We start from the raw sequence: 260826 nt of genomic DNA on the forward strand, positions 1-260826 counted from the left end.
GATCCTTCTAAAAAGGTAATAAAATATACTACTATAGCAGGCTATTTAAGTTACTAACCCGGCTAAAGATATTTATAAGTGTTATTAAGCTAACGAATTAATAAGGTCGATCGTAGAGATAGATATTAATAAGCGTAAAGAGTAGCGCTAAGCTTCATACTTTCTAATAAGAGCTAGGACTTACTACTTAATTTCAGATACTAATTCCTAAGTCTCTTTAAAGTAATCGAGCTATTAGATATAGTAGTAAGACTATCTTCTTAACCTAGGAATCTTTCGAACCTCCTTATCTAGAATCTCTACTATAATATAATAATCTTTACTATCTACTATAATTAAACCTAGTTCTAACTAAAGTCGATTATAAGGATTAAGCGGGGCTAGATCTAGGAACTTAACTAAGATAATTAGATATATATCTTTAAAGTAATCCGGTAGCTAAACCTTATAAGTAAGATCTCCGATATATTTAATAACCTTTAGTAGTCCTACTCTTTATATAAATAGCTTAGTCTAATTCTAAAGTTAGTAGCTTTTCTCCTCTAGCTTTATAATCTTAAGGTAAATATAGTTACTAAAATTAAGTAGAGAGTAGTAGCCGGAATCGTAGTATAACTTTATTCTTACTTAAGCTAAGGTAACTATATTAGCTACTTCCTAGCGTAGAATATCGTGATCTTTAAGGAAAATAAAATCTCTAGTTATACTAAACTCTATTTTCGTATCTCTACTATATAATAGGAAATAGGGAGAGGACCCGGTAGAAGCGTTTAAAGTAGTATTTAAATAGAGTTAGATATAAAGTAAGAGAGTTTCCTAGTCAGACTAGTTATATCTATATTTTAAAGTATATTATAATATATAAGTAAAAGTCTAGTTTATTTTTTCTACTTAACTATTCCTAGTGCTATAATAAGAAGAGGTAAAGATAAAAGACGTGTAAGTGTAACGGTCCGGTATTTACTCGCTGTAAATACAGAAGGCTGCAGTTGATCTCTGATGATCGAGAGGTAGGTGTATCACGTAGACGGGAAGACAGTTACTAAGTATCAGAATACTATTTGAAGTTGAGCACGAAGCTCCTATCTAATGGCAGACATGCCAGTCTTATATAGAACCTTCGTTCTCCTTGGATCCCTTGAGATACTGGATCCTTGGATACTGGATCCTTGGATCCTTGGATCCGTTCCCCCACAAAGGGATCCAGGGATCCAGGGATCCATCACGTGACCTATCGTCCACCGTGATCTAGGTAACCATTACTACCGAGCGTGAGTGTACAACGGTACCACTCGCTGTCCTGTATCATTCCCTGGTCGGTACTACCCTATTGATAGCACTGTTCCTTCGTCGGTACCAATGCCCCCATAGTACCACTGATGGTACTATCAGCATCTGGGTGCCAACCGTAGCGCTAAGGGATTCGTAACACTATCCCCCTCTTAGCCTAGCGTGGTCCCCACGCTTAAGTATGACCTCGAGGAACGTCGATGGTTGCCAACGACCATCTTCCTTATCCATCATGTCTGGTGTCGCAAAGAAATCGAGTGTCGCCCAGACAAAGAAAAAACAGAGTATCCAGCTCGCGCTCCGTATCGAGCGTGCTGCGCAACTCGCAAAGCCTTGTTCCTTCTGCCGCAGCCTTTCCCGTACCTGCTTCTTGGATTTGTCTATTTCGAAACGATGCTCCGAGTGTGTTCGCTCAAAGCGTTGCGATTGCAACACCTCGGGGTATGTCAAGAAGTTCACTCTTGAACGACCTGTGTGCCGGTTCAAGATAGGAAAAACCGTGACTCCGGCTCGCCTTCTGACGCCTCCCTCTGAGCCCGTCGAGGATGATCCTACTTCTTGGTTCCCTGCCTTCGAACCTGACGCCTACCTAGCGTCCTTTTTCGAGGGCCCGGTCCCTGACCTTGGGTCCCCTTCCTTCTGGGCAAACCTGGATTTCTTTGATGGAATTCCCGCAGAAGCCCAGGGCAGTGGAGGTTAGATTTGGGTTCCCAAGTGTTTTCTGATTGTGGGTACCCTTTCCATTTGATCAAATATTTTGTTTTGCCATGGAAATACTGACAGTCGAGAACAGCCTCTACTTCGTATTCGGCGTTCGGATTGATCGGTTGTATTTCGGTGACAGGAGCCGGCGGTGCTCCTGGCGGTGCTGGTTCAAGGAGAGATATGTGGAATACCGGGTGGATGTTCATCGTCTTTGGCAGAGCTAGTTGATAATTGACTGGTCCCTTGACTTTGGCAATCCTGAATGGTCCTAGCTTCTTGTGATCCAATTTGTGACTTGGTCGTTTGGTTGCGATATTCTTTCTGAGTAAGTAGACTTTATCCCCCTCCTTGAGCGTTGGTCCCATGCTACGCTTTCTGTTGTAGTAGATCGCAGATCTCTGCGCGATGAAGAGAATATCGGCTGACAATTCTTCATGGAGCTGTTTAAGCTCACCTGCCTGTAGTATGGCTTCTTGCGCGGTACCCTGACCGGCTATTGGTGGGTTGTATGCCGTGGGATTGTGCCCATAATTCGCGTAGAACGGCGATACTCCAATGGTCTCTTGATCCGCGCTGTTATATGCAAACTGGGCAAGTGGGAGTAGTTGCACCCAGTCGTCCTGCTTGTAGTTCACATAACACCGAAGATAAGTCTCCATTATCTGGTTGATTCGTTCTGTCTGTGCATCGGTCTGAGGGTGGAATGCGGTTGACATTTTCTGCTTCATTCCTAAGAGCGCGATGAGAGTTTTCCAGAACTTCGAGGTGAAGAGCTTGTCTCTGTCTGAGATGATCTCATCTGGTATTCCGTGGCTTGCGAAGATTGTTCTGAGGAATACCTGCGCCATCATGGGCGCGTCCTGTGTTCCAAGTACTGGTACCATGTACGCGTACCTTGTGAACCTATCCGTTATCACACAGATCGAGTCGTATATGATTCCTGTGACTGGGTCTTTCGAGGGTGGTAGCTCGACCACGAAATCCAAAGCGATTGATTTCCATGGGCGAGGTGGTGTTGTTGGTGACTTCATGAGCCCATACGGAGCATGGTGTGACGCCTTGTTCCGGATGCATGTGTCGCACGACGCTACCACGTCTTTGACTACCTTCCTCATCCCGGGGAAGTAGTATTCCCTGGATAGCCTAGACAGCGTCTTTGCTAATCCCTGGTGTCCATGGGCAGGCAGCCCGTGGAAGTCCTTGACGAATTCGGCCCGATCCCGAGTGGGTATATACATTCGTCCCTGGAACAAGAGAGTTCCTTCTGGGGAGAAGGAGAACCCTTCGCCCAGTTGGCGTCGCTGTTCGGCTACGACCGGGTCGTTGGCGTAGCCTTTCCAGACTTTCTCTGCGACCAACTGTCCTGTCGCGGCCAGCTGTCGGTTGTTGATAACCAATGAATCGCCATCCTTCCGCAGCACGGTGTGGGATTCATGGGTTTTGTTTGCGAGGTACTCTGGTTTCCGGCTCAGAGCGTCGGCTCGAGCATTTTCCGTTCCCTTGACATAAGAAATTCGAAGTTTTACAGTAGAGAGTGTTTCATACCATCGAACCTGGCGTCGGTTCAGTTCCTTGGTAGTCGTAAAGTAAATGAGATTCTTGTGGTCCGTTAGGATCTGTACCTCGTGGGCGGCGCCTTCGAGGTAGACCTTCCATTCGCGTACTGCGTCCACAATTGCCAGCAACTCTTTGTCGTATATGTCATAGTTGAGTTCTGCTGGGGATAGTTTCCGCGAATGGTAAGCGACTGGTTGCTATCTTCCGTCCTCGCCCGGCTGGCTGAGCACGGCTCCAATAGCGTAGTCCGAAGAATCTGTCTCTATGCGTATTTCTTTGTCGGGGGTGAAGGAAGTGAGTACTGGTTCCGCGATGAAAGCCGCTTTGAGTGCCTCAAACGCTTTTCGTGCGCTGTCGGACCAGTGGAATTCCTTGTCCTTGTGGGTCAACTCCGTGAGTGGCCCGGCGATCTTCGAGTAGTCTTTGATGAATCGCCTGTAGAAGTTGGCAAACCCGAGGAATGATTGTACTTCTTTGACATTCGTGGGCCCTGTCCACTCGATGATTGCTTTGATCTTTTTGGGATCCATAGCCAATCCTGCGGTGGTGACCACATAGCCTAGAAAGACAACCTCGTCCACGTGGAAGTTGCACTTCTCTGGTTTGAGTAACAGGTAAGCGTCCTCCAGCCTCTGGAGAATAGCTGTGACGTCCTTCACATGTTGCTCCTCTGATTTGGAGTAGACCAGTATGTCGTCCAAATAGCATATGCACGTTACGTCTAAGTAAGGCCGCAAAACATTGTTGATCAGACGCTGAAATGTGGCTGGTGCGTTAGTCAAGCCGAAGGGCATGACCGTGTACTCGTAGTGACCGAAACGAGTGCGAAATGCTGTTTTCTCTTCTTCACCCTCAGCCATCCTCACGAGGTTGTATGCTCCTCTTAGGTCAAGCTGAGTGAAAATCTTGGCTCCAACGAGTCTGTCCCGCAGTTCCTTGGCCAATGGTAGTGCATAACGATCCTTCTTTGTGGCATCGTTCAATCGACGGTAGTCGATGCACATTCGTCGTCCTCCGTCTTTCTTTTCTGCGAATAAGACGTTACTTCCCCATGGGGATTTGGACTCTCGGATGAATCCCTTCGCTAGGTTTTCATCGATGTATTGCTTGATCGTCATCAAGTCTGTCGCCGAATATTCCCTAAGTGGTTGGAATATCGGTTTGGTACCTGGTTCTAACTCGATCCGATGATCGTAGTCCTGGTGTTTCGGCAAGGCCTCGATGCCTCGTTCTTCTTTGAACAGTGCCGCAAACTTCTTGTATGCTGATGGTATATCCTTCATCAGTGGACCCTTGTCTTGGTGTCCGAGCTCTTCCTTGGAGGTGGCGCTAACCTCTCGAATGCTCACTGCTTCTGTTCCCGGTGGATAACAGCAGTCTTGGCAACGACTAAACTCAAGTTTTCCTGTCTGCCAATCGACAACAGGATTATGCTTTTCCATCCATGGCAACCCCAGGATGATGTCGTGCCTTCCAATCCTGACGACGTCGAATTGGATTATTTCGGAGTGTCCGGCGATGCCCATATGGACTGGAGCGGTCTGGACCTCGATCAGTCCATCGGAGGCGATCTTGCCATCCGCCAGTACCAGATGGTATCCCTTGTCCTTTACTTCGGTTGACAGGTAGTGTTCGAGCACAACAGTAGGAGACATGAAGTTCCCTTGTGCCCCAGAGTCTACCATCGCCTGAAGCTTGACTCCCTTGATTTTAACCTCCAACGTGAGGTGTTTATCTCCAATGGCGGCAAGTTGCCGCACACAGAAATATTCCCAATGCACGCTATGGTCGAGGACACTTTCCCATACCCTTCGATTGCCATAGCTTAGGCTGACCTTGTATACGAGCCCTATTCCGAGTTCGGTGTATGTTACTGGGTTGTACATCTCGTAATAGTACCGGCCGTTATCATTGACGTGGACCCATGTCCTATTATGTCGGTTCTCAGCCATGATTTCCCATTCCTCGCCCACCTCTGGTGGCGCGCTGGTGTTAAGAATGACGGTATTCTGGAGTGGCAAGTGCTGCATAAAGGTCGTCGGTCCTTCCCAGCTGCCGGCCATTCTCCATCCGATACGCTTATAGTCCCGGTAGACTACTTCGTACCTTGCCCCCCACGGTGGACCCCCCAAGCCGACAAGGCCTGGTTCCTGATAAGTAACCCCGGTGGCTACATTGGTCCAGTGGCGAGTGTTACAGCTAACCTGATACAGGCTCTCTTCTCTTTGGGTAACTTCCCAAGTTTCACCCACTCCTGGTCCTGAGAGTTCAGGTTGAGGTGGCCCCGGTTCTGGAGTCCACTCAGGTTCCTGGGCCTCCTCCTCGCTGTCACTTGGCATTAGCTCTGTGTCGTCGTCTGGCCCAGAGCTGTCGTTGTCTCGATACACATAGTCCTCAGGGGGCGTGCTGACGACGGTTTGCTCGAGCTGATCCACGACGCTCGCGGAATCTCGCTCGCTGTCGTCAGAATCGCCCAACTGGGTGTGGATGTGATTCTCCTCGAGCTCGTCTGTAGTCATGTGTCGATACGTCGCGGCGAGTTGTCGTGTTGGTTCATTGTAAGAGCCACGTCCCATTGCGTTGGCATGTTTCTTGTCTGTCCACGACTTCTTTTGTCGATGAGAGCTGGCCATGTGACCAGGGAGGCCACACTCGAAGCATAGCTTCTTCTCTCGTCGCTCGCTCATGACTTTCTTAGATAGCCCGCCGCTGCGTGGCTTTCCTTGATGACTTGGCTTCCGGAACGTCGCATCGAGTTCCATTTCCCGAGGGTAGAATGGTTTCTTGTTATTGCCCCCTCTTCCTTGGTGCATGTGCGTTCCGGAGCGGTATTGGCCTTTTTTCTCGAGTGTCCTCTCGTAATTTCGGTTGTCGATCTTGACAGCCATCTCGATGAGTTCTTGCAAGTCGGTAGGCGCGTCCGATCTTGCTATCTCATCTTTCACTCCGTCTTTCAACCCCTTGTAGTACTGTGCCCGAAGGGCGTCGTCATTCCAGCTGGTCTGATTCGCGAATTGCTGGAAGGCGGCAGTATACGTGGTCGCTGACCCGACCTGCTTTAGGTTCTGGATGTTCCGTTCGGCGGTACGGTTCTGATCAATGTCGCCGAAGACGCGGTTGATCCTATGCTCGAAACCTTCGAAGGTCATAAAGATCTTCTGGGATTCCTTGGTCATTGCCGTGGAGACTCTCCCATCCTTGGTTCGGTTCTGAATGTAGTCCGAGAGGAAGGTCTCGATCCAGTTGAAGGCAGATCCCCGGAGAAAGGACGAAGCCCAAAGGACTTTGTCAGTCTCCGTGGCGAACTGGTGACCGTTGAAGCCCGTATAGAGCTTAACCTGCGTGAGGTATGCTCTGAGCTTGGATCGGTCTCCGTTGTAGAGATCCGGGGCGGCGATCTTGGGTATGTTCTTTGGGTCGAAGGCCTTGGCGGGAGCCGAGTGGTCGTTCGACGATCCTTTGACGGAGGACATGTTGTCTTCGTGAGTCGGTACCTCTGACGAGAAGGTGCTCAAAGTGTAACGGTCCGGTATTTACTCGCTGTAAATACAGAAGGCTGCAGTTGATCTCTGATGATCGAGAGGTAGGTGTATCACGTAGACGGGAAGACAGTTACTAAGTATCAGAATACTATTTGAAGTTGAGCACGAAGCTCCTATCTAATGGCAGACATGCCAGTCTTATATAGAACCTTCGTTCTCCTTGGATCCCTTGAGATACTGGATCCTTGGATACTGGATCCTTGGATCCTTGGATCCGTTCCCCCACAAAGGGATCCAGGGATCCAGGGATCCATCACGTGACCTATCGTCCACCGTGATCTAGGTAACCATTACTACCGAGCGTGAGTGTACAACGGTACCACTCGCTGTCCTGTATCATTCCCTGGTCGGTACTACCCTATTGATAGCACTGTTCCTTCGTCGGTACCAATGCCCCCATAGTACCACTGATGGTACTATCAGCATCTGGGTGCCAACCGTAGCGCTAAGGGATTCGTAACAGTAAGAGAGTTAGAAAAGCTTTATCTAAAACTTTAAGGTAAATCTAGAGTCTCTATTTAAAATAATAGTATCTAGTAAACCTTAGTCTAGAAAGATAAAGGAAAAATACTTAGCTACTTACTTAGATACTATAGTAGTTATCTAGCTAGTAAAGTACTTTATAAATTTTATAGCCTTATTTATAATAAAGAGAATTTTATTATTACTCTGCTTTAATAAGGAAAGACCTTTAAAGAAGTTAAAGGAGAGGACGAAAAGTAGCAGATTTAGATAAAGTATTAGCTATAGAGATCCCTATAGGTATTATCTACTAGGTTTAGCTTTATAACAAATAAGGTAGTTAGTAGTATATTCTCGAATTCGCTAGTATAATTAAGGAATATAAAGTAGTAGATAAATTAAGGAATAAACGCGATCTGCTCTAATATAAGCTTAATTATTATGAGCTATCTTAAAGATTTATTATAAATAAGACTAAGGTATATACACGTGTTCTATATTATTATTAAAGAAGAATAAGAGCTTAGAATCGGGATCTAGATAATAGTATTAAAAGGTATTCCGTGATCTATTCTAATTACCTTAAGTCTATTTATTCTATTTAACTAAAAGACTATAAATCTTTCTGAAGACCTAATTAGTAGGGAGAGCTTTTATAATATCCTTAAAGAGAGTAAGCTTAATACTAAAAGTTATAGTAACTTTACCTTATACTTCTTTCATAGATATAGCTATATCTACCTAGTCCTCTATAAGCGGTACTACGCTTACCTCCTTCGTAAGTAATACTACGCCTACTTAGTCCTCTACAGGCGGTACTACGCCTACTTAGTTCTTTATAAGTAGTACTACGCTTACCTAGTCTTTTATAAGCGGTGCCACGCCTACCTTATCTATAGTAATCTCTTAAGTATTATCTATAAATCTAATCTTCTTTTTACTATAAGATTTAGTCTGAACTAGAAAATATAATATATAGTAAAGAATAAGGGCTAAAGCTATCTATATAATAGAATAAGGAGCCTTTTAGATTAGTATCCGGGATAAGGTATTGATATTAGTATAGGACTTTCCTAGTTAATAAATAATAGTTATAAAGGAAGTGAACTTTTAAAGAAATAGATACTAATTTACTAGATAGTTAGACTATTTACCCTGAACTACGCCCTTATCTTAGAAGGCTTAGACTATTAAGCTATAATCTATATAAACTATAAGCTTCCTACTATCAACGAACTATAGTAATTTCTATAAAGCCTAAACTAAACTGCCGGTCTTTAATTCTATAAGCTAGTAATATTATTCAGCTAGTATTAGATCTCTAGATAAATATAAGACTATCCTTTTAACACTATTATTACTAACTTAGTAGATAATAATACTATATCCTATTTCTTTACTTCTATTAATATATAAGATAAAGGGCTTAGAGAAGTCTAGAAAAGCTAAAGTAGGAGCTAAATATAAATAGTCTTAGAGAGTCTTAAACACGTCTTTATATTCTTAAAGAAGCTTCTTGTCCCTATTAATAGACTCTAGTAGGGTCTTCTTTATAGTATAAGTCCTATAAGGTGCCTTCTTAATAGAACTACCCTTAAAGCTTATAGTCTTTACTATTTAAAGTAGCCTACTAATAGCGGCGTAGTAAGAGACGAATTTATAGTAGTACCCGAAGAACCCTAAGATTATATCTAACTCTTATAAAGTACTAGGGAATTAAATAGCTTTAATAGCTTCTACTTTTTCCTTTACTATACTTATACTTAGCTAATCTACTTAGTAGCTTAAGGCCCTAATACCTAGTTAAGTAAAATAATATTTAGATAGCGATAGTATAACCCCTAACTAGTATAAGAGAGTTAATATAGTACGAAGGTCCTTAATATAAGTATTAATATCCTTTAAGAAAATAATAATGTTATTAATATAGACTAAAATAAATTACTAGAGGTATTTACTAAAGAGTTTCTCTATATAATATTAGAAGAACGCGAGAGAATTAGTGAGGCCTATAGTACTAACTATAAATTATTTATAACTACGATATTAGGTAATAAAAGCTATCTTCTATTAATCTTCTTCAAGTATAAGCTACTAGAAAAAGCTTTTTATAATATCTAGAGCTAAAAAGACTAAAGTACTATTTATAGCTAATAGAATATTATCCTACTTTAGTAAAGGATAAGTATCTAGAAATAGCTTAGTATTCACGCGACGAAGATTAATAATAACTCTAGGCTTATTATTATAGTAGACTATAAACGCTAGCGACGCTACTAGGTAAGGCTTCCCTAGTAGAATATCCTTAATAACACTTATAGCTTTAAGAGGGTCTAGAATTAAATCTATATTCTATTTATCCTTTACTAATATATTAAAGAGTACTTACTTAAGATCGTTTAGAAGTACGCTTTCTTTAAAAGGAATAAGTATCTTAATACTATTATTAAACTATTCTAATTCTTTACAGAATAAAGGGCTATTATTATAGATTACCTTAAGAATCTTCTAGTAAGCTTCCTCTCCTTATATTTTAGATATATAAGCCTCGGAAATATTAATATACTTCTCTATTAGTAATACTAAGAATAAGTAGCTATCTAGAGTCTTCCTTTCTTTATCTAAGCTAAGAGGTTCTAAACCTTAGAAGACTTCTATAAGACCTAGATAGACTCTAGTAAGTTCTAAGTTACTATTAATATAATTTAGTAGTCCTAGGATTTATCCGTGTACTATTTTAATAAGAGCGAGGCTGAAGTTAGAGTAAGGGATAAGCGCGGCATAGCTATTAGTAATACCTTTAATAAGGGATCCGAATATACTAAGAGTAGAGTTACCTTAAGATTTAGGTATTATTAAGTACCTGTTTTAATATATTAGAAGGAGTTAGTATCGAATCTTTAGGTTAACCCCGGTACTAAGATAAACTACTACGGATTCTATAGTATATATAATAGCTTAAGAAGGTTTCAAGGTCTTCTTTATTATTATAAAGAAGTGGGGTAGTGCTGTTAAAGTGCATAGTAAGTAGGGACGTAGAGGACTACTAACTAAACAGGTAGTAAGAGTAAAAGAGAGAAGATAATATATTCGTTACACGCTATCGTACTTATCTATATAACCTTATAGAACAGGCTAACTATCTTCCGACCTAGAACTATACTACCCTACTATATACGTCCCCTTCTAACTAAGTAGTCGCCCCCTAACTATATCCCCTAATATATTATATAAACAAAAGAAATATACAGATACTCCTTTTAACTATCTACCTCTATTATATCGCTTATACCTACTACTAAGTACTTCTCAGCCTCCTCTATAAATAATAAGCTCTCTTTTAATATGATCTCTATTACTTTCTCACTTAGCTAATTAGCGTTAGCCTCTACTTCTTTTATTAGAATACTTATAGCCTCTAATACCTCTTTTAGGTAGTAAAAGGACTTCTCTCTAAATGCCTTCTTCTCTACCCTCCTTACTATCTTAAAAGCCTCTATAGCTATAACTAGTGCTTTAGCTCTCTACCTATTAATAAAGCTATAAGCTACTGCTTAATCCCCTCTTAATAGAATATTTCTCTAAGCTATTACTACTAGCGAACTCTATTATTATCATATAACTAGAGTATTAGATAAAGCACTTAACCCGGAAAGTTTAACTATAGTAGTAAACTAAAAAGGAATAGCTCCGTACTAATTTATAAGACCTAATAAGGTAACTAAGAGTATAGTGAAATCTTAATAGAAGTTAGCTAGATCTCTCTAAGTTCCCTCTTTTATAACCTCTAAGGTTTCCTTATTATCCTGAATTATAATAAACTATAATAAGATAATCCGATGAACCTTTATCGCGAGCTTAGTTAACTCGTATAAGATCTTTAGTAGCGTAATTCGTATATCTCTAGGGCTATAAGGAGTCCTAACTTAATCTACTCCTAAGACCTCTATATCTTCTTAAGTAAACGTTTAGTTTATAATTCAGTAAATATAATAGTTAGTATCTTATCCTTACTTATAAATACGCGCCTATTACTCGCCTAGCTTATATTATATCCCCGGATAATAGAAAGTATAATTATCCTTATCCTCTTAATCTAGTAAGATACTACCTTAAATTATAGTAGCCCCTTGATTAGTAGTAAGTATATTATTAATATTTAAATTAATATAATAGAAAAAGGTTCTATCTCCTAGTATAGTATATTTAGTATAGTAGAAGTAATTAACTAGTCTCTATTTCTTATTAGGATAAAGAGCTATATATAATATATAGTAGGCAGAGTCTTAGTATATAAGCTACTAGGTTACTGAAAAAAATATATTCTATAGTTATCTAATATTCTTACGCTTATTAATCTCTTATAAGTAGTACTAGTATATATTTAATTTATTATAAATTTACTTTCTAAGAGAGGAACTAAACTACTATTTAAAGAGAGAGTAAATAACTTATCTATTCTCTTCTTACTATAGTAAGATTATTAGATCTTAGCTATTTAGAATTAGCTTCTAATTATAATTAAATAATTTAAGCCCCTCTTTCTTATGAAATTTATAAGGTCTAAGCCTATCTAATAGGTAAGGAGGGCGATTAACTATATGAAACTAAATATAAGTCTCTAGGTCTATCTTTAGCTTTCTGATTTCTAACCTCTTATTATATATAATATATAATCTCTTAATAGCTAAACTTTCCGGGAGCTACTTTATATAGAGACTTATACGCTCTACTATTAATCGTAAGTAATTATAGTAAACTCGCTGAAATCCTAGTATCCTACCTAAGAGCTTTATTATTACTACAATTAATAGAACTTTCTTTCCTCTTATTATAGTTTTCTAGCTAGTAATTATATCCTTTCTATAGCTATACTTCTACTTATCTCCGCTCTTCTTATTAACCTCCTGCTTTTCCTATTCCTCTAGTTCCTCCTTAACTAGGTTAACCTCTTCCTTATTAATCTTAGCCCTTTTCTTATATATAAACCTAAACTCTTTTATAGTCTTACTTATTTCCTCTTAGCGCTAGGACTAATATAATTAAGAAGCTAAGGCTACTATAGCGCCTATAATAATTTCCCTTGCTAAGCGAGCTAAATTATTAATATTACTAAGGCTCCCTTCTTCCTTACTTATAGCTATAGGTATATCTTTTAATTCCTTTATAAATACTCCTTCTTCTATAAAGCCTCTTATACTAACTTATATTCTAATACTCCTCTATTTCCCCCTTAATAACTTCCTCGCCTTCTCTCCTCTTACTTTCACGCCTATTATATAAGTCACGTTTATTATAATAACTTCCTTTACCTTAGATATCTCTTAATAAAGTAGCCCCGAGACTTATCTCTAGACTTCTAAGTTAACCTATAATTTAGCTTCTTTAATAGATATCTTTATAGAAGCTTATTAGTAGTAACCTATAAATTCCCCTGACTTAGTCGCTAGCTAAGCTAGTACTTCCGGGTCTATTTAGTTCTTTGCTATACTCTTATAAGCTTTACCTTATTTATTTCTTTTCTTTATATTATTAATAATTATAACTTGAACTTCTATCTAGGACTAGTAAAACTTATCCTTTAATATATAGATCCGGAATACTCCTGACTTTTCTATATACTTATATACTTACTTAATAAGTTCCCTAGCCCTATTATAGTACGCTATTATAGTCTCTAGGACCCTTAACTAGGTATTATACTAATCTTATAGCAGGATCCTATCCAGGTATATAACTACTTTATTAAAATTAGTAAAGACTAGTAATCTATCTTCCGCGGGCACTTTAACTAAGCTTATACTTATATCTCCCCTGTTATTTATAGCGAACTATCGTATCTGCGTAGTAATTTAATTATTATAGCGCGGAATATAAGGAAGTTATTATTTTTTTTAAAGAAAGTTAAAAGTTTTAAATTAGAAAAAATCCCTAGCGCTTTAAATCCCCTTCTAAAAGCTCTTATACTTCGCTTAGTAGCTTATAGCTTACTATTCCTTTAATCGTATTATCGCGCTACCTGCTAGTAACTAATATATAATAAATAACTAGTAACTTCTCTACCTTTTTCACTTTTCCCTCTTAAAATTCACTTTTTTATTTACTATCTTATACTTCTTCCTACTAAATTTATCTTTTCTATAGCCTCGCTACTACTATTCGCTTAATATAAAAACCCTCTTACGCTTTTATTTTTTTAAATTTTCCTTTTTCCTTTAATAACTATTTTTCTATAGTTATCTCCCTCCCTTATACTATTATTACTATCCTTATACTTTACTACTTTCCTTGTACTTTCTATACTCTTAACTTATACTTCTATTACTTCTATTACTATAGTATTACTTCTAAAGATTATCTCTACTTAGTATATCTTAGAGTATTCTTTATATAGCTTAACCCTTAGTATAATCTATATCTAGGATATTATAGCAGCTATCTGAGCTAATAGGACTATATATTTATCGGATTATATAGTTAGCTTCCTAGTCCTTACTTTTAATAAGTAAGTCCTTACTAAGATAGAAGTATCTAATAAGTAAAAGATCGATTTTCTCTTATATCTTTATATATATTTTAATCGGAAGTCTATAAGTTATATTTTCCTTAGTCCGGATAACCTTATTATAAAGTTTAATAATATACCTCTTTATAGTAGTATTACTATAGGATCTAATATAGATACTTCGGACTTAACCTTTATCTCTATAAAGAAGTATAATAGTTATAAGTAGTAGTATAATAAGTACTTATTTAGTAGTAGTAACTCTCTTAATAACTATAAGAAGAAAGAATTATAGAAGTATATTAAGTCTAAGCTCTTAACTAACTTACTTATAAAGACTCTTAGCTTATTTTCTAAAGACCTTTCTACTCCTAGTGCTATCTATATTAAGAGTACTATTAAGAAAGAGAAGCTTACTAAGAAGAAGACCTCCTTTATAAAGAAATCGAAAGATACTAATAAGTATATAAATAGCGCCTTAGATTAGGATAATTCCGACGAAAGTAATACCCTTACTATTAAATATAAGCTTATATCTATTACTACTACCTCTACTCCTACGACCTCTAAGAAAATCTTATTCTGAGTTACCTAGTCCTCTAAGACTACTCTCTCTCTAGAGAAAGCTATTAATAGTGATAAGGATACTAAGGTTCATACTAATATTAATAATATTAAGGATAAGGATAATAGTAACTATTCTAAGAAGAAAAAGAAGAAGAGATCTACTAAGCGTTAAGCTCCTAAGATTACTTCCGGAACTACTACTAGACTATACTAAGCTTACCCCTATTATAAGGCTATTATAATTACCTCTACCTTTATCGCTAGCTATTCTCCTAAGATTAAGTTGCTTCTTAATAAGTATCCTTAGTAATACCCCTGTAATAAGAGTACTTCCGACCCTACTAATACTTAGTTCTACCTTATTACTTATTAGATATACTTCAATCTTAAGTATATTAGTTATATTAATAGCGCCCCCGCCTAGGATATTAATAGTAAATATTATTATATAACTTACTTTAAAGAATATACTTATCGAATTATTATTAAGGCTATTCTTACTAAGCGCAGTGTACTAAGTAGTTCTTCCTTAGCTTACCCGGCCACTATAAGTAAGCACTTTCCTCTCCTAGCTAGCTATAGTACTAATAATAATAGCGATAATAAGAGTAATGAAGAAATAGATACTAATAATAATAAAATAGCCGAGAATACTACCTCCTTAGTCTAATAAGTCCTCTCTACTACTATATTTATTATCCGTATAGATTTATTTAGTTATATAATTAGTGTTTAAAGCGATTGTTTTCTTTAATTTCTTTATATAATAACTACTCTAAGTATTACTTATAATACTACTTATTTCCTCTTCTCTTAGTTTAACTCTAATATTATTATAAGTAGTTAATAGATAGGATTTAATAATATTTAACTTTACTTATTCCTTTACTTAATAAGTAAATACGACTTATATCCTCTACTTAAAATTCCTAGCCTCCTTAGGAACTCCTATTACCTTATTTCCTTTATTAAGTAAGTTAAATTATCCCGCGGCTTAGTAGCTTAATTATAATAGCTATATACTTACTTTCCGGAATTACTACTTACTTTTCTTCTAGTTCTTAGAGGTCTCTCTCTACTCCGGCTTACCTTCTTATTATTAGTGTAGTACTTAGGACGTTACTTCCTAAGTCGCTCTCTATATTACTAGTTACTACGCTCTCTTTCTTACTTAGATCTTTAGGTTCGGAATTATTAAATCCCTTACTAACTTTAACTAGTTCCTAGATAGAGTTCTTTTTATAAAAGACCTTAAGTTAATTCCCTGAAAATATACTACTAAGTCAAGTGTTATAGAGTTCCGAGAGTATATATATTTCTTTCTCTATAATAGCTGCGTTAATCCTATATAAGCTAAGCTATTAGTAGCTAAGCTTTAGTTTAAAAGATATATTAACTTCTTATTTAGTATTGTATAGTAGAATAATATTATTAACTTTAATTTCCGCTTAATAAATCCGCTAACTAGTATTAAATCTATCCTTACTTATTACTTATATCCTATACTACTTTATAGTTATCTTCTCTAAATCTTCGTTTCTAATCTAAATCTACCTTATATAAAGAGCTAAAGTCTTTACCTCTATCTAAGTATTCTCTTAATCTATAACCCTCTAAGTAAGGACTCCTATTTTAACTAGTAGAACTACCTTTAACTTATATTATATCTAAAATAGTATATACTTAGTTATTCCTTTTACTATATAGTAGTCCGCTAAAAGTATCACGTATAGATTTCTAACCTAATCGCTTATCTCCCTATCTATTATCTTCACTAAGGCATCTATAATAGGTTTATAACCCTACTCTACTATTCTATTCACTAGGGTATAATAGGCTAATACTATTACCCTTTAGATCTTATATTTCCGAGTAAGCTCTTTTACTTACTTCTTATTTTCCGGCCCCCTATTTATAACTAGCTTTCTAAAGATCCTATAGCGATATATTATATCTTCCTAGAGGAAATCTATAATAGCTACTAAAGTTATATTTACTAGGGCTCTAGCTTTAACCTACTTAGATAAATTATCTCATGCTATAACTAAGTAGTACTTTCCTTACTTTAGTAGTAAATATATTATATCTATTCCTACTTTAGCTTATAGAGCGCTAGTCTATATAGGATAAAGCGCTTCCTTTATCTTAGTAGAGTCTTAAAGTTAATAAGCTTTATATGTCACTATATAAGCTTTTATATCTAAGTATAGTAAGTCCTAGAAATACTTTTCTATAACTTTCTAGTAAGTACTCTCCTATCTTTTATAGCCTATATCCTTATAAAGGGATTTAAAGATTATTTACTACTTCTTTTTACTATCTATAACCTTTCTTATTAGAAGACCTTTATTAGTATAGCGATATAAAACTCTATCCTAAACCGCGTAATTTAGAGCTTATTACTTAAATCCCCTGAAGTCCTTAGAGTTAACCCTACTTAACTACCTTAGTGTAAGAAGATACTCTATAATAAGCCTAGAATCTAAACTTTATACCCCTTATAAGTAAAGAGTCGCTCTCCTAGTCTAAATACTAACTTTAACTTAGCTAAACTAAGTATCTATAAAGTTATTAATATCTTCTTCTAAAGCCTTAGTATCTAACTCCTTCTAAGTAGCTAGCTACTTAGATAGCCTATCCGCTATAGTATACTTAGTTCCTAGTATATAATATACTTTGAAATTAAAAAGGCGTATTTAAGTAATCTATCTTATAACTAAAGCCTTAAGTAAGTCCGACGCCCCTTAATTAAACTATATAACTAGAACTATAACATCTATTTCTAAGATAAAGTAGCAGCTAATTAGGACCCTACGAACTTTCTTTAATACCTTTAAAACCCTATAATACTCCCTCTTAGTAGTATTATAGTTTCTTTCCGCAGCTATTTATACTTCACTATTATACCTAATAGGATAACACTTAAAGTCACGATTTAGCTATATTAAGATTATCCCTTATCCCTATAAGCTTATATCTACCGCTAGAATTACTTTACCGCTTCTTTTAGAGATATCTAGCTTTACTAGCGCTAAAGCTATTATTAGAGCTAACTTTAGCGTATCTATTATAAACCTTTCGATATCCTTAAATTTCTACTCTACTCTTTTTTAGAGTAAAAGGTATAGTAGCTTAGCTTTTCTAGTGTAGTTAATAATCTAGATATAGTAGTAGCTATAAACTCTAAGAAACGCCTTAACTTTAGTTATATTTTAATATTCCTACTAGTTAAGTATCTTTATTACTTTTTTATTATCTAGTGACTTACTTTCTATAGTATAGATATAACCTACTAACTTCAAGCTATTAACCCCGAACTATAACTTAGAGTTAATTATAGCCCCTGCCCTTTTTATATTAGCTAGGACTATATCTAAATTAATAAAGTACTTTAAGATATATCTTTAAATACTAGGCTTAACCTCCTTATTATTATATTTCAAGTAAGGGCTTAGGATAGGAATATTATTAATAAATATCTTAGCTCTCTTAAGCTTATAATTCTTCAGAATTACTTTTCTAACCTTATAAAATTATATAATAAAGTTAGTTACCCCTTAAACTAAGGTAATATAGTAAAGGAGACTAAGTAGTATTTAGAATATAGTTAAGTCTCTATTATTTAGATATAAGATAACTTAATTATACCTGGAAAAGAAGTCTATTAGAGAAGTAATTATATACCCTATAAAATCTTCTAATATTTCCTTAATATTAAGCAGTAAGTTAGCGTCTTAAATTATTACTATATTATACTTTATTATAATATCTACTATCTGATACGCTTTACTCTTTTTCTTAACTAAAAACTACTAATTCTTATATAGTCTATAGCTATATTCTAAAGTACTAGCTTTAAGCCTCTCTATAAGTATATCCTTAACGTGTTCATATAGATATTTTAGTACTAGGAATCCAGGCACTTATTAAGCTTTATATAGAACTATACGAATTTCCTGCAGTAAGCAGATATCTTTATATATCCTTCTATATTTAGAGAAGTTAAATACTATTATAGCCTTACGCTTATATAATATTTCCTTTAAAAGCTTATATTCTTATAGCTATAATCTTCCTCTAATTATTATCCTTTTTATTCTTTCTAGTATTAATCTTATCTCACGTAATAACTCTAAGAACTTCAGGGTTATCTACTTATCGAATTCATAAGGTAGTTTAATAAGCCTCTTAACTCTCTCTTATTCTAATCGCCTTTACTTCTAATCTAGCTTTCCTCTTAGCTTTAACTTATCTAAAATTCCCTTCCGAATTAGAATAACTTTATTAGCTTTCTTCTTATAAGCACCCTAAACTTTAATAGTAGGAAAAACCCTTTTTACTTATAAAAGTATAATTAAATCTATACTCCTTAAAAGAATTATATCCTTATCCTTTTCCCTATTAGGCTTAGTAAATACTATAGCTAAAAATACTTTTACCTTTTCCCTACTAAGTAAGTTAAATACGCTAATTAACTCGCTCCTTCCCTTAGTAGATCTATTACTAGAACTACCTACTACTATAGCCTTAGCTAGGCGTTTTCCGGGAAAATATCTGATTTAGTATAAAACCTTATTAAATCCGCGACCTTTACTATAACTTACTTAGTTTAGTTATTATTTATAACTATAGTAAACTAATAACTTCTACTATAAGAAAATAATAAGAGACTTACTATAATAAAAGGTTATCTTAAGACTATATTATTCTCCGCTTATACTAAAGTAAAAAAACTCCTTACTATTAAGATACTTCTAATCTCTATAGTAACTTCCTTATATAACCCTTTAAACTTCTCCTACTCCCCTAAGTAGCCTATTATTCTAAGATTAGAGTTAAGTTAAACAAGGAGCCTAGCCTTTAAGGTAATCGTAGAAGTTATTAGATTAGCCTTTAATCCGTAATTAATAAGCGCTATTATAATTAGAGAGCCTAGTCGGACTCTAACTTTCAGGCTCCTAATTACTAAGACTTAGGAGTCCTCTAATATCTCCTTTACCCCTGCTGACTTTATTAATACTAAGTTAGTCTAATTACTCTTAACTTCTCTCTTAGAGGTCTAAGATAACTTTATTATAACTATATTTTTAAAAAGTAGTTTCTATAAGAGCTTAAAGTATACGAGCACTTCCCTATTAGTAATACCCTTTAGTTTATTATTTAGGACCTTATTTAATAGCTCTAGAGGCTATACCCCTTACTTTAGGATATCTAAGTACTACTTTACTTTCCTAGTAACTCTTAAACTAACTTTCTTTAACTTCTTAGTCTACTTTTTATCTATCTCTATTTCTTTAATAATCTCTTCTTATTATACTCCCTCTTTTAATACCCCTTCGATTAGATCTTTCTACTTCTACTTTCTAAGTTATAGAACTTTTAGAGCTACTAAGTCCTTTTCCTTCTTAACTCGCCCTTTTAATACTTTCTTAAAGTTTACTTATTTATTATCCTTTCCGCTTTTTAGTTTTTCACTTCTAGCTCTTAATATTCCTATAGCTTCTTAGTCCCTCTTATCTTCTTTAATATCTGACTTATCCTAAGTTACTACCCCTACTATTATTACTTTCGCGGGTTCGGCCTTATTTATAGGGTACTATAGTACTTATATTAACTATATTATCGAACTACTCTCCCTAGCTTATCCTTTACTAGTTCCCTATATTAAGGTTCCCCTTTAACTAGCTTATATACCCTTTATTACTAGGACCCTCCTACACTACCTAACTAACTGCCCCCTGCTACTCACGCGTCTGTAATATATCTAGCCCTAATAGTTATATATAAGCCTTCTTTTTATATCTATTAAGAAGTTTAGGTAGTCCCTACAGAAATACCTATTTTCTAAATAATAGAAATATTAGTTCTAGCGATCCTTATAAGTACCTATTATATATACTCTAATTAGCGAGTTATTCAGACGCTAAGATTAGCTTAAGTAAGCTTCTTATAATAATCCGGATAGATTAACTCGACTACTAAGTCCTACTAAGTAAGCTCCTAACTGATTTCTCTCGCTAAGCGAGCTAAATCCCGATTTTCCCCTAGGTACCTATAGAACCCGCGACACTCTTATAGCTAGCGCTAGCGTGTTAAATACCTAGGTTATCTCCTCTACTACTTCTATAGATATAGTCTTTAAGCTAATAATAAGGGGAACTAGCTAACCTTTTACCTTAAGGGCGATAAGTACTTAGCTAAGCGAATCTACTAATTTATTAAAGCTCTTCTGTTTCGCGCGACTATTAGAAAACTCTTAGATTATCTTATTAGATATATAAATCTTAGTAGCTATTTTAACTAAGTTATTAAACTTAATTATACTTAGCTTATTAATATTAACCTTATTCTTATATATTACCTTCTTATAAACGTCCCCTAGTAGCCCGTTTAAGAACTATACTCCCTAAGTATAATTTTCTAACTAGCCCCTTTTTACTAAAGTAGCTAATATTATAGTAAATTATTAAATAAACTACTTTATATCGCTTTCTATAGTTCATAGTTTTAACTTCAGAGCCTCGAGAAACGATTAGGAGTTTATCTATTAAAAAGTATCCTAATCCTTATACTCCTCTAAAAAAGAGACTACTAGCTCTTCCTAATTCTTACTTATCTACTCTAGTAGTATCTTAATATACTAACTAATAGTAAGATTATAATATCAGGGAAGCTATTTAATTTAGTTTATATCCTTTAATTAAGTGTTATCACACTAATCGGTATACTATTCTAAGAACTCTGTAATATTAGCTTCCTTAAAGTATAGCGCACCTAGTATACCCGGGGCTAGTATAACTAAAATATACTTAACTTCTACTATCCTAGAATTTATAGTCCTTGATTCTTAATAGCTTTCCTCCCGGACTTAAATATATTCTATTGTATTACTTTCCTTTATACCTAGTGTTCTCTAGTTCTTAGGATCTCTTAGAAATATAGTTATATTAAAGAATTTAGTAAACGATTTAAACCTTTAGTACTCGCTTATAAGGTATAGTATACCTAACGTTACTAGAGTTAAAAGTACTAGAGTTACTAGTAAGAGTATAGCGATTATACTCCTTATAACCTCTGGATTTAGCTCCCTTAACTACTCTAATCTCTTTAATTCCTTTTCCTTATATCCCTTTTTTACTCTACTTTAAGCCCCTTTTTTATATTAGACCTACTTTCTTTTTATATTTATCTATTTCCTACTTATTTTCCTTATATAAACTTTCTCTATTACTATAGTAACCTTATCTTCTAAGCTTATTATAATAACTTTCTCTTCTATACTTCCTTAGCTCTCTCTACTTATATTCCACTGTTTCTTAATATCCTATCTACTAAATAAAGGCTCCTTAAGCCCTTTTTTTCTAGCTATTTTCTATATATCTATCTGTTATTATAACTGAGTTACTAAATAATAAAATTCTAACTCCTACTTTTACTACTAGCTTAGTTATATCCTAACTGTTTCTCTGCTTTACTTCTAGTTCCTTACGTAAGTTACTAATATAAAGAAGTAAGATAGTGCTATTAAAGTATATAGTAAGTAGGGACATAGAAGACTACTAACTAAATAGGTAGTAAGAGTAAGAGAGAGAAAATAATATATTTATTACGCGCTATCGCGCTTATCTATATAATCTTATAAAATAGGCTAACTATCTTCCGACCTAGAACTGTATTACTCTACTATATTATATAAGAGAATTAAAACTTTTTAGAGTTCTACTAAAAGTAATCTATATCCCCGGACTTCTTCTTATATATAATATCTATACTATTCTTCTTAAAAAAAGAATTCAAGAGTAGAATATTATATACTAATTAATTTACTAAGTAGACTTCCGCTTAGAACTAGAAAATATTCCCTTTAATTAAGTATAAAGAGAAAGGAAGAAGTATATATTCTAATACTATAGAGCTTTAACTAATACCTAAGAGATTAATTTTATAAGGTCCTATACGGATAAATACCTTAGGAAACTTCTATTATAATACCTTATATAATATTAGAGAGATTCCTGCTCTAGAGTTAGGGCAGAAGTCTTAGGCTATACTTAGTAGAGAGAATAGGATACTTTAGGCCTTTTAGAAGAAAGTATACGCTTATCTGTTAATATAGTAAATATATTAAGGAATAAGCGCAGGTAGAGATAATAGCACTAGTAATAATAGCGAAAGAGTTGAAGTACTCGTAAGAATAGAATTAATAATAGATAAATTAAGCATATATTAATTTATTAAAGTGATATTATAAGTAGTAATATAGTTATCTTTTAAAAAGGTTAGATCCCTAAGTAAGGAGGTTACTCTAATCCTAAGTAACTACCTAGACTGTTTTCCAGTTTAATAAACTTAGGGGATAATACCTTATCTATTATCTATATAAGCTTTATAGTATATACTTCCAATTAGTATATCTCTTATAGCGTGTTATTAACTGCTACTATATCCTTATATTTAGTTATATAAGCTAAGACTTATATAGTAGGCTTCATGTTATTCTTTCTCTTATACGAATTAAGTAGGTACTAAGGATTAACATAAGCGAGAGATTTATAGTAAGTATAAGAGTAATAAGGTTAGAAAGTGTTTAAAGTAGAATAAGCCGGGATTACTAGAACTACTAGGACTACTAGCGTTAATAAGATAGTTTAAGAGTCACTAGGCGTAGTTAGTCTTTAATCTAAAAGTAGAATAACTAGTTATTCTATAGTAGCTTTTAGAATATATTATACTACTTCCTAAGGGATAAACTTAGGTTATAGAGCGCTATAGACTTAAGGTTAGTTCTTTAAGTTAGTAGCTCTACGATTCTAACTATTAAAGTTCTTTCGCTTATACTCTACTACTATAGTAATTATTTATTATACCTCTTAGAACTAGTCTTTCGCGGATTATTTAGCGTTTATTACCTTAGTTATAAACTTATTTATCGAAGTATAATTTAATAAGTGTATATTCGATTTTAAGATAAGATCTAACTTAGAGTAAATTTAGTAAACTTTTAATCTTTTATCCGCTTCTCTAGCTTCATTATATAACTTAAGCTTCTTTATAATATAGTCACGGGCGTCCTTTATAGCTCCGTCCTTACTATTAAATCTATATTAGAGGTCGTTAGTAGCTTAGAGAGTCTAAGAAAGGTTTCTACGAAATCGTAAGCTAAGCTTCTTAACCTATAGGCTTAGGTTAGTGTTTATCTTAATTCGAATAGAAGCTAAGAAGTTATTAAACTAGTCTTAAGCTAAGTTCTTTATTATAAGAGGAAGTAATCTAAGGATTTATTAGTCTCTATAAGTAGTAGCTAAGTAGTTAAGATAATTTAAGTATAAAGTAATAGGTGTAATACTATTAAAGGTTATATCTGCGGCCTTAATATATATAGCTTATATTTCTAGCTCGATAGTACTTCTAAGTATGAACTTACTATAAGAAGGAGTATCTACCTCTAGTTAATAGTGTAGGGTAATAATAAGGACTATAGGGTTATCTTCTTCTAGTATTACTAAAGGGCCTTTTTAAAAGTAGATTATGAAAATCTACTAAGTGTTATATAATCTACTAGAGTAAGTAAGATATATAATATCTATAATAGCCTTAGTCTCTAGGTTAATACGTTAATTAGTATTAGCTATCCCGAGAGCTACTATAGCTATTTAAAAGTCTATTAGATATAGAATCTCCTTAGCCTTTATAAAGGTTTTATCTCCTTTAATATTAGCGAGGTTATAAATTATTTTAACTTAAGTAGCGTCCGCGAGCTATTATTTAAAGGTATATATAGTAATATTATTTAAGTCTTAAATTACTAGAGTTATTATAATATTAGAATAGTCGTCGGAATCGATTCTTAAGGATATTTCTGTTTTTTTATTATTAAACCTTTTAGGTTCCTGGTAAACTAAAAAGTAGGCTTTTTATAGGAAAGATAATAGTAGGTTAGAAGTGCTAGAAGTAGAGGATTATATAATAAGTACTACTAGTACTTCTAGTACTATTAGTAAGGCTAAAGTAGATCCGAGGGAGGATATTTCTTCTAGTATTACTTTTTCTAATATATTAAGTGTAATTAACGTCTCTTAGCTAATTCCTTCTTCTTTTATATTCTCTTACTCCTTTCTTTTTTAGTAACTCTAAGGGCTATAAGCTAAGACTAGAGATATATCCCTCTTAATATAATAAGTAGTTCTTAGAGCTACTAGAGAAGTAGAGGGTTCGCGTTCGAAGAGATCCTTAGATAGTAGTTAAAAAGGTATAGAAAGGGTTAATATTAAGCTTAAGCTACTAGGTCTACTAGAGCTAGAGACGAATCTATTATTTTTATCTTTACTCCTATACTTCTTTTTCTTATTATTTAGTATTTAGCTTCGCTATAAGGAGATAGTTAGGAAAAAGGACGTGCTAATTCTATTCCCTATACTTATATAAGATCTACGGAGTCAGATATTAGATACCGGATAAATAGTAGTATAGTTATTCGTGCGAGGTCGTTTAGGTATAAAATAAGGTTAAATTCAAGGATTTTAGAATTAATCGAGTTTTAAGAGTTATTAGAATTACTACTATATAAACCTTATACTTAGCTACTAGAGGGGTCTCAGGGGCTGAATTATATAGTATTAGTACGTCTAAGGAGAGAAAGGAGAAAGAGAGCGTAAGGCTCTCCTAATGTAGGTAACTAAGCTAGTGCACGTGACCCACAACACGCAGGTCCGTGAGCAGCCGACTATCGAACAATAGTTTGGGTCAACACACGGGCATTCACCGCGGAAATCCCGCTCGATTGATTCCTTCTTTCATTTTGTTTTCGGTCACTCGACTATCCAAACAACACATCCTCTTCCCTTCTTTCTCGCTTACAGCTCCAATAATTTACTTGCAATCGTCATGGGTGTGGATGATGCTCCCTCGTCCGAGGAACACAGTGACTATCCACCCACTGTCACGAGCCGTGCCGCGAGAATTTCTGGCGTCAAGTCACATCCATGGATGGTGACAGTTTCGATAAATTCTTAGTTATCTTACTACTATCCAGGAATTTTGCAACAATTTCCCCCCTAATCCTGGCCTCCATCTCAGTAGTGCACATGTCTCTACTGGATAAAAGTACTTGAAACAGCAGTCTCCGCCAGATCACTGGCCAGAATTACACAGCTTGAAGGGAACCATGACCAATCAATGACATTCGCCTCATACACAATTGATAAGGCAATGTGCCACGAGAGTCCAACCTTTGAATCGGGGTCGGGCCATAGGCCAGACAGTCTGGCTGAACGCATTGCTGACGTCTGCTTCAGGCTAATACTTTGCATCCCGCTGCCCTATCTCCTTCTTCTCCTGCTGATGTTCTAGTTACACAAAATAATCATGCTGTCATTCCATGCGGATCGCGAAAATCAAGTTTTTGGCGAGTTTGAAAGTGCAACAGCTGGGCACGTGGGTTACATTTGAATTGACATCCTACGAGTTTTGGGGATGTCCGCGTAGCCTTGTGTGATCATGGGGGTCATGATCGCCCCACTGCTGTGTTTATATTGCAGAACGTTATGCCAGTCGACGAGGCAATCTTTGTTATGGTTGCACAAAACGCCCGAGTCAGACCAGTCAGCGCATGGGCCGGGAGCCTTGAGTGAGGAAAGATTCGTTTTGATCGAGGCTACGCCGTGATGGCATATGTGGATGGCTCATATATCCAGGATCAATACCTTGGATGTAAAGTTGGACACCGAAGTGCAATTACCTCACCGCCGAGCTTGCCCCGAAGTGCTCGAACATGTTAAAATTTGATAAATACAGTTTACAACTCGGTGATAGTCCCCTGGAGTTTCAGCGAATACGCTCAGCTTTGGCCAGTCCGTCTGAACTCAGGTTCGGGCGAGGTGGAGCGTCTGGAGAGCAAATTCTATTACTAGAATTTTCACTTTGAGCCTATGTTAATACAATGATGTAGAGTTGCAGAATGTTTGATGAAAATTGATGAGCAGCAATGCTTGATAATAATGATCGTTCTGTGTGCTCCGATCTCTCAACGTGATCTGCTCACTAACTTGAGCTGCCACCTGCAAATACATGTCCCTGGAAGTATTATACATATTCCAACCTTCCCGAAACAACAATTCGACAATATAACGAAAAACAACAATTTCTAGTAGCAAAGGGGTACCCCTTACAGCACTAACACTAAAGATCTGGCTGAGTCTGCGAAAATAAACACAATTCTTCTGCTCAAGTACAGGCTGTCGATACAAAATGTAGATGGACACTAACGCGTGAACAAAAACCCGTAACAAGCTCAATGAAGGAAAAACGAAACCAAATAATGACCTGAAGCTCCAAAGTTTGCCTGAGCAGCAGAGCTACCACTCATGACTGTTGGCGATCAGCCTGTAATCACAAACGGTGTCAGGAACTTAGGACCGACTTGCTCAATGGTGAAAGATAGCGGGTGTGAGGGCAAATATGACCATCGAGATAGGAGATCATTCTTCAACGTGGCAGAAATTTCTTGGGTACCTGTGATGGCATTAGGTTGAAGACAAAGGCTTTTGGGAAATCAAGCCATTAAGAAGAATAAAACTTCTCTAAATCATTCCCCGGCGGATATAACATACTCGCAATAAATTGACTTGAGTCTTGGAGTCTTGGAGGCTTGGTTGACAACTTCTAGAGGCCTTTGTTCACTAAATGTATTGGCCGTGGAGCATTCAGAATTGGATGGCTACGTCGGGAGTCAATGGAGCCGTCTTCTGAGAACGACTTTCGCGGAAGAAATTGTTGACTCGCTGGTTTGCAGACATTACTGGAACTATCTTCGGAAGAGATGCTTGATGTTCGTCCAGTGCCCACAGGAGCCATAGTTTTGACCAGACTAGATGCACGAGCAGAAAGCCAGTCATCTTGAGCTCCGTCCTCGTACCAAACTTGAAGTACGTCAGTTTGCCATTTCTCTCGACTTGTAATTTGATCATGGTAAGTTTCATGGGTTCTAGCAAGTAGCTCGACCTCCATGGCGGATCTTCGGACCTGTTCAAGAATCCACCAGTTGACCCTGACGGATTGAATATGCGCAGCATCGTCCACAAAAAGTATGGAAGTAGGAAGAGACTTAGCCAGTTTTGTCTCCGGGCTTGGAAGTAAAGTTGGATACTTTACGTACTCAGAAACCTCATTCCTCCCAGCGTCGTTGAGCTCCTCCGCGAATGTGAGCTTCTCTTGATATTCTTGGTCAGTGGGCTCTCCATCTTCGTCAACCAGGTTTTGTTTCAGACAATCCCGTTTGAGCTTCTCTGCTTCATTCTCCGCATTTTCTAAGTCATCGATCAAACCGGCTTCGACTTGCGAGTAATTTGCAAGCCACTGCTCATTCTCATCTGACAATCTTAGCCCCACCCGTGCCCTCTTTTCCATCTCCTCCTCCAAAATATATCTCTCTTCGAGTAATTCGTCAAGTCTCTCTCTATAAATATCCACATCCCCAAGTTTGGAAAGATACTGGGAGACAAGTGGATGATATTCTTGAGCTTCCTCAGAGCCACTGTCCGAAGATGAACTTGATATTTGCTTTGCCGAGCGATGCGTAGAGTCGTAGTTGGCAGTCAAAGATGTCGGATGCTGAGACGATCGATCGTAAAATTTTCTCTCAAGGCAATCCAGTTGAAACTCCAAGACAGTAAGATCACTTTCAAGGGCATTACAATTGTCTTCTAGTGGACCATATTCCTGCCTAGCTTCCTCACACGCTTGGAATAGCTTACTGACCTCCGCTTGTTCGTCAGATAGAGTATGGTCTCCAAATATTATTCCGTGACCATGCAATCTGACATACTGAATATATCGATCATCAGCTACAGCTTTCACCTGCTGTTTAAGTCGCAAAACGCTGCGGGCTTCTTGTACCCTAGACCGATGACCCCATATTTTCGTTCTAAGTCGTTCAATTTTTGTCCAATCACTGGAAATACTTTCTGACTGTATTAATGAGAGCTCAGGGCCTATGATAGGTGCTCCTATATCTAATGTTACAAGTCCCTGATCAGGTCCTAGCTCAGTACGTAGAGGTTGGAGAGTAGCCGGAGACTCTCGTGGCGGTGTATTTGGTCGGCCTTCACACAGATCAATGTCTTGACTTTCTGGTCGACATCTCAACTCCTCTCTTGCATATGCCGCTTCATCTGGTTCGGGTCCATTGCTCGAGAGATGGTCATCTTGTGGTATTTCTGGTGTACTGATGATCCCACATAGCACCTCAAAGCCAGGTTGCGGGATCTCATGTGAATTGGCCAATGAAGCATCTGGAGTAGGCATAGTTCTTCGTGAAAGAGTTTCAGAAACTGATTCAAATTTCAAGAGCACTTTTTGGGTCTTTATCGGAACATGCATACTCTTCAATTTTCGTGGAAGATTCTGGGCCCAGCGTTGGGCATCTCGGAGTGTCACATAATGCTTTGACGTATCTCCACCGGATCTCAAAACAAGGGTTCCAGCAGAAGTATGGTCGATATTTCTTCTACGCCTGAAACCAAGGCCAATGCGATCAAAGTATGTAGATTGTTCAGTCGGCCGCGTGCCTGTTTCCTGTGGGTCTCCGTGGCCCACGGCATTGCGAGCAAAGCCAACTGGGATCTGGGACGCTGACATGTGTGTGTGCAGGCCATATGTTGGCAGTCTTGTAGAAGCTGATAGAACATCCGTCATGGTGTGTGGGATTCATTTGCTGTCGAAGCTCAACCCGAAGCAGAGCCTGATATTTGACGACATAGGTTTGGGCTGATGAAGATAGGTAGTGCTTCTTGGTGGGCGAAGAAAAACTCAAGAGGAATTCGGGACGGAGCCTTATCCTTGCCTTGCTATCCATTCGTAGGGTGCAGCCAAAAGTAAAATTAAAATTCCGGTCTAGTGGACACATGACGCCCCTTGCCGTACTGTAATAACTTTCTTTGGGAATAGTCTGGTCCGGTTTTATGATCCACACCGCACCTAAAGCGGCATGGCATGTGGCTACACCAGCTTCTGCAATGGCTGGCATCACCTCAACATCCCCAATCAACTACCCTGGATCCTCCGCACATTAATGCAATCTGTGTATCAAGCTCCTGCTTCCAGATCAGAGCAGTAATGATCAAGTTGGGGTCACACCCTCTTGATGGCGATGAGCCGCAATACTGGGTGGATTTCGGAAGGGGATAAAAGCGTGAGCTCCTGCACACATGTAGATAGTCGCGGTATCTGGAATGAGCCGCAGGACCCGTTTTGAGTCCCCAAATACGATTACGGAATGCACTCCCACCGACCTCGACGAAGTTCGGGTTGGAGTGCTTGGACCTGGGACTCCGGTCAAAGATGTCTCACACGGTCTCGAGAAAGTGGAAAAGGTTTGCTACTCCGCTGCCTTAGCAGGGTTCCACCAAGTATTAACCTGTGACCCCAGGTGGCCAAAAATGGGAATTCAAGAATGAAAAGGGACAGGTCTCCTCCAAATATGTCAAACCAAGCGACACTGTGACTTCCAACGAGGAGAACCAACCGATTCAAGGCAATGAAGAGGACGGCTCTGTGCGTGTTGACGACGCTGATGACGGCGGAGATGGTCTGAGCAGTGGGACGTTGACTCAAGAGATGTCGAGTCTGAATGTCCAAAGCGATCCATCGTCTAGTCTGTTGTCGTGGAATTCAGGAGATAGTAAAAGGCAAGATTCAGTGACCGCTTTTGCTTATTCTCCTCAGTCACCAGCACGCCAGAGCGCTGTAGACAGCTACACAGGTATTTGCAACACTGGTGGTGATTTAGCTTCACACATGATTGATAAGTATCAAGGTCCTTCATACAATGCCAATCCACGTTCTCCGCAAGGGCAATATGAGCCACCTCGGTGGAAAGGTTCTATGAGTAGTAGAATCAAAACCAGAAATCCTAATACACGGTCTGAAGTAGACGACAAACGTAGGGGCTGGCACTCCTCCATGGTACATTGTAGCAAGGACTAACAGAGTATAGATTTTAAAGTGCATGAGTCCAGAAAGTTCAAGTTCGGCAAGGTAAATCCTCAACATACTTTTGTATTTCGAGTTATCTGAAGTGGCTACAGGTGTTTAGGATCATGTGGTCAGAACCATTTGGCTCGAATGGCACAGCCATCACGTCTAGGGGCGCTTCAAGAAATGTCGGTTTCTCAAAGATGAGACGATTCGTTATTGTGAGCTGTTTTAAAGGCCATTGTTTGTGCTTGTAAGTTCCGACATGACACATCTTTCCCGTGGAAAATCTTGCAAATCTTAACATGTGCAATAGACCAATTCTCACTTACACGAACCAGGCGACATTGAAGTCCGGAGTTCATGCTGATGACCATGCGGTCATTTACACGGATAGAGATGCTGGTCCTGAGCCATGTTTATTGCCTGGCGAGATTCTCAAGAAAAAGGCACTTCGCATGGAGCCTGAAAACAGCTCCTTCAAGCTTGACACAACCTCCAGGGTCAATTATGCCAAAGTCTATACTGTGGAACATAATGTTAAAGTTCAGTTCATCGGGACTTTGTGTCGCAATGCTCAAGCTCAGCTCAGTGCAGATTACAATGATCAGCACCCTCTTATCCAGGAAATTGAGCCAGAGCCTGGGTATGTGGTGCATCGGCATCCGAGGTCAAATTATACGCCAGGCCCTATTCAGTACTACGAAGATATGAGGGGAGCACAAGACGAACTTTCTGATGCACAAGCTATTACCCCGAGCAGCGTCAATCTTCCCAGATATGTTGCAGCCGCGGGTGTTGAAATGCCCACAACTTATGAAAATACTCGGGATGCCAATATGGAAATGTATCAAGACTCCACTTACACGATTCAGCCACAAGATTCGGCAGTATATGATCTTAGCCAGGTACAATTTACAGCGAGCCTCAGTACCAATCCAAGGTCGGTTGATGAGCTGCATCGAACACCAAGGGTGGCAACGCCAGATCAACACTACCCCAATCAACAATCTAATTATGACGAAAATCAGCCACACTTCGATTTTGACTTACAGAGAGGCACGCAGATGCCCCACTGAGATATCTATACTTCCGCGTGATATCACTCTAATGACACGGAAGGATACGACACAGAGCTTCTTTGGCCAGAAGCGATTGAGGCAAGTCTACCGTAAACCCTACTTTACTTTCAACAAATAACAAATTCAGTGCATGGTCATTACAGGTGCTAAGTCCTGTATTTACGTTCGGCTCTGGTTCATTGGTCCAGAGGTCTCAGTCTGCTCTCAACATGAGTGAACATGTTCACCATCCAGCCTTGTGGTCTTTGATGCTTCTAGCCCAACGAATTTCCTTCGCTGCTTTTTCATTGTTTTCGATCTGGCATACTACAGCCTCTATTGCTTTCATGCTCAACATAAGTTATTCCATATGAGTCATACCAACGATCAACAGTAAAGGGTAACAGGCCCATGATAAACGAGTCTCCTATCATAAACTCTGGCTTGTATTTTGAGTTGCGATACGCATGCGTCTTTGGCTGGTTATTTATCTTGGACAACACTCAATTGATCTCAATGGCTTGAATCTTTGGGCAAAGGCACATATTGGGCTTTTCAATACCAATCAAAAGAATCACGGATACATTGCCCGACCTGAAATGAGAAAGCGTGCAGAGTTCTCTCACCGCCAGCGATTTGTTTGTCTCTGCCCCGCTTTTCCTTCAGCCATTCAGAACTAACTGCATACAGTTGAGCCTCCAACACTCGCCCAATCATGAAAATTTTCTTCCATTTGAGCTGTCTACTTGTCACTGTCTTTCAAGTTGGAGGTGCGCCGGGCCCAGGCATTGGGCGTATCACTCAGCTGGCCGCACCTGTCTGCCAGCTCATCGTGCCGCTGAGGGACATCAATGCATGATATGACAGCTCACAGGGCTGTAGATACCCGCCTTTGACTCCCTGAACCATGCACTTCTGCATGAAAACAATCCAGCAACCATGCAATGACAGAGAGCCTGCTGGGTAGTCTCTGGGCTTGCTAACACCCGGAGCGAGGGTCAAGTATGATCGTCAACCAATGGAGTTCGGGCATCAAAATTGAGAGAACATGGCTTTTGTGTCTGAAATCTGTTTGGATTTCACGACAAATTTCCGATACCAATGAGAGAGGACGTTGAAATAAATTAGCGCTGTCGGTCCGGGCCTTAACTTAGTTCCCATTGTGGGTCCGACTTAAGCGAGACTGCTCAGAGAACCGAAGTTAAGGCGATGTGGGGAGGTTGCATGTAAACAAAAACATAAATGTCCAATATCATCAAAGCTTATGAAGTAATGAGATGTTTCTTTTGTTGTAAGTAAAAGTCTAGACAGATACGATGTTGAGGACAGCCACGTCTCTGAACGTGGTCAGAAACAGAGGTGTGCTGAGGCTTGAGGGCATTCCAACAGATGAGTATCTGCTCTCCACTACCGACTTGATAAGGATCCAGCTGCAGGCAATATCCTGGCAGCAAAAGACTCGTCGGGAGAGTCTAGACGAATGCTCACTAGTAGAACTCTTTTCCACTGTTCAATTGAAAGGTCCCCTTCGAGGTTACACATACTGTCCCTGGGGCAACATAGTGGAGTCATCGTCTGCTGATCATGGTTGCCTAATATGCGGACTATCTATGACTGGCTGAAGACTTCCACTTCATGGGAGTCATCCAACAGAGATCAATCGCTGCCTTTATATGTGCCTTCCTTGGTATTCCAAGGTTCCTGTTCCAGGCATATCTCAGCTGGCGGAACGGCTCTGTAGCTTGCAGGTGGAAGTGACACTGGCGTCAAACAACGCCGTGTCGGAACAAATGGCAGCCAAATCTTTGCGAGTCTTGGAGCCAAATTTGAGTTTCCTCTGCAGGTTCATTTACGTTGTCTGTGATAAGATAATGACCGTACAAGTTTGAAAGTGATAAGGCTTTCTAATAAAGAGACCAGCTTGGGACCTGCACCTACGCCCGACAAAGTCGAAAATGAAAACTTGGCCCTCGGGCTCCAGTACTGTGTACCTGTGCCCTTATTTAGCTCTACACAAAAAAATCAAACCAAAAGAAAGACCGAAGACATCGCAGATGAAAATCACGCCCGATATTCCTCCCTGTTTGCTGTACGTGCTAGCGCCTCAATTTCTCTCCTGAAGATATTCCTCATCCAATTTGGCTTCAACGTGCAATATATGGCTCTTTTTTGACAGCCACGTTATTTTAAAGCTACTTGAGCTTGAAAATTGAAGACTGACAAATAAACAAGTGATACATAGACGTGTATAACAAATAAAAGAATTGTGGCGATAGCCTGCCCTCTCCGAGACGAAAAATGTATAAGCTGCGTTCTGCCTCCATAGAACAACGAAACCAGAGCATAGGCATTATTCAATATTCCGTAGAGAGGGCATTTTAGCACTTGGAACTGAACTAGCCATGGTAACTCTAAGTTCGGTATGGATGCCAGAATCCGGATCAGACTCTTGTGCGGAATTGGGAAATGAACCGAACGGAGTTCCGGCTTGATGGTTAGGTTGAGGGTGCATGTCGGTCTCAGTAATTAGACTTGCTGCGTATGGTCGTTCAATCTGTGTTTTCGGCATACTTGAACCATCCGTAAACCAAAATTTAAGGACGGCAAGCTCCCACTGTGCACCGGGTCGTCCTCCCCCATCTTCGAATATTCTGGCGAGGAAATTTACATTGAGGGCAGACCTCCGGAGTGATTGCAGCATCCAGTTATTGATCCGCATTGTGGGATTTTCTGACGTGTCGTCAGACTTAAGCTCGGGGAGGTCTAGGTCCACACCCTCTTTCTTTCGGCCACCATGCAGTGGAAGAAGAATTGGGTGCTTTACATACACTGATATCTGATTATTAGGATTTAGATCTTCCTCGTTGTGAAAGGATGCCGCCTCTAGATTGGCAAAATCGGTTGGTTCACCATGCTCATCTATCAAGCCTTGATCTAGACACTTCTTTTTGAGGTCCACCAATTCTGCCTCGAGATGTGTTATATCTTTGACAAGGGTGTCATTTTCAGCTTGAGACCCATCCAGCCAGTCTTGGTCATCCGAATTGAGTGCCATTCCCAACGTGGTACGTTTCTCCTTCTCTTCTTCAAGGAAGAGCTTCTCTTCAACGAGGATATCGCGACGCTCGTGGAGGAGATCGAGATCTGCCATCTCTGAAAGATATATTTTTACTAGTGGGTGATACTTGGGTTCGTTCAATTCGTCGTCAGTCGACACTACTGATTCTGGAACGGAGGGTTGAGATGCCGGACTGGTCTCTCGCGAGATCGTAGGTTGTGGAGGCTGCGGTTCTTCGATCTGAGAAAAGAAGGGCTGTTCCAGACAGTTGAGTTTGAACTCGAGCTTGCTCATTTGATCCTCGAGAGAGGTACATTCAGCTTCTTTGGGGCCGTAGTCATCGCGAGTCTTCTGACAATCGTCCATAAGTTGCTGAAGAGTTTTCTGATCATTTGGAAGCGCACAGTCCTCCAGATGAATGCCTCTCCCTTCCAATAACATTCTTTTAAATAAGAGATTGTCAGCCTCCGCTTTGATTTTCTCAGTCTCCTTCAACTCAGAGCGCGCTTGATGAACACGAGATCGGAGGCCTAATATCTCCTCCCGTACATTCCGCACCTTTATCCATGCCATACTTTGGTGTTCCCCCAAATCTGCCTGAAATCGCAACTCGCTAAAGCCTTTCTCAACAGTTTTGAGAGAGTGAAGCGGCACTCCAATCTCATCAGTTCTTGACAGATGGGTCGGTGGCTCCAATGAAGGTTGATCGGCTGATTGGTCTTCCAGTGATGTGATGGGGAAATATTCCTGCGATAATTTCGAGAGTTTTGAATCTCCCGGGGTTATTATATCCAACAAAACTTCTGGTGAAGGCCTGAATCGGCGCAGCTGCAAAGGAATCTGCTTTCCCGTTTGAGCTTCGTTATCGCTCAGACGCGTCAAATTCGCGTCGACGCTTTGCCCGCCGACTCCAAGAGGCGGATGATATCGCGATGAGGTTGCAATTTCTTCTGCCATGGGCGTACTTGGATCATTTCTCGGGGCATCATGGGGCGCGTAGCCGGACACGAACGAATCCAGGTCCAGATCTTCATCTCTCCACGAGGTATTCCCAGTTTGAGCCTCTGCAGCCCAGCAGGGCTCATGGAGGCCCCCACCTGCTTCTTGGCCCAAGTCCGACTCGGTTTGATAAGACATTGGTGTTGCGATCACAATAGAAGTCGACAGCAAATATTAACGCGCAATGTGCATATTAACAAAATTTGAAAGAGCTTGGAGAATGGCCAACTTGCATGGAGTCTTCAGACCCCGTGTGTCAAAAGGGCAAGGCTGACGACCAAGAATGAGCTAACACAATACAAGGCGACCAAGGAGAGCCTCACAGAACGTCGATGATTGCGAGCTTTTGGAGATGGTTGGCAAAATTCCATTCCGGATCCGTGTGGGGTCCTGCTGCAGAAGTGCGGAAAGGTTGTTGGATGGTGCGGACCGGGTAGGGCTCCAAGACATGGATGTTTGTGCACCTGTCATCATCTTCCGCCAAACGCACACCACTAATTGGTTGCTTCCAACAACATTTCTTTTTATAAAGCAGCGAAATGACCCCCATGGACATTCAAACGAATAGCAAGTCGTTGCCTTGCCGGGTTGCGCAATCTGTGGAGAGTAGTCCTCAAATGTGGCCAGTCGCTGAGCCCAAGTTGTGATGCACGACAGGAAGTCAAGTATGTTTCTGTCATACAGTGGACCATCTTGCCGGCAATTGAGGCTCAAATTCATGCCATGCGATTCTGGACCAAAGATAAAGCAGGTGATAAGCACCCCCGCAGTTCCAGAGCTGGATCACAAGCATCGTCGCCATCCAACACCCGCCAGACTATGCAACGATGCCTTCGTCTAGAGGAACGCAGAAGCGGTCTAATAAGCGATCATCCGCTTCTTCTTCATCGACGAGCCAGTATCCTACTGCTTGGTCTGAATGGGAATGGGACCTCGAAAAAATCTGCTGGAAACGATATCGCTATAAAACCGCAGGTAAAGTCGCTACTTGTTCACTCGTCTTTCTCAAGTGTTAATCACCTACAGATGACTACGAAGTTGATTACCAAGTTACTGAGAAGTCCGATCAGACCTCTGTAGACCCAAGGGATGCCCAAGAATTAAAAAGTATACCCGAGTCAAGTGGATCATATCAAACATCGGAGCATTACACAACTTCAGCCAATGCGGAAGTGGAAGCAGTCACCAGCAAATTTTCGCAGCTTTCAACAACTCCCATCAATCCTTCATACTACGCCAGTCAGACTAGCCAGCAGCCTGTAAGTAGCTTTGCTCAGTATTCAACGAGCCAGGCACTTGGTTCGTATGCCGGTCAGAGTACCAGGCAGCCCACGATTAGCTTTTCTGAGTCTCCCATGAATCCGGTACCTGGTTCGTACTTAAGCCAAGGTAGCTCTCAGCTTCAAGGCGTGCCCACTCACATCCAAACCCGTAACCCAAGCACGAAGCGAGAGGAATTTTATCCCGGTGAGTCGAATAGCGCCAGGTTTGGTTAGCATATTTGTTGACAGTCAGTAGACTACAAGGTCCATAAAGCATACGAGTTCAGATGGGGAAGAGTATGAAGTGTCCAAGTTATTTTCATTGAGAGCTCGCTGAACAAAGTCAGGTGTTCAAAGTAATCTGGGTAGAACCAAAGGGCCAAGGGGGACAGGCAGCAAGTGAAGACAGTGATGCTTCATACACCCAAGGAGAAAATCGAGATGGGACGACACAATTTCAGAAAGTTCGTCGCTTTGTCATCATCAATGCCAGGAAATGCCACTGCATTTGCCTGTAGGAAATGAGAGTCACTGTTTGTTGCTCCTGCTAACTTATTCAAAGACCGATAAATACATATTCTAAGCAGGGTGTGACGAAACATGGAGTTCACGCCGAGGACCATACTATTGCGTACTCTGAGAAGAAGCCCGTCTACTTCCATGGAGAGAGAGACAAAGGTCTGACTAAGACGCCAATCAAGATTGTCTGTTCTGCGCGGCACAAATTAGACGAGAGATCTCGACTCAACTATGCTAAGACCTATACTGTCGAGTATAATGTCAAAGTTTGTTTCATAGGGAAAGTCGATAAAACGTCAGAGTGGCATCTGATAGCCGATTTCAACATCGTTCATCCGCCTTTGGAGCATCGTGCACCACCACCTGTTGACGAAGTCGCAATGAATCACGCCGAGGGAGGATCTTCCAGCACCGAATATCCGACTGGTACGTCATGGACTGGACGGGCTGGTCCTTCGACATCGCTCAGATATAGCGCTCAGACATTTTCTCCGCAAGCTCGCACCCTCTGTGATATTCAAGATGACCAGGAAGAAGATCGAGACGATGAAGGCAATGAGCCCGAATACTCTCAAGGAGAATATTCGGGCGATGGAGAGCGATATGAGGCAGGGTACGATCACAATGCTTCAGACGGCCAGCCAGAAGGAAGTCATCAGGGAGCAAGTTCTGGACGGTAGTTTTCATTTTCGAATCTCGTGAGTAATCTCTGAGCTCCTTAACAGTCGAATTGTTGCTACTCGTGACTTTGTGGTGTAGTGCTTACCACCCTCACAGATTTTGTTTTCCGCGACAGGCGACAAATGTCGGGAATTGGCGCTACTGCAGCCCAGAGACATGTTCCCATTTTCCACCTTTTGAAAGTACCTGACTTCCAAAGTCTAAACATTTATACGTTGGTGTTGCATTCGCACACCGAGCCATTGGCTGTTCCTTTCCTGTTATATACATTCTCGAATTATGTTCTCAAACGAAGTTTTCTCTGTGTTTACATTTCCTTATCTATACTGCCGTTTGGTAATGGCTTAACAACATCGACAGATCGTGACTTCGGTTGCTCTGAGTCCAGTTTCATCTTACTGTTCAGGTTACGATTTCATGATCTCACGAAATATATGTTTATAGGCGGATATTTGTACTCAGTAAACACTTCATTTATCTTATCGTTCATGCCCAACACCACTGCATACTTATCTCACTGAAACTCCATTCTCACATCACCCTAGCTACTCAAGCAAGAGCAGTCTGATTTGAGTAAACATGTCGTCGCTACCACACCGCCCCTTGCATACAGCACCCACAAGCTACACCGATCCCGCCCCTGACCCAGCTGCCCGGATCCGACCCACTTCCACACCGCTGCTTCAACACCACCATCCAAACCCTAAAATCCAAAATACCGAATCCATAATAAACGAGCTCAATAACTGTCGGATTCGCGTAAATCCAGCCCCCACTACCTGACTTCCCGTTACCTGGTTAGTGAAGATAAGCTCAAACAAACAGGGCGGTGGGCATGGTCGACGCAACTGCCCGTCCGTGTGAGTCAACCTCATGGACGGGAAGTGACATGTGCCTGTGATCAGATGCACTAGATAGACCGGATCCTTTGAGCTGACTTGAGATTTGCCTTGACATGAGCGCCGAGCGTGACTGTCAGTAACTGCTGCCCGTTTCGGGCAGTTGATTAAGAAGACGAGGCTGACGAGGATGATGGTTCGGTGACTTTTCCTAACCCTAACCCTAACCCTTGTCCGAAATTGAGAGCTTCGAACCAAACCCGGAAATAGAAAGGTGTCATAAGTGCATGTGAAATTAAGACGCTTCGCAAAACTTGTGATCAGGATCTGAGGGATGACAGGTTCGGATTTTGGCTGGGGAATACGAACTTACGAAGGCACAGACGCGGATTGTGGCGAGGCGAGATGAGGCTGCTAATTGAGTCGGGCGTGGTGGCGGCTGACTAGGTAGTTTACTGCGGCCACTATTGGGTTTGTTTGCGAGAGCGAGCTGAGTGGGGTGGAAATTAGAAGGGCAGAGGATTGGGAAGGTGTTACAGTTGTGGCACGGGATGAGATGAGATGAGACTAGATGAAAGATAGCTTGGAGGTACGAAGTTGACGGTAGAGTGAGTAGGTGCTTTTTTCTGGCTGGTTTGCACTTTGAGGGGGCTGCACTTAAGAGGGTGAAATTGGTAAGAGTGAGATGTTCATTTATGAGGTGCGAGTGGTAAATATGAATGGCATTTGCAATATAAGGGGTATCTGAGTCTCCTAAATACACTCCGATTATCCCCCTCGCTTATAGACTTGTACATTCTGAAAAACAAAACAAGTAAAGCTAATCGCTGTAATAAAAGCCAAGATATACTATATAAACGCCTGGTGAACAAACGGACTATAAAACTAGATAATGATGTATGGTCGAACACGGACCCGCCGAGAGAAGATTGAGAAGAGAATCGTGAATCATAAGTAGAATGAGCAGATAGTGCGTAAGTGGAGAAGGAAAAATAGTTGACGGAAAGAAGCAAAAGCCATGTCCAAATTCCTGTACCTCACTTAACGCCTGCGCTGTAAAACTATTGCTGTAAAGAAGGGAAATGAGAACTGGGGAGACACCGCTCGTACATTCTAACGAGGAGAACTTTGAGCCATCAACGAGTGATATCAAAAAGGAATTGTGAAGCTATTCGCGAGTAAAGCTTGCACTCTTCCGCAAAGCGGGGTGGAGAGTCAATTGCGTCGTCAGGTAGTCAAGACTACGCCTGGAGAGATGGTGAGTTGGTCTTTTGGGGGCTTTAAGACTGGATGATCTCGATAATGTGTTTTTTGGAGCTTCGAGAAATCGTGACTTCGATGGAGGTGTTTCTGAAGTTTCGGGTTTAGATGGTTGTGTATGATAGGTTTGGGGTGATAGAAGTGGTTTCGATGCCGGTGATTCCGTAGCGTCGAAGGACGTCCGGGCACTGCGCTCCGATGGCGCCAGTGATGTGAATGAATTCGTGTTGCTTGTTAGAGAAGGAGCTCTGGAGGTCGTGATCGATGTATTGGGGCTGAGGGTATGTTCTGGTTCATCGATGCGTGGTGGTGGAGGGTTTGATCCATAAGAAATCATGGGAGGTAAGCGGGACACCGACGGACTTTGGGCGGTTGTATTTGTTAGTTCAGGCACAGTAGTTGGCGATATTGGGGAGTCGTCTGAGTTCTCTCCTATCTCCGGTGAAGTTTCGTTGATGTCGAGCGTCGTGGGTGTGTTAGCTCCATCGCCATATTTGGGTTTCGTTGGTGTCGTATCAAACCCGCCGCTTTGCGTAGCAACGGAGGCTGGATCGCTTTCCATGAAGTCAAGATCGATAGAGGGATCATAGTTAGGAGCTACATGCAGGCTGCTGCGCAGGCTGTCGCTGGATTGTGACCAGCGGGTGCTGCCAATGTTGAGCACGTTTGTATCTCCAGCGATGGCATCGAACCTGCTAGCGTTGTAGAAGTGATCTGCAAGATTTCCAGCTTCATCTGTATACCAATTCTTCAGAGAGTATTCTGTCCACTTATCATCGCCCATTTCTACCAATGTCTTATGTGGTGTTTCTGATATGCCGGGACATTTGATGTAAATGAAAGTTCGCAACATCATCATGTCAACAGTTGATTCTTGGACCCATTCCAACAGCCACTTGTTCACATAGTCCCTTTTGTTTGAAATTTCTTGCTTTATTTCTTCCGGGTGTTTGACATGCTGTGCGGCCACGCGAAGAGGAGATCGCTCTAGCGCTTCATCCACCGCGTCTAGGAGCTCGTCCCGCAACGCGTCGCGAGGTTCGTACCGATGTTCGTCTCTGGAGAACACGCCTTGCTTGATACATTCATCTCGGAGGTCGAAGATGTTTTCTTCCGCTTGATAGAGGCTGTCGAGGATTTCAGCACGCGAAGTTGGGTAATCGGCGAGGAAGCTCGACATAGTTGCGAAGAGGGGGAATCCATTGCGTCTGCGCAAATTCGCATCTTCCGACACTCGATAATAGTCATCTTCAAGATTCTGGAGTTCTCTCCTCAAGGCCAGCGCCTCATCGATTTTTGAAAAGTACTCCTGCAGTAGGTTGCTGTTGATGATGAGGATTTGGTTTGTATTGTTGGGTTTGTCATCTAGCTTTGTGGAAGAGGAAACTGCTCGCTCTACTCTCGAACCTTGATGAGAAGCTTCAAAGTATTTCTTGTACCGGTAAAGCTCATAGTATTGCTCTTCCTCCTCCTCGAGATCTTGCTCCTCGTTTTCCAGCCTGTTTTCGAGGCTCTCATATTCGTGCTCAGCAGGTCCCAACTCGTCTTGAGCAGCACAAAACTCCTCATAGTACAGTCCAATTCCTTCTTGGAGCCTGTTGAGCGCAGCCAATTCATTGATTTTCTGAGTTAACTTGTCAAGGGCGGACCGTGTTCTTTCTCTGAGTTGACCAAGGCTGTCTCGACTTTTTCGCCTGATTTGACGTGTCTTCAGGACTCTGCGACGAAGTATCACAACTCGCTCCCTTGCTCTTAGTTGCTGCTCTCTGGTGTCAGAATCGTCATCTGAAGAATCTTGGTCCTGAGGCCCTCCAGTTGAAACGTGCGCGGAGTCTTGTTGAAAAGGATCGTGGTGGAAGCCCGGACTTGAGGTTGATGATGTATACGTAACCCCTCGAGATCTTGTTCTGGGGGTTGAGTTGCGGTCAGAATGCTCTCGCAAACTCCCTCCTGGAGATTCAATCATGGCTGGAGTCTCCGCCTCCATGGAATAATGTTCATGGGATTCACGATTTTCATTTCGAAATTCTTGCCGACAGAGATATGACTCAGATAACGGCTGTCTGGGAAATATATCGGGATCGCTAGCAGGTTTTTGAGCAGCTGCACCAACTGCCGCCTTCCGAGCTATATGGCTCGTTTTTGGGAAGCTCTGGCCGTGGAGCTCTGAAGTACTGGATTGAGCCAGCAGAGTTCCGCTGATCTGTGGTCGATCCTCCTGCCACGTCTCTATCTGAGTCTGGGATATGGGTATTCCATCTGCCATTTGCCATCCCAATGTTCTGACTGGAGCCTTATCTTACATGTGGCCTTCTCCAAAGGGTGGTGCCACGATCCGTGTACCTGAATGACTTATGTGAAGGGGGGCACATGGGACAAATATGCGAAAGGACATTCCAACGCTATGGTTCGGCACTTTCAGAAGAGAATCCCAAACGTTGGCTGAAAAGGGGCCGTGTGGAGCGTTCCTTGGGGAAGGATTGTTGTTATTTTCAGTGTGCAAAACGGTGAGGAAATGAGGCTCAGCTCAGTCATCCTACAAGGATGCTTCCCATGGTGACTTGGGGTGACGAGTTATGAGTTAGTGACACGAGGTGGACGATTGGACGATTGGAGTATGCAAGGTGTACTGGCGTGGCTCTAATGTTTCTCAGGGGCATGGTATGGGGGTGTGCGTGTGAGAGATTGGAAGGCTGTTTTGGCTGATGTGGTTTTGGCTTGGTTCTAGGCTTCATCAAGGCTGTAGGCTCTAGCCAGTGGTGTAGCCACACCTCGGGTCATTGGATTATTCATTAATGGATTGAACTCCGGCATGGCACGGGCACGGCAGGGCCATTCCAAGGGGGAGACAACCCTGTATTTTAGCGGCCGGGCCTAGGGGGCCGACCCTATCCGCCCGAGGAATCTGTGCTTCACTTTTCTCCATACGAACCCTGCTCATGCGAAAGTGCACTTCACCAGACTTCAGGTCTCTCCAAGCATCTTCAGTTGACTGTCTGTTCTGCGCAAGTAAACTTCACAGACAAGTCTCATGGGCGGCTATTTGTAAATAATATGACTCCTACCAGTAGCTCCGTTCCATATACATTCCACGTCGTACTGCAGCCTCTTGTCCTCCTTCGGTCCCTCCGCATGTCCCACGCGCCGCTTTTTCATACAGTATCATCGCCGCCATGCATCAGAACAAAATTCACATGTGATGATGGGCCTATCAAGATGCCGACCTATTCTCGCCTGGACGCAGCCTGGACGCAGCCTGCAGCATTATGAGCATGCAGTCGAGCCACCATCCACTCCATCACCAAGCACAGAGCTTGAACCCCGCACTGTCATGCAGATTCGCTGCGTGAAATGCCCCATCGCTCAGGTTACTCCACTATGCTGCTTCTCCCTGCAGAGCCTCAGCTTTCCTGGGGCTTTATTAGGACTGGCCAGTCGCGGGGCAACACCTGCGTCGCTCGCTATGTCTTCCAGTCAGTAGGTAGCAGTCTGCCTCGCCTCACTGATGTCGGACCGCAAGGCGAGGTATAAAACCAGCTACGTGGATGAGTGTAAGTCCATTGCTTTATGATAATGCCTTATTATACTAGTACAGGACTAACGGGTAAGAAGTTGGGCAAGAGATTGGTAGAGATAGAGGTGGAGGAAGCTCATCGTCGTACCGAGAGCCGTCGTAAGTACAATCAAATACTTGCTCCGAAGCTGGCTGATTGATATAAAGCAGGCATCGAGAACGTCCCGAGATCCCACGATCTGAATCACACAGGGCAGATGCGCCAACAAGGTCTTCCACAGCCACGACAACACACAGTGTGGGCTCATCTAGGCATGGTAACAGGGACCGCGCAAGAAAAGATTCCGACGCTTTCAGTACGCAGCTTCAATCTGGGCCCGAATATGGCGACAGAAGTCAACCCATTGCTATACGACATGGCGATTCGAAACGATATCATGATGCGGGAGGGTTTAGTCGTTCCCGAGAAGAAAGTACAATCGATCCAGGCGACAGCTATGATGCCCCAGAATCTTCCAATGCTCGGCGCGGCTCGCATAGCACTTACAGCCCCCCACCTCTCCGTGAGCGAGGTTTTGGATCATCTCCTGATCATTTATCTGGCTCGCTAGCAAGACTGACTATGAGTGATGTTGTCGGAAGCCCTTCGTTCGTCGTCACGAGCTCTCATCAGGGTACTTCTGGGGACTACGATAATGCTGGCCCAACTCAACGCCAGATGTCACCTCCGGAAAACCTGAACGAAGACTTTCGTGTCGGGTCGTTTCGAGACAAAGGGAAAAGTATTGCAAGAGATCCTTCCCCAGCTCCTCCACTTGAAGGAATTCCTAAACATCTAATTCGAGGTACACGAGGCGACACCGAAGATCTGGACAGCAGCTACGCCAAGCGTAGTCAGGATTACAAGAAGTTTTTCCGCCCAGGACGAGTGTTCAGTACCTTGTGGACGGAGTCATACGATGATAGCCCGCAAAGTGAACATGACCAGTTTCGGAGCAAAGTCACGTACCAAGTTTCGTACAAGCAAAAGGTCTTCTCCAAAATTCGTCGCTTTGTGGTGGTTAGACAAGCCGATCGGAGCTGCACATGCCTACCTGTTACCACCTACGATGGGCGCGGCTACAAGAAAAAGGGAATCAACCTTGATGACCACGGGTTGATCTACAGCAGCAGAGATCCGCCTCTAAACATCAGAGGCATCACAAAGCAGCCGCTTCGAATCATTCTTTCCAAGGGAGCGGAGAAACTCGGCAATCCCTCCTATCTAAATTACGGTAGAGTTTATACCGTCGAGACAAATGTGAAGGTGAAGGACGTCGGTGATCTTGACACAGAGTCAAGACGGTTACTTCGCACCTACTACAGGGAGGTGCATTTCAGAGACTTTCCGGACGATGACAATTACGCTCAACCTGGTCCATCCTCAAATCCACAACAAAGAGATGTTGAAGTCGCAGGAGCAGGAGCTGCTTTCGCCTCTACCGCTGGTCAACAAAAGTATGGCTCTCGTGGCCAGTATGATCAATCTTCCTCTGGAAGATATAATCAACAGCCAAGCTGGACTAATGCAACTGGGTTTCCTCCTCCAGCAAGCAGCATGTACCCAGCTGCGCCAATTTACCCACAGCCACAGCCGACAGTCTCTGGCAATATCCCTGCATATCAGTACGCTAACGTCCCAACTTTTGATATGAACCGACGTTCATCAGCCTATCAATCAGATTTTCAGTACAATCAAGACGTGTCCTCAGCTGGTGGTTTCGCAAATCAGCAAATTCTTGCAGGACCACAGTCCCAAATGTATCCACAAGCCCCAGATCCACGTTGGCCTCGAGAGCAACCTTCGCAGCCTCAGTATCAAACAATTCAAGCTCCTCTGGTTTCCGGTAGTTTCTACGGCGGACGTGACCAGGGCTACAATGATCAGTACTCGGTCAATGATTCCCGTTATCTGCCTCCAGATCCAAATTATGGCCAGTCTCAAGGGACTGATCAGGCTGCGGGCTGGACTCCCGCCTCCACTGGGCGACAAGTCATACACGAGGAAGACGTCACGCTACCGACGTTGGAGCAAGCTCAAGCAACGCAGCGACAGCGGCGTCAGAGTTCAACAAGATACTCTACTAGCAGTCGAGGTGGATATGATGAATCACGGGATCGATACCGCAGCTCTGGATCGGGCCATCGTGGACCGTGATCATCCCCCAGCGACAGATACTTCGATTTCTTTTGTCTTTCCGTTTTGGTTCCCCGTTCTTAATGAATTTATACGTGTCTCGTTATACCGGTTGGGCTGCGTGCTTCAACATTCCGTTACAACTGGCTCTCAGAGTCCGTCGCTAGCCATATACTAGCCACGACTCAAATGCTGTTGTATTTCCTTTACTCACGATTCTGCTCTCTTCTGGCTGTTAATTTTGCTTTTTACCTATTTGTTTTCCACTATAACGAAATTCCTTGACCTATTGGGCTTTCGCACCTTGCTGTTGTTCCGGCCATGTCCCACATGTGCCGTCTAGCAAACTTGCTCAAGCTACATAAACGAGTTTCGTTAGTACTTTATGCTTCAGGAATGCCATGAGCTTCCAAATATCGACAGTCATGTCGGTACACAGAACGTTTTCAATTTATATTTACGGCCGAAATTATGAAAAATCTCTTGGTTGGGTATTAGGCGGGACGCTGGCGCTTTGATGTTTTGATTTCTCTCGCTTGGGAATATCTTTAGCGAGATATGAGGACAGGACCGGAGACCTGCTCTTCATCTGTCGTGACGACGAAATTGGATTTATTCTCTAGGTCTGCGTAGTGTCTTACAACATTAATATGCTAAATATATATATTCTTATATACTTCCAAGGAACTCGATCTTTCGCTCTGGAACAGCATCGAAGGCTGGCAGTGCTTTTAATTTTCTGATGGGAAGGTGGGTGTCTATCTGTCTGTGGCATCTGTGGAGGGACAAGCGGGTAATCCCCACTGGATAGGGTCTTGACATGAATATTGAAATTAGGTCAAGAAACAATTATCTCCTCAATTGCGGACCGTAACACATATTTATAGGGAGTTGACAGCCTGTAGCGACACAATGTAATTACTTCGTTAAGCGAAGAACGCTGAAATGTGTATGCTGCGCTGTCATTCAGGTTGCCTTAGCACCGCGCTTCAGCGCTGTTCCCTGGAAAAGTATATTTTCGGCAGTTGAGGGGATACCTCGTGATACAGAAACATCAAAGCTTCTGTAATTTATGGCTATATAAGTCTACCACCAGCGATGGCTTTGTTTACGCATGAGTAAGGCGAGGGATTCAACATGGCGGGAATATCTGCACCCACAACACATCAGTCGACATTCTGTACCTAGGTGGCTTCAACTTCGTAGACTGCCTTAGAAGAAGCCTAGCAGTGATATGCAAGCCTCCAACGCGTACAAGGGTCCTTCAGACTATCTATTGGCCGACTTGTCTCATCTAATTATGCAGGCGTTCTTGCCACGTCGAATGGCTGAGCGCTACAACCTGTGGCATGAATTTACGCCCGACTGTGGTTGTGTCGCAGACAAAAGCCCTGCACCATCCCTTGCTAATTGAGTGCTCAGAGCACAGCGAGTAACATTCTCTCAGCTGAACCCAAAAGCAAATTTTACGTTGAGTCGGTACACTTCAGCGTCAGGGGAAATTGGACGAGGATGTCTTCATCGTTCGGAAAGCAGAAAGGAGCCATGAAAGAATCCTCGCCGCAATCAGGTTATCCCTCACTGTGGTCGGAATGGGGGTGGGATGACAACCGTCATTTATGGAAGCGCTATCGCCTTGATAGCAATGGTGAGCACGATCGATCTTTACAAGCAGTACGCATGCTGTGGTGCTGATAGATCTCAGGTTCCTACGAGTGTGATTACTCTTCCCCGCAGGAAGAAGATTATTCCGCTGTGCGAAATAATCAACTTGCCAACGAACATGCTTCTTACTCCAGCTCTCAACAAACATTATCTAGCTATCAAGTGGCTCCATTCTCTAGTGTTATGACGAATGCTTATCGAAGAGAGTCTCAAGACAAGTCTAGTGATAGAAGGGTGCCTGTCCATTCAATTCACATTACAACGAGCAACCCGAGCACAGACTATGAGGAATTGGATAAAAGTTCAAGCATGCGGATACAATGAAGATGAGTAAATTTTGCTGACTGATACTAGAGTACAAAATCCACTCATCTAAGGCTTTCAGATTTGGGAGGGCAAGTGTCCAGTTCGTCTCGTTAAATTCTTCGCAAGCTGACTGTTTAGGTTTTCAAAATTCTCTGGTCCGAACAGGATGTAAATCATGAGACTGGTGGTTACCACGACTCGGAATCTATTGTTCAACGATTGAAGAGCGGTGGAACTGTTCTTGCCCCAATTCGGCGATTTCTCATAGTTGAGCAGCAGATAGGACATTGCAAATGCCTGTACGTCAGCTCCTACCATACTGCACTTATTTTCGTCAGATGTACCTCTAACAAGCACTCTGCTAGGCCAATCATGACTTATGGTGGAAAGGGTCTCGACAAACGAGGTATTCATATTGATGATCATGCGGAAATATATTCTGGAAAGCGTCCGTTCTATACACCTGGAGAAAAAGGCATGACAAAACACCCAGTGAAGTCATCATGCACCAAAGGACAGAAGTTAGACACGCCTTCTTTACTGAACTATGCAAAGGTGTATACTGTGGAACACAATGTTAAGGCTTGCTTTATCGGCCAGATCGATGAAACTTCCGAACGACATGTAGCCGGCGACTACAAAGATACGCATCTGCTTCAAGGCGCGAGACATGACGACAGCCCTTCTCAGGATGCCGATGGTGGACCCCTGGACTCGACATCTCCAGAGATGTCGGCCGAGGAAGTCGACAAGCAGTCCTTCCAAGAAGACGTCTCACCAAGTATCGATTATGGTCAACCCGGTCTCGCCAATCTGAGCCTGCCCGATCAAAATCCCTATGTTCCCCAATCGATAGCACCCAGCTACCTAAACAACAATCAAGATAGCAGCAGCATCGTACCTCCAGATTCATCAGCTGAGGCCTTTGGAGGACACGATGCTGGCGAGAAGAATGCTAAGTTAGTCAACCCGAGCACAAGTGCTGAAAAGAAAGCGGAATTATCAAAGAAGCGCTGTACGGGTCACGACTCGGTTTGGAGAGACTACGTTCTGCCTGCATCTAATGCAATCCTTGTGACATATCTGGTCGGGCGGGAGTTGAGCGGAAGTTCGGGGGGTTCCCCTGCCCGCGACCCGGCGGACCAGTCGAGCTACCAACGTTCCTTGATCAACGCGTGGCGCGAAAGAACTGGCGACGGAGCAAGCGTGGGATCTTGGTCTAGAAGATCTGACCGCGTTCCTAGTATTCGATCGCTGGAATGAGAGAAAATGCTTTAACAGGTTAGAGCTTGCATTTACGAATGACACGGATAGAGCTGAAAATAGACGATGGGTCGATGACTGAGTTTGATGACAAGTTGGACACATACGTCCCGTAGAGAGTCTCCGAGGAGGAAACTCTTGGTATTTTGACATTTTTACTATTCTGAAACTACCAGCCAAGAGAGGGTACTATTCGTGCTCTCTGCAGCGCCTCAGTACATTTTATAAATTCTTGGTTGAAATGTCAAGAACTTTATTTTTCAGGTTTCACCCAACTGAATTGTATGAATGATCAGTCATAGGTAGTCTCGAGAGCTATGAGGCATCCCTAGGCCCATTAGTACAATACCCAAAGCTTCCAGTCTAGCATCTAGCGAAATGTCTGTTTTGAAATCGCTAAACAGGGAAAGAGGGGTGCCCTCACGTGATGACTTCTTAGCGCCGTCGGCGAAAGTTCGGTTCGACCATAGAAAATTAAATTCTATCTCCAGCACTTGGGAGATGCAAGACAGCCTCACCATTTGCAACTACTCCAACAACCTCACAACGGCAATAATGAAGCGCAAATTGGATGCCAATGATGTTCCCGCGCCTGTCGCTGAGGTCGAAAGTCAGAAAAACGACAACACATTCGCTGGGCTAGGACTCGACTCCCGATTGCTCCAAGGAATCACAAAGCAAAACTTCCAGACGCCAACATTGGTTCAGAGCAAAGCTATTCCTCTCGCATTGGAAGGACGCGACATATTGGCAAGAGCAAAGACAGGATCAGGAAAGACGGCGGCATATCTGCTGCCAATCTTGCATTCGATACTGAAGAGAAAACTGGTAGGTTTTGGCTGCTGAGCTGGAGAAAACACAGCTAACACTCACAGACCTCCTCCACCCAATGCACATCTGCCTTGATCCTCGTACCTACTCGCGAACTTGCCGATCAAGTCCTGAAAGTCGTCGAATCATTCTCAGCATTCTGTACGAAAGATATTCGGGCTGTGAATCTCACCCAAAAAGTCTCTGATGCCGTCCAACGAACCCTCCTTGCTGATTCTCCCGACCTGGTAATCGCGACACCCGCCCGAGCATCAGTGAATCTGAATACCGCAGCTTTCTCGCTCGAGAGTCTCGCACATCTAGTCATCGATGAGGCGGATCTGGTATTGTCATACGGTTATGATGAAGATCTACAGAATGTGGCCAAGATATTGCCGAAAGGCGTTCAGACGATTCTGATGAGTGCGACCTTGACGAGCGAAGTTGAGACTTTGAAGGGCCTGTTCTGCAGAGATCCAGTAATATTGAAGCTTGAGGAAGCCGAGGCGGAGGGAGAAGGTGTCAGCCAGTTCGTTGTAAAGTATGCTCCCTTGATTCCGACGATGCGCATCTACTAACAAAATCTAGATGTGCAGAGGATGAGAAGTTTCTATTAACCTATGTTATCTTCAAGCTGAAGCTGATCAAGGGCAAATGTATAATATTCGTGGGAGATATCGACCGTTGCTACAGATTGAAGCTATTCTTGGAACAGTTCGGCACGAGAAGTTGTATCTTGAACTCCGAACTCCCAGTCAACTCAAGGATACATGTGGTGGAAGAATTCAACAAGAACGTCTACGATATCATCATTGCTTCGGACGAGCACGAAGTCTTAGGCGACGAAGACGAACCAAAAGAGGAGAATGGCCAAGATGAACCTGCAGCCACGAACGGGACGGAAGGCGAAGCCACGGAAAAGAAGGCAGAAACAGAACCACAACCCTCCAAAAAGAAGCGGAAGACGGCAAAGAGAGACAGAGAGTACGGTATATCGAGAGGCATCGACTTCAAGAATGTCGCATGCGTCCTGAATTTCGACCTACCCACTTCCTCAAAATCATACACACACCGCATTGGACGGACAGCACGGGCTGGTCAGACAGGAATGGCTCTGTCATTTGTCGTACCAGCGGAGCTCTATCGCAAACACAAGCCTACGAGTATCGAATCTGCAAAGGATGATGAGAAAGTCATGGCAAAGATTATGAAGCATCAGACGAAGAAGGGCAAGGAGGTCAAGCCATACAATTTTGACATGAAGCAAGTGGAGGCATTCAGATACCGAATGGGTGATGCGCTACGAGCTGTCACTGGTATCGCTATTCGAGAAGCCCGGACTCGCGAATTGAGACAAGAATTGATCAAGAGCGAGAAGCTGAAGCGTCATTTCGAGGAGAATCCAGAAGATCTCCACCATTTGCGACATGATGGAGAATTGCGACCTGCGAGGGTACAGTCACATATGAAGCATGTTCCGGAGTATTTGTTGCCAAAGGAAGGAAGGAAAGCTCTAACAGCGGAAGTGGGATTTGTGGGTATCCGCAAGACGACTGAGAATCGAATCAGAAAGGCTAGGGCGGTAAACAGGGCGAAGGGAAAAGGCAAGAAGGCCGGTGCGCGGAAGGTGGATCCTCTCAAGACCTTCAAGGGCAAGGTGCGGAAATAGGTTGGTGTAAAATAATGAGATACTACCTCCTCGCCAGACATGACGGCCCTTCCCCGTGATATGTGGATAGCAGATTAAGGTGAGCTGTGGTCGTAAGAGTTTTGTTTGCATACAGGTTTGGTCAATATCACCCAAAACTGCCCCTTTTTCGAATCACGACAGTCTTCGATTGTCATCAATTGCAACATTGTACTGAACCTCTACCCGAACTAAGGCACCTCCTTGCAAAATGATATCATTTCAGTGGTGAGTTCTGCTGCATTGCCCCATCAACGAGAGGATTTCTGACAGTGCCCAACATTTCTCTGTGACAGTATAAATCCTTTGCGAGCCTCAATAGTAATGGTGCCACGAACGTTCACATGTCATTCATGAAGCTTTCCCCTGAGTACTCTATTCTGATTGTTGACGTTCGCTTAGCTTGCAGGCCGAGATTCTTGGCAAAGGACGTTATGACTTGCAATGCCTCTGCTGTGATCCGCTTCACAACATTTTTGAACAAAGTGAGCCCTTGGGTCGAAAGAAATTAGTATTAGGTGAGCTCAGGGTCCTCACTCTCACATGTTGGTTACTTCTTACCCCGCCAGAACACACTCTCGAGGCATAGACCTACTTCAGAATCTGCCCCAATCCATATTTACTTGATTCATTGAACAATGCTGTTATCAAGCACGAACAGTGTCATGACACTAAATTTGCATTCACTTCATCGTCATGCAGAATAGGCCGCCGCTGTCTTCGCTTATTCTTACCGCCCCACCCATATCGGGAAGCTTCCTCCAACTGTTTTTGATCGTTACAACTCATCATGTCCCACAATTCTATTGGAGTCGTCAACGCTCTACTAGGATGTCTTCCCCTCTTTAGTAGTCGATCTCTCCATCTCTAACACCCCTTGGAACGCCGACAACCCATCAGCGATATCCTCACCTTCAAGTTACTCTTCTACGGACTACTTCTGCGCCATTCATGGTTTCACTATTGCTGGTTGATATTGAGTATTGCCAAGTACTCAGTCCTGCGGATTCAGCTGGAGCAGGCGATCTGCACTTAAAGCGTCAGATGGTTGGTCTCCGCAATTGACTTCACTCAACAACATACGTCAGGCCGCTCCGATGCTTCAACGCCCTTCATGCAAACCCAATACAAATCCATCAGCTCACTTCACTTCCTCTCATTCAACATCATTAAGAATCAAAACACCTCACATACAGTGATAGAGCTCATTATAGCTGAGCCGCTTTAGCTCGAAGCCCGCTAAGACCTTTCTTTCCCTCGACTCTTATAGGAAACTATCCACACAGCAGGAGCATCTTCTTCCCTTGAAACCCCACGACTCTCCTGATCCGGCCTATGCGTGTTATCAGCCAGGACATCTTTATACAGTTTACAGCAAACTTCACTTCGGCTGTTTCCCCTACTTGATAGCCTCGCTCGCTCTATCTATCCATTATGGAGATCGATACTCCTGATCAAGGTGGTCGTCGCCTTGGTGATTTTGACCCTGCTGTAGAAATACCCATGGATTACTACAAAGATATCAACCAGCTACTCCGTTCTTCCCGCCGCACGCCAGTAAAGGCCGCTCCACCAACGCCACCGACCGATGAGGCTATAGATGGAGAGATGGGTACAAAGGATACTGAGCCAGCTACTGTTGTCTCTGAGCCCGGTAACGCCCCAACTCAAGCAGCTGCATATCCAAGAACAGTCCAACGTGATAACATTGCAAGCGACGCGCCTCTTGTTGTCAACGGCTCAACTTCCTCAACACCTTATACCCAACCACGGGTAGCGAAGAGACCGGCAAGCCCTTCTATGGCACAAAATGGTTCTAGCAAGAGACAACAAATCCGTGCCAATTCACTGCTCATGCTATCACCCTCCCGACCTCTGAGCAATGGTCCGGTTGACACTCTCTTCGGTATGGGCATGGACAGAAATAAGGACCAGATGAGTACTCAACAGTGGGAGAGATCTGGGACTGAGAATTGTAAGCTTGTTGAAGACGTTGATCGTTCTCCCTTCCACCAATCTGACTTTACATCAGTGAACGGAGATGGTGACAATCGGAGACCGCACGACTCTCGCCCTGCCTCAGATCAGCAGACTCCTTCGCAAGAATATACTCCAGCTCGACAAACTCCTTTCGGAGAATACGTTACTCCAAGTCGACAACCCACGTTCCGAGAACAATACTCTTCGCAAAAGCAAAACCAGCCGCTTTCTCGACTCTATCACACTCCTCAGCAACATCCCCCACAGAATAATAACAATTTGTCCCGAAACACTATGCGGATGTCGAAAGAGTCTTTTCGTCGATTCAGAGCTCTCAGTGTCTCCAATAACCGGGGATTCCACAATGTTCACCAAGCAAACAATGTGGAGGAGTCCGATATGGACCTTGAAGACGGGGTCGTAAGAGTAGCAATGGCTCGAGCAGCAAGCATGATGAGAGAATCAGTTCAGGCTCAATCTCGTCCACCATGCCGGGGTTCAACGGCTCCTCCTGAGGTTCAGAAAGGCAGGCCTCTACATGAGCGTTTGAGCACTCCCAATGTCGATCGCATAATGAAAGCCACAAATCCAGGGGATCGGCAACCGGTCCGAGAAGTTGCTTCATACGCCTCGCGGTATGATCGTATGAGCCAGAACCGAAACACGCCCCGACCAGCGTCAAGACCTCACACCCCCAAGGCCCCCGCGGCACCATTCGAGCTTGACTTGCTGGACGATAGCAGCGACGACGAACTTGAAGAGAAGGACATGAGATCTTTCTTCCGTCGTCCAAATCACAATCAAGAACAGAAGCAGCCACAAGGTCAATCGCCATATCGACGTGCTCAGACAGCTGTGCCAGAGAGCCCCCAGACAACCAATCCATTGAATAGAGCCAATACTCCCAAAACCTTACAGCACCAGTCAGAACCCACCTTTTACGCTGCCAGACAGCCACCGCACCTTCAGAGTCCTATCTGGGCTTCTGGAGCCGAACGCAAGACAACAGGCTCAATTGCGAGAGCTCATTCTGCCTTTGATGCTTTTGGCTTTGTTGAAGAAAAACCTCGCAGTCGAAGCAGGAGCATTGCGCCTCGTGATATTCAAGAGCAGCAAAGGAGTAGAAGTAGAAGTGTGGCTCCACGTGGAGGTCAATATGAACAGCGGGGTAGAGGCCGGAGCGTTGTTCCTCACGACTTCCAGAATGAACAACGAGGTAGAAGCAGAAGTTTGGCTCCACGTACTCCGGCCATCGAGCGTGTTCGTGCCCAAAGTCAGTATGGAAGTCCACGGAATGTTCAGATCGAGTCTCAAGCCCGTGAGTCTGAAGAAGTAACATCCGTTCCATCACGATCACAAATCCTTAGCCATCAGCAGAAAAACAACGTGCCCAATGGAGTACATGGAAGCAGTGCTATCACCGCAACGAATTCCTTAGAAGTGCCTAAGGAAGCACCTAGAACACCCAGTCGAGCAACCGAACCCAGAACACCTCTTCAAACTCCTCATCATGTTGAGATACTCGATGTTGATTCTCCAGAAACGTTTCACACTCCCTTGGATGTATTGATTCGGAAGAATCAACAGCAGCCTCAGCCCCAACCGGCTATCCAGAATGGCAATGATAATCAGGAAAAAGTCTCCAGCATCTTACCATCTAGTAGCGCCTTTACAAAGAAAGTCAAATCCGTGGAGCCAAAGATAGAGTCTGTTCCGATCACACCTAAGGATCGGCCCAGTTCTGGTAGAGGTTTTGCGGCCCCAGAAGTGATCGATCTCATCACTCCAGAAGCATTGCCTCGATCAATTCCCATGAATGAACGACTCGCGCCTGTAGTCAAGAAAACAGCACCCAAGAAGACTGTCGCTCCCTCAAACACTCGATCCAAAGCATCTAAACCTGCTGCACCACCAAAACGAGTTGCGAAAGAGAAACCTACGCCCATTGATCCCGAAGAAGTCCGTCAAAAGAAGATCGCAGAATTGATCATCGACAGAATGGTTAAAAGTGATGAGGCGTCGTTTGACCTGTCACTATTCGGGGATATCGTCTACGATCAAGAAGCCGAAGACAAGAAAGCGGAAGAAGCTCGTGCCAAGGGTCAACGCGATCGTGAGGCAAAGATGGCAGCCATGCTTGCCAAAGAAGAGGCTGCCAAGAAAGCTGCAGCGGAAGAGCAGGCAAAAAGGAAAGCAGAAGCCGAGAAACGTAAGCGTGAGAAGGAGTTTGAGGAGGAACAGAAGAGAATTAAGCGAGAAGCCGATCGCCAGAGACAACTCGCTCATGAGAACCGTGAGAAGGAAATGTTGAGAAAAGCTGCAGAAGAGAGAATCAAGGTTGATCGGGAAAAGAAGGCCAAGGAGGAACAGCAAAGGGAGCTGGAGAGACAGGAGGCAAAGGAGAAAGCTGAAAGCGTTCAGGCTGAGACCAGAGAACTCGCAAAGCTCAAGGCGAAAAAGGAGCAAGCGAAGTTGCAAGCCGCATCTTTGAGTGCTGCGAAATTGACAACAGCTGTTGATCTAAAGCCAGTCGAGGAACCTGATGCGCAGATGGAAGACGAGGACTCTTTGTTTATGCCAGAAGCTCCGCCTGTTGTGCCACAGTAAGTGCCACCCTTGCTCGCGTCTGGAGTATCTACTCACAGCCACCTAGCAAAGCAAAGCCATTTGATCGATCAGGTGTCAAAGAAAGTATCACAAAAATGCGCGCTGACAAGGAAGCTGAGGACGTTCGCAAAAAATTGGAACAGTCTCAGCGAATCAAGGAGAAACTGGATATTCGATACAAAAGGGGTCCAAATGCTGTGGCTCAAAATCCAACACCTGCCCCACGACCCAAGCCATCTGTCCCAGCACCTCAATCCAAAGTAGCAAACCGACCAGATACCGTTGTTGAAGTGCCCAAGCCAGCATCCCAATCAAACTCGGAGCCAGAGCCAGAACCTGTTGTGGAGAAACCCAAGCCCACAACGGCTCCCCTAGCGAAGAATGACCGACCGGCACCAAAACCAAAAGCCATAGCAGCACCCAAACCAAAAACGGCTCGGGACCGAATGAACGAAAGCTTACAATCTCGTAGCTCCTCTTCCTCTATCGAAACTACACCAGCACCCAGCTATCTCGACCAACTGGCCGCCAAGAACATTTTCAAAGGCATGCCCAAAGATTTCTCTTCATTCGGTCGCACGAAGTCTAAGCCTACAAGACCAAAACTCCGTGAGCATAGACACCAGACTCTACTCATATCTGACCTGGAGCGTGAGGAACTCGAAAAGGCCCAGAAGGGAAAAGGGGCCCGTGTGGGGGATTATCGGTTGACCGAAGAGCGGAAGCAAAAAGAGGCTAAAAAGAGAACAGAAATGGCCAGAGAGAGAAAGGAGCAGGCTATTCGGAAAGAGGCCGAGAAGAATGGTACCCAGATCTCAGAAGAGGAGCTCAACTCCCAGGTTGAGGCGTTCATGGAGAAGCGAGCAGTAGGTCACATATCTGTTTTATTTCGGGAATGCAGTTGGCTAACGATAACTGTAGAAAGAACTCCAAAAGCGAGCAGAGAACAAAGCCCGTAAAGAACAAGATCCAGGTCATGACTTTGGCCGCGACCCCCTGCAGGAGGAACCTCTCACAGCAGCTCAACAGCTATTTCGCGACACAGAAGTCAACGGTGGGCTATCACCTGAAGAATTCCAAGTCATACAGAACCAACGCGATGAGCAAGCTGCTCGAGCTGCCTATGGAAAGATTCGCAATAATGCTTTTGATCGCGCCTCTGCTCGAACTACCGTTGATCATTTCACGGATTCTGAGGAGTCGGAAGAAGATCCAGATCCTGAACCTGAGGTTGAGTCTAGTTTTTCTGAACTCAGTACTCAGCATACTTGTACGGAAACCGGGGTATCATCGCGTGATGAAACCAGCTCCGAGAGCGAGACCGAAGAAGAGGTCCGAGGGATGTCGCCCATGCCGGAAATGAGCGATACTTTCACAGAATATATTTCAGAGGCTGAACTTGACGCTCGCGAGAAGCGCCTCAAAGCTCTTGAGAAACGACTTCGTGAACCAGAGCGTATAGTCATGAAGTATCAAGTCTGGAAGCGAGAGATAACCAGATATTTCGAATCTGATGAAGAAGATAAAGAGGAGCAGCAAATGATCAAGGAGTTCTGGTCCCTAGCTGAAGCCAACAAATACGCCTCCGGTCTCGTGTTGAACAAGATGCGAACTTGCGCTTACATCAGTCTGAAAGAATCGAACAAGAATGGTCGATACAAAGCTGTGGTCGCACACGACACCATGCATGAAAGTCAGGTCTTCATCGTCGAGATGCCTATTGGTCCTGGCGAGCTTTCCCCCGAGTTTGTCTCTAGTATCCCAAAGCGCTTCCAAGAGAAGTTCTGGGACGTCATGCAGTTCACGAGCAAAACCAGTGTGAATGTGGAGACTGGTAAGGCCACGATTCAGCATAACAAGCCGAAACGTCAAGGACAATTCACTTTGTTGGAAATGGCTAACCACGAGGCGTGCGAGAAGCTTATTGCAATTTTCAAGCCAGCTAGGGCAAATATCGAACATATCGAATTCTACCAAAAGATTTGCGAGAAAGTTAGAGAACTTAGGGATCAGTTTAATGCTAGAGGGGAGTGCTTCGTAGTTGAGGTTCAGCAGGATCTGATCCCTGTGTGGATTGGCTATGATAATATTTCGATGGTGGTGGAAGAAGTTACGTTCCAGGGACCGTTGAATTGAGAAAGTTGAGAGATCGATTGCTATGAAGATTATTATTAAGGAAGAAAGGGAGATCTGCGAAAGTGTATTTTAGACATCTCGGATCGCTCATAGTGCGGAACACCAGCAGACAATTTCACTAGCATTAATTTATACGTTGAATTAAAAGACTTACAATACTAAACTTGGGCTTCTAAGATTCCTTTCATGTGTTTCCTATGACTATCTCTCCTTGATTTTGATAGAGTGTTAAGGGGAGAAAACAGTTGGCATTGCTGTTGTTGCTGTCAATTATAATTGCCATCTTGACAATAAGGCATATCGACAACGAAAATTACGAAATCCTCCAACGTCAATCTTCAACTTCCGCGAATTCAAGTTCAAGATATTTGATGTAGAGCGATTACCAACGAGTGAAAGTTGAGCTGGCAAGACATGACGTCAATTATGAATACGAAATCAGACAGCGCTCCTGCAAATCGCTTGGAACGACAACGAGTGTACTGTAAGAAGCGCCCGCACGACGCCTCGCTAGACCAAAAACGACTAGAAAAAAACAGTCGGAGAAATTATATGAAAACACAAACATCGGGATCAATACGATCCATCGGAAACTCTACTCTGCCTACTCATCCTCGCCGGATTAGGACTCGTTCCTGCGTTTCCAAGATCCGGACTCCCAGCCCCAGCACTAAGCCTGGGACTAGGACTTCCAACACTCTCCCTACTGACCTCCGAAAATATGGGACTACTCGTGTGGGTAGGAGTGCTCATCCCCAGTCCTAGACCTGTCTCACCGCTCAACGGCCGCCACTGATCTCTTTCTTCGCCGTTCATGTGAGCGTCCATCTCCTGTGGCTCATTCGTCCCAGCAGTTTCCATACTGTACGGCGCAAAAGTCAGAGGTTCTTGATAAGCTGAAACTTCTACGGGATGTTGATTGTTGTATTTGGAATCTTGGTACGAGGGCAGTTCGTGGGTTGGTGGGATGTGTGAACCGGCCGTTGATTCGAGGGCGGCGCGACGTTTGGCATTCTTGCGACGACGGAATATGATAAAGAGGGTAATGAGGACGGCGAGGAGAACGACGCCGCCTACTGTAGCCCCAGCGATGACCCCTGTGTTTGACTTTGATTTAGAAGGTGAAGTTGGTGAGGGGGTGGCCGATGTGGAGTTGGTTGTTGAGGTGCTGGTTACGAGGGTGTAGGTTGGGGTGTATGTTGGGCGAGGGAGGCTGGGCTTGAAGATGTATCTGAATAATGTTAAGGATTATATGCTAGATTTGAGGTGAGGAGAATATTCACTGTAGATAAGCATCACTCCATACGAGGTTTGGTGCGGATGCTCCCCCGGTTGATGTTCCACCGATGAGTTTGACGACCTCAGAGGGGACGGGAGGTGTCCTGCTGGCGCCGGCGAAGTCGAATTTTCCAGTGTATGCGAGGTCTACGAGACTGAATATTTCAGCTGGCATATGTGCCTTTGATGCAATTAGTGCTTGAGCTTGATGGGGGATCAGATCGCTTACCGAGCAGTTCTTTACACTCCCTCCCTTTTCATCTGTCTGCATCCCGCCAACTATGATGAGGTTCTCCCCAACTGCATGGCATGTGTGGCCAAATACACCCCCGGGTCTGGTATGGACTTGTACCCATTGGAAAGTTGGGATGGTGAGAACCCACCTGTCTGGTCAGTGGAACATTCTCGTGAAGAGAACCAATGACTTACATATCTTCATGAGCAACAACATTATCATAGGTTTCTGCATTTCATCAACTTCTGCGTTAGTCTACAGGAGCAAGAATTCGACTTACGAATACCGGCAATGACGAAAATGTTGTAGGAGCTCCCGTCAGGTGCCGCGACCAGAACAGTACAAATGTCAGACCTGCCAGGCGGAATTTCAGGACCACCTGCTCTGTCAGCCCATAGTGTCAAACGAGAAACGACTCACCAAAGGTCTGCTGCCGAAACCAAAACCCGGTCTCGATATCATAAATATCTACAAATGAATTTTCGATGTTGTCATTCTTCTCATTGGCTTTCAAGATAGGGATACCGAACGGCGTGGGATCCTTAGGGACTTGCCCGGCAATTTGAATCACAACCCCTTTCTCACCAACAGGGACATGGATCATTGCCCCGTTCATTCGAGGGCCTATGTAGTCAGGGACGGAGATATTCGTCAACGTTGGCGGCGCTGTGTTCGTGTTGAGCTGGAGCATGCCTTCGAGGTCTGTGGAGCTCGCTCGTCAGTTTGCATCTTCTCGTATGATGGGTAGAAGGCATGCATTTGAACGTTGACGACTGTTCATATGTGGTATAATCCGCATCTGAGCGCTGCTGAACATAACCCTCAAACAAGAAACTCATGTTCAGTGACGGCGCATCGCAATTCGCCGCAGCTCCCGCACGCTCCACTTTGTTCCCTGTATTGAAGTAGCTGAATTCTGACTGTTTCCAGAGCTGGGTGTCGATATCAAACTCCCAGATTGCTGATTCTGGGATATTTTTGAGTTCGATGAAGCCGGGATCCGTCTGGCTATTGAATGAGAACCAGCCTCCGATCTGGTAGATCTTGCGAGTGATTTGAGAGTACCAGAGGGTTTGTTCAATTAAAGCGTTGGGAACTTGAGGACCTTTGTGGATAGCGGAGTATGGGAAGGTATCCTGGTTGCTGAAGTCTTGAGAGAGATCCAAGACGATGAGGTTGTCGTCTGATCATATGTGAGTGATGAGCTTTAGGGCTGAATGGGTTCTTACTCATGCCATTGTCATATTTATTTTGCTGTGGCGTATTGAAGAATGTTGTGTTCCCATTGGGCGTGAACTTTGTTCTCTGAGCCTTGGATTCCGGCTTCGGATCAAAAGACGTACCGTATTTCCGCCATCAATATATATCTTCCCATCTGCAAGTACGCCTGAAAATAGTCAGTGAAGTGAGATGGATGGGTAATACTATTTATACATACTTGCATGTCTCCATATCCGGCAGAAGTGTTGAGATATGTCGTATTTACTACTATTAATGTTCGGAGCCAGTGATGGGGTCGGTAAGGCTGCTGGAGCACTTGAGATTGCAGAACTCGAAGGAGCAGCCTGCCGCTCATAGACAGCCGCAGATACAAATATTCCCGCTACCCAGACGAAGCCCAAGACAAGTGAAGACCTCATTTCCACGAAGATTCGTCACTTCACCGAAGGTAGACGAAGTTTTACGGTCAAGGGCGGCCGGCTTGACTTGACCTGGTCCTGGGAAGTAGAAGGCCATAGCATGGTGTACTTATGCTGGCTGGGCAGCTGAGGCCTGCTTGCGGCGAAGCTTGATGTAACGTACTAGGGTGAGATAATCAGAGTTTGGGGTCAGATTTGCAGCTTTGTTGCAAAGTGCGGTGTTGGTTTCAACCATTGAGATTGATGTATTTCATGCGGATGCACCCCACTGCATGCGCTGCTCGTGAAAACCAACGCCAAGAACATGGAGGAGGCTCTGGCCAGATTTCAGACGGAAAAACAAATAAAGGATGTGGAAGTGGCTTCATGAGTTCCCTTTATTCAGCGATCTGCAAATAGGTATTCTCTTCTACATCGAGGTCTGACGAACCAATTATCATCTTTACCAAGTAGAAGATGGCTCCCCATTTTTGCACACTGAATAAAGGGACTATGACAGAGAAACAGAATTTAGACTTCGGCAAATGCTGCTATCAAAGATCGGACGGGACGGCACCTCCCTCGTCAGTTGGCAAACCTGGAGGTCGCTTGACGCATGAGAAGTAAATAAATGACTACACTGTCCATCGATCTTGATAATTTACACCACTGGAAGAATATTTTTTACACTATTCAACTTGTACCTATGCTTTGAAGGATGAGGCTGTGTTCAGCATCCATTCGTTTTGGGGTAAACCCCTGCTGAGCTTCCATCCAACAAAAACCAACATGCACGTCCGGATGCAAGTTCTCTTGGCGCATCACCAACACCGACTTGCGACGCAACAGGTGCGCATGTTCTGTCCTCTCATACGTCTCTGTATTCGATTGGGATTGAGGTATGCAAATCGGGCAAATCAGGACTTGCGAGCCGGAATGAAATGCGGTTCCGATGCACCGCAAAGTCGTGTGAGAGTGATCTGGCCTGGCCATTTCGCCCCCACCACCCGCACCTCGTTCGCAAGCGAGGTCTCACTTTCCAAGAGTGAAATTTTGATTCGACATCGATATTGACCCATTCCGCCTCGCATAGCTTATCGAGCGGAGTTCCCGTCTGCAAGAGCCGCATTCTTGGTCTAGATGCTCTATGAGACTATCAGGCTGAGAGGATTTGCGAAGCATGGTAGGCTTTCCACGCCTACGTGAGCTGTACACCATGCATGGTACCGAATGGATGGTAGACTGATGAATCTAGATCATTGGGTACTTCCCCGCCGGCAACCGTATAGGTAAAGCTTAGAATTGGGGATTTGCAAATCAATACCGGAATGGATATTCAATCTGGTGGTGGCGAATGGTGGTATCTGTTCAACACTCAGGCTCAGCATCCCCCATCGAATGACATATACGGGGTCCAGTAACGTACCTCCCGACTAATTCATCATCGCTATCTACCCTCGTCACATCATCTCTACCATCTGATCCCACACTCTTGACACTCTTCGCCGTATGCGGTCTCCCTGCAATATACGACCCCAGATTAATGGCATGTGAATATTTGGGTGGAGCAGGAAAAGCCTCGAATGTTGTCTCTTCTTTGTGATCAGAGAATGGGTGTCCAGAATAGGCACCAAGCTCGACATCGTGATTTGTCGCAGCGCTGTTACGAGCAGATGGGCGAGCATGAGACTGTTCTGGTGGGGGCGTGGAGGCGCCGAAGAGGCGGGGGCTGAAGCGACTGAAGAATTTCTTGGTTGCCGGGATGGATGCACACATCTGATCTCATCAGCTGGGAATTTCAATCGTAGATATCATGAGAAGACAATCAGGCTGGACCTACAATCCCGACATATAATTCCACCGAGCTAGTAACCCAAGCAGGACTCGCGTGCCAGGTTTTATCCCATCCATCGGTAACTTGATACAAGTAATACGTTCTCAAAATACTGGCAACTGTGACGAGTACTCCTGCGCCAAACAATAAGACGATAATGATTTGCTGCTGTATTGGAAGCTGTAGACGCCAGATGATGGGGATAGGGAGGACAACGATCACGAGGTCGCTGACTGTGTTGATGATGCCGGCGGCGAGGAGGTTCTTGGTTTCAGACATGCATTCGTGTTGAGGTATGAAGGAGAGGGTCCAGTATCTCGAGGGTTTTCTGAGAGTTGTATGTCAGGTATCATATCACAAGTGCAGAAACGAGGGCTCAAAGCAAGAAAGGCAACAACGCGGTAACATACCCGCACTGAAACATCACCCCAAAAATAAATGCCACACATTCAAGGGATATTAATATCATAACTCCGACAATTATTTTAGGGAGTTTCTTAGACGACTCAGTTACGATACGGTAGACGAGAACAAGCATGGATAGCTTGGTGAGGGTCGTCGCGGCGGAGAAGAGGATCTGAGTTGTCAGGACTACTTTGAGACCTGATACTATGGTGTCGGGTCTAACGTCCCAGACTGAATATCCATGTCAGCTTGTACTTTTCGTCCTATTATGGAAGCTTGAGGTCACTTGGGAAAGAGATAATAGGTTCAGATCCTGGGCCTTGAAAATTGGCAATGCAAGAATTCAAAGTGCGTGGGACTGCTAGGAAGTAGATATCACTTACTGTGTCTATTCCAATGAAAATGCCATTCTGCCACTAAACAGATAATCATGAAAGCTGTAGTAGGAACCTGTCTAGGTGTCAGCCTTTCCATTCTCTAATACCTTGCCCTCGAGGAGAGCGCTTACCATAGCAGTCAGGATCAACCAATCATCCCACCCAAAGCTCCTCGAGATCCTCAAGCGAGTATAACATCTGAGTCCAATGATGATGCATACCATAGGGTAGAAGATGCAAGTGGTGATTACAGTTGCTGGGCCTGTAGTAACTGGATCTTTGTAGTTGGGTCGTGGCCAGGATATGATCACGGATGTCGGTGGCATCTGCATTTTGCCGACTTGTAGCCCTGAAGGCTGTTACCCATGCGGTGTTATATAGATCGGTGTGTCAAAATCCAAAGATGTAGATCAAAGACGAAGAATATAAACGATGAAGATGAGCCAGGTATAACGAATATGGCACAGGCGCCCCGGTATTGAGATGGAGAAATGGAGAGACACAAATCCAGGTCAGGACCAGGATATCAAATGCACAGAACTTTCAGATAAAGATAGGATAGAAAGTGAAGATGGGATGAATACGACACTGCGGAGAAAAACCCCTGATACCATCCCCCAGCCATGCCCTACCAAGGACGATCGGCCAATCTACTGCAAGTGAGCTTGCAATCTTTGTTTTGGGCATCATGTCCAGACTTCTGCATCAAGCCTTAGTGCTGGTTTAGCGAGCGAAAAGCCGTCCTCCCCGTGAGCTAATCCCGACTAGAGAGCATTTAGGGAGCACTTGTTCCTGGACGGCGGGATCTTAGCGACTGGGGCGTTGCCAAGAGGTCTTGGAGGGAGGGGAAGGAGTATTTAGGTGAGAATGGACGAGGGATGGGAATGGGGTAGAATAGGATGACAGGATGGGTGACTTCTGAGGAGCTATTGACGATGATGGTGGAATTGGAGAGGGGTTGGTCATCGTAAGCGAGAAGCTTTACTTCGTTAGAGGTGAAACTGGGCGCCTAATTGGCTCGCATGGCCGCTCGCCAGACGGCGCCGAGGTAAACACCACTAAAATGCTCTGCATGTGAGAACTAGGTGTAGTGGTGGTGATCCTTCACGGGATAACTCGCCGTTCCTCACCCTAACCATTACCAACGCTCTTGTCTCTCACACTTCGAGTCGTGCCGTTCTTTCTATTTGGCTCTTGTTGGTATTGTGCCTCGCTATCGTATTCGGGAGTACAACGAACCCCAACTCGAAATCAGAAGTGCTGCACGCACACAAGGACAGTTGGTATGTCCGCGGTATCTGATATTTATTTGCGGGGTTATCTCTTACACTATTGGCTGGCCAAGCATGTGGACTCAACTGTAGACTGAAGATGGATTTGAGTTTGCATCCTGGGGGTATTTTACGCGAGCTTCGTCAGGGGTCGCGATCGCTCAGACCAAATACACGGCTGGTTCTGCGAGTCCCGGCTGTCAATCCGCGACCCGCATGGAAGGACTGGCTTGAGCATCATGGCCTGTCCATCAATAGAACCATTTTTCAAGCACACAACGAGACCAAAAGAGAGAAGAATGGAAAAGCAAGAAAAATATTGCATGCCGACTGAGTAAGTTCCGAAAACTTCGGCAGACAACCAGATATCAGTGCTCTCTTTGATCAGCATTAGCTCGAATCCACAACACGTAAGTTGGTATTCGGGCTTGCAGCTTCTCGAACTGGCTTGCTTGGAGAGGTTTCGCGTTAATTGCAAGACACGGCTCCTAGCCTGGCCTCTGAGAAGGATTGGTCTTCGTCATCTAAATGGTTGTCTGAGAACTGACAAAAACGAAATTTCAATACTTGCCATTTTTCAGAGTGGGGTGAGGGCCGATGTCCATGTGTGAGCTCGGAATATGCTGTATTTATTCGCATATGGCGGTTCAGTGCTTGTGCTTTGCTGCACTGCTCACGAGCTTCTTCTTCAGATGCTTCGGGATCTTGTCTTTTCTCTTCTCGCGCTTCTCCTCCTTCACAGCTTTCTTGTGCTCCTTGAATAGTGTTAGCTGTAGAAAACATGTGTGGATAGAAGACACAAACCTTCTTCGACTCCTTGTCTTCGAAACGTTTGCCTCTTGGAGTTCCTTTTTCGAATCTGCTCTCATCATCACTATCCTCACTTCCACTTCCGCCTTTACTTGGCGGCGAGCTGTTATCCATGGTGTCCTCCCCATCAGCCTCATTCCCTGATGACATTGGGACTTTGTCGGCCAGAAGGTTCCGGTATACGAGGTCATCTTTTTGCCCCTTTCCGATCTTCTCTGCATCACGCTCAATGTCATAGACTTGCTCTAAAGTCTGAGGAATGTACTGTTGTCGGAAAACCTCAGCATCAATCTCTTTCTCAGCAGCGGCCTGTTCTCCTTCCTCTGTAGCAGGTCTGTTAGCCAGTAATTTCTCCAGTGCTTCAGATAGGCCAGGTTCTTGTGCGGGGCCTTCATGAGTGGTTATGAAACCAAATACTGTTTGCTCGGAGAGTACTTCGACATTTTTCCTCCTGAAAAAATCCGAGACGTTCTTAATATCCATTCTCAAGAATTCCAAAGATCTTGGATGGTCATGCTCAACACTTTGCGAGACATCGATGATGAAAAGCTTCTGCTGGTGGTACAAGACGTTGTACTCGCTCAGATCTGCATGTACCAGTTTGCATGTTTGATACATTCGTCGCATGAGGCCGATCATTTGAAGGTACAACAATCTCCATTGTTGGTCAACATCATCCCCTTGTAGCTCGGCATCTCTCAGTCTTGGTGCTGCCCATCCCTTCTTGTCACCAAGGAAGCCCATAACGAGGACATGTAGTCGGAGGTAGACAGGCTCAGGACATGGAATGCCGGCCAAGTAGAGTCGCTTCAGATTTCGGAACTCCTTCTCTGCCCAGACCTTGACCATAGCTCTGTTGTTGCCCTTATTGTAGCCCGATCTGAAACGATGTTCTCCGGTAACGTAACGGTCTCGATCCTTGAAAACGAGAATACTAGTCTTGTAGACCTTAATGGCTCGGTGGATGCTTGGAGCCTCTTCGCCTCCCTCAGTCGTGGGTATTGACACTGCTCCATAGACATTTGCCTCCTTTCCAGTACTCAAACATCCGTTAACTTCTGATACAATACCTCGATTGATCATCTGTAAGAGGATCATTCGGGTCCGCGGATCCAAGACTTGCTCGTTTGTCGCGCGATCCGACTTGTCCTTTCCGTGGGTCTTGGCTCTTTCCCCTCCTCCTCCGCCTTCTAATCTTATCTTTCCCGCATGTTTGGAAAGACTGGTAATTTGATCGTCCACGCTTGCCTGAGTGTTTGCTATTGGCTTCTGTGAATTTGTTCGCGGGGCAGTGGCGTTAGGGTCGTTGAGTTTTCGTTGACGGTTGTAGGACTTCGTCAAATCGCCTGAGGTAGGGTCGTATTCTATATCATCGAAGAACTCCTCGTCTTCCTCCTCGAATAGGTCATCATAAACCTCATCCTCGTTGTCTGCTGCGTAACCACCAGTTGGCGTTTGTGGTGGGGCATCCTGAGAAGTTGTAGATGTTGCATAGCCGTGGTTCGGGACATATGTGTGCGTAGGAACTTGAGCTGCTGCTGGAGTAGACTCCTGTGGAGGAGGGTTCGAATCGGACATATTGAGAGAGTTAATGCTGAGGTCCTGTATAGGATCTGGTGGCAGGGTATTGTTTCAGCAGCAAACTGTGCATCCTCGAATATCCCACCAAGTCATCCGAAATTGTTTATTCTGCCAAGGGCGGTGACTATTCAGGGCTAGCCTGCTTAGACACGACCCGAAGCCTCTCAACCTGCACTTCAACTTGGGCAGCGCGTCAAGACCGCGTCTGCGACAAGACGAGAACTCTCATTCTTTCTCAACGACACCACGACGCGGTCTGCGATTCGAGTGTCATTATCTCCGGAGACATCTAAATACCGCTTGCCAAACTCCCTGCAAGCATCCCATTCTCCTTAAACAGGCCGCAAACACCACCGGCCGCTCCCGCGGCGCATACAAATCGCGAAGATGTACATCAAGCAGATTATCATCCAGGGCTTTAAGAGGTACGTCTGCCATTTTCGCGCAAAGAAATGCGCTAATGGGCTATAGTTACAAAGAACAAACCGTCATCGAACCGTTTTCGCCCAAGACAAATGTTATAGTTGGTCGCAATGGCTCAGGCAAGAGTAACTTCTTCGCAGCTATTCGATTCGTTCTCAGCGATGCATACAGTCAAATGGGTCGCGAAGAGCGACAAGCTTTGTTGCATGAGGGCTCGGGTTCGGCGGTAATGTCCGCTTATGTTGAGATCATATTCGACAATAGCGACGACAGATTCCCAACTGGAAAGGAGGAGCTTATTCTGCGAAGAACGATCGGCCTCAAGAAGGATGAATACTCACTGGATCGCAAAAATGCCACGAAAACGGATGTCATGAACCTTTTGGAATCGGCTGGTTTCTCGAGGTCGAATCCATACTACATTGTTCCTCAAGGACGCGTCACTGCTTTGACGAATATGAAGGATCCCGAAAGACTCAATCTGTTGAAGGAGGTTGCAGGCACTCAAGTCTACGAAGCACGTCGCACGGAGTCTTTAAAGATCATGACTGAAACAAACAACAAGCGTGCCAAGATTGACGAGCTTCTCGACTACATCAAGGAGCGTCTTGCGGAACTGGAGGAAGAGAAGGAGGAGCTGCGTGGTTACCAGGAAAAGGATAAAGATCGCCGATGTCTTGAATATGCATTCTACCATCGAGAACAGACGGCATTGGCGCAAGCACTTGACGAGATTGAAGAAGCTCGACAAGGTGGCATGGAAGGCTCAGATGAGCAGAGAGCGTCATTCTTGGCTGGTGAAAAGCTCATTCAAGAGCTGGACGCAGAAACCAAGCAACTTACTCGCCAAATGGAGTTACTGAAGCTTGAGCGCCGTCAATTGGACGAAGACAGACGGGAGGCCTCAAAAACCCAAGCAAAGGTTGAGTTAAAGGTTAAGAGCTTGACAGATGGTCAATCGGCTGCGGAGCAGGCCAGATCCCGGCACCAACAGGAGCTCAAGGCTGTTAAGCAAGACATTGCGTCAAAAGAAGCCGAGCTTGCGAAGATTCTCCCAGATTTCAATAATCGGAAGGCGAAGGAGTTGGAAGTTCGCAAAAATCTCGACACCGCCGAAGCCGCAAGAACCAGACTCTACAACAAACAGGGACGGACTTCTCAATTCAAGAACAAGGCAGAGCGGGATGCCTGGTTGAAGGATGAAATCCAGAACCTCAGCACCGCTCTGGGTGAACAAAAAGCCAACCGCATCGATGCTTCAGAGGAAGTTAAGGCAGTTCAGACAGAAATCAAGAGTCTGGAAGGCGAGATTGCAGGCCTGCGCAAGCGCTTCGAAGGTTGGGGAGGCAGCAGACAAGCACTGTATGAGGAAGTGACTACCGCTAAGGATGGCCTGGAAAAACTTCAGGACGAACGAAAGGTTCTTCGTCGTGAGGATGACAAGCTGGAGTCTATGATCGAAGATGCACGCCAGGAGAGAAATCGCGCCGAGAAGGAGCTTTCGCACACCATGGACAACGCCACATCGAGAGGTCTAGCGGCCATTCGACGTCTCAAACAGGAACACAACGTCACTGGCGCTTATGGTACTATTGCTGAGCTTCTCGATGTCCCAGAAGTCTACCGATTGGCTGCGGAGCAGACTGCTGGAAATAGCCTCTTCCATTATGTTGTTGACAATGAAAAGACTGCGACTTTTTTTGCTGACGCTCTGTACAAGCAACGGGCTGGAAGAGTCACAATCATTCCTATGGCTGAGCTCAGAACTCGCCCAACGAAGCTGCCAAATGCATCTGATGCTATTCCCTTGCTTGGCAAGCTCAAATATGAACCGAAGTTTGAGAAGGCGATGAGCCATGTCTTTGGCAAGACAGTAATCTGTCCATCCCTGCCTGTTGCGGCGCAATATGCTCGGAGCCACGGTTGTAATGCTATCACAACTGATGGTGATACTGCGAATAGAAAAGGAGCTATGACTGGTGGATACATCGATCCCCGAAAGTCACGTCTTGAGGCGGTTCGCGCGGTCAGCAAGTGGCTCGACGAATATGAGTCGTTAAAGGCTCGGTCTGATGAGATCAGAAGAGAAGTCGAGCAGAAGGACAACGAGATCACAAGTGCCATTGGTGATTTACACAAATTACAACAGAATCTCAGCCGATTGGACGAAAGCTTCGACCCGCTCAAAGTCGAACTAAGAACTAAGAGCACCCAACTCGAAAAGCTGAAGGGTTCACTTGACGCCATAAACAGTCGCAAGGATGTCGTTGATCAACTGATCAGATCTCATGGGGAGAGCATTTCCGCCTATGAACTCGACTTAGCTGCCGATTTCAAGAAGGCATTGACATCTCAAGAAGAGCGCCAACTCGAGCAGCTCAATACCTCAGTCCAGGAACTGCAACAAGAATGGAACGAGCTCAGCAAGGCTCGACGTGAGCTTGAAGGTCGCAAGCAGCTCCTCGAACTGGATCTTCGAGAAAATCTTCGACTGAAGTTGGATCAGCTAAGTAGTCAAGAGATTGACACAACCGCTAGCGGGGGATCTGGGAACCTCAAGGAAGCCCAGCGTGAGTTGAAGCGGGTCCAGAAAGCAGCATATGCTGTTACGAGTAAGCTTCAAGATGCCGAAACCCAGATTGAGCAAATCGAAGTAAAAATCTCGAACCTTGCAAAGGAGAAAGCCCAGCAAGTGGAGCAACAATCCGAGACCGCAAAGGCCATCGAGAAAGCCCAGAAGAGGATGGAGAAGAGTGTTGCAAAGAAGGCATTATTGACTTCATCTGCTGCCGACTGCGCTAAGAACATTCGCGACCTTGGAGTCCTTCCCGATGAGGCTTTCGAGAAATACTCCGACAAAGACTCGAAATACGTATGTATTGTCGTGCCAATTCTTCATTCATTTAACTGACTGTTTGTAGATTACCTCCAAGCTTAAGAAAGTCAATGATGCTCTTAAGAAATACAAAGGCGTCAACAAGAAGGCGTTCGAGCAATACAACAGCTTCACCTCCCAACGAGATAGTTTGACGAAGCGAAGAAAGGAACTCGACGACGGCCTCACGTCTATCCAAGATCTTGTTGAAGTACTCGATCAACGCAAAGATGAAGCTATCGAACGAACCTTCAAGCAAGTATCCAAGGAGTTTGCATCCATCTTTGAGCGACTTGTGCCTGCTGGCCGTGGCCGTCTAGTCATCCAACGCAAGACTGATCAGCGCGCTCGAGATGAGGAAGACTCTGATGAAGAACCTCGGGAGAGTGTTGAGAACTATACAGGTGTTGGCATTAGCGTGTCTTTCAACAGCAAGCACGATGAGCAACAACGTATTCAACAGTTGAGCGGAGGTCAAAAGAGTAAGTTCTTGATTCCTCAATCCTCTCTCTCTCAGCTAATAAATCAGGTTTGTGTGCCCTCGCACTGGTTTTCGCCATCCAACAATGCGATCCAGCACCATTCTACCTCTTCGATGAAATCGACGCAAATCTTGATGCCCAATACCGAACCGCCGTTGCACAAATGCTCGAAGAGATCTCGGCTCAGCAGAGCAGCCAAAATGCTGACAATGGCGCTGGGGGTATGAGCGGACAATTCATCTGCACGACTTTCAGACCGGAGATGCTGCTCGTTGCGGATAAGTGTTATGGTGTCACGTTCCACAATAAGACCAGTGGTATCGATGCTGTCAGCCGAGAGGAAGCTTTGAGATTTGTGGATGGTGAGGCGCCAAAGTAAGGCTGTTTGAAGGAGCATGAGATTTGATGGAAGGAGGATTGCATAATGAATGGAAGGCTGGATATGAAGTTAGGGCTCGGCGTCTGGGATACTGGAACTCTTCCTCTATGTGTAGGCTTGGCAGGCTGCTTAAGAGGGCAGGGTGTGCTTATCCAAGGAAATATTCCTGCGTGTACAAATTTTACTGCAAATGAAGATAAGTCAATGCTACAATCGCTGAAAATAACAGTCGTGGACCTCGACGGTTCGCATCTTCATTCCTTGGATCCTTTGGAATTCCTTGGCACTCACTCTGTACGCGGCTGCGGGACTGATGGCAAGCTTATTCTGGCTATCCGGGTATGTGATCCATATCGTCTTGGTCTGCAACTCGCAACGTGTGTGCAAGGGGAGCAAAGTGCTTCCCGGGACTGCGACCTCGACCGCTTAGGGGCAGTTGTGAAAGTAAATAAAGGTGCGATGTGCAACAAAAAGTCATCAAATAGCTAGACCATCATTTAGCGAATATTTACTTGGAATCGTAAGAATATAAGGTGAAAGTCTAATAATTGTTGGATTTGTTGATACTCTGGTATTCAGGTCTCGCTTGTGGCACCTGGTATATCTCGCAATGCTCACACCCATTTAAAGTTTGATCACCACTTCACGTTTGTGAAAAGTCTTAGTAAATAGTGCCCGGATGACTCAGTGACTCAGTCATCTATTGACCAGAGTTCTATAGCCGATCAGACTCTACATTGATCTATTTACCTAGCTTCGCCTCAAGAGTACTCATAGCATTGGTAGCCACGTTCCAAGAGTCCCACTCTCCCTTTGGCAAGCTTCCTTTCAAAGGTAATCTCCCACCTTCCAAAGTACCCATACCTAGCACACGATAGACAGCCTCCTTGATACCAACAATACCCCACTTTCCAACGAACTCCTCCGCTCGACTGACCGCAAATTGCAGTCTTTGAATTTCCAACAGGGTTTCAGGCTCGATTGGACGTTTTGCTGCGAGTTCGAAAAGGTGCGCTACCGTGCCGGGATAGATAGCTGCGAGGCCGTCGATGACACCCGCGGCTCCAAAGAATACGATTGGTCCGAGTTGCTGCCCGAAGCCACTGTAAACACGGAATTTGCTGTGATCGATCTCAGGATCTAGTGATACTTGCAAGTGGTGGGAGACATTGCCATGTGACATTTTGCAACCGACGATATTTGGGTGAGCAGCAAGCTTGGTGTATGTTTCCAAGCTGACTGTGATGTTGTTGGTTACACCAGGATAGTTATATCTTTCCAAAATATCAGTAACACGCCTCGCAATACAAGAAGAAGAAGAAAGCAATTTGGCACCTGACTTACATCATAATTGGAATCGGGCTCTTGTCAGCAACGAGCGTATACCACTCTCTCAAATTCTCCTGATTCGCAGCTCCCCCGAAATACCCAGGAGCAAGCACAAGTCCCCACTGCGCACCGGCTTTCTTCGCATCTTCCAGCCATTCCAGCGCCTCTTCGACGGAATTGATCAGAACGCCTGCAATAATGGGGTAATCTGGGAACCCCGCTTCTGTAAGTCCCTTGCGAACGCCAGAAATCAAATCGAAGCGCTCTGTTCGAGATAGATGGATGGCTTCGCCTGTACTGCCCAGGAGAACGAGACCTCGAATTCCGTTTTTGGCGAGGTGGATGCTGTGCTTTGTTTGGGTCTCGACGTCGATGGGGGCTTGGATTGTGGATGGTGAGGAGGGCTTGAAGAATGTTGGGACGGGGACGAAGACGCCGTCTGGTGGGGGGAGGGAGGCTGAGGCGGTCATATTGAAGAAGGGTATATGAATCTGCGCCGGAGAATTTTCAATGTTGTTTATTTGAAGATTTTGAGTTGGCTTGGAACCTGATTTGGTTGCTTATGAGTGAGTGTCTGTTGTTTTCATCGCGTGATAATGCATCCGGGACAATGTGAGCCGAATCCCCCACTCTCGATGGTTATGGTTACCGGAAAAGGTATTCCGCGTTCGGAGCCGCCACATCTTTGTCATGTTTTCTCTGTAGTGTCATCTTGTATGAATTATGAACCAATGGGATCTAGAGCAGTTTTCGTAGGCATTCTTGAAACTCCCCAGCCAGCCAGCTTCCGGCTGCCGGCGGAAAAGGATGAGCCCCCGCGCCAAGTTCACCCCACCAAGCACATGACTTTTAGCTAAGTAGTGCCTGGATGTTTATGTTCACCTCTTCTAAAATATCTATTTTGAAAAAGATATTGCAAGTGAGCTTGAGAATTTTCATATTGAAACCTCTGCAACATACGAAATCATGGCACTCAACCGCTCTTTCAAGCTAAACTCTGGATACAGCATCCCCGCCGTAGGTCTCGGTACCTGGGTAAGTGACTTGGCAAAAGACATTAAGTCGATACCACCAACGGAAACTAATATTCCGACAGCAATCAGGACCAAATGAGGTCAAAGAAGCTGTAAAATCTGCTTTAGAAATTGGCTATAGGCATATTGATGCCGCGGCTGTGTATGGAAACGAGACTGAAGTAGGAGAGGGCATCAAGGCTTCGGGAGTTGACAGAAAAGACATATTCGTGAGTGGTTTCGTGATTCAAACTTAGAAGTGATGATCTGACGGGAAAATAGATCACTGGAAAATTATGGAATACGGATCATAAGCCTGAAGATGTTGAGGCAGCTCTCGACACAACGTTGAAGGATCTTCAAACTGATTATGTTGATCTGTACCTGGTATTTATTTCTCATCCGATTTCTTGTGTTCATGAAGCTTATGAACCTAGATCCACTGGCCGGTAGCGTTTCCCAAATCTTCCGAGAGATTTCCTGTAGATCCAGCCACAGAGCAGATCGCAGTCATTGACGTGCCAATCATTGACACGTGGAGAGCAATGGAGGCGCTTGTGAAGAAGGGGAAGGCATGGAGTATTGGGGTGAGCAATTTCACTCAGGCGAAAATGGAATCCCTTCTGAAAAGGTAAGTCGGAAACTTGACAGGAAGATTGACATGAACTTCTCAGATTCTGACATTCGAGTAGTGCAAATATTCCTCCAGCAGTGAATCAAATCGAGGCACACGCATATCTGCAACAACCAAAACTTCTGCAATGGATGAAGGACAATGTAAGTCATGTGACCGAGATACCATCTATTCCCAGCGTCTGACAGAATGGCAGAACATCGTTGCCGCAGCTTATAGTCCGCTCGGGAACAACATCTACAATCTTCCACGAGCTGTAGATGACCCAACAGTCATCAGCCTCGCCAAAGAATTGGGAAAGGAGCCCGCTCAATTGCTCATCAGCTGGGCTGTTCAGCGAGGGACGGTCGTGCTTCCAAAGAGTGTGACTGCAAGTCGTATCAAGGACAACTTCCAAGGTAAATGACAGTAGCTATACCTGTTTTACGCTCAAGCTGACCCGTCATTCCTAGACTTTGAACTTCCCCAGGATGTGTTTGACAAAATCATCGCTCTGGACAAGCACCACAGATATAACTTCCCAGCTCGTTTGGGCGTAGATATCTTCGATGAGGTCAGTGAGGAGAGTCTCAAGAAGAGTGTTGAGGATTGGAAGGCGGCCCAGAGGAAGTTGAAGCAGGGTTGAGATGCATGTGGATATGTCACTTTAGCGAGAACCAGCCCCTTTCTTGTGTAAGCGAGGTGTGACAGAAAGTCAACATTGCGTCGTAGGAACATTTGTAGCATCAAAATGAAATCTGACTCTAGACAATTCTTCTATATTCGAGCGGCAAAATGATTTGTGCGCTGTATCGTGACCTGATAGATGAGCTTTTAGTCTTTTCCTGGTAATTTCCTAGCAGGTCAGGAACTGGTCAACAATAATATTGTTCGGTGGTAAGCTTCTCAATCCCCACACGTCACAGGCATGGATAACAACAACATTTGTGTCAAATCTGGTTTATCGGATGCTCCACTAGCTTCCGTGGTGTAAAGCAGCTTCCGATATAGTTTTCCGCTCCCGCGGCCCGGCCCCAGAATCACCTGACGGCATGGTTTAATGGCCTGGCCAGCCGAGCATATACAAGAAGTTCATTCGAGGATCAACGACATATCCAGCCTCAACACATCCTCTGATTAATTTTTTACATCAAGATGCCTAAGATTGCACAAATTGAATACTTTCGAGTGCCTCCAAGATGGCTCTTCGTCAAAATCACGGATGAAGCGGGGAATGTTGGGTGGGGTGAGGCGTCGCTGGAAGGGCATACTCAAGCCGTGGAAGGATGTTTAGATGCTTATATCGATCGATTTACAGGTTTAGAAGCCAAGTAGGTATCTTTTATTTATTAAGTTAGATTCTCGTTGATGCCTTTTCAGTGATATCGAACAGATATGGCAGATTGGGTGGCGGGGTGGATTCTACCGAGGCGGACCGGTTCTCATGAGTGCGCTCGCTGGAATCGACATTGCACTATGGGATCTGAAAGGTACTTCCGCTTTCCTGGGGATTTTGAAAAGCCCACAGCTCACACTTTTTGTAGCCCGAAGACTTGGTGTACCTATCTATGAGCTGTTAGGAGGGAAAGTACGAGACAAGATCAAGGTCTATGCATGGATTGGCGGGGATCGACCATCAGATGTCGCGAATCAAGCGTAAGACTTTACCAGATGTTTTGAGGTATAGAACTGACAAGACTAGACAAGCACGAAAAGACCAGGGATTTACGGCTATCAAAATGAATGGGACTGAAGATCTTGGATGGCTCGACTCTCCAGCTGCTCTCGACGATTGTGTTGAGCGACTCAAGGCAGTCAAAGCCATTGGCATGGACGCAGGAATCGATTTTCACGGTCGTGTTCACAAGCCAATGGCCAAACAGCTTGCCAAAGCTCTTGAACCATACCGCCCTATGTTTATCGAAGAACCTTTGCTTTCCGAACATATCAACGGAATCAAGGGCCTGTCTCGCTTAGTGGGCACACCAATTGCACTCGGGGAGCGATTACATTCACGATGGGATGTCCGCCCATTTCTCGAGGCAGGTGCAGTCGACATTTTACAGCCTGATATCAGTCATTGTGGAGGCATCTCAGAAATCCGCCGCATTGCAGCTTTGGCAGAGACCTACGACGTTGCCATTGCCCCTCATTGTCCGCTCGGACCAATCGCTTTGGCAGCAAATGTGCAAGTCGCAGCTACTGCTGCGAATTTTGTGATTCAAGAAATGAGTCTTGGAATACATTATAATGCCGGGAGTCAAGATCTCACGAGCTACACGCACAATCCAGAAGTATGGAATGTGGAGGGAGGGTACATTAAATTGATGCAAGGGCCAGGTCTTGGGATTGAAATTGATGAAGAACAGGTGAAGAGGCTTTCTAAGGAGGCAGCGCCTTGGGTTAGTCCTACTTTCACGGGACCTGGAGGAGAGCTGAGGGAGTGGTAGAACGCGATTTACTGGATTCGTAGCAATAAAACAATAGGACTGTTTGGCTTCACAAGAAACCCCCTTCTCTCTTAGCGACTAATCATGGTCTATGCGAGCATAGCCGAATGGTCAGACCGAGGAATCAAACAACCCCACATTTAACGCCAACTTTGCCTCTTGACTGGCGGAATAATCTTTCACCCCACGGAGACCTCGAATGTTTTCCGAGATATCCGACGGCTATACCCCGCTTCCCCAGCATTTCAAATGTGCCATCTCAACCACGTCTTCAATCGTACCATCGTCTTCGGATACATGCCAACCGGATGAACCTGAGATCTTGAATCATAAATTTCGCCCCCACATCAACAGCATGACTGACCACCATCCGGCAAGCGAACTCCTATCTCCGACCGACAATGGTGACCACAGTCCCTCGCAAGTGAAGAAGCGGAAAAGGGCAGATGCTGAACGCACTCGTGTCAGCCGGGCCTGTGACAGATGCAAGAGGTGAGAATGAACTAATTATAGCATCATAGCCGTAACTGCGTGATTGTTTCTTGTACGTGTCGCGGATCAGACTTGCTTTGGGGGCTTCACTGTGCTGTGCCCAAAGTGCTATGACATGCTGATGACATTGAGCACGGTTTCTAAACTTGATAGACAAGGCTGATCATCTCAAAGGAAGAAGACTAGGTGTAGTGGAAGGCTTCCTTGTATCCTGTGTACCACTTCTGGCTTGGTTTGCGAGGTCGGTATACTTTTTTCTTGTTCATCCCTGCTCCTTACTTACAATAGTGTAATCCCCACCAATGCCTTAAGTCAAGTCTATCACAATTACAGGTTCGTAAATAGCAATACTAACTTCAGGGTTCCAGTTTACGGCCGCTTACACGCGTGGGCGACCTCCATCTGTGCTCCCAGAAGATGGCTTGAGTTACACCGACTCGGGTGTCTCTAAAGTTCCGGCTCAGGTGAACTCCAATCACGATTCCACCGACGGGGGTCCTGCATTACATAACATCCAGTCAGGCATGCCTCAGTTACTTCATGTGGATCGAGTAGAGTCTAGGGTGCAGTCATCGAGGAACTCTCCAGAGCCCCCTCAGTAAGTCATCTCTTCCAGTCAACGTCACGTATTACCCTAGTGATCTCGGAGCAGCTTATCTTGAACCTGCCAGCCTAGACCCCCAAAGCAAGCCAATTGGTCCTCTAGTAGCAATTAGCTGACTTCATTGGATAGGACTGACTTGCAGGGCCACTTTGTAGGCCCTTCCTCAGGAGTCTCTTTCCTATTACGGGTACAAAAGAAACTCCATCAAAAAGTGTCATTCTCTCACAAGTCATCAATATTCACATTTGGTGATGCCCCTTTACCGAAATATGACCCCTCGTTCTTTCTGCTGCCGCCAAAGGCAGACGCAGAGATACTCGTTGCAAGATATTTCGATTTCGCTGTCGCTACACATCGCTTCCTTCATAGACCGACGGTTGAGTCTTGGCTCGAGGAGTTTTATGATAATTTAGGGGTAATGATACAGAAGGATGGTGCTAAGGAGAGGATAGCGTTGTTGTTTATGGTTTTTGCTCACGCAAAGGAGCATATGCATGACGATGCCAGTCAGAATGGTGTTGATACTAGGTAAGAGAATCTTCTCTGGACTTTAGCCGCCCTTTCGAATTCATCGCTAACAACACACAGTGCCAGATATTTCCAAGCAGCCGATCAACAACTGTCTTCGGAAACTGGAGAAATTCGTCTGACGAGCGTCCAAGCCAGACTTTGCCAGTGCTTCTATCTCCTCTCTCGATCCAGGGTCAACCATTGTTGGAGCCTGTTCGGTACAACAGCCCGGTTGATTCTAGCAATTGGAATCCACCGGAAACGACGTTTGGAGACGTCCAATGGATCCGATCTTATCGATTTTGAGTGCAGGAAACGAGTCTTTTGGTGCGCATACGGGTTGGATAACTACCTCAGCGCTGCGTTGGGGAGACCGAGGACGTTTCATGATGATGACATTGATCAGGTAGGCATTTCTCCGAGGTGGTGTATCACTCTGAGATTATATGGTCTGATGTCATGACAGGAACTTCCGACTTGCGTAGACGATGCAGATATTACGGCGCAGAGTATCCAGCCTCATAAATCCAAGGGACAGGCCATCATGGCAGCTTCTGTAGCCCACAATACGTACGTTCTCACACCGTAAAACCTTCGGTCCATCTTGAAGTCATATTCATACCTCATGACATTCCCGTGGGGAACTGTTCTTTATTCTGCTGACTTATTTCTTCCAGATTGTCGAAGATCATAAGCCCCATCCTGCGAGATTTATATGCTATCCGAGCACCGTCTCTTCCAGATCGAGTCAATCTTACAGCGAAGTACGCGGAGGAGTTATCCAATTGGAGAAAAGGCCTTGCCCGGTTCTTGAACGGAGACTCCGTCGATACTTCGCTGTTGATTCCTCTTTTCCAGCGACAACGGAATGTCCTGAATTTGGCATACTACCACGCACTTATTCTTGTCTATCGTCCCTTCCTCCTCAGTAATTTTGCCAGTCTCAATAGCCGGAACAATCGTCTCCGTGGAGCACCTGGATCACCAGATATGTAGGAAACCCATTCTCAGATCTTCGAACATTTCAAACATTTTGACTATATCGTTTACTTTTGACCGGCCACTGCTGATTTTCCCAGGGATAAGAATGTCTCCGAGTGCCTCAACGCAGCCATGAATGTTGCCTTGATCGTGGATGAATTGCACGAGTCCAAGCAGGTATTCCGTGGATTTTGGGTAAGAAACTTCCCCAAAACTATCGTCAAAATACTAACATGCCGAAGTTTACACACTACTTTGCTTTTTGTGCCGTCGTTATCCTGTATATCTACACGATCCAACAACGTAATTCGCCCAGAGAAAAATACCGTGCATACTTTGAAGCTGCAGAGAAATGCCAACGCCAAATCTCAGCAATGGCCGGACATGAGTCTTTAGCTGAGCGATACAGCGTGGTTCTTGAGGAGTTACGCCTCGAAGCTGTCAAACAAACGGAAACGACCCGAGACACCAATAATCAAGCACTTCGGATGAACTCAATGCCCCAAGTTGGACAAATTTTCCCGACAGCAGTAATCGACGGATATCAGCAATCCCATCCTAGCAATGATAGGCGCACGTCTGATTTCGACCTAGCGACAAATGCCTACGCCCATGATCATGAAGGTGGTGGTCCTGGAGAAGGACAAAATTCTACCACACCTTCAAGTCTGATGGCGGAGTTGACCAGCTGGGGAGAGTTTGACTCATTGGTAAGCACTAGAATCACTCCAAGTCTTTCATACTGCCAGTTTCTAATCTTTACAAGGTAAATGCTGGGATGGGAGGCTTGGACTTCCTCTCGATGGGCGATCAAGGTGGTATGTGGGAAGGAACTCTGGACAACACCTTTCCTGGTAATGTCGGCATATGATGTCTATTGGATCTCGGTCTACAGTGTCTTCTACATATATTTACCTTCTATTGCAACATATCACTGCACTCTGAATAAATGGGAAATATAATGCTCTCGTTCAATTTGTGCAACAGACCTCTCATGACTTTTCCACGAGTCCCTCTAAAACACACAAGATACCTTCCGCACCAGGATCAGGCACCTGGCTCCACGCACTTTCTTCAACATATACAGCTCTTCCAAAGGCTGCTTGCATTCCTTTCGTAGCCTCGACCCCCTTCTTGGCTTTCTGCAAGGCGACTTCTGCCCCTTCTCCAGCCTCGAAACTTACGATGAATGGTTCCAGAGCATCCATCAAGGTCCGATCACCTTGTCTTGCGGGTGTAGCAGCTTGCAACTTAGACAAAGCGCTACTAGCTACCACGCCCCACTCAGAGGAGCCGAGTTCACTGTTTGTTGAAAGGGATCGAAGGGCGGATGCAAGGGCATTGAAGAAGATGCTGTACAGTGCTCCAGATGTACCGTCCATACTTTCTTCGATGACATTTGAGATGCCCAGAAGTGTTGAGGCGGCAATTGGGCTCAACTCGGATTTATCAATGTAAGCCAGAACTGCTTTTGCTCCGCGAGCAAGCGTGATTCCGCAATCACCGTCGCCGACGATGGTATCGGCTTCAGTTATCCGAGCTTCTGAATCGATGAGATTCTTACAGGCTTTTATTACTCGAGACTTGAATTCCTGTACGTTCACTGCAAGCTGTGTCAATACAACTTCGGAACAGAGCTCGGAGAGAACTTACTCTTGGCACCGTCGTGGGATCCTTGAACATCTGATACAGAATGTTGAGATGCTTGGTCTACTTGTAACGACTTGTCTCGCTTCAAGGACAGAAGACCTTCCGTTGAAGGCCATCCAACAGCATTGGAAGGTGCATCGAGGTACTTCAGCATTTCCGAGTTGGCCTTCAGAAGTGTAATGCTGAAACCTGGGCCATCAAGACTACTCATGAAGGTCCCAGAAAGTACTCTCGACAGTGTGAATTTCAGACTCTCTAGTACATCCGTCAGCAAGACTCTTGAAGGGGACGGAAATGTGAAGTGCTCACCAAGGGCTGAGACAACAGCTTTTGTGATGCCGCCCAGTTCCAGCACTGAGATGCCACCAAGATTATTGATGAGCAGGACAATTTCTTCTGCATCGCTCATGTTGACATACGATCTGTCGGCGTCCGTGGTGCTCAATAATTGGTCGAGCATCATGTCGATAAGGGTCTTCGCATTAGGTGGTGGGTTGAGAATCCGACTGCCGGATTCGTTGTGGATGCCCATACCGAGCTCAATTTGGTCAGGAGGGGCAGTGGTGGGATCAGACACTGCACGACCCGGAACATGCACATGTCCTAAAGATGCTCCAACAGTAACTAGGTTCGAGGCAACTAGTCGCCCCATACTAGCCAACTTTTCCAGAGAGGCATTTGGGTCCTTGCTCATGGCACCCAGAATCTTATGTACTAGCACAGTCCCAGCCAGCCCTCTTCGTCCAACCTTGCCACTCTTCTGACGTCCAACCGAGACATCGTCTCCGACAACTATTATCTCGACCTTCAGACCATAGTTCGCTCGAGCCTTCTCAGCTGCAAGATGAAAGTGGAATACGTCTCCTGTATAGTTCTTTATTATCAGAATTGTTCCAGCCTCTCCGCCGACTCGAGATATGGTGTTGACAATCTGCGATACATTTGGCGACGCGAATATCGAGCCGGAAACAGCTGCTGTCAAGAGACCTTCTCCCACGTAGCCTGCGTGTGCTGGCTCGTGTCCTGCACCTCCCCCGGATATAAGTGCGACGTTTTTCGAGGAATCGTGCCCGGTGTAGAAGACAGCTAAAAGTCACATCTTAGTCTGGACCAACTTTGGGCTCGGCGCAGTTTCGGTTGTAAAATATTTACATTTATTCGCTCTGTCAAAACCAAGAAACGTGTTGGTGAGAGTCAGACTCTCAAGACAATCCAGCACTAAGGCCTCGGAGTCGTGAAAGAAATGTCTTGTTGACATGGTGTGGAAGCGAGATCAGGTCACGGGGTTTGGATTCGTAGTGGTGGTATCACACGTAACAGGAGCGCGGCCTCAGGATATTATGATTCCTCCATTCTACAATCATGAATTCGGTCCGTTGCCGAAAGCTCCGGGTTTCCAGGATTCATGGCCCTGAGCGACGAAATACGTTTTCCGGGCTGGGTTTTGCTTTTCCGGAATCATTCGCCACCCGGTACACCGTGGAATCACCCACCAATTGTTCCGCAATATGCCTGGAACAATGGCCTCCGACTCTGGAACTTAATGAACGCGGATACATGTACATTGCCCCTCCTTAGACCTCGTTATTTTATGCATGGCATTCTCTTTTGAAGATTCATCCAGCCCCCAGCATTTGAGCCTCACTCTCTGATTTCTGTTTGCCGCAAAATCGCATCATCATGTCTGCCACGGTCACAACAACAGTTCGATCTGTCGGCACCACAACACTGGATAAACTTGATGCCCCTATCGGCGTCACTGTGCGATCTCTCTATACAGTCGATGACCTGCTATATAACAGAAGTCAGACGATTCCCGATGTTCCGTTAGTGGCGTATCCTGCGACAGCACGGAGTCGAGCAGACTATATTCACTACACAGCGAAAGATCTGGATCGCTTTGCCGACCATGGAGCCAGGAAGTTTGCATCTTTGGGCTTAATCCCTCAAGTATGTGGTCCCATTCAATCAGTCTCATAAATTCTGAACATATTTGCAGGGCTCGGGTTCAAAAACGGAGGTCATTGCTCTGCTGGCGCCTTCAAATCTGGACTATGTTGCTTCCATTTTCGCCCTGTCGCGCCTAGGTTTCGCTGTTCTATTACTCTCCAACCGCCTCGCTACGGAAGCATATGTCCACCTACTCAAAGGAACAAATTGTCGGCGTATTGTCAGCTCCGACAATCTTAGCAAAGCAGTTACCAACATCCGATCAGAGTTAGATATCACAAGCTACCCACTGCTATCCCAGTCAGACTATGATATCCGAAATGCAACAGTTCCTCGCTTCCCAAGAAGAATTGGTAGCTCAGATCAGTCTCGCAAGACCGCTTTTATCATTCACTCGTCTGGCTCGACAGGTTACCCCAAACCGATTTTCCAAACCCACGAAGCATGCCTCTCCAACTACTCCAGCAGTTTCGGATTCCGTGCATTTCTTACTCTACCATTGTACCATAATCATGGGCTCTCCTCATTTTTCCGCGCGATCTATTCTGGCAAGGAACTCGCCATGTTCAATGCCAACCTGCCCTTATCTGGGACTAACCTCATTGAAGCGATGGCAGCTGTAAAGCCGGAAAGTTTCCATGGCGTCCCGTACGCACTGAAATTATTGGCCGAGTCTGAGCGAGGGATTCAGGCACTCAAGGACTGCAAATTGGTATTGTTCGGTGGCAGCAGCTGTCCTGATGATCTGGGTGATGAACTCGTCAATAAAGGTGTCTATCTTGTCGGGCACTATGGAGCGTACGTTGAATGATTTGCATACTTTTGACTAGATTGCTAATTGTTTAAATACAGTACCGAGATGGGACAACTTATGACCTCGTTCCGACCAGTGGAGGACAAAGCCTGGAACTATGTCCGACCTCTACCTGCGACCACACCATTCATCAGCATGGTACCTCAAGGGAACGATACATTCGAATGCGTGGTTCTCGACGGACTTCCTTCGAAAGTAGTATCAAACAACGACGACCCACCCAATTCGTTCAAGACCAGTGATCTCTTCAGTCCACACCCCACCATCTACAATGCATGGAAATACCTGGGGCGATTAGACGATCGTGTAACACTGGTGAACGGTGAAAAGGTCCTTCCTGTCCCATATGAGCATCAAGTGCGCCAAAGCGAACTCGTACGAGAAGCTTGCGTGTTCGGTGTGGGCAGAGCTTTCCCCGGGCTGGTCATAGTCCCCAGTGAGCATGCAACAGGCATGAGCAAAGCACAGATCCTCGACTCACTCTCCGGCGTCGTCCAAGCAGCAAACTCCAGAGTCGAGGCATTTAGTCAAATTTCTCTTGACATGGTCAGAATCCTCGATGTCGGTGCCGACTATCCATGCACCGACAAAGGAACGATGATTCGTGCAGCGTTCTACAAGAAGTTTGAGTCGCTCATCAATTCCGCCTACGAAGAATTCGAAGCCCCACGTGCTGAAGACACCACTGGAGGTCTGGCACTGGAGACTCCAGAGCTCAGAAAGTATTTAGAAGCCATTTTCACGAAGCATCTGGAACTCGAATCGCTCAGTGATACTGCCGATTTCTTTGAGATGGGCGTGGACAGCTTACAGGCGATTGCAGCACAGGCTTCGATCATGCGGGAGCTTGACCTTGGATCCAAACCACTTGGGCAGAATGTTGTTTTCGAGTATCCTAACATCGCTGCTCTTGCGGATCATCTGTATTCTCTTCGAACCGGAAGTGAAGTCCGACAATTAGACGAGATTGAGATTATGCAGGAGCTCATTCAAAAGTACTCCACCTTCACCCCACATACACCTGGGCAGGCAGTTGTCGACGGAGAAACAATTGTAAGCGACTGAAGAAGACAGTACTGTACTTCATCTACTAACACTGAATTAGATCCTCACAGGTGCTACTGGGTCGCTCGGAGCTCATGTACTTGCCCAGTTAGTCTCGAACGAAAATGTCAAGACCGTCTACTGCCTAGTCCGAGCCACTTCACCAGACGCAGCCCAAGACAGAGTCCTTTCAACATTCTCGGCAAAGAAAATAGACAATATTTCCCACAAAAGCAAGATCATCTGTCTTCCATCCGATCTTAGCCGCGAAGATCTCGGACTCGACAGCCAGATTGTCGAGACTCTCCAGAACTCGCTGACGACAGTGCTTCATTGCGCCTGGGCTGTGAACTTCAACCTGGGAGTTCGAAGCTTTGAGAAACAGCATATCAATGGGACATTCAATCTGTTGAATATGTGTCTCAAGATTAAGACTCCATCGCCAGCCAAATTATTTTTCTGCTCCTCGATCTCCGCTGCAGCAGGTACCCCGCTACCAGCTCAGATTCAGGAGACCTACATCTCCAATCTCTCCCACGCACAAAACATGGGATATGCGAGATCAAAGCTGGTCACCGAGACGATAATCAAAGCGGCTGCTGCGCAAACTGGAATGACCGCAAAAGTTCTTCGTGTTGGTCAAATTGTTGGAGACACCAAGATCGGGTTGTGGAACAGCACAGAGGCAATTTCTTTGATGATTAGAAGTGCAGTGACGATACATGCATTGCCAGCTTTGGAAGAGGTGAGAATTTCCCCATCATTAGATATTGATACAGTTTTTGACACGATTTACAGACACCATCATGGCTCCCAGTAGATGTCGTCGCCCGCGCAGTTCTAGATCTCGCTCAAGTCAACCACCAGTCCAACCCCACCACAGCCCTTGATACAGACGACTTAGAGGTGGTTTATCACGTCCAGAATCCTCATTTGTTCCACTGGACCAATGATTTGCTGCCCGCACTCCGCGAAGCCGGTCTCGACTTCGAAACAGTTTCTCAAAGAGAATGGGTCACTCGGCTACGGAACAGCGAGAAAGACCCAGAGAAGAATCCAACAATCAAACTCCTGGATTTCTTTACAGAGAAATACGATAATGACAGGCCAGGAAGGACAGGTTTGGTGTTTTTGACAGACAAGACTGCAGCGAAGACAAGTGCCATTGGTGAGGGGTATGATGTTGTTGGAAGCGGCTTGGTGAAGAAATTTGTGGATAGTTGGAGTTTGGAATGGTAATCTGTACAGGTTTGCATTTATATTACGGCCTTTTATGTTACTCTAGAATACAATACAAGACATAAAATTGAGATAATTCAATTGACTTCCATCTTGTCTTTATCTTTGGACTTTAACAAATTTTACCATTCACATTGGGTATTTGAGAACATCTTCTGGATATCTTCATTGCCCAGAGTTAACTCTCCAATAATACAGAGTCGCAGACAGTAACAAAAGTCTTGAAATACAATTGTATTTCATGAAAACCATTTTTAGATACCAACGATATGGTTCTTAGCGAATTGATGAAATTTCTGTCACGCTGTTAGGAGGAAGTGTGGTGTGCCCTGCCTCAGGCCAGCAGCATGTGAAAGTCAACACCAACAATCCCTTTTCAACGTTGTCACCTCCAAGAATTTCTTGGGTTCAGTGAGTGCCACATACATTTCCGCAAGATTACACATGACCTAGATATCAGCGATGAGCTTTTCCATGCCAATTTGCACTGTAAACATCGATCCGGAAAAGCGGACTTGGTCAAACGTGAACGCACGTGGTGAGACGGGATCTGCGCAGTTACGGAAGTGTTCTTGGCTCGACGCACCTCCAGCAAGCTATCCGAGCCGCAGTCTCACTGCTGCGAATGAAACGCATATCCGGCCCTAAAATATCCGGAAAAGTCTTTGATTGGGACGTTGTCTTATCTTCCTTGATATCACTCTGTTGGTATCAGACTACCCCATGGAGAAGTATCCGCTTTCGCTTGGCAGGGCCCCGTGGGGGAATTTCCCCGCATCCGCTGTGCTTAGACTTTCGGCTAGTCAGACTGTTTTTCCAGGTCTGACAACAAGTCGTTCGAGAGGATGACCAGGTATATATGACAGCCATGAAGCATCAGCTAATCTAGTGGGAGGAAGATCACCTCTTATCAGAGTTGCATACACCGGCGTCTAGAACTGTCAGCTTCTCGGAACTCACTGCCTGTCGGTATACGCAACGAGTCTTGCAAGAGGACACTCAACAAAATGTCTGCCCCTCAAGGAGACGAGAAGATGATTGCTACCGTGGAACATGTCGACAATAAAGTTGACAAGGTCGATAAGGCGGATTCGGGATCAATGTTGAAGGAAATTGGAGCCGAGGACAACCTCGATCGCTTCGGCGCCTGGAAGAAGACAGATCCAGCTGAGATTGCTCTCGTCCGGAAGCTTGACTGGCACATCATGGTAAGTTTGGAGGTCCCCTAGATAATGTTAAAGATCTTCTAACAATATGTCCTCTACAGCCCATCCTCTGGTTGATGTACTTCCTCAACTTCTTGGACCGAAATGCAATGATTAACGGAAAGCTGGATGGCTTGGCGGATGACCTCAACTTGGAGGGGACTCAGTACAATACTTTGGTATCAATTCTGTTTGTTGGCTATCTGCTGGGTCAAGTACCTTCAAACATGATTTTGAACAGAGTCAAGCCAGCGTGGTACATGTCAGGTTCGTAGAACTCAAGGTGTTCTCTGGTATGAGACTGACGATTATCAGGATTCATGATGGCATGGGCTATCGTCTCAACTTTGACTTGTCTTGTCCACAACTTTGAAGGCATGTTGGCGGCTCGCTTCATGTTGGGTGTTACTGAAGCACCAGTAAGTTTCATTGATCCCCTGTCACAACCAATGAGTACTGACAACTCCAGTTCTATCCCGGAGCCCTGTACATGGTGAGCCAGTTCTACACTCGGAAAGAGGTTGCAGCTCGAATGGCTATCTTCTACACCGGAAACATGCTCGCCAGCTCCTTCTCAGGCCTCATCGCAGCCGGCATATTCGCCGGTCTCGGTGGCGTTCATGGGATCGCAGGATGGAGGTGGCTCTTCATCATTCAAGGTGTCATCACCGTCGCTGTCGCAGCCGTCGGCATCATCCTCTTGCCCAACGCACCGCTCGAGACCAGATGGCTCACACCGGAGGAGCGACAACTCGCACACTCACGTATGGAGCGCGATATGACCGGCCGACGAGCTGGAACAAGTACTTGGGTCGGTCTTCGCGAGGCTTGCACAGACTACAGAACCTGGATCTTTGCTCTTATGATCAACTTGCATCTGTCTGCCAACGGCTTCAAGAACTTTATGCCAACTGTTGTCAAGACACTTGAATTCAACACCACTGTCACTTTGGTCTTGACATGTCCACCCTTCCTTCTCGCCACAGTGCTTTCTGTTCTTGTCTCCTGGTCGTCGGGAAAGTACAACGAGCGTACTTGGCACATCACAATCTCGAAACTCATCGCCATTGGTGGTAAGTACAACCCTTTCATCTCGTCATACATTCACATTCCTGATCATATCTAATAGGTTTTGCTTTGGCTTGGGGTACATTGAATATCCCCGCTCGCTACTTCGCAATGTGTGTCTTCGTCGGCGCAACATACGGTGTCAACAACATTGGCATGGGATGGGTTTCCTCAACGCTCGGACAAACAAACGAGAAGAAAGCAGTCGCTGTCGCAATTGCCAACACGATGGGCAACTTGGGCAGTGTTTACACACCATACCTGTGGCCTGATTCCGATGCGCCACGATTTGCAACCGCCATGGGTGCGAGTATTGGCTTCTCGGTTGGTGTTATCATCATTGCCTGGATCATGAGATTCATTTTGATGCGAGAGAATCGCAAGATTAAGGCGGAGGAGAATGAGGTGGTTAATCTGTATGCTTACTGAGCGGATGGAGTTTTTTGGGCTTGTGATATACTTAAAGCAGCTGAAGAGGCGCGAATGAAACATAAAATGTCGAGGATGGTACATTAAGTAGCCTCCCTTCCTACAAGGGACAGTGGCAAGTAAGTCGAGCAACTTGAGGTTGATGCCCGCTATGGGAATAATGTAGACACATACCAGAGACATTCATCGAACATATCAACTCAGCATCCTATCTTCCAGTTTTGTTCTTGCATCGTTTTCCCCTCAAATCTGCCCGTGGTACCGTCCTTTTATGACGACGCCGCCCAAGATTAGTTAGCTTACGGGCCACTCCAAACGCTCCTGAATTTCCTCTACAGTCCTGTTCATGTATTTGCAACGCTCCTCGGAAATACAACGACATCTGCGGCATCCTCCGGCGATCCCATTCTCTCTACCACCACCAACTCCTCTCATCTCAGCGCCAGCCTCCCTTCAGTGTCATGGAAGGGATTTCAGCCAATGGAGGGGTAGTGGGGGCTTACCTAAGCAGATACTCAAACACACCTGGTCTTCCTCCCAGCGTTGCATACCAATTTTCCACTTACTCTTAATGACTGTGAAATTGAAAAGTCCGAGTAAATGCTAGTGTTAATTTGGTTCGCATTCCGAGCTCCTCCAGTCGTCATCTGGTGACATGATGAATTTCAGGTTTGAGAGTCCCTCCTGTATAGCCGCGAAGTTTCGCAAATAGCTCTGAGGCATCCGAAAGCTATTCCTCCTGTCCACAGGAACCAAATAAAATATGCCTAAAACAGATTTGTTGTTCAGTTAAATCGAGAAAATGTCCTTTTAAATCTTGCTTTCGACCACAAGCAGGCGGTCAATGGGGCAGTTTAAGCGAGATTAGAACACAGCTCATGTCAACAAGCCATTGAAGAAGTCGATCATCGCTCGAACAATGTATTGAGGATGTTTTGAGATCTCGCAAGAGCTAGACACTGCGGTTGCTCAAACTATGATTGATATGAACTGCTATACAAACAGATCGTGGCCAATCTTTCATGTTCCATGACAACTACTTCTGCGATATTGCAGATCAATTGCCAGGCTGCGCTACGTGTTTACGAAGTCACAGCATTATAGGCGTATCTTATCTAAGATTCTCAAATAATTAATACTTCTTTGAAAATCTAGCAGATGCTTGGACGAGTTCTGGGCGATTTGATTACCGCTCTTCACAGCGCGCCACAACACTTTCGAGCAGCTTGTGCAGCCAATCTGCAAATATTTGAATATCAGAGGGGAGTTTGAGGAGAGTTTCTGTGCAAAATTGAAAGGCAACAATCATTATTGTGTTATATTAGAATGCCACTGTTGGATTATGTCTTCGACGAAATGGAGATAGTTTCAAGGTGGAGGTCACGTGCAAGCTTTCACTGAGGACAGTGTAAGTTGAAATTCTATTTCACGATCTCCGATGCTCTTGGGGCAGATAGATATATAGAACTTTGCTATTTGATTTCTCTAAATCAAGGGTCTAAGACACCAAACTCCTCTATGCCAATTTCGACACCACCCAGAATGAAGATCGCAACTCCAGTTCAAATCTCCTCTCTCCACAACCACTTTTTAAACGCGGCAGGTTTAAGACCTTTCGGCACATCAGAGGCTTTCGTCGCCCAATTCTCCGTCGATCCAAAACTATCATGTTTCTGCGGATTCTTCACATATGGCTTCATCTCCAGAACATTCAAGCTATCCGGACCCTCAGCCATCTTCTTCGCATCAGAATAATACTTGGCAAAGCATCTCGCCCTCGCAAGATCGCTGTGCATGTTACACATCTGGAACAAGTCGTAATACAATCTCGACAATCTACCGTCTTTGATGCCATCAATCTCGTAAAGTTCAAACAGCTTGCGAGCACATTCCATGACTTTGTCAGGTTCGTAATGCACCTTTTTAGAATTGCCGATTGTCTCGTCTAATTTCTCGGCTTGGGAAATGCGCTCGTCACTTGCCTTTAGCTCGTCGGCTGGGAGAGAGCAGAGCTCGCACATGCAATCGAACTTGAAAAACTCCTTGAGAGTATCTTTTCTCTGGGATGACGTTCCTCCAGGTTGGTAACAAGTAGTAATTTCCTCTCCCTTGGCAATGGGACGAACAGCATAGATGGTCTGCTTTCCGAGTAATTCGTTCCAGTACTGGACGGCATTAGGCAGACAGCTATGATTGATTCTCGCAATGCCAGCGAAGAGCCCACCAACGTCTGTGTCTGGACCTAGCGGGTACGCATTGGAGCGGATAATGCCGATGAGTTTCTCGTCCTCGTTTTCAGGGAAGTTGGTGTGCAGGGTGCGGAAGTTCTCCTGCTCGGTGATTGAGAGCTTGCTAAGGGCATTCTCAAGATCTTGCTCGGCGCTGGTGAGAGATTGGACCACGTCGGTTTTGATTAAAGGGGCTTCGCTTAGGAGGAGAGTGCCAGGGGTGATGTTTTGAGTGACGACTATGCCTTTTCCTTTGTCTGGTATGTCGACGATTTGCCAGAGAGGCTTATCAGAAGATTCTTCATTTTTGTGATCCGATGATCGGACGGGCGAGTCAGTGCGTGTCGTAGAGCTAGGCGCCATGATGGATGTAAATAGATGAATGGAAATGTAAAGATGGAAATGTGCGGGATGTGAAGAGCAGATAGGTTTTGTATTCCTCTGGCCAGTCCAGATATCGATAAGACAATTGCCGGTTCCATAATTCCGGCGGGCTGAATTTTTTTTGAAGCTATTTCCTTTTATGGTAAAATAGTCGAGGGGATGGTCAGGATTCCCCACGGAAAAGCCTCCGTAGTGTCCCACGTGATCTTGGCTCCCCCCATTTACCACATCCTTGGTACAATACCTTATACCGAAGGGCTTCGTAGGATCCTTTCACGATAATGGATAATCAAGCTTGAAAGAATTGGATCCATCCAAGCTCATCTGACTTCATTGTCACGGATCTTGTTCATATGATCTTGATGGCTACCAAAGTATATAAACTGACTTGATTCCATGATTCACGATGTCTGGATGATTTTTTCTCATGATCTCTTCTCTCTTTGGCTTCAGAAACTCAGAAGATGGGCACGGAAAGTCAAAATTGCTTTCATTCGCGAGACGTCTCAGACTGACAGAGTTCCCGTAACGAGAATGGTCGCCAGCAACCACACTTCAAAATAGCCCACCTAAAAATTGGACATAATGGCCCAATGCTTCATTCCCTAGTATCACTATTGATGCATGTATCTGTGGACTGTTAATTCAGCCGTCTTTGCGATACACTGTAACTATTCAAGTGTTCCAGATGATAATTGTGTGGAAGCGAGAAGTCATCCACTGGTTTGATGGCTCGTCCATAAGTGTCAGAGGAACCAAAAAAAAGCTTCCAAAGCATGGCACCGAAACCATAACTCTATAAATGAGAGTTTCTCCAATAGGCCGTCATGGCATGCTATGATCAATTTTATTGATGTTTTCGCTTCCCGACATACGTAGGTTCTGAAGCAGCCAGGGTTGCACCTTCCAAACCACCATGAAAATCGAAAGCGCCGACCCCTGGAGAGCAAGAATGACGGACATGAAAATTCTAAGACCCGAATCCTATTCTTGGAACATATTCCCAAAAATATATTGCCAATATCTGCATTATTGCGACAGCATTCCAGCCCGCATTCCTCGCGAAACCAAGCATTAAACCGTCAACAAAACAACCTGAATATTAACTGCCGCGCATCCGCCACCATCCACCAAACAACAATCTAGTTCCAAACATGATGGACTCCGGATTCCGTCCTGGTATCTTGCCAATATCGCAAACCGATACCATGACGTCAAAATACATGTCTCCCGCCCTCGAAGCATCGCCATTTCTGCTTGGCGCTTTTGCTGCCACGCTCTGGGAAGCCTTTCTGCCTGGACCGGATCGCTTCGAGCATTTTATCGATTACACTTGGTGTGTTCCTAGGCTGTTTATGATAAGTCTGGTTTCTGGATATCTCTTTTACCATGGTGAGTAACTTTTCGTGTCTAGGAGGTCCAGAGCTAGGGAATTGACGGATTCAGGTACGCATCGTCGGTACCAGTGGTATCCAATCGCTCCCCTCACTCGAGCATACCTCGATATCACGCGGACGTACTCTTCGTGTTATATTCTTGGTCTGATTGGTATATCTGCGGGTTTCAAGATGATTTTTGTAATGGTCTCGTACATGGACCCGTATGATAACACATCAAAAATCCCGACTGCGAACTGTACGATTAGGGTTGTGTTGTTGTTCTTCGTCTTGGCGTATTCTGTTTTGGGACTGGGTGTTTGCATTTTGGTGTCGAAACCGCTTGGGTACGATAGGAAGCGGTTGCGGATTTTGCAGGAGGGGTATGAGGTGATGGAGGGTTGATGAGTGGCTGTATTGTTTTTGTTTTTGAGGTTGCATATTTACCCTGCATGAGATGATTGAATTGAGGGCATGTTTAACCTGTTTCGCTTGCACCTCCTCAAACACCACACTTTTATCCACCGACGAGGTCAAAACCTCGTTTTCTGCCAACGGCATAGTGTCAACACCCCAGGGACAACTATTGGCCTCATCAAGTGTCACAAGCCTCATTTCAACGTCCCCATATTACCATTGTAATGTCAGTTGACAGAAACATAAAAACATTCCTGCGGCGAAATCCACAATGCTGCCAAAGTCATCTCAGCAAGACCCTTAGAGTATTTGTGTCCATACAACGACATTCTTGGCGAGAAAGTACCCCGTTAAATTATTCCAAGGCGGTGAATAATACCTATCTGTTCATCTGATTGGACGCTCGAATTTCCCAAAACAGAAATATCTGAGGCTGCATTCAAATTTCCAATCATTACAGCGAAGTTCAGCAGCGAGAAAGAGCTGCAGATCTATATGTATACAATTGGGGATATACTTTACAGCAGACGTCACATCGTGCCAGTTGTTACACACCTCCTTGTGAAACTTCAGCCATTCGATCAGTCGTGCGTGTATGGCATTTCTGGCGCCAATGCGGGGTCATCAGCCATACATCAGCCACGACAAGAACGAGAAAGATGAGAAGCGAATAATAATAAACGATATGAAGCCAAGCCAGAGAAGCAGAACTACTGTAATCAACCACGTAAGCAGAACGTGTGCCGGGGTGGCTTGACGGCTTTGCCATTCTTGACGGCTTCGGCTTGGGAGCTTGGTATGCTTGTGTGTGGAATATGGATGGACAGAAGCGAGACTGGCTCACTGGGTGACGGTGAGTAGTCAGCTTGGGGATGTCCAATGAGAAAAGCTGTGCAAAGCCACAATTGAAAGTTTACCTTGGGTCATGGAATTGGGAGATGCGGGAAGTTTGATTCGGGGATGATTCCTCATTGTTTCCATATGCGCTTATTCCAAGTCCCGTGCCAGGTAATCTCCCGGCACTGGTCTTGCTGGGTCTCTGTTTTCAAGCTTCTCTTACGCGTCCGTTTGATTGAAGTGCTGAAAGTAATTCCAGACTTAATCAAACATAATTCCAGCTCTCATTCCAATCGTAACTCCGCCATCAATCGATGACGATTTCTCGTCTTGCACAAATGTCACCCAAGGTCACGCTTCCATCCAGTCCAGACTCGGACTCCCGCTCAGTGGATGCGCACGAAGCTCGGCACTCTCGGCACTAACTCTGCGCCTTGTGGGCCAAGCTCAAACCAACCTTAAAGGGTCGAGAGGGTCCAGCACTGATCATCACGCCCGCTCCATCTTCGCTGCGGGTATTATCCAGTAATCCAGCCAATGCCGCAGTTTCTTTCGTTCGAACCCTAATCAAGATACTTCCCTATGCGACAACAGCCAGGCATAGATTCTGCTGTCATTGGCTTACGGTGCATGATCTGATGCGTGCTTTGGTGCGTGCATTGCTGAGTCGGATGCGCGGGAGTTACAGTACAGTAGGTAAATTAAGTTAGATGGGAGGAAGCGGGAGAGGCTTTTCGCGGGTGCGCTGTTTAGGGTTCTAGAAGGGGTGCGATCTTGCGAAGACCCTGGTGACCTCATGGCGTCCAGTCAGGAACGGGAACATGCAGGTAAGGTTAGGGGTGGAGGGATGGTGATGAAGTAAGAAGACTGAGGCTGGGCGTGGTTGCTCGGCGTAGGGATGGGACACGCGGATGCTTGTGGCCGATGAAGGTTTGGACGCGAATACATATTGAGCACTGATCCCGCTGTGTTTGAGTTCTGGATTTTTGATTCTGTATCAAAGAAGTCTCTCACTACTGTGAACGGGATCAATTGTTCTGTTCATTCGTCTCTAGATACAATACAAGTCATAACTGAATAACACTACATGAACAATAACACAACACAACACAACTCATCGAAACAAAACAAAGCAAAAACAAGATGCCATCCACACACCAAAAACCAACCTACCTCACCATCTCCACCTCTCCCTCATCAGCTCCTCCCTCACCACCACCACCAAGCGAAACAGAAATCTACTCCGTCGCCAAAGTAGCCTACTCCAAACTCGTCTCCGAAGCCGCCCTCAAAGACCAGAATCTCCGCCGGCTAGTCTGCCACGCAAACCTCTACGACAAACTCCTCGATGAATACAACAATTGCTTCTCAGACGAGGAGTCCGATGTCGATACCGAGACGGATTCGTGGGATGGTGATGTCGAGGATGTGGAGGAGTTTGCCACGCAGGCGTATTATACCACTGCTATGACGGCAAGGAAGGTGGGAGGAGGGGGAAGAGATGCGGTGCAGGTGAGGGAACAGGTGGTGTATGTTTATGAAGATAGGGAGCAGCAGAGGGGACGGGGAAGGGGAAGGCAGGTGGTGAGGAGTGGGGAGATGATGGAGGAGGCGGTGTTGTGTAAGGTTGCTTCCCATTCGACGGATTTGGGGTTGGGGTATCATCCTTTGGGGGGGCATGCTGAGGTGGAAGGAGATTTCGATGAGTGAATGGTCAAGCGAGACCTCATTGAGATGTGAGGTGGAATACTACACAAAGCAGGAGAGCAAAAGAGCGTGGCAGTTCAGAGGAAGGCCGGCAAAGCCCCTTGCTTGATCATGGGCTCGCAGGAGAAGAGAAGATGAACTGGAAGAGGATGTTTCGCCTGCGCGAAAGTCACAAGCTTGGCTAGATCTCGGGGAAAGAAAATGTCTGAAGAAATCAAGAAGAGGAGAAGTAGAAAGGGGGAAAGAGGAGAGTTGAAAACAACTGGAATTTAGTTATACCCAAGCAAGCGAGCAAGTCTTTTAACCATTTCAAAACACCAATACCACTTCTACAAAACAATCACGCCTTTCGTCTTTGTAGTGAGAAATCCTTCATCGGACCACTTTCGTACCTGTCCCATTAACTTTTAACAATAAAACAAAATCCCATACCACAGCCCACGGGCAGCGCCAAATTCGTATGCGTAATGATCCCGAGCCACCTTCCTCGACCTGCTTCCCATCACTGACTGTATTGATTGGCTCAAGCGAATTCCAGCAAAAGCCAGCGACCATGTGCGATTTGCAACAAAACGAACATGCTTGCGCGAGAACGCGCAATTTGCGACGTGCAACAAACTTTGTGGGGTAGGTACCTAACTTAGGAATGAGGACGGGAGGGGAACTGGCATGTGACTGAGCTTGGGATGACGACGCTCGCTTGAGGACTTTCCAGTGAAGATGAAGATGAAGATGAAGACATGTATGATGAGACTGAGAGATTCTTGACATAAGGAGAATATCTAGGAGAAATTAAAGGAACTTTTCGTTTGATAAGTGTTGATTTTTTTAATGATTGTGAACCTTTCCTTACCTAGCGAGCCTAGGCAGGAGGAATTGTCTGCTGCGCGGCGGTATGCACAGTAAGCACCACGAGGCGTGTCAAGATCGACAGGACTGAAAAGATTTACTTTATCCTCTAACAATAAGATTCGGAGGCTTAAAGGTGGAAGATTTTTTTTCCTGCATCCATCTTGCATATCCTGCATGACATCTCCGATATTGATTGACTCTTACGCCGACGCCGAGGATATAAATCGGGAGCGGGTCACGTGGATGTCCCGAAATCGGGCCAACGTCGGAATTGGTCGGGATGAATGCAGCTGGAGAGTGCAGAGGGATGATGGGGTGATGTGACTCTTTCAATTGATGATCTCATACTAATTGCCTCATAACAGTCATTACGAGGTGAGATGCTGTCTGTTGCGAGTGGAATGCATGGGAGAAAATAGGTGGAGGTTTCAGGAGTCAGGAACCGAAGATGAATGAATCCGTCCCCGATGAAGAAAAACAGATTGAAAGGTTGCAAAAACTCGCTTGATGAGATGCCAAGATATCATATGGGATGGTGAAATCAACTTCGAGATAGGGGCTCGCCTAACGATGCACTTTTTACCCTTTCACCCCAAGTCTTCATGAGTCACTCGCTGTATGAACAACCATAGGTTCCCATACTTGGGTACATCAGAAATACCTGCTCGAATTTCTTCACTGCGTGTCATTGCGTGCTGTTTAGAATTTCTGCCTTTGTGGTCCAAATATCTCTCTTCTCAGTCCTTCCCAAAATGGCATCAGCCTACACACCCGACCAACTAACCCTCTACGAACAACACGTCTCCCTCCCCTCCCACTTCCATCACATGCACAACCCCCCTCCACCACTCAACATCTCCTACCTCACCGTTCTGCACATCCACCAAATCTCCAGCTGTCCCTACGAGAATCTCCAATTACACTACTCAGCCAGTCACGCCGTCTCGCTAGACCCCCAAGTACTGTTCAAGAAGATAGTTACTGATAAGCGAGGGAGAGGCGGGTACTGTATGGAGAATGCGATTTTCTTCCATCATGTGCTGAGAGGGTTGGGGTTCAAGGTTTATTTGGCGGGTGTGAGGATTAGATTGAGGGAAGGGGGTGTGCCGAAGGGGAATTATGTTGGGTGGTGAGTCTTTTGGGGTTGTTTGTTTACACTCTCGCGTATGTACCTTACAGGTCATGAGAGAGAGATGAGAGATTAGATTAGCAGTGAGCATTGGATTTCATTACATTGTAGTAACAACAGCTCGTTTCTACCTAGGGTCCACATAATCAACATCGTCACGCTCCCCACCGGCTCAAAATACATCTCGACGTCTCCTTCGGCGGCGACGGCCCAACCCTCCCCCTCCCGCTCATTTCCGGCCTCACACACACCAACCTTGGCACACAAGAAATTCGACTCCTCCACTCCACTATCCCGCAACAACTCGACCAGTCTAAACTGCTCTGGATCTATCAGTACCGGAACTCGCCTATGCAGGAATGGAACTCGTTTTATGCGTTTCCGGAGACGGAGTTTACGGAGGAGGATTTCAAGGTCATGAATCATTGGACGAGTACGAGTATGGCGAAGACGAATTTTCAGACGAGGAGGGTGCTGGTGGTTAGGTTTCTGAGGGGGGTGGTTGGGGGTGGGAAGGAGGAGGAGGATAGGGCGGATGAGGTGAAGGGGGGTGAGGGGAGGGAGGGGATTGTGGGGAAGGTTATGCTTGTTGATGGGGAGGTGAAGAGGAATGATGCGGTGAAGACCAGGGTTGTGCGGGTTTGTAAGACGGAAAAGGGGAGGATTGAGGTGTTGAGGGGGGAGTTTGGGATTGAATTGACGGGGGAGGAGAGGGAGGGTATCAAAGGGAGAAATGTGGAATTAAGGGGATGAGGATTGAGATATTTTTGTGGATCAAAAGGTAGTTTTAAAAAGATTGATAGACGTAGATTAGACTTCGGTTGGTAGATTTGGTACAAATGTGGATAGTTCGATGAACTTTTATTCATTGGCGTGGAAAAATCCAGAGTAAGATAAAGGAAGCCCCTGATTTCCCCAGGGTTTACTTCGTAGCTTCAGTCCACATCTCCACGATTACAATCAATTCTTTATGGCAAAGCCTCCATTTCATGCTCGATAGCTCCCTTCATGGTACCTCAGCCTATGACAGGCACGTCATGTGACTCTCCCGAATGACTTCAGCCCATAATATCAAGATGGTAGCTACAATACCCTCCCAAATTCGTGCCAACGTACCAAATCAAATTTAGGACTTAGCCATACCCTGTAATACCACCGACTACTTCCGCTTTTTTCTATCCATCTTCTGTCCCAGAGGCTTTGCCGAACGATATGAGCATCGACCAGCCTGTGACTGCCCATATGCACAGAATCATCAGCATCGGCGTGAATTTGCGCATCATAAACCTTTGATTTGGCTTCAAAAGGGTCCATGCTTGTTCAAGTGCTTTGAACGGTGGTGGCGGGTCGATAATTCCACAATTAACAAAATCTAAAACGTGCCCAATAAAAGAGTGGACGGCCCAGATGGACAGATGGACAAGGAAAATTATCCAGAGAAAGTTGGCGGTGTCTAAGTACTCGTTGAGGCGTTCTTCCAGAGTGTCTTTTGCCACGGCTTGTGCGATTTTGCTGGCTGACATTATGATAGTGAGGTGAAGGTGAAAGGCCGATGCGTTGAGCCATCTAGGCAGCAAAGGCCTGGAAATAGATTGACTGTTTGGCATTCGCGCGCTTCTGTTCTGCGTGGATTGTTTAGGTTGAATGACTAAATATAGATGGTAACGACAAGCGAGCTTCTGCAGGTACAAACTCTTGTTCTATCCTTAAACACTGTGATTAGAAATTAGAAGTGTGCTGCCTCACAACGCCAGTGACGCTAGTTGGGCGACCTCGAGACGGACTGTCAAGTTGAAAAATAGTAACGTCAGGCGGAGGAGTGCGGTACCTATTTAGCTTCGTAATCTGACAACGACCAATCGGTTATGGATTGCGCGAGCCACATTGGATTTTGGGCTGCTACCTCAGCACTAACCTTCGCATCGGAGTATCCAATCAATCAGGGTGAAAGTGTCTCTTCAATGCTATAGCTCTAGTATGAAAGTCAACAACGGTGGCACGATTTTTCCAGTATCCCCTTACCATTTAACATGGGAATGAAATCAAGAGACTGTGTATTGTAAGACTTCTCAAGAGATCGGAGTTGGACACGTTTGCCTGCGCCCTTACCCCCGCCAACCCCCAAAAATAATTCATCAATTCTCCCTTCAAGATCGTAATTCTCACGCATCTTCCTTCAGATAAAACTTTTCTTCGCTGATATTCCAGTCCAATATCGTTAAGTACTCAAACATGGGCATCTCCCCACCCCATGCACTTCTCTCATAATCCCCTGCCTGCAGCTTCTCATGCTCCCTATCCATCGTTTTGCTTTGAAGGCCAATCATGAACATAGCAACTTCCAGTCTGAGATGCCGGCGAGCATCAAGAGAATGGTAGGCTTGTGCGTGGGCAAAGTAGTCCTCCATACTGAGAAGCATTGTTCGATTGTCAGGTGCCAATGCACACAGAGGACATGCGAAATCCTGTGGATATGTTCTGTCGTCTGATATTGAGCAAATCCATGTAATTTTGCGCAGTTTGACGTAGTCGAAAAGACTTTGAAGTACAATGAAGGGCATCGGAATAGCGATTGAATGAATGATGTCTTTTTGGGCGAAGTTCTGGATAAAGGTCTTGGCTTGTATGGCATTGAAATCGTTCCAATTCAATGGGAGCCGAATGTATAGGGTGTCAATCAACGGGTGAAAGTAAGCGTATTTTGGAATAATTGTATTTGTTTTGAGAATTTCGTACATTTGAAGACCTTCCATGCGGGACCAGCGACATACATGTAGGATTGGAGGCACATCGGCGGCGAAATCGTAAGCCTGAGAAGACTTGCCGAAGCGGACTTCGACGGTACGAGGTAAGATGCTAAGGCGTAAGATTCTGAGTCTGAGCTCTAGAGGAAGACGTGGGAATGGTATGAAGATGTTAGTGCAAATTACCGAGGATGCTGATGAGTTAACATTATCGGTGTTGAACTCGTGCTCAACTTCCCTAGCCAGCTCAGGGATCGTGGGATCCATATTTCGATCATTGGGCGGCATCGCGTCCATATCTGGGCAGATGCACCTATTGCTGATTATTCTTCTAGATTTGACATCGAAATTCAAGTTAAAAAGAGGTAATGCCAGGCGGCAAGAGTTCGGTAGCTATTTATAATAAACAATCGTTACACCGTATGACAAGCGAAGGTGTGGTGGTTAGGCAACCTCGCCAAAACTTGGCGTCTGTAACTGGGCCCCTGTGCATTAGAGGGAGATGCACTCAAAACTTTGGCGGGGATGTCCTACATTTTCAAGTAAATTACAGTTTGCATGCGGCTTGGGTTTTACTGTCGAGACGTCTTATTATAGCGGGTCAGTGCTAGCCCAGTGCTACATTGTGTTAAGTATATGTTGTGCTCTTTTGTCATTTCCAAGTTTTTGCGAAGTATGCTCGGCGTGGTGTTGAAGATCTTTCGAAGATTTGGAAAACGTTTGAGATGACCTGTCACCCGAGAAAGCGGGACTGCAAGGTACTGAATTTAATCTTTGTAAGGGATAGTCTTCATGGTGTTGAAGCCTGAATAAAAAAAAAGTCGGCTCAGTGTTTCTAGGCCATGGTTCCGATGATCTTCTTAATCTGACAACGACCAAATCGGTTATGACTACGCGAGCAACGTTGGACCGCTAAGGTAAATTTCCCTTGGTGGTCCAGCACTAAGTCATGCGTATAATGGGTAGAGCTCTGTAGTAGCCATTGGAAGGATTCGCACCTAAGCCAACTTTATCAACTTTGCATATCCACACGCCTCAGTACCAAGTTCAATAAATATTTTCTTAGTCTTACCGACTTGCCAGCTCGCGGGCTCGGCAACTCCGGTAGCCTGCATATAAACACTGGAACTTCCTCTTGTCAAGGACACCCGTAAGTCCATAAAAACTTCTCCAATATATTATCCCTTCATCCTCTGACTCGATTTAATCAATTCCGTCATCTATGTCCAAATATTCTGCTGTCAGATTTTCGCTTCTGGCAAGGTTGTGTACATCGGTCACCACGTGATATCTCCCCGCATGAGTCAAGGACACTAAGTGAGACTAGATGGTAAAAACAGCATAAGAAGAACCAAATCCTCACTCCACAACTAATATTACATCAATCAACAAAATTTCTTCAGTCAATTATATACCTGTACCCCAAATTATCAATTAAAATGTCAACCGATACTCCCAACACCAACAAACTCGTCGAAGAAAGCTACGACAAAATCGCAGCCGAGTATTTGGACTGGACGCTCAGCACGCCCTCTCCACGGCTCGAGTACCTCGCTACTCTATTCAAACATCTCTCCGATCCAAGCAAAGCACGAGTTCTTGAGCTTGGATGCGGAGCAGGAGTTCCCGGAACGCAATTTCTCGCCAAATCATGCGCGCATGTAACCGGTGTCGATATTTCCGGGGCGCAGGTCAAACTTGCTAGAGAGCATGTCAAGGATGGCAGTACCGAGTTCATCCAAAGTGACATGCTGGCTTTGAATTTCGAGAAGGGGACGTTTGATGCTGTGGTTGGACTGTACAGTATCCTGCACCTGACGAAGGAGGACCAGGTTGTGTTGATGGAGAAGATCCGCGGGTGGGTGAAGCCAGGAGGTTACTTTGTTGGGAATTTTGCTTTGACTGGGAGTGAAGGGACTTCCACCTGGCTTGGCGGTGAGAAGATGTTTTGGGGTGGGTGGGAGAAGGAGGAGTGGCTTGGGAAGCTGAAAGAGGGGGGCTTTGACGTGTTGAAGGGGGATGTTGTGAAAGACGTTGAAGATGGGAGGGATGTTAACTTTCTGTGGGTCTTGGCTAAGGTGTGAGTGTATTTTAATGAACATAGACAAAAGCGGATAGGTAAAAAGCATCACAGTTATTGAGGACTTGCCAGGCAGGCACTCCATGGTATATTTCGAAAGCTGCCCATTACTTTATGTAAAGCAACATGAAGAGCTTGTAACATTCCCCGTGCAGTGTACCACTGGCCAGCCATATGGTATCATCAAATCCATTCGTCCATTTTTCATTCCTCGATGCCTTGGTTACATGATTCATATCTCTGCCCTTCCTAGCACGGTTCGACTGTCGTGCACCTTGTGCAAAGACCACATGCTACCATTTATTCCATATCCTTGAATCGTTCATCGAACTGATTTCTTGCTGCTCATAGATTTCCTTGGCGCAGCCAAAATAATTCGATGGTTTTTCCAGTTAGTTGCCTGGAGATCTTTGATGTGACCGGGTAGCCAAGACATATCTTTTGCAGCCTCCTTCTCTGCATTTCGGTGCTCATTCTTCCGTCTTTTCTCCCGATCCTTTATCATCTTTTGTATCTGGACTGAAGTGTAATTATACTTCCAATCATCTTCTTCTTCGGCATCTCTCTTTCTCTTGGCCTTCTCCAAACGTTGTGACCCGCAGAACATCTTGCTGGAGCGGATCATATCGAGGCATGAGCCTTTGTATATGAACTTGGGCATCTTCCAGACAGGTGTGCCCCATTCGCCAGCTTTCAATCGATCTTCGAAATCCTTTATCAGGTCTCGGCAGCACTGGACTGCTTCGTCCTCGTGGGGTTGCGCAGCAGAGATGTAAGAGCGACCGTGTGCAGAAGTCCACAGTTTTGAGTTATGCTTGCAATCATGCCTGCTTCGAACAAAAGACATCGTGACCGTCTTCAAGTTGTTGAACATAAGAAGGGAAGGGAATATAGACCAGTTGTAGGGGAAGAAGCTCGGCGAGACAGATAGATGTCGAACATCGCTCTTGTTGGGCATGTGGCAAATAGTCCGACCGATCTGCATAATGTTGATTAAGGGGGTTTTCGAGCTCATTGGAGAACGTCGTATTTCAGATCTGATATGTAGGATATCAATATCAGAATTGAAGTAGGCAGGTGCACGGGACATTTTATGTTCGAAAAGAACTCTGTACTTCTTTCGGAATTCTTGGCGGACTTTGCGGTTCACCTGGATGATTGCAGGAGTAGTTGAAAGGAAGTCGAACTGATCGGACCAGATATGGTTCAAGAACTTCATCTCCACAGTATGTGGCTCCAATGAAAAGTTCCAGACTATCAATTGAAGCTCTACCGGGAATTTGGGGAAGCGTATGAAGTCTCCTGTCAAAACGTTTGAGTTTCCTTTGGCATGCTTTCGGGCTTTTGCAGTTGACTTTGCTTCCACTTCAGAGGGAAGGTCATAGACGGAGAATGCTGTTTATATTAGCAATTTGTATTAGTATGGAAGCAGATGAAGGTGTTTACCAATTGTCGATGAAGATAAGTGGCCGACGTGATGGAAATTTGTCATGATCGAGGACGTCGCAGTGGGGCTTGACTCGCCATTTGACTCGGTCTCTATTGATGCCATTGTAGAACCCCAGAGCAAGTGATCTGTTGAAGAAGTTTGAAGGCTCGTCGGGTAAATCTATCTCATTTCTCGGGTCAGATAAGTAGCATCAAATGTTCTGGATTGAGCGAAGCTTCTGTGAGAGATTCAGATCGAGTCTGCTCACTTGCTGTTCGTGAGAGACGATCAGATGATGTGAAGACCAAAGCAGCCAGAAGTTTTTGCTTATGGCTACTGCCTAAGTTCTAGAAGAAAGTGAACAGATCTTAGCTTTCATTGGAGAGGTGGAGTTCACCTTAACTGAAGGTGTCAGCATTGACAGACTGCGACCAATGTCTCAATGTCTGTGGAGGACTCTCTATGATTTCTTGAGAGACCTAGAACGAGATATCGGGATTAACAAAGAGGATAGAGAGAAGCTATGGAGCCTGTGGTTTTGTGTTGAGTGATCGTAGACACGGGCACGTTGTGGTGTTGGAGCCCGATTATCTGAGAAAGTCTCAGCAGTATGCTGGTTCGGCATGGTTCTTGTGTCGCATTTGAAGAGACTAACGATTAGTTTTGATTCGTGATTAACTTCTAGGCTGCTTCCATCCTGTCTCCACCCTTTCTAATTGCAAGATGAGATCGCCCCTCGGATCGTCCGTGGCCAGATTCTTGAGATGCACGTGTGCCGCAGGAGGCACTCGGGTTAATTCCTCCCTCGGACTCTCCAAACTCCTCACCTCAACGTGTGTCTCAGTTGCAACCCTTGTCAAGCTCCTTCCCTCTTCGCTGTTACTCTCAAGATCCCGGGAGACTTTTAGTCTGCTCATCTTCGTACTCGAGATATATTGCGAGCGGTTTGCCCGCGCCGATGCTGTCTTGGATCGATCGAGGCGGTGTTTAATGAACAGAAGATTGAAGGCTGGCAGGCATGTACAGATTATACCAATGCCTACTTCGGCAACACTGGTTTCCGCTTTATGTCAGTAGTGTTGTTTTCTGCAAGTGCTGCTCAGTGGAACATACGCGAGAAGGTTGAAGCGAATGAATGAAACGGTCTCGTCAATGAAGTCGTTGGGTTGAAACACAAGCTGAGCACCTTATGTTAGTTTCTAATCTCATGGACTTGGCTAGTGATGTCTGCGAGGAGATTGAGAGAGCTTTTTGTACATCGATTCGCGAAGAGTGAGCTGGAAGTCACAACTCACAAACAGACGCACAATACTCGCCCCGGTGGCAAGACCTCCAGCACCTAGGAGAGCGGCGATCTGAATTTTTCGGTTGAGGGGCATTTTCAGAGACCATACCCTATATTCCATTAATCAGTGGCTATCCTGTGCAAGAATAGTAAGTATCGGTTGCCTACAATGGAATCGGTAGCACCAGAATGACAACATCGGTGAGTGCACTCATGACTGTATCACAATAGAATAACTTGACCCTGTCCAAACAGACAGCAGGTAGACCTGGAGTCCATAACACAGAGATAGGATTGCAGATTCGTATTTTGATGATCATGACTGGGAGGTAATACATCAACATGAGGACGATGAAGACATAGATGAATCTGGTTGTTTTACGGAATGGCGTAAAGACCCTGATGAAGATCAGAAGAAGAGTTGTTTTAGTTGCCCAAGCTGCTGGGCCATAGGTAATGGAATCTGCGTATAGTGCCTATAGGTCAGCGGTGTACAGAATATATCTCGAGGGTCTTGAGCAAGTACTTGTTGAAACCCGACCATATCGTCTTTGGTCACTTCCCAACTGTGATTACCCCCACCATGGATTCCCACTAGAAACATTAACGATGATGACTCTCAAAATGAATTTACTCACTGAATATTCCGGTAAGAAGGTATCCAGTGCTCAGTGCCCACGCCAATACACAAAAGTCTGGACATAAATTCAGATGATAGTCCTCAACGAAGTGATGCTAGACTTACAGTCTTCCACATTAAATACCCTGGTGATACACAGTTTAATAGTTACCCGTCCAGCGACTAACGGGGCTATGACGGCGATAGTCGCTGCGACCGCCACAATGTTGACGGTTTTGAGTACATCCTCTGGATGCTCGAAATTTGGAGTGATGCCTGGAGGAGGGGGCACAGGCCACCCCTGCACGGCGGCCATTCTGACTTTGCAGCAAATATTGTAAACAACTTGGCATAGAAGTAGCTAGTCGGACGACGGCAAGATTTTCTGGGGAATCAGATTCAATATAACGACAATCAAAGCGTTTAAGGACGAAACGATTTCAAAGCACCCCATGATTGCGCTCAAAGCTTACCAGCATCAGACTGGCATAATTATGCTCGCCCCAATTGAAACAGGAGAATCGAAAATAATTCTGCAGAGACCTCACTCAAAGATAAGGCCTCATAAAATTATTGGACGGCTTGTGGCCACGACTCACCATCCACCATTAGCCTTTCTGGCCAGCAACAGAAGGCCCTGGGTCTCGCGTAGATTTCGAACAAAACAAGCTTTTTCCGCCTGTAATCAAAACTTTCCAGCGATATCAGACTCGGTAACAGCCAACCAAAAAGGAGGTTAAAGTTTATCTACCTGTCATCATGGGGTTTTCCGTAAAGGAAAACGGAACTCGCCATACGCCTGGGTCTCAGGTTATGTTGAGCCTGTGCTCAACGTCAGAATGTCTGGCATCGCCTATCAGACGCGGTTTTTGTTAGAAATATAGGGATTGTAGGCGTAGACTTAGTACTGTAGGCCGTACTACTAAGTACGCTACCCCTTTATATAGGAGATTCTCTCTCTTTGTAGTAACTCCTTATGTAACTGCAATTCTGACAGTTTTATTTACTGAGGTCATATTCGTGGTATATGCGGAACATGCCTTGGATGAATTTGTTTTTGAAAATGAAGATATATAGCTCATTTGTGAGAATTAGCATAGCTGTTGGACTGGGAAAGACAGAACGGCATGGATACTATATGCTTTAGATAGATTTCCGGCCATCACATACTATCCCCCCTCCGGTTTAAATGTTAAATGTGTAGAAAACTGGAGTCAGTGTGGGTAGCTTTCTAGGGTGTCTATCTAACAGAAATCTCTACTTTAAGCTCTCGTAGTCCTCTCAAACCTTCTACAGCTACCCTTACTTTTACAACAGACCTAATTCTGGCTCGTGCTCTAGCTTTATCCAGGGCCTCTGACCACTCAGCACTTGAAAGTCAGGCCTCTGGCCCGCAAAAGTTCACATTTAACATTCAAACCGGGGGGGGGGGATAGTATCAAACTTTGCGTGATACTCGATTTACTTTCTACGAAAATTCTAGTCAGGCCACCAATGTTTAATGCTCATTGAAACCCGATATCAATGGTAGCAGTCCCTCTGCTAAGATCCACAAGCCAACCACCCCTCTCAGTCACAATTCTAGATGTTGTAACCACAGGAGTACCAAGCGATCCCACCTGAGCCATCTTCTTCACTTTCAAGATCGTACTGCTAGCTGCTACCATGCCAAATACACTTGCAACCTTCGATGCAATTTGCACCGTTATCGCTTTTGTACTCTCCGAGTAAGTCACCGTCTCGATGTTTCCAGCTTCGACAGCAATCTGCGTTCCAAACATTGCGAGGTAAACTTTTCTCCTCACAGCATCATTCGGCACGACGATGACACTATTCCCAACGGAAGTCGCACTTCCGCCGAACGACAGCAAGCCTAACTCTTTATCATGGACAACATATGTTCCGGCCCCAAAGACATGACCAAGAAAATTTGGCCCATAATCTCCGGAATATGCATCCCATGCAAGAGTATCAGGCCAAGAATGGAACGCTGCTGCGGCGAAACCTTCTTGGTCAATATTCGACAGAGGACCGGAATTTCCGCCGTATCCTACTCGAAGGGCATACACATCTGATGGCTCTTGCTGGAAATGCTCAAGCAACGGCAATGAGTTGAGTCCAGAGCCGTAATGGTGGATCTGGCGCTCGTATCGTTGAAGCTTTCCTCCATACCAGAAGTCCCAGTACCGTCTAGCATTCCCATTCCATCCCCAATGACTGACTGTAGGCATGTACCCGAGAATGCTATTGATTGTTTTGGTTGCCGCATCGTTAAGCCCGAAATAGTTTGTCCAGTAATAGACGCCTTCTTGACCAGTTGAGTCCCAAGCCATTTCGCTGCCGTAAGGGACAGCTTGGGTCGACCACGCTTCGGCTCGCCGCTTCATTCGTGCTTCCAGAGCATTTGCTTGAGTGGTGTAGTTCTCGGCTTTAAGATCATCGAGGAGATACCCCCATACTGTTTCGCCCATCAATCCCAGCTCGCTATATGCTGCGTTGGGCTTTCCTCGATAATTTGTCCCCATGCAATACATCACGGTGTTGTATGATTGCGAGAGATACCAATCCCAGCTCGCTTGACGTACAATATGCGGATAGAATCTTGCGACACGATACAACGCCCAGTACGCAGCGCTGACATGAACATAGTCGTAAGCTCGATTGGTCGCGTACGCATCAGCGATATTCCAGCTCCACCAATTAGACCAATCGATTTTGTCGCTGTAATGATCCGAAGTTGAGTTTGGTTGGTAATAGAACACACTCTTTCGAACAGCTGAGCTGTTCCCTGGTTGTAATGTCCCAAGAACAACCTGGTGGATAAAGTCCTCAAGCTTGGAGACTTCTGCGGCATTGGGTTGCGCTGCTTGCTTCATGGCTGCGGCAAGCCAAGCCCCAGCTCCGCCCTCATCGCTCAGACCAGCAATCCAGACTCGAGGATCTTGAAGCACATAGTCATTGACCGAGCGATCATAAGAAATGATAGATGGCGCTCGATGAAATGGATCCGAGGTATTTGTGTAGTATTGGGACGTGAAGAGGAAATGGCCAAGGTCGGTGAGCTGCTGCGGTCCAGACTTGGTGATGAAGTAAGATACGGATTGCTTCGCTCCGTTAGCATAGCCTATATTCACCCTCACTCGTCCCCAAGCTGATGGTGATGGCGTGAGTGTGTATCCTTGGCTGATAGCATTAAATCGGAAGGCACCAGCAGGATCAGATGTAATTGACGAGACAGTGGAGTTGTAAAACAGGTGAAGTTGTGCTGAAGTATCCCCGTGGATAATGTATCCAGGAACTCCGATGGCCAAAGGAGTGTTCGTCTTCTTCACTGTATCTTCAATACTTCGCACATCTCCTGCAAGCGAGAAGCGTAGTCCATATGTTATTGACTCACCCGCAGCAAGAATTTTCGATGTCGGTGGATTCCATGGCGTTGTTTTATTCCACTCTTGCTCGGCATACGCCAGGGTATGAACTTCCCACGAGTAAAAACCCTCAAAAACTTGACTTTGGTATGCAAGATCGGTATCTTCATCCTCAGGGAGAAACCTCCATCCCTCAAATGCCGTGCCCCTCAGTGGAGTTACGACTAACGAAGCCCCAGCTCCCTCCAATGGTGTCACACGAAGGTATCCTCCCGCGAGGCCGATATTTGGATCCGTGAGTGAGCAGTTTGCTTGAGTATCTTTTGCAGTTCTGCTTGTGAAAATGCTGTTGAACTCTACTGGAAAGCCGAAGGAACCGATCTCAATGGATAAACATTCAGAGTTCTTGGCAGTGAACGATAATGTCACATCTCCTCCATCGACACCCCACTCTCGAGTGATATCGAGTGGTGAACCTGCTGAAATTGTGGGAGAGAGATCAGAAGCCGCGACGGAGCCGCTTTTCTGGAGGGGCAGGACTGGCTTCCGTGCAGTTGCGGAATTCAAGTCTATCCATTGTTGGGTGCCAACGGTCCTGTATCGTATGGCGACGTCACCAAGATGGTAGTTTCCGTTGGCTGCTCGCTTGGCCAGTACGTCGAATGGAGAAAAGTCGAACGCAGGCTTTGATTTCGGCGAGATAGATGCCAACGTCTGTGAGCTATTAACGACTTTGACATTGAAGTCGCTAGTTTCGAACGATATGTACCCCCTCGAGAGTCCCAGGTCATCAGCTTGAGCCAGAATTGGCCCTGAGCAAAGGCAGAGCAACGCTACAATATTTATGATGCCCATCGTGATGTGTTGATGCAGTCCAGTGACGACTATTGCCGGCTGGTCGATGATTGTCAGAACATCATGATCAAGCCTACTACTTATATCTCCAGACAACCATGTATGATTGCCAACGTTACATAGTCATAAGCTGTGAAAACCTAATATAAAATCATACGGTCATCATTTGCATTTACCTGCATCCTGATAGCGTCAGAATCAAGTTAAGTGCGGGGTGGCGCAACGAGGTTTGTCTCTCCACCATAGCTGTCATAGCTATCTTACTGGAGCGCAAGGAACTTCAGTGCCAGATCAACATGACAAATTCGCGCGCCAATAGTGGTGAACTTTGTGTTGTGATCGCTCTATCCATCTTATACGAGCTGCCTTTTCGGGTTATCCCCCGCAATACGGCAGATCGGCAGAGGTGACGGGATTGAGAATTCCCCACAAAAGCTCGCCTTCGAGAACTGCCGAAACCCGTTAATAGGTAAACAAGCACTGAAATGAGAGTAAATGTCATACGTGACAGAGAGAATGTAATGTAGTAAGTATCGGAAAATTTGGAGACAAGTACGCTTGCTCTAAGGGTAACAAATCATGTATCGCTACCCCCAATATTAGTGGGGGTTAGGTGGACCTAACCCATCTTCACTTCTCTGATGTTTACCTGTGGCTTCATTTTTTGAGAGAAAGTATAGATACTACTCGGTATTTAGATTATATCACCGCCCAGACTTTAGATACCTCGTATCCGGTCACGCTGGATTGACCCTTCAGGTATTGATACCTCATCTAAGCCGCAATAATGAAGTGTTTTGTACTCAAAGATGGCGAGATTAGCCTGTTTAGAGTTATTCAGCATAGCGAATCTGACTGCTAGGTCGCTATTATTGCGAATTCGCCGAGAAAAACGTGATATTTCTCGGTTGTGGTTGACAAATGAGGTAATCTTACCTCTCGACACGAAAGTCTTGCCACTCACAGAAAATAGGAGACAATTGAGACCACTTAGAGCAGAAAGAAAGCTTACAACAGTAATTGGCCACTTCTATAACTGAGATCTGAGTAGTTTCAAAAGTGCTCAACCTGAAGAGACTGCCAGCGCTGGATTCATATGACTCGCAAACTTAGAGACAATCTTTTGAAATCTCGATTTACATGCATTTCAGAACGCTTTTGTCTTCCACCTCCACTGAGCAGCCTGCATCACTCCAAATGAAAACTATCAGCGTAGTAGTCAGTCTCATGGGCTAACGTGCTGCTGACGTGGCGCTTCAGAGGATCCACGTACTAATCAAAAATCATGTCACTCCGCGAACGCAGCTCATTATTCAAGAGACCACCGGTGTATAGAATGGAATATCGTTTGGTCACAACGCGAATTAACAGACCTCTCACAGAATCAGAATCAGAACGGAACGCTAGTCTGTTATTGTGAAACGATTTGATATTTGCTCCGAGCATTAGGTGGTTTTTGCAGAACGTAACACTTTCAAAAAAACAGTTTTCTGTCCGCCCACTTTTTTCCTGATTCTACCTAAAGGCAGTAGGGGTTATCAGCCTCAAGTGGATTCTAGCGTAGAGTTTAGTATGACTTTCAATGACAAGGGTTTGAAAAGTGTTACGACCAAACACTTTTCTGTTACAGTTTTCGACCCTTGTTTGACCGAAAGAGGAAGTCCGAACAAGTACACTAGCTAGGTATCCCCTGGATACCCCTTGTACTACGTTTAATTATGTACCTTTCGTACCCACCTAAAGCCCACTCAGCTGTCCCTTTTATAGTCGAGGCTATTCTACATTAAGCCGTGCACGGCCGGGAAAAGTGTTTCTCGAGAAGTGTTTTCCACTGCAAAAACCACCTACTTCGTATTATTCTGTATGTGTCGATGCGGGGAATTTCCCTTGTAGTTCACCGGGAATAGTGGACCGGACCGAAACTCTAAACTAGATATGAATGTCTATCTTATGTGATGCGTTTTGTGGATCCGATTTTAAAAAAAAATACTGTCACGTGCAAGATCCTGATTGGACACGTCGGATTAGCGCGAGCCTGCGAGCGATGATTCGACTTGATTGGCTGGACCATGGCGAAGCGAGGTCCCCTGGCCCCGGAGCTTGCGGAGGGCCGCCAGGGAGAAGACCTCGTATATACAATAAGATACTGTATTGATAATCTATATCGGATTGACAGCAGTGAGTACTCATGCTCAGGTAGGATTGTTATGATATATCAGGTGGGCGGTGCAGTCAAAGTAATTGCCCCACGCCTCCATGCACTCCTCAGAGCAGATAAACTTCTTTCAATAGCTTTCCCCGGATATTATACACAAGGAAGAAATACCGTGTGAGCATTTTCTCTTGGTTGATGCACCGTCTGCCCATCAAACGGACGACAGCTGGATGGACTATATATATGAGGACTGTCCCCGCTCTACAACCAGAGTATTCACCTGACCACCTCTTTGTGAAACTTAGTTAACAAGACATTCAGAGCCAACGAGGTGAATTAAGGGATCTTCATGCAGGCTCTCTGACACATATTTAAGCATCAGAATTGGCGGGCAGATGGCACTGTAAATAGCATTTGCCTGGATCAGTGATCTGGAGCTTATTCATGACCAATTGGTTGCCATGAGAGCAAGAGAGTGTCACTCTGTGAGGAACGTGATAACAATTGAGCGGGAAGAGGTCTTTTGTGAGGATGAAGAATTGAGGAGGTGAATGAAATGTTTTCTCCGTGCAGTGGTGGAATACTAAAAGCAGGATAGTGACAACAATCAGCAAAATGACAACAGCATCTTCCAACACAGTTCCTCGCAGGGACTCGACTGAATACATGTATTCGTCCATCAATTTTGCAGTAAGAAGCTGGCAATTAGCCCTGAAATCTGCAGGTGATGCAGATAACGTACGTGACCACTTAGCCACGAGACGTACCCCCCGCCTTGACTTGTTCTGGTTCGCTTACATTCAACTGTGGATGATCGGAATTAGAGACAGGTGGCCTTGGGGAATATATATACCCGAATACACAGGAACCCTTCTCTTTCAAAGACAACTGCGAGGCTGACGTGAGATCCTTACACCAATCCATTCCCTTTAATACAGTTTCATGCACAAGATAAGCATTATTTTCAAATTCACCATAATTCCCCCTCCAGGTTGTTGACAAAAGCAGATAGTTGTCCAAGCTCGGCAGGAGAATACTCAGTCACGTTGTAGCCCCAAGAAATTTCTATATGTACCTACCCCCCCCCCCGCCAGAAAACTTTTGCGGTAATCGAATATGATCAGATCACTACGGAGTGATGAGTGGATCAGTGAATGTTGATTGTTACGACAAGAACAGCTCGATTTTTGAAAGTTGGTGAATAGTACGGTCGAACTTCTCACTCTGAACAGACTGTTGTGCTGATGGTTAGAGATTGAAGACCTCTTGCCCCTAGCATTCATAGCTGATTATTCTTTGGAGAATGATGGGTTGACAGCAGAAGAGAACATGGCAATAGAGCTAAGTATGACAGCGAAAACCAGCTAGCCCAGCGAGGTTTGAACACCAACACGGCCCAACCATTACGTCGAACGAAAACATTTGCAAGTGCTTGGCAGTAAGGTGTGGAGGTAGGAACTGTGATCTAAATGCGACAAGGAGTTTTATTGTCTGGGGTTGGGCGAGACAATTCCTCATGCTGTGTCTTTCGGTCGGCAATCTGCAGGTCTTGTTGGTGACGGAATTGGAATGCAATTTATACTTGCTGAGCACCTGTATTGAAATCGGGGCACTAATCTTCAAGAGTAGAATGTGGGTATTGATAGTGAATACAATGAAGTAGACTTTGCGCTGTGGAAATGAGACTAAATCTGCATCAAACCTCAAGGTAACGTCCACAACAGTCACGTGATATAACACACAGGTGAGATCTTGTGTTCTGTCCCTTTCCTCGTCCCACTTAGTGCTCAGACACGAATACACCTGCCATTCCTTGGCCCTGTATTGTATAATCGTTAGTTTTGATTCTATATCATGCAATAAAGTCTTGGTTATTGGTCGAGGGTGGATGGAGAGGTCACTTACAGTTCCAACACACATGCTCGTCACAGCAATCCTCTTATCTTGTCTCCTGAGCTCGGAAAGCGCAGTCACTACTTGTCGGGTACCTGTACAGCCGAGAGGGTGGCCGAGAGCTCTGTTATCTGTTGTTAGTACCTGAAAAACTTTTAGAAGAGTAAGACTTACATTGCTCCGCCTCGTGGATTGACTTTCGCTGGATCCAAGCCAAGTTTCTCTACACAGTAGACACCCTATACACAGTTAGCACTCAACTCTCAACGGATCAGATAGACGATTAAGGAGTATTCAGACTTACCATACTGGCAAACGCCTCATTAATCTCAAAAACATCCACATCATCCCTATTCAACCCTACCTTCCCCAAAACTTTCGGAATAGCAAACGCAGGACCAATTCCCATGATCCTCGGCTCAAGCCCCACAACCGTAGCCTGTACAAACTTCCCAATAACCTTCAAGCCCAACTCAGCAGCCTTACTCCTCTTCATAAGCAGCACAGCCGCCGCTCCATCAGTAATCTGCGACGCATTTCCGCCAGTGGTCTGACTCGGTTTCCACTGCGGGAAGGCAGCACGAATCTTGCCCAACGACTCAGCAGTAGTACCAGCTCGAATACCGTCATCCGCAACGATGATTCTCTGAGACGTGACGCCAGTCTTGGGATCAGTAAACGAGACTTCCACAGGCACAATCTCATCCCTCGTCCACCCCTCCCTCTGCGCCTTCTCCGCACGCTGAAAACTCCTCGCCGCAAACTCATCCATAGCCTGTCTACTAATGCCAAAATCCCCCGCAACATTCTCGCTCGTCTGGCCCATGGGCTGCTCATTCTGGCTCGCGAGGGGATGACTCGTGATTTTGGCGCTCGCTTGCGGGGCGCCGTTGTCGGGACAAGTCGACATGCTTTCTGCGCCTACAGCGAGCCCGACTTCGATGGAGCCTGCGATGATCTGGTTGGAGATTTGCTGGATGGCGAGGAGGCCCGAGGAGCAGAAGCGGTTCACGATGGAGGCGGCGGAGGTGGCGGGGAAGCCGGCGGCGAGGACGGAGGAGCGGATTACGTAGCCTTGGGAGGGGGCGAGGACGTTGCCGAGACAGACGTCTTCGATTAGGGAGGGGTCGATGTTCATGTTTTCGCGGACGGACTGGTTGTGTTAATTGGGGTTCTGGCATGGAGAGAAATGTGGACTTACAGTGAGGAGTGAGATCAGGAGGTCGTCGATTTGAGTGTCTTTCAGACCGCCCTTCCTCGCTTTCGTGAGGGGAGTCCTGGCGGCATATGTTATAACCTGAAGCTTGTCAGTCATGTCAAGAAGGGAATTTGAAGGATCGTACAATATCATCTGGGTTCTTCTGAAGAAGCTTGGCCTTTCCACTGCTTTCCGAAGATAAGGGATTGAGGTGCCCCAACACCGAAGTGAGTCGCTGTCCAGCTGAAGCCATATTGAAAGTCTATCTGTCCGATATTCAAAACACCAAGAAAACACAACTGCACTTCAAATGTAGAACAGACAAGGAAAATATACAAGAGATAAAAGCGAAGAGAGTGAGGTTAAGGTGGGATAAATGATCAGCCAATATCTGCCGAGCTGCTACACCCTAGTATTCCGAGGCTGTTCCGGGGTGCATTATTGGGGTTGCGTGGCGTCGAGTCGCGGGGAGGAATTTTGAGGGGCAGCGCCGCAGCCACTGAGCCATGGGGGAAAAGCCCCACATTGCCCAGCTGGATGTGAATATCCCGTCCCGTCTCTGGCCATCAGGACGTCGAATCCCCAAGAGTCCCACCCGTTGCTCGGATAAATCACACGGCAGTACTGTGGCTTCCAGCCTCTGAAACTTAGAGTGAAGTATATCGCTCATTCTCCATTTACCGATCTCTCCGAGGCATCTTTTCTATCATTGCCGAAGCATGATGTTCTGAGAGATTACTTATCTTCTTCCTCTCTTGAGTCTTGTGATCTGGATCTTATTTGTTGACACTGACACTGCCAGTGCGCACCTGTGATCTGTATATCCCTAACTGTGAGGGGAAAAGAACTTCAAGGAGTTTGAAATAGTGATACGTTGAGAGCAAGACGATCGATATGGATTTGGGTACTGGAGCAGTCATCTCAGCTGCTGCTGTGGTAGCGACTGCGTATTTGAATGCGAAGCTGTCTGTCAGCTTAGATATGCAGAACCTGCGCCATGATAGGGACTGGGGACAGCGACTTGGTCAGAAGATCCAGTCCTTAGGCGATACTTGCACGATATATGCGATGTTCGATTCTGTGGATCCTAATGTTGAGGCATTGTGGTTTGAAGGCCGTACGTGGACTTACGGCGAGCTGAAGAGAGGTGAGTAATCAATACTTCCACTGATGAGTTTGATATTGACCGTTGTACAGACGTCGTGAGATTGGCTGCGTATTTGGAGAGCCAGGGCGTCGGGAAGAACGATTGTATTGCAATGTTCACGAGTAACTCGCCGGAGATGGTGACAGCCATTCTGGCGCTCTCAAAGCTGAGTGCTGTAGCTGGATTGGTCAACACCAGCCTCCGAGGTATGTGTTTCTCGCCGTATCAGATCTAGTATTAATTTCGTAGATGCCACCTTAAAACATTGCTTGAATGTCGCAAACGCCAAAGCCATAATCTCAACACCAGACCTTTCTCAATATCTAGACGATACAACACAACACTGGGCCTTGAACCTAGGATCATTCAACAACGCACCCCCACCAACGAATCCATCCATCACACTTCTCACATCAGAAAACTTACCAATCCCATCAGTCGTAACCCCTCCAACAAAAGCCACTCCCACCGACCTAGCATGTCTCATCTACACATCCGGAACGACAGGAAAGCCCAAAGCATGCGCGATCCGCAACCACCAAATGTGCGTGACCGCCAACGCCACATCTCAAGACATGCAAAACCCCAAAAAGTACTTCCCCATGCGCATCTACTCACCTCTACCACTCTTCCACGGCACCGCCCTCTTCACAGCCCTCTGCTACGGCATCGGAACAGGATCTACCGTCTGTCTAGCGCGGAAATTCTCCTCGTCACGTTTCTGGAAAGATGTAACGGAAAGCAAAGCAACACGAATCCTGTATGTCGGAGAACTCTGTCGATATCTCGTAAACTCCCCACCTGGTCCGTATGATCGTGGCCATAACTGTATCGTGGCAGCTGGCAATGGCCTCCGTGGTGAGATCTGGGAGAAATTCAAGGATCGGTTCGGTGTTCCTGAAATCAGGGAGTTCTACCGCTCGACTGAGGGGCTTGCGAAATTCGATAATGTGGCGTCCGGAGCTTGGGGAGCGGGTAAAGTGGGATTTGCTGGGCCTTTGAGGCGGTATATGGAGACAGATACGTTGATCGTGAAGGTTGATCCTGAGACCGAACAGCCGTATCGGGATCCCAAAACGGGGTTTTGTGTCCGGGCGAAGATTGGAGAGCCTGGGGAAGTGATTGGGAGGATTAAGAATCGAGCGCTACTTACGGAGTATTTGAATAATCCGGGAGCTACGAATGAGAAGATCATGTATGATGTGTTCAAGAAGGGAGATTCGTGGCAGAAGATGGGAGATCTGGTTGTGCATGAGGAGACGGGGTGGGTGAGGTTCCATGATCGTATGGGTGATACTTTCAGATGGAAAGGAGAGAATGTGAGTGCTGGAGAAGTGAGGGATCATATTGCCAAACTTGATGGTGTACTGGATGCTGTGGTGTATGGTGTGAAACTCGCGGGGTAAGCAGCGCCTCCCCGTAGAAAAGAACTTTCACTGACAAGGACAGATATGATGGTCAGGCGGGAGCAGCAGCCATCACACTCGATTCTAGTGCCGATGTGTTCATGCAAAACCTCTATCCGGGACTCAAGAAGACAGGACTTCCAGGATACGCGATGCCCCGTCTAGTTCGCATCACTCAAGAGTAAGCTCCCTCCAGCCCTTGCCCCAGGCCAATCCCCAATTCCATCCATCCATCACTCCTCCCTCCCTCAAAAACAGGATCAACGAAACAAAAGAAATCAGAAATTGGACAATCTAAAATGAGAAATACTGACCCCCAAACCCAGAATCGAAGCCAACGCCACCTTCAAGAAAGCCAAAAACGACCTCATCAAGAAATCCTGGGTTGCATCAGACCCCAAGAATTCAGATAAACTGTACTGGCTTGATGGGCAGGTCTATAAGCCTTTAGATGCGCCGAGCTGGGGCTCGATTGAGAGTGGGAAGGCTAAGTTGTGATGTGATGTGATGCGTGAGCCGTGGTGATGGTCGGATTGCTGGGAGAGGGAGGGAGGGGTTGGGTAGCTCGGGATGTGGGGGAGAGGGGCTGGTGCCCGGGATGGGATGGGAGGGGATGGGGATGGGGAGAGTGCTTGTTGGATGAAGATAGAATTTGGGGGGTTAGTAGAATGTTGTGTTAATGGGGGTTTGGTATCTTGGTGATTGAGCTTGAGCTTCTGTTCAGATAAAGAGGGAATGCGAATGTCAGAGGGTATGATATGATAGCTAACAGAAGGAGTTTTCGCGAGAAAGAAAATTGATTCTCAGCTTCAGCCACACCTCGCTTGCTCGCACGGCCTCACCTGGACGAAATTTCCTGAGGACTTCAACTATTTGTTGGTTCTCTCTTTATGCACTTTCTCCGATTTTTCGTCTTGTCCTCCTATAGATCTGTCGTGAAGCGGCTATGAAGGTAGCGTATTGGATGCGAAGCATGTATTTTCTCCACTCGGGCAGGACGTTGGGATACATACCGAGGAATTGGAATTGCCTACTCGTTGCCTCTTTACGTCTTCAATATCAGCAGCTCCAAGGCCTAAAAGGGGATGGGGTCTAATACTGATCTGGTTTACTGTAAACTTAACTCTTAATATTCAACTGTTTCCTAGATCATTGATCAATAATCCTAGATGGATTCTTGCATCGAGCTGGAAACGGTCATATAGTGAATTGCTTACCCCACTACCCCGCCAAGCGAACTTGTAATTGCGTGAATATATAGATCACGCTGCGAATCAAGATTGAAAGGTAGATAATAAGTATATTTACCCCAACTGTCTCTACAAACCCGTTCAGCAAGAAATCGATAGTCCTAACTCTCACACAAGCTGTCGACCCAGCAAATCTCCTTACAAGAGGAATAGATTAGCAGGGGAGCCAGGTAAAGAATCAATTCACAAGAAAGGATATATAGCATTTTCAAGTAGAGTAACACGACGATGGAATTTGATAAACCACTTTGGAAGAAAGAAGATGCTGAGGATTGACTGTTATCACTATTCTCCCCATTGTCAAAATCCGCCACTCCCTCCTTCTCCTCCAACAAAAATCGGCATCTCATCTTATCTTATCCTGGCTTTAAAAAAAAAATCTGCAAAGCATTGGTGATGCATAAATACTCTTTATCATTCTTTTTTTTAAGATGAATGGAAAATATCACGCATGGAAGTACCAGACAACTTCGTGGAGAAAGTAGGCGAAATGTCTTGAACCGTCAAGAAAATTTACATTCCTGGCTATCAGGAAGAGGGGGGGGGGGGGGGGGGGGGGGAGCCGTCGATAATGTGAACCATGATAGGACACATGAAAGAAGATCTGCAAGACAAATGGGCGAGGCTCGAGTAAGAGCCACGCATCGCTCAACTCAGCTTGAGCTCATCTTTTCAATAATCGGCTTGAGCTTGGAAAATGAGCTTAAGCATAGTCACATAAGAAGAACACACATGCTTCGCATAAGCATCTTACAGTATGAGACCTTGAGGAACCCAAGAGCTTGCTATCAGTCTCGCGAGTGTTCTCCTAGGACAAGGACAGGCTCGCGAGGTCAGGTCGATATCTCGAGCATGTTGACGCCCGAGATCTACACCCCCGTCGAAGCCTAGCGAGCCTTCTTTCCAACAGCCCGTTCCGGGCAGCAGGTTCGATGACAGCTTGATATAAAAAACTCGGGTAGATAGGTGTACTCCGGGGAGAAGCACTCTACCTTAAATCCGAGATTCTCTCCCAAAGGCTGATCAGTACCCAACCCAAAAGCTTCAAGTTACACAGCACTTCCCGCAAAGTTGAATAGAAATCTGATTGACACATTTCCAACACATTTCAAATGCACCGTCTAAAAGAGATGTTCAATCCAAAGGTAAACACATCGGTCCCGTGTCCTGGTCTCACGACCAATACAAACGACAGCACGAAATCCACGATGAAAAAAAAGGAGAATCGACGCCGTACTCACGAAGTGCTTAGCGGCTTCGCTGGCAGTACTCCCATCAACGTCGACTCCGACGCATGCAGTGAAAATCAATCCAACAAAGACAATGCAATGCCATGCCATGCCATGCCATGTTGCCCATTTCCAGGCAATACACAACATGAGCGGCAAGACGGGATCGCAAAAGCAAGGCTGTTGGTAAGCACTCGCCTACCTGCATGCCTAACCTCCATTTTCATTTGCAGGATCGTGGCCGTCCGAGGTCCTGTGGACGTACTGCTTATAGAAAGGAGAAGGTTTTGTTTCGGATGTGGAGTACAAGGAAAAACTAGAAGCACGGAAGTGTTTTCACTCGGAACAGAACGAACTTCGGATGATCTCGATCAAATGGGACGCATAACCTCTCGTCTTCACTGTACCGTCCGAAGACTAAAGCGCATGAGGAGTCCTCACAAACGCCTTCTTTGGAACCAGGCGACTCCGGTAGCTGCTTAGGGCGGAAATGAGTGTAACTGTTGGCTTGCTTCCATTGGGAAGCAAACAAAGCTTGCACAGCTGAAGTTGGCCATTGGCTCCCTCGTGATTTGGATCTTGGAGAAGATCAGATCATCGTCGGCAGCCGCTTTTTGAACAGCCCAATGAATCGACGTCCAGTGCTCGACTAGACGAGCCGTCTTTTCGGTTACACATAAGGTTGAAATTCATTTTCAGATGCATTGTCATCGCTTTGTTGGAAAGATGTAGATAGACAAGATTTGTCATCGAAGTCGCACAGAAACTCATCGTCGATCTGATTAAGAAAAGCAGCAGGTGATGTTGCACAACATGCAGACCTGACGCACGGATGATACAATGGAGCGCCCTGCATAGTGAGCCATGATTGGTTATGCTTAACGAAATATCATTTGAAAGTTAAGGTTTGTTGTTTCCGAGAGCCGTGAGGGAGAGGATGTTGAGTTTTAGCGGAAAGGGGCTTTCTGTCCCTATTCATACGTTGGATACTTTGACATGTTGAGCCGAGAGACGGGCCGATGTGTCGACCGTGGGGTAAATCCTGACAGCATTAACCACGGTAACAAGAACTCGGTAACGATCGAAAAACAGGTTTGGCGTCGAGGAATTTACTCTAGTGCGGCAGCACAAGCACCACCTGTCTGGTCAGAGGCCAGGGAACCTGCGGTGTCACGTCAGGCTAATCTCAGCAGACTCTCGCATTCGTTCAACGAGAATGGCTTCTGCATCTCGGCTATATCGTTGTCAAGAAAGCAAACTTGGAGGTCAAAATAAGGCTTGTCTGTGAATCAAGGATCATCCTCGGCGAAAAAAGATTCGCCAGAGTGGAACATGGTTCACAATAATGTCCAATCTGTTGGTCATATAACGCGGGTGGTGTTTTGTGATGTCTTGGGTCAGTCAATTGACGGCGAGCTTCCGATCACAGCAACTCGACAGCAACCAAACTCTACTTGAGTATTGCAACCTGGTTGTAACACCATCGACGTGTTTCGCATTGCAGGGTACTGCGGTCGGAAAATTGCGATGAGTTTTGACCATACGGTTGATCTCCTGATGGCGGAGACGCGGGATGACTTCGAGCGGAACGTTCGTGAGGCTTAGCGACCTAGAAATCCACATTTTAACAATTTTTTCTAGCGGGATTGTCCGGCACTTGTATGATAAAGTTTCAACGCAATGATGTGTTTGAAGCTTGACTCCGTTCGCTTGGACCTTGTGGTAATTGATGTGTACTCCGTAAGCCCGTTCGGATGGCATTTATTCCAGGTTCCGCCGCACAGCCTCAAGGAAGACACTTGAAGGTTGCCGCACTCCGCATACTCTTTTGTGGTCTCAGGAATGTAATGTTCTCCAGACGTGCCAGCTGCGGCCGCACGTTTTGATTTATGCAAGTCTTATTTTCCTTCCCGCAGATAGCGTCAAAGGGTGGAGGGCCCAATAAGCTATCACCTCTGGCTTATTGCAGTATTCAGCACTTGGCAAGCAACTCAAACCTGTTCTTGTCTGTCTCCTGAGCAAGTTAAGCTCGATGTAAGTTGCCACTCTTGCCTGACCCCTGCTCAATCAGGGCAGAGTATCAGACCATTTGGCTATGCCACATGATAGAGTAGTGCAAGTCAGAAATAATGGCGTTAAATTATTCCTTGACTCGAGAGACAGTGATGACTGGTGCGAAGGACAGCAAGGCTTGCTGCAATAACAATATTCACATCCTGGTTCTGGGAGCTTTTTGAGTCCAGGAAATCGGGTGTCAGCAGCATTCAGCCCGTTTGTCGGTGCTGCCTTACCTGCAGTGAGGCGGTCCAGCATGATGGGCGCGTAGTCGGAGACTGTTTCTTGGTATGAAATGGGCCTCTGTTGGACGCCATCGATTTCAGTGTGAGCGAGCTGACCATTTGGGTTCAGACAGGAGGTGTGTCTCGATGATTCGACGCCAGCCCAGTTGTGTGGTGCTTTCTTCAAGGAGCCTCTCGAAGCCAAACCTCGGTTGACATCTCGTTTAATGACCTGTCATATGTCAAAGCTGCCAAACATTATAAATTCAGTGGTCAGCATGCCATCAGGTAAAAAACTCCGCAAAATATGGAGCAAGAATAGTTTGATACCTGGGGTTTGTTACTCCTTTCAAGGTCCAGTATTTATCCAGGACCTTCTGTCGAGTAGAGACTCATGGGGTTCGCGTCGTATCGAGGGATGAAGACATCAAGCCCGAATCAGAGCGCTACTGTAGCTCGGTAATCATGCAGCTAAAAGTTGTGGATTGAGTGCTCGGATTGATATTGGCCATCTAAAAATTCTATTCAGGGACGGATCTTCAGTGGCTTCGGGCGGCGCAACCCATGAGAGGATTAATTGACTCTTCAACCTCAATGCACTGTAGTGCTTCAGTTCAAACAGCTTTCTCTGCTTGGTTCGCCGGCAGATACAGGAAGCGACCAGGGGAAGTCTGGTCTGGATGGCCCTCCATTCCGGAAATGTGGAGATACTCGTAGGATGTCCTTTTTACCTGGCTTCGGCCAGTTCGATGCCAGCTCTCAGCACGGCATGTGAGGAAAAGCAAACTTAGAGACATGGATAATGCAACGTCTACGGGGCGTCTCTCGTCTCAACTTTCCCTGACATCAGGAGGGAGGGGCTCATCCTAGTCCTCGCAGCTCTTCAGGGCTGGTATATTGACGTTCTTGGTAAGGCTCACCAATGACCGAAGCTTGGAGTCGATCAATTGGGTGATTGAGGGGATCATCTGTGCGACAACGGGTGAATGATTGTTGGTGGCGTCGAGATAGATGGACAGAGAAGCTGAGACATGGTGGCAAGGGCCCTGGAATGAAGTATCCGTGTCGTGTGAAGGAACCAGTTAGAGGCGGGGTAGGGTTACATTGTGAGGTTGGCAACGAACCAGGAATCTTGGAGAGAAGAAGTGGAATGAGAAGGGAAACGAGTCGGAAACAAAGTGGGAGTCTTACCAGCGATTTGGAATTCTGGTTGCAATCTTATTTCGGGAGTTATGAATAGACGTAGGTGGGATGAAGTGGGATCAAACGAGGAGGAAGATTGATGGAATTGGGCATAGAAGAGTTGGAAAAGAGTAAAAGAATCTGGTGGGGTACCTCCTGCCTCCGTCTATCCAGCTCGCTCTCACACTATGAGCACAAGCGAACTTCGTCACGTAAGCGAGACATTCCAGCAGTCCCAGAAGTCAAGAGGAAGTCGACAGGCAAGAGCTTTTCCTGTTTACAAACATACGGAGGTACGGTACACTGACAGTACAGAAGCGCGTCTGATAAAGTCTTGTCGCCTATAAAGTTTAGACCAGACTCAAGTGGACTACGCTCCACGCCCCTTCTTCACAAGACTGACAATACTAAGGAATGGACCCTCTCTTCTCCATGGCTCTCGGACGAACCAGTACATATCCTGTCCGTAGGAGTGGATAGCTCATGGTCGGAAAAAGACCCGGCTTGCTTGTCCTTGTCAAGATAATGTACATGGTTTTGTCGGAGAGAGAGGAGAGGCCAAAGAACATGATATCGGCAGAAACATCCGTCTTAGTGCCATGTACGAGGAGAACCAAAAAAAAAAAAAAGACTCTTTCGTTGACATAAATCTCAACTCACCCCAGGCTAAAACAAGAAACATTATTGCGCTGTCAGTGTGCGTTGCTGCAGTGGACACGCGGGGCGGACGGCCTGCACCGAGCCATGACAGGCGAGACAGGGTCAGTTCTGGTTCGCCGGGCTAGTTTAGCAGCAAAGCCCCCCCTGAGAGGACCAGAAATGCCTCCCCGGTTTCTGGAAAACTCCAGCAGTCAGCCGTAGGGATGATGCCTGTTATTGACACTTCCTGGGTCTGTTGGCTTTCGTAATGGTTGCGTGCAGCGCTGGTCAGTGGGGGGCAGCCAGCTCGAAGTGGAAGTGTCCGTGGAAGGAATCATACCCTGCTACAGTAAGCAAACCAGTACAGTACGAAGGACAGTCATGCGATTAGATTAATTGCACCACCAGCTGGGCAAAGCTAAAACTACTACAGACTCGCAGATGATACAGAGATGACTAGGCAAATAAGGTACCGGCATGAAGAAACAGAACAAAGCTACTTCGTATCATGGGTAAATAATGTGCAATTCTAGTCTGTGCACACTAGATACTTGGCAATGCTGCTTTTATTACTTTTCCTAATATTTTGTATGGCCTCCTCCTACCGCAATCACTGCTTAACATCTCTCTGGCATTTCCCGAATCAATTCTCTGATTTTTTCAATACCTATCGATTCCCACGCTTCAATTACAGCCTCACGTAGTCTTTTATATAAGGAATGAACCTTCGGGTAGTTGCTCTCGATATAATCCTTCATTTCATCCTATATAGTCTCGATTAGGTTCAAATCAGAGGAATTCGCTAGCTAAAAGATCGGTTTAATTCCAATTGCTTTAAAGACCGATTGTGTATATTTAGAAGCGTGTCCTTTCGCATTATCCTGTTGAAATTGAAGCTTAGGATATTGTAATAAGATCTCTTGAACCTTCGGGATAATAATTCCGGAGTATGATCCTTCATTAATCGTTTCCTAGTCCTTCTCCTAAAATAACCCCTTATACCGGCCGTATTTACCTGATATTGTACCCTAAAACATCCACCTGATCTTCTTTTTATATCGATCCTTGACACAATCAGGGTGATACTCTTCTTACGGCCCTATCTTTCGTGTGACCTATTCCTTCGTATGTTTTCCTGGTTTAACCTACGTCTCGTCGCTCCATAAGATCGAAAACTATTGCTCTTTAGTCCAATTCTCGTGCTCGATAGCCTATTGAAGTCGAGAGATCTGATTTGCGTAAGTTAAGACTAGTTTTCGACGTGCAATTCGTCGAGCAAAGCCTTCCTTTTTAAATGCCGTGCGAATTACGTGAAGACCGATATCCCATTGAAAAATCGAAGGAATCTCGGCCTAAGGAGTACGACGATTCGCTCTCGACGCTGTTACCTATTGAACAAGGCGTTTTCGTTGAGGAGTATTCAAGTGAGCTTTACAGCCTCGTAGGTAGTGTTAAGGGGTCAATCGAGTCCATAAGGCATATTTTACCTGACGTCGAGTGAGGTTTAACTGAAGGGCAATTTAATCTTAAGTCCAGCCGGCCTCGAAATACAAAGTCTGGCATCGTAATCGCTCGTCCCGAGAAGTCTGTTTAGTTGGAGTTTTAGGCGTAGGTACACTAAATGAAAGCTCCATAACGAAAGTGCTGATTTTCAGTGCAAAAAGCGGCGAATTATCATCGTTATATCATTAGTAGTTACCCCTGCACGAGAGCCCTGTCAACGGAAACCTCTAGAATCGCGCTCAGACAGCGGCTGTACATTATTTCGGGCCTGTACCAAGTAGAAACCTTCTAGGGCCTCTGTCTCCCAAACATGTGTCAAGCTCTAGCCTCAACAACAGAGGTCCAGCCAGTCCAAGTCCGTCATTTTAGCGACCCTTTGCGCTGGCCGACCCGAGCACTTTGCTTGTGCTGGGCTCTACTACTGTAAGAGCTGTTAGCCCTGGGCCTGGATCCGCCTCCAGCGCTTGTCCAGGTCCTGCGCATCTTCATCCTCGTCCATCCACTTCTATTATTCCCCTTCGTCTTCGGCGGCTCCCCTTTTCCCCCTCCTCCTAGGACTCTTCCGTCCAATACGACTCTTTGTTCGATTTTATACCTAGCTATCTCATCAGGGATCGTCCTGTCACTGTGGATCTCTATCTCTCCAACTCGTTTCCTCTCCTACTCGTACCCCTCCCCTGAAGAAAAATGAAATAAGGAAATTAAATCTCCGCAACCCATTCCTCTGCCCGCTTTGCTATCACATCACCCTGTGCACAGCATTCGTCGCCTCCACTGCCAGCGCTACAGTACCACCTCAGCCAGCTCAGCCCAATCACAGCCGAAATCCAGGCTGCTGGTACCCAATAGCCCCTCCGAAGACTCGGTCAGCCATGAAGCTGTAAATTGGCTTCTGTCCATACCCCGTTTACGCTCTGCTTTCGTGCGACCACCGGACCTTTGCGTCCCTTGCTCCCGTATATAATTCCAGCCGGCGTCTGCTCAGGGTTCCGGCCGACCTCCTTCTTCGGTGGACCACTTCTTGTACTCTTTGATAGTGTCTCTCATCGCATAAGTCTCTCGTCCCCGTGCATGAACATTTCCAGTGGAGCTCTGCATTCTTCCCTGACCGCCTGAACGGATTTATTTCACAATATTCTCACCGACCGTGCTTCAAACGAGCACCTCTTGATCGTCGTTGCCGCAGCACAATCGCATTGTGGGATCGTGTTTGATTGCAAGACTCGCGAGATTCTGCCATCGACCCTTTGACGAACCTCGGCCCAGCAGGAAACCACACGAACCGTTCGTTTGCACGAGGAAACCAGGTCAAGGCAAAGCAGATCAAGATCAGTTCATGCAATCCAGCATCTCGGTGGAGCATCTGCGATTGAGGTATATCTGATCTGATATTATACTTGGTCTGTGTTCTGACATATCTGCAGACCGAATCTCCCTCTGTCGCGAACCTGGCATGAACACATTCGACCTTTTTTTCCCCCAGCCGGCTTAGATACATTAGCGACCCCAAGAACATTGGCTTGCTCGCCACGAACACGACAAGATGTCTTTAACACAACCACCAGGAGGGTTTGGAGGGCCACAGTCTGGATATGGATATCCGGCCGGCAATGATCGTCCTAGACCACCTCCTCCTACTCTTCCTTCCATGTCCTCTCTTTTGAACCAAGAACCTCTTGAGCAACAGCCTCGACACAACCAATTTATGCCGCAACAATACCCACCACAGTACAGTAATATGTCAAATCAGTCACATCCTTTGTGGCAAAGCCAGCAGGATCCAAATGCCCCTGTACAGCACATCTATTACCCACCTCCAACGCGGCCGAACTCACACTCATCACAGGCCCCTTCAGAACCCATGTTCATGCAGTTAGAAGGCCAGCACACATTGGCAAGACTCCAGAGAAATGGAGCTCCATCACCGAGTAGGCAAGCCAAACCAGTTGCACAGAGGAGGGCTGATCACCCAAAAGAACATGATCAGGAATTGCGATCTGAGTTTCCACAGCGCCTCTACCCAGCTCAAGTTAGCCGATCGCCCAGTCAAGCCTCCTTCGAACCAGAAGAAACTCTTTCTCGCCGACAGTCTACTTTCTCCGAAGCTTCTTCGCGAAGCATGCCTCAAGTTCAGACTGCCAGAATGCCGATATCGAATCTCTTGAGTGCCGAGCCAAGGCAAGTGAGCGTACCATTCGTCAGTGTCAAAACTAACTTTCTCAGTCCGTCCATGGATCGTCCAGCACCAAAATACACCCTTCGAATGCGTCAACAGCCTGTTGCTGCAAGAGCTTGTGGCTTTGGTGAGCGTGACCGTCGCGTGATTGACCCGCCACCAATTCTTCAGATGAATGTGACTGCACCGCACCTGAGTGCTGCTGAAGTCAACACGTTGATCCGATCGCCATTCTCAGTGATCCACTGCATTCTCTGGGACTCTGACAACAACTGTGATGCAACGGCCATGCCGGGCACAACTGACAAGCGCCAACAACGAAGACTGATGGGCACGCTCGTGTCGTCGCCATTCTTCGGCAAGGACGAGCACAACGTAGATGGATGTTTCTTCACATTCCCTGATTTGAGCGTCAGGACGCCAGGCAAATACAGCTTAAAGTTCTCTCTTGTGAGCCTCGACCCGGCTCGCATGCGACCAGGCCAGTCTGAGCCTGTCAGGGCCTTCATCATCAGCAGCGATTTTCAGGTCTTTAACGCCAAGGACTTCCGAGGCATGAGAGCAAGCACTGCGTTGACTAAGACGCTGAAGCACCAGGGATGCTTGATCTCCGTAAAGAAGGGAAATAGCAAGAACAACCGAGACGATGAAGAGGAGGATGACGAAGATGACGAAGATGACGGAGATAACTCCAAAAGAAAGCGGTCGAAGCGGTGACCTGCCTTCATGAAGATACTTGAGCGACACGAAATGCACGCAGTGCTATGAGATCCCCGTACGACTAACGTTCGCTATAAACGAGACAACGAATGGGAGGCAATCTGAGGAATCATTTCTTTTGAGGAAACGCGGGCGAGTCAGTCAGCCAGCCAGCCAGCCAGGCAGCCAGCCGGTCAGTTGTTTTCGTTTTTGGGAGGCAAGGAGTTTCTGGATTTCATGATGAGTGAAACATGTGATGGATGAGAGAAACGATGAATGGGAGGAATAGAGGACCGAATAGTGTGCTTGATTGCTCGATGCAACTCTTTCTTGGCCGGTCTGCTACTGCGCGATGGATGGATAGATGGATGATCTGTTACGATCTGATATGATTTTTGATACCCAGGGACATTGAGTTTGCGTGTCGCCTGTACCGAGACGACGTGGTCGATTGAGAAATGATTGAAATGAACAGGGAGGATATTTACTGTTCAAATATTATATATTATATTATATACTTATCCCTTCCCTCGCTCTGTCACCCCTTAGCTCGTCGGCAACCACCAAAACTCCTCGTGTTTTCCTTCAACCCCGCCAAAAAAACACGTCGCCGTCGCGAACAGCTCTCACCGCCTTCGTAGCGAGATTTCTTAGCGCGTCTTGCCCCACCAGGCAGTCTGGAAATTCTTTGCACTGGCCACAACCGAATCTCTTCCTTCCCTCCCTCTGGCAGAGACCAGCAAGGGCACCTCTAACATTTCAATTCGCCATCATTTACTCGAAATCGCAATCATGAAGTACGTTCTTGTGTCTGGAGGTATGTATTTGTTTTCCTGTGTGTGAATAATTGGAGGGGTAGCGACTGACGTGGGTTTTCTGCAGGTGTTATCTCGGGGATTGGGAAGGGTGTTATCGGTATGTGCTGTGCTCGAGAACTTCGAATGGGACGCGAGGACATTTACGGAGGGATACGGGGAGGGATTGAGAAACAGTGGGAAGGATATGGGCATATGCTGATTGGTATGCGCAGCTTCTTCGACGGGTCTGTTGCTGAAGACGATTGGACTTAAGATAAGTTTTTCTGCCTGGGGATTTTGATGAGGGCTAGGGCTGACGAAACTACGTCTCTTCGATCAAGATTGATCCCTATATGAATGTTGATGCTGGGACTATGGCGCCTACAGAGTGAGTGTTCAATCTCCGGGCTTCTGGCTTGAATTTGGATCTGGTTTCGGCTGGGGGGTTTGCCGTCTCGAGTCCACGGCTAACCGCCTCAGACACGGGGAAGTCTTTGTACTCGATGACGGCGGAGAAGTCGACCTCGACCTCGGAAACTACGAGCGCTACCTAAACATCACACTCACTCGTGAGAACAACATCACCACCGGCAAGATCTACCAACACGTCATTGAGCGCGAGCGTCGCGGTGACTACCTCGGAAAGACCGTCCAAGTCGTCCCTCACTTGACCGACGCGATTCAAGACTGGATCGAGCGTGTGGCACGTATCCCCGTCGATGATACCAATGAGGCGCCAGATGTGTGCATTATCGAATTGGGAGGTACGGTGGGAGATATCGAGAGTGCACCGTTTATCGAGGCCATGAGACAATTGAAAAGAAGAGCAGGAAAGAACAATTTCTTGCAGGTCCATGTTTCGCTTATTCCTGTTATTCAGGGAGAGCAGAAAACTAAGCCCACTCAACAAGCTATTCGCGATGTTGGACGGGCTGGCTTGGTGCCGGATTTGGTGAGTTGCTTGCGGTTCAAGATGGGGGGAGGTGCTGACTGGATTAGATTGCTTGCAGATGTGATATCCCACTAGAGAAGGGAACGATCGATAAGATCGCCATGTTCTGCCAAGTCGAACCCGAGCAGGTCGTTGCCGTCCACAATGTTTCATCGACATACCACGTTCCCCTCCTCCTCGAGAAGCAAGGTCTGGTTGAGACTATCCGAAATATCCTCAAGTTGGACGATATTCCCAAGGCAAAAAGCTTGGTTGACAGAGGACAGCGAACATGGACTGAATGGAAGAATCTCACCTCGCAGCAAGACCGACTTTTCGACACTGTATCCATCGTCCTGGTCGGCAAATACACGAACCTCCACGACAGCTACCTTTCCGTCATCAAGTCACTGGAACACAGTGCCATGCGCTGTGGCAAGAAACTCAACCTTGTCTGGGTTGATGCTTCCAATCTCGAGGAGCAAGCCCGCACCGACGACCCCGCGGCATTCCATAAAGCCTGGCACAACGTTTGCACCGCCAATGGTATTCTGGTTCCCGGAGGGTTCGGCCAGCGCGGTACAGAGGGTATGATCGCCGCTGCAAAGTGGGCACGTACAAACAAGACCCCATACCTGGGTATCTGTCTGGGTATGCAAATTGCCGTCATCGAGTTCGCCCGTAATGTTTGTGGCATTACCGGCGCCAGTTCCGTCGAACTCAACGAGCAATGTTCCGACCCACTCGTCATCTTCATGCCCGAAATTGACAAGACCAACCTCGGCGGAACTATGCGTCTCGGTCTCCGCCCGACGCTCTTCCAACCGGGAAGCGAATGGTCTCGTCTTCGCCAGCTGTATGGCGAGAAGCTCGAGATCCAAGAGCGTCATCGCCACAGATACGAAGTCAACCCCGAGTACATCGACCGCCTCGCTGAAGCAGGCCTCAACTTCATCGGCAAGGATGACAAGGGCGTCCGTATGGAGATCATCGAACTCAAGGACCATCCCTGGTATGTCGGCGTGCAGTTCCATCCAGAGTACTTGAGCAGAGTCCTGGACCCAAGTAAGCCGTACTTGGGCTTCGTGGCTGCTGCTGCCGGGTGTCTGGAGAAGGTCACGGAGGATATGGGAAAGAGCGCTGCACTTGTGAATGGAAGCGCGGAGGCGAGCTTGGTTAATGGCCTCAATGGCGTCCGGATTTAAACTCGGAGGATCTCGCGCATGTTCTTGGAATTTGCATATGTCAAGTTTTGTTCGGTCGGCTCTTGGACTTGGTCTTTATAGGCACTAGGTAGATAGGTATAATGGCGTTTTTTTGCAGGATCTTGGGCTCTGGTTCTGGCATGCATTGGGATGGTTGGGTGGCTAGGTGGCCGGGTAGATACCTCCTTCGTTCGTCGATCGTAAATACAGGATATGAAATGTAGAAACAGAAAAAACATTATATTATCATCGATGGGGGAGCTACGCTCACGCGCTTTTTGAACGGCTCGTAGTGCATTTCATATGTTGGAAATAGGATGGGTGGGGAGGTGTTGCTGGGTGGGTACGTGCTTTCGTTTTGGTCGTCTGAAGACGTGCGTTTTACCCGATCAAGCAGTTGGCTTTGTAGGCTGGCCAAATGATCTGCGAGTGGGGTTTCAAGATACCTACTGAACACGACCTCCTTGATCCAGATGCAGAATTGTTTCATTTCCCTTTTCAAGGCGCAAAATCGCTGATCCCCCCGAGTTGAGGCACAAGGATTCGTAACAAACAAATTCGGGATGTCTCGCTTAGTTGAGATAGTGTCAACAACACGTTCCTAATACTCTGTTTGTTATTCACGAACATTCGACCAGACGTCAAAATTGATTTCATACAAGTGACTCACTTAGAAACACGAAATCTAGAATGAGCTTCCAAGATTCTGTCTAATAAGGAAATATGGGGGACGGGTTTGTATGTGGATTTCATGATGGTGTCAAGATAGGTATGTGTTGCAGTTTATGATGCATTTGTGATAGCTGGGATTCTTTACTTCTCGCTTTTTTTCGAGTCTCCGGTAACAGGCTTGGGAGGTTTTCTGTCCTGACGGAATCTATTTTTGGGATACGACGAAATTCTTCCCTCTCCAGACCACCGTATATCACATCTAATCGTTTTGTAATGACATGAGTCGGTAAAGATTATCAATACAGATTTCTAGAGCGTCATACTAATAGCTCTTCCTAATTCTCAACTGCCAGGTCAATCTAGTAAGTATAACACAACAACTCACTCTCCGTCGTCATTAAGTCCTTAACCTGGAAATCCCTCGCAAGTCCCCTCATCGGCAGCCAATCCTCCAATTCCGCTTCCGGCGGTGTAACGCCATCGAAGTGGTCTTGCGTTCTGATGCCACTGTACTCGCTGTTCCGCTTCGCTGGGTCTTTTTGTTGCCAGAGATACCATAGTCTGTCGACTTGGGCGTGGTGGAGGAAGAAGATGGGCTCTGTGGGAGGGGGTAGTGTCAGTTGGTGTGGTCGCAATGATAGTTTCATTCAGGATGGTACTGGGAAATTGAAGAAGGAGGTGAGAGGCGATGAGAAGAGAGAAGAGAGAAGAGAGAAGAAGAAAAGACATACCATTCGGCGAAGTACTCGGACCCAAATCGCCCCCAACAGCCGCATGAATCGCCCCATGCGGCGTCCCCTCAAGCTCATACCTATACTCGGTATACGTCCCCAGCGCCTGCGCCCCATCCACAACCTCCGGCGAGTAATACTCTCCCAACATCCTCCCCGGCAGCGACGTCCCGTTGTTCCAGTTCCGAGTCAGACAATGCGGGGTATAGCTGTTTGTGATGTATGTTGGGCGGAGCTTGCTGAATGGGCCGTCGGCGACGCATTTTTGGGGACTGTATTCCCCTGGTTCGGTTACGTTGGGAGAGCCGTTGCCGCCGAAGCCGGTGGTGGCGTCCCAGATGGGGGAGGTGGAGGGGGAGAGGGAGTCGAGTGTCCAGTCCCAGTAGCTGAAGATTTGGGTTTAGATTGTGTTATGTTGCAAGCTGGCTGTGATGATGAGAGATAACTTACGTTGCACTGCCGGTGTAGCCGCATTCTTTCAAGGCTGTTTCGTAGACGTGTACGAAATATCTGTGCCATGGGAGGAAAGAAGCAACAGAGTGAACTAGGTTTCGTTAGTATATTTGATCTTCTCCCAATGTAAGATATTTTGGGGAAACTCACTGTCGTTATTTAATTGATTATGAACATATGGAAAGTCATCATAGAGCGGAGATGACAATCCAATCCTCGAAGGCTTGGTCGTTAAACAATTAACTGCATTCACATAACTTATTTGCTCATCTCGAGACAGTGTGCGCCATTCTTTCCGAACAGTAGGATTCGTGCAATTCGAGCGACGGTGGATTGGAGTTGGCGTCGCGCTCGCAAGAGGAATGGCGGAGAGAGTGAGTGCGAGGAGTGAGACTGGGAGGAACATCTTGTCAGAGATTTTGAGGATGGCGGATTTAGAAGAAGAGAATTGAGGTACCGACTTTTTTCATCTGATGGGCATTTCATTCATCTTATAATTCCTGGATCGTGAATTTTCTTTCCCTCCTTAATTGCAGATCCCCTCGTATCCCTGGTGTATTTCGTCCGATGACATCGTTAGCGAAACTTCAACATAGTTCGGGGATTGCAGGAGGGGCCATGAGCCTCACTTTGAGGTGTCAAAAATAGCTTTGGTGGATATGCGAAATCTTGGCTTTGCAGATGGGGACTTCGCTACCGAGTTTCGAACGTCAACTTCAGATTCCTGTGGCGAATGATGGGCCATGGCGGATGCAGATGGGATATCCTGAAGGTCAATCGGACTTATCTCTCCTGTACTGGCTTATGAAAAGATTTAACTTGCCGTATCAAGTTCTTTCTGTGTGACAGGAGTGCGGTCGATGCTCTGGCGCTGGCTCCCATGCCGGTATCTCTGCTTTTCGTGATAGTGGGGCATCTCCGGGGATGCCGAGGGCTGTACGCTGGTGATCAATCTACCGAGATTTGGCCTGCACTCAAGCTCGGCGCAGTTTAAATACAAGATCATGCGCACCCCATCGTGAAAATGTACTTGAAACTAATTTCCTGGGACGTTCTTTTACTGAGAATTGGTAAGAGTCTGAATGTCAATAAAGGATGACGTTCAAGCGAGCTATTTAGGGGGGGGTCGCTAAAAGTCCTGCTTCAGGCTACGCCTCGCTTCTGCAGCGTGCCTTTGGGACTTACGTGATGTGGCTGAGAGAGAATGCTGGTAGCTAAATGTCTATGACTGAGCTCAACTTCACATGTCCTTCTTTCAACTTGAATCATTACAGAAGGAAATTCGATAACATCAAGAGTCCTCGTCAGAATAGTTCTCATCTACCCGTTGCGACGCCAAATCTAAGGCCGCCCGCGTCATGGACGTCCAGGCAGAAGCTCAATCTCTCCTTGGAGAGCTTGAAAAGCTCACTTATACAGAACGTGTGGCTCGCATGGTAAGACTGGGGGCAGAATCTCGACAGAATCAGAGTGTGAAAGTACTAATTAGCCATTTGGCCTCAAAATCACCATACGAACAGCTCCTGAGCTTGAAATCTTGCCATGGTAGCCGGGACATCACGTTTGCCAAGCACATCATCGAGCTTTCGTCATCAAAGCATCTCAAGAAACGAGCAATCGATCTGTTCGCGTTGTATGGCAATGACGAAGACTTGGTTTGGGCTTTGAAATCCGTGCCGGAATATCTCCAGGTTGCGACCATTCGCCGCCTGCGGCATGCACGTGGAAATCGAAAGAGACCGGCTGTCATCGAGAAATATCTGGAAGATTTGGAAGGAGTCGAAGAAAACTCGAAATGCGTCCAGAGATTGTTCCTTCTTGGGTCGCAGGCTCTGGTTGAAAGGGGTCTGTCCAGGTTTATCGACCAGTTTTCAAATCAGCAATGGCTCGATTTGGCCAAGTATCATCCCAGAATCGCCTAAAGGCTTCTGAACGAGTTGATTGAGCAATCAGAAGAGGCCGATAACACAGTGATACCGAAAATCAACTCTGTACTTAACCAGTGGTTATCTCACGAATACACAACCAGCATCGCCGTTGAGGTTTTGCGCCATGCGCTAAACAAGATCAACATTGCGCAACTGCCAATCATCACATTGATGGAGAAATGTCCAGTCAAAGCTGTGGATCTTATTCTAGGTTTTGATCATAACCTTACCAAGGATACCATTGAAAACCTACACTGGCGGTCCTTGCGAAATTTACCCATGTCATCCTTTCAGCCACTCTTTGAACGTTATCCTGGCATCGTGGACAAGTACGAACTCAGCCTTTTCCGACCCAAGCAACGTCTTTTAGCTTATCAGAAGTACCGGAAGGGATGGCGTGCCGATAATGGAAGACTTAATGCAGATATTCTCGAAAGATTGCCAACTCAAGAGCGCGTTGCGGAAGCACGCCGACATCTGAAGCTGCGAACATTCGAGACGAAACCTTCAGAAAAGATTCCGTACATCGCGTTCCTTCCATGGGATGAGTCTATCGAGCTACAAACGCCCTTCATCAAGTCAGGTGATGCTCAGATCCGGTCGGCTGCCATCACCGTACAGATCAAAGCTGTAAAATTCGATGAGACTCACATCGAAGATGCCTTGAAGATTGTTTTATCTCGGAAGAATGAACAAGATCCTGTTAAGAATCAATTGCTGTCAGCTCTGTGGGACATTCCGCCAGGGAGATGGAAGGAGAGCCACCTGGAAATTCTAGACGAAATTATCCCCAGCTTCTTGAAGTCCACGGACGTTTCGGCAGCGACTCTTTACGAGATTATCGCTCTTCTCGGTCGAGCTCTCTCAGTGCACCCTGAGTGGGCTGCCAAATATATGGGCAAAATTATGCGAGAGCGTGACAGTGTCACGTTTCGTCTGACGCTCTTCGGCCCTACGCCCGTCAAAGAAATCATGGGTTGTATCCAGAAAGAACTATCGCCCTTGATTGAGCAGTTGTTGCGCAAGAAAGATATTCCTTGGCTTGTAAACCTGGAGTATGTATTCAATGACTACACCAAGCATTGGCCGGAGTACCTTGATGCTTGCGAACAAGCACTTCATCTGCCAGACGTTGATGGGTACATGTGCACACGACTACTTGATATTCTCAAGAAGCATAAGTCTGGATCTTGGACTCGTATCCTACCTTCTGTGATCTTCGACAACACCGATATTGCTTCAGAGTCTAGCGTTGCTTTCCATATTCACCGTCGACAGCAGAATCTGCTTGATGCTTACCTGAAAGTTGAGGAAAAGGAACCGAGAGAACGGAGGAATGCGCTCAAAGAGCTTCATGATGGCTTCTGGCGATGGACACCGGGTCAGCAAGAAACACTCACGTAGATCATCCTCAAAGACATTGGCCACGAAGACGTGTCCACAGAAGATATGGTGAAGTGTGTCAAGCAGCTAAGCCAGCTGACCTTTGTGGATCACCAGCCTCTGTTAGATTTCGTACATAGTGATGAGTCAGTCATTCAAGAAGCAGCATTGCGTTCTCTGGGCCATCTTGATGGTGACCAAGGTCTTCCGCTTCTCATAGAAGCGTTTTCCGATGACAGAGCTCGAATTGCCATCTACTCGCTAAGGAACCAGTTGAGGATGATGTCCAAAGAGAAGACTTACGCGCTTCTTTCTTCGGTGCCGCAAACGAAGATTACTGTTGCAGAGGAGACGACTCGTCTCATTGGCGAGCTGAGAACAGATCAAGCTTTCCAGTATCTGTTGGAGAAAGAGCAGACAGATCTACATTCCGATGTCAGAGTTGCTCTTTACAGGGCTTTGTGGACATATTTGGACCGTGATGAGACATGGGAAATTTTCAAGCGCGCAGCTGAGAACATAGATCCCAAAATCGCAAAGGCAGTGTGCTTGATTCCAGATGATGGACTCAATTCTCAGCAGAAAGCGCAACTCCTCCAAGTTCTCCTACGCCTCCTCAATCACGAGTCACCCGAAGTCCGAATTGCTGCTCTCCAGCGCTGCGACGAAAAACCTGTTCCAGACCCTGATAACGTCCTGGCTCCCCGTCTCTTCCAGCTCATATCTTCAGAATTCAGCGATGAGTGTGAAGGAGCCGCCAAAGCCATCTTCGAGACCTACGCCAGAACAAATGTTGAGCATATAGGCGAGGTCTACCGCAAACTTCTATCTGATGATGGAAAAACGTTGAAACGCGTACATGATACGTACATGGATATCGTCTCTCCTTTTACAGGACGCAAGTACTTACGACCAGTCACTCATCTCCTGCTCTCCATCTTCAAGACCGATAGACTCTCCGTTACCCGTCGAGTCAATCTCATGTTCAGCGGTCTTCCTTGGGAGGAGCTCCAACCGTATATCTTTGATATCATACCGGATTTACATGCAGATGCGCTACATGCTGCTGAAGAGTTCATCGAGAAGAATGAGACAGGTTGGAAGGAACCTCAAGATTATTTGTTGGAAGTGGAATTGGGATTGGCGGAGAGTAAAGACGAGAGGGCGAGGAGATTGGCCTTGTCGTTTCTGATTGGTGGCGTGGATGAGGGTCCGGGGTGGACGGATAGGGAGATGTATAGATTGGAAGGCTATAGGAATGATTCTTCGGTGCTGGTTGCTGAAGCTGCGTGGGAGGTTAATGTTTCGGAGAAGGTTGATGAGAGTGATGGAGATGGAGATGAGGAGGATTTTGAAAGGGAAAGTGTAGGTAGAGATAAGGACGAGGGTGAAGATGCCATACTACAGGGAGCGGACTAGATGAACGAAAAGTTCTCAAGCATGTCTCGCCATACCCAAGCCTAGCACAGTGAGGAATATGTCACAAACAGTGAGGTGAACCTCAGTCTGGTTTAGCGAAAGATCAACGAGAAAGTATATGGACAAAACTATGCAATTTGCCCCTAAATGTTATATAGATAGATAAATATACCGTTATGAGTAGCACTCCATTTAATTCCCAAAGTCAACTCTTGTTATTTCCACACTTCATGATTATTCGCTTGACAGCGTGCCCTGAAATATCCATATGCAGGGCATGAAGCGCTGTATTTTCAGGCACCTTCGCTTAATTTTGCAAGTGCGGGGTAAATCAACAACCCCGCACTTAGATGAATATCAATCACAACAACATCCCGCTGGTGTCTGCACAATTGTATTCTTCCATGACTGATATACACCAATATTACGAGCTCCCAGTATCTAAGAATCCCCCCCAGAAAATCATTACAAGTAACAGCAAAGCTACTTCGAAGAAATCCTCACAATGCCCCTCCCATTTGCCAGCTTCTCAAACTCTCCCAGCTTCACAAAATCGGCCATCAAAGTCCTTCCTAACATCCATATCTGCTTATCACGCGGAATTTCACATCCCATATCTGCTAAGAACTCTTTGCTAGTCAGAACCAAAGTTTCGGGGGTGACGTTTTTGATTGTATAGGATTTGAATAGATGCGTGCCGAAGAAGTTCTTCGACTGGACTATGCATGTCACTTGTGTTATGTTGTGCAGTACAAATCGACGGATTACTGAAGCAGAGCTGGGTGGGTTTTCCATCGAGGGTGTGTTTGTTGCTGGGATAGGAGATAGACCAGAGCTTGGAGTAGTTTTTGGTGCCGGGGTTGGAGTAGTGGGAGCAATGTTTTGTATATATGGTGGCGGAGGAGGTATATTCGATACTCGTACCTGGGAAGCTCCTCGCTTCAACTTTTCTCTCTCTAGATTGATTTTTTCATTGTGAAGTATGTCTGCGGCCGCGATTTGTTTCGGCGTAGTCGGTGACGATTGGGCAGTAAGATTGTTGTGAATCTGCCCAGAATACCATCTTGCTGAGAGTACAGGATCAGTATATGGTGCAAAGACTGTATTTTGAGGTCCTGCATTTAGCCCACTCTTCACATTTGTTATCCCAACAGCCTGTTGAGTTCTCCTGAAGACTTCGGGAGGGGCCGGACGTCGATATGGATTTATGATTAGACATTCATGTATAAGCGTGCGCAGTTCCATGCTGTAAATAGACATCATCGGGTTTTATTCGCAGGCTTGATCGGTACTGTTGCCAATTGTACATCCGCTTATTCGTAATCGAGTTGATAAACTCGAGTTGTAGCTTCGCAGTCTGTCTATGCTACTAAAATTCCAGATCGGATACTGACATCGAGACATCAAACAATGCATGATAAGACCTACTTGTCATATATTTGTAGCACTTCCGTATCGGACACCAACAACTGTGCAGATGCCATTGGCCTGATAGAATTGTTAGTTTAGAGTGGCGACATGTGGGTATGGAGCTAGGCATAACTTGCATCAAACCACGGTCTTGGGCCGCATTGGTGATCTGTCCTTATTAATTGTTCCTGAATTCAATTAGAAGGACTACTTTATAATTATTGGCTGGAAGTTTTTCGTACTGGGGCAAAATATTCCGGTGTCCCGAAATCTGCATACTTGTTCAGGTACTGTGGCATTTGGGTGTGCGGCACTCTTCGTGCCATACCAAAATCGCCGAACTATGTCATATTATCAGCTCAAGAGATCAACAATGTCAGATCTTTGAGCAGATTATACCTTAAATGGGGGCATATTTCTGTGCTCGACATCAATTGTTGGGGCTGCAACCAACACTATTATGGTCAGTAGCAGATTGATCTGAGGACCTTAGATGTCTCTCACCATTCTCCAATTTGAGATCAAAATGGACCATCTCTTCTCGCGGCCAACCCGGAGCGGGAGCGTCTGTTCACTCCCTTGATGCATGATGAGACAAGCCCGAGCCAAGCACTGGAAGATAGCCCATAACTCTACTTCAGACACATTCGTGTTGCTGTGGTGTATTAGCGGAAAACTTCTTTGGGGAGGATGGACTGACTTTAGCAAGTGTTCTGTGATCCACTGCCACGTATCTCCACCAGGACAATATTCCAGAAATATGCGATGCACCAGTCCCTTATCATGTTCGTTGGTTCTCTGCCCCACTTCCTCATACAAATGTCTATACATCCTTACTATATGTTGAGATTTCGCCTGTCCCAACTCCAGGAGATTTGCAGCTTCCCATTCTAACCCATACCCCCCAGAAGGATATGCCATACGAATAGATTGTTTCACAGCAACGTCCTTCAACGATTTGGCATCTCGATCCGGACCTTGGTATGACCAGTGACCAACGACACCATAAGTACCCCTCCCAAAGAGTCTCTTGGGAACCCAGCCTTTTCCAACTCTATTCTTCCATTTCCACTCAGTTGCCATCCAAGCATCCGTGGCGACTTTCCTCGGACCTTTCTTGGCTACTCGATTGTTTCCAACATCATTCCCAAAATCCCAGACCCAACTTCGTCCGAGCTTCGAGAAATCTGCAGGTCGAGAATTAATTTTTGTAGGAACAGCATTGGATCCGGCCATGCTAACTTGTGGCAGTGGTTGATTGGCGGGCTTAAAGAAGTGGTTCGGGGCTAGTAATGATGTTCAGCCGTGGCGTGTTTGCTGGCTTGTATGCTGAAAGCCTGCAAAAGGAGATAATGAACTTCGAGGGCCAGAGGCGCATATTATTTGTCGAAATAACCAGATATCATCGCAAAACGTTATAATTACTCTTTGGCCGGGTGCAAAGAACTTGGGCTGTCCGAGCCACTGCCGGGTCAAGAGAAGATCGACTTGCCAATTTTTTGTAATGAGAGCACGACTTCGTGTAATATCAATGCCACTGGGCATGATTCGGAGTATCACTTTGCTAAATATCAAGCTCTTTTTTGATTTTTTGGAGATATGATTGTCATCTGCCACCGCTTCCGGACGGGATCCTTTATCATCCCATCCTGACTCTCCTGGTCGGGGTAAATGACACCCTAATAACAAATAAACAATAGGAATGGTACAAAGCCATGACCTGAATGATACAGAGGTTTTCCCACAGAAGCATGTATCAGAAGAGGATTTCAGGAAGATGAGCGAAGAAAGCAAAGGGAACAAGCCTAGCCTTAATTAGAAGGAGCTTCAGTAGGCGCATTAGCCGATCCACTCACCACCTTCATCGCGGACAACGGTAGGTAGAACCTTAAATCGACCCCTTCGAACACACAAGATACATCGTTCCCACCTCCTGCGGACCCCAAACCGTCTTTGGTTGACCTCAGTGCGACTTAACAGCTATATCACGGGCTTGTAAAGATGAGCATGGAACCGTCTGATAAAGCCCTTTAGTCTGCCTGCTGGCCCCCAACCCTCGACGAGTCCACGTATGACTCTAGACAACGCCTTTGAGTTGAAACAACAAATCAATCCAAGCGCCAATCATTAAGGGGAGACCAGTTCTCCATAATTAAGACGTTCGCATTTCTTCGAAGGAGAAAGTGAACATGCTAGATATCCAGCGGTGGTCACCGTCTTGTTAGGACTCATAAGGCGTCGCCATTAAAAGCTGGAAGTATCATGACGATGAAGACCACCCCGGGAATTGTCGATTCAGAGGAAATATAGACATGAACCTTATTCTCTCCATCGATGTGGTGGGTTTCAATCTGTCTGGACATTACATTGCCCCTATCGATGGTATGTGCACGTGATCTTGCTTGCCCTCCAAGGTATCTACCTACCTTATTTTCGTATAGGCTTACTTCCTACAGTCCAGCTCTGGGACGGCACGTTCCTATGTTCGTTTCTTGAACCAATCTAGATGGCTATCAGATGTGTGTTGACGTAACGGCACGCCGGTCGCTTGGCTGTTAATAGGCGTGGCGTCGTTTCCCGATGTCGACTCCTGGGTTCGTCAAAACATGAATGTACTAGATCTATTCATTTGGGTGCCTTTCATCTTAATATTATTGAAGTATTGATAGATGGCAGAGAAGTGTCGCACATACCAATCTCTGGATCATAGAGCTTCAATTGTCCGGCAATCAGTACCAACATTCCACAAGCCAAAATGGGTATTCTTTCTCTATTCCATAAGACCTTTCGAGCACTCAAACTGCCACCCCCTGAGTCTTTTGCATCCCAAACAGTCCTGATTACAGGCGCAGACTTCGGCTTGGGTCTTGAAGCAGCCAGACATATCGTCAATCTTGGAGCCTCGAAAGTCATCCTTGGTGTCACGACTCGTGCGAAAGGGGAAGCTGCAAGATGCGATATTGAGTTGACAACGGGACGCACTGGTGTTCTCGACGTATGGCAGGTTGACTTCCAAAGATTCAGTAGCGTCGAGGCTTTTGCAGCTCGTGCAGCGCCTTTGGAACGACTGGATGTGGCTATCATGAATGCCGAGCTGGCGAGTTTGCACTGAAATTGGTATGTTCGCGCTCGAGGAATGTCAGCTCCTACCCCTCGGGGCTTCAAAGGGTTCTTGCTTTCCCAGATACCTCTCTCCAGCATGCATGCGAATGAATATATATTGACTTCCCGTTCGTTGTAGGAGTCCAGAGGGATTCGAAAGCCAGCTTCAAGTCAATTTTTTGTCCACAACCTTGATGATGCTCCTCCTATTCCCAGTCCTTGTTCAAACCAGACGAGAATATCCGAGTGTAAGGCCGCATCTCGTAGTAGTAGGGACCGACTCGCATACAGAAGCAAAGTTCGAAGAGCGAAAATATGATGACATTATCGAAGCTCTCAACGACGAGGAGAGGTGGGAGAACAGCCAGGCCATGCCTACGGAACGGTATGTGGTCAGTAAGCTGCTCTCTCACTACATGGCATATGAGATGGTCCGACTTACACCTTCCGTCAACGGTGAGCCTGCCATTGTCGTCAACATCGTCCCTCCGGGTTTCTGCAAATCCGAGTTGAAAACACACGACTCGGCTCCGTCGTGTCTGCTGAACTCGATACCTTTCCTAACTCTGAGGACTCCTGAAGAGGGAAGTAAAACTATCGTAGACGCTACCGTCCGCGGAATAGGTTCCCATGGCAAATACATCGAGCATCAGAAGGTCGCGAGGTATGCCGCTCCTTCAGTGAATTGTATCACATGACTTACAGCTCCCAATTTTTAGGGTCGGAAAATTAGTTTCATCCGACGAAGGGCTGAAAATAAGAAACAAGATATGGTATGAGGTTGTGGAAATTCTCGTTTCAGCTGTACCTGCTGTCGAGCGCGTGGTTTATGGCGATTTCTGAATAAACTCAGACTCTCCTCCCTTCCTCGATCGTGGGACCGCCTGCTGCGCTAAGCGAGTCTTTCATTTATTCCTTCAGAATCTACACACATGGATGGGGGGCAGTCTACTCGGTGTCATTCGTAAATGCAGATCAAGGATCGTGCAACCAATATCTCTTCAAGCAGTTCCTGTGCCTGTTCAAGCCGTTTTATTCGACCTCGTGTGCTTAAGAAGATAGTCTCCCTGCACCTCCTGCGCACAAATCGCCTCTCTTTTCCTATTGAGGCTGCTTTATCAAGACATTTCAGGGGCATGAGATTGACAGTGAAGTCCTAGCTTACGTCCAAGTTCTCGGGATAGACGAGCTTCAAGGAAAACAAAAGTCGACAAGAGTAGTCGAGCAGAAGATACCAATTCTGCCCTCTTGGCTCTCCAAATCTGTTTTTCGAAGTATCTCGGGTTTCGAACTCAAATCTGGTCAGTTTTAGTTGTTCTGTCTTCCAAGTCTGATTATTGGGATTATTAAAAGCAGCGGGTCCAATGGTACTGTGGAGAGTTGTGGGGAGGGCGTTTGCATGAAGGGCACGCCAGTATGAACCCAGCCACCGAAGACACGGCAAAGTAGCCCTTGCGATGGTAACAGAGCTCGGCCGTGTATTGATGTACCTGAACCAACAGGGGTTCGGTCATCACAAGGAGCAAGGCCGAAAAGGGGGATCGTCCCACGGCCATGAGCACCCCAACCCCTATCCTGCACAGGCCGGGCTCTACACGAGGCAGATAGGAAGCTACTCCTGTCTTTTGATTGGGATCTCAGACTGCATTCGAGTCGGAATTTCTTTCAAACATCGTCTGAGCCATGCTGAGGAGTGACGTGTTTGGTCTATTTCCTTGTTGATCAGGGATCCCGCCCGATTCCAGCCCTTATCAATGAGACGGAGCTTCGAAATACAAGGCACCACAGCCTCCTACGAGCAACTATCAGACAGTATGGATACCATTTGGGCCATTTCTCACGATGCCGAGTAGCTTTGGATTTTGTTCCTTCAGAAAACAGAAGACATGTGGTCTCCAGGGAATAAGGCAAACGAACTTTGCTCACCGCCGCTTCACCGCGCCCACGAGGCAACCAGACTCGAGCTTCCATATTGGTCCAGATCTCCAAGGCATCATTTGGTAAGCCTCACTCCTCTGTGGGAAGTCAATCGCAAGAGTTGACAGCAGATCTGACAAGGATAATCCAAAGTCTCGCAAACGACGCTACCCAAGGAAGTTAAAGCAAGACTCACGATTTGAGCATGGCTTCCTCAAGATCATTCGACTGTGGATAACCGCTTATGTACTGCCACTTCCCTATCCGCCGGTAACGAATGGATCATTTGCACCTCCCCGTCTGGTTCCGCTTGGCAGAATGCTCACGATGCTGGAGTTGTGTTGAGCAGTCCACGGAGGGCGGCCTCGTTGTCATTTCTTGAGCTTTTCGTTGTTCGAGCAACACGATAGGGCTCTCCCTGTGGGCAGCTTGCAGGTGGCGGAGTGCTTGCTATGAGAATTGGAACTTCTCCTTCATATATATAAGTCTGTTGCACAGGCTCGAAAGCTAGAAGTAAGACACGCAGTCGATTGTCGAATTGCTATCTAAGAAATATGGCACAACAGACAGGCACTCAACCCCCTGGGTTCGGTTGCAACATCGCTGGCTGCACTATAAACTTCTCGAGGTTCACAGATGCACAGCGTCATGCAATAACAGTTCATGGTTCTGATCGGTTCTATTGCCATGTTCCTGGATGCACATGGAGAGGAGGGAGTCGTAAAGACAAGTTGAAGGGCCATATGGACAAGGAGCATTCTGAGTTGATAAGTATGTTTCAGTGGATCCATTGGGGCAGATAGTCTAACACTTCTCTTCTAGGTTTTCCTTTGGAGATACCAGACGATGGTTCCTGGCTTGCTTTGTCTCCAGCTGCCCATGCCTACAGTCAGACTCCAGGTGTGCATTCATGCCCAGCGTCTACCAAGCCCTTCGGTTCTTTCTGTGTACTAACTCTGAGATTAATTCACAGTAGGATATAATTATAGCCCCCAGGTTCAGCAACCAGTACCCGCAAACGCTTCTGGAGCGTCCACATATGAGGCCCAGGCCCAAGCTTCGTACATCCCAGTATCTTCGTCTGCTACCCACAACAGCCAGGCGGATACCAACTTGGGCACACAATGGCACCCGATACATTCTTCATCCTCCCAGAGTCATTACAACCGTGGAGATATGGGACAGTATTATACCAACCCCGCAGACCATCAGGACTTGTCCTCTACTCCAGCAGGTGAGTCTGCTAGCGAAGTTGGTCCCCGTTCGATGGCGGCAGTGCTAACTACAATGTTCCAGCTGGGGACGAGTGCAAACGTATCGAGAATGAGGACGGAGCAGCGGAGACTGAATACTCTCAACACTGATGATTGTTTTGATGCTTGACTTGGACGGAAGATGCTGAGCGGCACGGGAGAGGCTGGAGTGGGACGGCTTTCTTGTTTCTTACGGGTTCAACACCCGACGTGTCTTCAGAATTGATATCATTATAACCTCGCACTTCTTTGTCCTGTCAGTCGTGATTTTGATCACCTCGGGGGCGCTAGTCCTCAATGCAACTCTGGTTCAAGTGAAGACTTCAGTGAAAGATAGCTATGTCTCTCTCTCAAATCTCTCATTCCTTAATCTGCAGTATATTTATCTGGTGGGACGAGTGTACTCGCAGGCTCGTCAGCTAGAAGTTGTTAGCATGTTCCAAAGTTTTCCGCATCCACACGGCGAAAACCTAGGTTCCAAAAAAGCCCCTCCCAACTCATCTGGCGCGAGGGAACTGGGGCAAACATCCGAAGAAATATAGAGGTAACAAAGTGAGCCGGAGCTTGTGCATCTTCGACGAAATGCGTCCGAGGCGCAGCGGGGATGGGACGCCATGAATTTCTTGTGAGGAGTGATAGCTGAGCTCGGGTGGCTTCGCCATGCTGCTTGATCCTGTCATCTGTACATTGATACGGGTTCATACATCCTAGTAACAAGACGGAGCACGTATTATTGTTTCTCAGACAGTTCCCACGAGATGATCATGTAGCATCACAAGTCCCTGCATCGGGACGTGACTGTCCGATCCGTACAGCTCTATTGGCGAACGGACCATACATCCATGCATCCTAAGATCACCTGGCCCGACTAGTATGATGCATCTTCTCAATTCAAATTGTTTCGACTCTCCGTGTTTGCTCCTCTCTGTGACGCTATGTGGCGTTCGGGGCCGCCCTGTCCTCCTTGTGCCTGCAGAGGTAAAACGATAATGGCAAAAGTACTGCTGAACCAACTTTATCTGACTACTACCTATTGAGAAGTATATAAATTACCCGAAGTGCTCTTCAAAGAAGCTAAAAGAACTTGTGGACTCTCAAGATCTGGCTGTAACAGCTTCATGGCGTGCGTGCCGATGCTACTTGTCTGGGTTCCAGCGTGCATAAACAAACGGCCTGAAGAGAGGTTAAAGGATTATGGAAGTTGATTGGTTCAAGAGATGGGTTCCTAGAGACAACACTTTCTGAGTCACGCAGCGAATATTCCGAAGCGTAGTGGTGGGCGGTCTAGAGAAGCCGGCCTGCAACCCTCAGAATCCGAGGCAGCCTCTACGATGACCCTAGGGGGCCGGCTCCAGCAAGGTAGGCTTCGCAGGATCATTATTGCTGCCTGAATAATAAAAACATAGCCACAACAGGTACCCTAGCCTCCGATGTTGCAGAGAGTCATCCAGCTGTGCAAAACACCTCAAGACTGAATTGGACAGCACAATAAAACTACATTGAGAGAACAAGCATCTTCCAAACTAAGTATTGTTATAGATCTCAACAGTACAAGGCTGTGATTGCCACTCTTTCAGGGGATTAAAAGTCGTGTGGATGTTGGCGTTCCACGAAGCGCCCCAACTTCGCATCTCGTTGAGTTACCTTCTACCCACCCATTCCAGAATAAAATCATCAATATTGACATCGCCATCTACCTCCATTCATAGCTAAAGTACTATGCTGTCAGCTACTTCAGCGACGTCGACCGAATCTGCGAAGTAAAGATCCGCCCCACCTTACTGAAGTGGAGGAGACAATTTTGGACGGCACCAAAACGTCTGCACCTTTGGCTTCCCCTGATTGATTGACAGCACACAAGAAGTGTCGTGCAACCCATCACGGCACTGCTTGGACTATAGGTAATATATATACCGCAGTGTTCTCTCGTCTGAGCTTCGAGTTCCGTTTCAGAGGCCCAGCTTCTCACGCAAAATGCCACAATCCACGAGCCACAGCCGGAACTTTCTGCTCTGCCTCACGATTATGACAGATGAGTTCGAAAGGCAGTTTCATTCATTACTTAAAGATTACATTGGCTTGAGTTCAACGTGTCGATATTGGAGTATGTACGTTCCTGCTCAGACACGTTAAGTCTTGATCTCTGTTGACTGGCTTGGCATCCACAGAGCGCGACATTCAAACACGATCGCAACTCGCGAGAGATCTTCACGAGACACGAAGCAATACCCTCCACGATCTGATCTTCCACAAATCCTGTATTTAATACAGTCGCAGTCGCCCAAATTCCATTCTTGACCTCTGCATTGCTGGCAGTACCCAATCCGGAGCATCTACGGAAACAATAAGGTTAGGAGATGGACAGGAATGAAGATCCTCGGGGCTGAAGATACACACATCACCGGCGCGAAGTGGTACAACATGAGAGCCAGCATTGAATAGGCTCTGTGGGAGCTCCAAAGAGGCGTCCAAGATCCGATTGTTGGTATCAAACAGTAGTTCCTATTTACACAAGTCGCGAAGCACCGACATCCCGTCTACAAGCTACGGACAAGCCAACATCCTGGCAATCAACTTAGCACAGATGCATGCCCGCACGATTGAACAAGTGTTTGGTACTAGAAGGTTTGGAACTGTTAATAGTGTTTGACTTCACTTTCCATTGGGTCTATCCCACCATCCACCTCCCTTCATCAGAACACGTCTTCACTTTCCCCGCCTCAGCTTTCTAGGAAATTCCTTAACACAACGAAAAGACGCTGCTACGTAGCGCAATCCAGAGTTCTTTCATCTTCATACAGCTTGTCTGACTATTAAATGGAATCGTCCGGCGTGGAGGTGAAAGCATTCCGGTGCTCATGACTTGATGAGTGGAATTTGTTGGTGTATTGCGCCTTGATTCTTTGGCAAATAATACCATTGAAAGCTCTGCGCGAACAAAAGATGAGGTACCTCTGATTTCTGCCAACTCGCAGATAATACACCTTAACCTTATCTGGTCAACTTTCCCTACTGTACAGAGTTGAAACCCAGGAATCCACGTCTATGGACTCGCTTAATATACCCAATCAACATCAATCAATCAGGGCTCGCATGGCACACTTTCGCCACTCCTGCGTATCTGTGAGATCAAGGGGTTCAATAACCATGTCCACGACACATTTAACGCCTTGGATCCCCTTCAGAACTTTAGCAGATCCAAGTCTCCTGGCAACAGTTGATGCAGGATTTCTTCTTCGTCTTCTTCCATTGGCCTGGATCGTGAGTGGCGACTGCTTTTAGGCAGCACGGGACATCAACAAGGATAATTTGAGTTATCGGCTCAGCAAACGACCCCCACCACCCCCAACAATCGAGAAAAACTGACGGCCTTCCTATCCAATGCTAGTCTCTTTGGATACAGGGCACTGATCATCTGACCTCGTGCCATACTCGCGTCTGAAGCCTGAAGGTGGACGGGGGAGTGTCGATCCAAGAGCTGACATTGCCACCTCGCGCAGGAAATCTACCTTTCTTTCCCTCCAATAATGCTGCTTTCAGCACTTTTTACAGTGCTATTTGTTGGCACTCAATCCTGGTTCTTCGGTATTCTTTGACAGTATTGGTGGGTATTCGAGCGTGTAAATGAGAAGTGTGTGGAGGTGATGGGCTTGGGGTGGTCCGCAACTCAATGCTCCTGTTAGAATCCTGCTCCCACGTCGTCACACCATCTCTAGCACCTTGCAGCTCTCTATGCGCCGTGCCGGGTAAGCTCTTCCTTCATTGCCCAGGTTCCGCAATTATACTGGGGTGAATGACTTCAGAACTTGTCTCTTTTGTACTTTGCACCGTCATGATCCAGGGATTTCGTCCTGCTGCTGTGGAACGTTGACAAACAAGAGTGCTTCATGTATCTTCCCTGTGACTCATGTAGGACGAAGATTGATAAGACCATGCAATGTGGTAGATACATCAGCTACCGGGTCGGTGGGTCGAACCGGCCAGAGCAGATATTCGAGCGTGGGGTTACCCGAAGGAGGACGGTTTGCACCCGTAACGTCGATATGCTACTTTATTCATAGATATTAGCTTCATGTATGATTCTTATCTCCCGGCCAAAGGAAATTCAAGTGATACGTCGCTGAAGATATGCTTTCCTAGTCAGCCATCTGCTCCCCGCCTGTAATAACGAGATACCATATTCTGTCGTTTTCTCATACTACTGGTCACATAAAGCTGCTGAATATTTCATCAGTGGCTCCGAGCGTCGATGCAGAGTGGCAGGCGCTGGGTGATCCAATGGGAGCGTGACTGTCTTGGGCGGATGGTTGGCATTGGCCTAGCCCCAGTCGATCTCAGCTCAACACCCTTCTTTATACATACCCCCCGTCCAGCAGCTGGACGGTCTCTGCGTAATCCTAAGGTCGTACAGGGCAAGAAGAATTAATTGGATGACTGGTGCGGCTAGCTCAAGAGCGGACCGGGACGGAGCCTTGTCCTTGTCTCAAACCTAGGAGCCAGCTGCAACATCTCTCCTTTTATCTCCTTGCAGAAAATCATCATTTTTGATATCGCAATTTTCAGGGCTAGTGGTTGGTATGCTACAGACCTAAGACGACCAGAAGTCGTATCTGCCTGCTCCATGGTACTACGTGGAGGGCGAATAGGATGAATCCCTTGCTTCCCTCGCGAAAAATTTCAACAAGTAATGGCCGGAGCCGGTGTGAACGGGAGCATATTTTGATCAATCCTCTTGAGATACGGTAGCTATCCTGAAGAGGGGTGTGGCTGTTTGACTGTGTATCCGGTTGCCCTCTTCGACTCGGACCTTCGAGACGGCTGCCGTCACCCTAGAAACAAGCAGGGAATATGCAGCACTTTGACGCTCAATATCTGCCCATTCGAGAGGTTCAACACTTTGTATCTCCATCTGGATCCTCTTGCGTTGTTTGCTGTCTGTATTTCAGGAGCCCCAGTTCAATCCCCAGCTGGATCGCATTTTCTCCTCACCCAGGCTGTTTCCCTAGAAAGAATTTTATCCAAATGTTTGCTGTAATGCCCGACAGATCACCATGAACCCAAGTTTTTGCCAATCATTTCTGCTGAGAAGGGCACATACATTTGACGACGGACTCGAGTTTGATGACTGCCCACAACCCCGGATGGAAATCGCAGGTTTATGAGCTGTTTGCTCCTTGCCCGCTTTGAGGGCGTCTTAAAGTAAAAGTAGGCCATGGTTCTCTTTCGAAAAGTCAACATACTAAACTAAGATGGAGATCGTGTCTAGAGGCTCTTACTATAGTACAAACTCGTCTCTACACGGTGAAGCGCATGCCCATCCCACATAAACGCCTGGCGGTCTTTCTCAAAGCCTCCATCGAGCAGAGGCATACCCATAAGGGGCAACAATCATATAGCCATATTTCTGGTCCTGCTCGAAGTCTTGTTCAACCGGTTGAGCATACTGCTATTTTTCACAAAGTCGCTATCACCATGTCACATCGATCATCTCGACGTGCCCGCTCCTCTCGCAGATTTTCCTGCTCGTTCTCCGGGTGTAATAGCACATTCACTCGTTCCCGAGATGCGAGAAGACACGAACGCAATGTTCACGAGACAGAGAAGAGATACTGTCCATACGCAGGCTGCAGATTTAGAGGGACCGTACGCCAGTATATATTGCGCAATCATCTGAATGAATGTCACTCATCTCTTTATTCCACCGGTAAGCGTATCCATGAATTGAGATAATCCTCGCGAGTCCAAAATGCTGAAGAATTGCGACACCAAGCAGGACTTGATGATTCCTTGGATATATCTGCAAACAGCTTACCTCCCTCACGCCTACGCCCCCCGGCAGAGTCCTCAAACTCGTCGTACCCCTTCGTTGAACAATTGAATTCCAACTTCATATCAGACATCTACGCTGCGAGCCAACAGAGCCACAATGAAACCCCGCTCGGCGACTCACCATCTGTAAAAGGATATGGAAGCGTTGGCTACAATGCATGGACACAGAATGAAGTAGAGTTTGGAAGTTTTTTTATTGATAGCGGGTTCGAACATGAAGTCTTGCCTGTGCTTCGTCCCATCGCACTGCCTTTGCATGGCCATGCAGACTACCGACTCTGTTGGCTCAGCAAATGCAATGTAGCTTTGTCTCTGGATGGAAATGGGCTGACGCATTGGGATCAACAAGTGAGATATGGTATACATGACGGTGGCAACAATGTTGTGATGTGAATTTGGTTAGGACGCGGGGCAATTTTGGGTTGAAGGGCTACAGGAGCCATGTTCAATGAGGAGACTTGAGTCTATTGCTATTCTGGGTTGGAGATGTAGCTTCACCGTTTAATCATGTTACTGAAGTCTGCGAAACTACGAGTCGGTCGGTACAGTTTCTATGAGGGACACGTCTGCAAAGATTACCACTCCACATTCATCTCGAGACTTTGATCAATCAGTGTGATGCAAAGATGCAGATATTATCCATTCCAAGCTGATTTCGGATCATGATTCATTGAAATCAACTTCCGTGCAAGTCTCTACTCAAGTAAGGATTTCCTGGTTCTTGCTTTATCCCCCCAAAGTTGTCCAAGGTCCCCCTATTTTTATTTCGCCAAAAGCGGGAAGAAGCGAACGAGTTTGTTTTGATCTAAATAGCACTGGGGTTATATTCGAGCCTGTATTTCGAATTTAGCTACAGTGGTGTGACGTTAGATCATCTGATCCAAGGCTTCTTTTGAAGCCACTTGGAGAATGCACTCGCCGTTTCTACGATATAGGCTACTACAATGGTGTTTGTTTACTTGGGCTCCAGCCACGTGACCAACAGACCACGGATCGTCTTCGTATATTTCTAGCCATCAGCGCCATTATATATAGGATTATACATATTACAATAGGTTTGTGAGTTCCAATGTGAAGTATAAGTGTCATACGCGAGTAAACTGCTGAAGTATGATCTCGTCACGCTCAGGCACGTGCAGCGCTTTTCACTAAGTCTTGAAGACACTCCACAATAACTCGCCCGATCGGTCTAACCCACGCAGGTCTTTCATTACTATGACCTCAAAGCCTCCCACGGAATCGCGTACTAGGAGCTGGAATTGAAAATCCTTACGCGACTGTCGATCAACACTTACAAACGAATCTGCTTTTCCAGGCACATGGGAGATCGCAACATCTTTGCAGCAGTGGCAAGCGCGGGAACATGAAATAAGTCAGCGTATCCTGGCTCTAAATCCTGATGGATTTAGCCTGAGTGCCACTGGCAGATGTAGCCGAAGAGTGGCTGGTCACATACGGCCTGACCATGGCCAAGAAGCTGGCCGCCTCCCAAGGCCAATGGACAACTGGCTGGTTTGGTGGCAGCCTGATAGAACTCATGCTACTTTTATACACCTTGAAAGATATTCCACTTTTTGAATGTTTATTTGTACCCCTGGCAGGTCCCTAAGAAGGATGTAATTTTGAGGCAGCACAAATTGCCGCTAGAGGACAAGTACCGAAATATTCCCATTCAATTTGGTCAATAAAGTCTCAGTTATGCTCCTCCATGAACACGGATGAATGGGTCCCATCCATACCTACGTAAAGCAGCGCCAGGAGTCGGCTACATGGCCAGTACAGGTTCATCCTGAGCCTGCAGCCCATCTTCTTTCAGGGTGCCGGGCGCCTACATACGATTAAGATTTCCTTTGAATCTGTTCCGGCGATCTGAGTCTCTCTTTAAACGCCCAGGTCGCCTGTCTATCGAGAGAGGGCACCAGAGCGGAATTTCTAGTCCCACGAGCGGTCTCAGCTGCATATTTCTCGGGACCCCTCGCTATGCCTCTCTGAGTGCTAAGTCCCTAAGATTCATCTATGTAAGTTAGCATGAGGCCTTTAAAAGCTACCTTCTTTCATTCCGTTTTTGAAGTTGAATTCGAGACATGGTTTCGGTACCAGTTTGCCAGTCGAGCCTCGTCCAAGCCAAATCTATTCGGCCTGTGCGCGCTCTTTTCCAAGAGCCTTAGATCTTACAGTTGTTGGAGCATGTAAACAGAAAGTGATGTAAATTCACACCAGTTGTATCTACTGCGATAGGCAGGCCTATACTTTCTCACATCAAAGTAGAGGTAGCTTCCGAGTGGTGATACCCAAGACCTTACACACTACCGATTCACCACAGCAAAATCACAATCAAAGGGGTGATATTATTGATGCGAGAGGTGATGAGGCTCAACTCCCGTCATATTCCACAAGGACGTGCCACGTTGCACGGCGGAACGTTCCATGCCATCGGCACGCATGCTGGGGGGAATACTGGCAGGCTCGTGGAGAGACTTGTGCTTCGCCCACGGGCTTATCGTCAACTTCGATTCAGCCGGACGACCAATTTCTCGGCCAGGAGGGGTTCACACCGGCCGTGTGCAGTTGCGCATGACCTCAAAGCGAGCTCTGCTTTCTCCACCCAATACTTGTATCTCTCGTACCCCCTGTCAACGACTTCATGCATTCACCCTCAAAGCCTTAGAGTGGTGCTTGCTGGGAAGATGGCCGGCTTGACGTGTTTTGAAACTTCCTAGCGTTATCGTCAAAATCACAGGACCTACACGATGCGTATGCGTTTGAAGTTAGACCACCTCACCGAGTAGAATCAATTTCCTTTTGCCTTGTTTATCTTGACATGACCCAGTTGACTGGGTGTCTAGTACATTATGAAAGGACGTGATATCCCCATACAGGTGTCATTAGTTTAGAGATCAAAAACAACAACTCCGAAGAGAACAGCAGAGAGATGACACTCTTTTGTCCCAAAAAACACTGCTCGAGCACATTCAAGTCCAAAGAGGAGCTATTAGCCCACCAGGAGAAGTGTCACTCAGGGTCCAATATGACCCTTTCAAAAGCCGCTGCCGAGGAAGCACGAGGAAGGGATGGTGCGAAATCAATGGCAGACGACTCTACGTGTAGGTGCAAAGTCCTGAAAACTTGAGCTATCCTGAATTTCCAAAGACTTCCGCCCCAGGGATGAGGATAAGTCGGGTATGGAAACTCCTTTCAACGAACAACAAATAGTGGATGTACCGAAAGGTCAGTGCAAGAAATCTCCAAGACTGCAGGCAGCACTGTGACCGGACCGGATTGGTCGTGGGTCTCTATCATGCTGATTTCTCTCCCAGATCACTGCAACGCCTGTTCGAATCCTTCGGCCATAGATCAGAATGGTGTTCAGCACAGCGAAGCACCAACATCGGCGGGCAAAAACCTGGCTAAAGATAGAGATGCGAAAGTTGCCGGAGAAAGAGTCGAACACGCACAACATTCTCGCGAGTACAAGCTGCTACCCACCGGTATGTGTCCGAGGACTTCTGAGACAGGATTGAGGATAATGAGTATGGATTTGAGAATTCTTGAGGATGGTCTCAAGGATTTGAGCTTGGAGGAACTCCTGGGACACTCTTCTTCTGAGCAAGAAAGTGATGATGGCGAATCAAATTACTCATGGTAATGGCTGGAAGGGTTGTGCTTGCTCCATGCGTTCGCACTTCGGTCGTGGTCGTGGTCTTCCCAAACTTACTGTAAATTATTCCTTACCTGAATGGGGGCAGTGCAGACAATTGTTCGTGGTTTGTATACATTTTTGGAGTCTATACTATTCAATGCGTTCGGAGCTCTGGAGACATACCAATTTGCTTCTAGTTTTTGGGTAGGATACCGAGACATGCCATGTCGATTGCTGCGCATCTCCAGTGTGCTCACTGCTTACACAGCATTGTACACAAGCGTCACCCGACCCAGTGGCCTGGAATAGTGCGTATGCAGTAAAGCGTTACGCACGATCTCTGCGCGACACAGAAGCATGATCTCAGAAGTACCCTTGACACGGCACTTCGTGAATGAAGAGCTCCAGTACTGAAGAGCTCTTACACCCAACAATCCCAAAACCAGGATACTAGGGGCTAGACGCACTGTTCAATCTTTAAGAAATGGTAGGTAAATAACGCGCTGGGATGAGGTTGCTGCGCTGGCAAGGCGTTCTTCTTCATTATGCAAGGAGTTCGTCAGCGGTCCCTTTTAGTGCACCACCTTCTGCATTAGTCGCAGGCTGCATCTGCAAGCTGCAGGAGAAAAGCCCACCCCCCACAAACCTGCATCTGGATCTGCATCAAATGCGAGTACACTGAGGATTCTCTGTCAAATAGAAGTAAGAGTTACAAGTCTTCTTGTAAAATAATCGTTTGCTCGAAATTGGGAATCGCTCACCGTGGTTTCTGTAAGCGAGAGCGCGCTAAAAAAGATAAATAAAGAGGGCGGTAGGTCGATGTGCTCTGACTCGAGGTTGACTTCAGGGACAGCTTCTTAGGTATCGAGATAGCTGGAAACAGTGGAGTAGACGCATTCGAATATCAAAAACTACCTAAAATTACGAAGAGCAACAAAGCAGTAACGCAAAACAGGAAAAAGACTGTTGACTTTCTACTTCGGCAAGGCATTACTTTAACTGTGCGTCTTCTAAATCAGAGACCTGTAGAAAAGTCGTGAAGTTCTGGGTTGCGATGTAAACTTGAAATCCAATCCCGACGGCCCATTGATCGAAGGCTGTGTTGGTTGGGGGCTCCGCTCCCGTACCTCATCCCCGACCAGCTTTTTTCCTAGCCGCAGTTTTGTCGATCAACCTTTTCATTGTGACGATTTGAGTCGAGGCTTTCGGTGAGTGAATGGGGTAAAAATAAATTGGAGAGTGTGTGGCAGGGTCGGCCTAGCATGCGGCCATGATAGTGGCCCGAAGACTCTACCCCCAACCGGTTGCCAATACTTGCGAAAAGGGGCATGAGTGCACTATTCAGAGCAGTAACTAGTTTAAATACTCGAACTGCTGTATATCAGTCTTACGTCGCGCGAGTCCACAGCCTGCAGCTCTTGGAAGTGGCCTGACAAAGAGGAGTCATGGTAACCACATCCTAGTCGACGCACTCTAAAATACCCAGGTCGACGTGATAAGAGAAAAGGCTAGAGTAGTGAATTTTTAGAGCACAATAAAAGTTAAATTAATGTTCGAAGCTAGTCTGGTTGCGTTATCCAAACCATTGCTGCTCGCCAGAGAAATCTGAACTGACATTTGCTTTTCTTCAGCACCGTCCGTAAACCCCTGACAGTCCCAGCCCCGATGTTTCTAACTTCATGGGTACAAATTCCATATCAGGGCTTCTTTGTTACGAAGGCACCTGTTAACTGGTACAGCCCTGTCCTCGACGACTGGGACGACTAGGATGACGGGTAGGGCACGTTGAATCCTGGAAAGGGTAAGTCTGAATGCGGAGCTGCATATGAGAGCCCTAAAAATATGGAGTATTTCATAATGACTCCATAAGACCAGCCCTAGGCAAAATGCCAGAAGACTAGGATGTGCGTACAGAAGACGGGGAGCTGAGAACCACAATCCCGAGATGAGGTACCCCTGGCCCGCAAGTACGGGGGAAGGCAGCTGCTCAACTCCAAGCGCAGAAGGATTGATAAACATCGGGTAATAAAAAATACCTTGATATGGCTTAGTCTTAAATTAAAAAGGGCACCCTATGCGTTGTCCTTAGTCGGACTGCGCCCCTGGCCCGTTGCAGCAAGACTAAGCGAGCTCTCCGGGACTGTGCCGACTTCCATTGAGCTCCAGAGAATCAAAAATAAAAAGAACTACTCAACAAGTAAATAACATGGACAGAATGAAGCGAACACGAGGTCCCGGTGGTTTGGGTACTGGTGGATGTTGCTGAAGTCACACGGTATGCCAAAGTGGATAGCTGTCAGCTCTCTGTCAGCCACCTCCTGGCAATATCCAGAGCCTGCAATGAGAATTTTCAGCTACGTCGTGGCCTTGGAGGTATGAGTTGTACAGGATTAAATTAACTAATATGATGATCGCCGTGAAGCTGGATTCCATTACTGACTGAAGTGACGGGACAGCGATGGTCAATCATGGACATGAACTCAAGACAAAACCACGACAAGGCGACCCATCAGACAGAGAAATACAAAACTGCGTACAGAAGAATATTCGTATAGATTGTTGATTTATGCCTCGTCTAATCAACGTGCGAGGAATGGCAATGATGACGCGCTGCCCGGAAGATGAGACGATCTCATAGCTGGATCTGGCATCGGGACAGCTTCTTGGTATCACTTTCGATCGCCTCTGTAGGATTCACTGCTCCGACACGCATCTTTATCCTTGTCTCTACTCGGTCGTCTTGATAGTATGGCACTCCCATCAGTCTTAGAGAGATGCTGCCTAAATAAGAACAGCTTCGTCCTCGAAAGACTCGTTCGGAACCATCCCAAAGGGCCTGCCTAGGATCAAATGCACTGCAACAGCGGTTCACCGCTATCACCCTGTATACGATCCCCTTGAGGCCATGCAAGCTCAAGCCCCTGCCGGCCAGGGGGAGACGCCAGCTTCCCGTTTCCCCCGGAACGTTTTTCCACATGGATCCGGCATATTGGATGAACCATCTCATATCACATTCCTTCCCTTTGAAACCTCTCGTTTCAGCCCGTCTATGTCAAGCTCTCGGCTTTTTCACCGCTTCCACTACCTTTGATACGACATGGCATTACTATTCGGTGGCCACCAGGCAAATTTCCGCCTCGTCTGGAACAGCAAGGCGATGCTGTCAGTGCGAAGTGAACGACACCGCTTCTCTTAGATTGTCTTCTGAGCTCTAAACACCCTCAATAGTTCCTGGCGAAAGCGAAGAATCGAAGAGCCTCAGACTGACGTATAAAAGCAATAGCGACTCGCCAGCAAAGATGGAGACCACCACATCAGTCTCCCTGCGAAGATGGCTCTCCACAGCGACAAGTCTACGAAGCTGGCGGTCCACTCCACCAAGAAATGCGACCGACCCCAGTGCGCCGCTTGTGACAAAGATTTTGGAAGGGGAAGCGAGTTGAATAGACATCTCAAAGAGACTCATTCCTACATGAGATATTCTTGCCCAGTCCTCCATTGTTCGTTCCAAACCAAGCGTTCTGGGAAAGTCAATGCGCACATGAAGAAACAGCATAAGAATGATCAAGGTGCGTTCCATCATCCTTGGGATACTAGATTAGGCAATGACAACAGACTGCAGATGGACAACTCGAAAGTTCAGAGCCACAGATCGCCGTATTGGCCATGGGAGGCACTGGATCCAGCCCAGAGCTCCAATCATCCACCTCACTTCCAGGTAAATTTCCCCAGGACTCCAACGCACTGCTTAGCACATGTCACTCACGGTATTACTTCTCAGACAACAACACCATCGCCACAAATAACAATACCTTTGGTCCACACCGGCACTCTTTCGAAAACACTGAGGGGTTTAACAGAGCTGCCAGTTCCGGCACAGCTCTTGCCTCAGGGCAATGGATACACCAAGGCGACACCGAAAGAGCACAGACGCCTCCACAAGGCCTCAATTCCTTCCAGCATGACAATTATGCCCACCCAAATGCCGAAACAACTTCGACAGAATATCCAGCGAGAAACGAGCTGTTAGGAGGGACTGCAATGCTGAGTCTCGACAAGGAGCCAGGTTTCCCCACAAGCTGGTCTGCTGCACTCCACGAAGATGGGTGGGATCTCCAAAATTGGAGCTATGATGTCGTACATAATTAGTTGTGGTCTGCTGGCCATATCGTCGGCGATGTCAGGTCTCCCATTCACTCTTTCCATTCATCTTCCACAATCTTTCTTTGGACTTGGGCAAACATGGCAATTGTTACGATAGGATATTGTGTAGGAAAAATGTTAACAGGAAATAAAGTGAAAAGGACAAAATAAGAGTAGAAGACTCATGCTTTGGTTTGGGACAAAATAGAATGCGTGTTTATTTCCAATTGGATCATCCCCTCTCACCAATCTGTATCAGCCACGTGATGTTTACTTTACCCGCATTTGACCCTCATTTGCCGAGTCCATCGTTCACAAAGGACATATCTCAGAGCAGAGCAGGAAACAGTAACGTTAGGGATAATAAAAACAGTAGTACGACTGAAATAGCATACAGATAAGGAAGAAATACTAGTATGTTCCGTACGACATGAGAACAATCCCTCAATTAAGTTGTTTGATTCAAGGGCGCGACAAGGAGTCATCATACTCTCAAGTCCTTCGTTCCCCGAATACATTTCTTTTCAAACCCATACGAACCGGAAGTCTCACTGGAGCACTCAGCACACACAATGCTCTCTTCAAGCAACTAGCCTCAGTATACAGAAAAATGCACGAGAGAAGAAAACTCGAACAGCCAAACGCGAAGAGAAAAAGGCAAAAAAGCAGACACGAAGGAAGAATGTAGAAGGGCAACAGGAAAAAAGTCCATTTTTGCTCTTAATTCCCGTCCGGAAATCGATGACATACTTGTTTCCCAAGAAGATTTGTCTCCTCAACACCTCTTTAGCTTTTTTGGGTACTTGAGCTTCCCAGATCACCTGGACGCAGTCATCCCAATAAACACCCACGCCTGTAATTAACAGCGTTCATTGGCATCTACCTAGCACATCTACAAACAATCGTCCATTTTTGCCTCTCCTCTCGCCACTCCCATTCCCCTTCGAGCCACTACCCACCACCGCCAAACACAGCCAAACACACCCACCGTGCCAATCGCGGGAGAATCAACAAACAAGGGCGGAGCGAGCGCTCGCTTCCACCACTGCTCTCCTACCTCAGCCTGAGATGAGAACGACAAGGAACATTCCAAAGCCGAAGGAATGTATCAGAGCACTAGAAAAGAAAAGACGACAGAAGAGAAGATGGACTGATGTACAAGTGGTGTTCTCCTTTTCAGTTTCTATTATGAAGACGCGATATGCAAGATGAGCGCTTTTGCAGTTCTGCCAGTCCAGTTCAGTCCAGGACAATCCGCAAGCGCATACATTAAAAGGGGGCAGGTAAGCCCAAGCCACTGCAATTACTGAAATTCAGTGACAACATCTATCTATCGCACATATTTTACCCTCTCTGCCGCTACATCCTCAGCGAGCAAGTGGAGATCAGAGATCCTCAGCACAGCCCATAAAGCCCCAAATGCAGAATATAATTAGGCTTAGCCCCATCTCGCACTCTCCCTCTCCGCCTCCAAGCGCGCAATTCTCGACTCCTCACTCTCATCACCAAGCCCCGTGCCCCTACGATTCTTCCTGCCCTTCTTCCCACTGCTTCCTCTATTCTCCACTCCCTCGTCTCCCTCGTCTCTGCTTCTCTTGCGTGCCAGACCGCCACTTAGACCAGCCATACGCTGAGCTTCCTTCAGCAACCTCTCGCGATTTCTGGCTTCGCGTTCGATTTCATGGGGGTCTTTGGATGGTGGTGTAGGGAGGGCCTTGGTTTTGGTCGAGGTAGAGGCGGAGGTAGATTCCCGGTCTTTGTCGCGACGGGATGAGTCGTGGCGAGAGGAGCGGTGGTCCTCATCGCGGTGGTGACGGCTTGATTTGTCTCTGTCTTTCTCTCGTGGCTTCTCGTAGTCACGCTCACGATCACGATCACGGTCTCTTGTTGAGGATGTGATACGTTCTGAGCGTGGGCCGGTTGGGAGGGTAGGGAGGTGATCGATAGCGCTCTTGTGGCGGGAGCTAGCTCCTTTGATTTCAATGCCGTTTCCAAGTGTTGAAGGCCTTCGAGAGCTGGATTCGGGCTCTATAGGTGTTTGGTGGGAGGATGAGTCGACGTCGGATTTAGAAAGAGGCTCTTCGGATTGGCGACGGCTGTGGCTGTGATGCCGGTGTCTGTGCCCTCGCTCCCGCTCCCGTTCTGAGCCCCTGTCTCGGGATCTTGACCGATCTTTCTCCTCGTGGCGGGATGAGCGGTGTGACGAACGATGCTTGTAAGATGAGGAGGATTTGTGGTCCCTCTCACTCTCACGCTCGCGATATTTATCTCTGTCTCGTCGACTTCGGTGACTGGTGCGTTTCGAGTCGGATGGTGATGCTGACCTAGATCTATCTTCAACAACATCACCTTTTCCGTCTTCGAGTCTCCCCCCGGCTGCTTCCTCGGCCACTGCATCCTCTTCCTCTCTACGTCGACGGCGCTCTCTTCGACGTTCTCGTCGTCTCTCTGTTTCCTTCTCGTCTTCGCTGAGGGATGTTGAACGATGTCTGTGTCTTCTGGATCTGTCTCTACTACGTGATCTCTTCCTGTCATGGGATCTTGACCGTTCTCTTGAAGGTGATCTGCTGCTTCTCTCCCGGTCTCTACCTTCCTTCTCGGTTGCGTCAGGGGCAACACTTGCACTTACGCTGCCACTCGGCCTCGAGTTCGCTCGGCCAGCAATTGAAAAGCCTTGTGTTCTTAAACCAGAAAGGCCTGTATTGGGCAAACCTTCTCGCATGGCCTTTGGCCCTGTGGGAGCGTTGATGGGAACATCGACAGGCTTCACAATTGGAGGATGCATAGGGAGAAAATTGCCACCCCTGCCGCCATACGAATGATCTTGATATCCTCCTCCGTAAGCATTTACGTTGTATACATCACCGGTACCGGGATACGGGTAAGATGTTACGTCGTCCAAGGTCTGTATTGGCATTGGTTCAGAGCGCTCAGGAGCCTCAGTCGATTCGGCTGGGGCTACTTCTGAGGTCACTTCGGGTCCTGGGCCATCTGCTGGTGCAGTCCCTGGCTGTTGAGCTGTACTTTCGTCATCGACAGGTTTCGGAGTTTGTTCTGCTGTTGCTGACTTCTGGCGTATCTCTCTACCAAATTCATCGACATCTCCGTTATCTGTCTTCGGTCCGGTTGGTACAGATCCTGTTTCATTAGGGGCGCCACTGGGTTGGTGGCCAGAACCAAATTGTTGCGGCAACTGCTGTGAGAATGCATCATGAGAGCCATAGCCATAGCCACCTCCTCGAGAGAATCCGCCACGGCCTCTGCCTCGACCTCGGAAAGACCCGAAGTTGTTCTGATGGTTATGGAACTGGTTTGAGCCACCATAATTACCTGAATTGTATCCAGACTGGGGACCATATCCAGAGTTACTCGATGCAAAATCACTTTGACCCAAGTTGCCAACATTTGACGCGTTGAAATTATCACGAACATTCCAACCTTGTTGATTGTTCCAACCGCCACCAAAGCCTGCTCCAGCACCTCCATCGAAACCCATTCCCATCCCGTTCATCCCTCCTCCAAACCCGCCATTCATGAACTGCATCGACATAGGATCCATGCCCATTGGTGGCATGCCTGGCATTCCTGTAAAGCAATTAGCGTTGACTCCTTTCACATGGTACGTAGGACTTACCTATCATCGGGAAGTTATTGAATCCGCCAGGAGCCATGCCATTTTGCATAGCCATCATCATCTGCATCTGGTTGAAGTCCCCACCAAATCCCATTGCAGGGAATCCTCCTGCTGCGGACGGGTCGAAACCGAAACCATTTCCAAATCCAGGAGTCTGTGAGATAGCTTGTCCGCCTGTGTTTTCTTCGTCCGTCTTGCCCTCTTCATTTTGAAAAGGAGTTTCAACCGCCTTGTTGGTATCGGAGTCAGCGATAGGCTCTTGGCCTGGGGCAATCTCCTGTTATTCTGTTAGCTCTGGCCAGAACAAACTAAATAGGAGGATCATACCTCAATTGACGGCTGAGGAACATCCTGTTGGTCTCTAGTCGGCTGCTCCGATTCTTCGGTAGTAGCAGGAGTCTCGTCCAACTGTGCCACAGGGGTCTCCTCAGTCTTCACATCCTCCGCAGACTCAACCTCCTTACTTGGCTGTTCAACAACTGGCTCAACTGGCGCTACAGTATCCCCTGAAGCCGGTGGTGTAGCAGGAGGCGAGTTCTTCTGTTCTTTCAGGCGCAGGGCTTCGCGCTTCTTCTCTTCGGTACGGAGAAAGACCTTGATGGTGGTGCGCAAGGATTTATTGGGCTTGCAGTCGGCTGCCGCAACAGGAGTGTGTTCGCAGACCGGGCAGGAGGAAGGGAGAGTCGACTGGCCTGTTTCAAAGACTGTTAAAGACTGTGAAGCAGAATGCAAGAAACCTTGGGTACTCACAAGTCTCGCAGATTGCTTGATCGCAACAAGGCAATCGGAACGCATTTACAGCAAGCTTGCTGCAGATGGCACATCGAAGCTTAATTGGAATCTCATCTTGGTTGAGTGAACTGCGCCAGTATTAGCAGAGCACCTTACGGATTGGTGTTCAAGCGGAACTGACTTTATAAGCTCAGTCTGAGCTGCTGTTGGAGCAGCAGCTGCCATGCTGACGGAGGGGTGACGCGCGAGCTCTTTCGAGGCTGTCAAAAGGCGGAATTGTCGTCTTTATCTCATGGTCGGAAGGTCGCATTCGAAGGCGAAGGGCATCAAAGGAGTGTTCTCTCGATTCAGACGTGCGGTGCCGTTCAGGTGAATCATGTGAGATTTTGCGATGCAAAATTCGACGTTTGAACAGAATCGCGACTGAGGCGTCTCGGGAATCCCAGTCAAATCTCCGCCTAGCGTCAAAGTCACATGACGACATGTGAATGCAACACACCTGCACAATTGATAAGTTAGTTTGCAAACGTTCAAATGATTGCATTTTGCTGTCTGACCACTGCACATCCATTTCCACCAAAATGCGGATTAAGTCTTGTGCGCATCTGTGATTGTTGTTTCATTACACTCTATACTTACCTCTTGGCTGGTATCTAACCAAGCATCCAGCGTCGGCTAAGGCAGACCGAGGGGCTAATCGTGTCATCACTTCATCCAACCTCACGTCTCCCTATCTACGTACCTCTAATTCTCTGTCCTCGGTCCATCTCATTGATCGCTATGAGGCAGTGCCTTTCCATAGAGTCCTAAGCGGACTGACCATCATCAAACAATGATCCTAGGACAGGTCTCCTGGCTCGATTGCTTCGTCTTTCTTGTCTTCCTTGCACCTCAACTCATCATCCATGTCGGCTTCTTTCCGACTCTATTCTGCGGCATCAAGGCACTGCCATTTCTATGTACGAACCCGATTATTCCTCCCATTTCTTTCAACCAGCCACTCCTCAATAGAACAATCAGCCACAGTTGTTGTTGTTCAATCCCTAGTTGACACCTCGCTAATCTGTCACTTGCTGCAGTGATCCGCATGCCCCTGACTTTTATGTATGAACGTCTCCTCCTTTCTAAACCTCACCAACCACCTTTTGTCCAGCAAGCTTCATGGTTTGAAGATGCTGTTATCAGATGTGTAAGATATGCCTTTGCATACATCCCTGCCGACATCGGGAGGGTCTTCTTCTCAAAGGGTGCTTCGGTACCGTTTCTGAGATGGAGGATGCTGAGGCATGGGTATGTAAGGAGGCCGGTCCACTGGGAGGAGATCCAGAGGAAGGACTTTCAGGGAGTTTGGATCATCAAAGATAAAACAAAGATGCCTGATGTTGTAGTTTATTACGCTCATGGTATGTCCACATGATGATTATTGCTACGCCCTTCGATGAGAAGTCCGTTAATGAACCAATTTCAGGTGGAGGCTTTTCCATGGGCACATCATATTTCTATCTCGAGTTTCTCCTCGCATTCCACACCCTACTCTCAGACTCCGCCTATACAGGCACCAAATTCAGCAACCCCGCCATCCTCGCCCTAGAATACACTCTCGTGCCCAAGGCATCCTACCCAACACAACTCCACCAAGCAATAGCAGGCTACAAATTCCTACTCACCAAAATCCATGATCCCTCACGCATTGTATTCAGCGGCGACTCCGCCGGCGGGACCATTATCCTCTCTCTGCTCCTGCACATCGGCAACACGAAAGCCAACATTAAAGGAGCTAAGCCACGCGCGGTATCAGACGGGGGAAATGATATCCAAGGCGTGATTCCAGCGTTGGCGGTCCTGGTCAGTCCGTGGACGACACTTATCTCATCCAAGGATAAGAATACGAAAAGTGATTACCTGGATGCAAATAATCTGCATCATTATGCACAGCAATACGTCGGATCGAGATACTCGCCTACAGATCCGTCAATTTCACCGGGAAATTGTAAGGATGTGTCGTGGTGGCGACGTGCGGCTCCAAGTAGTGGATTGCTGATCCTGTGGGGTAGAGAGGAGGTGTTTGCGCCTGAGATCAGAGAGTGGGTAGAGCTGTTGCAGGAGGCGGAGGTGAGTGTAGAAAGTAGAGAGGAGAAAGGTGGGATACATGCTTGGCCGGTAGCAAGCTTGTTTTTGAGTTCGACGAGAGAGGAGAGAATCAAGGGGTTGGCACAAATGGTCCGGTTTGTTGGGGAGAAGATGGCGGTCGAGAAGGAACCGAAAGGAGTAGTGGAAATGGATGGGAAGTATATGTCACATACATGATTAGAAAAAGAAGAGATCTTGAGAGAACTTCCGGTCAATTTGGCATAGAAGTTGACTTTACTAAGTTTCTCATGAGTCATGCCTCCTCTCAACTGGCAAGTTGTCCAGTCCATAAGCCAGACCACTCCATGACCCACCAAAAATTACAACATAATCTATCTGGTTGGGAGGCGTCGAGGTAAGATCACGATCCCTGAGCCGTAACTCAGGCCGCATGACCGCTGGAGATGTAACTCTCAGCTGCAGAATTTTGTCCCGATTGTTGATCACGACGCGACATCCATATCGTGGATCAATACGACGATTGGCACGTCCAATTGCACCTGGCAATAATGACTGGGTGCCAGAATTCGCCCCCGAGGTACGGCAATGACTGCATATGTAGCGCTTGTCAGAGATACACGCGTGATTTTCACCTGAGCTTACACAGGCTGAGTGTTGCCAGGCATAGCAATCGGAGCACCACAACCCATCTCCACCATCACCGTCCTTTCTACCACAACAAGGAATTGAGACTTCGAGTTGTTGGATGGTCATATATGAAAGCTGTGGAAGGGAGGAGTAATACCAGGATTCAGCAGCGAACGAGGCTTGAGCAAATGAAACAACATCGAATGGATCCAATTTCTCGAGAACCATTCCAAACACTTCTGGGGGTAGAGTAATGCTGGAATTTTCTCGCGCAACTAGATTCCTTCCACCCCACTTCATATCGGGGGAGGACAGAAATTGCGTTAGGATCCGAAAGCCTGATGTACACTGCGTTGCAACTGAATTAGATACCAGGGGAAATACTGTAGAGCACCGAGTCCGTCCAGTAGAAACATGGGCGAAAGCGATCTCAGCTACTGATATCAATATGCATGGCACTCCACAGCTTGTATTCCTCTGTCCCACCGACTTGTTTAAGAACTCCTCCGCGGTCGAAACAGCGGCTGATATGGTTGAAGGCATTTTGAGACCTTCGCAAAGGACCACAAGATACCCGTGAAACCAGTAAATATTCGTAAGGGGAGCATCCCAATCCGGAAATGTCTCGGCTCCCAGAGGTAGTCTTGCCGCAGCAATATTGCCTTTAGGGGATACTTCCAAGTCCCAAGCCGCGAGACGTAAGAGTGCGATGCAGAGTTGCCGGAACAGCAGTGATGATGATGTACCCCAGATAGTTCGGTCATCGATAAAAAACCGCCACTGGTAAGCGAAATCTCGGAACATACGGTGTTGAAGTTCATTTAATGAAGTCGGTTGTTTCATATGAACCTCTAATCGGTCGTATCCGACGTCTGCCGGCAGCATGTCTCCCTCTTCTGCCCATTCAGAGAGAGGATTGCTTCCTTTGTTCAGTAGAGCTTCCAGTCTCAGATCTGATGCCCTTTGATGGCATCAAGGTTGACTCGTCTCATGGTCAAGGTTAATATTGGGTTATCGTCCTCCTCATCACGGTGCCAGAATGCAACAGTCAAGTGTGCCGAGTCGAGATCGAGTGTATAAACAAAATTGAGATGCTGCTGGAGGGGAAGAGGATACGGGATCACTACCCCTTCAGTCTCTGGTGTCGTGTCATTTTGCCACTTTGTAGCATTCGCAAAGATTGATGCATCACCAGGAGAATCGATTCGTCCGCGTGTTTGGTGGATCTGATACCACTTCGCTGAAGATAAGACATGTCAGTGGAGAGTTGAAGATCAAGGAGAGATTTCTCACCCTGTTTACAGATGTTCCAGAAGCCTCTCGAAACCATGGGTAGACTTCGATGAGGAGCAATCGTTCAGGGTGAAAAACCAGCGGCAAGCGCAAAAATGGAGGCGGAGATGGTGATGGAGATAGCACGTTGTGGAGTTGAAGCAACGCCGATTTATTGTACGTACTCTAATGTAGGTAGCTTAGCATGAAGCTGTGTAAGCGCGCGCTTGTCCTCAAAAGATCCAAGAACAGACAGCACGTTAGTGTGTTTACGCACGTGTGTGAAATTGAGTATGAAGACGGGATACTGACCTCGGGTTGTAGTTTGCATTCAGCATCTGTCCCAAGGTCGTTGTCTCAAAAGGGAGCTTCATGTCTTTGATTGGCTGATGTGAGCTCGTTTGCGTGCTGGCCTGAATAGCCCACCCCACTCAAAGTTCCCCTCAAAAGTGAAGTTCGAAGATGCAGAAAAAACTTTGTGAACTTTTTCTCGAGACCATCACGCACTGAGTCTCGTCCGCAACTGCACAGCTAAAGCTGTAAGTCTGAGGCAGTCACTGATCATTTACACTTGAAGCTGGGCAGACTACCAAGCTTCCCAGCCCGCAGATCCTTACCAGCAAGCTCACCAAGCATAACCTCAAGAATGCTTTCGAAGCTCCACGCTTTCTAAACAAGATCCGGACGCCCGATCGAAACTCTGGCTCCAACGGTCTATAAGGCGCTAAGCAAAGACCAAGACAACATGGCGTTGAATTATGTGTCAATCAATGCATTCAACAAGACATACTCTGTCCAATGAACAGTAAATAAAGGTCATGACAACATTTTAGTTGGGTATTGCTCAAATATACAAGCTTGCAGACGATTTCGTCGCCTCAGCCAAGGGTCCTGTGGATGCATCAACTCAGGTAAGCTCAGGTCTTCAATTAAGCGCTCAAGTTCAAGCTAACTTACGAAGCTTCTTGTGACGGTAGATGACCTGGTTAAAGTTGAAGGGCTTGACCTGAACTGAGACTGTCCTGCCGCGATTGACATGTTGGTCGAATATGGCAGTGGTGGACAGTACGGAGTAGGTAGGAACAACTCCAAACATCCTTCACTTCGCTCAAGCTAACTTCCACCCAGGCCATCAGGCTCTGCAACAACCATTGGAACTTGACACGGCCAGCCTAGCAAAACTCCTGTTCTTGACCGAGCTGCAGAGATCTCTTTTCCCACCCAGCAAGTACCGCCCAGTCCTGGAGATTGAACTTGCTCATGGTGTGGCTTCTCCAACTTCCAGCGCAAGTACGCAATTCCACGGACTTGCCTACTTAGCCTTGGAAAACAGCGGCAACGACCAGCGGCTCCACGCCCCTCCAACCACGGCTTCTGGGTGCTGCCTGTCCTTTGCTCTAGCAAAGATCTTCTACGATCTCCCAGTGATTGTCCTGAGCCTTCTTTAGTACTTTAGCTCGCACCGATGACGATCTCTGCGGGTCCATTGATGTTCATTGAAAAATGCGCCTCGTTGGGTGCGCGGACATCGTCATGGGTGTGAGCAAGGATGGTAAAGGAAGCTTGGGACAATTTATGGGAGGTCGAGGAGTTCTGGAATGGTAAAAGATGGGAGAGTAATATCGGAAACTGTGCCACTGTCATCTGGGACCTGCAGCATGGCCAAGTTTTGCTCCTGACGGAAGGCCAATTGCTGATAACCTCAAACCAGAAGTCAACTAGTACGTCCTGGTATCGCTTTTCCAGGTTCGTGTGCCCTCCTGGAAATTGGTCGAGAATTTGACAGATCCCATTTCTGGATGGTCTCGTGGTTCTGGGTTCGGTCGCTTCGCAGACGAGTAAGATCAACAACGAGCCTTAACCGAGACAGGCATCCTATTCTGTAGTGAATAAGCGCCTTTCAACAACCACGCCAAAGAAACAAGCTGGTGGCAGGGTCTCGAGGCAATGTTCATGAGCTGTTGTAAATCCTGCGGCGAGCAAGAGAATGGAGAATAAGCTTGCGCGTAAGAGATGCTGTCTGGAGGCCCGAAAAGCTGAACGTTGGTCACCTTCTGGCCATCATCGTGCCATCAATATCTTCTAGACAGCAAATATCAGCTGTTGGCACGCTGTGCGCACTGTCGGTGGGTGTGCCCATTTTGATTCGTGGCCATGGATGGGCTCTGGCATGCCATCTGCCCTAGTCGCATTCATCATGGTGCATTGCTGGACGTCGGTGGTTGTGAGTATGACATGGCACTCCTCAGCCAATGAACCAGCTCACCGATCCATGTCTGGGTTGGTGACCTCTTTGGCCATGGTATTGCTTCCCGGGCACCAGCAATGGCAACAACACCATTGTGGAGGCGGGAGGCCCAAAAGCTCATGGGAATGGTCGTCGTAAGTCAACGTCAGCCATGGCATCGCCCACCAGGATGATTTTTGCTGACATGACTTCAGCTGAAAAACATTCCGTTCTCTGAGTATCCGACCCACGAATACACCAAATTTCCCGGAATCATTGATCTCTAGTCCTTGCGGGTATCGAGTGGCGTTCCAGTACGACCCCAACCAACAACTCTCCATTCTCTTGACAATCTGAATCAGATACAGTCCATAAAATGTCTATCCACGTTGCTGGGGCTTTTCTTTTGCTAATGGACCATGTTTCTGGTCACAAGCAGCTCCTGATTTGAGCACGCCATGAACGTGTCACAACGGAGTCTTTCGATCATTGAGAATGGACTGCTCTGGACACCAGAGATCTGGGGTCTCTCCAATGCAATTTCACATCCACAGGCCGACAAGACAAAGAAGAGCGGGTAAGTCTGTTCTCCTCAATCCAAACCTGTAGTGCTAACGCAAGATAACTGGCTGACTGATTGGCAATAGGGATCTCACCATCTCATGGTCAGAAGCTGGCATGAACAGTACAGTTCTGATGAATTCTCATGATGAACTTTTCAATTGGTTGTCAGCTTCATATACACCCAAGCCAGGCTTTCTCGACACGATTACCAAACTCGAAAAGAGTCCGCAGCACTTGCGACGAGTTTCACTTCACTGGTGTATGGATAAACAAGAGAAGTGGTTGCTTCGTCGGAATTCTTTGTGTTGGAGGAGGGCAGTGGTTGGTGGAGATAGTTGTATATTGTTGATGGGACGGGGTGTGAACCTTTCTACCCTTATCAAGAGCGAGCGCTTCGGTAAGCCATGCCATAGGTGTAAATGCAGTATTGCAAGCAAAAATTGGAATTTCGTTGTCTTTCGTGAGGGTTGCTTGTTAGCTTGAGAACCAACCTTTGCCATTGAAGAGATTGCTTGTGGAAAGGAAGTCTTGCAAAGAGAGGTGCCAAATGTCGATGTCGTGACATGATAAAGGAGCTATCTGAGTAGACCAGAGTGTATTCACCCTTTGCCTCCATAAATCTCACATCACAGATAGAGTCTGGGCTAATACTGTCATCTCGGCAGTAAATGAACATTACATCGTTCCATTCAATGTGTGTCTATTTTCTTCTCCAGTCAACCCAACCTCCTCTCCTTCTCCCCTTCATCACCTCCTCCCAAACGCCTTCCCAAAGGCCCTCCTACTCGGATCGACCTTCCCCCCAGTCCTCCCCTGCAACCATGCCTCCTTCGTTGACCTCGCTGAGAAGCTCGACTTCGGAGCTAACTTCGTACTCTGCCTCTTCGCAACCCGATACGTCGTCTTACCCACTCTCCTATCCTTCGGCTCTTTCAACGCTGCATCGATGAATTTCGTCTTCTTGGCTTTCTTCTTGATGATGGTAATTTCGTCTGAGAAGGGTACGAGAGCTTGGGCGTCCTCATCGTCGTCGTCTTCGAGGTATTCGGCCGGGAGGAAGGATGGGAGGGCGGAGCGGCTTGTGAGCGCATGGGTGGGGATTTGGATGTTTTCTGGTTGTGAAGAGGGAGATGGTGCGTCATTGTCTGAGTCGGAAGATTGTTCTGGTGCAGCCGTAGTTGTGACTGGTTGTCGCTTCTTGCTTTTGGAGGACTGTTTCTTGAGAATTTCGTCTCGTTCTTTGCGCTTTTTGCGGGAGGCGGATAGTTGGCTGGAGACGAAATTAATAATTGTGCCAAGTAGGTTGGAAGGTAGGCACTTACTCTTTGACGGCTTTGGCTGTATCCCTTTCCTTCGACTTGATCTCCTTAGCAGCATCCTGGATCCCAATGGCTTCTGGAGCATCATCTTCACTGTTGCTACCTTCCTCACTATCCGCAATCTCCTCGGCAACATCAGGCTCCTCTCTCGCCGTTGAGAAGAACTCTGGCTCCGGTTCTTCACTGCCAAATTTCTTATGCTTGGTCTTGGTGTTGACTTCAACCTTTTCTGGTTCCTCGCTCTTCCCCTCCTCCGCCACCGCCTCCTCGCTCACATCCTCATCACTCCTCTCCTCCACATCATCCTCAATCTCAATAGGCTTCGCCTGACTTCCACCCTGAACTTCTGGCTCGGGTATAATCTTCTTCGCAGGAATCTCTACCACTGGAATCGTCTTCGCAACAGCCGGACTCGAGTCCTTCTCCCTGACTGGTAAAGTCTTCCGTTTCTTCGTTGCGCTGGGTGTTGCAATCACTTCCTCTTCGTCCTCCGCGTTGTTCCCCGCACTCCTCAATTTCCTCTTCTTCCCTGGAGAAACATAGGCGTGGCTTGCATTATCTTCGTTAACCTCGTCCTCTCTCCGCGCCGCACGAGACTGCGAGCGGGATGTGACCATTGTGGGCGAATTTTTGGTGTCTTGTTCGGTGGAGGACGCGGAACGAGATCTGCTTTGGGTGGAATCGGTTAATAGAGCTCTTGCGGATTGGTAGATTCGGGAGAACATGAATGTAATGAATGTGAGTAGAGACTTTTCCTTGGATTTAGGTAGGGGTGGGCGTGGGTGTGGGGGGTTTAGAGGTGGGTTCGAAGCTGTCTGAACTTTTTTTTTGGTCCTGCAGTATTTTGGAGTTGGGAGTGAAGGCGGTGAGAGCGTCTTGGCAGTGGCAGCCCACCTTCAACTCTTCAGCTTAACAGCACCTCGTGGCTTCAAGAGCACAAAATAAACCCCATCGGCATGTTGAAGGAAAAATATTCTTGTTTTGGTTAATCTAGGTCCGAGAGGCTACTCAGCGAGGTACCGATGTGTCAACAGATCATAGTCCATTTGTAACGGTCCACAATCCTCAGCTGATCTTCCCACTTAAGTCATGATTGGGTTGATCGTGAAGACATGAGGCTACTTTAGAGCTACGGATAGTTCTGTGCCAGTGTTGGCTGTATCGTGCCGCTTCTTTCAAGAGATGAGATCGTGAATTACTATATCGAGAAGTAGTCTAATACATAGCCTGTACGGAGGTAAGTTAACATCAAAGATCATTTACGCCAAGCTTCATTACACTCTTCAAATAATCAGAAGCACTCCGCTGCATAGTTGCCTGTACTTACACAAAACTCCGTTGGCAAATTTGTTGCACAAGAATCAAGCCATGGACACGAAATTCCAAGAAGCGCAGGATGCGAATCATCGACCAAGAGGTCAGCTATGCCTAAATCACTCAATTTCTTCAGCTATTCCCGCGATCTCGCTCAACGCCTTCTCAGTTTCTAACCAAAACACGAAGCAAAAAAGACGATTTATCTTCTTTCCAAATACCTTCCTCTCCAGGATAGCTTCGGCTCGCTTCACAGGAATCATCCGCACCACTGTACTGTACGGGATATACGAACCCGAGCAAGTACCGAGATTGGGTCTGTGGACTGAAGTCCAAATCTGGTCTGTTTCGAGTCTTCTGGCGATGTTGATCGTTTCAGTTGTCCGATATTATGCTGGATGGTCAACTATGGATGATGAGATTTCTGAGACTAGCAGGTAGAAGATTGGCGGGGATGCTGGAGTGGCTTGATGTTGGATTGGTGGTCAAGATCAGAGCGCTGTTACGTCTTTTGTATTTGAGCTCGTTCACCACGAAGTGGAAATATTTGATAGATATCCGGAGCGTTCGAATTACTGCTTCAAGTATCTAGAGTCTCTATACTTTTATACTTTTATGCCCTGCTAAGGGAGCATTTCTCATACAAGTGATTGTAAGGTTGAGCCCTGTTACCAGCGCCGTCCAGTGATCTTTTTCCTTGTCAATCAACAAAAGCTCTTACGATAATAACAACGAGAGTTTTAGTCAAAAGTGGCGGGCAATAGCACTGTCATTGAGCTCTTACAAGGAGCGATTTCATATTCAGCAGAAGTCCCAGGAAACCCGCCAAGACATCAAGTAAACAAGCAGGGGCAACAGGAGGTTCGGCATCAAGATCGGCGCGCCGTTTTATCAACGTTTCTACACATTCAAGTAGTCATGAACATCCAATAGATAACAGTTGTCTTAATACTACAGAAGGAGGAAAAATTGCATTATTAAACATCGCTGCTTGCCAATATCTGAATGTTTCTCTCCAGCCAGCAACCAGAGTAGAAGTCTGGTGGTAAACTCCTCTGTCGATTATTGGGAGCGTAGTTTTGTAGTTTCATTCCGCAAATTACTATCATCCTGATTGAACCGCTAGGCATCTCATCGAAGGCATCCGGTGTTTCCTTCGAGTGAAGTTGCTGGCTAATGGCTCGCAATTGAAGTCACTGGGTTTCTGCCGGGCGGTGGGATCTTGGCACGAGACAACATCTCATCTCAAGCTTTTGGCAGTCGTTTAGAGAACATCAACATACATGATTCGAGCAATCTTTCCATCAGTGTTTTATCAATTATGGACTTCTCATGAGGTGGATATCTGACAATAAAACTAATACCAATTGAACCTCTGGCCGCAGCCAAATCAGGCGCACAAGATGAACGCATCAATATGTCGGCCAATCACTAGACATTCTTGCAGGAGGACCACAGCTCTCGTCAGGCAAGGGTTCCTCGGAATAGCGGTGCCCAAGAATCTGGCTCTACCAGAACTCGAGTTGAACACTTCCCCTATCCACGGTCGCCGCCTCATGCATCATACTCCATGGCTGTCCAGCTCCCTAAAGAGAGTAAGAATACGCAAAACAAGTGGGCCTGCTCGGCCTGAGCATATCCTACCACCAACTTCGATCCTGCGAACAGCTTATAAGTCCGGAGCACTTACAATAGCACCCGAAAAAGTCCTAGAATTTCTTCAAGAGTTCCATACTCAGAGCTTGGTGAACACCCCAGGATGGGAGCGAACAGTATGCCTGGGTAAGGAGCATTCACATTATCATCGAAAAGTCACGGCTAACGAAACCCCAGATCACGATATCGATCCTTGGACTTTAGGCATAATTGCTGGCATCCTAGACAAATGCGAGAGTCCAAACCAGAAGAGATTCGGTAGAGACCTCCTCTTCACCGCTGCGTCGTTCGGAGATCTTGCATCCAATTTCAACCTTGTCTATGCAGCTACTAAGCAAGGACGACTCGATGACGTTACGCAGCCATTGCAGCAAGTCGGTCTCCTTGCCAAGACGGGCCACGATCCTCAGGCTATGACGCTCTTGGGAATGGCTCTCTTTTCGCAGCGGAAAGAGGACGATGCGTTGGTGTGGCTCCGCAAAGCCTCGGCCGGCTTTTTGGACTTTCCAGGTGCCGCCGACGCGCTCGTTCTTGAGGGTCGAATTCTCATGTCATATGATAAAAAGGGTGCTATGGCGGTGTTCCAACGAGCCGCTGACGAATTGGACGACCCTAACGCATATTTCTACCTTTCAAAACTACAGCCGCCTGGATCTGCGACTCATGAGATGTACTTGGCTAAAGCCGCTGCTTCAGGGGTATTGGAGGCATGCCATAACCTTGGTGCTCTGGAGCTGGCTAAGATCAATAAGAGAGTACAGAAACCAAAATCAATGGATGATTATGGGTTGGCGAGGGACTGGACCGAGGTTGCCGCCGTGGGAGGATTTGGTCTGAGCCTGTTGAACATGGCGTTGATGTGTAGGAATGTTGGGCTGCGAGCGCAGGGATTGGTGTGGTTACAGAAAGCTGAAAAAGATGCTAAGGTACGCGATGAAGTACAAGCATGGAGGCAAAGATGGAAGAGTGAAGACACCTTACGAGGATGAGGAATGTAGATGAGTATGGACTGGTGACAGCCTCAGGACGACCCAATTGCTTCGCTTGAGGATCACAAACATTGATACTGCACGCTAAATGTTCAAATATCGTGGCTTATGTAATTTCTAGAGGAACATAAAAGGTCATGGAATGTAAATTAGAAGGTTTTTGAAGGAGACGACTCGTTCCCCAGACACAACGGTGTAGGACTGATGCTTGGATAACGGCCTCTCTTCAACCTCATGTCTGTGTGCTTGCTCGTATTCAGACTTGTTTAAGACAAGAATATTTTACGCTGAATACCGAGGTCTCTCATAAAGAGCTCGTCCTGCATCGCTAAGCGGTTGATGTTAGAAGTACTTGGAGACTTTTCAAGCTCGAAGTGCTACTGGTATGACGTGTGTTTGCTTTGTCTTCAAATAAAGGAGGGGTACCAATTCTGACATTAATTTGAGACCTATTCTAGGTCCGGGATTGGGCATATACTTGTCTAGGTAAGTCACGATATGTGCTTAGCCTTTCCAACATAGATTTTAGCACTTGATATGTCGTGTGCTCGTGTGAAGGGGTAACATGCCCATTTAATCATTCCTGACGATCATCAATCCGGTTTCGAACTTGTTCAGCCGGATTAAGCAAGAAAATAGATTTCACGACAAGCAAGCGGGCCAGAAATGGCAATTCCAAAATAAATGGATATTTTCCACGTGTGAACGCGTTGTCTCTAAGAACGAATATAGCTACACACCCAAATTTCCACTGGCCACTAATGGCTCAAACCCTTCCATACAACAATTGATTCGAAGCAACTCTTTGAGAGAAAGACTGTGTTTGAATTGAACCACCAGAGCCTAAGCGACTCTCCACCTCCAGTTGCACGCATTAATCACAGGAGCCACATGGACCTAACCCTCCTGTGAGTGCTTCACTGTCAGCATCGATATATACACACACACACATATATTTATACGTGATGGACAACGCAAAGGAATGTCGACTCACACAGGTTCTCTTAATCGTACTTTACCTTGCCCCAATCGATATCCACATCGAAATCCACGGCTCTATCATACTTTGCCTTGGCTCTATCATATTTTGTTTTCCCCGAATCGATATCCACTCCCCAATCGTTTTCCTTCTTGACAAGGTCGACCTCGACTTCAGGAGTGCGAACGAGTTTATCAGTGCCGATGCTGACCTCTCGCTTGAAAGTGCCGCGTGGAAGGGCTACGGCCGAGGTCGTGGAGATGCCAATGAACAAGATGAAGAAACTGTTGAACTTCATAGTGGAAGTGATTTTGGAGTGTTTAAAATTGGTATGACTTTGGGTAGATTGATGGCGATTGATTGCAACAGAGATCAAGCGGCAGCCCAGTACTTAAAGTAAGACTCGGAAACTGCGGATGAAGGTTTCCTTCGGACATTGACTAATAACATATTTAACATTTCTCTTCTGTTGGGCCATGCAGTAAACTTTGTTTGGTCGGACAGAAGTATATCTTCTTATCCCTGACGCTGATCATTTTGTTAAGGATCGCAGTAGAAGAAAGATATGAGAACCTCAGAGCTTCATACTCTGTTCACCACAGTCAAGTCTCCGAGAATGGAATGGGAAGGTCGTAAATTGCAACAATGAAGCGCAGTATGTTCCATTGCAGCTCATGCTGCGAAGGTGGGAGAGAGAGGAAATCTACTGGGATAATCGTAAGCAGACATCAACGAGACTCTCCGTGACGTGCATTGCCGGGAACTTCAATATGATGAACCAACAATACGGTACAATAATCAGATGGAACATACCGATCACATCATTCGAAACCAACTTTGAGTTGCAGCTTATCACGGTGAGCAGCTGCAGGTAAACCGTAAAGGGTGAAGTAACCGAATCGTACTTGTATTCTCGCCCCTCATTGTGTCGACTTCAATTGCGTAGCAGATTGGCCTTCCTTCTTCCTTTCGTTGTTTCTTGTCGCGGATATCATCCACAAAATGTCGACAGAATATGTGGCATTGAAGCAAAGGACATTTGATGAGGAGGCTAGTGAGAATACCGAAGATGACATCCCAATATCGCAGCATGAGGTACATCGCAGAACTTGGACGCTCTCTGGTATCGCCCAGTGAATGTTTTGGGGACTGAGTATTGTTCTCTTCGTCCTTTCTTTTCGATCAAAGACATGTTCAGATCTTGCATGCTCATTCAAACTCTCTGCCTACTGTGAGGTTCTCTGTGCGGAATTTCGCGACGAAAACTGCTGACCGTTGGATCTTCACAGCACCAGGACTTTCCCATATGGCCTACGAGATGCGCTACTTTGACGGCTTCTATGATTCTTCTCCATACAAAGGTACCCCGAATGCGACGCTCGACAGAAATTGGGAAAAGTTGGTTCGCAGTACGTGGTGCTTGGTGGCCAATTATACCTCCTTCAGCTAATCAGCTTCGTAGGTGGTTATGTATCTATACCGGCTGAGGCCATGGAGTCCAAACTGCATAAAAGTTTGAATTATGTCCAGCTGTCTAGTGAGCATGGAGGAGAATACCTAGGCAATTTCGAAGTGTATCATCAGGTTCGTCTAGGACCCAGTTCTGGTGTCAAGGCTAGGAATCATCTACTAATTCTCACGTCTTAGCTCCACTGCCTGGACCTCATCCGAAAGTATACTTATGAAGATTATTATAGACATCCTGACCGATTGCCGCTAGAGTTCACAGATTCAAACAAAACTCTGAGGCTGCATGTCGGTCAGTGAAACATCGAACATCGGTAGATCAACACTGACGTACTGGGTTGTCCAGATCACTGTATCGACTACCTACGACAATTGATTATGTGCACAGGAGACGTGGGAATACATACATACTTCTGGAGGAAAGACCGTGATGGGCCATTTCCTGACTTCCGGGTGGAGCGCAAGTGTAGGAAGTGGGATGTTGTCGCAGATTATGCTGCATCAGCGCGAGGCAATATCTCTGTGCCAAAAAAGCCAGATGATGCTTTTGAGTATAGCGTTTAAGTATAGAATCTTGTGGTGCAGCAACCTTGGAGAGAACAACGTTTATGCGATTGCGCACAGGAGGTTCATGAAATGTATTCGTCATAAATTGATACAGCTTGGTGTTGTCAGAGTTCTACTCAAGTGAAAGTCAATGGTGATTCAGAAATCGGAGAGACAGTTAAATACTCTCATGCTGTCAGATAAGTCTCGTTGATATGGCATACTCTCTATCTTCACAAATGTCCTATCGCCTTGGCTCACGCATCATGCAAGTTGAGACGTAAGCAATTTCTCCATCTAGCCCACGGCATTGAGACACAATCGTCTCCTTGACTTCGAATCCGAACTTTCTGTAGAGAGGAACGGCTACAGCTGATCCTTCAACCCAGCACGTCAAGTCATTCTTGTCAGCAAGTTCAGTCGCCCATGCCAGCTGTAGAGCTGCAACCCCTTTTCGCTGGTACGAAGGAAGAGTTGCTAACATCTTGAGCTCTATCAACCCATTAGATACTGGAAATTTAAATCACGTCATGTTTCTTTTCGAAGACTTACGGAGTTGTGGCCTTTGTCCAAGAATCCGATCTCGGACTTCAACAGCATTTCGAGTAAACTCGGTTGCAAAAGCATCATCTAAACCTTCAGGAGTCGAAGGCGGTTTGACTTCCACATTCTTTGGGATATCTAGAATTCTTTTAGACTTGTTTTTAACTTCGGAACCAGAAGATATATTACCAGAGTACCGTTTGAGAACTTGTCCTGCGTCGGTGAATGCAAAGCCCCATTTCGAATATCCTACAGTCTCCCCGGAAGTCGTGCCTATAACTTTCTTATAGAACGCAGAAATGTCGCCGTAGTTGTTTGGCCATCGTGAAACCACACCGGCGACTTGCTGATCAAATGGCATATCTGGGAACAGGGTTCGCTGGAAAGGATCATCGAAGAAAGCGCTGATGTAGATATTAGCGATTGCTTCGCCATCAGCAAAGTTGACATCTTGAAGGATGAGTGACATGGTACGACAGTCAGAGATTTTGTCGCCGGAGCACGCCGATATTGGGACACTGAAAGAACAACTTCGCCCAAGACTTGTGAGGTTTGGAAAACTCACAATCTATCTATGTAAAAGTAATGATTAGGCACCTGCCTATTTCAGGCTCCATGTCGACCTACGGCGGAGGATGAGCCAAGCGATTCGTACATGTCAGGCGACGAGTCGGGTAATTTAATCCCAGCTTGACAGGAATACGTACATAGTTTACTTTAGAATGTCAAAGGACGTGAAACAAAGCTTGATTTATTTTAACTCTTTTCCTTGGAGTTTTCCCCCCGATCTCGAAATTTACACCCCGTCATTTTGCAACAGTCACCATGCATCTCCACCTCTGCCCAATCTTGCTGATTTGGCTGATTTGCATTTTGCTTGTGAAACCTCCCTCAATAAGCTACCTTTAACATAAATTATAAAGTCGAGGCTCATTCCTCTTTGGACCAGGTCTGAAATCATAAATTGCCGTACTTGTGGTTCCAGATAACGCAACGGGAGTACATCTTGACCGCCACAAGTCACCAGAACCTAGACTAATCCCGTGTCCATCACTGCATGAAACAAAGCTTACATCATACGTTTTGATAGCAACGAACATGCAAGCGTCCGAACAAGCCCAATCTAAGCCGCTGTCTTCCGCATACAGTACATGCATAGTCCCACGAATCGTAGCTGTGTACCAAGCCGTGGATCCGAGCTAGACAGCACTTCTGTTCAACGATCCAATGAAACACTGAACTGAGTGTCAGAAACCGTCCAATCAAGATATCATGGTTGCTTGAGGGCATTGGACGAAAGGGCCGCCCTTTTTTGCGAAATGCAACAAAACTTCAACATCATGGATTGACATTCCAATAACACGTGATAGGGTTCAAAGCCGTATCGATTTTGTTCCTGGTCACAAGCTATACCAAGAAATCTTCATCACTGAAGAAAATCTTGATTCTCAAAGCTATTGGACGTGCTCAATGGGAAAATCGGGACCAGTCCATCACGTGTCTTCCGCAGAGACCGCTTCTGCTTCATCGCTCGTCTGAATCGCGTGTTCCGTTTGGCTTCTTTGTGGTTTCACCTGACACTCTTTTATCAATTTAAGCTTCCACAATGCTTGAATTCCCAGTAACCAGGTCTTCCAGACCCAATCGCCCTCCTAAGGTAGGTCTGACCGTATCTCAATCGTCTAGCTTGAACCAACCCCCAATCTCGATCTGTCGCTACTTGCTATCAGCTGCGAATCTCTCTTGTCAAACATTGGAGAGTTTCCCGGTTTTGACTCCTCCGAAAAAACACAATTGGACTCTCTCAGATCTGTGAGAAACTATGTTGTGCGAGATAAGATGCGAGGAACTCGGGCACTGTCCAAAAGTAAGCATTGGCAAGACATGACACAATAGAGTTCACCGTTCTGAGGTTCCCATCACTACCCAACACCATGCGTCTGAGAACATCCACTTCCGAAACCATGTGGCACTCAGCGACACACAAAACCGCCTTGTTTTCCTCCACATTGTTAAAAGTCGATAATCGATACCGATAGATTTATGGCCGAGCATCTTCCTCCCTGATTCTACTGTCTCTTCTCGGCAGGACCGTCGGATAACAACAAATCGACATCAGATCGACATCGATATCAAGATCGAGCTTGGCATCGGGATCGACGTCGAGCTTGCACGGTCTTGCTGAACGTTATTTAGATGTCCAGCTCTTTGGGAGCCCCACCACCGCCTGGTGTTATTTCCAATCTAGAAAATCCGACCGATGTTCTCAGAACGATATCGCTGTTGACGAATGGGCTGGTTTTGAGGTGTTCTACTCTGGTGACCCTTGGTCGCTTTTATGTTCGCTTCTGGATTACTGGAGCAGTGTTCATAGAGGACTGTGAGTACATCCTTTATCATGACTGGTAGTGACGACGAGGCTAACACCAACTAGGGTTTTGTTTCGCATCGTGGGTGAGTGTCCCTGAGACATTAACATATAATATAGACTTACAGTCAATAGATCTTGACCGCTGGGAACTGTATCATTGGTCTTCTAAGTAGGCATAATTTAATCGTCCTTGGTATCTTGACCTGACAATTTCTAGGCAACATTTTAGGGGGAGGTGGGCTCCATGCGTGGGACATCTCTGCGGCTTCTATGGTCGGGTATCAAAAGGTGAAATACATTTCTCAGCGAGAACAAAACCACTTGTATTGATTTCAACCAAAGTTTCAATATGCCGCAACGATCATCTATGGACCATGTGTATGGAGCATCAAAGTCACCCTGCTCTTGATCCTTGTTAGGGTCTTCACGCCATTCCGCAGGATCATCACTGCGGTCTGGTCGTTCATCTTCGTGATGCTGTTGTACTACATAATAGTCACAATCGTGAAGATAAACGTTTGCAATCCAATCAGGGCAGCTTGGGATCCGACTGTGCCCGGAAAATGTCTCAACGACTACCTGCTATTCTCCATCGACACTTCTCTGAGTATTTTAACAGATCTCATCGTTTTGCTTCTCCCGATCCCACTGTATGTCTAACCCATCTTGAGATCCTTTTCTGAAGTCCAGTTGCTGACATGTATTGCTCAGTGTCTGGTCTTTAAAAGTCACAGCCAAGAAGAAACTACGCACCATCGCCCTCCTCGGCACCGGCGGCGTCGCAACAGCATGCAGTATCGCCCGCCTGGTCCTCGTCCTCAGACTCGACAACTCCCCCCACCAACTCGGCGACCAAACAGTCTCACTCCAACGAATCAACCTACTCGTGTAAGTCTCCTCTCCTCTCCCACCCACATGCCAAACCCCACCCAGCATCCCAACTCCCCTATCATTTTGTACCTGCCCTACTCCCACAAATCAACCCTCCATCCTCCATCCTCCATGCCCACACCTCAGCAGCTGAAATAAAAATCCACCCCCACAGCACGGCCGAAATCGGCATCGGCATAATCTGCGCCTGCCTCCCCGCCTTCAGCATATTCTTCTTCACCCCAGGGGGCGACCGCAGCCGCCGCGGTGGCGGGCGGCACCATCCACGGTACATCGACAAATCGATGAAACTGAGCAACCTGAGCGGATTCACCGGGGGAAGCAAATCGAAAGGAACGAGTGGGACAGGGGAGAGTAGGGCGAGGGAGAGCTATGTGGAGATCGGGACGCCGCAGGATCTGGGGGATTTGATTAGCCCGCCGCCGGAGGCGATGAGGAGGGGGAGTTGGCCGCTCAGGACGAGTGGGAGGGTGGAGAGTTATTTTGAGATAAGAGCTTTGGGGGAGGTGTGAGTGTAATTAGTATGGTAATGGTAACGTTTAAAATTGTGTTTGGAGACTTTTTCATGTCGGGTCTAAAGGGTGGTTGGTGTGGAAGTTCTTTTGTTGACGATTAGCGACTTGGGCGAGCCGAGGTGTGCTGTTACTAATTGATCACTGGCTAGGCACGAAGCATTGAACCGCTGACGAGATTTTGCGTGGCGACATGAAACAGTTGGATTCTAATCGTATCCGTGTGGATAAGTTCATTAATATTTTGTTGCGGCCAGGTGCACTTGGTATTTTGAAGCGCTCACTTGCTGGTGAGGGGAAAGAGCTTGGTTGCTGTTATTTATGTGGATGAATTAAGCGAGGAATTCCGAAGTGAATGACATCTCTCAAGATTCTGCTTTCTCGATCTAGATTTCGTATGTACTTCCTCCCCCACCCGTATCAAGAATTTACCTTCATTATCCAGTTCGCTTACCAGCTCACGCTCCCACCCTCCCTATCTCCATCCTCAATCCTCAATCCTCAATCCCTCCGCACCATCTCAAAGCCCATTCCAAAATCATACACCTCCCCATCTCACTTTACAATCATACACCAACCCCTCCATCTCACCATCTCTCAATCCCCATCAAATCCCCTCCCTCTTCCTCAAAACCACATTTAACGGCCCCTTATCCCACAACGTCCAAGACTTCTGATCCAACCAATCCTTACTCTCTTCTCCCTCAGCAAACTCAATATCGAAATTCCAGAGGACACGCGCAAGAATGAGACGCATTTCAGCGTAGGCGAGGCTGTCATTTTACGTGAGTGTTAGTTATAAAGTGTTAGAAGGGATAGAGGAGGAATATAAAAACAGGGGCGGGGAGAGATACTTCTTGCCAATACAATTCCTCGGTCCCAAACTGAAGGGATTCAAAGCTTGTCGTTGATCATTGATGAATCTCTCATCGCCGAGGAAGCGTTCTGGGACGAAGAAGTCTGGGAGGTGGAAATTGAGGGTTGAGAGGTTCGTAGCGATTTGTGGGACGGAGACGATGGTCTGTTGACATGAAGTGAAGAGTCAGTCAGTCAGTCAACCAGAGAAATCTCACCAAAGAAGCTTTCGGAAAGCACGAAAGCTAGGAGGAGCAACTCACACCACCAGGCACCCACACCCCAGCAATCCACGCCCCCTCTCCAGGCACAATCCTCTGCAATGCCACCGGCGCAGCAGGATACATCCTCAACGCCTCCTCCAAACAAGCCCCCATATACTTCAACTTCCCCACTCCTCCAGCACCAAGCACAATATCCTCCTCCCTCTCAAACGCGCCCCTCACCTCCCTCACCACCAGCTCCATAACCCTCCTATCCCTCAACAGGAAATACGTCAGGCCCGATAACACTGTAGCTGTCGTGTCGCTGCCTGCGAGGATGAGAAGTGCGGAATTAGCGATCAATTCTTGGGTGTTCATTCCTGTGCGGAGGATATCATTCTCATGACCAGGCCCAGACCCAGGCCCAGACACAGACCCAGTTTTGCGCAAGATGCAACCCAGTAAATCATTCTGCTTCTCCGGATCCGTGACAACCAGCCTATTCATAACCTTCGACACCGTAAGTGCATGATGCGCTTTCTTCTCCTGCAACAATTTCCTCGGGATGAAGAGACCAGAGAGGTGTTTCTTGATGAGGGCGCCGCAGGGGAGGTACGAGAGGGCTTGCATGTAGTTTCCTGTTTTGAGGTTGGCGAAGATCATGCGGATCCAGGGGTGGTAGGTGGAGGTGGAGAGACAGTGGAAGGGCTCGCCGAAGGTGAGGTGGCCGATTAGGTCGAAGGTGGTGTAGTTGTACCAGGCGCTGATGTTGATTGGTGTTGGCTCGGGATTCTTTCATCTTTTTTGGCATCTCCATGTTCATCACCGTCTTCATCCTTTGAAGATGAATTAGAGTTGTAGTTAGAACTACAGCTCGAACCTGCAAACGTCTTCAACCGCTCAACAAGCCCCCCAGCATACAACTGCAAGATCCCCTCCTGCTCCCTCATACTCGCCTCACTAAACGCATGACTCAACGTCCTCCTAAACCGCGTATGGTCCTCCCGATTCGCAATCAAGATGTGCGTACTCCCCGGTTGCTGCGAGTAAAGTTGCAGATTCTTCGCCATCTCGGGTCGGCCTTGATGATGGGCGTAGATGTCCTTCCAGGCTTGGGGAGAGGTGAAGGAGAGTTCGTTGGGGGCGATGCGCACGATGGCGCCGTATTGGGAGTGTAGGAGAAGAGGGAAGCGGGATTGGTGACCGCGGATGAGGGCGATGAGCCAGGAGAGGCGAGTGATGGCGCAGATTGGGGGACCGGGAAAGTGTGAGAGGGGAGATAGGTAGAGGCGGTAGATGGTTGTGAGGATGAGGTAGAGAACGAGCTGGTAGTATGAGTTAGTTGTAGTCATGAGCAGAAGTGGGTGGTGACTTACAAGAATGAGGAAGGTAGTGAAGAGGCCTATGTTCAGACCGAAAATCTCCATGTTCAAGATGTTTTGTCAAGTTACGTTGTGAAGGTTTGATGGTTGTTTACTTTTCCTTGGAAAGATTTTTGACAAATATACCAAGAATGAAAGTGAGCTGAACGTGAAGGGTAAAACAAGCCTGTTGGCGGTGGTGAAGAAAAAGAAAGATGAATTCAAGTCAAGCAACTTGAGTACTCACACAACGAAGGAAGCAAACCCATGACTAAAATAGAAGGAACTCCAATTCTGGAAGCTGAACTCGGCTACCATTCAGATTTCACAATCGGAATCTCAAGCCATCCAACCCACTTCAATCCACTCCAGCATCACAGCTTCGAATAATAAAGCCTATCTGGAAAGAGCTATGAGCTTTTGGTGATTTATAAGAAGGAGGGATACTTTGTTGGTTTGTTAGTTCGTTGCCTTGGCACAGAGGGATAGGTACCTTATGCACCTGCAGTCAATAATACGGAGTATCCAATCAGCTCACGCAAGATTGCTGTGGAACCTGATACCCTTTCAAAATGGGAAAGGCTCACTAGAGTCATTTCAATCATTCGAATGTTTTTTTCATTGGAAATAATAACACACGCTCAAATGGAAATCACGGGAAGTGCTGCATTCATTCATTCATTTGGCTACCCGCCCATCTAATCCTCAGACTAAGTTAGTTGTTTGAAACGAGTAACTTCGTAAACAGTGCTAGCCGAAACGAACGCCGCCCCCGCGCGCCATGTCGACCTTTTTCTTTTTCAAAACACATACATACATACATACATCCATTTATTCAAACACAAACACAAACACAAACACAAATACCTACACATCAAAAGCAAAAAACATAAAGTACTCTAAATAAATAAAATAAAGCCGCTATAAAAGGAACAAGAACACACGAAGAAAACCGCAGAAAGTACCTTACTTTGTAGAGGCAAAGAAAGGTAGGTAGGTACCTAGATGCAAATAGACTGTCTGTCCACTGACGGTCGGCGGATAGGTAGGTACTTACGAGAAACAGTTCTTTAATTAAGGAAGCAGTCTTCAGGCTGTCTTGTTCTGTCTTTGGACGGGTTTTCTACCTCGGGGATAGTCTAGGATAAGATGAAATTGCTGCTTGGATGCCTTGCACTTAAGCTAAATTTCTTGTGACTAAGTACAGTACCTGTCTTAAACTGACTACACCTAGTTAGACCTCATACGTTAACCTCACAAAGGGGACTTTTCCTAGATTAATTAATTTAAGAATGTCGCTTACGCTTGCGCTCGTGTTCTTGGTTCAGTTTTGTTTCTTTTGTATGTATGTATGTATGTATGTATGTATGTATGTGTGTGATATTGTAGACAGTATTCCATCGATGACTCGGTCAATCGCTCGTTCGTAACCCAAAAGTACGCCGTGTATATGCTTATCCCCTTCAACGCCATACTAAGCAGATTTCCTCCCTTCCCATCCCATTCCTTCCTTTCTTCCAAACACCCTGAGCAAACCCTATCCACTACTTGCTATTCCCATCCCGTGCCATTTCCCCCAAATCAAGTCCCCTAAAACACCATCTATTCATCCCCCTTCTTCTTCCTCCCCCGTCCCTTCTTCGGCTTCTTCTCTTCCTCACTACTCTCACTATCCTTCTCCTCCTTACCCTTTCGCTTCCTACCCTCTCCTCCAGCACCCTCCTGCACCTCAGCCACACGCCCTACAATTTCTGCCAAGAAATCAAACTGCTCACTGCCCAACACCACACTCTTGAGATGCTGTGCTGTAACCTTCTTTCCTCCCTTCTCGCGCGCCTTGTCAGCCGCTCCGCCTACTAAAGCAATCATGAAGAGCTCGAGAGCTTTAGACACTGCAACCGGGGTAACTTGTGCGACTTTTCCGACTTCTTCATCGGCTTGCATGATGCGTTTTATGCGGGCGACGGGGAACTTGGTGCGGATTTCAATGTTAAGAGGATTGGGGTCGGTATAGGTCGGTGGTGCGGGGGCAAGGTTTTGCATGCTGGCTGTGGAGGGGTCGGGCTTGATGCGGGGGCCGCGGGACGACATGCTTTGTTGAGTTTGTGGTTGTTCTTGGTATGGGAATTGCTGGCTTTGTGCCTGAAAGTGTGCTTGTGCTTGTGGAGAATTTATGTACTGTCCTTGGTCTTGCTCCCAGGATTGCTCGGGGGGCTCAAAGTCGTCGCTGTACGAGGCGATATTGTTCCTTGCTTGGCGGTGAGGACGACCGTACGCGGAAGAGGAGTGGGAATCCAGGATGGAGGTTTGGTTGGGTAATTGGTTTTGGTGCTGTATCTGACTCTGCGCGTGGAAATCGGAATGCGAGGATGGGAGAGCTGGGATCGGGGGCATGTAACTATTTGATCCGTACTCTGCGAAATCGTTTGCACCGTCAGTCGCGAATGCGAATTGATTCTGATTCGAAGCAAACGCGTGCAAATTTCCTGGCTGTGTATTGAAGGATGGGATGCCTGGAGATCGAGGCGCGTAGGACGAGGATTGCGATTGTGCTTGTGGTTGGGTGTTGTAGGGTTGTTGTGTTTTGGGCGGGGAGGAGAGGAAGCTCGAGAGATCGGGGGACTGAGGCGCATATGTACTGTCCATGTCTGCCAAAGTTTGATGTGTTTGTCCTCGCTGGGATGGGCGTTGATTGGATTCGCTTGTAGTCTTTGTGTCCTTGCTCGAGGATGGCTGCTTTCGGAGGCGGTGGAGAGCAGAAGGTGGATATGCCTTGCCCTGCCTTGCCTTGCCCTGCCTTGCCTTGTCCTGTCCGGTGATTTGATGTGGTGGGCGTGCGTGCTTGTTGTGGATGTGGATGGATGGATGTTGTGTTATGCAAGGCTAATGCAGTGGTTGTGTATTAGAGTAGAGGGTCGGCTTGGATGGCTGCTTGCGGCGGGGCAATGTACCTTTCGATACCTGATGCTTTGTGCTGTGTGCTGTATCCACCACCTTTGCACAAATCCGTGGAGTGGAATGAATGTAGAGTATCTGTTTCCGACCTGGGATGGAGGGGTAAAGTGTTCGCTTGAAGAGAAAAAAAAAGATCGTCAAGTCCAGTCCTAAAAAGGAGGATTGTCAACACTGCTCAATCAGTTGCTCTGCCTTTCCTGCCACTGCCCAGTCCGGTCCAATGCAGCGCTCAAAGCAGACAAGCGCAGCACAACTCTTTAAAGCGGTGAGTTCTCGGAACAAGGCGATAATCCGTGCCGATAACCCAATAAGAGCCAGTCCGTGTTGGCCGTGTGGAATCCAATTCGCTGTGAGTGGCCGAGAGTGGCCGTCGGGGTGGGAAGATGTTGTTAGTAAGCAGGATATTTTGTGCTGTGCGCAGGCGGGGTGGATTAAATTTCCAATCGGCCGGCGCGGCGAGGGAAGGGGAAAGTCTGCCGTATTTGTAGCGAGGAGACCCGCAAGGGCGGTGCAGGGATAGGCATGCACTTGTCTGTTTGGGGTTAGCGACACTGCAGAGAAATTTCCCCTGGACTCGACTGGCGTGGAAGGAACGTTGATGACACTTTTGAAGCGAGAAGGAGTGACAGCTGAGGTAAAGAGGCTCGAGGACGGGACATTCACGACGCAACAGGAGCGCAGTCATTGGAGGTCGATCAGCTTGGCCGTGACTGGGTCGACGGAATGCTTGCGATGCAGTTCAGTGACTGTCGCATTGCCAGGTGAGGGCGGAATGGCTCGTTCCCCTCCTTTACGCGCGTCAGCCTTGCAGTCATCATGATGATCCTTCCTCAGCCTCACCATCACCACATCATGTCCTCTGCTTTGCATCAGACACAAGCTCTCCAAGACCGTTCACATGTCTGAACCCAGCGCCTCGACTTTCCTTCTGTTCTTCCCTTCATTGCATCCTTCCCTTTCCTCTAATCCTTCCCTCCATATGTATATCCCTCACTACCTATCCCAAAACAGCAGCCTCATCCACTTCCGCCTACCAGGCATCAACACAACAGTTGAATGATGATACCAAAGAGCCTACCTAAACCACACCTGTCTCTAAAGGCAGGCTACAAGACAACCCGAGCTCGAAGCCGCGTCCTTTCTGAAAAAAAAAAGGATGGATTGCTGGTTCCTACTCGGGGTAGTTGTGGTTCGTGATGGAAATAACTTGATCTAATCTGACAACTGTTGTGCTGAGTAGCTGCCTTTCTTTTCTGTCTTGCTGGTGAAGAGAGGGATGTGTTGGTTGAGAAGTGAGACACTGGGTACTATTTGGCGGTGGTCGTGGATACTTTGTTGCTGTTTTGCTTTAGTTTATGATGAAGGAGAAGATCGTTGGGTTACTTGCGCGACAAGACGTTCATGCTATGGGTAGATTGTCAACTCGGCTGACTTTTCAATCCAGCCTAGCTTCTCTTATATCTAAAGGGTGTTCTTGCACTCTAGCACACCGTCAGGTTCAAACCAAAAGTGTATCAATGCTTCTAGTAGTGTATAACGCACAGCTGCAAGTAATCATAAGTCCTGTACATACATGCCTATCCTCACCCCCAAAAATATAATAAATGTCATCACAACTTTCCATAACTGCCTTCCAACCGAGCTAGTTTCGTCGATAAGCTAACGTTAAGTAACAAGCAACGCTACAGAATGGCAAAGCACTTGCATCTGACAATACTAATCATGTCGTCAAAGAAATACCGAATCTCTAAGTCATTTCTTAATTCTTATGGAGATGATGAAAAATCCAATCGATTTCACAGACGAGCGCGCCTCACCAAAGGAATTACGTACATATTATTAATTACCTTACCATCTTGCCTTCAGATTCCACAACACGCTTCCCTTGCGAGGCGATTAGACATAGACAATCACATCACCTAACATGTACATATCATCATCGGCTGGCCGGAGGATGGGCGGCGCAGGATTTGGGTAGACAATCTCTCGACTGCGACACGACCTTCCTCTTCAAGGATGTTCCTTAAGGACTGTATGAGGAGGGTTGTGACTATTCGATGCAGTTGGGACTTTTTCCATGGCGTTTTAAATGATTCGCTGGACATGAAGGGGGGGTTTTGTGAGATGCGTAGGAATGCTGGGGTTGTGTTTTGAAGGAATTCAGGGGAGTGTCTTGAGTTTGTCAAAATTAGATTGTTAGACGAACTTGACGATGAATATACAGGTTGAGCGGTGGGTTTTTTAGAGACAGTATCATATGTCTTAGTTGCGAGAACGTTCGCAGGTGTTTAGACGCCATGCCAAAGACTGCAGGAACCAAAACATTTAGGCGAACTTGGAGCTTAAGTTGCGAAAGGCTAATAAAAACAATGCTATGACAGTGAGTTGAGCTGCTCAATTCAAATCCAGACTTATATGAGCTAGTAAGATTGTGAACAAACTAAGTCCAAGTCTTGTCGACCTTCCAACCAAGCAGAGTTCTGTGTTCTGGCGTCCAAAAAAAATGTGATATCATGTTGCTTGTAACCTGTAAATCTAATTCCAAAATAAGAACGAAATGATATATTTTCCCATGAAAGGCATCCATCTACTTGTTGCGGCAAAGACTTCGGTGTGGTTGTTTGCAACACCTTCTCACCTGGCGGACTTTGTTTCTCTTTCTCCCTGGCTCGCTCACTCGCTCGCTTGTTCCAGGGGCTTCGGTTCGGCTCCAGTTGGCAAACAACAGTGGCGGTGGCTTCGTTACCTTATTCCCGGCTGGCTCTAGTTCAAGAAAACAAACACATCAACCAGCAACCAAATCTCAAGCCACAATCCAATCCTCAGCTACTGGAGAGGTCATTTCCATCAAGATCCAATATATCCACGAAACGCCTCTTCAACCACAAATCCAACAATCTCGGATATTCACTTTCTATCTACACACATGTCCAACACAACAAATCCCATATCTTACCCTCGGCAACCGGCACCCATCCCCTTTACCATGGCTCCCACTCTCACCCAACGCTCCTCCCCGCGCCGCCAAGTTCCCACCCCCTCTCTTGGCGAACTCCCTCACTCACCATTGACATCACTCCATATCATTTGCACCCCAGGACCCAGATCCCCCAGATCCCCAGATTCGCCTGTACTGTAAGAAAGTCTCGTTCCAGACTACAAGATGTAAGTCTCGGCGCGGGGAAGGGAGTATGCGGCCAAGAGGTTTAAGCCAAAGTATTGGGGGATGCTTGCATCTTTCTTACTCGGTGGGTGAGTGAAGCTTGGTATTGGGATGGGCTGTCAGAGTATTTAGTTTTAGGGTGTTCCGGTCCCATGGTTTGTTTGGGATCAAGATCAAGAAAAGTTCTTAATTTCTTATTTTGATCTTGATCTGATCTACATTCTCCAATCCCTGGAGAGATTCTGGCATCTCAATCCTTGACCTTGACCTTGACTTTGACACTTCCCTCACTTCTGTACTCCCAGCCTTTAATATCACTCTTATTCAATATTACTCTGAGATTGGAGCGTCATCACATCATGGCGTCTACAGCAGACAATCGAAACTCCAGCACAGAAGACGTTGAGATCGCTCTCGGCGACGAGAAGCACGATGCTATGCACATGGAGAAGGTAGAGAGTGGGAGGAATCCACAGGTGGTGTATGGGATTGATGAGGCGCATCAGAAGAAAGTGATGTAAGTTAAGAGTCAAAACCTCACCCGGCCTTCCTTGTCAGGTGGAAAGGACTGTCTGGTTTCTGACTTGCCTGCAGTCGAAAAGTCGATATCCGCTTGTTGCCAATGCTGGGTCTGATGTACTCGATCTCACTCGTCGACCGGACGAACCTGGGGCTTGCGCTGGTGGCTGGTATGCAGCAAGACTTGGAACTTGCTGTGGGGGATAGGTATACGGTTATTGTGATGGTGTTTTTTGTGGCGTATATGTGAGTCCTTCATTCTCTCCGATTAGCCAGCCAACATCTAACCATGATCAGTATATTCGAGATTCCTAGCGTAAGTTCTCTTCCTTGGGCAGATGACTTTAAGGAAGAAGTGTAACTGACCATCTGAAGAACATCATCCTTCCTAAAGCCGGCCCAGCAAATTGGCTTGCATTCCTCGGCGTCGGATTTGGATCTGTTCTTATCGGTATGGGATTCGTCAAGCACTGGGGCATGATGGCTCTTTGTCGCGCCTTACTTGGAGTTCTGGAAGCTGGATTCTTACCAGGTAAGTCACCTCAACAACCTTTCTCAAACTCTTAGCGAAAAATGCTCATTCACACATCTCAGGATGCACCTACCTCATCACCTGCTGGTACACCCGTTTCGAAGTCGGAAAACGCCTCGCAGGATTCTGGATTCTTTCTGTCATCCTCGGTGGTTTCGCAGCGATCTTCGCCTATGTCCTCACTCTCCTCAAAGGGAGAGAAGGATTGAATGGCTGGCAATGTAAGTCCTCCTCTACCATATCTCTCACACAACCTCCAACTGACCCAAACCAGGGATCTTCATAATCGAAGGAGCCATAACCGTCTTCGTCTGCACCCTAGGCTGGTTCGTAATCGTCGACTTCCCCGCCAAAGCCGGGAAATTCCTCGCCCCCGAAGAAAAGAAATTCATGATCGACCGCATCAACAACGACCGCGGCGACGCAGAAGAAGACCAGGTCAACGCGCGACGTATTCTGCATCATCTCAAGGACTGGCGATTGTATTTCTGGAGTTTCAATCTTATGGCTTCAACGCTTCCAGGCTATGCATACTCATATTTCCTGCCTGTGATTCTGAAGCAGGGGATGGGATATACGACTGCGCAGAGTCAGTTGTTGAGTGCGCCGCCGTATGTGCTTGCTGCAATCATGACGTATACGTCGGGGTGGTTGGGTGATAGGTTTCATATTCGAGGACCTATTATTGCGGTCCATCAGCTTCTGACGGCCGTGGGGATGTTGATTACGGCTTTCGGAGGAAGTAATGGTGCGAGATATTTTGGGGCCTTTTTGGGGATTGGGTTCTTGCAGTATTGTATTCCGGGAGTGATTACCTTCCAAGCTAGTAAGGAGTCTCTTGCTGTTGCTGTCGTCGAAGAAATTGAAGGTTTGCTGACTGCTTCAACAGACAACATTACTTCACACTCCAAACGAGCAGTTGCTGCGGCTACTTGCATGATGGGCGGAGGACTCGGCGGTATCTTCGCAAGTGTCGCTTTCAAGCAGACAGAAAGTCCGAAATACACAGTAGGTTCAAGCCGCTCATTTTCCCGGACCATTTTCCCCGGTTGACTGCTTGGATTGCTTTGCTGACGTGCTCCCGCAGACTGGTATCTTCGTCACACTCGCTACATCGATCACTAGCATCCTCTTGATTTGCATCATGGATCTCTATTTCTGGCGCTGCAATAAGAGAGCTCGTGCTGGGACGCAAAGAAATGAGGGCATGTCTGATTGGTATTACACATATTAGATAGAATCACGAAAGACTAATTAAGGGAGTGGAGCTCTCAGCTTCCAAACAGGGTCTCGTAGATTCTTAGAGGACGATAGACTGATATTTTTATCAAACAATCGTATTGTAGATCTGAATGATACGAGTTTAGAATTGCGTGAAGAAGCCATGGCGGTCATCGAGTTCCTCAGCTCCACAAAGGGCGTTCTCAAGCTGACCCCTCATTCGTGGGTCGTTACATGGCGTTCCACTTCATGCGCTGCGGGAGAGGGGCGTCCAATTGGAAGCTCGATCCTTCGAGGGCATCGAATGCCCTTTTCATGCGACGTGCAACAAACTGAGAAGTAGAAAAAAAATGGTTGGGGGCCAGAATTCCACGTGATGACCACTTTGGTGACTTTCTCGGCTTCTAATCGTTGTAATCTCAGAAGTGTTGTTTTTGAGACAATCTTGGGCAGCATTTCTAGGTCGCTAGGTGGTTCATGAAGCGCCACGGTATTTCTTCTTCGGCATGTGGAAGCTACTCTGCCACTCAACTTAGGAAGTTGTCGTGATGGTAAATGAAGTGAAAAAGTTCGGTGCAGAGGATCTCAAATGCACAGCAATCCCTGATTCATATGTCTCAAGTAGTTTGTCTTGCTTGGATTCAGCTTTCTTTTTTGGGGATCCAGCTTCTCTTCCACCGGGAATCTAACCCTGAAGTGTAGAGTCACCAGCTCATATTTCCAGGACTTCATCCCAACAACAAACATCTCAAAACCAGTAACATTCCAGAAAAGTACTTCGAAATGACAGAAACTCCCATTTTGAACAAGATCTTGCTCGTTGCAACACTCCATCTGCCTCTTTGGGATAAGAAATAGATATTCCTAGAGGCTTCAAGACTTCAGATTCACGGGCTGCAAAAGGCTGTCTGGCGTCAACATGTTCGGCAAATCACGACCTATCTTTTCAGAATACCATCTCCGAATACATCTTATGGTAGAACCGTGCTGTTGGATTTGATGAGTGGCAATTCAAGAAGTGAAGATTTCATACCCGCCACGATAGATGGGCGGGCTAGGATTCACGTTTCTCGTTTAACACTCATTACTGCGTATCTAAGTAGATGTTGTGTAGCAAGGGAATTGGGTAGGCAACAGCTCATTAATTGGATCTGACAGGTATAAATAAGGCATGGACTTACTGCGGAACAATCCAGCCACAAAACAGACCATTGGACAAGATTTATGTCGCTGAGTATCAGAGACTCAATTGATGATCTTTGATGCTAGTATCATCGTTTGTTTAGCTTCCATTTTGACCCTTTAAAAGTCCTTCTTGGATGTGGCAGAACCCTTTTTCCCGCACTGCGTTCAAAGAACTCTCGATCCATGACAATTTGACAGTACCATTTAGCCTGACAACAGCAACATCCCGTCCGTCGAGTTCACCCCTGATGCCGTGATCTGATCTGGTGAGTTGGAATAGAGACTTTTTTGAGAGATCATCCAAATGAGCAAAGCAGGAATAAAACTTCTTCCATATTCCGAAACTCCATTTACCACACAGCCTGTCTCACTATCTTATTTTTTCATATCTTCGTCGATTCTAATGTCAGCGTTCTGGTTGAAGCTCCACTCTTGATGCAACAGAGGGTTTATTTATATGCTTTCTTGGCTGTTGAATGCCAAAATGTCTACGATCTTCTGATAACCTATTTTCTTTTCACCTCGATATTCACCAAACACCACACTCACTACTGTCGCATTTGGAACATGCTCTGTGTTCACAACTTAGCATCTCTGTACACATACATATAATGCTACTCCCATAGAATTCTCTTTCCTCAAAGGTATCATCAGGGTTTTCGTGCCATCCATATTAGAGCCGTGACTCTCGTTTGGGTCGAATGAAAACCCCACAATCTTTGCAGATTACGGCTGCTTGGAAAATCCGCGTGAGGGCACAACAGAATGTGACAATATGTCGTGCTTATACACATCAAGCTTGTGGTTCCTGCTCCGTGGACATTCTTCTTGGCTAAATCGAAATGACAATCAACTGTTCTTCGACAATGAGACTGTAACTTACCTGTTCCTAATACCAGCAGCCTACCACTTGAGTAACATTTCAACCTCTACATCTCCATCGGAACTATATTTCTACCACAATCATGGTGAATGTCACGAAATCTGTTAGTGGTAGATCAGAATCTAAATGCACGCAAGCTCTTGTTATCCTTTTCCTTTACCTTTTCAAAGTTTCTCACTTTCTCTTCGCACTCACGAGGACGTTCTTATGTACCCAAAACGCTGTGGCATCTTTCCAGATCCAACAAATTCGTTGCAAGTTCCCCAAGAGAGTCAACTCACCATATCTAGCCTTTTAGATCTCAAACCTCTGACCTCAACGTCCATAACTTACCTCTGATCTAGCTCAAGATTCACTTCCTCAACCCGCCTCCCAGAAGAACAAAATACCCATCTTTCAGGAACATCACATATAAAGCACCACCAGACAATTCCTCACCATTAACTTCACAGCACACAGCCAAAACAGCGTAAGGATTCCCAGAATGGGACTCAACCATCCTCACGTTCTGGCCATGATGACAATTACATTATATACACCACCTTACACAAACAGTCCGGCTGATAAGATTTGCAAGATTTTTGATTCAAACCTGTAGAGTTTGCATGTGAGAATGCAGCCTATGATATATTGTAAGAAAAAATATTTGGTTTATCTTGACAACACACCACCACCTGACAACACTTGACACATGACAGCAAATCATCACACCTTCACACCTCACCCCCCCCAACCTAACTCCAAACACAGAAACCAAATATAAGTAGTTGAACTCCACGCAACTGTCATCATGAGAACCAAACCACAACATCTGGATATCATGCTCGATTCAGCTCAACAACACAAGTGACAAGACCGCAACACCCCACCGACCTCAACAGGTTTATTTCCAACAGGGCTTCTCATGCTGTCTAATTCTTACAGTCCTTAGCTTATTTATACCCTCTCCTCCTCCCCATCTTAGCAACTGCATTGAGTGAATGGGTGGATTCATATCAAAAATTGAGTTGAAGCATCGAGTTGGGGGCCAAGAATGCGGAGTACTGGGGTTGAGGTTGTGAAGTAAACAAAATTTCTCGCATGTAGAGGCTGTAACCAACAGCGTTGAGGTCACGTAAGCAGTGACGAAGAGTCATAGAGTCAGTATTAAGCATTCGATAGTTTGGGATTAACATCGCTTTTATTGATTCTCTAGCTTAGCTATTTAAAGGTAATCCCACTGATAATGAGAGATTCAACAGCCTGGCTAGAACCACCGAACAGACAGCCAGACCAGAAGCCCAAATCGTCAGATGATCCAGCGAGAAGATAGATGTCATTAACTAGCCACCATGTAGAACTGCAAGTCGTAGCTCAAACGCTCATAAATCATTGCTTCATTATTACCCTCCCCAAGCGATTCATTCTCGAAAGCAAGGTGGGAAACCCAGAACCTCTGGCAAATAGAAAGGCATTGCCAGCACAAAATTGAAAGAAAGGAGCTATCAAACGTCCACAGTGACAATTGAAAGCTGACTTTCCCCTTCCCAACTTCATTAAACATAGTAAATGGTTTTGAGTTCAGTGAGGTGAAGATAAACCACCATGTGAAAAGAAGCCATTCCAGGTGTAAGCGCAAGACTCCCACCAGAACCAAATATGGAGTCTAGTGGGACTCCAGGGCAGCAGCAAGGTCAGCTTCAAGGTGACCCATGCTGATATCCTTACTCAACTCATTCGCCAAATCCTGCTCAAGGGATCTGCCGAAGTCTTTCGGAATACCGCCCTGCATCTCCTTCTCGAACGACTCATTGAAGGCTCGAAGAGGAGAGTTGTCTCCATGAGATTGGACACGATAATTGTTGGAGCCACGGAACACAGGGGTTTCGACCTCAGGAGACAGCCCCATGGTGGAAGAAGCATCGTCGATGAATCCTGGGGTGCTGGAGTAACGGCTGATGGCGGTGTAATTGTCAGAGCGGCGAGCATACTTGTTGAGGTTATCTGGAGTGACGGGGTCATCTCGTGAACTACGGTAAGACTCGTAGGGAAGACGCATACGCTCTGGCTTGTCATGGTAATCAGAAGTCTCGGATCCACGGGTACGGGAGAGGTCTCGAGTACGAATGCCAGCTCTCTTGAGAGGACGATCGGTAGTTGACTGGTCAGACCGAGTATAGTTGTCTCTGTTAGCTGCTCGATCAGTAGTCCAGTCAAACTTGCTTGAAGATCTCAAGTTCTCAGGAAGGACGCGGAAGGAGTCGAGGTTGGTCTTGGTGAGGGAAGGCTGTTTGACTGGAACCATGTCTGGATTTCGGCTATCGAAACCTCGGTCTGTCTCGCTGCGCCATCTGCTTCTGTCAGAGGTGGAGAGTGTTGCAGGTTCTGATCCCTTCCAAAAGTTGTCTTGGGTGATAGTAGCCACACTTGTCATTGCTGTTCAAATGTCAGCAAAACTCATATGCCAGAAGTAATACATAGACTCACCAGCATCTCCATCTTCTGCAGTACCCTCCATAGCACCCTCAACCAGAGGCGCCATAAGACCTCGCTCAATCTTGTACTGCGTCATAACCTTCTCCTTCCTACCCTGCTTCCACTCACTCTGCGTACCATCGAAATCAATAGCTGGCTCTCTATTCCAAGCCATTCTCAACGCTCTCGTAACCCGACCATTACGCTGTCTCTCGACCAAACCACCTTTGCCGGCAACATGCTTGCGCTCAGCCAACATCTGATCGAGCATACGGGTGACCTCCTTCTTGGGTATATCGCTGGTGTAGTTCTTACGGTGGACAGCATCATTAAGGGCCGAGTAGAAGTTCTCGTAGGCATTGGCACGAGTGACGGTGGGTGCTTCGGTGCGCTTGTCTGGGCGTTGCTCGAGATGGACACCTTTGGCTATGAGGCAGAGCATGGTGTGGAGCTGTGAGAGATTGAGATAGCTGGGATATCTGATTCATTTAGATATCACATACCTCGAATTGCGTCCACTTATGCTGAGGAGGAGGCATTGCGGCGACAGGTGCTTGCTCTGTGGCTGGTGTAGTCGTCTTGTTGACAGGAGGGGGATGTCTCAAGATCGACGACGAGATCTCGAGGCTCAATATGATGGTGGTGTTGTTCAGAAAGTTGGATCAGGAAGAGACACTGGCTATATGTAGGAAATTTCGAACTGTCGTAGATAGCCTATCTTTCCTAGCTTGGTCGTAATGTATGTCAATAAAGTGATTCAGGCCGAAAACCCTAGGGGAAACAATTATATGCCTGATTGCCGAAAATAGAAAGGATCGTGGTCCAGGGCGTGATCTGGTGGCCCGAAACAGGATAGGAAGCTTGTTGACATCAGGGGACATAGACCGGTTTTGTGTTGATTGGGGAACCGACGTGGCGTTAGGGTATTATGATGTTAATGAATTGATATTGGGACAGGCAAGAGAATGAATAAATGGGCTGAAATCAAGAAGTGATCTTGCAGAGGATGATTAGATTTGGAGTTATCTTTGTCGAAGTTGTCGAGCAGGTTTGAGGAGTCGTCTTAGGCAAGTGAGAAAGGGAAGGAGCGACCTCACCTCGCTTCTATTCCAGCCAATCAATGCCTTCATCTGCGAAAACGTCAACATGGATCTCTTTTGCAGCTGGCTAGGTAGATAATTGACAACAACAACTGTGATGATTACTCCTCGCTATTTGACGCATCAACTCAAAGGTTAGTAGTATCATGTGAGCGATACAGCACCAGCGCAAGCACCTCCTATTCAATAATTCTCATATTCACGTGACACATACATGCAAATGCCACCTCGTCCTCCTATCCTATTATGCCGCTCATCTAAAGGTAGACCTTTACCCGTATGGCACAAAGCAGTCACCTCACAACATCCATTCACTCATGACTTTCCACACCTCTCCCCTATACCAGTCCAGAGATTACCGCCCTGTCTGCAGCACCCGTGCAGAGAACCGCACCCGTGTAAATGCAAGCATATCAAATCCTATCCAAGATATCCAACGCCTCCTAGTATGCACGCACCAGCTTATACGACAAAATCATTCAGGGGTGGAGATCCGACAAGTAGAAGGCTGCTTCAGTAAATTCCTTGTGTGCGGTACTGGAAGGTATCATATCTGCAGTGAATTAGCATTATGTCCAAGTGTCACGAACCACCTTGGTGAGATTAAGGCGAGGCCAACATACAATCGCGTGTAGTAACTCCCCAACGACTTCCCAATCAGATCCGTTTCTACAAACTGCTCGGCCTCATCTGCGCTAAGCTGTAGCTGGAAGCGCTGCCGCAGACTGTTTGTCGCTTGGAGGACACCATATGAAAAACATGGCATCTTCGATTCTCGACCCATCATATTTACAAGGTCAATCAAGTTGTCTGCAGACCGCCGAAGTGCTATTTCCTATTAGTAGAGATCCACATTTCGGTGTCAGCAGTCGTACCTTGGAAAGCCTGTTTACAAAGCTTCTTGTAGTCATCAAAAGCTGGCGATCCAACACCACCCAAAACATCCACATAATCTTGAGTCAACTTAAAAGGTGCAGCTTCAAAACCAACTGATCCAGGTGAGTTCGAAAGCATGAACCCAAAATCAATGTGGATAATGTGCCCTTCGTTGTCTACGAGAACATTGCCATTGTGCCGATCCTTGAGTTGTAGGATGTAGGATATGATGCTGTACGCTGCAAGCGAGCGTTTGAAACATCCTTGTGCAGCCTGGTATGCCTCGGTCTCGGGAGCACCAAAGGTCTTGACAAAGTGATCCTTCAGCGTGGCAATCCGCCTTCGCGGGTTCTGCCCAGACTCAATCGTTGCCAGCGTCAGACTACGTTTCAGTGAGTGCAAAGAAACACCATTCGTGATGGTTTCGATCAGTCCAGAGGACTCTCCGGTCACTAGAATGCGCATTCGCTTGACCCAGACTGGGGTTTCAGCATCTTGCCAGATCTTGTCGCAGACCTGGATGAGCTGACAAGCGAAAGCTTCCTGTCTCAAATCATCTCCAGTCTTGACAATGACGCTCAACACATCCCAGTTCTTCATCCAGCCATATGGAGATGACTTCCGGATTCGTTCCTTCTTCAGATTCCATGCTTCTCCAAAGGTGGCAGCGCTTGGATCATCTCTGTCGCCTTTCCTTTGTACACCGCCAGTTTTCTGATCGTTCTCCATTCTGGCAGCACCGGCTCCAATATTCAGAGCCGAATCCGTTGTAGTTCCTTCCTCGATATCTTCAGGTATAATGTTGGCAGCAGCAGCATTGGCATTTGCCATTATCGTATCGAAGGTAGGCGCAGTCATCCCATCATCTATTTCGAAACTTTGCTCCTCCAAGCTCTGCATGCTAGCAATGATCTTTGCACGAATAGCTGCTACTTCATGCTTCGGTCGTTTTCCACTGGTCGAATCCAATTGGGCTAGCATTTGAGAAGCTGTCCTCATGTGGGTTGCCAGAGCAGAGAAGTCCGGTTGATCAGCAGCTCCAGACCGGCCATGGCTGGGTAGAGTCATCTTTCTACCTGGACTACTCGATCGTGATGTTGATGCTCCTGAGGTTCTGGGTGTGACAAGACCAGATTGCGTAGATAATGTGGTACCACCATTTGAGAGTCGTGGTGGGTGAGTAATGGGTGCATTCTCCTTCTCCTGGATGCCACCAACATCGTTTATCAGTGGAGAGCTTCCAATATCCCCGGAAACTGGCTCGAAAACACTGTCCGTAGCCGTCTCGGTGGGTTTGTTCCCATTCCGTGCCCGTCCAGATTCCGAAAGATCAAATATGCGGCGTCTACTTGATCCTTGCTCAGACATGAGTCTAGCTAGTAATATCTTGTTCTCGGCTGTTGATGGTTCAAATGAAAAGTCGTCCCGTAGGACCTCAACCATGAGCAGATACGGCACCTTCTCCGCACTATTCAGGACCGTCGCTTCAGCCGGATTCAGTCTAACTATCCTATGATGTCGACTCTTACTGGGAATACCATCTACTAATGTTGCAGGGCATATCACTGGTATGTCCACTTCGGCCGGTAGGTCTTGGTCAATAAGTGCCAGTTCTGCTCGGAGTGCACTGAGACGTGCTGGCTTGGGGACGATAACCAGTCTGGTGGATATGTCTTCCAGGGCTGTTATGAACTGTGTCTGGGAGCGAAAGTAATTTTGTCTTAGCAACTTCACTTTCTGTGCATCTGACAATGCCCCAGGGGTAAGGGGTCTGGCAACATGCACATGTTTCTTGTGGACTAGTTCTGACGGTCGTTGAGCTAGACCGGCAGTCGCTGGTGTAGGCGGCCTTGTAGCTGACATCCGCGGAGACCGGGCATCGGGTAATGGCAGAGAGGACGAACTAAGTCGAGGATCTGCTGCTTGGAGGTCAAGATGTGTTGGCCGGGGCCTAGGCTCCAACGGTTGCCTACGACTCGAATGCGAGGATGACGGCCTCGAAAGGGATGTTGTCCTACTCGGTCTCGGCCGAGCATCAGAAAGGAAGTTTCCGTTTACAGGTGTGCTTGCTGTGCGTCCAGCCTCCTTCGCCCTTCTCGTTCTCGTGGATCCCGGAGTCGTAGTATGACTCCTTACAATTTTCTGCTGCGTCTGGCTTGCATCCGAAATAACATCTCCGGTGGACTGGGGTTTCCTTGCTTGAGCAATCGCTAATGGCCCCGCCCATTTTGGAAGAAAGGGAACTGCAACACTGGCCAACACAAAGCTGGCCAATACCGTCACTGGCAGGACATTTTCTTTAATCTTCTCATTTCTCGCCGGTTCAGCCAACCCAAACACAATATGCTGCACTTTGTTGTATATCCTCCTGCACGTCTTAAAGGCTTCTGATTGCGGGTTCGCGGAAAGATCGTGGAGGTATGTTTGGAAAAGCCAGAATGTCTATGCCTTCGTATTAGCGATCAAGTCCGCTCCCCGGCCAGATGCGGAACCCACCAGCAGCGCAGCATTCACAGATTCCTCGCAGAGGTCTAAAATGAATTCCTCCAATGCCATAGACTCGTTGTCGACGCTAATGATGAGATGGCAGAGCTGCGGGAGGAAGAATTCGATTTCCTCATAGCTGAACTGGCGGAGTTTCGAGCAGAGGACATAATGGATGCCGACATGGTCCGCGTATCGTCTATATTCAATGTTAGTATACTCGGCCAGCAGATACAGAAAATGGGGAGCCATACGACAGGTATGCCACGGAAAGGAACGGGTTCTGGTTGAAGACATCGCTCTCGATGAATCTCTTCAGTAGGTCCCACGACATTGGGCCTACCAGACGTTGGCGGTATGGAGGGAGCGAGCGAAGAGGCACAATGCCTCTGATAATCTCGACATCAACAGGAGCGGCGAAGGGCGAGGAGCATGGTTAGACGAACCATGTAATGTATTCGCGACAGTCAATTCGATTCAAGGGCAGGTCGTCTGGTCCTCTGTCCTGTAAAGTGCCAAGTTGGGAGGTTTCCATCATGAATTCGGTCAAGCCACTTGAGGCGTTCCGTCGGCCCCGGCAGAGTTTATCCGAGCCCCACTGCCTCCCCCTTTACCTTAAGCACACCTGTCATGCTTAAAAGTAGGGTTTCATGACAGCTTCAGGTACGAACGCTCGCATCCTCGGATGCAGATTATGTGGTTGATAGAAAGCTACACCCAAGGATCAACTATGCGTTTTAAGCCCGCCCAATACCAGAGTCAACTCAATGGTATAGCGTTGTTTTCCAAAAATCGGAACAAACGAGGACGTCTTGGAAGGATATTATGGTTGCTTACTTGTAATTCAAATATTCTGGTATATGGAGCCCAAGATCAACTCCCCCAAGAGTTCAATCGTACAGATCTCTATCATAATCATACAGATGTCGCTCAAATGCCAAAATACAAGTCCCAAGCATCCGTTAGCTCATTCAAACAGTCTCGTAAGTCCCAGCATCTTGACCATAAACAGCCTTGACATCTTCCCTCCTGTCCAACAATCCTCTCCTCCCCCTAGACGTCCTCAAATTTCCCCTCGATGCATCCAACAACGGGCGGACCCATTCTTCCTTGACCTCGCCACCCACCAACTGCCCATCCTTCTTCAAGTACGTTGTGTTTGCAAGCAACGTTGGTTGGAAATTGACATACACTCCTTCCCACATGCCTGCGTCAGCTTCATACACTTCATGCATGATTCCAATGTGGTTGAGCTTCTTCACATTGTCATTCCACCATCTCCAAGCTGCAAGATGGGCAGGACCGTAAGCGAAACGGTGGACATCGTCGATAGACCTCCAGTAGGAGATCGTGATGTTCTCTGTGGCGCCATTGTTATCTTTTCGCATCACAGCCGATTGCCCCAGGACTGTTCGTGTATTAGCATTTGACACAATGCCAAGACAAAATATGTATGGGAACTTACAGCCTGAATCCTGAGTGGGATCTCCGTTCAACTCTTCCGTCATCCTTCGCAAAAACGAACCAACCTTTCCGAATCGCGGTTCGAACATTCCCAATGGATGGTTACTCTTCGCCCCTAATAGCATGACGGCAATCTTCTCTTTGCCAGGACCGCTGAAGTTCCCTTCCCGATCATGGGGCTGGGCTGTGACTTTCTTGTGAATCGCATCTTTCAGGTACGGATTGGGGATGAGATTGTAGGTGATGAGAGTTGTGTCGATGATTCGAAAGAGCAGCAAGCCGATAGCTGGTCCGACAGAGTAGAGCTTGGGAATTGGTAGGAGGAAGAGTGCTGTCTGGATGCAAGCTCCGATAAGGAGAATGGTTGGAAGAGAAAGGTTATTGTGGAGCATCTGGAGCTGTTAGACTTCTTTCAAACATGAATCCAAAGTATATGGAGGATTTACGTTGAGCTTCAGCTTTGTCGAGCTAAAGTTGGGCCCAGCAGGCCTTGTTGGCGTTGACGGAAGCATATGTCTGTAATCCATTCTGGATTTGTCGTTGTGTCGCAGAAAGACGAATGAGGATGATGCTGTTTAATCCAAGTATCGCTTTAAATGGCGTTTAAGATTTGCGAAATTCCAAGATTGCTGAAGTACGAAAGATGAAATGTCAATGTGTTTGGTGTTGTGCAGCAAGAAAGCTATTTCCACTGGGGATCTCGCCCTTCATATAAACCTCCCGCGGTCACTGCATCCTTCAGCAACATTTGCATCAATACTCCGACCCCAGATGTACGTCCGTAGTCGTGAATGGTGGAAAGCAGCCCCGTGCATCGCTAGCACACCTCCTCGTCGGATTCGGATTTGTACATCTGTGGCTGTACCACAGTACAATAATACCACTAACACGCGCATACGGCCGTTGCCAAAGAAGCTTAGTGTTCTCGCATCCTCCCGTTCGGCACAACATCAGCCCCTGAGCCAATCAACAACACCCCGACTCGTCGCATCCTCATCGCACACAGGGAATGAACTTAAATACCCGGATGCGCAATCAGGAACATGACGACTATTGCCTTTGTGCTGGAATCTGAATACACGGTATTACCAGATGGTGGGGTAAAGTACGATTCCCTGGCGAAAAGAATCCCCGACGGACTGAACAATTGCACATCGACGTGAAAATAACCAACAGGCTTCGGCGATGGAGGGACGGACGAGCACAACAGCGGAAGACGCCACTTTAGTTTCTTGGAGATGGCAAAATGCTTCGACATCATCGGGTTCCGCGGATTGCTTTGATCCGATAACCTCCAGATGAAGTCATGCGCGTAAGAACACCACTGGCAGCCCTTTTGAAGCTCGACGCATCATGTGGTCTTGAGTTTTTCCAGACAAGACAAGACTGACCGCCAGATACCAGTAAGGGACAACCATCTCGTTACTCATCTCTGCATGGGCGATCAATGAGAGCAAGTGGAAAAGGAGAAGCAGACCGTCAACGAGAACAGATAGGCCGAAGGACGGTAGCATCTCTTTGCTGATTCAGAGAAGTCATCTGCAGAGATTAATAAGGAAATCTCAAACCTGATAGAGAACAATGCCGACGAAACAGCGACTGAGATGCCGAATGGATATCACAATGCTGGAAACTTGAAGGATACAGATGGGTGAGAGTGGCTAGTGGTAGCTCTGGACTTAGAAAAGTTGCTGACTCAGCTTCGGGGTCCGAGTTTGTCCACCAAGAAATGGAACCACATATCTTGACTGCACATTCGAAGGACATCGTCTTCATTAACTCAAAATTGCCAGCTATATCTTCTGTCAAAACAAATTTTCGAGCCATCTGCGAGGAGAAATCGCAATGCGAGCGATCTACAATTATCCTCTTCGATGAGAGTATCGCCAAGAAGCTATTATCCAACACAGTCGTCGAAATTAACGTAGCAATCTCCTCATCGATTTGACCTCTACAATCCCAGGAAAAGGCTGACCTATTGAACCCGCGCTGTTCTATTTCGGTCACCCCGGTCATTCAACAAGAAGATGGCCTCAAACCCTGAGAAGATATAAAAATATGTAGCGAAAGCAGTAAAATGCTACATAGTCCCAAATTTGTATTCTATTGCTGGTGCTTCGTTGACATGCTTCAATTCTAATCCTGATCTACGACTTCTGCAAAGCTAATCTTAAGACAGGTCAAGATATGGGGGTAGCATTTTCAGACCTTTTCCCTTTGAAACTGGCGAATATTCGCATTGTGATCAATTTTGCACAGCCAGCGCATGGTGAACCTGTTGCGGTTGAGCAGCTTGACAGCGAGTCTCAGGGTCTCAAGGTCTCATATGGGGAGTTGGAGACTGAGTGATGAATAGCGGACACCAAGAATGTAGTCATCCCCTTGATCAATGAGACTTACACTTGCCTGAATTTATGTAAAATGATCGGGAACTGGTATTTTAAAAGATCAAAAATTCACAGCATTTGGTCCCACCAGCTTCGGAGTGATTATCTCTCCCATACATCATCGAACTTCCAACACCCCATCATCTAAAAGGCATTTAGTCGGGACAACCCATATATTCCACCCACCAACAATTTTGCTCGCTTAGCAAGTCAACAATTCCCTGCCCGCATTACCCAATACAAACCCATTTCAAGACCCAAAATGAATGAGAGAAACATCTCTCACTAATTCAAAGTCCTCCTAAGCTTGAAGGCCTAACCATTCAATCACAACAACCCCACCAACAGCCCCATCAAGCCAACCACCCATCCACCAACCCCTCCACTGCCTCCAGCTCCCCTCGCAGCCGCACCCGTCGCCAAAACCGCACTCGTCGTCGCACTCCCACCTCCACCACCTCCCTCAGCAGGAAGTGTCTCGGTCGCACTCTCGCTCGCACTAAGCGTAACGCTCGTCACACCTGTCACAGTAACGACACTAGTCCCTGGCAGTACACACGAGCAGGTTGTACTCGGTCCAGCAGTCGGACAAGGGAACGGTCCTTCTGTACCCGTCCACGTCGATGTCTGGCCCTGACAAGTGACCTTAGAAGGGCATGAAGTGAGTGTAGTGATGGTTGTGGATGTTTTGGTTATAGTACTGTTGCCGTAGTATTTACTTGATATTAGTTTTGGTGGGGGTGTATACGTCGGCGGAGGTTCAGTCTCAGTTGTTGATGCGCTGTATGATGGGCTTGGGGAAGGGGAGGTCGGACAAGGTGGGTGCACGACGCTGTAAGTAGTTGCGCAACCGGTTGGACAAACTGTCTCGCAGCTCGTGACTGTCGGGATGGTGTCGCAGCCGCAAGATTGGGTCACAGTGACGATTCGAAGACAGAGGAGGCGGATGCAAGAGCTAATGGCTGTGCAGGATGGGCCTTCGGTGGAGGTGAGTGTGAGGCAGGATGGCTCGGCGGGATAAGAGGGAGATGCTGTGATGGTTGATGGAAGGTATGTGTCGGCGAGTGTGAGAGGAGTAAGGAAGGAAAGGGCTGCAATGATATTTGTGACTAGGTACATGATGGTTGAGCGAATGTATGCTTAACGAGCGTGGTATCTTTTGAAGTTGCCAAAGCACCTAGAAGAACCAGAAGGAGCTTTCGAGACGGCTCGTGGGTTTTTGCCATTTCTTTATACACGTTAGAAGGTCAGATGGACCCTGCATGATTAGCTATGAACGTGACTTTGGGGTTTCTCGTATTTCCTATGCCAACTCATGAGTGGCTTGAGCGACGAGACGTAGCATAGCGTGCGGGGTAATCATCCCGATCGACCATTCGACTAACCCCTTGCATACAATATACATCCTCGTATTCAAGGACTTGGCTGTATATCTGATTGAGTCAGATTTCTCGGTTGCTCGTCGCAATGGAGCTCTTGCTTGGCGTGTGGCTTTCTGTTTTGACATCAGACGTTGAACGTGCAGACGTGCGCTCATATTCCTTAATTGTTATATTGTTTCGTAAGAATTTATAATAGAATACCCTGCGTGTTTTGTGTTGTTTCATCTTCAATAAATCATAGATTTATCACAATATCTTCAGATCTCAGGCCAGCAGCTCTTCCAGAGTGTCCCCAAGGAAACAAATCTTCGCTTAACCATCTTTACCTCCTTCATAGACGCCAATTGCTCCGACTATTTCCTCTGGTACCCCCTATTCAAGCTCTATCTTCATTCAAAAGAGTCCTACAACTGCCCCTAACACCCCCAAAACCAACCCTCCCTTCCCAACACGATCCTTCTTACCCGCAGCCCCCGTGACAATGACTGTAGGACTCGAAATCGTACTCGTAGGCGTCACTATTACCGTCCCATTCCCAAACGACGACGTCTGAGCAGGTGGAGACACAGTCCCAGATTCAGTACCCGTCGGAGTCACAGTTCCCGATTCCGTACTCGTCACCACCGTCCCCGACGTCACACTCACACTCACACTCCCACTCCCAGACGAACTGGGGCTCACCGAACACGGCAAATACGCAACAGACGTACTCACCGCACATCCCCTCCCACACGCCGTCTCACAACTCGTCACAGTCGGCACAGCGCCGCAAGAGCATTGCTGCGTGATAGTTGAGATTTCAATGCAGAGAGGCCGGATGCAGACGGGTGTGATTTGTGGGCAGGTTGAGCCAGTGGTTACGGTTATGGTTGGGCAGGTTGGATCTCCTGGAGGTGATGTTTGGCTGGGGTTTGGGGTGGTGATGGTGGAGTCTGTTTGTGCGAGGGTGAGGGGAGATAGGAGGGCGAGGGTGGTGAGGATGCGTGCGATTTGCATTGTGAGTGAGGGTGTTCAGTGTGGTATAGATGTAAAGACCGTAGAAAGTGACTTTGAGACGCAACGTGGAAGTGCGGCAGTGTCGGATGATGATTTCGTTATTGATCGATCGAATTGATTTGGTTCAGAGTGACCCTGTGCAGTATTTATACTTAGAAAGGTTGAGAACACTCGAAGAATTAAACAGAAGACCGCCTGGTTAAAGTACCGTATTTTGGTATGCGTCAACGTCAGACTTTCGATTTCCGTGCCGGAATGAGGCTGGAATGGCACTCATGTTTCCAGATCAGGTGTGGTGATGCGGGTGCGGGGTAAAAAGCTCCCGCATGCCTCTCGGCCCTTACAGATAAATGTAAGATCTTACGTAGGTAACAAGCATGCTTACTCGTATTCCAAAACCAGTCTTACCGAGTTGAGGAGTGCTAATTGAAGATCGCGATATAAATATATCTGGCTGGCACAGCGCTTGTCTGGCTTCATTCTCGCATCACAGTTTCGGAACTTCATAATCAAATGATCCATAGGTCTCCACTCCGACCTAAGAGATCGATGTAAGTTCCAAACCTTGAACACAGGTGCCTCGTATGAGAGTGGAATGTAAGTATTTATGCTTTTTCCATTATCCTCATCATGCTGTATACAGAACAGGACCCAAACCTCAAGAGACTCAAAACATGAAGGAAGTAATTGCGCCAGAAACACCTCCCCGATGAGACAGGCAAGCACGCAGCATCTCCTTCTCCCCAATTCATCTACTCCAACCTCCATCCTCCGGCCACCATACCTCTTCCATAATCAAACAAAAGAAATCCATACCGGAAGGTAAGCACGATTATGCATAAATAGATGCCTCCAGGGCTGAAGACAATGGACTGTGAAGTCGAACCGATGTATTTGAAGAATGAGAAGCGAAGGTTGAAGTGAAATCATTTTGAACAACATCGTGCGTCGTAAGCCGTGTTGTATCGTTCGTCATCAGTTCCGTTAATTTGGTTCGCTTCAAAAGACGGTGCTCTTCGTTCGCTGATGATTTCTCGAGGTTTTCCTGGTGGTTCCTTGCTCGGCCTTCTTTTTCATACTCTCCTCACGCTTCAATACCATATCACACCAGCTGCCCTTGGCACTATGCTCCTTGCCGATGCAACCATCAAGAACTTGCATCCAGCCTTCTTTGTCGGCAGCTGTGTCCGCGTAAAAGTCGATGACTTCTCCATTATTGAATCGGATGCGGAATCCTTCTTCAACAAACATGTATCCTTCCTCTTCTTCTGCGAAGCCTGATTTGCGGCGCTTCCCGCCTTTACCAGTTGTCTCCTTCTGTGTCAGCGCGCGGCGATCGTCGATCAACTTGCTAGCATTGGCAAGATTGATAGTGGCACGAGGCTGGCGGGTGGACTCGTGGTAGGCGGTCAGCTTGCTACCAGCGAGCTTGAAGAAACGGCGGCGCCAGTACTGTAGACTGTTAGCATAGACTCTCACAGGGAGGATCAAGAAAGACTTACAGGACAATCGCCACCCTGTTGACTAAGATGACCTTCGAAGTTGCGAGCCTGAGCTGTCTCGGCTTCCTTCATTTCCCGGATGCAGGAATTCATGCTCTTTGGCATGTCCTCATCGGCGGCGCCCTTGGGCTTCGGCACGAAGAGAAGCTGCAACTCAAGCTTTGCAACCTTGTATGGGGCTCGTCGTTGAACACTAGTGTTTCCGCGCTTGCTCATAACACTTGATCGGTGGGATGCCTCTTCAGTTGCCCATTCGTTGAAGCATGCAACATCAACAACATACGGACGCCCGTAGCAGCGAGACTCATGGTCCTTAAGGCATACATAGGATCGACCAAAGCTTCCGTCTTCGGCAGCGAGAGGAGACAGAAGATCCCATGCGGTAGGTTGAACCGACATTCGTTTGGCTTGCGCTTCGCGTTGATTCTGTTGAGCGACTCGCTGCTCCTCTTCCTTTTGTCTCATCTCTAGCTCTTTGCGCTTCTTAGGCGATGCGAATACTCGGCTGAAAGTCGATGGCTTTTGTGCCTTGTGCATCTTGGTGGGCGATTCGGTGACTCGAGATGGAGGAGGCTTGACCAACTTGGCATTGAGAGTCAGTTGGAATTCGAGCTCACTAGGCACCACTAGTTCGAACTCCTGGCCGATTGGAGCATTTCTTCCAAGTTCAAGCCATGCTGTAGTAACACAGTGGACTCCGTTATCAAGAGTTAGACTAAACCATGTTTGTTCATCTAGGGAGTATGTCAGCGATCAGCCATTGTGCGAACCATGGAAACTTACTCTTTGGTAAAGGTAGATCAAGATCCTTGACACCAATGACCTTGACGAACAGTCGTCCTCTCTCGCCTCCTTCTTCGGGAACTGGATCCGCCATGGCTTCTTCAGACACGATGCCCAAACCTGCGACGTTACTGTCCTGACCGGGCATTGGAGGCATAGGTCCGGATGGAACCTTCTTGCGAGCGTTTGATCTATCACGCATGCTGTTCTTTCGCATGTTACCATTCCAAGGTTCAACAGTCCACGATTGAGGGCGGTCCTTCTTCACAGGAGAATTCCCAGCAGATCTAGTTCCGTGGAAGGCATCCCCCATATCATCATTGCTTGAAGCAACAATCAGTTTGGTGTTTTGTCTCATCAAGTAGCCACGCTGTTTACGAGGAGTAATGTTAGCATATATATTAAAAGAAGACTTGATGCTGATATTGGACGCTTGTCCCACAGCGTCATAAACATGTGGATTGAAAGAAGATTGGTAAGACGCCACCTTTTGGGCTTCGATAACTCGATCAAAGTCCTGGTCGAGGCTCAGTCCGCCATCGTTACCAATGTCCAAAGTGAGAGATCTCTTGTGGAAGCTAGGATGCCTCTCCACACCTGGTTCGGAATCAGCCGGTGGTTCAAGTTCGCGATCCAGGCTGAGTGATGGACGATTGCGGTGTCGCTCTGGTATGGGAGGGATAGAGTGAGTTTCGCCACTAACGTGTCGTCGAAGCTCACGCATTGCCATGAGATCTGACGGTGTGTTAGATGGGCGGGTCTTGAGCCTAGAGCCAGATGATTTGATAGTGGCAACTGCTTCTGGGATGGTTGGAGATTCACGGGGTGGTGAAGGTGGGACTGGATTATGGATAACAGAGTCTGGAGTTCCGACGTCGTACTGCTCCTCATCCTCCTCTGGTCCCCAGCCAGTTCCGTCGTACTCAGGTCTCGAAACAGGCTGCTGGCGCTCTTCTGGTGTTTCTGGGCGTTGTAAATACTCATGAGCTTGTGCCATCTTGGGTGCTTCAGCCTTCAATTCAACCTTTTCCTTCGGCAGAGGAGGTGAAGGTGTCATGTACGATTGCAAGCTAAGACCGAAGTCACTGTTGCTCATAAAACCAGTGAACTCAGGGAGAGATCCGCGCTGATCTTGCTTCACTGGATCAGCGACCAGGAAGGAGGTTTGAGGCGGGCTGTTTGCACGAGGTGTAAGTGGGCCATCATCCTCGGGGCCGCTGTTTGAGTTGGGTTGTGGACTTTGGTTAGATGGAGTAGGATCAGAATATTGGCTCTCTGCGTCCTCCTCCGGTGGGACTTGTTGACCAGCCTCGGCCTGAGAGTCGGGGCGCTGGTACATGTCAGGGATCGAATATACATCTACTGCCTCATCATCGTCTGGCTCTCGCTTGATAATGACACTGTCATCGTTCTCCAAGACCGAATAATCTTCTGTAGAAGGGAGAGGGGTATCTGGATCAAGCGCTGCTGGCCGCTCAGGACTTGAGCTCGGCATTGGTGATGAAAAGTTGTAGTCTGACTCCCGCGAGAATGGATCCTGGCCATTGACCTTTCGTAGAATCGACTCTCGCGAAATTCGCTCTGGTAGTTGATATGTGCCAAGACCTGGAAGATCATCGAGAGTATCCTCATCCTCGTGGATTTGGATGGACTGTTCCCGCTCGCGCTCAGGGGTTTGGCTGCTTCGATCTGAACGTGGTCCGCCACGCCTCATTCGGCGCTCACGTTGCTTCTCGGCCTCAGTCTTTGGTTTCTCCTCATCCTGGATCATCATCAATTGAAGTCTTTCCTCCAATGTCATCTTTACTCCACTCATTCCTTGAATATCAGACTTGCTGAAGGATGCGGCGGCTGGTGGAGAAGGAAGGCTTCGTTGCGAGCTTGTGGCGCGCTCCGCAGCCGCTGAGACGCCAACGGAGGAGGTTGAACCACTGCGTTTATGTTGATTCATCCCAGGGAGAGGCGGGAGGGGTCTGTGTTCGCCGTTCGAATTAAGAGAGTCGTTGCGAGTGGCAGCTGGACGACCAGAAGAGGATGGTCGTGCATCAGGCATGGGGCTACCCTCTGGACCACTGAATGGATCCTCGAAGCGTCCTGACATAATACCAGTATTATGCTCGCCAGGACTTGTGTGTCTCCAATCTTCCGGTCCTACAACTGGAGTCTTGTCTGTGTCCTCGAGTGAAGCATCAAAGCTGTCGTCTTGCTCCATAGATTCTCCACGATTGTAACTATCTTCGTCTTCCTCCTCTCCAGAATCATAGCTGTTCTCGCGCGATCCAGTCCCGACAGAAGATAAATCCGGAGTGGTCATTTCATACTCGTTAATTTGCGGAGGAGCAGCATCGAACGTAACGCTCTTGGCATGTCTATGGAGGATCTTGCCCGGTGGAAGTTGTCGTTCGTCGCCTGATGCATCCTCTTGCCAAGTACCGTTCTCTGAGTCGTAGCTAGATTTTCCATTGAAGATGCGAGAGGAGAGTGCAGATTTGGTTGGGGAGACCTGGTCTTTGCTGGGAGAGCGTAATCCATTTGCATTCGTGGACATTGGGGTTTTGTTTGGACTTGAAATTGGACTGTACAATGGAATGCTACTCTTGCTGTCGTTTCTCTGGTGGCTAAAAGGGCGTCCGCGATCTGCAGACCGAAGTCCATCCAAGCCTGCTCCACCATATGCGTTTCCTTGTAGCTGTTTTGCCAGAGGTCGCTCGACGACGGGAATTGATGTAGGGTCGTACTCTTGCTTCTGCTCACGCGCGAACATATTGCTGTTCTTGACACGCGACGCGCGCTGGAGGCGCTCGATGGATGTTCGCCGGGTGGGTGAGGGTGATGTCTCTCGTCCTGCGAAGAAGTTCTCGCTGTTGAATCGATTCGGCGTAGTAGGGTCGCGGCCTTGCCAGAAGAGTCGAGGGCTCGAGTTGCTGGCTTCCGGTGATGGTTGAAAAGGTGAGCTATCCCCATTGAGCATCATCTTCTGTTGTCTGGATTAGCTTCTAATTTTCCGAGGCATGCTGCTTGAGGAATGCTGTACCTTTGTAGCGGAATTGTAGCTGGGGCTGTTTCGCCTCCTCTCGTGGGGCGCCAATTCTGATAAAGGTCTCGGGAGAGAAGAGCCTGCCATCTTGAGTGGTGATGTAGAAGATCCCTTTGAGATGCGGAGCGGTGTCTAGATGACCAGTAAGTATTGGTACCTTTTGTTTATCAACAACAAAGCACATACAGGAGGGGCAGGAGACGACTCCATTCTGGCAACTATTGTTATGCGCTGCGCCGAAACGATAGAAGCTCAAGCTTTTTCCAATCCAATCCGATCGGGAGGTACTGCTGTACCAATGTCTCTCCCAAAGTAGACGTAGTGCCGATGAAGAATGTCGCGAAGAATCGAAGCGCGTATCGTAAAAGGCCAATAGCTAAGGGATCTGATATCAAACTGATCCTCCCTCCCTCGAATGATTTGAAGTGCGAGGAGAAAGTGTCGAAGAGAAACGATATTTCGTCTCGTGAAGGAGTGAAGAGAAGAGAGAAGGGCCAGTCAATAACAATTGTGTGGTATATGTGCAGTCAACATAACAGCAGCACACAGCACGGCACGGCGCCGTCTTGAATTAGCACAGTCGCTGGCACGGCAACCGCGATGCACGGGCCAAACCTTGGGGCCCACCTGCCCACCTATCGCCTCAGGCGAGCGCTGCGGGTCTTCTCCAACTTTTCTTCTTCTCCCCGATCAGCCTGGACATCATGATGCACACGCTTTGAATAGGTCTTTCTGAGTAGGGGGATCTGTGCCCATCTCTTCATATGTTTAAATTCTGTTTACAAGACTCAAAGCGGCGTTTTCATGATGCTTTTACTGTCCATTCATCCGATGTTGTCAGCTAGAAACCTGTTTTCTTGGGGTACATAACAGCCCATATTTATCCACTGCGGTCCTGCAATATTTCGCGTTTATGCAATGCAATGCACAACTCAGCTCCAGTGGAGACCAAGGGTCGACTTTGTGTTGACGACATGTGAAGAATGGGGGGAACTTCATTGAACATCAGAGGATCTACAAAGCGGAACAGCCTCGATTGAACTTCACTTTCGTATGGGTGTGTCGCGTCCGAACCATCCTTGGGTAGTACTCGAGTCGAGTTATCATCGGCAGAGCTCTCTCTGTCTTACTGAAACTCCCGCAAGACTTGTAGCACCGATCAAATCTAGATCCCTGTTTTCAAAGCTTGAAGTCGGGGGTTTTTGGTGCCAGGACAACAATCATAACAATCATAACAAAACATCGTTTACCCCTCTCGCGGACCCGATGTTTTGAAACGCTAGGCTGGTCACTTTGGTGCCAAGGCTACCCCGGTCGAGGCAGGATTCAGCCAGCAGCAGTTCATCTTGTTTTTACTTCTCGTGATTTTGCATTTTGAGTTTCCATGAGCATGGCTTTGTCTTCTTGATTCAACGCGTTCCTGAGTGTTCCTGGACTTTATTCTTCTAGCTCGTCACAATTCAAACCAATCAAATGTCCTTCGCACAAACTTCCCCGCTAGTCGAATAGGACAAACTGTAAACACTCCAATTCAGCTATGAACTTTCTTAGTACTATTTGTACTACTCTTGCTCCGAGTTCATCCCTTCCAGAAGTCCAAGCTCTCATCTATTCGTGTGCTGTTTGGCCCTGTCTTCCGGACACCTCTGTTACTCTCTGCCATAATTATCATTCTCAGACTTTCAGCTGAATATAGCAATTGATTGGATGAGGCGCTCTCAACCATCTGCAATTTACTTGTCTCTCTCCTGGGCCTCCAGGATTTGGAGAATATTAATGCAGCAAGTCGTTCGCCTCGTCACGTGAGAGACACAAAAAACAGGTACCATGGGAGCTCGGGACTGAGTACAATATTATACCTACAGTTATTGAGCAGTCGATAGTTAAGCTACCGTCTGGGGACTGTTAATATTTTTCTAGGTAATTGTTGGCAATTAATCTTGATTTGACTGTTTTAGGACAGTGTACACAGAGCAGCACTGTCCTCTAAGGTAGGTACCAAGGTAATTTTGGTCTCAATTGTCCTTTGGAGAGATAATATATCACAGATCCGGACTCGAGTGGAATGAAACGACGCTTTCTGTATATGTACCATTTAATTTAGGGACCAAAACCCTTCATCTCTTGCACTTCTGACATCACATCACGTGTCGTACCTGGACTCCTTTCCGTGATGGGTTTAGAGACGGTGTTCACTAGTACGAACCATCATCCACACAAAGGCAGACGGCTACTTTCTTAATAATAAATACTTCACGATGATTCCCAACTTCTAATAGAGGACGTCAATTTCCGTATTTCTATCACTGTCAATATCTTCCAGACACCGACAATACTCAAAACCAGCTTCTTGCTCGATTCCGAAACTAGCCATTATGCCATCCTTACAGCTGGCTTCAATGAAAAAGAAGTCGACATTATCGACAACTCAAGATGAACCAACGTTCCACAGATTCCCTGAACTTCCCAAAGAATTGCGTCTTCAGATCTGGGGCCTCACTTTACCTGGACCCAGAATAGTTCGTCTCACATCCGCTCATTTAAAGCCAGTCTACTGCTTGCGTGTTCGTTCAGATGCCGATATCAATACAACGGCATTCTTGGACATCCTGCCTGTGGATGAGAAAACCGTGTGGTACTCGCAGGAGCTGTTCACAGGAATCCGCAGCAATTACCCTCCTCCAGACATCTTGGCCGTTAACAAAGAATCCTTCGAAGTTGTGTCACCGCGCTACGAACGAGTATTCGGCACAGTGTATGGGATTCCACAGACGTGGTTCGACTTTGATCGGGATTTTCTTTACGTCGATTGGCACAGCGACCTCGAATTTGTCCAATCAGAGCTTCGCCGTGTACAGAACTTCGTGATCGATTTTGGTAGATATTATGATATCGGGCTCGTCCCTGGTATTCCTGGCGGGCAATCATGTTGGGAGGAGAGCTTGGCCCTCTTCCTGCGGGACTTCCTTGGTGCTCGAAACGTCATTTTGAACAATGGAGATGTTCAGGACGACTATGACGAGCTTACCAAATTCGAATTCGGTGACGCAGCGGCGCTGGAACCATTGTTCTCGCGCCGTCATCAATGGATTGAATCTCTTGCTGGACAGATGCGCTCACAAGGGATTACCAGAGGCGCGGATATCCTCGAAAACTATCTGCATAATCGTCAGGTGTCATTGGACATGAAGAAGTTTGAGAAATTCTTCAGGCGCTTCAAACTACCCGGTACTTTTGTACTTTCGACAATCAATATTTCCTGGAAACGGGTTGCGACGCCTGAGCAACACGAGTTATATCGGCTAGTTCACAGGCTCTGGGCGGACGAGTTGGCCAAGAGATCAAGTGGCAGTCGCCAAATTAAGTGTGTGCATAGATGTAGAGCTCGCTACAAAAGCAAGTTTGTACATTAATTCGGCATGCTGCTAGCATCGCTTCATGGATGCTTTGGAGGATCTAATTTTACGCTGATGACTTTTGGCCATAGCACTCCAAAACGCCGTTGGTCTAAAGAATAGATATCTTATGTTCAAAAAATTCATTTCACGTGCTCTTCAAGAATGCAAAATCAGGGACAAAGAAGTTAGCAGAATAGCTGAATATGTTAGTTGTATAGATACAGCCATCGTCAAATATATCTCTTTACAAACCATTTAGTTCGAAGTTCGAACACAGAATCAATAGGAGAGGAAGATAGAGCGCGTAACAAATAGCTTTAAATTTCCTTGTTCCAGCCAATTTTCACGAACATGACGCAAGGTTATCCAAATCTTTCGTCAGTATCAGAGTTGGTGGCAGTCCGCGTCGGGTACAGCCGATAGTGTTGTCCGCCTAGTCCAGTTCTTTACTCGATACTACCCATCTCCCATATAGCAATTCGGATTATATCACCATCACATATTGTAACAACTTTCAGGCTAAGAATGCGTGTGAACTTACAGGAAATTGTATAGTCTCGCCACCCACACAGCGGTTCTCCCTCCCAGAGCCCAAAGCAAACCCACGTCCTACGACTTTATCTCCACAAAAGTGACTAAATTAATATCCAGACACCATCCTCACTCTTCCCACAACGGCCAAAATTCAGCAGCATCATCCTCATAGTACACGGCATCCACACCAACATCAAACTTCTCCTAGAACCCGGTCTAGACCTCACGCACCTCTCAACAGTCAGCAAAGTCTTCGATACAGAAGATCTCGCAAGAATCGCACTCCTAAAAGGGGTACAGCCTAGCCGCACTAATACAAGCTCTCAAAATCCCACATAAGAATCTACTTTCTGCAGCTTATGATTCGAATTTCACGCTGAAAGCTTTTACTTATGCTCGTTCATCGAAGCTCGAGGGACTTTCCCAGTCCGAAGTTTGAGGGAACAGTTTTTAAGACGATGCAGGGGAGATAGTTGGCCTAGGTGCAGGCTGTTGCAAGGCAGGAAGTGCCGGATGTTGGGAGTAGGATTGAGAAGTTGCGGGTTGTGAAAGGTGTGGGAGAAGATGTGTTTGATGGGGACGAGGAAATAGGTCTTGGCTAGTTGTTTGAGTTTGAGGCATGGGATAATCTGGTGGAGGAGCTGTAGAATATAGTTTTGGGCATGAAACAAAATACCAGGTGCTTTAGCGAGGTGCAAGGACAGTTGAGGAAAGAACAGGAAAATGTGATCGAGAAAAGAAATTAAGCAGAGTTGCCTTACTGACGACTAGCTGGACTGGAAATTCTCGGTATTGACACATAGTAATACACTTATGACATTCTGATTCTAGAGGTACTGTCCCCTTTACCTAAGGGTATCGTTCACGGTCAACAGTGTAAGGTAGGTAGTTAGTGCGTTTCGGCTGTACCTGCTGCTTTAGGACTCGTTCAAACCAGATGATGGATAGGTATGTTCGATCGCGTTGATATAACCCTCACCATCCTCACTCAAACTTCATGGAACTGGATTAAACTTCAATATATCTTGCAAATTTCCGAACATTAATGCGATCTCACATCTCCAAAATGGCAACCAAGACACCAACCCGCAACCTCTCCCGCTATTTCATGCCCGCCGAACACAGCACGCAGTCCAGCACGCTGTTGGCCTACCCAACCGCACCTTCTCTCTATCCACACCAAGTTCAAGGCGCGCGATCTGAGATCCTGAGTATCGCGAACGCAATCTCAAAATTCGAGCCTGTCACAATATTCGTACATCCTGAAGATGCGAAAGAGTTGAAGGCCAACCTGCAAAACCATGTGATGGAAGCTCGCGAGAATGTGTCAGTCAAAGAAGTCGAACTCGAAAGTCTCTGGATCCGCGATTCAGGACCAGTCTTTGTGCTCGACAAAGAGAAACAGGTCCGAGGAGTAGATTTCGGGTTCAATTATTGGGGTCGGAAACTGCCCCTCGCATCAGACATGGGCCTAGCGAAGCGTGTATTGAGCACCTCCAGTATCGAGAGAATCGACGCGGGGATCATAGCTGAGGGCGGTGGGATTGAAGTCGATGGCGAAGGAACCTTATTCGCTTGCGAGAGCTCGATTGTGAATAAGAATCGCAATCCGGGGATGAGTAAAGATGTTGTTGAGGAGAAGCTGAAACAGGTGTTGGGTGTGGAGAAAGTCGTTTGGCTGAAAGGTGTAAAAGGGGAGGATATCACGGACTGTCATGTTGATGCTCTCGCCAGGTTTGTAGAGCCAGGAACAGTGGTGCTGAGTCGGCCGTATGGTAGGGAACGTGGTGTCTGGATGGATGTGTTTGAGGATGCGAAGAGAGTTTTGAAGAGGGAAACGGATGCGAGAGGGAGAAAATTCAAGGTCGTGGAAATTGAGGAGCCGGATTGGGATCTGGTTGAGCAAGAACCGGAATGTTCTGGGCCTGGTGAGCAATTCGCCAGTGTCTATTCGTATGTCAACTATTTGTTGGTGAATGGAGGAGTTATTGCACCGAAGTTTGGGGACGACAAAAGAGATCAGGTATGCAGAAAAGTTTTGGAGGAGTTGTTTCCGGAGCGGAAAGTTGTGCAAGTTCATATCAATATGCTGCCGAGGGCTGGAGGAGGCATACATTGTGCGAGTCAGCAGGTGCCTGCTGGAAAAGAAGCTGAGTAGAATAGAGAGAAAATTGATGATGGATTCTAGGCAATGGTTTTGGGTGCGCTCATCGTACTAGACGGTACCATCTTCTACATGTTACATTTTGAGCTAGTCATGTAACTCTGTAGCTGTTATCTTGCTTGAATAGCACTTTTGGCAAGTTTACAGTCGCCCTCTGGTACCTCAGCTATCCATTGCTCACTGTGGTAAGTTTGACTGGACAGGAGTCCACATCCCTTCTTCCAGTTCATGGCAACTGCAGCTTTTCATAAAGACTTAATTCATCTTTCGGATTCGCATGCTCAATTCTCAGATTCTCTAGCACATGATCCTTCCACCTGAAACCCCATACGAGCCAGTCCTCCAACTTGACCTTGATGGGACCTCGGCACCATGTGTTGGGACAGAAGTACTTTCATGTGAGATTGTAGACTGTTTTGTTGTAGCGCCCAAAGCCTTTAGGCGATTGGAGCGGCATAGGTAACTAAAAGACTCACTAGAGACGATCGGAAGTGTATGGTCTCGCAGCTTCGCTTAAGCCTGGCCTGGGGCCGCGAAGAAACCATTGAGGGTCAGGGCAGGATCCAATAGGTCGGTAATGACGTGAAGGTGATGGATTTACCGTAAGATGTATCGTATTGGCAATCGTTGTCTTGATATCAAGAATGGAACAGGAATGTTTGTTGTGTTGGGATATCTCATGTCTGTTTTTTTTTGGTCTTTGATGTCGTTGTCTGAAGGCTCTAAATTCAGCAGAATCACGCACTTAATTTGAACGCCTGTTTCTCAATAAAATATCTACTGAAACTCGTCAAGATTGCACGTCAATGGCGGTTCAATGCCGGTCGTTCCTTTCACCAGCTTAATTCCTCCCTTTTTCACAACGGACTATGACTTCATGCAGAATTTGGCTGGACGAGGGACAGGGAACCTTGCTTCGGGAAAATAATCCTGGAGGAGGAAGTTTTCGAGTCGGAACGTATCAAGATGCAGCGTGCTGTTTCCAAGGAGGAGTAAATAGTTTTGAATGCAGATGATACAGAGTTAAAAACGCAGTAATTGGACGACTTTATGACCCGCTCTGTGCTCTTCAATCAAAAACAGCCAAATTATCAAACCCAAGTTTCACTCCACACCCATATCCAGCACAACCTTCCCCCTTGTCTTTCCACTCTCCAGTCTCTTAATCGCATCATCAAACTTCTCAAGTGGATAGACACTGTCCAAGGAAGCCTTGAACCCCGCACTCTCCCAATTTTCCGTCACAAACCTCAAATGCTCCCCAATCGGCTCCTGAATAAAGAAGAAATTCTTCACGCCCTTCCCATCTCCCTCAAGATCTCCTGGTTTCTGCTGCTCCGGCGGCTGGAAAATACTGATGATGGTTCCCTCCGGCTTCACAGCATACCACGTATCAGCAAGAGACTTTCGTCCGATACAGTCAATGACTAGGTCGACTTTCTTGGCTGGATCGGATGCCCAGAATTTGATATCCACGGTACGGTAGTCAAGGACTTCGTCTGCGCCGAGAGATTTCACACGTTCGAAACTGTCAGCGGAACAAGACGCAACAACTTCAGCACCAGCCCATTTCGCGAGCTGCACAACCCATGATCCAACTGAACCAGATGCGGCAGTGATATAAATCCTTGTCCCTTTCGCACCGCTTCCCGCTTCCCGTTTCAAGCCAGCTTGCACGAAAAGCGCTTGGTATGCTGTTTCGGCGGACATGCCTACCGTTGCTGTCTCGGCCCAGCTGATGCTTTTGGGACGGAGAGCGAGTTCGGCGGCTGGGCAGACGGTATATTCTCGACCGGAACCGGTATGCATGTAGCTTGTTCGGGAGTAGATTTCGTCGCCGGGTTTGAAGGGTGAATCGACTGCTGAAGTGATGATGGTACCAGCCATGTCATAGAGAGGTGTGGTTTCTTTGCCGGGGACATCCACGGCGAAGTTTTTGGGCCAGAGGAGTTCGCCGTTGGTGATTGCTGCGGTGTGTACTCGGATGAGGTGCTCATCTGGTTTGGGGACTGGGAGCGACGTGGTGGAGAGGATTAGGGTGGTGGATTGGGGATCTGGCTGGAAGAGTGCTCGCATTGTTTTCGGGAGAGTGTTGGTTGCCATGTTTTTGCTTGGGTGGCTAGAGGAGAAGGCTCGCTTGTGAGGTGGGTGAAGAGGGGTCAAGTTAGTTGGATGGCGCTGCCAGGCTTGATTTAACCGTCTCAAGTAAGTATTGAGCTGCCTACTCGCGGGTATGATTCTCTTTGGAATGATGTTCATGATGAGACAGTCTTGTTCAAGGGAACTTTCGCCATCTTATATACCTCTCGTACCAGCGCGACCAGATACAGCGTCAAGGAAAAAATTACTTGATGAAAACAAACTCCAAGTGGCATATTAAGCAACTGACAGGCATCCTGTAAGCCACTTTGAATACATCGTGTTGAATCGGAGGTGGAACACTTCCGAATAGGTTCAAACCCCTGAAATTTAGAGTGTGGTGCAGTGATGACGCAGCACCTACCACAATGACACAGGCTCTCTCGCCAATACACTTAGTTCTCCAAGAATCAGTAGAGAAGAGACAAGTTTGCGCGGAGATGCATTATTGAACGCCGGGTGTCGGACAAGTTTATGGAAGAATGTACGATGTGTTTGTCAGCAGCCAGCAGCGGGAGGGTATCGATAGGCTACTGATTCGAAGTCCACAGTGCAGTGTCAAGCCTGCTGTCAGCGCTAGGCTCTTCGGGAAATTATCGCGACACAGCCAACCAACAAGCCTTGTCCGCTACCAAGAGCCAGCCGTGGAGATGTGGAGAGTGTGACGAGGACGTTACCGATTGTTGGCAAAAATGTCTAGTGGTCGGTTATCTTGTCTATGACTAATTTAAATCTTGCAAAAAACGAGAGAGATGCAGGAACATATCCTTTAGCTCTCTTAGATGGAGTTGTGATGGCTAGCACTAAAAGAATTAAGTCCTAGGTACAGAAAGCTGTTTACGAGTGCAAAATGTTCTCGCTAGGCCGGGGCTCGAACCTGTAACCGGGGAAAGCCCATCCAGTTCGCGCTTAAGCTCGTGTCGCATGTGGAATTGCCACCACCACTTTCTGTTAGGTAATATTAAATAACATAAGACTTTCTTTCCCAAATCAAAGGCAACTTGGCTGAGTGGTTATAGCGATAGACTAGAACATCCCATTGTTGGATATCTGGGTATCTATTTCCTTCGGGAGCGTAGGTTCAAATCCTGCAGTTGTCGATTTGTTTTTGCATTTTTGCCTTTATCCCCTTTTTTATTTCGTTACTCTTTTATTCTCACCTTGGTCGTGTTTCTCAACATTAGATCCCTCCTCTTTGGCACATGTTCAAAACACACCTTTTTTCACCCCGGGCTAAAGCTGAGGCACTTCCCCTGCACTACAGAGAACCTCCAGAAACTTAGAATCTCGCTCCAGTATTGCGGCCTACAAAAGGGTGTTATTGGTAGCTTAGGGGATAGTTGGCTATCTTTACATTCTGTCGTTCGGCCTTTCATTTTTGTAGGTTCTTGCCATTGTTACGGGTGGACGCACAAGCTCCATAATGTAGCGTGATCATTTCTATACCCGTGCTCCGTCCCGCAATCTTCCTGCAAACCACCCGACATTATGCAAACCGCTTGTATAAGCCGAAGCACATCCGTACACCCACTCCCATCCCCTATATTGTCTCGTGGATGCGGCAATTGAATCTTCCATTTTCCACTTTACATGTCGTGGACACCACTTGGACATCTGCAGCACAAAGCGTAGTCTTCCACACATATGATTGTCAACTCTCCCAAAACCAGTGCTGCGGATCGAGACCTATACCCGCTTTTCCCCTCCATCGAACATCACCAGCCACCACAGACACAGGCATTTCCAGAGATGGATTATTTCGCGATGGATTCCTCGCAATTTTATCTCGATCCGGATTTTGCTTTCGACCCCAGTTTGGTGGAATTTCCACTTCCAGATATGGTGCAAACCCGGTCGTCTGATTGTGGAGAGCCTATTGAGACGGGATTGGGTTCTGGACAGAAGATGAAATCCCGCATCCGAGCCTCAAGAGCTTGTATTGCGTGCCGGTCTCGGTTCGATCCCCTTCACCTCCAAGAAATGAGTTTGACATTTGATCTCGTGATTAGAATGCTATTTTTATATTCCTGCGAAGAAGTACAATCTGACACTCTCGCAGACATATGAAATGCGACTCCATAGAGCCAGTGTGTACCCGTTGCCAACTGTACGGCAAACAATGTATTTACACCAAATCCCGACGAGGCGGTTCCCACAAAGCACCTCCAGTACCAACAACTGAGCCTAGATCCACCCCTCAAACACATACCCCTGGATCGGGACCAAGTTCAGCTCACCGAACCCCAAGTACGAACAACGAGAACGACACCGAGAACGACAACGTCACCAACCTCTCATGGGGAACCCTCAGTAACCCTGTCACATTCCCAGAAATCTCACCAACCTTCTCCCCCCTCGAACCTCATTCCAAGAAGCAAGATGTAGATCTCCTAGCGAGTTACTACGAGTTCTTCAACAGCGCTCACCCCGTCGTGCTGCCGAGACGTCAGTTTCAAGCACATATGCGCTCCAATCCATCTTCACTAGAATATCTCCTCCCAGTAATGCACTACATCGGGTCTGTCTACCAGCCCTCCATCGCCTCGGATCCGTACCTCGCAGTCGCCGAATCTGCACTCTCATCCACCACACTACCTATCGACGGCTTCTCTGTGCAAGCACTAACGCTTCTTGCGCTGGCACGGCACTGCTCAGACGAGTACGATATTGCCGAGAAGTATGTCGATAGAGCAATTGATATTGCTCTTGCATTGGGGATGAATCGACAAGAGTGGGCGGAGGAGAATAGTCATGGGGATGTGGTGTTGATGGAGAGTTGGAGGAGGACGTGGTGGCTGTTGTTTACACTTGATGGATTGTTCTCCACCATTAGCCATTACTGCACGCATCGATTGCAGAATATCGAAATGGATGTCGACTTGCCGTGTGAAGATGCTGAGTACGAGAGTGGTGTAAGTTATTCTCTCTCTTCATCATTTGTTGTTTACAGTCCGCCCGAATGATAAGCGAGCCTGTAATCAAAATGTCGCTGACACCACTCAGCGCATTCCCCAACCACACACCTTCACCGAATACGACTCCCGCGAGTTAAATGACCAAGAAATAACCTTCTCCTCACTAACATACCTCCTCGACGCAATCCGCATGCTCAGCCACTCCATGTCAATAATCCACGCTCCCCACGAGCCAGGGGACAACGCCCTCACATCCACTGACGCCAAACTCGTGAACTGGGGTTTGTACTTACCTCATTGCAAAAGAGAAATCGTGCGACCTGATGGAACCGTAGATGAAACGATGTTCTTCGCTCATCTGGTGGTCAATACGTATGTCTCCTTCCATTGCCCTCAGATTCTCCCATGATCCATCCCAACAATCTCCACCCAAACCCGTCTTCCATACAACCTCTCTATAAGAACCCAACTAACCCTCGACTTCAAAAAGCGAACTCCTCATCCTCCACCGCCCCACCTCCCACCTCCCCTACAGCGCCTTCGAAACACGCTCAAAATGCACCCCTCCCCACCCACACTCCAGCTCCCCCTCCCCCTCAATCCAACGCTCCCTCGCAATGCACACGGCCAAAGCGCTCGAGGCCCTCTCCACAACAATCACCATGTTCGCCCTGCCCGGTGATCATATCAGGCACTCGCCTATTGCGACGTGTGGGCTTGCCTTGGCGGTTATGGCGCAGGCTAGTGCGTGTAGGTTGTTTGCTTCTGGTTCTGGTTCTGGTTCTGGTGGGACTGGGATGGGTGAGAGGGGTTGTATGAAGTCAGATGGAGGAAGGGAGAGGTTATACGGCGAGGGACGAGACCGCATTCGACTTGGGCTGGGCGCGTTGAGGGCTGGTGTTGGGATTTGGGGACTGGCGAGAAGGAGTGTAGGGGAGGTGGTGGGCGTGGCGAGGGAGTTGCTGGAGGGCGATGTCGTCTCGAATGGTCATGGGAGTCGTGAGACGGAGATGGCTTCGAACGGTAAATCGAAGAATGCTGTTGCTGTGAGGTGTGAAAGTATTGAGTGTGGTGGGGAACAGCTGTTGATGGGGAATGCTGAGGATGTGGGTTTTAGTGAGTGCAGAGGTATGGCTGTCTAAGTAGATACAGGATGCGGTATGTTATTATATAGATTTGTAGCCTCTCAAGAACCCCTAGCTTATTAAAATCCAGCCCATCTCTTCTCAAGCTCGCTCGCTTTTCACTGCGCAGACAAATCCAATTGACATGTCCCTATACGGTATTTATATACTAATTTGCGATTCACTGACACATACGACCATAGACTGGTGAGACCTGGGCATCCCGTCCGCTCTGCCATACATAAGCACCAGATCGGCAGATTAGTAGTTGGGTGGGTGACCACCAGCGAATACCTGCTGTTGTATGTTTTTTGTTTTGAGTTTTCAAGTCTTTTGTGGGTTTTGTGGATGAAGATCCACACCTTGGCAGTCATGGTTGATAAGCGAGAGTGGTAAAGACGTCCGTCCGGGTCTGGGTGTTTCTGGAGTTTTGGAATTGGGTTCCATGAGAGCATGCTTTTTTAATAGGTCTGACAATTGAAAATTATGCTAGGGCACAAGGAGAACTCTGCAAATGACCTAGGTACTTATCTTGTTGCTAAAAGCGATACCGAGACCTTCGACTCCAACAGTAGCAAATAATATATCCTCCACCCACCCAACTATTAACTAACAAACCACATAACCCACACATCTGCCGAAATTGAAAGTTTTATACTCATCTTCTTATTCATTTTCTAGTGCGTAATCTAAGTATTTCCCCTCATCAAGCCAAGCAGCATCCAGTTCCACAATCTCATATCAAGCAGAAGTGAGAATATCAGCAGAGAAAGCCACAAAGACGGGACGAGACATCGCCCAAGAGCACATTATCATCCATCCATCATAGCAGCAACACGAAAGCCACCAGCATAATGAGAGAGCAGCATCAGCCACCAGAAATGCGCGCAAGTACCATAGGTATCAGGAACAGAAAACTAGAGACACAAAGCAACCAGAAGTTCGGAAATTCAAAGAAGAAACTCCTCAAACTCCATTGCAAAAGTTACCCTGCAATATGCTTATCTCATCCTTCTACACATATGTGAAGTCATCAGACATCATCGTATATGTGTACCTGGAAACCCAAGTGTAATGCATGAGATGCAAGATACTGTGGGTGGTTAGTTATGCATATCGAAGCGAGAGATATCGAACATACAATCAAGCCCAACGAGAAGCCGACAGGCCTGTAGCCTTCTTGATCTCTGGGACAACTTGGTAAACGGGAGGAGTTAAACCAGGCAGGCGATTATCAGAAGCACTTGGTGCAACAGCAGAACGAACATCCTGAGGACCGAAGGGAGATGCTTCGTAGGTGGGGGCTGCCGGCTTGGTACCGTACATACGACGAATATCATTGTCGATGCTAGCAGCCAGCTTAGCAGCGTCGGAACCGCCGTAACCAGAGACTCTTGCTGGTTGACTTGATGGGCTACCATTGGACATGAATGGATTAATTCGTGCTCCTTGGCTAGTAGAACTGGACTGAGAAGCGGCTCCAGAACCATTTGATAGGAGTGGATTAACCTTGGCTTGAGCCATACCTGTAGACTGGGGATCTGGGAAGCCGTGAAATGCCTGACCGTTGCCAGAAGCACCGCTAGGTCCATTTACAACAAATTGGTCAGCAGGAGCAGTCTGCGAGAAGCCAAAGCCACTGGAGGATACACCAGGTTGGCCATTTGAAGCAAACTGAGCAGCAGGGCCTGCTCCACCTGTAGCCTGAGCACCGAAGCAGTTAGTGTTGGTCTGAATAGTTAGAGACTGGGACCCAGGTTGAAGAGAGGCACCAAAACTGCCGGAGGGGAAGCCATTTGGACCATTTGAGGCAAATTGATTTGCAGATACAACAGGAGAAGGGGCAGATGGAGCGCCAAAGCCATTTTGGTGTGGAATGGATGCATTCATCAGCTGACCAGTCGAGTTGTTGTCAGAGTAAGAGGCACCAAAACCATTTCCACCCGTGGGGGAAGAATTATCAACGGTTTCATTGGCAGGAGGCGCAGAAGGAGCGCCAAAGCCATTCGAAGCATTTGTGACATGAGCAAGGGACTGAGCGGAAGGAGGACCAGCAGCATTGGCCAAGAAGGGATTGATACCAGCTGAATGAATAGCAGCGGCACTAAAACCGGAAGCATGAGTTGGAGTCTGGACAGCTTGGCCACCATTGGCAATGAAGGGATTGGAAATTCCTTGACCAGGTGCTCCATTGAAGCCGAAGTTCTTCGCGAGATCTGCAGCAATATTCTTGTTGATATCACCAAAACCTCCAAGACCTTCTGCTAGTACATGATTTGTGGGCTTGATATTCTCATTGCCAACATTGGATGTTGCTGGTGGCTGTGGAGCTTTAGGGGGATTGCTGGCGAAGGTCGAAGGAGTAGCATATCTTGAAGCTGCTAATGTTGGAAGCTTACTCCACTCGACAGGTCCTTGAGGTGCAGAAGATCTGTTATTGGCTTGGATATCTGACATCTCTACATCGCCATCTCCGGAGGGAATGCGGTTTGAATGATTGCGATTGGTTGCTGCGGTCATCCATTCGGTGTCGTTGACATCGCCTTGGTGACTATTGGGATTGGCTCTGCCAGCAGAGTTCCAATTGTTGCTTCTAGCATTACCTGGGGCATGAATAGAGCTCGAGACTGTCAGAAATTAGCTATAAACACTCCAAGGCTTTCTAAAGGATTTCAAATTTATCATACTTCCAACAGTCATCACACCATGACAGTTCGACGTGGCTACATTTCTTAGTGAATGATCCCAACTCGCTTCAGGACATTACTGCTTCAGGAATACAACTTACGAAGTCCCACATTACCAGCGATCTCCACAATAACCTTTCCGCCATCTGGCTGTCTCAAGTGGCCGGGGATAATTGGCTTCGTGGAATCTTCATCTGTCCAATTCGTGGTGATGCGAACACGACCAGTATCGGGTACGGCCTGATTAGCCTGTTGACCAGCGTGGGGAATGGAACCTTGACCCTGATTGCCATTGAAGGGATCATTCGATGGCATCGTGTTGAATTCTTGAACAGCCGTGTTTTGACCATGACCCTGCATACCATTGAAGCAAGCATTTGTAGGGATGGTGCTCTGTCCTTGGACAGTCATGGTTTGACCATGGTCGTCGAAGAAATTACCACCTGGCTGCTGAGCCATTGAATGAGACGATTTAACCGCCATGAACCGAGGATCAACATCATGGGAGACCTGAGATGGAACCCATCCACCAATATTCGGAGTGGGATTGACATTGGCAGACACTTTCTCAGAAGCATTGAACCAACCAGATTGAGGAACGACTTGACCTTGAGGATCACCATTCATTGTATTGCCAGGAGATGAGTCAACTCGTTGAGCAGTATCGGCAACCAAGATGCTGCTTCGCAACTTGGTTGGAGATTTAGGCTTGGGAGCTAGAACAGCAGCAGGACCTCCAAATGCACGAACTGGGCTTACAGTACGCTGTCTCGGAGGGCTCTTGAAGGTGGGAGCTGCAGTCGAGGCGCCGACACTATACTGGGCGAAGTGGGGGTTGATCGCACCAGACTTCGTAGCACCTGGAGCATGTGTATTTCTACACGCAGCTGTAGAGGTAAAGGAGTGGTAAGGGTTGGGTGGCGGAACGGCAGAGGCAACAGGGCGTGTCGAGGCCATAGCATGTCCGCCACGACCGCGTCCTGCTGATGTAGCAGGTGAGGGTGCAGAGCTACGACCGCGACCTGGTCTGGCTTTAGATCCAGCGGAGGTCATACTGTTTTGGAGAGCCTTTGCAAATGCCACCTGGTCCGACGAGTAGCCAGCACCTAGGCCATCTCTACCAGAGATGGTAGACATGGTGATGGATGTTGAAGCAGTTCGGGATGCGTGGGATCTATGTTGCGTTCGAGGTGGTCAAACCTGGAACTTCGAAAGATTAGAGATCGTTCAGTCATTGAGAAACACTGTCAAAGGCTAGCTCTCCAATGAGTCTCATCGCGTTGAAGGTGCTTGAGCTCAGGAGTAGGAGATGGGAGATAAGAAGGGGTTGAGGAGAGGGAATGGGAGAGGAGGAGAGGAGATTGAGAAGAGAAATCATGGAAATACAATACTCACAGAATCACAGCTGCGCGAAGAAGGCGCGACAGTATTGCGTTGCGGAGCTGTTGTCTACGGGAAGGAAGGAAGGACCGAAGTTGCAGACCAGAAGATACTCAGCTTTGGTAGGAAACGGAAGGTAGGCGGGTAGCGAAAGAGGCAGAAAGGTGAACTTAGGCGCTAGCGCAGAGGAAACTCTCTAAGAAATTAAGGCAGTAACGACGAGGCTGCAGATAATCGACTTGATAGGAGTTGTGTGCTTATCTTATCTTTTAAGAATTCGAAGTTGTCTTATTGAAGACAGAGTGGTGATGGGAAATGGCTTGGTCCATCTTGTGTTGTGCTTGAAAGTGCTGTTTGCTAACCGATCAAGTTCACTCAAAGGCATAGCTTTGTCACCATAACAGTGTCTACAGAGGCGCGTGAACTTCTGAAGTCATAAAGATAGAGGAGAACTTTGATTGACGCGTCCTTGATATATTCTTTACTTCGAAGGACATCGAGTGGCAGACCAACCCTTGCACGTGATGTTTACTTGCATGCCCAGCTGGCTGTGAGCAGGTACAACAGGATTCACATGGTACTATCTTCGAGCATTTAGTTGAACAACGAGTCCAAGTTGACTCAGTCAAACGCAGTTCTAAGAATTTCGACAATTTCGACCTGCGAGACATCTCAAGGCTCCTTGAAGAGGACAAGTCCACCAAACATCCAAGGGACACCGTCTCCCTGCCTCCTCCAGCCTCGAGTCATGATTGTAGCTTCGAAGGTAGCAGTAATGAAAACACAGCTTCATATAAAAGTTCTGGACACCCCTTGACGCTGCTTAGATTTTCCTTGTTCACAATATTGAAAGATCTTAGGCCCAAGTGGTAACCCAAATATGTGTCACGTGATATATACTTTCACCACGTGGAAGGCCAACGCTTCTCACTGAACAAAACAGAAGAAGAAGGGAGGAGGAAACTCTTTCCATTCTCATGTCTCTTCCTTCTGAGATGTGTCTGTTTCCCTTCCAAAGGAAAGTAACAAATGATTCAAGCAAGACTGTGGACAACGAAAGCCGATCAAAACCACGTGTAATATCAACCGAAAGAAATAGGGACATACAAAGCACATTAGGTGTCTCTGTCATCATTTAGGAGTCTCTTTTGCCATTGTTTCTCGAATATTTCCGATCCAAGCTGTATCCAATCTGAAGGCTTATTGTCTCTCTAGGGTCTTGCAGGTATTTTCAACCCCTTGAATCGAGAGACAGCGGTAAAACATGTGTAGTGGCATACTCAAAAAGATAGAAAATCAATTGCATTTGATGAAGGCATCTCTTGCACCTCCTTTCGGCGTTGCATTTTGCTCTTCTGCTGTGGCCATACCGCAGTAATTTTGACCGAGGAGTTGGATTGAAGCTTGGATTAAGAAATACAGAAATGGAAGAAAATATTGGCATGTTTTGATTTGCCATGCCTCAGGGGCCGAGTCCGGTGGTATATCACTCCGCTTTCATGATGGCCACTCCCACTTTTCAGGCTCCGTGTGTCTTATTTGGACACATGCGGCGGACGAGCTTCATGTTTGAAGCAGAGACTCTCCTAAGCAGAACGGAGGATTTGCAATTCATTCCCAAGCCCGTTCAACGTTTCACGCACTCTTCTTCTCCTTCCCCACCACCGGCGCAAAGGTTTCAATTGCATTGACCTTGACCTTCAAATACTTCTCCTCCTTTACTTCCCTCAACCACGGGACATCAATCTCCGGCACTATCTCTCTGACAAGATCTATCAGTGCCTTTGACTGCGGAGCGCCTTCCAATATACCAATTAATGATACCCGAGGGAGACCTAAAGCATCGCAAAGCCTTGCGTCACTCCCTTTGGGAAGCTGGACAAGCCGTGTGGGAGGTAGTGAGGGATTTGCGAGGGAGGCGGTGAAGATCAGTTGTGGGAGGTGTGCCTTTAGAACTGCCGGTTGCGTGGACGATGGGACGAAGATGGCTGCGATGTGCGCAGATGTTTGTGCTGATTTTCGGGTTTCTGCTGGAATATCGAGCGCGTGTGAAGCGTCAGCTGTAGAATTGGAGTCATTGGTGGCAGGTTTGAGTTCAAATTCTGGCTGGCCTTGAGAAATTTCCTGGCTTGCTGCGATGGCTGCTGGTTTGGACGCTTGAGATAGTGCTTCGAGGCTTCGAGTGATGTGGTTGAGTCCAACAATCACGTGAGATGAGATCTCCGGCGGAGGTGGTATGCTTGATGTCTCTTCAGATCCAATGCCGGATTCAGCTTTCTTCTTCTTCTCTACTCGCTTGCGCTTCTTGCTTCTTTTGCCCTTGGATGGTGTTACATGATTTGTGCGGTGTTGGCCGACTGGTGACAAAATGCTGAGAATGGATGTCAGTAATTCCTTACTCAGGTTGGGAAGAGGTGTTCAGAAGCATTTATCTTGATGAGGTGTATCAAATAACAGAAATTGGAAATACCTGCAGAGAAGCTCAAGGATAGTTTCTTGATTCTGAGGAGATACTTCGGGCCTGTGATAGATGAGCTTTCTCCCTTGCGAGGAAGATGATGATGAAGCCATACCATGAGACTGTTGTGAAAGGCGAATCAAGCTGGTATATTGTCTTGGGTTTTCGTTCTACCGCTGCTGATGGTACTTTCCTGGGAGTCGAAGACATGGTGATAAGAGGGGTGAGATCTTTTTGTTCTGGTGCTTGGGCTGAGTCTTCCAATGCGTAAAGGTTGGGACTTGGGCCTGGACCTTCAAATCCCTCGGTCAAATGAGGATTGCGGTATAGTGACAGCTGAGAAGTATTTTCTGTTTTGGTGAAAGTGGGGAGAAACTCGGACCATTTGACCCAATATCTTGAACAGTCAAAGTTCAGTCAGCAAGGCAGTCTCTCAAAGGAGTTGTGTAGCTTGTTTACCTCTTTCCTTCCGAAATATTTTCTGAAGGCGTAAGATGCCCGAGGAAGAAAAATTTGTTGATCGGCAAGCTCTCAGATTTTGGATCAACCTGAATGAGACTTGATTAATGGCGTTTCACAAAAGTAGATGAATATTCTTCCAGCAATTTCTGGTGTCCCTACCCGTCACCTTCCTAAGAAGATATGCCGCGGTCTCTGGCAGTCAATGACGTTCTCCCTCTGTTCAGGCTTAACCACAACTCAGTCTCAGAGATCAAGTAACACATCTGTCCACCTAAGCAGCCAATCTCATCTGTCCGGTTTAGACCTTGGTGATGCAGACCACAAGGCGCAGTGCAGATAACTTTAACATGAATGCGGCTGGTCCGTTTGCACGGCTCTCGGTAAAGTCAAGCCATTGGCTGAGAGGCTAGGTCGAACAGGGAAAGGCCTAGACACGCTCATAGATCACGGTGCAGTTTGTTTCTGCAGCACGTTGGTATTGGAAGCTTCCAGTGAGATAAGACAAACTTCCTGGGTTACTGAAAGCTAGCATCCGGGATTTTTACAAAAAGCTTTGTTTAAATTTTTGTCCTGTAAGCTTTACAACACGGCGTGCACAAAGAGTATTGGTTGCACAGGGCGGAACGTCGTCCAACGCAAGACTGGGATTACGAAGTTACATGAGACATTCTTCCAGGGCATTGGAGAGCGTGAAACGAAAATGGCAAGCTCTCTGTCTCTTCGGGCGGTCTGTAGTCTTTTGAGGACATTGCTGCTTAGACTTTCCTGGCCCTGTAAATTTAGATTATACGCCGAAGTAAGTAAGAACTATGCGTAACCTTTACATGCACCTTTCTGCTGGGTCTGACATCCTGTCAGGTTGGAGAGATGCATTGCAGTAGGTAGCTGATGCCCAGTGCCATGCCCTTGCAGCGCTGGTCCTTTATGTATGTACTGAATACATCGAGCAGCCTCTTCGTGCTAGATAGGTAGATAATGCTGAAAGGTAGCATCACGAATCACATAGTAGTGTATCGCTTTTATTAATGTCGTGAATTATTGTGAATGTTTTCCTCATGGTCAGTTGTTGCATCGAATGAACGATGTCATCATGAGCATAAGGCATCAAGGCACCCAGCAGGAGTTGCCTGCTCCGTTGCGATCCCATCTGGACTATCGTAGGCTCGTAGCCCGCGCAGAATGCCACGCTTTTAGACGCGTCCCGACCAGTTTATCCCTCCCGTCCCCGTCCCCGTCCCCCCGTTCAGTCTAGGTAAGGTATTCTAGGTATCCAAGCTCAACTCGCGCCCCTCCACGCCGATCGATAAGCCGGCAGCTCGAGGAAAGGACCTCTTCTATTTCCTATGACCAGATAGCAACAGCTCTTACGCATCCCTTCGAGCCTCACGAAAGGCGGGCATTTCGTGCACCACAAACAAGTTGCTGCAGCAGCTCTTTATTCACCTGCAACGCACTTGTGCTCTTGTTGCTCGCTCTGCAAGCTCAGCCCATTCACGTTCACCCCGCTGTCTCTGGTATGAATGCACCCCTCCCCCCCCCCCCCTCCCCTCCCCTCCCCCCCCTTCCCCCTCCCTTACCTCTTTCCAATGATCCAATTCCATTCACACTCAATCACTTCAAAGACACCCCGCACCCCTGCAATTCGAGCTTCCTCGCCTAAAACATCCCTAGAGCGCCGCAGCCCAGAGCAAGGCAACCTAGCACTGCAATACTTCCTGTCGAAAACCCATGGGAAACAGCAACGTCGACCTCCTATGCCCTCACTCTAGAAGCTCTTGAGCTCGCTCTCTAGCTGCAGAGCTTCTGCTGCTCTACTTCGACCCTCTTGTCCGACGAATTCCATCCGTCCCTCCTCCGTTCCTGCCAAATGGAAGAATCTCCAAGAGAGCGTGCGATTTCCTCAGAGCCTTGCTCAGGTCGTCCAAACCCCTTTGACGACATCACGGAACACTCCGCCCGCAAACGCCAGAGAGTTTCCCTTGGAGGTTCATCACGGAGCAGGTCCGTGGATACAGTTCAGGACGCAGATATCCCCCCAGATTCTATGTCACTGCCCGGCGACAGCGAAATCGAAATCGACAAGGCTGAAGCCTCAACCCAATCCGAGCCTCCTTCCACACCTCCCAACAACGCCGCAGACTCCTTGCCTGCAGAGCCAACATCAAGTAGAGTTACCATAAACCTCCGAACAAACCGATCCATTGAGTCAATACCCTCATCTCCTACCTCTCCAGCAAGCCCTTCGAAGATGCCAGACGGTGGAGGTCAGGATACGGCTAGGGTCAGCGTGGAGTCGGAGAGCGATGCCTTGTCGACGATTCCAGCAATTGAGACTCCTTCTTCCACTCCCTCTGCGGTGTCAAGTCCACAGGTTGAGCTAGTGAACATGGATGATGACGATTCAGACTTTGCCAATCAGGAACCTCAACTGGCTATCATGGACGATCATTACATTGATGTGATGTATAACTTCCCATATAGAGGCAGGGAAGAGACGGCGCTTGCGGCTTCGCAACGAGTTGCTAGCTTTCTACAACAAGGCATGCAGAGCAAATCGACGTCTCATATCTTACTAACTTCTGTAGACGATGTTCCTACCCCCGACTGCTTCTTCAAATTACGGGACTGGATGAACCTGTACCTAGCTTCCGCTACTAACGTAGATACCTTCTATGAATGGTTCCTCAGGGATCGCGAATTCTGGAGCAAGTTCCCGGACTTCATCTGGGGTTTGAGCCAACGCAGGTAGGTCTATTATGTTGTGGATAACCTAGCGCATCTACTAACTGCTACAGCAAATTCTTCGGTCCATTTCTCCGAACTAACACAGAATCACGTCAAGCTCTGTCAGACGTATTCACTTTCTTTGCCCGCCTGGCTGGTCGATTTGTTGCTATGGACGTACATGCACTTACTCGTCCAACCAATGGCAGCAAGTCAGAGCCTGAACTCGGAAGTCGCCCTCTCCTTGCTGCCCTTAGCCACTTGATTCGGGACGACGAATCGGCTCACATAGGCAAGAACCTACAAATTCATTACAATTGGGCTTGGAGTGATGATTGCCAAATCATGATGGAGGGCTTCCAACGAGAAGGTGGAAAACTTTCGAATATGATATCCCTCACACGAAGTTCTTTGGTACTGATGTCCGCAAACCCAAAGATAATCGACTCTTTCGCCGACAACTCGCGGGTTGTCCTGAAGATAGTAGTAGAAGCCTTCTCTATTCTGGAGGACCGTACTGCACACCGAGAGCAAGAGGTCCGCAGCGCCATTCATAAGCTGAGAAGCGGATACGACTTCTTCGTCCTCATGTCAAGCGGTCTTGATACCATCATTGAGAAGCATGTGACCCACTTGAGTGGAGAAAGTGCAACGAATCAACTGGGCGCTCTCCGAGACCTCTTTGCCGCTGCCATTCAATTTCGAATAGAGCCAATTCGCGAACTTCTGATTGAAAAGCAGAACGAGCACAAAGACCTGCATCATGACTTGTTGCCGGAAGTCATTTCGATCGGTTGGAGGTTTCGAGTTTTGAAGAAGCTTATCACTTCATCACAGATGCAGTTACGGGTGACAGGAGTTGCCACGATGTGTAGTGACCTGCTCGCTTTGCATGCGGCTCACAAGAAATACGATCCCTCCCGGCAACCCATCCTCTTGATATTCGCTAAATTCATCCTCGACAATCAGCTTGTCGACTACCTAGTTGGTATCGGGTCTCACCCTGAGATCATCAGCGAAAGCTATAACATCCTGGGGTTTTTAATTGTCACGAAGACATACGAACATAAGCAGACCGACATGATCTGGCAAACAGTCGTGAACAGTCAAGACCCGAGAGTCGTGGATGCCATTCTGTTCATGCTCAAGAAATGCCTGAGCCTTTACGACTATGAGACCCTTCTATACCTCTGTAAGAAGCTCATGGGCGTCCCAATCGAGTCATTCACGGGTGCCATGCGTGACTTTTGCGCGAACCTAATCAAAGACTTATCAGCGAAGGTTCACCACGAAAACATCAGGCCTCTAGACCAGCCACCTTACGATTTGTGCGTTCGACTCATCCGCGAGTCGTCTGTTGTCACTGCAGCATCCCCCGCAGGATATCCAGATATTCAAAACTTTGCAAGTATTAGATTTCGAGATATCTTGGCTCTCGGCCCAGGTTCAGAGGCTCGTACTGCCATTCATCTCAGTTGCATCACTGATATCGCGGCGAAAACAGCTACGGCTCCAGGCAGTATTTGTGTCATCAACATCCTACTCAAAGCACATCTGGGTAGCGACCTCAAAAAGCTGACAAACGAGTATGGCTTAACGGGTTTGCTGATTGAAGAGTTGGAATCGGTTGTTGAGGCTGAGCGTATATCTGGTGATGTTCCAACACGGAGCAGTGCGACAAGCTCGGCACGCCGTGAGCTCATCCAGATGATTATTGTGAATGAGTCTGACACAATATCCTCGGAACTGGGCACCCGCTTATGGAATGTTCTTGTTGGGAGCAAGTCCAACGCGTCCACTGAGAGAAATATCTCGTGGCAGATTCTGAACAGCACAGCAAAGAATCACCCTTCCAACGGCTTCATTGCATCATGTTTCAAAGATCATATGCAAACTCTTCCTCCCCATTGTTTTACCACTGGGTCATTAGACTTTGTCCGAGAAGCAATCTCATCTTGGTTTGAGGAGGTTCGAGAAGAATTCGTTGCCGAGAATCGAACTTTCGACTCCATGGCGCTAGAACAACTCTGGCGTATGATCTTGACTGCCCCTCCCAACACAGTTGATGCGCTTGCTATCAACATCTTGGTGGAATCTTATGTCAATAGCGCACTCATTATGAAGATCCCCCGCCCGATGGCTCGGTCTATCCACTCAGCTTTGGTCAACCGCTGCCTTGAGCAACTGAAAGGGGCTGCATCCAAACTCAAAACTTTCAACGGCGATGCCTCCACTGAATCCGATGAGGGGATGGTCATTGTTGCTTCAGAAGACCAATTCCAAGAACAGGAGATGATATTTGCTCGGTCTCTGGCTGTGTTACGAGAATTCTTAAGAGCATATCAGACCAAACCACAATTTGCCCCGCCTAAATCGAGAACGACAATCACAACTGCCCCTATTGACATGGATGGCGAGTCGCTGGCAATCAAGTACCAAGCCTTCGATGGCAACAACAGAACCGGTATCTTGGATTTGAATCTTGGGAAGTTGAACACTGTTGCGAGCTTCTTCGCGAGTCTGGAGAAGGTGACAGGCTTCAAAAACTACAAGGTGTACTGTTGTGGCGTGACTTTGGATCCCGAAGACATGGATGTAACTCGAAGCCTAGAAGAGCTACAAATCAAAGGGCTAGTTTTGGTGCATAGACAAGGTGATGGCGACGGCTCACCCGGTCGTTTGAGCAGTAGCAAGACCACTCTCGAGTTTGAAATCATGAAGCATTTCGAGGACTTATGGAGCTATCTTGGCATGCACGAGAAAGTTGCCCAGGAGGTTTGTTGTGCACAATTCCTCTTCTTAGGGGAATGCTGACTTACATCACAGATCTACTATTTCTTGGTAAAGTTTCCGGTCTATGACCGGATGCTTGAAAGCTTTGAGTCGGATGCCACACACAGCGAGATCTTCCCGGCTGGCCAGCCTTTCAAATCCCTCTACGCGGTGCATTCTCTAAAGCAATACATTGCTCAGTCTGCAAAAGTAAGGTCCTTAAAAGGTTCTCAGCCGGATTTGAATTAACGTTCTTAGGGGACTGTCAGCGATGTGACTCTAACGAGAGCTATTTCTTTAATTGTTGCCGCAGTCTCGGACCTAAACGTTCTTGACCAATGCGGTAGTGATGATTTGAAGGATGTTCTTGCCCTACACATGATTGACTGTTTACTGCAGTTCTTGAAAGGTATGCATTATTGATGGATCCCTGGTCTAACATTCTAACGCGGTACAGAGCCGGTTCTCCCAACTTCTGTGGCCCCTTATCTGGATGATTCGCTTCTTAATCGTCTTCTCTCGTTCTTGTACGCCGCGAAGGAAGTCCAGGCCTCCCAAAACTCGTTGCATCTAACCGCACGTTCATTCGAGGCTATTTTGGAGGCATCCATCCATAACCTCGCGTTCTGGGATCTTTTCGTCTCGCATCTTCATAGCAGCACGCTATTGCAAGACCTGGTGTTGAAGCACCCTCAACAGTTCATTAGAAAGAATGCAACCAAGCAAATCGTAACCAAGTCTTCGTTCATCCCGAGGTATGTTCTTCGCTATTTTCGATGTTCCTAGCTGACTCAACCCAGTCTCGGACAGCTATCAACGACCACATTTGTTGCAACCTTCTGGCCTATGGTTGCTCAACTTATTCCACTGGCTGTTCACCTACCATCTCAATGTGAGGAGACATTCTCGTTGAGTCTCACGTTGTTCAAGCGTTTTGCGGATGTCGCCGTCAGCCAATTGAATCTGGAGGAGCTTGTCAAGCAGTGGGCAGGCTTACTGCTCTCACACACATGCTTAGAGGTACGTTCGTCACCCTTCTTGTTGATGCCAGAGCTCACAAATTTACAGAGCGTTGGACATCCAGAGAGCATGGATCCTGTAGCACAAGGGCTTAGTATTATGGTCTTTTATGCTACATCGTTCACCAAGGCTTCCCAAAAGACTCTTTCTTGCAGGTGAGCTGGAAATATCATGAAAATCCTGGACTGTAGCTGACAATTTCAGTACTTTGGGAACACAACTGTTCCGTCAACACCTGTTTCCAGAGCTCTCCATTGAAGAGGAGAATCATGAATTGGTCGCTAGAATTCCCCTGTTGAACCCTTCAACCAGACGTACCCTCGCCGAGACCGTTTACTTTCTAGTAAAGGATGATGAGGTTCAGTATAAGGCTCTTTTACTAGAGCTTTCACGCCTTGTACCTCATGTTGACACTGATGATGGTGTGTTCAGGATATCACTCTTCACTGCAATGTATGCTGACTTTTCAGGGCCATATATCTACGACCTTACCTGGCAATTCGACCGAAGCAAATCAATCAGATCTCCTACCGGATATGTTGGCTTGAGGAATCTTTCAAATACCTGCTACCTGAACTCTCTCTTGACTCAACTTTTCATGAACATCCCTTTTCGAAAGTTTATGCTTGGTGCTCTTGTTGCTGATGGCGGCTCGGCCCAAAGACTATTGTCCGAAACCCAGAACCTTTTCAGCTATATGCAGAACAGCCTCCGGAAGTTTGTGGATCCGGCCAACCTCGCAAGTTCCATTCGTACTTATGAAGAAACTCCAATCGATGTCTCGATCCAGATGGATGTTGACGAGTTCTACAATCTTCTCTTCGATCGCTGGGAGAGTCAAATTCTGGCGCCAGATGCAAAGCGAGAGTTCCGATCCTTCTACGGCGGCCAGCTTGTGCAGCAAGTCAAGTCGAAGGAGTGTCCACACATTTCGGAACGCCTCGAGCCATTCTCGGCTATTCAGTGCGACATCAAGGGCAAAAGCACACTTGAGGAAAGTCTGCAAGCTTATGTGGATGGTGAAGTTATGGAAGGCGACAACAAGTACAAATGCTCGACATGTGACCGCCATGTTGACGCGGTCAAGAGAGCATGTCTGAAAGACATTCCCGACAATCTCATCTTTCATTTGAAGAGATTTGACTTCAACCTACGTACTCTCATGCGAAGCAAGATTAACGATTACTTCAAGTTTCCCAAGAGCATCGATATGCGACCATACAAGGTGGAGCACTTGAACAACGAACCTGACACGCCTGAAGATATGTTCGAGCTTGTTGGAGTTCTGGTGCACTCGGGAACGGCCGAGTCAGGCCACTATTATTCTTTCGTCCGGGAACGACCTTCAACAGGAAATCTTGAAAGTTGGGTGGAATTTAATGACGAGTGTGTCAGCTCTTGGGATCTAAACCGTATGGAAGGTGCATGTTATGGAGGTCCAGACTACCATGGTCCAATCGATAACAACAACTCCCCATACGACAAGAGCTGGAGTGCATACATGCTCTTTTATCAGCGATCTTCGGTACTTGCAGAACAGAAGCAAGCGATGGAAGGTTCGGGACTGATGAGTCCTGTCCGTCTGACTGTTCCTTTGCGTCTTTCCAACCATATCGCGATGGAGAACGAATTGTTGATGCGCAAGTATTGCCTTTTCGATCCTTCACACGCAGCTTTCGTATCAAAAATGCTCTCGAATATTAAGAACATCAACGGTGGCACATGTTCTACCTCACATACAGTTGAGAAGCTGGCTCTAACTGCTTCGCTACACCATTTGGATCAAGTTTTCGCCCGAACCAAGGACACCCCAGACTTTCCAAATTTCATGATATCTGTGAAGCACATCTGTCAAAGCTGCGCGGAATGTAGTCGGGACTACCTAGAATGGTTCATCGATTCTCCAGATACTCTGAAGCAGCTCCTTGTCAAGAACCCTGATGGTCTTATCCGCCATGAGATTGCAATGTCAATACTCGCCGCCTTGGCCAAAGTAAAAGCCGATGCATCCTATGCATATGGTTTTGGCGACGATGAGGATAGTACGGACGATCTGGATGGTGGTGATCCACAGTTGATTCAGCGAATTGTTAAGGGTCTCACCAGACTGTGGGATATCTTCCACACCAACTGTCGTGCTTGGCCAGAATACTTTGGATTGCTAGCAAGCATCGCACAGATGGGCAAGCTCGAGGCAGCTCTATTGCTCGATGCTGGATACCTTCGAAAGACGTTGGAGATCATTTCCGCAGATCCTCTCCTTCCTATTGGACCACAATACGCACGAATGCTGAACATTCTTTCAAAGCGCCTTGCCAACAGACCAGTGTCTTTTGACGCTGTGATCACGCTCATGTACAAGCTCTTGATGACATGCGATCCATCAGTGATGCCAGTCGAAGATTTAGAGGAACGTCTTGAGCTGGCAATGAGTAATGTCAGCATCCCTCACAGCGAGACCGAGCGACATCTTTTGATGCAACACTGGACGAGAAATGACGCCCACATCCTGGTAGAGAAGCTTCTTCTCCTTCGCCAGAATCCGGAAGCCACTCAACAGATCCTAGTTCGGCTTCTGAAATGGCCTGATGCACTTGATTACAACATCTACCAAGCAATCACCCACGGCATCAGAAAAGGAAGTTCTACAATGCAGTGCACCCCATTCCTTCGAGCCGCGACAGTCTATTGCGAGTCGTCGAAAGATCCAAAAGCGTGGAAGCAAATGGTTGCCTACGTTGCTGACATAGCAACCAAGCTCGACAATGGTGAAGGCGGCGCCATTCTACAATTCTTCAAGGAAGCCTTTGACCCTCCCTCGTCTGTTGAGGACATGCCGGCTGATGAATTCTTGACATTCTACTTCGATCAACTTCTCATCTGGGCCCCACATCTACTCACAGATTATGACAGCTCTGTGCGGACCGATACCGAGGATTTCATCCAGAAGCACCTTCTCCAGGATGGACCTGAGTATAACTTTGGATCAGAAGAAGAGGATATTGAGAAGGCCAAAATCTTCATCGCGGCTTCCCGAAGTTTGGGACAGGCATGCCTTGACCATTGTCATGATGTCTACCTTCGACAACGGCAACAGGCTGTACGTGCCGTGTTGATCAATATCATCAACGTAATCGAAGCTTGCCATGGATTCTTCGACTTCAAAGAAAAAGACCCCGACACTCGTAGATACTACGATATGACCAATCGTGAGTAAACCCAGCCATCTACTCTCAACAAACTCTGACCAAATCCCTTCTAGATACCCTTCCTACCCTGAGAAAATGTATGGTAGATGAAGCAGACGAGGAAGTGTCAGGTAATTGCTTCCTTTCCACTTATCCTGTTATATGACTAAATTATGAGTACAGACTGGGACGGTTCCGAAGGCGAGTACGACGACTCTTCAGAGCCCATCGGTACTCTGAACGACGATGAAATGCCCCTATGATCAGGATGTGAAGCTATGGACGATTTAACGACTCTTGTGGTAGTCCTTTTTTCTGCTTTTCGTGTTTTGTTAGGCGTACCGGAGCGAATGAGCGACATCTGAAATGCGGGAAACACAAATGCAATTACACTGGCGGGATGGCACAAAAAGAGAAAATGCCCCGAAACATATCATAAACTGGATCTTGCAGGGAACACACGGCGTAAATACGGAGGTCAGGCATCGGGCCTTGATCTACCCGGGGCATGCGGCGTTCCTATCAATTTTCTTCTTCTTCATATGGACTTCTGTCCAGTAGGTGGATGCACACCTTCGTCTGTTTGGGAGGGGTTTGGCATACCACTGACGCGATTGAGGAATGAGTTGAGTGATTGACCGATAGATGGATGGAAGGGTGGCGTTTCCTTCTCGCAGATCAACATACTGACTGCGCTTTGTGCTGGATGAGCCAGATAGTTGCCCATCAGCATACAAAATGTCAAAATGAGAACTTTCCCTCCGTGAATGTGGGTAGTCTGAAGCTCTGGTGGCAAGAGACTGATATCATCTCCGATAATGACTTGATTTGTGTGACGATACAGGAGATGCAGTGACGATTCAGCTTGTAGACCATTATTCCCTTCGAGCTTTTAAGAAGCCGAATACTTCGTGGACCCCACGTGTTCGCGCTTGCCATACGAGTACCACGATATCGGTCGCGCGCCCGAAATAACGGACCAGCATCGGGATGTAAATACTCACATTCGGGTCAGGTAACATCTCGGCACACCGTAGAACTCTTCTCTTGGTACGGGTAAGTCTCGGTAGGTGGGTTCCCCCTTGTTTACTAATCTTAGGCCTTAGGAGATCAGATCACCAGCTGGACTGCAAGTCGTCCACATATGTTAATCTGATCTATTTGATACGGATATATGTGTCTGTGATCGGATAGCGGTTTCCAAAGACGTGCTCTTGGCTTTGATACTAGTGTTTGATGCTCCAAAGCTTTATTGAAGGGGTGAATGACCTGGTCAGTTGAGTCCATAGATTTCGCTATTGGGGCTCTTGGCCTAATCGCGTATGTCTCTCATTTAAATACTCCTGCGCTCGCTGGATTGCTTTTTTTCCTCCCTCATCGGCTTGATCATATTCTACTTTGCTAGTACCACATTCGCTTTACTCAGTCTTCGCCACATTCGTTTATTCGTTCTGTCCATTCATTCAGTAACTTCTCTACCACTGTCAAACTCTTCAAGACGCAGCTCTCACACCCGCCAAAATGCAAATCCAAACTCTCATCACCATTGCGTTCCTCGTTCTCAGCACATCCGCGCAATTCGTCGGCCCTAAGGGCAAGAGAACTTGCTTCGGTGGTGCCATTTCCTGTACGTTGACTTCTCTCCCCTCCTCATCCTCCCATCTTCCCTTTTTGAAATCCAACAGTCTATTGTAAGAGTCTAACTTCTAGCGTTTCAAAAATATGCCAGTACGGCAAGCATCGCTGCGCAAACATCTGCGGCGATACCGTGACTCTGGAGAATGGCAATGCGCCTGCGTTCTTGGATCCCCTGTGCTCGTGTCCGGAGACGCATGAGGGCGCCGCTTATACGGGTGCGGCATGTATTGATGTTATTAGAGCGCTTGCGAGGTATGGGTGTTAGGTGGGCGGGGGTTTGAGGACGTTGCGTTGATGGGGAGTAAGGCGGGGAAGGGCGAGGAGGATTGGGTGGTGAGGTTGGTGTTTGGGTTGAAGTGTGGAGTTTATCATTGACGTATCTCTGGGCAGAGGTGGAGATGTCGAGAAGGACAGGGTGAATAATGGAGGGAAGGCGGTCCAATAAGCGGGAGAGCTTATCCTTTGGTGAGGGGCGGATTCAGTTGACTGAACAACGCATAGTCGGTCTATACCTAATGAAGCTCCCTTGGAATTTCAAGACTTCACAATTTGTATAGCTTTTTCCACTTCCACGCATACTGCCTGCCCAAGAAGGACTGCGTGTTTACACTCTGCCTGTTGGCCGGATAGTTATATGGCCGATGGAGGCACCTTAAGAACACAAGATACCAATCGATTGAACACTCTATTATTTTATTTACAACTATGTAAAAGAAACACCGTTTTGAAGCAAGTTTTTAGCAGTAGCTAATGAATATATCTATTTCCTAGTTTTATTTCAGTACATCTGGTGTAACGAGTTATTTCACGGAATTGAGTACCTCGATCGGCCACCTTTTTCTCCTCCAAACAGTCTGCCGTGATCAATTAAGCGAAACCTTACAAGATGAAAGTCAACAAGCTAAGCACACCGGGGTCTGAACTAACATAACGTTCTGGAACTCCAATGGCAATTTTAAGTAAAAAAGCTTAGTAATCCCAATTTTGCAGGAAACAATACATCAGACTCCCCAAAATCTGCCCCCCCCCCTCCCCTCTGCACCCGTCTCCTTGGTTATGTTTAAATATTGTGACCTTTCGACGACATCTCGAGCTACCCTACCTAGGTGACCAGTCTAGACATCTCGAAATAGCATGACGTTTAGGAAGAAATTGTACAAAAGACTTCGAAGATGGAAATCATGTTGAGAATGGATAGTTCGCAATTTCTGCACTGCAAAAGAGATCTCGTCCCGTCCTGAAAGCTTGCACAGGTGGATGTTCAAACATGTCTTCCATATTAGATACTGCAGATCAAGACCAAAATAACAGAGGTGAAAAGACCATCATTGAAGCAGGGATGGCTATCTTGCTGTACATTACATGCTTGGAATTTAATACTCAAGTAATCTGTACTAACAACACTAACAATCAAGAAATATTCTTGATGGAGGAAGTTGCCTGCCCATAGCCTAGTTGCCTGCGCCACAAACTTACTTGTCGATCTGTGGCTTGTGGAAGCTACCGATCATCGACTTGCATGGCCAAGATGTGGCGTATGGCTGGATTTGGGAAAGCTTGGGGAGCAGGAGAGTTCACGCTGAGTTTGAACTCTCAGGCCAACGTTCCGTCATGCCCAAAATGGGATATCCATCAGAGAGAGTGCAACTTTTGGATAAACAGAAGGCCGAATGATGATCGCAAATGTAGATGGGTGATTACTTCGTGATTGCTGAGCGGGAACAGGACAGGTCATAACGAGGAAATTCAATGTCACAAGCAATAGGGACGTCAATGTGATTCGAATGCAAGTATGCCATTGATCAATATGCACCTACTCCTTCTCCTATCCGAAAAGCAAGTATGGAAGTCTATTATTACAACCCCCTTTTTTCCATTTCCTAACCAGACGTGTCAAACACCTTTCCAGCGGTTATCCATTACACGCTTGCGACAGCCCATTCCACTCCATTCCAGTTTATGACTTGCAAAAGGTATACAGGTATGTATTTACATGTTGGCCATGAGCGCAGCTCCACCGAACAAAGCTCCGAATCCAACAGCAGCAGTCTGGTAAGCGGCACCAGCGGTACTGCTCGACGTAGCAGCACCGGCAGCGCTCGAGACTCTCGAGCTAATGGAGCTTGCTGCGCTGCTCTGGGCACCCGAGATGCTGCTCAGCACACTAGACAGCGACGACGAGCCTGCTGCGTCGGTGGCTGTGATGGATGTGCTGGCTGCTGAGGCGGCGGATGAAAGGGACGAGCCGATGGAGGAGGCTTCGGAGGAGAGGGAGGATCCAACGGACGATGCGCCCGAGGCGACGGATGAGGCGAGGGAGGCTGCGTCTGAGGTTGCGGTGGAGAGAGCTCCGCCTGCTCCAGAGGTGATTGTGGAGCCGATGCCGCCGGCGACTGATGTTGCTGATGAGATGGCGCCTCCGAGTTCTGAGGTGAGGGAGTTGAGGCCTCCTTGGGCGGAGACGGCGCTGGTGAGAGCGAGGACGGCGAGGGTCTTGAATTGCATCTTGACGGTTGTGTGGTTGTTTTGGTTTGGTTGGGAGGTGAGTGAAGGTTTTGTAGTTGGAGGTTGAGATGATGCAAAGTTTCTTGGTATAGAGAGGAAGAGAAAGTAGGAAAAGACAGACGGGACTTCTGTTATATATATGTGGCTCACGGACGGACTCCCAGGAGCCTGGGCGGAGTAGTGGAGTAGGAGGCAACTGACAAACAGGGCAAGTCAACAAATGGGCAACGCAAGTCCCGCAATCCCGCCAACTGACGGATCTCGATGCTCCTGCCGGTACCTGCAAATCCGGGGCTGTGTGCTTCAGGATCCATCTTTACGTCACTGGTGTTGGCGGCAGCGAGGCCCGTGAATGGTTGGATCATGGATGCTGGGAACAGAGTTCCAATCTTAAATGGTACAGTACAGTAGTGCTGTCGTTTAAAGTGCCCCTGCCTCTTGTCCGTCTCCACAACAACGACAAACAGAAAGCAACAGGAAAAAAAGCAAAAGCAAGGCCCACAAGCGTCTCCAAGCGTCTCCTTGCGAGGAGCCTGCCTCGCCTGCCTGATGTGATCTGCCACAGACCAAGGAAGAGTAGGAGCTTAGCGGGCCGTGAACGCCACTCGACCGGGATGAGGGTCTAGACTACTGTGCCAGAACCCTGACGACCGCGTTTACTTGTGTCAGGCTACGCGTTCTAGATATTTCTGGCCAATAATAATGGCTGCTGATCTTCGGCTGTCTAATCCAAGAATAGAGTGAGTGCAGGGCTGGCTTGGCTCACTGCAGATGTTGGAGTCAGCCTCCTTAAAACAACAACAAACGACATGAAGGCACGGGGAAAACAGACAAAAGCAAAGCCCCGTAAGAAGACGCATGCTGAGGAGGAGAAGGAGCTTTCTTACACTCAGCCAATCGGCACCGTACAAGCATGAGTAAGCATCTCTGCAGTGGAGAAACGTACAGTACAGTACGTGGAAAGAAGTTATGCAACAATATGCAAAATATGGCGAACACAAAGAGTTACATCACACCATCGGGGCTTCCAGCCCAGATCGGATCTCGGGTGGCTCAATCCCAAACCAAAAACTGCTGCTTAATGAGCCAAGCGAGGACTGGGGCAGCTCTGCCTTGGTTGTTCCCGGCTTGGTAGATGACGAGAGCCAGGGCAAGGCTGCACGGAATTGCTCAATTGGCGTGTACTGTAGCTCCCGGGTAAGATTTGCATATCCCCATGTTTCATAGATTACATAGAGCACAGCACTGCACTGCACTGCACTGCACTTCGCTTCATCTCACCTCCACGCTCTCCTCGATCCTCACATTATCGCCCCTCAACCAAAGCACAGCAGAGTTCAACACGCGCCAGGGTGTTTGCTGAAAGAGTTTTATTACTGGACTCTGACGACTCAAGATGATCAGGATGGGGGAAGAGGGTGCAGTCCAACCCAATCAAACCTGACGTCTTCCTGCATCGATCGGATCGCCCGCTAGGCATTGGAGCCGGGTGGGCCGGGTGGCCCAACAGGACCCCACATTTGACGACTCTTGGCGGGGCTTAACGCTGCAGCTGAAGCGCGCTAACATCCCTGATCCTGCCACGGCAAGCCAAATTGGCAAGTCTTAGACGACCGTCGTCATCGCTGCCGCTCTCGTTCTCTTCCTCGCTGTTCCTCCTCTTGCCTTGAGCCACATCATCCACAATACCTGCTCCGGTGGCGGATGGGGCTGGCTGAGGCCGGTTGGTGCGGCTGGATAACACGGCAGGATCTCTGCTGAGCTCCTCATCTCCGTTTGTACTTTACTTTACTTTACTTGTTGGTACTGTATTGGGTTTGCAACCGAGATTCGATTCTCGGGTATTGGAAACAGCCTGTTTGTTCCGTCGCAAGAACATCAACATCAACTTAACCATCTGACCCGCTTCGACTTGAAACTGACAGCTGCTCCAAGGCCGAGCTCGCTCCCTGCGCCACAGCAAACAGAGCTTATTTCCCTCTCTGGATTCCGAACCGGAATATCTGCAGGTACCGCCGGCGTAGTAATTGCCTTGACTCAAGAAAACTGGCGTATCCAACACCTACACGCGATTCGCTGAGGCATCCGAAAACGATCATCTTGCGAGCTTTGGGTCGGAAATGCTGAGGAGTAGGAGCATGATGTAAGCTCGAAGCCACCATTGCCGTGGCCATAGCGTTGGATTTACCCCCCGATCCACTCTTTTGGTCATGGCATGTGTCAAGCCATCGAATCGTGAAGCCAATTATTCATATGTTGTGGTACGGCGAGATGCCTTTCTTGATTTCGAAGACGATCTCTGCTGCTTCATCGGCACTCTTGGCCTCGAAGTCATATCGTTTGGTTTCTGTCGTTTTGTATATCACGATCTGTACCAGTGTAAGCATACGGGCATGAGAGAATAAGTGTAAGGCATACCTTGAAGTTCGTCGGATGCCTTCGCGTGACTTTGCATCCAACGACTTTACTAAAGTGCACTGTGGTCGTTTTGCCCTGGCCTTCAAACATAGTCTTCCCAGTAGATGTAGGCATGATATGCAAATATTCACCATCAATTGCCAATATTCGCTCGTTCAATCCCACGAACCGCATAGGCTGCTTCCGCCACACTGTGTATTTCCTGTAATTCGCACTTCCGAGTTCATCCTGCTTGATTGCCTCTTGAGCAAGTGGATGATTTCCCATCATGGGCCCCTTCCTGATCTTTCGAACATCAGGTCTCTCGGTCATCATTGGTATCTTGGGCGAACTGCTACTCGGGGATCCCGACATAGTCAATGGCCCATCTGTTGCAAATCGGCGACGGTACAGATCGAGTTCTGTGCGATTGCCAATCGATTCAACTGTACGGTCCAAGAGTACGACAGTGCCAGTTCCTGTCAACTTCAAAACATGATTAGCTTTGTCCAGTTGTCTCCGTTTACAGACAACATCCAGTACATCAGCCAAGTACGTGTCTGTCGTGACATCCAAAGTGATCATTTGACCTGGAGCAGCGTCTGCAGAATGTATGTGGATCCGCAAAAGCTTTTTGACACTGTTCCTTGCAGCGGGTGTAGCAACAGTCCCAACTGCAGGCGAATCTGCTAGAGTTGCATTGGAACGGAGCGCAGACATTGTTGTCAATAGTGGATTCAAGCGAGGCTGTGTGCCGGCCAGAGGCGTGGACGAGGACAATGTAGGGGTATTCTTTGGCATGAAATCATCGTCGCTGGCAGAAGCGACAGCTTCTTGTTTAAACTGTGGAGTAATGGCCTGGTTCTCTTGGAATTGTTCATCAGTTGCCTCGACCAAAGCGAATTCATCGTAAGGCTTGGAATTTGATCTTGACCTGGCTGCTCGGTTATTCGCTGTTGTAAAAGCAACAATCGGTTTATTTCGTTCCAGTGCCGGGAAATCGTAGTCAACCTCCTCATCCTCCACCATCCGTAGAGTCCATCTATTGACATTGAGTTTGTCGTCTGGAATGGGAGGATCTAGTTTCTCCTCCGTATATCTCCAAAGACTTAGTCCAATCAAATCCGCTACCGCGACAGGTCTGTCATTAGCCTCGTTCTCATGAACACTTCTGCGAATAATGACCTCAAAAGGTTTGCTTGTAGATGTTGCGAACGGAGCCCAGATCCTGAGATTCAATGGGTTTGGTTCTCCTTGACCAGATAAAGATGCGAATGACTCGAACGGCATCGAAGCCTTGGTTCGTTTGGCCTTGATGGCAGCAGAAAGAAGACTTTTAGGCTGGATCATGCTAATCGGTCTTGGTGGCGGAAGCGCTTGCAGAACAGGTGGTGCGGGCTTTGACTTCTTCGTTGGAGACCGCTGCAGACCTCTAGGCATAGTACCGACAACATGAGTAGGTGAGGCGTTGACAGGAGCATCTACACCATCAATAATAGATGCTGAGTCAATACTTCCAACGAAATCAGAATCCATTCCTGACTCGGATCCATCCGAGTCCTCCTCTTCCTCCTCAAGCAAATCACTCTGCTGCCTCTTCACTCCCACATTGGGATCCGAAGTATGCCGTGCGAGAGCCCTACTAGCTTTTGCAGCATTCCTCGAAGCATCCCGCTGCCGTTGAAAAGCAGATGCATCGAACTCGTTCTCAGATGACATCTCACTGCTAGTGACAGTATCTCTCCTCGCACGTTCCTTCACTGCTTCTAATGCCGATTGAGAACCTCTTCTAGCCTGGCCACCTGGCGTCCGTGATGGCGACGTAACCGTTGAAGATTGTCGCAAATTCGAGCCACGAAGTGGTGAAGAGCCCGAGCGGTTCCGAATTGGCATCTTGGAAAACTTGATCTGCTGTGCAGCTCGCTGGTCGCCTTCATCGTCGCTCTCATCACTTAAATCACTGCTATCTTCCTCCTCCATCTGTTCTCGTCTGCGTCGTCTCTTAGTAGCAATGCCAGGTCCAACTGTATCCACTCCTCCACCTGTGACCATTCCGCCTTCCTCAACATCGTCCTCGAGCCCATTTTGGCCCAAACTGATAGATCTCGGTGGTGCTTGGAAGTACTCGGATGCTATCGCAGTCGGTATTGGCGGGGAATGCGTACGTTTTATATTCGCGGGATTCGGTCGCCAGCCAGCAGCTTTGAACCCAGCAGTGTTCATAAAAGCATCATTGATAGTAATTAAACGTTCTCCAACACCGTCTGAGATCGTATCCAGGTAATTTGTCCGCAACTGGTAAGAGACCAGACTGCATGCTCGTGTCAGTAATCGTGCAGGAGCTCTCTCTGGCCAAGATGAGATGGTACGCACTCTTCCACTTGTAGGACGGACATCGTGGATGCCCAATGTGTACCTGACAATCGGGGCTCCACGTGTAGGATTAAAGAGCGAACTCAGATGGGTCGGTGACACCGACTCAGTTGGAAAACCGGATTAAATCTAGGGAGGGGGTTTGGGTGATCTAGCTTCACTTCAGCCTTACCATGACACTGGGGTGTTACACTCGCTAGCGCATGTCTTTTGGCTTGGCATTCAGCCTTCCCTGGAAATTGTTAACTTCCAGTTTCCAAGCATCAACGGCATCAACATCATCACCAACCCAAATCATTCAAAGCGCGACAATATGGGCCTCGTTGACTATTCGGATTCGGACGGCTCGGATGCTGAGCAGAAGCCAACAGCCAAACTAGCACCAACTACTTCCAAACCAGCTTTCCAGAAGGTTGTCGATCGATCAAATCCAGGCAAAATAAAAGTCTCGTTGCCACAAGCTGCACTCAAAGAAGACAAACAGAGCGACGAACCTCCCGCGAAACGAGCAAAGACTGGTGGTGGGAGTGCATTTAGCGGATTCAATTCGTTTCTTCCTGCCCCGAAACGAGCAGGACAAACAACCGCGACTCTTGGTGGCGGCAATGCAGCGAAGAGAGGCCTGGGAGCTGGTGTGAATTTAAAGACTGGAGCTGCACCTGGCTTCAGCAGAGAGCCTGAACCGGAGAGAGAGCCTGCGGATGAAGAAGATAATGAACCAGCTTTTTCGAATGAAGGATCCGGGATGAGCCTTCCAGCACCAAAGACAACACAGAATGGAGAGCAAAAGCCCGCAGAGGAGGTTAAATTGGTGGGAAAGCCATTGATGTTCAGACCACTATCAGTTTCGAGAAAGTCTTCAAAGAAGAAGAAGCAAATCCCCACACCTTCCCCCCTTAATCCAGCAGTTAGCACTCCAGTTACTCCGCAATCGAAAGAGACAAAGCCAGCGCAGAGACCGAAGGTCTCTCTATTCTCCATGGACACACCGGAGGAGAAGCCTATCACACCAGCGTCCAAGGGCGAATACCAACCTATGATGCTCGAGGTCGAGGAGGCGGGAGAAGATGAGGGGGACTCTCAAGGCCTCGAGCCCTCTTACGAAGATTACACACCCACATCCTCACAGCATATGGCACCTCCTGCTGTCCCAACACCGCCTGTCTCTCAATCACTCGACGACATAGCCGGGGATTTGAACCTATCAGCAGCTGAGCGGAGACGATTATTTGGGAGACAGAAGGGGGGCCGTGGAATGCAGTCGGCGACGAAAGTCATCAATTTCAATACTGACCAGGAATATCTTCATAATGAAGAAATTCGTGCTGCTGGCGAGCAAGTCACGCATAATCCTGTCAGGGCTATTGCGCCTGGCAAGCATAGCTTGAAACAGCTTGTCAATGCTGCGCAGAGTCAGAAGGAGGCTCTGGAGGAGAGCTTTGCGAAGGGGAAGAGTAATCGGGCGGAAGCTAGTAGTAGATATGGATGGTAATGTCCTGGTGGTTAGGACTCCTTTAGGGCTGAGAATGATACCCTTGTTTACGCGAGCCAGATGATGCTCGTAATGTTGATGATTTTGCCCCAGACCTATCCATTCAAATGAAATGTAAAGCAAAGCCTCCAGCTTGAGTTGGTTCTGGGAACTACACATAGCTTCCCAGAAAACGTCTTCGCCATTGCCCCTACCATAGCTTCATTTTCGCTGCTCAAATGTTATTCATAGCACCAATCAGGCGTACGACAATGCTAGGCATAGATAAGTACATGCCGTCTAAAACCTTCGGTGAGCTACTGGCGGCAAGCAAATCCCTTTGATAACCTTGTGAACCATGTCGTGACGAGTGTGCTCCCTTTGATAATACTTTATCTCGCTTTGTCTTGATGGAGCGTCAGTTAACGAACCCAGGTCTACAAAGCGAAGTATCTTACTTCCCCGGACGACACCCACGACTGCACATGAAGATAGTGGGAGAGGTATCAAGCTCTCTCTTAGTCCATAAGTCTGGCGGTGGATGATCAGTCCACAACGCCAAGCTGAGTTCCGCCTATTGGAAATAGTAAGTCGATAGTATATCATCATTACATCTCCTCCCAGCTGCATATTCACAAACAAAATTCGTTTCAAAGAACCGCCGAATGATTACATATAGTTGATCAGATTCGACAAACCCCCAAATAAGAAATGTAGACTCAGTGGCAAAATGTGACGATACGACGCATCATTTCATCACGATCACCATATCCCTTTCCCGTGCATCATAAATTTTCTTGATCCGGAACACCAGATCATAATAACCACGGTGGATCCACATCATGAAACAAGCTGAACACAAAATAAAAGAGGCAGAGCAATGAGAAACGATCTGTACGCGCTCAGGATGAAGAAACCACTTCCCCACCATCCCGAGCTCATGGAAAAAACATGCCAAACGAACGACAGCCGAGCAGTGAAGTATATTTAGAGCCTTAACATTGTCAGATACGGGAACGGGGATGGCTTCCGTACCCGTGGCCAGCAGTAATGAGCGAGCGGATTGGTACATGAGCCTGGCTTAACATGTTTCATGTTTTGCTCTGCTGTCATGATGATGGCTTCAGCTCGGCAACAAGGCAAAGGAAAACGTAGAATTTAAGGCTCGGTAGGGTATACGATCTGACTGAACACTAGGTCACATCGTCCCGTGGCTGACCCCGTTGGGGATGGCTGCATCATAGGTGACCGACAGGGGCCAGAACTTAGAAACGAAGCTTGATATGGAAGGAAGGAGACCTTGCTGGCGCTCGACACTCTGTTCGAGACGACACTATCAATAAAAATGTCCATCAATAAATGGCAATCAGTAAAGGTCCAACAATAGATGTCCACGACAAAATCGCGTGACGAGTAGCTCGCGTTGACGTAGTGCAGTAGTGTGTATCGTTCCTGTGGAAAATGGGCAGCAGTTCTTCCTTTGGCGGAAAAGCTGCTGCAATGAAGATAGGCAACGATGTCGAAAATGTGACGACTTCTATCTTGAGCGATTTCCACATGCACAATTGTGATGTGAGTGACCAGTGAGAACTCATGACAGACCGTACCCCTGACTTAGGAAGGTCTTAGCGTGGGCAACGTCCCGGCAGTTTGGGGTTTGAAAACAAAAATAGATTCTCGGCAATTATTCTCACACTCTTTTTGCTAATCCTCCTCCAAGCGAGTCCTTAAAAGCCTGTTTATTTGCTCGCTTCTGCTTCAACAGCCAAGGAGCCGTGCGTGTATCCAAACCCCACCTTCAAGAGCAACGCTAGAGAAAGCCACGCTTTCTAAATATAAATGCATCTTCACGATCCCCCCCACAGCCAGTAACATCCCCAGTAGCACATCCGAAATAGCATCACAAAGAGCCTCCTGGGCGCTTACAACCCCAGATCTGCTCTTCGATGGGTCCAGGCGGGGTTATGAGGCTTCTATTTCGATATCTACTTAGGATGAGACCGCCCACAGGTAAGGATGTTGACGCTCACTCACAAAGGCTATTCGAGGTTCGGCGTCAACAGCTTGATCTCCTGAAGCTTCCCCGCCTTGACTTATTGTTTGTATAACACTACTGAGGATCTCAAATCTCCACCTCATGGTCACCATACTAAACCTTTCTCTCCATCACATATGTTATTGTGACCTTGCAACGGACAGTCGAACGTCCATCGGATCGTCTTCCTCGACATTTTGAGCTGTGTCAACATGCCCTCTCTCACTACCACCATCACCAAGGCCCGCATTTCTTCTCCTCTCGAAGCGGGTCATTCTCTCCTCGATGCTAAACAACTCCCACCTCAACTCACAGCAGCTTTGGACTACGTGTCCAGCCGCTTGGCTCGAAAGCGACTTCATCTGTCCCTCATCGTTATCCGCAAGGATGTGCAAATTCCACAATCACCAGTTACATCCCCCCAAGCATCGCCAAAGCGACCCGAGTCTCCAGGTCACTCTATCACAACATCTCCGGCAAAGTCTCTCTTCGGTGGATCAGCATTCGCGCGAACACCAAGCAAGAGTTCTCTATCGTCCATGTCAGATTCTGGCTCTTCAACGTCAGGATCTTCCTCCACAAGCTCCTCTTCTCTCTCGAGAACGAATTGGCCTAGTCTTCCTGCTTCACCAGCAGATCGCAGCGCCTCGCCTCCATCTACAACAGCTCAGCCAGCTACTCCAACAACACCAAACCCATACGGCATTACATTGATGCACGCGAGCACTCTAACACCAAAGGCTGAGAAGAATCTCCGCCACACTATCGCGAAAGCCGAGAAGAAATTCCCTATTGGGTAAATATCCCACTTATATGTTCCCTCTCAATCTCTGATAGCTATATTTCTCTTGTGATGCGGGGCATCTTCTTTCCTTAACTGGAATTCAGTTACAATTCCAGACTCTTTTCACAAACCAAGGAAACTACTAACAAGCCTCTAGATCAGGCTGGCTCTCCCCCGCCCCACTCACAACATCCACCACCTGTCCTCTGACCACCAACCTAATCCACCGCTCTCTCACCCAAAACGAAGTGATCTTCTCCTCCGAAGGTCTGACCCTTCTCTCCCTCGATCACGTCTACACCTTCAAGTGCCACCTCCACACCTATTCCCGCACCCTAACACCAAACGATCTCACCCTTGCAGTTGACGAGCTCCGCCGTCTCGTGCTCGCCCAGAACGGCAAACGCATTACCAAGGGCTACCTCATGCGCGCCTACGAATGGCTCGGTGTCAGTCTTGCTGCACTCGTCGACGTCAACGAAGGCTACAAAGTCGCCTATGGCGGCAAAGAGCGCTTCGGAGGCATCGATGTCCAGAATGAGGAGCGTAAAAGCCCGCCTCCTCTCAAGACAAACTTTGCTGCTGGTGAAGTTGGCGGAATGAGGAAGATGAAGCTCAGTCTGAGCGTGAACTTTGCTCCAGCGTCTGAAGTTGGGAGCTCCAGAGAGAGTACGTGTGAGAGTACGTGTAGCGAGGATGAAGCGAAGACTTTGGTTTCAGTGAATGTTGGGGAGAGTGCGAAGGGTATTGACAAAGGTGTTGAGGAGTTGAGAGAGGATAGAGGGCCACATAGGCGAGGGCCGATGACGCCGAATGGGTTTGAAGATATCACTCCTGTCACTAAGGGCGAATGGTGCTTCTTGATGGTAGGAGAAGGGTGGAAGGAGGCGAAAACCGCACCAGTCGAGACTTGTTGAATTGCCATTCCCTTGGGGAGCAGCTTGATTCGAGCGTTTTTTATTCTTTGGTTCTTCACTTTTTCACCTGACCAATCTGAGAGCAAGAGCTGCGATTAGATCCGGTATATTCAGCATTAGCATAGGCGTTATCATTACATATACAATACAGTATCATTGGACCATACAGAGTCAGATTCAAGTTCATGATACACGAAATACCCACAGAGGCTTCTTGCTCCGTTCTCTTCCTCCATCTCTCATGCCTTCCACGTGACACGCAGTAACTCAACCACTTCCTCGGATTTTGTTGCTTATCGCACTTGACCGTTGTTGTGCAGATATCGGACGGCCGCATGTTTGGCCACATGGGAGCCAATAGCCATTTGTCAAAAAGCCACGAGGCGGGCGAAAGAGCTATTCTTAGGGAATTGAAAGTGCCGAGGGACTGGTAGCGAGGTGTCATGAAATCAGTCATAAGACCTGGCGGGTGTGATACGTGGTGGCTTAATATAATATGAGCTGTCAGTATATTTATAGCAACGTGAGAACGCAACTTCCTGTATACAAAGTCTTCGGTAGTCTGGAAAAGTGAATTTACCACACTCTCAATGCTACGCTGATTTTGCCTCCTTGCTCATGATATACAGCGAAAAACACACACCAGAAAGCTGAGCCTATATTCCCACATGAGATCAAGACAACAGAAGCATTAATTTATGTTCAACCCTCTCTATCTTTGTGCAAGGAACCAGGCTAGGATACTCTGACGTCGTGATTTTCGAGAGAAATTTACTTCTTGACATGAGCTAGCCGAGGCTAACAAAACAAACACCCCCTTTTTCCCCTCGCTTAGTACACGACGGGGGTTTTGGGTCTTTCTGATCGCCTTGGAAAGTGGTCAGTCAGTTTGTGGATTTCTCATCGTACGTTCTTGACAATTTATTCATGCCTATTAGATAGAGAAATTCCCTGGCACAGCTACAAGCTGGTGAATTGCCTCTGGAGGAGTAAAGGGCTTCGCTCAAGGGCCATGAATACAGTTAATTCCCAACGCACCATATTTGCCGCTCAAATCACTGTCGTCATTATTTGATGCCAGCACGATCGAAGAAGTATTCATCAACTTTGATGTAGCATCTAGGGAAATTGGCTTGAAACCTAGCAGGTGATTGATATGTGCACACCTAACATTAGTCACGCGGTCTGGAGGCATATTTCACAGACAGATGTCTGTACTTGTGAGACCTAGATTGTTACTGATCTCATTATATCCTAGATGTCCTTTACGCCTACAAATTCAAACCGGCAATGAATGTTAACTAAGGAGCATCTTCGTGAATTATTGAAATACTGGAACACACCTCCAGGAGGATTAAAGTGCCATGAAGTAGATGATACACCACAGGCTTGAAGTGACTATGAATAGACTGCAAGTCTATGTAATTCATCGGTGCGATGAAAATTCATGTCTGACTGGCAAGTCGTAGCAGATCTGAACCTCCCAACTATCTTGGACCCGACTCTGCTTTCTTTCAGGGTACTTTGAAGAACTTGCTCGATATAGAGAAAGATCAAGACTGTATGACTTCTTATCGGATGTTCTTAGGCAGTTGCACCACTATATTGAGCATAATGTACTGCATGTATGCAAGCATGACCGCGTCGCTTACCTCAGCTCCCGCTGGAAACGCCATGCAGCGCATCATATTCTGTCATCACCAGCACACAGGTATTCCCACAACTTCTTTCAGAAAGTGAAGGAGTTAATTTTGGAAACTGAACTTTTGAGCGACTGTTCATGAAACCTCAAGGTTGATAGCATTCATGGCTTTCCTTTCATGAAAGAACGTTGTCTTTGGCAGTCGAGAGAAACATGCGGGGTAGGTATTCGTCTTTCTCCCCCACGGTGGGACCAAGATGAGTGATCAGTGGCCTCACATCTCTCTGTATCTTGTCGGGATTAGGCGTTGCTTGGTACGGCATGGGCCATTTTTCTTGGCCTGTCACCTGTTTGTGTCATCCTTCGTGCATGATACTCTGACGTTTTCAGCTTTCAGACAGCCTCATTGCAGCATATAACCCTCTGATTGGAGAGAAAATATGCAGAGTACTGATTGTGCTTCCGCTCACCACTCACTTGTCGAGCACGCGACACATTGCCTTTCTAGATATAATTGACGAATTTCTCCTCAGACGGAGCTCAACTTGATCACTTCCCTCAATATTGTTTTGGGGCACCAATCTTTCTCGCTAAGTAGCCGACACATTCGAACAGGACCATTATCATGAGTAAACAAGAACTCCTCAACAGCCTCTATGGCATCGACAACCTCGTCACAGTGAACATCACCATGCCAGCTCAGGACTGGCAAAACCTCATGCACGCAGAGCCTCGCGGAGGAAGATGCAATTTTGGGTACATCG

At 46.9% G+C, this 260826-nt stretch overlaps 83 protein-coding genes across 90 annotated transcripts in view; 45 read left to right on the plus strand and 38 right to left on the minus strand.

Annotated features, from left to right (window-relative positions):
• Positions 1-26613: 26613 nt before the first annotated feature.
• On the minus strand, positions 26614-29420 carry ONS95_007503 (uncharacterized protein). Of its 2 annotated transcripts, XM_058501014.1 has the most exons (3): positions 29007-29420; positions 27782-28933; positions 26614-27545 (listed from the first exon to the last, which is right to left on the minus strand). In XM_058501014.1, the coding sequence occupies exons 2-3, from the start codon at positions 28927-28929 to the stop codon at positions 27518-27520; spliced, it is 1176 nt and encodes a 391-aa protein (XP_058362331.1). In that variant the 5' UTR covers positions 28930-28933; positions 29007-29420; the 3' UTR covers positions 26614-27517. The 2 variants fall into 2 exon arrangements, with proteins under 2 accessions (XP_058362331.1, XP_058362330.1); XM_058501013.1 differs by having other exon boundaries at positions 26614-27138; positions 27237-29420.
• A 241-nt stretch (positions 29421-29661) lies between these two features.
• Positions 29662-32923, plus strand: ONS95_007504 (uncharacterized protein). Its single transcript, XM_058501015.1, has 8 exons — positions 29662-29996; positions 30053-30385; positions 30440-30565; positions 30620-30660; positions 30711-30785; positions 30939-31757; positions 31807-32300; positions 32349-32923. Exons 1-6 carry the CDS (start codon positions 29900-29902, stop codon positions 31674-31676), a joined length of 1410 nt encoding a protein of 469 aa, XP_058362332.1. The 5' UTR covers positions 29662-29899; the 3' UTR covers positions 31677-31757; positions 31807-32300; positions 32349-32923.
• Positions 32924-33143: 220 nt separating this feature from the next.
• Positions 33144-36139, minus strand: ONS95_007505 (uncharacterized protein). Its single transcript, XM_058501016.1, has 2 exons — positions 34487-36139; positions 33144-34388 (listed from the first exon to the last, which is right to left on the minus strand). The coding sequence occupies exons 1-2, from the start codon at positions 35851-35853 to the stop codon at positions 34364-34366; spliced, it is 1392 nt and encodes a 463-aa protein (XP_058362333.1). The 5' UTR covers positions 35854-36139; the 3' UTR covers positions 33144-34363.
• Positions 36140-36198: 59 nt separating this feature from the next.
• On the plus strand, positions 36199-38699 carry ONS95_007506 (uncharacterized protein). Its single transcript, XM_058501017.1, has 5 exons — positions 36199-36690; positions 36742-37182; positions 37234-37274; positions 37325-37491; positions 37540-38699. Exons 1-5 carry the CDS (start codon positions 36543-36545, stop codon positions 38174-38176), a joined length of 1434 nt encoding a protein of 477 aa, XP_058362334.1. The 5' UTR covers positions 36199-36542; the 3' UTR covers positions 38177-38699.
• Position 38700: 1 nt separating this feature from the next.
• On the minus strand, positions 38701-43118 carry ONS95_007507 (uncharacterized protein). Its single transcript, XM_058501018.1, has 2 exons — positions 39386-43118; positions 38701-39319 (listed from the first exon to the last, which is right to left on the minus strand). The coding sequence occupies exon 1, from the start codon at positions 42540-42542 to the stop codon at positions 40185-40187; it is 2358 nt and encodes a 785-aa protein (XP_058362335.1). The 5' UTR covers positions 42543-43118; the 3' UTR covers positions 38701-39319; positions 39386-40184.
• Positions 43119-43191: 73 nt separating this feature from the next.
• ONS95_007508 (uncharacterized protein) lies at positions 43192-46902 on the plus strand. 2 transcript variants are annotated; one of them, XM_058501020.1, is made up of 3 exons: positions 43192-43827; positions 43889-43949; positions 43998-46902. In XM_058501020.1, the coding sequence occupies exons 1-3, from the start codon at positions 43782-43784 to the stop codon at positions 45985-45987; spliced, it is 2097 nt and encodes a 698-aa protein (XP_058362337.1). In that variant the 5' UTR covers positions 43192-43781; the 3' UTR covers positions 45988-46902. The 2 variants fall into 2 exon arrangements, with proteins under 2 accessions (XP_058362337.1, XP_058362336.1); XM_058501019.1 differs by having other exon boundaries at positions 43805-43949; positions 44001-46902.
• Positions 46903-47260: 358 nt separating this feature from the next.
• On the plus strand, positions 47261-49574 carry ONS95_007509 (uncharacterized protein). Its single transcript, XM_058501021.1, has 5 exons — positions 47261-47614; positions 47672-47932; positions 47986-48026; positions 48076-48236; positions 48303-49574. Exons 1-5 carry the CDS (start codon positions 47479-47481, stop codon positions 49198-49200), a joined length of 1497 nt encoding a protein of 498 aa, XP_058362338.1. The 5' UTR covers positions 47261-47478; the 3' UTR covers positions 49201-49574.
• A 141-nt stretch (positions 49575-49715) lies between these two features.
• Positions 49716-51895, plus strand: DBP9 (ATP-dependent DNA/RNA helicase). Its single transcript, XM_058501022.1, has 3 exons — positions 49716-50028; positions 50076-50551; positions 50599-51895. The coding sequence occupies exons 1-3, from the start codon at positions 49756-49758 to the stop codon at positions 51677-51679; spliced, it is 1830 nt and encodes a 609-aa protein (XP_058362339.1). The 5' UTR covers positions 49716-49755; the 3' UTR covers positions 51680-51895.
• A 1261-nt stretch (positions 51896-53156) lies between these two features.
• On the plus strand, positions 53157-58561 carry ONS95_007511 (uncharacterized protein). Of its 2 annotated transcripts, none has more exons than XM_058501024.1 (4): positions 53157-56280; positions 56331-57150; positions 57206-58118; positions 58205-58561. In XM_058501024.1, the coding sequence occupies exons 1-4, from the start codon at positions 53201-53203 to the stop codon at positions 58228-58230; spliced, it is 4839 nt and encodes a 1612-aa protein (XP_058362341.1). In that variant the 5' UTR covers positions 53157-53200; the 3' UTR covers positions 58231-58561. The 2 variants fall into 2 exon arrangements, with proteins under 2 accessions (XP_058362341.1, XP_058362340.1); XM_058501023.1 differs by having other exon boundaries at positions 53157-53672; positions 53730-56280; positions 57206-58554.
• A 25-nt stretch (positions 58562-58586) lies between these two features.
• Positions 58587-61823, minus strand: ONS95_007512 (uncharacterized protein). Its single transcript, XM_058501025.1, has 10 exons — positions 61372-61823; positions 61277-61320; positions 61163-61229; positions 60691-61116; positions 60354-60635; positions 60214-60312; positions 60128-60161; positions 59928-60081; positions 59704-59879; positions 58587-59651 (listed from the first exon to the last, which is right to left on the minus strand). Exons 1-10 carry the CDS (start codon positions 61571-61573, stop codon positions 58994-58996), a joined length of 2142 nt encoding a protein of 713 aa, XP_058362342.1. The 5' UTR covers positions 61574-61823; the 3' UTR covers positions 58587-58993.
• A 1065-nt stretch (positions 61824-62888) lies between these two features.
• Positions 62889-64500, minus strand: ONS95_007513 (uncharacterized protein; the record flags this gene model as incomplete). Its single annotated transcript, XM_058501026.1, has 6 exons — positions 62889-62916; positions 62979-63328; positions 63393-63714; positions 63797-64022; positions 64175-64241; positions 64300-64500. The coding sequence occupies 6 exons, from the start codon at positions 64498-64500 to the stop codon at positions 62889-62891; spliced, it is 1194 nt and encodes a 397-aa protein (XP_058362343.1).
• A 1586-nt stretch (positions 64501-66086) lies between these two features.
• RIO1 (protein kinase rio1) lies at positions 66087-67879 on the minus strand (the record flags this gene model as incomplete). The annotated part of the gene is made up of 2 exons (XM_058501027.1): positions 66244-67879; positions 66087-66194 (listed from the first exon to the last, which is right to left on the minus strand). Exons 1-2 carry the CDS (start codon positions 67825-67827, stop codon positions 66087-66089), a joined length of 1692 nt encoding a protein of 563 aa, XP_058362344.1. The 5' UTR covers positions 67828-67879.
• Positions 67880-68217: 338 nt separating this feature from the next.
• SMC3 (Structural maintenance of chromosomes protein 3) lies at positions 68218-71989 on the plus strand (the record flags this gene model as incomplete). The annotated part of the gene is made up of 4 exons (XM_058501028.1): positions 68218-68255; positions 68302-71125; positions 71175-71610; positions 71658-71989. The coding sequence occupies 4 exons, from the start codon at positions 68218-68220 to the stop codon at positions 71987-71989; spliced, it is 3630 nt and encodes a 1209-aa protein (XP_058362345.1).
• A 742-nt stretch (positions 71990-72731) lies between these two features.
• Positions 72732-73788, minus strand: ONS95_007516 (uncharacterized protein; the record flags this gene model as incomplete). The annotated part of the gene is made up of 2 exons (XM_058501029.1): positions 72732-73263; positions 73334-73788. The coding sequence occupies 2 exons, from the start codon at positions 73786-73788 to the stop codon at positions 72732-72734; spliced, it is 987 nt and encodes a 328-aa protein (XP_058362346.1).
• Positions 73789-74284: 496 nt separating this feature from the next.
• ONS95_007517 (uncharacterized protein) lies at positions 74285-75590 on the plus strand (the record flags this gene model as incomplete). Its single annotated transcript, XM_058501030.1, has 7 exons — positions 74285-74353; positions 74415-74561; positions 74614-74718; positions 74769-74962; positions 75024-75108; positions 75162-75363; positions 75418-75590. The coding sequence occupies 7 exons, from the start codon at positions 74285-74287 to the stop codon at positions 75588-75590; spliced, it is 975 nt and encodes a 324-aa protein (XP_058362347.1).
• A 460-nt stretch (positions 75591-76050) lies between these two features.
• Positions 76051-77446, plus strand: ONS95_007518 (uncharacterized protein). The gene is made up of 4 exons (XM_058501031.1): positions 76051-76275; positions 76325-76434; positions 76489-76600; positions 76647-77446. Exons 1-4 carry the CDS (start codon positions 76100-76102, stop codon positions 77392-77394), a joined length of 1146 nt encoding a protein of 381 aa, XP_058362348.1. The 5' UTR covers positions 76051-76099; the 3' UTR covers positions 77395-77446.
• A 168-nt stretch (positions 77447-77614) lies between these two features.
• ONS95_007519 (uncharacterized protein) lies at positions 77615-81442 on the plus strand. Its single transcript, XM_058501032.1, has 10 exons — positions 77615-77886; positions 78061-78127; positions 78255-78484; positions 78620-79018; positions 79079-79406; positions 79467-79570; positions 79678-79992; positions 80080-80176; positions 80224-80691; positions 80748-81442. The coding sequence occupies exons 1-10, from the start codon at positions 77750-77752 to the stop codon at positions 80850-80852; spliced, it is 2250 nt and encodes a 749-aa protein (XP_058362349.1). The 5' UTR covers positions 77615-77749; the 3' UTR covers positions 80853-81442.
• ONS95_007520 (uncharacterized protein) lies at positions 80974-82909 on the minus strand (the record flags this gene model as incomplete). The annotated part of the gene is made up of 4 exons (XM_058501033.1): positions 82784-82909; positions 81941-82717; positions 81635-81886; positions 80974-81584 (listed from the first exon to the last, which is right to left on the minus strand). The coding sequence occupies exons 1-4, from the start codon at positions 82887-82889 to the stop codon at positions 80974-80976; spliced, it is 1746 nt and encodes a 581-aa protein (XP_058362350.1). The 5' UTR covers positions 82890-82909.
• An 88-nt stretch (positions 82910-82997) lies between these two features.
• ONS95_007521 (uncharacterized protein) lies at positions 82998-86954 on the plus strand. 2 transcript variants are annotated; one of them, XM_058501034.1, is made up of 5 exons: positions 82998-83581; positions 83631-84379; positions 84434-85448; positions 85501-86184; positions 86238-86954. In XM_058501034.1, exons 1-5 carry the CDS (start codon positions 83312-83314, stop codon positions 86676-86678), a joined length of 3159 nt encoding a protein of 1052 aa, XP_058362351.1. In that variant the 5' UTR covers positions 82998-83311; the 3' UTR covers positions 86679-86954. The 2 variants fall into 2 exon arrangements, with proteins under 2 accessions (XP_058362351.1, XP_058362352.1); XM_058501035.1 differs by having other exon boundaries at positions 82998-84379; positions 86238-86763.
• A 125-nt stretch (positions 86955-87079) lies between these two features.
• On the plus strand, positions 87080-89785 carry ONS95_007522 (uncharacterized protein). The gene is made up of 5 exons (XM_058501036.1): positions 87080-87886; positions 87946-88150; positions 88199-88302; positions 88353-88956; positions 89013-89785. Exons 1-5 carry the CDS (start codon positions 87686-87688, stop codon positions 89378-89380), a joined length of 1482 nt encoding a protein of 493 aa, XP_058362353.1. The 5' UTR covers positions 87080-87685; the 3' UTR covers positions 89381-89785.
• Positions 89786-90942: 1157 nt separating this feature from the next.
• On the minus strand, positions 90943-91971 carry ONS95_007523 (uncharacterized protein; the record flags this gene model as incomplete). Its single annotated transcript, XM_058501037.1, has 1 exon — positions 90943-91971. One exon carries the CDS (start codon positions 91969-91971, stop codon positions 90943-90945), a length of 1029 nt encoding a protein of 342 aa, XP_058362354.1.
• Positions 91972-92831: 860 nt separating this feature from the next.
• On the plus strand, positions 92832-94283 carry ONS95_007524 (uncharacterized protein). Its single transcript, XM_058501038.1, has 2 exons — positions 92832-93384; positions 93439-94283. The coding sequence occupies exons 1-2, from the start codon at positions 93147-93149 to the stop codon at positions 93771-93773; spliced, it is 573 nt and encodes a 190-aa protein (XP_058362355.1). The 5' UTR covers positions 92832-93146; the 3' UTR covers positions 93774-94283.
• Positions 94284-95765: 1482 nt separating this feature from the next.
• Positions 95766-96332, plus strand: ONS95_007525 (uncharacterized protein; the record flags this gene model as incomplete). Its single annotated transcript, XM_058501039.1, has 1 exon — positions 95766-96332. The coding sequence occupies one exon, from the start codon at positions 95766-95768 to the stop codon at positions 96330-96332; it is 567 nt and encodes a 188-aa protein (XP_058362356.1).
• A 1544-nt stretch (positions 96333-97876) lies between these two features.
• Positions 97877-98809, plus strand: NAT3_1 (N-terminal acetyltransferase). Its single transcript, XM_058501040.1, has 2 exons — positions 97877-98345; positions 98446-98809. Exon 1 carries the CDS (start codon positions 97934-97936, stop codon positions 98312-98314), a length of 381 nt encoding a protein of 126 aa, XP_058362357.1. The 5' UTR covers positions 97877-97933; the 3' UTR covers positions 98315-98345; positions 98446-98809.
• Positions 98662-99063, plus strand: NAT3_2 (N-terminal acetyltransferase; the record flags this gene model as incomplete). Its single annotated transcript, XM_058501041.1, has 1 exon — positions 98662-99063. The coding sequence occupies one exon, from the start codon at positions 98662-98664 to the stop codon at positions 99061-99063; it is 402 nt and encodes a 133-aa protein (XP_058362358.1).
• Positions 99064-99485: 422 nt separating this feature from the next.
• ONS95_007528 (uncharacterized protein) lies at positions 99486-99833 on the minus strand (the record flags this gene model as incomplete). Its single annotated transcript, XM_058501042.1, has 1 exon — positions 99486-99833. The coding sequence occupies one exon, from the start codon at positions 99831-99833 to the stop codon at positions 99486-99488; it is 348 nt and encodes a 115-aa protein (XP_058362359.1).
• Positions 99834-100472: 639 nt separating this feature from the next.
• ONS95_007529 (uncharacterized protein) lies at positions 100473-101351 on the minus strand (the record flags this gene model as incomplete). The annotated part of the gene is made up of 1 exon (XM_058501043.1): positions 100473-101351. One exon carries the CDS (start codon positions 101349-101351, stop codon positions 100473-100475), a length of 879 nt encoding a protein of 292 aa, XP_058362360.1.
• Positions 101352-102417: 1066 nt separating this feature from the next.
• On the plus strand, positions 102418-103266 carry ONS95_007530 (uncharacterized protein). The gene has a single exon (XM_058501044.1). It carries the CDS (start codon positions 102494-102496, stop codon positions 103136-103138), a length of 645 nt encoding a protein of 214 aa, XP_058362361.1. The 5' UTR covers positions 102418-102493; the 3' UTR covers positions 103139-103266.
• Positions 103267-103456: 190 nt separating this feature from the next.
• On the minus strand, positions 103457-104981 carry ONS95_007531 (uncharacterized protein; the record flags this gene model as incomplete). The annotated part of the gene is made up of 3 exons (XM_058501045.1): positions 103457-104529; positions 104581-104743; positions 104961-104981. The coding sequence occupies 3 exons, from the start codon at positions 104979-104981 to the stop codon at positions 103457-103459; spliced, it is 1257 nt and encodes a 418-aa protein (XP_058362362.1).
• Positions 104443-106876, minus strand: ONS95_007532 (uncharacterized protein). Its single transcript, XM_058501046.1, has 8 exons — positions 106594-106876; positions 106487-106543; positions 106017-106311; positions 105859-105958; positions 105677-105741; positions 104961-105616; positions 104581-104743; positions 104443-104529 (listed from the first exon to the last, which is right to left on the minus strand). The coding sequence occupies exons 1-6, from the start codon at positions 106781-106783 to the stop codon at positions 105238-105240; spliced, it is 1086 nt and encodes a 361-aa protein (XP_058362363.1). The 5' UTR covers positions 106784-106876; the 3' UTR covers positions 104443-104529; positions 104581-104743; positions 104961-105237.
• A 1046-nt stretch (positions 106877-107922) lies between these two features.
• ONS95_007533 (uncharacterized protein) lies at positions 107923-111253 on the minus strand. The gene is made up of 2 exons (XM_058501047.1): positions 111195-111253; positions 107923-111139 (listed from the first exon to the last, which is right to left on the minus strand). Exon 2 carries the CDS (start codon positions 110688-110690, stop codon positions 107973-107975), a length of 2718 nt encoding a protein of 905 aa, XP_058362364.1. The 5' UTR covers positions 110691-111139; positions 111195-111253; the 3' UTR covers positions 107923-107972.
• Positions 111254-113216: 1963 nt separating this feature from the next.
• Positions 113217-113525, minus strand: ONS95_007534 (uncharacterized protein; the record flags this gene model as incomplete). Its single annotated transcript, XM_058501048.1, has 1 exon — positions 113217-113525. The coding sequence occupies one exon, from the start codon at positions 113523-113525 to the stop codon at positions 113217-113219; it is 309 nt and encodes a 102-aa protein (XP_058362365.1).
• Positions 113526-113996: 471 nt separating this feature from the next.
• ONS95_007535 (uncharacterized protein) lies at positions 113997-116334 on the minus strand. Its single transcript, XM_058501049.1, has 6 exons — positions 116082-116334; positions 115940-116035; positions 115043-115891; positions 114913-114977; positions 114751-114862; positions 113997-114664 (listed from the first exon to the last, which is right to left on the minus strand). The coding sequence occupies exons 1-6, from the start codon at positions 116187-116189 to the stop codon at positions 114626-114628; spliced, it is 1269 nt and encodes a 422-aa protein (XP_058362366.1). The 5' UTR covers positions 116190-116334; the 3' UTR covers positions 113997-114625.
• Positions 116335-116517: 183 nt separating this feature from the next.
• ONS95_007536 (uncharacterized protein) lies at positions 116518-118987 on the plus strand (the record flags this gene model as incomplete). The annotated part of the gene is made up of 5 exons (XM_058501050.1): positions 116518-117083; positions 117134-117289; positions 117333-118485; positions 118533-118670; positions 118816-118987. Exons 1-5 carry the CDS (start codon positions 116831-116833, stop codon positions 118985-118987), a joined length of 1872 nt encoding a protein of 623 aa, XP_058362367.1. The 5' UTR covers positions 116518-116830.
• A 9127-nt stretch (positions 118988-128114) lies between these two features.
• On the plus strand, positions 128115-129464 carry ONS95_007537 (uncharacterized protein; the record flags this gene model as incomplete). The annotated part of the gene is made up of 4 exons (XM_058501051.1): positions 128115-128363; positions 128418-128499; positions 128548-128749; positions 128795-129464. 4 exons carry the CDS (start codon positions 128115-128117, stop codon positions 129462-129464), a joined length of 1203 nt encoding a protein of 400 aa, XP_058362368.1.
• A 774-nt stretch (positions 129465-130238) lies between these two features.
• On the plus strand, positions 130239-130516 carry ONS95_007538 (uncharacterized protein; the record flags this gene model as incomplete). Its single annotated transcript, XM_058501052.1, has 2 exons — positions 130239-130263; positions 130329-130516. The coding sequence occupies 2 exons, from the start codon at positions 130239-130241 to the stop codon at positions 130514-130516; spliced, it is 213 nt and encodes a 70-aa protein (XP_058362369.1).
• Positions 130517-130596: 80 nt separating this feature from the next.
• On the plus strand, positions 130597-132379 carry URA7_1 (CTP synthase ura7; the record flags this gene model as incomplete). Its single annotated transcript, XM_058501053.1, has 3 exons — positions 130597-130631; positions 130724-131195; positions 131243-132379. 3 exons carry the CDS (start codon positions 130597-130599, stop codon positions 132377-132379), a joined length of 1644 nt encoding a protein of 547 aa, XP_058362370.1.
• A 768-nt stretch (positions 132380-133147) lies between these two features.
• On the minus strand, positions 133148-134694 carry ONS95_007540 (uncharacterized protein). Its single transcript, XM_058501054.1, has 4 exons — positions 134386-134694; positions 134233-134326; positions 133783-134168; positions 133148-133649 (listed from the first exon to the last, which is right to left on the minus strand). Exons 1-4 carry the CDS (start codon positions 134639-134641, stop codon positions 133411-133413), a joined length of 975 nt encoding a protein of 324 aa, XP_058362371.1. The 5' UTR covers positions 134642-134694; the 3' UTR covers positions 133148-133410.
• Positions 134695-135593: 899 nt separating this feature from the next.
• ONS95_007541 (uncharacterized protein) lies at positions 135594-137567 on the plus strand (the record flags this gene model as incomplete). Its single annotated transcript, XM_058501055.1, has 2 exons — positions 135594-136080; positions 136189-137567. The coding sequence occupies 2 exons, from the start codon at positions 135594-135596 to the stop codon at positions 137565-137567; spliced, it is 1866 nt and encodes a 621-aa protein (XP_058362372.1).
• Positions 137568-137612: 45 nt separating this feature from the next.
• ONS95_007542 (uncharacterized protein) lies at positions 137613-138965 on the plus strand (the record flags this gene model as incomplete). Its single annotated transcript, XM_058501056.1, has 1 exon — positions 137613-138965. One exon carries the CDS (start codon positions 137613-137615, stop codon positions 138963-138965), a length of 1353 nt encoding a protein of 450 aa, XP_058362373.1.
• A 386-nt stretch (positions 138966-139351) lies between these two features.
• On the minus strand, positions 139352-140232 carry ONS95_007543 (uncharacterized protein). The gene has a single exon (XM_058501057.1). The coding sequence runs from the start codon at positions 140226-140228 to the stop codon at positions 139449-139451; it is 780 nt and encodes a 259-aa protein (XP_058362374.1). The 5' UTR covers positions 140229-140232; the 3' UTR covers positions 139352-139448.
• A 164-nt stretch (positions 140233-140396) lies between these two features.
• On the minus strand, positions 140397-141611 carry ONS95_007544 (uncharacterized protein; the record flags this gene model as incomplete). Its single annotated transcript, XM_058501058.1, has 5 exons — positions 140397-140453; positions 140513-140563; positions 140618-140716; positions 140880-141030; positions 141076-141611. 5 exons carry the CDS (start codon positions 141609-141611, stop codon positions 140397-140399), a joined length of 894 nt encoding a protein of 297 aa, XP_058362375.1.
• Positions 141612-143130: 1519 nt separating this feature from the next.
• ONS95_007545 (uncharacterized protein) lies at positions 143131-143487 on the plus strand (the record flags this gene model as incomplete). The annotated part of the gene is made up of 1 exon (XM_058501059.1): positions 143131-143487. The coding sequence occupies one exon, from the start codon at positions 143131-143133 to the stop codon at positions 143485-143487; it is 357 nt and encodes a 118-aa protein (XP_058362376.1).
• Positions 143488-143671: 184 nt separating this feature from the next.
• ONS95_007546 (uncharacterized protein) lies at positions 143672-144320 on the plus strand (the record flags this gene model as incomplete). Its single annotated transcript, XM_058501060.1, has 2 exons — positions 143672-144141; positions 144197-144320. The coding sequence occupies 2 exons, from the start codon at positions 143672-143674 to the stop codon at positions 144318-144320; spliced, it is 594 nt and encodes a 197-aa protein (XP_058362377.1).
• Positions 144321-145948: 1628 nt separating this feature from the next.
• On the plus strand, positions 145949-146758 carry ONS95_007547 (uncharacterized protein; the record flags this gene model as incomplete). The annotated part of the gene is made up of 4 exons (XM_058501061.1): positions 145949-146165; positions 146217-146294; positions 146368-146628; positions 146691-146758. The coding sequence occupies 4 exons, from the start codon at positions 145949-145951 to the stop codon at positions 146756-146758; spliced, it is 624 nt and encodes a 207-aa protein (XP_058362378.1).
• Positions 146759-151321: 4563 nt separating this feature from the next.
• On the plus strand, positions 151322-153092 carry ONS95_007548 (uncharacterized protein). The gene is made up of 3 exons (XM_058501062.1): positions 151322-151852; positions 151903-152351; positions 152421-153092. The coding sequence occupies exons 2-3, from the start codon at positions 151958-151960 to the stop codon at positions 152867-152869; spliced, it is 843 nt and encodes a 280-aa protein (XP_058362379.1). The 5' UTR covers positions 151322-151852; positions 151903-151957; the 3' UTR covers positions 152870-153092.
• Positions 153093-155408: 2316 nt separating this feature from the next.
• Positions 155409-156122, plus strand: ONS95_007549 (uncharacterized protein; the record flags this gene model as incomplete). The annotated part of the gene is made up of 3 exons (XM_058501063.1): positions 155409-155580; positions 155627-155704; positions 155794-156122. The coding sequence occupies 3 exons, from the start codon at positions 155409-155411 to the stop codon at positions 156120-156122; spliced, it is 579 nt and encodes a 192-aa protein (XP_058362380.1).
• Positions 156123-159447: 3325 nt separating this feature from the next.
• On the plus strand, positions 159448-160265 carry ONS95_007550 (uncharacterized protein; the record flags this gene model as incomplete). The annotated part of the gene is made up of 3 exons (XM_058501064.1): positions 159448-159685; positions 159739-159834; positions 159898-160265. 3 exons carry the CDS (start codon positions 159448-159450, stop codon positions 160263-160265), a joined length of 702 nt encoding a protein of 233 aa, XP_058362381.1.
• Positions 160266-161414: 1149 nt separating this feature from the next.
• ONS95_007551 (uncharacterized protein) lies at positions 161415-165004 on the minus strand. Its single transcript, XM_058501065.1, has 5 exons — positions 164807-165004; positions 164644-164753; positions 164221-164585; positions 163894-164170; positions 161415-163844 (listed from the first exon to the last, which is right to left on the minus strand). The coding sequence occupies exons 1-5, from the start codon at positions 164848-164850 to the stop codon at positions 161698-161700; spliced, it is 2943 nt and encodes a 980-aa protein (XP_058362382.1). The 5' UTR covers positions 164851-165004; the 3' UTR covers positions 161415-161697.
• Positions 165005-165271: 267 nt separating this feature from the next.
• Positions 165272-166932, plus strand: ONS95_007552 (uncharacterized protein; the record flags this gene model as incomplete). Its single annotated transcript, XM_058501066.1, has 3 exons — positions 165272-165584; positions 165705-166028; positions 166094-166932. The coding sequence occupies exons 1-3, from the start codon at positions 165458-165460 to the stop codon at positions 166930-166932; spliced, it is 1290 nt and encodes a 429-aa protein (XP_058362383.1). The 5' UTR covers positions 165272-165457.
• A 69-nt stretch (positions 166933-167001) lies between these two features.
• Positions 167002-168228, minus strand: ONS95_007553 (uncharacterized protein; the record flags this gene model as incomplete). The annotated part of the gene is made up of 1 exon (XM_058501067.1): positions 167002-168228. The coding sequence occupies one exon, from the start codon at positions 168226-168228 to the stop codon at positions 167002-167004; it is 1227 nt and encodes a 408-aa protein (XP_058362384.1).
• Positions 168229-168290: 62 nt separating this feature from the next.
• Positions 168291-168673, minus strand: ONS95_007554 (uncharacterized protein; the record flags this gene model as incomplete). The annotated part of the gene is made up of 2 exons (XM_058501068.1): positions 168291-168583; positions 168637-168673. 2 exons carry the CDS (start codon positions 168671-168673, stop codon positions 168291-168293), a joined length of 330 nt encoding a protein of 109 aa, XP_058362385.1.
• A 254-nt stretch (positions 168674-168927) lies between these two features.
• On the plus strand, positions 168928-170063 carry ONS95_007555 (uncharacterized protein; the record flags this gene model as incomplete). Its single annotated transcript, XM_058501069.1, has 2 exons — positions 168928-169691; positions 169744-170063. The coding sequence occupies exons 1-2, from the start codon at positions 169652-169654 to the stop codon at positions 170061-170063; spliced, it is 360 nt and encodes a 119-aa protein (XP_058362386.1). The 5' UTR covers positions 168928-169651.
• Positions 170064-172153: 2090 nt separating this feature from the next.
• Positions 172154-173342, minus strand: ONS95_007556 (uncharacterized protein; the record flags this gene model as incomplete). Its single annotated transcript, XM_058501070.1, has 2 exons — positions 172154-172676; positions 172729-173342. 2 exons carry the CDS (start codon positions 173340-173342, stop codon positions 172154-172156), a joined length of 1137 nt encoding a protein of 378 aa, XP_058362387.1.
• A 751-nt stretch (positions 173343-174093) lies between these two features.
• Positions 174094-174480, plus strand: ONS95_007557 (uncharacterized protein; the record flags this gene model as incomplete). The annotated part of the gene is made up of 1 exon (XM_058501071.1): positions 174094-174480. One exon carries the CDS (start codon positions 174094-174096, stop codon positions 174478-174480), a length of 387 nt encoding a protein of 128 aa, XP_058362388.1.
• An 841-nt stretch (positions 174481-175321) lies between these two features.
• ONS95_007558 (uncharacterized protein) lies at positions 175322-176984 on the plus strand. The gene is made up of 2 exons (XM_058501072.1): positions 175322-175821; positions 175873-176984. The coding sequence occupies exons 1-2, from the start codon at positions 175443-175445 to the stop codon at positions 176682-176684; spliced, it is 1191 nt and encodes a 396-aa protein (XP_058362389.1). The 5' UTR covers positions 175322-175442; the 3' UTR covers positions 176685-176984.
• Positions 176985-177649: 665 nt separating this feature from the next.
• On the plus strand, positions 177650-178063 carry ONS95_007559 (uncharacterized protein; the record flags this gene model as incomplete). Its single annotated transcript, XM_058501073.1, has 1 exon — positions 177650-178063. The coding sequence occupies one exon, from the start codon at positions 177650-177652 to the stop codon at positions 178061-178063; it is 414 nt and encodes a 137-aa protein (XP_058362390.1).
• Positions 178064-178665: 602 nt separating this feature from the next.
• Positions 178666-179694, plus strand: ONS95_007560 (uncharacterized protein; the record flags this gene model as incomplete). Its single annotated transcript, XM_058501074.1, has 5 exons — positions 178666-178786; positions 178953-179072; positions 179126-179247; positions 179311-179422; positions 179477-179694. The coding sequence occupies 5 exons, from the start codon at positions 178666-178668 to the stop codon at positions 179692-179694; spliced, it is 693 nt and encodes a 230-aa protein (XP_058362391.1).
• On the minus strand, positions 179615-180783 carry ONS95_007561 (uncharacterized protein). The gene is made up of 3 exons (XM_058501075.1): positions 180409-180783; positions 180229-180357; positions 179615-180168 (listed from the first exon to the last, which is right to left on the minus strand). The coding sequence occupies exons 1-3, from the start codon at positions 180686-180688 to the stop codon at positions 179921-179923; spliced, it is 657 nt and encodes a 218-aa protein (XP_058362392.1). The 5' UTR covers positions 180689-180783; the 3' UTR covers positions 179615-179920.
• A 782-nt stretch (positions 180784-181565) lies between these two features.
• Positions 181566-184305, plus strand: ONS95_007562 (uncharacterized protein). The gene is made up of 8 exons (XM_058501076.1): positions 181566-181876; positions 181950-182599; positions 182654-182673; positions 182723-182759; positions 182808-182878; positions 182933-183240; positions 183302-183478; positions 183636-184305. The coding sequence occupies exons 2-8, from the start codon at positions 182416-182418 to the stop codon at positions 183991-183993; spliced, it is 1155 nt and encodes a 384-aa protein (XP_058362393.1). The 5' UTR covers positions 181566-181876; positions 181950-182415; the 3' UTR covers positions 183994-184305.
• Positions 184306-184600: 295 nt separating this feature from the next.
• Positions 184601-185714, minus strand: ONS95_007563 (uncharacterized protein; the record flags this gene model as incomplete). The annotated part of the gene is made up of 3 exons (XM_058501077.1): positions 184601-184766; positions 184848-185014; positions 185112-185714. The coding sequence occupies 3 exons, from the start codon at positions 185712-185714 to the stop codon at positions 184601-184603; spliced, it is 936 nt and encodes a 311-aa protein (XP_058362394.1).
• A 68-nt stretch (positions 185715-185782) lies between these two features.
• On the minus strand, positions 185783-186478 carry ONS95_007564 (uncharacterized protein; the record flags this gene model as incomplete). The annotated part of the gene is made up of 2 exons (XM_058501078.1): positions 185783-186376; positions 186428-186478. 2 exons carry the CDS (start codon positions 186476-186478, stop codon positions 185783-185785), a joined length of 645 nt encoding a protein of 214 aa, XP_058362395.1.
• Positions 186479-187730: 1252 nt separating this feature from the next.
• On the minus strand, positions 187731-189815 carry ONS95_007565 (uncharacterized protein). Its single transcript, XM_058501079.1, has 2 exons — positions 189364-189815; positions 187731-189295 (listed from the first exon to the last, which is right to left on the minus strand). The coding sequence occupies exon 2, from the start codon at positions 189056-189058 to the stop codon at positions 188015-188017; it is 1044 nt and encodes a 347-aa protein (XP_058362396.1). The 5' UTR covers positions 189059-189295; positions 189364-189815; the 3' UTR covers positions 187731-188014.
• Positions 189816-192219: 2404 nt separating this feature from the next.
• On the plus strand, positions 192220-195030 carry ONS95_007566 (uncharacterized protein). 2 transcript variants are annotated; one of them, XM_058501081.1, is made up of 8 exons: positions 192220-193047; positions 193125-193295; positions 193347-193365; positions 193425-193581; positions 193644-193802; positions 193856-194407; positions 194471-194589; positions 194669-195030. In XM_058501081.1, exons 1-8 carry the CDS (start codon positions 192890-192892, stop codon positions 194813-194815), a joined length of 1482 nt encoding a protein of 493 aa, XP_058362398.1. In that variant the 5' UTR covers positions 192220-192889; the 3' UTR covers positions 194816-195030. The 2 variants fall into 2 exon arrangements, with proteins under 2 accessions (XP_058362398.1, XP_058362397.1); XM_058501080.1 differs by having other exon boundaries at positions 192683-193295.
• A 3015-nt stretch (positions 195031-198045) lies between these two features.
• On the minus strand, positions 198046-199863 carry ONS95_007567 (uncharacterized protein; the record flags this gene model as incomplete). Its single annotated transcript, XM_058501082.1, has 3 exons — positions 198046-199285; positions 199337-199775; positions 199828-199863. The coding sequence occupies 3 exons, from the start codon at positions 199861-199863 to the stop codon at positions 198516-198518; spliced, it is 1245 nt and encodes a 414-aa protein (XP_058362399.1). The 3' UTR covers positions 198046-198515.
• A 623-nt stretch (positions 199864-200486) lies between these two features.
• On the minus strand, positions 200487-204608 carry PIK1 (Phosphatidylinositol 4-kinase pik1alpha (PI4-kinase)(PtdIns-4-kinase)). 2 transcript variants are annotated; one of them, XM_058501083.1, is made up of 4 exons: positions 204039-204608; positions 201300-203983; positions 201048-201252; positions 200487-200977 (listed from the first exon to the last, which is right to left on the minus strand). In XM_058501083.1, exons 2-4 carry the CDS (start codon positions 203161-203163, stop codon positions 200938-200940), a joined length of 2109 nt encoding a protein of 702 aa, XP_058362400.1. In that variant the 5' UTR covers positions 203164-203983; positions 204039-204608; the 3' UTR covers positions 200487-200937. The 2 variants fall into 2 exon arrangements, with proteins under 2 accessions (XP_058362400.1, XP_058362401.1); XM_058501084.1 differs by having other exon boundaries at positions 201300-203742; positions 203797-204608.
• Positions 204609-204755: 147 nt separating this feature from the next.
• On the minus strand, positions 204756-205775 carry ONS95_007569 (uncharacterized protein; the record flags this gene model as incomplete). Its single annotated transcript, XM_058501085.1, has 3 exons — positions 204756-205192; positions 205250-205640; positions 205695-205775. 3 exons carry the CDS (start codon positions 205773-205775, stop codon positions 204756-204758), a joined length of 909 nt encoding a protein of 302 aa, XP_058362402.1.
• A 2187-nt stretch (positions 205776-207962) lies between these two features.
• Positions 207963-208754, minus strand: ONS95_007570 (uncharacterized protein; the record flags this gene model as incomplete). The annotated part of the gene is made up of 1 exon (XM_058501086.1): positions 207963-208754. One exon carries the CDS (start codon positions 208752-208754, stop codon positions 207963-207965), a length of 792 nt encoding a protein of 263 aa, XP_058362403.1.
• A 656-nt stretch (positions 208755-209410) lies between these two features.
• On the minus strand, positions 209411-210013 carry ONS95_007571 (uncharacterized protein; the record flags this gene model as incomplete). The annotated part of the gene is made up of 1 exon (XM_058501087.1): positions 209411-210013. The coding sequence occupies one exon, from the start codon at positions 210011-210013 to the stop codon at positions 209411-209413; it is 603 nt and encodes a 200-aa protein (XP_058362404.1).
• Positions 210014-211012: 999 nt separating this feature from the next.
• Positions 211013-215545, minus strand: BUD4 (Bud site selection protein bud4; the record flags this gene model as incomplete). The annotated part of the gene is made up of 6 exons (XM_058501088.1): positions 211013-211465; positions 211516-212249; positions 212299-212668; positions 212786-215275; positions 215333-215467; positions 215522-215545. 6 exons carry the CDS (start codon positions 215543-215545, stop codon positions 211013-211015), a joined length of 4206 nt encoding a protein of 1401 aa, XP_058362405.1.
• Positions 215546-216374: 829 nt separating this feature from the next.
• On the plus strand, positions 216375-218920 carry ONS95_007573 (uncharacterized protein). Its single transcript, XM_058501089.1, has one exon. The coding sequence runs from the start codon at positions 217711-217713 to the stop codon at positions 218746-218748; it is 1038 nt and encodes a 345-aa protein (XP_058362406.1). The 5' UTR covers positions 216375-217710; the 3' UTR covers positions 218749-218920.
• A 1103-nt stretch (positions 218921-220023) lies between these two features.
• On the plus strand, positions 220024-221667 carry ONS95_007574 (uncharacterized protein). The gene has a single exon (XM_058501090.1). The coding sequence runs from the start codon at positions 220313-220315 to the stop codon at positions 221423-221425; it is 1113 nt and encodes a 370-aa protein (XP_058362407.1). The 5' UTR covers positions 220024-220312; the 3' UTR covers positions 221426-221667.
• Positions 221668-222535: 868 nt separating this feature from the next.
• ONS95_007575 (uncharacterized protein) lies at positions 222536-223690 on the minus strand (the record flags this gene model as incomplete). The annotated part of the gene is made up of 1 exon (XM_058501091.1): positions 222536-223690. The coding sequence occupies one exon, from the start codon at positions 223688-223690 to the stop codon at positions 222536-222538; it is 1155 nt and encodes a 384-aa protein (XP_058362408.1).
• A 643-nt stretch (positions 223691-224333) lies between these two features.
• ONS95_007577 (uncharacterized protein) lies at positions 224334-228178 on the plus strand. Of its 2 annotated transcripts, XM_058501093.1 has the most exons (5): positions 224334-225525; positions 225630-226482; positions 226574-226766; positions 226821-226857; positions 226976-228178. In XM_058501093.1, the coding sequence occupies exons 1-5, from the start codon at positions 225215-225217 to the stop codon at positions 227625-227627; spliced, it is 2046 nt and encodes a 681-aa protein (XP_058362410.1). In that variant the 5' UTR covers positions 224334-225214; the 3' UTR covers positions 227628-228178. The 2 variants fall into 2 exon arrangements, with proteins under 2 accessions (XP_058362410.1, XP_058362409.1); XM_058501092.1 differs by having other exon boundaries at positions 224940-226482; positions 226574-226857; positions 226976-227643; positions 227701-227806.
• A 111-nt stretch (positions 228179-228289) lies between these two features.
• Positions 228290-231433, minus strand: ONS95_007578 (uncharacterized protein; the record flags this gene model as incomplete). Its single annotated transcript, XM_058501094.1, has 4 exons — positions 228290-228702; positions 228751-230236; positions 230297-230332; positions 230398-231433. 3 exons carry the CDS (start codon positions 231431-231433, stop codon positions 228753-228755), a joined length of 2556 nt encoding a protein of 851 aa, XP_058362411.1. The 3' UTR covers positions 228290-228702; positions 228751-228752.
• A 1878-nt stretch (positions 231434-233311) lies between these two features.
• ONS95_007580 (uncharacterized protein) lies at positions 233312-235062 on the minus strand (the record flags this gene model as incomplete). Its single annotated transcript, XM_058501095.1, has 3 exons — positions 234594-235062; positions 234147-234531; positions 233312-234047 (listed from the first exon to the last, which is right to left on the minus strand). The coding sequence occupies exons 2-3, from the start codon at positions 234245-234247 to the stop codon at positions 233312-233314; spliced, it is 837 nt and encodes a 278-aa protein (XP_058362412.1). The 5' UTR covers positions 234248-234531; positions 234594-235062.
• Positions 235063-236463: 1401 nt separating this feature from the next.
• Positions 236464-244563, plus strand: ONS95_007581 (uncharacterized protein; the record flags this gene model as incomplete). The annotated part of the gene is made up of 11 exons (XM_058501096.1): positions 236464-237341; positions 237392-240095; positions 240147-240302; positions 240351-240501; positions 240550-240847; positions 240893-241112; positions 241161-241267; positions 241317-241534; positions 241583-244321; positions 244375-244431; positions 244484-244563. 11 exons carry the CDS (start codon positions 236464-236466, stop codon positions 244561-244563), a joined length of 7608 nt encoding a protein of 2535 aa, XP_058362413.1.
• Positions 244564-245821: 1258 nt separating this feature from the next.
• ONS95_007582 (uncharacterized protein) lies at positions 245822-246203 on the plus strand (the record flags this gene model as incomplete). Its single annotated transcript, XM_058501097.1, has 2 exons — positions 245822-245927; positions 245986-246203. 2 exons carry the CDS (start codon positions 245822-245824, stop codon positions 246201-246203), a joined length of 324 nt encoding a protein of 107 aa, XP_058362414.1.
• Positions 246204-247927: 1724 nt separating this feature from the next.
• Positions 247928-248443, minus strand: ONS95_007583 (uncharacterized protein; the record flags this gene model as incomplete). The annotated part of the gene is made up of 1 exon (XM_058501098.1): positions 247928-248443. The coding sequence occupies one exon, from the start codon at positions 248441-248443 to the stop codon at positions 247928-247930; it is 516 nt and encodes a 171-aa protein (XP_058362415.1).
• A 2249-nt stretch (positions 248444-250692) lies between these two features.
• Positions 250693-253063, minus strand: ONS95_007584 (uncharacterized protein; the record flags this gene model as incomplete). The annotated part of the gene is made up of 2 exons (XM_058501099.1): positions 250693-250812; positions 250862-253063. 2 exons carry the CDS (start codon positions 253061-253063, stop codon positions 250693-250695), a joined length of 2322 nt encoding a protein of 773 aa, XP_058362416.1.
• A 385-nt stretch (positions 253064-253448) lies between these two features.
• ONS95_007585 (uncharacterized protein) lies at positions 253449-256288 on the plus strand. The gene has a single exon (XM_058501100.1). The coding sequence runs from the start codon at positions 253527-253529 to the stop codon at positions 254703-254705; it is 1179 nt and encodes a 392-aa protein (XP_058362417.1). The 5' UTR covers positions 253449-253526; the 3' UTR covers positions 254706-256288.
• A 241-nt stretch (positions 256289-256529) lies between these two features.
• On the plus strand, positions 256530-258594 carry ONS95_007586 (uncharacterized protein). Its single transcript, XM_058501101.1, has 2 exons — positions 256530-257515; positions 257661-258594. The coding sequence occupies exons 1-2, from the start codon at positions 256932-256934 to the stop codon at positions 258418-258420; spliced, it is 1344 nt and encodes a 447-aa protein (XP_058362418.1). The 5' UTR covers positions 256530-256931; the 3' UTR covers positions 258421-258594.
• Positions 258595-260046: 1452 nt separating this feature from the next.
• Positions 260047-260826, plus strand: part of ONS95_007587 (uncharacterized protein) — a 2562-nt gene continuing 1782 nt past the window's right edge. The window contains exon 1 of the mRNA XM_058501102.1: positions 260047-260826. This exon is cut by the window's right edge and continues 1782 nt beyond it. Coding sequence (XP_058362419.1) covers positions 260688-260826 — 139 coding nt within the window. The 5' untranslated portion in view covers positions 260047-260687.

Source organism: Cadophora gregata, assembly GCF_030347475.1.
Source record: "Cadophora gregata isolate MNR1 chromosome Unknown scaffold_2, whole genome shotgun sequence".
NCBI lineage: Eukaryota > Fungi > Ascomycota > Leotiomycetes > Helotiales > Ploettnerulaceae > Cadophora > Cadophora gregata.

Excerpts from the sequence above, each read along its gene's own strand:
- ONS95_007532 (XM_058501046.1), bottom strand. The coding sequence starts at position 106,783 with ATGGCCGCCGTGCAGGGGTGGCCTGTGCCCCCTCCTCCAGGCATCACT. Across the intron at positions 106,544-106,593 it reads GGTATTTAATGTGGAAGACT|ACTTTTGTGTATTGGCGTGG; the intron begins GTAAGTCTAGCA and ends ATTTATGTCCAG. Across the intron at positions 105,617-105,676 it reads ATTCGCTTCAACCTTCTCGC|TGTTGCCGAAGTAGGCATTG; the intron begins GTATGTTCCACT and ends AGCGGAAACCAG.
- ONS95_007573 (XM_058501089.1), top strand. The coding sequence starts at position 217,711 with ATGCCATCCTTACAGCTGGCTTCAATGAAAAAGAAGTCGACATTATCG.
- ONS95_007512 (XM_058501025.1), bottom strand. The coding sequence starts at position 61,573 with ATGAGGTCTTCACTTGTCTTGGGCTTCGTCTGGGTAGCGGGAATATTT. Across the intron at positions 61,321-61,371 it reads CCGGATATGGAGACATGCAA|GCGTACTTGCAGATGGGAAG; the intron begins GTATGTATAAAT and ends GACTATTTTCAG. Across the intron at positions 60,313-60,353 it reads GTTTCGGCAGCAGACCTTTG|GTGGTCCTGAAATTCCGCCT; the intron begins GTGAGTCGTTTC and ends CTGACAGAGCAG.
- ONS95_007507 (XM_058501018.1), bottom strand. The coding sequence starts at position 42,542 with ATGGCAGATGGAATACCCATATCCCAGACTCAGATAGAGACGTGGCAG.
- ONS95_007518 (XM_058501031.1), top strand. The coding sequence starts at position 76,100 with ATGCCTAAGATTGCACAAATTGAATACTTTCGAGTGCCTCCAAGATGG. Across the intron at positions 76,276-76,324 it reads TTTACAGGTTTAGAAGCCAA|TGATATCGAACAGATATGGC; the intron begins GTAGGTATCTTT and ends ATGCCTTTTCAG. Across the intron at positions 76,601-76,646 it reads TCAGATGTCGCGAATCAAGC|ACAAGCACGAAAAGACCAGG; the intron begins GTAAGACTTTAC and ends TGACAAGACTAG.
- ONS95_007565 (XM_058501079.1), bottom strand. The coding sequence starts at position 189,058 with ATGGACAGTACATATGCGCCTCAGTCCCCCGATCTCTCGAGCTTCCTC.
- PIK1 (XM_058501084.1), bottom strand. The coding sequence starts at position 204,081 with ATGTCTTCAACCAGAACCCGTTCCTTTCCGTGGCATACCTGTCGTATG. Across the intron at positions 203,743-203,796 it reads CTGTGAATGCTGCGCTGCTG|ACATTCTGGCTTTTCCAAAC; the intron begins GTGGGTTCCGCA and ends ACGAAGGCATAG. Across the intron at positions 200,978-201,047 it reads GGGAGTTACTACACGCGATT|ATATGATACCTTCCAGTACC; the intron begins GTATGTTGGCCT and ends AATTCACTGCAG.
- ONS95_007561 (XM_058501075.1), bottom strand. The coding sequence starts at position 180,688 with ATGTCACTCATCCTTCAAGATGTCAACTTTGCTGATGGCGAAGCAATC. Across the intron at positions 180,358-180,408 it reads AGTTCTCAAACGGTACTCTG|ATATCCCAAAGAATGTGGAA; the intron begins GTAATATATCTT and ends AAAGAATTCTAG. Across the intron at positions 180,169-180,228 it reads TGGACAAAGGCCACAACTCC|AGCTCAAGATGTTAGCAACT; the intron begins GTAAGTCTTCGA and ends ATGGGTTGATAG.
- ONS95_007522 (XM_058501036.1), top strand. The coding sequence starts at position 87,686 with ATGTCTGCCCCTCAAGGAGACGAGAAGATGATTGCTACCGTGGAACAT. Across the intron at positions 88,303-88,352 it reads TGGGTGTTACTGAAGCACCA|TTCTATCCCGGAGCCCTGTA; the intron begins GTAAGTTTCATT and ends TGACAACTCCAG. Across the intron at positions 88,957-89,012 it reads GAAACTCATCGCCATTGGTG|GTTTTGCTTTGGCTTGGGGT; the intron begins GTAAGTACAACC and ends CATATCTAATAG.
- ONS95_007585 (XM_058501100.1), top strand. The coding sequence starts at position 253,527 with ATGGGCCTCGTTGACTATTCGGATTCGGACGGCTCGGATGCTGAGCAG.
- ONS95_007524 (XM_058501038.1), top strand. The coding sequence starts at position 93,147 with ATGATGGACTCCGGATTCCGTCCTGGTATCTTGCCAATATCGCAAACC. Across the intron at positions 93,385-93,438 it reads TGGATATCTCTTTTACCATG|GTACGCATCGTCGGTACCAG; the intron begins GTGAGTAACTTT and ends TGACGGATTCAG.
- ONS95_007521 (XM_058501034.1), top strand. The coding sequence starts at position 83,312 with ATGTCTGCCACGGTCACAACAACAGTTCGATCTGTCGGCACCACAACA. Across the intron at positions 83,582-83,630 it reads CTTTGGGCTTAATCCCTCAA|GGCTCGGGTTCAAAAACGGA; the intron begins GTATGTGGTCCC and ends ACATATTTGCAG. Across the intron at positions 86,185-86,237 it reads CATTGCCAGCTTTGGAAGAG|ACACCATCATGGCTCCCAGT; the intron begins GTGAGAATTTCC and ends CACGATTTACAG.
- ONS95_007503 (XM_058501013.1), bottom strand. The coding sequence starts at position 29,319 with ATGACGGATGTTCTATCAGCTTCTACAAGACTGCCAACATATGGCCTG.
- ONS95_007558 (XM_058501072.1), top strand. The coding sequence starts at position 175,443 with ATGAACGCATCAATATGTCGGCCAATCACTAGACATTCTTGCAGGAGG. Across the intron at positions 175,822-175,872 it reads GGAGCGAACAGTATGCCTGG|ATCACGATATCGATCCTTGG; the intron begins GTAAGGAGCATT and ends ACGAAACCCCAG.
- ONS95_007566 (XM_058501081.1), top strand. The coding sequence starts at position 192,890 with ATGGCGTCTACAGCAGACAATCGAAACTCCAGCACAGAAGACGTTGAG. Across the intron at positions 193,803-193,855 it reads AGGATTGAATGGCTGGCAAT|GGATCTTCATAATCGAAGGA; the intron begins GTAAGTCCTCCT and ends GACCCAAACCAG. Across the intron at positions 194,590-194,668 it reads CAGAAAGTCCGAAATACACA|ACTGGTATCTTCGTCACACT; the intron begins GTAGGTTCAAGC and ends GTGCTCCCGCAG.
- ONS95_007504 (XM_058501015.1), top strand. The coding sequence starts at position 29,900 with ATGCACTCCCACCGACCTCGACGAAGTTCGGGTTGGAGTGCTTGGACC. Across the intron at positions 30,566-30,619 it reads GTCTGAAGTAGACGACAAAC|ATTTTAAAGTGCATGAGTCC; the intron begins GTAGGGGCTGGC and ends AACAGAGTATAG. Across the intron at positions 30,786-30,938 it reads CTAGGGGCGCTTCAAGAAAT|GCGACATTGAAGTCCGGAGT; the intron begins GTCGGTTTCTCA and ends TACACGAACCAG.
- ONS95_007574 (XM_058501090.1), top strand. The coding sequence starts at position 220,313 with ATGCGATCTCACATCTCCAAAATGGCAACCAAGACACCAACCCGCAAC.
- ONS95_007540 (XM_058501054.1), bottom strand. The coding sequence starts at position 134,641 with ATGTTCCTCCCAGTCTCACTCCTCGCACTCACTCTCTCCGCCATTCCT. Across the intron at positions 134,327-134,385 it reads TAATCAATTAAATAACGACA|TTCACTCTGTTGCTTCTTTC; the intron begins GTGAGTTTCCCC and ends AACGAAACCTAG. Across the intron at positions 134,169-134,232 it reads GGCTACACCGGCAGTGCAAC|CTACTGGGACTGGACACTCG; the intron begins GTAAGTTATCTC and ends CCAAATCTTCAG.
- ONS95_007586 (XM_058501101.1), top strand. The coding sequence starts at position 256,932 with ATGCCCTCTCTCACTACCACCATCACCAAGGCCCGCATTTCTTCTCCT. Across the intron at positions 257,516-257,660 it reads GAGAAGAAATTCCCTATTGG|ATCAGGCTGGCTCTCCCCCG; the intron begins GTAAATATCCCA and ends ACAAGCCTCTAG.
- ONS95_007551 (XM_058501065.1), bottom strand. The coding sequence starts at position 164,850 with ATGGCAGCTGCTGCTCCAACAGCAGCTCAGACTGAGCTTATAAA. Across the intron at positions 164,754-164,806 it reads GCTCAGACTGAGCTTATAAA|TTCACTCAACCAAGATGAGA; the intron begins GTCAGTTCCGCT and ends ATACTGGCGCAG. Across the intron at positions 163,845-163,893 it reads CAATAACTTCCCGATGATAG|GAATGCCAGGCATGCCACCA; the intron begins GTAAGTCCTACG and ends ATTGCTTTACAG.
- DBP9 (XM_058501022.1), top strand. The coding sequence starts at position 49,756 with ATGAAGCGCAAATTGGATGCCAATGATGTTCCCGCGCCTGTCGCTGAG. Across the intron at positions 50,029-50,075 it reads CGATACTGAAGAGAAAACTG|ACCTCCTCCACCCAATGCAC; the intron begins GTAGGTTTTGGC and ends TAACACTCACAG. Across the intron at positions 50,552-50,598 it reads GTCAGCCAGTTCGTTGTAAA|ATGTGCAGAGGATGAGAAGT; the intron begins GTATGCTCCCTT and ends AACAAAATCTAG.
- ONS95_007505 (XM_058501016.1), bottom strand. The coding sequence starts at position 35,853 with ATGTCTTATCAAACCGAGTCGGACTTGGGCCAAGAAGCAGGTGGGGGC. Across the intron at positions 34,389-34,486 it reads CCTAATAATCAGATATCAGT|AAAATCCCACAATGCGGATC; the intron begins GTATGTAAAGCA and ends ACGACACGTCAG.
- ONS95_007509 (XM_058501021.1), top strand. The coding sequence starts at position 47,479 with ATGTCTTCATCGTTCGGAAAGCAGAAAGGAGCCATGAAAGAATCCTCG. Across the intron at positions 47,933-47,985 it reads CTATGAGGAATTGGATAAAA|AGTACAAAATCCACTCATCT; the intron begins GTTCAAGCATGC and ends GACTGATACTAG. Across the intron at positions 48,237-48,302 it reads ATAGGACATTGCAAATGCCT|GCCAATCATGACTTATGGTG; the intron begins GTACGTCAGCTC and ends GCACTCTGCTAG.
- ONS95_007535 (XM_058501049.1), bottom strand. The coding sequence starts at position 116,189 with ATGGCTTCAGCTGGACAGCGACTCACTTCGGTGTTGGGGCACCTCAAT. Across the intron at positions 114,978-115,042 it reads ATGAGGCGTTTGCCAGTATG|GGTGTCTACTGTGTAGAGAA; the intron begins GTAAGTCTGAAT and ends AACTGTGTATAG. Across the intron at positions 114,863-114,912 it reads AATCCACGAGGCGGAGCAAT|AGCTCTCGGCCACCCTCTCG; the intron begins GTAAGTCTTACT and ends AACAGATAACAG.
- ONS95_007562 (XM_058501076.1), top strand. The coding sequence starts at position 182,416 with ATGTCCAGCTCTTTGGGAGCCCCACCACCGCCTGGTGTTATTTCCAAT. Across the intron at positions 182,674-182,722 it reads GGTTTTGTTTCGCATCGTGG|ATCTTGACCGCTGGGAACTG; the intron begins GTGAGTGTCCCT and ends TACAGTCAATAG. Across the intron at positions 182,760-182,807 it reads CTGTATCATTGGTCTTCTAA|GCAACATTTTAGGGGGAGGT; the intron begins GTAGGCATAATT and ends GACAATTTCTAG.
- ONS95_007508 (XM_058501020.1), top strand. The coding sequence starts at position 43,782 with ATGTCGGACCGCAAGGCGAGGTATAAAACCAGCTACGTGGATGAGT. Across the intron at positions 43,828-43,888 it reads AACCAGCTACGTGGATGAGT|TTGGGCAAGAGATTGGTAGA; the intron begins GTAAGTCCATTG and ends ACGGGTAAGAAG. Across the intron at positions 43,950-43,997 it reads TCGTCGTACCGAGAGCCGTC|CAGGCATCGAGAACGTCCCG; the intron begins GTAAGTACAATC and ends ATTGATATAAAG.
- ONS95_007577 (XM_058501093.1), top strand. The coding sequence starts at position 225,215 with ATGATTGTCAACTCTCCCAAAACCAGTGCTGCGGATCGAGACCTATAC. Across the intron at positions 226,483-226,573 it reads ATGCTGAGTACGAGAGTGGT|CGCATTCCCCAACCACACAC; the intron begins GTAAGTTATTCT and ends GACACCACTCAG. Across the intron at positions 226,767-226,820 it reads CGCCAAACTCGTGAACTGGG|ATGAAACGATGTTCTTCGCT; the intron begins GTTTGTACTTAC and ends ATGGAACCGTAG.
- ONS95_007519 (XM_058501032.1), top strand. The coding sequence starts at position 77,750 with ATGACTGACCACCATCCGGCAAGCGAACTCCTATCTCCGACCGACAAT. Across the intron at positions 79,019-79,078 it reads CAGAATGGTGTTGATACTAG|TGCCAGATATTTCCAAGCAG; the intron begins GTAAGAGAATCT and ends AACAACACACAG. Across the intron at positions 79,571-79,677 it reads GCTTCTGTAGCCCACAATAC|ATTGTCGAAGATCATAAGCC; the intron begins GTACGTTCTCAC and ends TATTTCTTCCAG.
- ONS95_007506 (XM_058501017.1), top strand. The coding sequence starts at position 36,543 with ATGCCTTCGTCTAGAGGAACGCAGAAGCGGTCTAATAAGCGATCATCC. Across the intron at positions 37,275-37,324 it reads ACGAGTTCAGATGGGGAAGA|GTGTTCAAAGTAATCTGGGT; the intron begins GTATGAAGTGTC and ends GAACAAAGTCAG. Across the intron at positions 37,492-37,539 it reads AAATGCCACTGCATTTGCCT|ACCGATAAATACATATTCTA; the intron begins GTAGGAAATGAG and ends ACTTATTCAAAG.
- NAT3_1 (XM_058501040.1), top strand. The coding sequence starts at position 97,934 with ATGGCATCAGCCTACACACCCGACCAACTAACCCTCTACGAACAACAC.
- ONS95_007530 (XM_058501044.1), top strand. The coding sequence starts at position 102,494 with ATGTCAACCGATACTCCCAACACCAACAAACTCGTCGAAGAAAGCTAC.
- ONS95_007543 (XM_058501057.1), bottom strand. The coding sequence starts at position 140,228 with ATGATGTCTATTTACAGCATGGAACTGCGCACGCTTATACATGAATGT.
- ONS95_007548 (XM_058501062.1), top strand. The coding sequence starts at position 151,958 with ATGCCCATCCCACATAAACGCCTGGCGGTCTTTCTCAAAGCCTCCATC. Across the intron at positions 152,352-152,420 it reads CTCATCTCTTTATTCCACCG|GACTTGATGATTCCTTGGAT; the intron begins GTAAGCGTATCC and ends GACACCAAGCAG.
- ONS95_007511 (XM_058501023.1), top strand. The coding sequence starts at position 53,201 with ATGGATTACTACAAAGATATCAACCAGCTACTCCGTTCTTCCCGCCGC. Across the intron at positions 53,673-53,729 it reads GAGATCTGGGACTGAGAATT|TGAACGGAGATGGTGACAAT; the intron begins GTAAGCTTGTTG and ends ACTTTACATCAG. Across the intron at positions 56,281-56,330 it reads GCTCCGCCTGTTGTGCCACA|CAAAGCAAAGCCATTTGATC; the intron begins GTAAGTGCCACC and ends ACAGCCACCTAG.
- ONS95_007533 (XM_058501047.1), bottom strand. The coding sequence starts at position 110,690 with ATGGGCATCATAAATATTGTAGCGTTGCTCTGCCTTTGCTCAGGGCCA.